This window comes from Mustela lutreola, chromosome 6 (genome assembly GCF_030435805.1).
Source record: "Mustela lutreola isolate mMusLut2 chromosome 6, mMusLut2.pri, whole genome shotgun sequence".
NCBI classification, from domain to species: domain Eukaryota; kingdom Metazoa; phylum Chordata; class Mammalia; order Carnivora; family Mustelidae; genus Mustela; species Mustela lutreola.
This window is the reverse complement of record NC_081295.1, coordinates 63376062-63629609: the sequence shown is the minus strand read 5'-3', so window position 1 is coordinate 63629609 and position 253548 is coordinate 63376062. Positions and strand designations below refer to the sequence as shown.

At 41.2% G+C, this 253548-nt stretch overlaps 1 protein-coding gene across 6 annotated transcripts; it reads right to left on the bottom strand.

Annotated features, from left to right (window-relative positions):
• Window positions 1-13296: 13296 nt before the first annotated feature.
• Window positions 13297-244650, bottom strand: NHSL1 (NHS like 1). 6 transcript variants are annotated; one of them, XM_059177425.1, is made up of 8 exons: window positions 243709-244650; window positions 78730-78882; window positions 52723-52850; window positions 34544-34736; window positions 30220-30351; window positions 20591-23830; window positions 19947-20079; window positions 13297-15544 (listed from the first exon to the last, which is right to left on the bottom strand). In XM_059177425.1, the coding sequence occupies exons 1-8, from the start codon at window positions 243989-243991 to the stop codon at window positions 14809-14811; spliced, it is 4998 nt and encodes a 1665-aa protein (XP_059033408.1). In that variant the 5' UTR covers window positions 243992-244650; the 3' UTR covers window positions 13297-14808. The 6 variants fall into 6 exon arrangements, with proteins under 6 accessions (XP_059033408.1, XP_059033411.1, XP_059033414.1 ...); XM_059177428.1 differs by lacking the exon at window positions 243709-244650 and adding an exon at window positions 145657-146547; XM_059177431.1 differs by lacking the exon at window positions 243709-244650 and adding an exon at window positions 121958-122278.
• Between the last annotated feature and the right edge of the window lie 8898 nt (window positions 244651-253548).

Genomic DNA, 253548 nt, shown 5'->3' with positions numbered 1-253548 from the left:
TAGTAACTTCCCAACAACTCAGCTGCCCGTGAATGACACTGCTTCCAGTTCCCGTCATGGTGTGTGTTTAAGCAGAGACCATATGATCACTTCCAGAGAAGATGTAAGCAAGAGGATGGAACCATAGATGTTAAGGTCCTGTCAACCCCAACATGATGTGATATCTCTTAAAATTAACCTCCCTAACCAGGACAGCTATAGTGAATATAATCCTAGGTCCCCCTAGACCCTTCTCTAGGACAATAATTCCCATCTCTCTTACCTGGATTGCTAACCTAGATAAAGTCATACCTATAGTTAACGGTTCCCATCCCTAACTAAAATTTCTGGATTACCTTCCAGGTGCACTATTCTAAGCGTTTCACCTGAATTACTACATTCGACCCTCAGAACAACTCTGTGCCACATTCTAGCAGCTCCTTTTTGCAGACAAAGATGTGAGGCACAGAGCTGTTAGGTAACTTGCTCCAGAAGAAGCTGTAAGAGCAGAGGCGAATTGGAGTCCTGGTGGTCTGACTGCTGGGTCCACGTGTTACCCGCTATGCCCCACTGGCAGATGGCAGAGCGCAGCTCTCTTGGGCCACGAGTGGCCGGGACCATACAGAGCCATTTGTCCTGTGTAGGCAACGTGCATGAGCAATGATCAATATGATGATGACCTCAGAGCTTCCTTCTAGGTTGTCATTTTTGATACAAAACAAGCTAGATTTCTGGCTTTGAAATTCTTACGGATATAAAATTTTAAAATCTCAGGCAATTATTTTTCAAGGTTATTTGCCTTTTTATGCTTGCCAAAAAGAAATTAATTTTCTTCTTTAGCTCATTTAAAAGAAACCAGCTGGAGGACCCCTTCTAGCCCTCCCACTAGACTGTCCACAGTACTAGTTTCTACTTGTATGAGGTAAATATTTCTAATATTTACCTTATAGTTCTATGCAAATAGGCACCTCTTATGTAATAAATTCCATTTTTAACAAGAGAAGCATATTTTTGATAGCCAACATCTAGTTGAAATCTGAAACATGTTCTAGAAAAAAATGCATTTTATACCATTCAAGTCCAGGATATCCCATTTCCCCCTTCTCTTCCATAAATCATAAACTAAAACATTTTTCAGCCTTCAATCAATTCAGAGAATATTTCTCATAGCAGTAAATCAGTTATTTTAATAACACGGCTGGCAATGACTACCACATATCCCTTATGTCAGCATTTCTGTGGAGATTGTTCTTCTCTTATCTATAGCAAACTTCTGTGTAGACTCTTTTCTAAGGCTAAGCCTTCCACCTTTGCTCTTGGTGTAACTCTTGCCCCCTCAGTGAGCACCCCTCCTCTCCTCTCTAAGCTGTCTGGATCCACATGTCCTAACCACCCTGCCTACCAACATGTTCAGATTCTGCCTGACCGTCCTTATCCTCCAAAATTAAATCCTAGTTCCCCCCTAGACTTTTGTAGGGGGCAATAATTCCCAACTCTCCTTTGCCTGGGTGATCTGGTTTCTCCAGAAAGAGCGATCCAGTCCCACAGCCATCACTGCTTTCCTCAGAGTTCTCCACATGTCGATGTGTCCATCCATTTTTCATGAGATTATCTTTTCCAAACTCTGAAAACAATTCACTTAAATTCAGTGCATTTATTCTGTCTTTTCTAGTTATCACTTAACCTTTCTCCCTAAACATTTCACTGGGAGGTCGTTTGCTTTCCTTCACTCTTGAAGAAGTCATAGTGGCATGCCTAGCATGCATGTCTACCACTGCACTATGCATGGGGACTGGGACATGGTGGTGACAGAAACACTCACTCATCGGCGACTTCATAATTATCCAATCCCACAATGCCTCTCACTCTTCCATTCAGTCCTCCTTCCTGAGAATACAGCAGTGAGTGTCCTCGTGGGGTTTATTTTCTGGAGAGGGAGAGGGTATAGATAAAATGAGGCTCTGGGATGGTGGGTGGCATGGCCAGGGACAGCAGACGTCTCACGGTGGGGACAGCCCAGTCCTCTCTGAGGAAGAGAGATTTGAGACTGGGAGGGTGAGAAGGGGCCAGTGAGTCCCCAAGATTGGGGACATCTTGGGCAGAGATGACCAGGTCAAAGGAAGAGGCCATGTTCAGTATTCAGAACAAAAAGTTGTGTGTAGTGATTGCTGAGCAAGAGAGAGAAGAGAGAAAGCTGTGCTTGCAGTCTCTCTACCTCTCTGGGACAAAGGAAACTACTGGTTTGGTACAGGGTTGTGGGAAGTGCAGGAGTCAAGGGTTAGTATCCTTTATTTAGGAATACCCTAGGAATCGAGCTTTTGTGGTGGAGGTGCAGTTCCCAGAGTGAGGGAACTCCTTCATTGGGCTGCCGCTGCCTAGCCCAAAGTAGGAGGCTGGTGTAGAGCTGAGATTACTGACACGAAGTTGTCCTTGGTCATCTCTGGTACTTAGTGTAACTTTGGCCAAAGACCGGTCATTTCTTTTCTGGGACTTGGGACTTCTCCAGTTACATGGAGCTGTACTCCTCAGATCCACATTCAAAAAAGGACCAGCTGCCTGGCTTTGAGGGCTGTGGTCAGCTGATGTCTCTAGCTGACATTCTCTTCAGGGTTGGCTGCAGATTCAAGATAAGGACACACTATTCTCTGGGCATAGAGAGTCTGTGCCTGAGCAAGGCAGTGGGAACTGATAGTCTGCTGTTTTCTGGCATCTTCCAGCCTAAGACTGAGCAAAGTGATGGCAAGGACCTAGAGTAAACAGTCTTTGTTCTGGAGCTCCGTGGGGGTCTAGGAGACGTCATTAGATCTGTTAAGAAGCCTGATAGCTCCCTCCACCCCCACAATCTTGCCTCTCCTTTCTCCTTTCAGAGCCTGTAACTTTGTCATACATTTCTTGTGCTCCTAACTCCATCCCAGGGTCAAACCGGCATAACTGGGGTCAGAGTGGCCCTCGATTATGGGCGCTAAGAGCATCCTGACACTGGGTCATCCCCTGAGTGGTTGGTTTTGAGGCTCACATCGCTGGTGGGTAGGCAGTGCATAGATGACTCCGGGCATAAGAGGACTGTCTAGTTATTAAAACTTTAGGTGACATACTCCCGGAGAAGCGGACAATGGCTATGGATGATTCAGGTGTATTAGATGGGGGGTGGGGGTGGGTAATGAGTACAAGGGTAATGGACTCAAGTGGTTATTACTAACTTGATGTCCTCCAGGTGGATAAGGAAAAGCTGAGGTCAATTAACAGACAATTTAAAACTAAGTGTGAGAGCCAGAGTCTCTTTGCTAAGAAGCCCTCCCCTCATGCCGAAGTTCAGCAGAAAAAGCTGTAGGTCAAGCACAGGATTTCATGGTAAAAGTAGTAACCACCAAAGATGTTCAACCAGTGGCAGCTTGGGGGCTCCACTGGGGCGTCTGCCCTCTGCTCAGGTCATGATCCTGGGGTTCTGGGATGGAGCCCCATTTTGGGCTCCCTAGGCTCAGTTGGGGAGTCTAGGCTCCCCTGCTCATGCTCTCTCTAGCTCTTCCTCTCTCTCTCAAATGAATAAATAAAAATCTTAAAAAAAAAAAAAAAATTAAACTAAACCACCTTTGTTACACCAAGATCAGGACCAAACCTGGATGATGAGGACAGTTGGTGGATGCCCCCAACAATTCTGACTCCCTGAAAGTTTCTGAACACTCTGGGCCTGCAGAAGAGGCTTAGCCTTTCCCCATTAAGAACCCTTCCCCTTCTCCCACCTTAACAGGAGGAAATGCAATATTCACAGAGATCTGTCCCCATAACACAATGGGTGTCCCAAGAAGCTGACGTCCCCCACCTCCCAGGCCTGTACCCAAGGTGAAGTCATAGCATCACCTGGCTGGGGCCATGCCAGGCCTTAACGAAGGAAGAAATGGGTAACATGCCACAGGTGCTGTGGAACCTAGCCAACACCCAGCCACTGGCAGGCCAAGATGGCACCCTGGGGCCCCGGTTCCCCAGGTGCTCAATCAGAAGACTGGATAAGGGAAGGCTTACTGGTTTGGGAGTTATCACTCAGGATACAGGATTTAATACCATGAGAAAAACTCCAGGGGATGGTGCAAACTCACGGCTTTAACGTGGGTGGCTCCTAGAGGCCTGGAAAAAGTGATTGGAATGTCAAAATGCCTGAGCTGCAGGGAGAGAGAACAGAGAAAGGAATGCAAAGCTCACGAAAGGGCCCATGCTGGATAATTACGGGCAGCAATAAGACCCACCTGATTTTTGTCTTAGTCTGCTAGGTCTGTCGTAACAAACCGCATAGACTAGCGGGGGCTTAAACAACAGAAATTTGCTTCACACAGTGCTAACAGCTGGGAATGCTCAGACTAGAGTTTTGGCCAAGTCAGTGCCTGTTGAAGGCCGGCTTGCTGGTTTGCAGACAGCGTTGTCTTACTATAACCCCATGTGGCCGAGGGGGACGTATCAGAGGCAGTCATTAAGAACACACCACTTGACCCCAGAGCAGTGGGAGGCTCCCCACGCCCGCCCCTGTGGGTGGAATGCACGCTCCTCTTGTCCTCCTGGCTCCTAGGGGAGACTCCTGCAAGGTCACAGCCCATGGATGGAAACAGGGATGGGGCTCAGTTAAGGCCTCTAGCCACAGTCGTACCCCCTTAGCTGCAGGGGATCTGTTCTAAGACCCCCAGCGGGTGCCTGAAACCATGACAGAACTGAATCATATACATACTGTTTTTTCCTCTACCTATATACCTCTGATCACGTCTAAGTTTATGAAAAGTAGGCACAGTAAGAAGTTAACAATAACCAATAATAACACTGAAATAATTATAACAAAATATTCTACTAAAAGTTATGCAAATACGATCTCTCTCTTTCAAAATACCTTATTGGGCTGTACTCACCTTTGTGGGGACGTGAGGTGACAAAATTCCTATGCTAGGAGAGGAAGCGACGTGAGGGACACAGGTATGGTGATGCAGCGCTGGGCTCCTCCTGACCTTCTGAACACACTTCCTGAGGAGGAGTTTCCGGTGCAGGGCCTGAAGCCACAGGAGGGAAAGCCCCAGATAAGGGGGTCCACGGAAAACTTTGGAGCTTCTGGTGGGCAGGTGCGGAAAACTCCAGGCTGTGCAGCTACCTAAGACAAACCTCCCTTGTTCCCTTGTTTACCAAAACTGCCACCAACTTGTATGAGGCGGTTTACCTCTTCCTTTGCTCTCTCCCTGCCCTCTGCGTTCGGGAACCAGCTTCAGATGACACCCGGGGAAGGTTCCTGAGCAAGTTGTGAGCCAACAAGATGGTTATTTTTCTTCTTGTAGGAACACTAAGCCCGACTTGAGGGCTTCTCCTCATGACCTCATCAAAACCGAGTTATTTTCCGAAGGCCCCATCTCTGAACAACCGCCGCGTTGGTGCTGAGGACGTCATCGTGTGAACTTGGGGGAGGGGACACAATTCAGCCCATAGCAATTATGTTCCATGGGAAGGCCCGGAGGACCCGCCGTTCAGCAAGCGGTCCAATTACGTCCCCTTGGAAAGGCACAGGTGACAGGTGTGTGAACAAAACCACGTGCTCAGCAGCGGCTGTCCTTTGCAGCCCAGGCTGGCAGGACAGGCTGGGGAGGAATCTAGCTTGCCAGGACAGCCATGTGGGTGAGGGGCAGACTCCAAAGAGCCCAGGTGGCAGCGCTCATTGCAGAAACCAGGGTGAGTTAATGATCGTGTTAACCACTAAGGGCAAAAGGGCAGCCCCAGGAGGCCTATCCTGTAAAGTCTCACGGAAATGGTTACTAGAACATGGCATCTGGAAGGACACAATAGACTGGGTAGCCAACAAGGGTAAGGTTCTTTATACATAACCCAAGGAGAGCAGGAATGGATAAGCAGGGGGCTGAGATCACACTCCCACCACCCCCCACCCTTGCCCACAACACTGACCCCTTGCCCAGTTTCCAGAGTTGAGCCACTTTTCAGACTCAAAACTCACTGACTGAAGAGGTGGTTGGGTTCCCAGGAAAAGGTCCCCACAATATTTCAGTAAGTGTGCACACTGATGAGTCCCCCAGTATTTTTCTAAAGGGACCTGTGTCCATTTACTCAGGTGGATGTACCCTGGAGACAGGGAAATACGCAGATACACTGGGGTCTCAAATGACATTGGATGCCTGGAAACCTAGGGTGTCATCATAGTTCCTCTTCCCCATTAAAGTGAGAGCATATGGAGGTTAGAAAATAAATGGAGTTCTAGTCAAAGTTTGCTTCCAATTGGTTCCCTGGGTCTGCAGACCAAGCACTGGTTATTGCCTCAATCCCTGGATGCATAATTAAAATTGGCATACTTGGAAGGTAAGATGACCCCACATTGATTTCTTGACTTCTGAGGAAAGAGTCTAAGCTTCTAAATCCCCTCTTCCCAAACTGGCCCACTAAATAAAAAACAGTATTCTCTTGAGCGATATTTTTAAAGATCCTCGGGTGAACATTCACTTCTAGTTGTGATGGTGAACTAGGAACCAGACATTGAAAGCCCACAGTATCTAACTGTGCTCTCAGAGAGAAAGGGTTGGGAGAGCTGGGTGGGTGTGGAAAGGTGAGTTCAGTGACTGCTCAAGCTTAGGGCTTTGAGGCTGTTTCTAGGCAGCAAAGCAGGTAGGAAAAAGCCAAACAGAGACCCCTAGGCTCACTGAGAAGACATTTGAAAAGACAGAGATCAGTATTAGGGGATGCCAAAGGGGACAGAATTTGTTCGGCAGCATAGAGGATGAACACACACACACACACACACACACATACACATACACCTCTCTATATATACAATGAGTCCTCTTAGGTCCTTGGTCAAGCACTGATCTGTGAAGGTGTAAGAAGAAAGTATCCAAGCCAAGAAATGAACAACTGGAAAACAGTAGAAGAAATGACTCACAGATCATATTTCAGGCAGGAGTTTTTGTTAGCAGGAGTAGAAATAACTCAAAATGTAGGGAGGCATCCGCTAGTGCCTCACAAGGGTACTACCTTAGTAGTGAGGTTTAATTGTCTAAACCAAAGAGTTTTCTAGACCTCCCTTAATGAAGTTTAGAAGCAATCCTTGAAAGGATCAAACTAATCCCAAGAAACTTGGCTGTGTGCCTGAATAAGGCCCAATACTATTTAAAGGAATACAACAAAATCCACCCACAAACAACTCCCAACATTCAATTTAAAAACTTTTTTTAGAAAAAAAAATATATTTTTTAAAGATTTCACTTATTTTGACAGAGAGAGAGAAATCACAAGTAGGGAGAGAGGCAGGCAGAGAGAGAGAGAGAGAGGAGGAAGCAGGCTCCCCTCGGAGCAGAGAGCCCGAAGCGGGGCTCGATCCCAGGACCCTGGGATCATGACCTGAGCCGAAGGCAGAGGCTTTAACCCACTGAGCCACCCAGGCGCCCCTTTTTAGAAAAGATATTTAAAGAAACAAAATTATGACTCTTAATTAGGAGGAAAAAAATCAATTAGGATTAGGAACAGACCTAGAAGTGACAGGAAGGAATTAGCAGCATGGCCCATGTGATCTTGCAGATTTATGTTATCAGAGGTGAAGAAAAGAAAGAAATGCAATGAAAAGAAAACAATGTAGAATTATGACAAGCCCCAGGGGGAGAATCACAATGCAGGTCCCGGGGTTCCTGAAGCAAGGCTTGCTAACTGCAGGAGAATATGACATGGTTTTTGAAAAAAAGCTTCAGGTAGGCTACTGGGCCCTAGGAGAGGTGTCACTATGACACACCACATGATGATGTGTCCAGAACTGCCCATCTTACGTTCATAATCATAAAGTTGGCAGGACCAGTGGTCCATCATAACATAGAAATGATACATCCAGAAGCAAGCATGAGCAGGACTAGAGTACATAAGCAAGCTGCATGAACAGACCACCCAAACTCCTGTGTCATCATGGTTGCACCCATTCCCCCTGCTTACACCTATTCTCACTGCTTCCCTCTGATTATTTGGAAGACATGTATGATCAGCTGAGGGAAGAGGGAAAAACTTCAACTTGGTGCACTGATCACTTGACTTACTCTGAGGGTGCAAGATCAACAGGGACAGCATCCTCAGGGGTGATGTTGAAAGACAACTTGGAGGAAAAAATTTCTGTGATTTTTCTGCAAGAAAAAAAAAAAAAGTAGGGCAGGGTAGGGTTTTTGGTAATGGACCTGGTCATTTACTTTGCAAGGGAAAAGGTGAAATATACCTGAAGTCATAGCAATGGCAAATGGCTTAGCCAATGGATCCAGAGTTTGGAAAGGAAAAAGAAGAAAGGATGACTGAGACAAGGAAGTCTGAGGATGGAGGCATGTGGATGGACGTATGAGAGCAGGCACAGAGCAAAAAAAGCACTATCTCACATGTTTATGCCCACCAGAGAGGCACTCAGCCTGGCCCCTTAGCTTTTGTTGGTGCCCATCCCAGTGCTGGCACAGCATGCACACAAATAAAGTAGCAATGGTGGCAGAAACAGAGGCTAGCATGAACCCCCAGGGACATGTCTCCCACTTGGGGCATCCCTTGTCCAGCTGCAACTGTGAATGGACAAGTGTAGCAACCCTAGTCCCAGAACGGTTTGATTCTCAGGACCTCAGGACCCTTGGGAATGACAGCTTGGTTCACACTGCTAGGAAAGCCAGGGAGAGGAGCAGAGGTGGCAGTTGAAGGTAAAGGACATGGCCGGGGTGGGGGTGTGGAAATGATGAATATCAGATGTGGCCCCAGGCCAATGGCAGGAAGAGCTACAGTTGGTCCCACCATGCTTCTTTTTTTTTTTTTTTTTTTTTTTTTTTTTTTTTTTTTTTTTTTTTTTTTTTTTTAAAGATTTTATTTATTTATTTGACAGAGAGAAATCACAAGTAGTCGGAGAGGCAGGCAGAGAGAGAGAGACGGAAGCAGGCTCCCTGCTGAGCAGAGAGCCCGATGCGGGACTCGATCCCAGGACCCTGAGATCATGACCTGAGCCGAAGGCAGCGGCTTAACCCACTGAGCCACCCAGGCGCCCCCACCATGCTTCTTTAAAACGTTTTTCTCCTCATGCAAAGGAGTCCGCCAGAGCCCTGGCGCAGCGGCTCTCATGATTTTTGGTGGGGCGGGTTGGCGGGGAAACGAAGAGGACCTACAAGGTTACAGAGAGGACCGTGGCAAGCATGGAGATGTGCCACTTAGCTCTCTTTTCAAGGCTTGCCAGCCAGCTCCAAATAGTGTAGTTGGTTGACAGCCTCTAACTGTTGGCTTCATCAGGGGCAACCTTAGCTTTTAAGCTAAGGTCATACTACTCCCAAATCAGAAAGGGTTGGTGGCCAATAATCACACTAAGTACTAGAAACTGAAGGCACATTTTTCTCAGTGTAACCTCTTACCAAAGACCAAGCAAGGCAGTGGTAAAGGACCTAGCTGTTTCTGTCCATCAAAGGGCCAGCTAGTGTGTGAGCTTTCCTGAGTTCTCATAGGCTAGGCAGACATGTAAGATCAGGACTGCCATCCGATAGCTTTCCTGGCCTCATCTTCCTTCCTCCCTTTTCCTTTTAAAGGTGTTACGCTCCAATAAAACCACTGACACTCTTCAGGATCTTGGTGTCTACTTGCCGAGGAAAGTTAAGGCAGCATAGAAATGGAGGAACTTTTCTTTTCAGTAGTTCAAGGCTCTGAGGTGGGGAGTAGCTTCTGCTCAGGGACTGAAACGAGAATAAGGCCAGACCCTTTGAGTGAGGGAAACAGTGGCAGATCTTAAAGGTCACAGCAAGGCCTTAGAATCCTATTCTGATGGTAATAGTCTTCGAAGGGTTCCAAACACTGGAGGGCTATGAATTGTTTTTACGAGCTTATTTTGTATGCCACATTAAGAGTGACTGAAGATGCGCCTTAAAGATCCAACCAGTTGGGAAGCTTCTACAAGAGTCTGGGTGGGAGAAAACAACTTCGAGCTGAGCAGTAGCAAGGGAACCAGTGAGAAGTGATTGGATTTGGGAAATAGTCTGGCAGTATGATTGACAGGACTTGCTTAGGGTTTAGATGTCGGTGAAAAGGAAACAGGCACAAGAAGGAACCTGGATATGGCACCTGAGCCATTGTGTGTGTAACGTTGTTAATTGATAAGGTAGAGATTTGTGTGTTTTTGGGGGGGCGCGTAGAAGAATGGTTTGGAGATATTAAGTTTAAAACACCTTTAATGCATGGCGCCTGGGTGGCTCAGTGGGTTAAGCTGCTGCCTTCGGCTCAGGTCATGATCTCAGGGTCCTGGGATCGAGTCCCGCATCGGGCTCTGCTCAGCAGGGAGCCTGCTTCCCTCTCTCTCTCTCTGCCTGCCTCTCTCTCCGTCTACTTGTGATCTCTCTGTCAAATAAATAAATAAAATCTAAATTTAAAAAAACACCTTTAATGCAGATTCTGAGCAGGCAGTAGGTAATACCTATCTGGAGATCACAGAGGAGGTGAGGACAGATGTTCAGGAGTCACCAGTACACACACGCACACATTTAATGCTATGGGATTAGATGTAGTTAACAGAGAAGAGTGTAGCTTTAGAAGGCTAAGAACCAAGCCAGATCATACCATTCTCCTTATAAAACCTTCACTGTTGCCAAATACTACAGAAAACCCAAATTCCTTGGGAGAGCATCCTGGGTCCTCTACATTCTTGCCAGAGACGACCTTTCCAGTCTTGTACCCTACAACGTTTCCCTAGAGACATTTTAATTATGTGGCTTCCTCTGAACACTTGGCCTCTGTGTCTTTGCTCATGCTATCTCCTCCACTTGGAGTGTTCTTCTGTCAGCTTCCCCTGCTTGGTGAAACCCTCCTTTGCCATAATGTCTCAGTTCAGGTTCATCATCAATCCCTCCCCACATCTACCTAGTCAAAAGCAATGACACCTGGGACACCTGGCTGGCTCACTCTTGATCTCAGGGTTGTGAGTTCAAGCCCCACACTGGGTATAGAGAGGACTTAAAAAAAAAAAAAAAAGGCAAGGCAAGGATACCTTCCTCTGAGAACCTTATCCCTCAACCACGAGTAGAAAAATGACTTACCCAGTGTGCCTGGAGGTGGATAGCTCAAGGATGGTACAGTGGCTCTTGAGGTAATTAGTGGACCAGGCTCCTTTCTCCTCCACCTTCCACAACATATGGCTTTCAACCCATTGGTGCTGAAAGGCTGGAAGAGTACGGCTCCTCTCCTAGCCTCCCATTCATTCAGGGAGAAACAGGAGAAAGGAAGCCACAAGGGAGGGAGCTGGCTCCTGTATCAGCAAACATCCTGGAGATTTCCAGATTACTGCTCATGTCTCATTGGCCAAAACTGTGCCCTCCTGACTACAGGGGAGGCTGTGAGGTAGTGTTTTGGTTGGGTGTGTCGCCAGTATGAACAGACGTCAGGTGTTCCAGTGGTAAAGGAGAACCCACAGAGGGCCGGGTCCCAACAGGGCTGGCTGTGAAGGCCAGAGGCCTCTTTCTTCTCTTCTATTCTGACACAGTTTACAGGACAGTTCCCAGTTTGTGTTTCTTTTTCACTAGATCTGGAAACTCTCAACCACACTTTTTTAATCCTAGGATCCCTCCTCTTTACCTAGCACATTAGAAGTATTTAATAACGGGCTTTTTTTCACTGCTGAAAAAATGTCTACAGATTGCGCTCCAGTCCTCTTCTATGAGTAAAGGCTGGCCTGTGTAGAAGGCGGTTTACAGAAGCTAATCGAAAGAAACTGTATTACAGTAACTGAATAGCTTATTACAGAAAAACAGGCCTCAAGAGTCAAACGGACCTGAAGAGTCAGGTCCATTTTGTTTCAAAGACCCTCTTCCCAACCCTGCCCCCCGAAAATATCCTAATATCCACCCGTTACCCTGTTGTACTCATTTCATGATGGACTCTCAGGAACGTAAATGGTTATTCACCTTCAGTTAATGTGCTGAAAACACATGAAGGCAGAACCAATAAAGCCGATCCCATGCTTCACCTGTCCCACCAGGACGCCCATCACAGAGCCAGGTGTTGTGCTGCAAGGCAGGCAGGAGACAGAGATGTGGAAATGCCTCCTTTGTTCCCCTTGTTAAACTGTGACTCCCCCACAGGAGAAGCAATGGTCTCACAATCAACCTTCTTCAGAAACAGGAGGGCAGAAATCAGACCAAAGGCGAGGTGGCTTCCCACTGACAGGCCACATGGTCATTTGTCTCTCTCCCAACTCTCAGGAAAAATAAGGTGGAAATAATTTAGCCCCAGGGCTTCTGTCTACGATTCTCTGGCACTTACAGTCTCAGGGTATGAGGAAATGTCACACGTCTACGCTGACTGAATTTTTAAAGATGATATGGTCTGTTATCAGCAGCGAGTCTCACAGAGGAATAAAGCAGCAAAGCCAAAGATGCCATATGTTTCAGGGGTGAAATCTAGATTCTTGTCTTCTTATATTTCACGCACACCTGTGAGAAGTTCTCACATCCCTCCACATGCCACATCACCTGAACTATCAGTCAAGACATTTTTCCTTTTTTATTCAAGAGTCGATAGGACATTGTTCAGAGTTGTTTTTCCATATGTCCTTTTAGATGGCACCATCCACAGTGTCTGTGACGTTCTATCTCCTCTGTTGGGTCCCCCCTCCCACAGGCGCCTTCTGGTCTTCGCTGCTGTTCTGTTTCTATCCAGCAAAGCACTCAACAGTTCCGTGAAAGGAGGCCTACCTTATTATTTAAAAGTGAGTGTACAAACAAAAAGAAATAACGTTCAAATATTTACTTTACAATTGTTTTATTCAAAGCAAATTTTAAAACCTAGTATTTTTTTCTTTAAAAAACGGGGATTTTTTAAATAGTTTTATAATTAGTTTTGATGTTGTTTACTTTATACCTTTGACATAAATGATTTATATATTAAGTTAAAGTTTTCTGATATCCACGTACATTCTAATCTTGTTTAGGGAGCTATGAGAAGACTTCATATTCAGAAGCCAACACCACTTTTCTAAAATTTAGAAGAAAAGATCCTTGTGCCCATTGTAGTAGACAATTGCTCCAAATGGTAGAAAGTCCTTTAGCCTTCAGCCAAATGTCAGGTCTTGATTTCTGGTTGTGTGAAAAGAAGTGTTTTGTTTTCTTCAGAGAAAAGAAGAAGTCTTAATCCTATAGGTTTGTTTTTGTTTCAAAGACGTGTCTAAAATGGGTACCTAAAGCTGTAATGTATAACAAACCCTTTGATAATCTGGCCTGTATAGTCCCAACTTATCGATGATATTTTTATACCAAAAAAGATGACCACTGGCAGCTGCATTGTACGTAGGCCAAGAATCTCAGTACTGTCCTCTTAGGTTCTTCGAATGAAGAAGACAAGACTTATTTTATTTAGCCAACAAATACAGGAGTCCAAGTCCACATCAGTTGGGAGGGAATAGGGAAAGGAGGTCACAGGAATAGGACATAAAAATAAATACTTTACACACTTTTCTCCCATGCCTAAAAGTATTAGAATTCTAACTGGAGAAGATTAGAAGGTAATTAGCCAACTCAATTCCTTATAAAATATATAAAAACTCACAAACCAAATGATGCAAAAAATCTTTTAATCTAAAAACTCATTTCTCAGGGCTAATTGGCCCTGCCAATTTGTATTAGTTTATTTGACTAACAAGAGCTATTCAGCATTTTCTTCAGAGTAAGGTAATATATAATCGATTCTCATAAACCTTTTCAAATGAGGACATGATACTGTAGGCAGTTCAAGGAAAAATAGCCATACCTTTTTCTTTGGTGTAACCAAAAGGATATCCAAAAGTTAGCAAATGCTGACATTTCAAGTGGTAAGAAATTGCCAAATGGAAGTTTAAACTCTGGTACAAATAGTCGTAAAAGGAAAATCTCCACCCACAGTTCCGTAGTGCAAGTTTTCAAATTTAATTCTGAAAAATAGTTTTATTGACTAAGCAGGAAACCGCTTCCAGCAGTGTCTCACGTGCCCCCTCCTCGCTCAGTGTAACCGCATATGCCCACCTCACTGCTAGTCTCAAGGAGGCCTCTGCTGCTCCTCAGGGCAGGAATTCAGTACAGAAGGACCCACGTGTCTCAAAGTCAGGCTGAGAGCTGGGAGTCTGTGTCTGCACCAGCAGCTCGCTCCAGATTAGAGCGTGGCCCCTTCACGTGTTTGCCAATTTCACGAAAAGGAAACAAAGTCCCCCACCCCACCCCCCAAGAAAAAAGTACCTGAACCCATTAGTCCGTTAGCCCTTTCCCATCGTTTTGGGTTCATGATGACATGGCTCACATGGAAAGCTCACTGGGGCCTGCACTGCCGTGTGTCCTCTGCAGGGGCACCACGCACAGGCCCCCTCTTTCTTAGAAGGAACGCTTCTCTCACTCCCGTCTTCGGGAACTCACTAATTTCTGACAACGTGATACTTTTAAAGTGATTCTTACCTAGTCCAGAAGCCTCCATCCCTCTACCCAGCTTAACTGTGTTTCCTTCTCCTACTTCTGTATACGCTGTATGTGTGTATTTTTTTAAACATGTAAAGTGTTCAAAATGCACACACACCCCTCCACACATACACCCAGCATTTTGAAAAAAAAAAAAAAAAAAAAAAGTCTTCCCCAGGAAGCACTTTAAGAAGTTAAGCTTCTACTTGCTTTTAAGCCACAGGGCAAGTGCCAAGTGAGTCCTATGGGATGCTCTTCTTCCACGCTGGGGCCCAGGGCAGGAACGGAGCGAATGCTGAGTGGGATCTGCAGGCCAGGCAGGGAAGGGTACCTGTGTGCCGGGCTTTCCTAGAGCCGCATGTTGCACGCCTCCCTCACATTACCTGGGAGAATCAGACTCTCGTCCCTAGCTCTCTTCCCGCAGAGGACCTCCACTCTGTTCTGCTGGATCTGCGCCCTCGGTGCGGACCGGCCCATCTGTGGGGCTGGGACCCTGCACCTGCAAGGAGGCGGCGGGCTCCCCACCATAGAGCAGGCTTCCCCGGTCTGTTTCACCCCCTACCAGTCCATCCAGGGAACACCCCCTTGCCGTGTCCAGGGCCCAATGAGCCCTGTTGTCTACTGGCTCCAGGGCCTCCCCTTCGCCTTCCGAGATAACGGTCATGGGGCTGCTCTGGATCCGGTTCCGCACGCTGAACCTGCTGCTGGCGGCAGAAGGTGGGGTCCGACTGCGGCCGTACCGGGGGCCGGAGAAGGACAGACTCCGAGGCATCAAGCCTTCGTTCTTGGCCCACTCCTCCTGGGCCCTTCTGTTCTTGCTTGGGGAGCAGCTGGATGGGCTCTCGGGGGTGTCTGGCGAAGGCTCTGACCTTGACCTCTGGAATCTAGGGTCTGTGTTCTTTAGCATCTCGGCGGCAGACATGCGGGCACTGGTGTCTGAGCGACTCCCCTTTTTTAGCAGCAGAGCTTTGAAGTTGTCACTGCTGGTGCTGCTTTTACGGACGCTTCTCTGAATTGAGCCCACTTGTTTTGGGGACGCCAGGCTGGGGGCAGCACCGGTGGGTGTCACTGGAGGGGAAGGAGAATGGTTCCGGGAGTGATCGTCATCTGAATCTTTACGGCCGAGGACTTTCCTCTTGGATCTGAGATTTAATGACATTAAGATGAAGGTTAACTCCCAGGGGGCCATGGGACATCAGTCACAACTGCGCTGCTCACTGCATACTCACGTCACCATTTGTGAAGAGTTACTTTAACAGTTCACTGTATTATCACGTGAGCCCCTGACCCCGCTATGGTGGATGATTAACTTATGGCCAGCTTTCTTTCATCTCTACCCCCACTGGATTATTTTAAAACACATCTCAGACATGATTATTAGCTTATTTTGGTGAGGATCACTTCAAAAGTTACAAATAATTGCCATTTTTATCTAACTCTCCTCTATTGGACTGAGCTTGAGGGCATTTCAGTGCCGACCACCCTTTTCTCTACTCTTTCTTTTCTTGTTTGACCTTAGCCCTTGAACAGGGCTAATGGGTAAGCCAATCCCCAAAATATTGCCTACCTTGAGGTAAACCCCCACCCTCAGGTTCTAGGATGACTCTACAACTCTGCATTCTTAGTCATTCTAGAGTCTGACATAAAACCGGTCTTCTTTGGCTCTTACTGGACCCTATGTCAACTTCTTAAAATCCCGTTTTCCAAAAAACAAGGGTGAACCTTCCACACCACATTCTGTTGCCTGACTGATTTCAGACAACCTCCCACCAATCAAGAAAATCTGAGGAATGCAGGGATAATGTGAAAGAGGAGGGGCCGGTAGGGACAAGTAAAATGTTTCCTGGAGGTGCTTCTTGTCTTCAATCTCTAAGAACCTCACTGTTCCATGTGTCTTATACCAAGAGTGAGTCAGGGGTAATAAAGCAGATGAGCCAAGTGGCCTCTTGCTGGTCTCTTCCTAAGAACAACTCAGTCTACAAGGAATCTCTCAGCTAAGTGCAGGTGCTTTAAGGAAACGGTACATTTAATCAAATATCTCTTTGTTTGCTATATAATTCCAGCATATGCAGCAGGGAAAGATAAAGAGAATGCTATTGTACATACAGATAAAGAACTGAATTTGAGCACTTCCAGCTGTGGCACCTTGGGCAAGCTACTCATCTATGCTGCAACTTTGCTTTCGTACTTGCAGAATGGGGGTGAGGATACTAACCTCACAGGTCTGTGAGGCTTCAGTGAGCTAAAGAACCTCAGAGTCACACAGACCTGGGTTAAATCCCACACTCAAGTTTCCATGCTCTGTGACCTTGGGCAAGTTGAAGTTTCTGACCCAGTTTCCTACCTGGAAGAGGAAATAAACAGTGGAGAGCTCATGCTTTACCAATAAAGATGAGTGCAAATAACAGCTATGGAGTGTCGGGCATGAAGGATGTGTTTAACCAAACCGCCATTCAGGGAACTCCAGCTCTTCCGCCCAGCTACCAGGCCAGGCTTCTGTGCTGTTCTGACCACAGGCCTGCACAACCAGGCACTGGAGAGGATGGGCCCTGCAGGCTGCCGGGGGCTTGGTGCTCCCTGGGTCCTCTCTATGCTTCTGGCCAAAAGGAAGCCCCCAAAGTGGAAGACAGGAAGTGGCGAAGGCTAAAAAATAAAGTGTGAAGGGCAGCCAGAGCTGACATGGCACCGGCCCCTTGGAGGCTGTAGAGCTGGGCCTCTGATACTTTGGGTCAATGGCCCTGCCCCGCTGTCAGCAGAGAGCGGTGCTCTGGCACACATTCCTGACCAGCCGACAGAAATAATGTCTCAGCATCAGCATCTCAGAGCCGGAAATGACTTCAGCCTGTCTGACCAGAGAAGGTAACAAAGGCCAAAGAGTGAAGCCACACAGCCTCCTCCAAGAACGAGGACTCGATGCAGTATCTCCCCGCCTGCAGCACGTGACCTCACGACCTCTAGTGGTTCCTTCTCAAGGGCAGCTCTGTTCACTGGATCCTTGCAGGGACCACTTTGGAGCCTAAGTTCTTGTCTGAGTTTTAAAAGATGAGAATGTGCTTGACCCACACATCAAGCCCCTGGCTACCCCTGGTTCAAGTTATGTCATTTCTCAAGAGCAGCTGCGGCCTGAAAATGAGAATTAAATCTAAACATATGAATTCTGTGAATTCTCAGCATAAACGTATGTATTCATGTGTATATACACACGCACACGTACACTGTGTGTGTATTTCTAAAGAAGGGGGTTATAAAAAGTGCTCAAACAGTTAACATGGGCTTGAAAACTAATTACTTCAATAAATATAAAAATTTCACACCTCAACTGGTGTTCTACATTTTCCATCTGGCTTTAAATCTGAAGTGAATTAATTTGCATTATAAAATCTGAAGGCTGTGGTACAGTTGAGATACTCCTTCTTTTAAATTATTAGCTTAGTGCTGACAAATATAAAATTAAGCCCTAAAAATCAGACTTCAGATGGATTTTTCTTATGTCTGCTAATACATGATCGATGCTAAAACAGAAATGAGCAGGTGTCCTTGCTCTCTTTGTGATCCATACCCTACTTGGCCTTTATTTCTACCATGTGTACACAGAATAATAGAGACTGGCAGATTTCCACGTCTGCAGTAGATAGAATTCACTAGTAGGAGAAACCGCAGATTTCCCGGTGCCTTAAGAAGCTTCCCAAAGTAAAATATGGATGCGGACTTTGGCATATTTTTTGGAAAAGCACATAATAACTTGGCCCCACAACAGTTGGGATCCTCACTTAGACCAAGTAGTTAGTACATAGAGCCATCAGCAACACGTCTTCTCTGGGGACTGCTACTATAAATCTATATGCCTACGTGTTTAGCAACCCAGTGCATTCCAGACTAAATGAAAGACGTTGAGTCTTGGAAGAATTCCTAAGAGTTAAATTCCAATCGGTTTCATTTAATTCAGAAAATATTTATTAAGTGCTTATTATGTGTCTAGCACGGTGAGAGTTAGAAACATCTGTATAAACTTCTAGAAATGCCACTAAAGTTGGCTTCAAAGGATGTAGCATTTTCATTTTACTGTTCTGAGAAACAGTTTCATAGGCAGCTACGTCTTTATTTCTTTTTTTCCGATTGGATTGTTTGATTTTTTAATTTAAATTCAATTAGCCAGGATATAGTACATCATTAGTTTTTGATACAATGTTCAATGATTCATTAGTTGAATATAACACCCAGTGCTCATCATATCACATGCCCTCTTTAATTTTACTCAGCCATCAGACAGGATGAGTATGTACCATTTACCTCATTGATTTCTAATGAGATCAAAGATACCAGTCAGAAAGACGATGTTAAAGAGGCAGTCTTTAGGGTCTTTGGGGATAGTATATCAATGCTAGAGTCAAGAGGTAAAGAACAAATTTCTTGACAAACACCTAACTCCCTCGCTTGGTTCCACTGCTCCCCTCCAAGTTAAATATTTGCATGCTGCATGGGGAACTTCATATCAGGACAATCCTATGTTTTTCATCTCATGCAATAGCCTTTTCAGTTAAATTCCAAGAAGGGAAAACAGTCCTGACACAAGGTGATTTACACAGAGAATCAAATGACTTTATAAGCACCTTTGTTTCTGGAAGAAAAAAAGGGACCTCCATTCAGTGCAGTGTAAGACCTTGGCAGCAGAAGGACATTCTTAAGAATTATCTGAAAATACTGCGGCAAAGAAGTCGAGAAGGAAGCAGAGGGTTTATCCAGCATTGTGTTCCAAAGTACTTGCAACATGTACAACCTTATCATACCCTACAATGACACTGCTGGGAGTACAGGCTGTTTACAACCAGAAAAAAGGCAGTATATAGTTTTCGTGCTAAATTATACTCACTCTCTTAGGCGACCAGATGTAAAAAGTGTGACAACAGTTCAGGCAGTTATTTTGAAAAATTTACTCTACATTTTTAAAAAACCCAACAATTTTTTGTGCCAGTAGATGGCACTAACAGTATACAATAACAAATTTAATTCCTTCCACTCTGCTTTGAAAAGATTGTACTCTTGTATTGAAATATTTAAGTAGCCAAGACAACTGCACTAAAAAATCCTGAAATTTCTGTAACACAAAAATAATTAAAACAACAACAAAAAAACCCCCCAAAACCCCCCACAATACACCCTTAGGAAAGCAGTCCTGTGGAGCTGGTCTGTGTAGCTTATGTCCACAAAACAGCCTCACTCATCCTGGACTGGACTACCCATTGCTCTAATCTAATCTTGTAAATACTCTGTCATATGATTGACACATTGCATTTCTTGCCAGCAAGCGCAATGCCGAGCAGAAGGCACCACATGGAGTCTCTGTCCCCCATATCATCATAAAAATCAGTGGAACAAAGTAAAACAGAAATTGGGAGTCAGAGGAAATAAGAATACAGAAACACAATAAAAATAAATGATCAAGCTAATGGGTGACAGGAAAAAACTCAAGGAAGACAAAGTGAGGAAGCATTTAGAAAGGTAGACTCATACAGATCAAAATTAAGAGGAAGGAGTTTTAGATACCTGTGAATAGCTGCAAAAAGGTCTTCTGTGGTCCGGGGTCTACTGGGGGTCATCACCTCATCACTCCCTTCTTCCCTAAGGAAGTCACTGGCTTCAGAGGAAGAACCAGCTGTGTCAGGCTCTGGCACCCCAGCTAGAAGCAGTAAGCACAGGACGCACAAGTGACTTAATTTCAGTCTTCAGCCAGGCTTCCCAGTATCCTGTCCCTGCCATTCCTGCCAACGGAGGACCACAGGACAGGCAGGCAGTGGGGTCTGTTGTTTTGATCTTCGATTCTGATCAGGAGAGCCAGAGCTCATTCTTTTCTGTTGAAGTCTAGAACTCCTACTGAATCTATCTTAAATCTTGTTGTAACATTTCTCTGCAGCTCTCCAGAAGGGAGCCTACTCCTCCTTGCTATTTAATAATTACCCTGTCTGCTGCAGACCACCCTACCCCTCTATTTTCTGACGTTCAGGAAGCAATACCCTGAGATCTCCATTTTTTTTTTTTTCCAATTTCTTAAAATGCCTAGTTGGTAACCTGAGTGTGTGGCCGACCCGGCAGCCCACATGCTGCTGGCTTTCCAGGGGACACGCACTAGCCTTCTCTTCTACATGGGCTGCATATGGTCCAAGGGGAATGAGAGAGAAAAGCATACTCACGCCCTCCGTCCTGGAGCGACAGGCAGCTCTCCACGCTGCCTCCACCGTCTGCACCGTTCTCGGCACCTGGCTCCTCCCGCGTGGGGGCTGGCGAGACATCGGGCTGCACCATGGGGACATTGGCTTTCACTCTATCCGGGGACGCGGCTCCTGCGGCTCCTCCCTCGAGAACCAAGCTGCCAGAGCCCGTCTCCTCAGCACCAGCCCTGGCTCTACAACTCTCTGTTGCCTCTCCCCTCGTGGGAATGGGTGATGCTCCGCTCACGTTCTCCGCGGGCTCCGCTGTGAAATCTCTCTGCGGAGGCGGCACCACGAGGAACAGTTTGGGCTTCTTGGAAATGGGGGGCGGCTTCCTGCTGGGTGAAGGGCCGGGGGGCTCCTGCAGCGGGGTGGCCCTGGGGTCCGGCCCAGCCTCTGACTCCCCGGCGCTGCCCGGGCTGCGGCTCGGGAGGCCACGCTCGGCTGCACTGTCCTGGTGACCCTGACTCAAGCTCTTGGCAGGAGTCGGCGGCGAGCTTGTCACAGAGGCAGGCTGGCTTTCACTCTCCATTTCATTTATGCTATTTCGGGATTTCATGAAAGCAGATGGCTTTAAATGATACTGGGGAACAACCGGAGTTAGTTTTTCCTGAGATACTTGTTCATATAACAGTGCTTGCTCGGTTCCTGAGTGCTTTTTCACGGGCCTCAACTGTACCATCTGCAACGCTTCGGTGGTTATCAGGGGCATGGGGGGTCTGCTGCCCTCCTCCTTGTTAGGAGGCTGCCGGAAGGCCTCCCGGGAGCATTCTGGCTGGGCAGATTTTTTCAAAGAAGGCCTGGCATCTTTCATCCATTTGGGGTCAAGGGGTGGGGCAGGCGGGGGAACTGAGGAGGGTCCGGAAGCGGGGGCAGGCGGCAGGGAAGCAGGGGCACCCAGAGTAAGGGGGCTAAGTGCCCTGTGGGGAGGAGGAAAGCACGCGCTGGAGGGGGGAGAGAAGGGAGTGAGAGCTTCAGGCGGCGGAGGGGGGAAGAGGGGAGACTGAGGCAGAGCGCCGTTGGGGGAATCCGCTAAAGGCGGGGGAGGAGGAAGGAAAGGAGACTTGTCCGCAGGACATGGTGAGGGAGGAGAAGGAAGAGGGGCAGCGGCAGGGGGAGACGCCAGCACCGAATCCAGCTTCTTCATGGTCCCGCCTCCTTCCGTGGAAGTGTTGGAAGACAGAGACGTGGACGAGGAGGAGATGGAGACTGAAGATATCAGAGAGGACTTCCTTTCTGGCACCTTGGGCTTGGTCTTCCCCTTCCCGTTCGCTGGTGACGCTGACTTTAAAAACACAGGCACGGGGGTGAGTGCTGTGGGTGTGTTGGACTGGCTGGAATACCCACTGGACGGAGAAGTGACCCTGTGGGATTTCTCCGGCGATGTGATCTTTGGTTTGATGGAGCCACCAGGCACTTGGGGCATCATGGTCCTGGCTCCCTCGTGGATATGGTGGACTGGCCCGTTCCCGGCCAACGCCCCGCTGCTGGCCGAGCAGCCCCCGCTGGCGTGCCCGGGGTCTTCCTGCATGCCGGTGTAGTCAATGTAGTAACCCCAGGGGTCCGTGTACTCCGACTTGACGCTGCTCGTGTCGCTCTGCGATGGCGTGGCCCCGCACAGGGAGTAGACGTTGGGGGTGGTGGCCGAGGTCATGCTGCTGCCCCCGCTCACCGTGCTCTGGCTGCGAGAGCGAGGCAGCCAAGGCTCTTCGAAGTCACTGCAGGGGCTCTGCGAGGGTGAGCTGCCGCCCTTGCCCGGGAGGTTCAGCTGCAGCGAGTGCTGGAGCGAGGCGATCAGGCTCTCGTTCAGCGCCTGCCCGTTTGACTGGATGCCTTTCTTGGGAATCCTGCGCAGGGAGTCCGTCCTCGAGGGTGGCAGAGGCGGCTTCTTCGCTTTTTTCAGAGAGATATTCCGCGAGAGAGACTTGTCACGGAAATGTGACCGGTCCCCTTGGTTTTTCTGAGCTCTCCCATCAAACACGTTGACCACACTGTGCCTGGGGTTCCCAAAGCCATCGCTACTGTTCTGGTTTCCAGATCTGCATCCCGGGTCAGGCTGCATAGACGTGTAGTAGCTATCATGCTCCTCTGAATACAAGGACCTGGCATCATCTTTGGTGGATGTCTGGTCCAAACTGCAGCTGCTCACGTTACTCCCAGGAGTGGAGTAGCCAGTTGCCCCATGTGCCTTCAATGGGGATGCCTGCCCGTTACCAGAGGCACTGTATTCCCAGGGCTCGGAGCTGCCGGGCCCCGTACCTCCAGAGTAACTGGACTCACTCTTGCCATCCATGTCCTGGGCGTGGGCTGGAGAGCTCAGGTGGTTTTTACAGTTATAGCTCATGGCTTGGGATCCATTCTCCTGATGTGCTGGCATATTAAGAGAGACCGCTGAGTCACAGAGCGACAACAGCGTGGTTGCAGCGGGGGAATGGGGACCTAAGGCCTGTGAAAGAATGCTGGGGTGACCCTCTGTCCAGTTCCCACTGGGAGGCTGATGGTCCTCTTTACTAGCATGCCTGGAGAGGAGGTGGTCTCTGGATTTTATCTTTGTGTACGAAGAGGAGCTGGTAATTTTGCTGTCCAGCTGTCCTGAACTCTGAGCAGTGTGAATAATAATAATCTCCGAGGAGGAAGAGAGTGTGGCATTTGGGATGATGCTGGTGGAGTAGGTGGCGTGAGGAGAGACCACACATGCTGGGCTGATTACATTCTCAAAAGGCCTCAGCTCCTGGGACTTGGGCCTCAAAAGCATTCCAGTCCTTGAGGCTCCTCCTAAATGTCCTAAGTTTTCATCTACTTGTGGGTGATCGCTGTGGTAGGCGTAAGGGCCATCCAGGTCTTCTGTGGGGCCCAGGGCTCCCAGCCGTGGCTCCAGGGACTGAACACTCGCCCTTGCCCCAGAACGTGGGAGACTGTGGAAACCAGCATCACTGTTGAGCCGGGAAGGGAATACAATGCCCGCAGAATCGCTCAACACAGACATGTTCCCAGAGGAGCCTGAGAAGTGGCTCATCTGGGCAGCAATGCCTTGGCCCTTCTGTGCCCTGATTCTTCTCATGGAAGGTGGTACAACTTTCACTTCCTCAGTCTGACAGCTGGAGTCCCTGGTTTCTGAGCGCTGCCCAGCAGACCGAGAGCTATCAAGCCTTCCTAGTGTAGAGTAGTGGTCTGGGGTGTATACTGAGTGACCCCCAACATCATCTTGGCCCGTGCCTGATGCTGGAGATAAAGCAGAAAGAGGCTTGTTATCTAAAAATATCTTAGTTCATCACCTGTATTCTCATCCCCTTCTTACCCTGTTGTATTTAAAAAATATATATATTTTTTCTACTTGACCTCGTTTCTTTTCTCCTATAGGCACCAGAGTGAGAGTTTAAATAGTTACTGACAGCTCCTAAAGTAAAAACCTTTATTAGGAATTTCATGTACATCTCTTGATTTGTACTTCAAATCCTCCTATAGACTAAGGGCTACATATGGAATTCTCAGTTACTCTCTTTAAGATCAAGGCTGAGTGCCTGTTGGAAGATCTACTTTTCAAAGAACCTCCTTTTAGTAAAGATTTCAAGGTGGCCTGTCACCCACCAGGTGACTGTACAGGGCATCTTGTCAAGCTGTGACCATCCTTCCCAAAGACAGATGAATGGAACGGTTCAACAGGAGGGTACAGAGACACTATTTACAAGGGATATCGGTATAGAACAGTGTTAATTACATTAATTTTTTATGTCAGAAGGAAACCTAAGGAAAAGTGATTTACAGGCCCATCTGTGTTTCAACCATTCCATTATCCATCTTACACCATTGTCATCTGTCTGTCAGTGACATTCAAAATCCAGAAGCAATCTGTTGTGTTCTGGTGGGGGGAAAGCAGCAGGAACTGATCCAGTGAGCTTTTCCTCAAATTATGGTTATTCATTTCTTGGAGCTTTATAACCAAACTGAGAGTAGGTATATTTAAAGAAAATCAAAGGGGAAAAAAAAAAAAAAAAAAAAAGGCATCAAGAGGGCCAAACAGAGTGAAATGGATGAGAAAAAAAACAAAACAAAAAAACAAAAACAGGGGCGCCTGGGTGGCTCAGTGGGTTAAAGCCTCTGCCTTCGGCTCAGGTCATGGTCTCAGAGTCCTGGGATCGAGCCCCGCATTGGGCTCTCTGCTCAGCGGGGAGCCTGCTTCCTCCTCTCTCTCTCTGCCTGCCTCTCTGCCTACTTGTAGTCTCTGCCTTTCAAATGAATAAATAAAATCTTAAAAAAAAAAAAAAATTAAAAAACAAAAACAAAAACAAAAAAACCAAAAACAACCCTAAAGTGTAGGTAACAGCTAGATTTCAAGCCACCTAGAACGGAACAGAATCTTTAAAAAAAAAAAAAAAAAAAAAGAACAAAAAAACCACCATAAACCAACAACTTAGTCAAAGTGGAGAGAGAGGGGGGAAAAAAATCAATTCATGCATAGTAACCACTAGGATACATTAAATCTTGAAAAATAACAGTATAACCAGTTTTATTCTACATTGTTTCAAAAACTTAAAAAAAAAAAAAAAAAAACCATCTCCAGCAGGGGTTTTGCTGAGCAATGCAAGCTGAGTACTTGCCAGCATCTTGGCTCACTTGGGTGAGGACACTGGTGGTGATGGGATTCCTGGGAACTCCCTCCCTATCCCACGTGAATTTACCACTGTCCCTAGCTGGCTATAAAGCACTTTGCTCATTTGAACAGCAAAGGATATTACAAATATGGCAGCAATGTTCTTGTATGAAGCACAAAGGAGATGTCATCCTATGAGGAATAGAGCATAAAGTACCTGTTCCCTCACTTGTGATGATGGAGACTATTTTCACACCTAAAATAGCAGAGAGCATCTATCTCCTTCACCTACCCTCTGCGAGGCACACTCACCGAAGACAGACAGATACACACACATACACATAAGGCTCTTCCCTAGAAAGAGAGGAAGTGGGCAATGGGCAGGAGGAGGAGAAAAGTCCACTTTGAGGAAAGAAAACAAAAGATAAAGTTTTTGCCACTTGGGATTTCTGAAGGGAGAAACTGACTAGTTTGGCTGTATCAGTTTGCACCAGTTTGGTTCCAAATATTCAAGATACCTTATTCCATTCAACAATGGATTTTACTAACTTTTTCTTTCAAAATTGCAATTGTTTTTGCATGAGATCAGTGGTAGATTTTGAACTGTCTGTAAGAGCCATAAACAATATACTGATTCTCTCAGTTAACAATTTTGAACATGAAACCATTCTAGGCTCCTGAAAATGGAAATATAGCAATTTGTCCACCATCTATGGCCCAACACAACTTTCTTATTAAAATAATGATTTTTTTTCTTGGGGTGCCTGGGTGGCTCAGTGGGTTAAAGCCTCTGCTTCAGCTTAGGTCATGATCCTGGAGTCCCAGGATTGAGCCCCGCATCGCATTGGGCTCTCTGCTCAGCAGGGAGCCTGCTTCCCCTGCCCACACCCCCAACCCACCCCCACGCCCCACCTGCCTCTCTGCCTACTTGTGATCTGTGTCTGTCAAATAAATAAAATCTTAAACAAAAACAAAAACTAAAACAAAAAAACAAAAATAATGATTTTTTCTGAAGACCTTTAAAAATATACATAAAAAATAACTCATTTATCATCGATTTTGGGATCCCTGAAGTTCCATTCCCAGAACAGAGCCTCTAATATTTTCACAGTACAAAAAGTGTCACATATTAAAGGACACAAATAAATGGATCTTGACCAGAATTAAATAACAGAAGGAGACTATGAAAAGACATGTGCAAACAAATATAGACCTCTGAGGTGTTGTTAAAACTCTTAATAGGATGTATCTGATTATAAAATATAATGTAAAGAAATAATTATATATATTTCTTACTTATTACATAATACTACAAGGGATATCCAATTTAAAAAAAAAACAAACATGTAATCACAGGCGCCTGGGTGGCTCAGTGGGTTAAAGCCTCTGCCTTCGACTCAGGTCATGATCCCAGGGTCCTGGGATTAAGCCCCACATCAGGCTCTCTGCTCAGCGGGGAGCCTGCTTCCCTGCCTCTCTGTCTACTTGTAATCTCTGTCAAATAAATAAATAAAATCTTTTTTAAAAAAACATGTAATCAATGAAGACATTGACAATGAAGACAGATATCTGCAGGTTAGTTAATTTAAAGTTTAATATGTGGATTTATAAAAAGTTGTGTCTGATCTTATGTTCCTAGTGTTCTTAGTACAAACTATCAATAATTATTCAGAAGGGGATTCCTTTTATTTTATTTTATATAAAGATTTTAGTTATTTATTTGACAGAGAGAGAGAAAGAAAGGGGTGGGGGAAGCATGAGCCGGGGGAGAGGAACAAACAGACTCCTTGCTAAGCAGGGAGCCCATCAGTAGGTGAGATCCAGGAACCCTGTGATCATGACCTAAGCCAAAGGCAGCAGCTTCACTGCCTGAGCCACCCAGATGCCCCAAGAAGGGGATTCCTTTAAATGAAGCTTTTTCTGCTTGGGAAGAGGTACTGTTCTAGAGGTATCCAAATTATTCAGTAACCAAATATAATTATATAACAACAAAATGATCCTATCTGATTCTAGAAGATGAAAACTCATGAGGGGTTGTTCAAATACATTTCTATGTACATTTAAGATAATAAGAGTAAAAAAAAAATTATGGAAGGCAACAAGTCATAAACTGCTTGAAACAATAAATATCATATCTTGACTTAGCATTATTAAGTGGCTCACCTCTAGAGTCCATTATTTATGGATTTTGAAGTGAAAAGCACGTAGAATTAAGTACAATCAACTCTCTAATTCTGGAAGAATCTCTGGTTAGATTTTTTTAAAAATCCAAATCCCCAACAACTTGGGCAAGGTCTAGTGAATAGCAAGTATCTTTCTTAGTGAATGTCTTTTCTTTTCTGATAATCATTTCTCTTTTTACCTCATTTGTTTGACAAATTCCCTCCATTTTATATCTAGAAAAGTCTAATTTTTACGGAAAATACCAAGTGTTTGTTTTTGAGAATCATTAGTTAGGTGTTACAAAGCTTTGAACTACCAGATAACTTAACAAGTACAAAATATTGGGGAGAACAGGCAAGATCACCCAGAAGTCATAAAATGAAGAAAAATGTATGATCCAAATTTTCTGTTGAATGTTACTGTATTTAATTGTTTTCCCTTACTCTATCAATCCTTCAAACTAGCCTATCTATAAAACTACAATTGTTTGTCTTTTTTTATTTTTCCCTTCTTTCTTTCTTTTTTCTTCTTCTTTTTTACAGTAGCTCTAACTTAGATACAACTGTCCCAGGTGACCACCAGCTAGGATCCAAATCATGTCATTGACTATGAAATGACATCAACTGTCTCCTGCTTGGCAATCACAATGCAATGATATGGGGAAAGTTATTTTCTTTCCTCCAGCATTACTGGTGTTTCTGTATTACATGCAAAAGAGAAATGAACATGGGGCCCTGGGGGCTCAATCATTGATTTTAAAAATAAAATTAGAGAAGACATGATTTACCTAGGTGTTCAGATCATTCTAGCAAGGTCAAAGAGGCAACTAAGTTACTGGCTCCATACTGGTTGGTTTGGTAATAAAAGTGATAAAAGTTTCTATCTCTGAGGTTCTAAAAATCATATTATATATACACATGTATAGAGCTGAGGGGCATAGAGAGAGAGAGAATTCATGTTGAATACTTGTGTGTATATATATCTTTACCTGGGCCTAACTGTTCTTACACTCTTTGCAAAAAGCCATCCAAAACCTACCTGTTTGGTAGTACAGCCACTAACATGTAGACTACCTCAAAACATCAACCTTGTTATCTTACAAAGGGTCCATCTTTAAAGTCACTCCTTTAGGTTAAAGAACGTCCCCTAAAAGACCATTTAAAATACAAATGTTACCTGAATGCTGTAAGATATGAGTACTGAACATATGAGTATGTACTAGTTTCTTACATTAGTTATCTGTCACCTAAAGGAGAGGAAAAAAAAATAATAAAGAGTCTGAAAGAATGAGAAGGACTGGCCCAGATCTGGAAGCAGATGCAGCAGTATGAACCAAAGACAAATTTCATAAATCCTATGGATGCGGTCTTGCCTCTGTTTGTGATAAAACCCTGTATTATGAAATAAGATGGGCACCTGTATGCCATCTGGGTCACTGGAACTACCTAGAGCAAAAGTAAAGCATCACTATTCTTGTCCCACTGTGGCTTTAGTCTGGAAGGTGGAGTGTACGGACTGCAGAACTGGGTGGCAGTACGAGAGAATACCAGGTAGAGAAGAGCCTTCTGTCCCTAATACAAGGCATTTAAGCAGGGGTGTTGAGAAAAAACGCACAGGAACAATGTCGGCAGCTGCAATGCCACCTCAAAGTGCTGTAACAGAGAGATCACCACGGTGAGGATAGACTCATTTTGACTCAAAGACTCCTGGGCACGTTCAGAAATAATTATTCTGAGTTTCTAGACTATAAACTTCAACAGGAAATGAAAGTAAACACATCAGGTTAACTATAAGGAAATCACTCCACAGGCCTGCTGAAGAGAAGAGGCAAATTTCAAAATAGGTAGTATTAAGTTCTCAACAGTAATTATCAAAGCAGCTCTCGCACGAACATATAGTGAACATATAGCACCGGGCACCAAGTGCTTCACCTAAGGTCATGAAGTCCTCAAGCCACCCTGTGACATACGCCCTGTTAGCATCAGCACCCACACTTCTTGAATGCAGAAGTAGACTCCGAGAGGTCAAGTAATCAGCTTGAGGCCCCCCAGAGAGTAAGGGTTCGAATCCACGCAGCGTGGTGTCAGAGCACCTGCCCCTTACCCAGTATGCTCTCTGCTGCCTCTGGAGACATTCCCAAATGGGCCCAGTAAAAACCAGAGAGAGGAAGTGAATATAGAAGGAAAGGATTATCCAAAGCACATATAAAGATAAGCAGAAATAATCTGGATACGTGAATTATGAAGTAAATAACCCTTTCCACTAGCCGCTCCCCCTAAAAGGGGAAGGTGTCTTTTTTGTTTTTATCACAGGTTGGAAAATACCAGAAACCTATGAAATTGTTTCGTTGGAAGCTCTCCTAAGGCACTATCCAACACAAATGACTATTTCTAGGGTACTGGAATTTACTAAATATCCCACACCACTGTCTCTTGGATGACAAAACGCCACCAACACTGTCAGTATGACTAGGGAGTCAATATTCATAATTTGAAGTCCTAGAATGAGTTTTCAGTTTTATGAAAACTTAAGATTGAAATGGAAGGTAAGTTTCGTTGTGGAAATACCCGGTGTGCCAAGGTTCACAGAGAGGAGGACATGACTGTACATTTCCATCATCCCAGTTAACAGTTTTCATGTAAGCTCTTCCTGTTCCCTTCTCACCAAAATTCAACAAATCATCTGCATGGGATGTTAAGACCTGCACCCAGTGCCTCACTCAGGAGGAGAAGCGGTCCCTCTGGGGACACCACACGGCTATCAGAATGTATTGATCTCATAAGCACGGTAATGAGGTTAGCATGGTAATGCTGAGCAGTAACCAGGGGCAACAGAATACAGTTCTGATGAGCCATACCTAGCTCCTTCTGTATGTTGTCAGGGATTCCTGTAATAGTCTTTCTCCTTTTGACTTTCTTCGGTCGTCTTACCAGAGTGTCTGTGTAAATTAGAGACCGCCGAAGGCTGGCCTGGCGATCGAAATTCTCCCCTAATATAGAGTAGTAGAACAAGCAAAGCAATGTTATTTTCAAGCAAGCCGACACCATGCACTTTCTTCCAGAAGCTGGTTGTAAAATGATAAGAAGGTATTAATAATGATGTTAGCCAGTCATATGATGATGGATGAATGCTGAAAGGACAAAAAAAAAAAAAAAAGGAAGGAAAGCACATTATCATCATAAGGCTTTTTTTCTTTTCTTTTTTTTTCCATTTCCAGGTGTGTGTCCTTCCAAAGGAAACACCTTGATCTCATTTGCAGACATCCTGGGGTAACAAGGGCCAATCTGTTAATAACACACCTGAAGACTGATTCTATGTTATTTTTAAAAGATGGCTCATTTGGAAGTGTTTTACATAGGCCTTCTACTGAAATCTCTCTTAAATCAGTGTACTTGAGATGGCAGTGGGCATATTGGGTTTATTTGGTTATCTCTTGTCTTAATGTCTTGTCCTCTGGAAGGATACAAATAACTTATCAAGAGCTTTTTCTTTCAGTCAGGGAGGCTGACAATTTGGACAGGCTGTGGTTATTGCTATGGTGTGAGATACAACTATCACGACCAATAAAAAGCCTTATAATGATCAAGTACTTTTACCACAATGAGACCCAGTAGCTAGCACTGCTGTTGTTAAAGCTGAATTGCTTTCTCTGTTTTATAATCACCTTTTACAATTGATCTTAATTCAGACATTTCCCGTAATTTTACAATCAAACCTAGAATGCCATATCAACAGGACTTTTTTTTAATCTCTACATTGTGAGCTTGTGTGATTAACACACCAATGGTTAACATACCATAAACCATAAAATAATACAGTATCAGTTACTGATTGGTCTGCTTTATTAAATTATTTGCCAGTTTAATCAAATAAACTTTTATAGCACTGTCTTGTTAAATGGTTATTCTCCTCAAAAAGAGATTTAAAAAATATATTATGTACACAAATTATACACTTCCATCACTCTTATGTTGTAAAAAAAAATAAGTATGAAAACATTTACTCTTTTTAGCAATACTGACGCACATTCATAGTGGTATGTTGTAAACAGTTGTACCCTCTATTTAAATAGGAATAAACTGCAAAAAGAAACTTATCTAAAGAGAAGATAAAAGATCTGAACAATCAAAACGCAGTTCACCCAGGAAGCAACAGACTTAAATAAATACTGGCAACTTTGAAAATGCCTGCAACTTTGTTCCTAATGGAGAAAACCAGAAAGGACTGAGAGAAGACAGTGAGACACCAGAAGGAGCCAACGCTGTGATAAATGCACCACTATGTGTGAGAGCATACATGGTGCTCATAAGGGGCAAATGAGTTCCTGCGGCAGAGGAAAACAATTTTCTTGTATCAAGGCATTAAGAACACACAAAACATTGATAGTTCCATTTACCCTCTAGTTTTGCTTCCTAAAAAACCAAAAGATAAGGCACCCAAACTCCAAGGAAATTAAGAAACAAACCATGAGAATGGACATCGAAGACCTATGCCGTTAAAGGCACCAAACTCTCCATCTTGCATCAGGACCTAAAAGGTCTGTCCCTCCTGGTGGACTAAACATTTCTTGAGGGTAGGTATCATGACTCACAAACCTTAGCACCCCCTGTGTCACTTAGACACAAAGTGGGTATTTAATAAATACCTGCTGAGAGGAACTAAGTCCCCCCCTTTCATTGAAAAACAGCCTTAGTCATGGTTCATACTTAGAAATCAGCCTTAGTCATGGTTCATACTTAGAAATAAACGTAGCTAACTCAGACATTAGTACAAAGCCAGTTCGTCAAAACTGCTGAAGCATGTTTACCCCTCTATTTATCTTCCAGGTGGAAGCTTGTTATTCCACATGGCAGAATATGAAACCTATGCATAGATACATTTCATTTGAAACATTTTTTTCTCTTCAACTAAAATGATGAGCCCCTACAGGACTATGACTAAAGGGATTAAATTGATTTTCCGGCTGGCAGCTCATTGTGCTAATGTCCTACCTCTATGCCTGGCCAGCTTCACTCTGGATGGGAAACAGTATATTTATCGACATTTCTTCCCCCTGCTGAACCTGACTGAAAATCAAACTGGATGGTCAATGTTCATCCAAATAAATGAACATATGACAGTTCCCTACGGGAAGCTACATTTTAGTTTCAAAGTCTTCTAGGGCTTCAGAAATACAACATTTAAGTAGCAGAAGCTATATAACACCTATGTCAATTTGACTGCTAAAAGTGAAGAATTTAAATACAATGCTTCTTTATATCAGAATATGAAAAAAAGCATCTCTTTATGAAATGTAAGTGTATGTATGTGAACACTTGGATCCAGAAATACATAATTAGGTACTATATTTAATTATTACATTTTGGAAAATGTTAACACACAAAAGTCAACTGCATTTTGAAATAACTCATACTGCTCACTTCTTTATTGTCATTCACCTTTTCTCTGTGGTAGCTGAACGACTCCTTTTAAATTCTATGTACTTCATATCCACTTAAGTCCTCAACAGGAGAGAATTAGAGCTCAAAGATATAGCACTGCTTACTGTTGTTACAGTGCATTTCATTGCAAATAATTCTTTATTTCTGAAGCTATTGTTACTCTGTTTTAAATTTCCTAATCTCAGGATAATACATTTATCCTAATTCCATTAAGGACTGTCATATTTCATAGCACAATCTTATCTTATAATACTACTGCTGAGGCATTTAATCATATATAATGTAATTATGTTTCTGCTGCATTTAATCAATCAAATAATGTAATGCATTTTCTTACAGAAAATATGTGTCCACTTATTCCACCAAGCAATGAACACACTTTATTTCTGAAACACAGCTACTTTGAAAAATAATCTTAAAAAGATATGACCTAGGTGCCTGAGAATCACATTCAGAAAGAGCAACAATATTAGTTGCTAAGAAAAATGGAATAAAATACTATGTTATTTCTTTAGGCTTAAGTACAATAAGTATGGAAAAATGTACATGGAATTTAAAATAATACATTCACTTATTTACTAAATTTCTCTGGGATTCAAAATAGATGTCATTTTTATTCTAAATGGAAGTTTTAATCGTCTATAAGGTTTTTTACAAAATCTTCAATAACTATCAAAATGTAAAAACCTTTCTAACAGTGATCAACAGTGGTACCTTCAGAAGTACAGCAAGGGTGCTATGGGTTTTCATCCTAATTTTTAATGAAAATTCATCCTTACTGGTCACCTGTCTTTTTGGGTTCTGCCCTACAGATCTTGCTCTGTAAGGACTGATTATCAATGATGATTATTATTAATCTGTTTCATTTGAACACCCTATGCAATGTTAACTCTTAACACATCTATTTTATTTCTAGTACACCCTCCGGCCAAAACCACTGACCAATCTTTGTGAGCTCTGGAAATGATAAAGCAGGAAAACTTTGACTTTTAATCTTTTAACAACTCCTCTAAGTTTGTGAAATATTGCCTTTGAGCTTTATGTACCTTATTTGTCCCCTTAAATATCACAGATGATTAAAATCTGAGCATAATATTAATATTCTAAAAGAACTTGAATTTCATATTTGGCAATATTCATATCCCAACTTAATATAACATATTCTAAAATTTTATATTCAGAAGGAACTGATTTTTATTTGAAGAGTGCAGAATTCAAATTTATGGGAATCAAAATATAATTTTACCATCCTATTAACTTTAAAATTGTTAATTCACTTGATATTATTTTAAGCAATTTTCCCTTTTTCTGCTTGAGAAGACAAAAAGGTAAGAAAATGTATCATTTAGAAATATCACAAAACTTATTTCTTCACTTCTATAAATACTATATAAAACAAACCTTTAGAAGGGAAACATGTCATTGTTTTCTTACCCAGGACCATGTTTAGAAGATGTTCACAAATAAAATATTTAAAGTAAGATATTTTAAGTAATTCAATGAAAAACACACACACACACTTTTTATGAATTACATGATATTAACCTTTGGTAACACAGTGTTCTAATAAGCAAGAAATATTTCATGTGCACGCACAAGTTTTAATATTCCTTTCACTAAACGAAGAGCAGGAAGCCAGAGTACAGCTATTTACCGCTGATTTATAAATGAGATGCTAAGAGCTCGTAACAAACAAAAGCCCAAGTGCGTTTAGAAACCTATCTGCATAGCAAAGCATACCAGTTATGTTAATGGGAACCACATCAGCCTGGACCGTCTGGGCTTGCTGTCGCATCTTCTCTTCTGGTGTTGGCAAGGGAAGTGACTTGGTCCAATTTGTTTGAGTATTAAGGTCAGAGAAGTCACTTGAGGTTGGCGTTTTAGGTCTCCTGATGGAAATAAGTCTTTCTTCTTCTGATGAAGAAATAGAACACTGCAGGGGAAAAAGGAAGAAGAGGTATAGCGTGTAAACAGCTGGCAGAAACATTTAAAAACACATTTCTTATTAAAAAAAATTTTTATTTAAACTGATTTAAAGCAACCAAACAAAAAGTCACATTTAAGAAAGAAGCAATGGTTTGCAAGAAAACTGTTCTTCACCTTGAGCTTGACCAGTTACAGATAAACAATTCACACAGTGGCCTTAGTCTCTAAACCACGAGGACTGCAAAAGGTTTTGCTGACCCACAATATCTTTTCAGTTCTTCCTGCTTTTCCTATACTTACTGTGGTCAGAAAGCTTATGGATTTCGTTTACCACAAGGAGCCTAGAGAAACATCATGGCTGGGGCCATCGGTTTCCATTTTTATAAAAATTTTATTTGCTCACAGTAATTTCTAGCCTCATCTTATTTCTTTTAGGCACTGACTTCAAGGAACACTTCTGAAATCATAAGGCTATTGTTACTCAACTGTGTGTGCTCTTCTGAAACCATTTATGTGAAAAAAATCAGTGTGAAATTGTTAAATTCTAAGAAGCTGACTGAAGCTCTCTGCTTTGAGCCTTATCAGAATTCCATGAAAACATTTCTGGCAGGGTCTGTTTTGATACAGATTAACATCCTAACTGGGGAGCCCGTCTTCCATCCTTTTCTTCCCAAACCATCTTAGAAAGCGTAAGCAAGAAACCTGGCAAGCACTTTCTGATGGACTTCACGTGGCTGCTGAGCAGCTGGTTCTTCGACAGAGCAGATCCAAGACCTCAAAAGAAATACAGTGTGCTCACAAACAACAATGATGACCAAATAAGGGTAACTGGCTTTTGTTGGGAAATTGCAGTAACATAAAATAAATGTCTAAGAACGGCCCTTGGAGTTGAAAGCATTTCAACTAACTTCCACTTGTGAAAATAAGGCATTTAAAAGAGTTTTACTTAAGAATAAACAGTCAATGAACCTTTCCAAGGTTCCCCAGGAGTATCTGTGTCACTAACACCCAAGTCAGTTCAGCACTCCGCTCCCCAAACCACAAAGGGGGCTACCCTCCTCACTTCTAATACCATAGCTTTGTTTGCCTATATTCAACCAAAGGGAACCATGGTGTACATTCTCTTTTGTAACTTACTTCTTTCATTCAACATCATGTTTGTGAGGATTCATCTATCTTTAAAAAACAGGCATTGATATCTTTCTGGATTTAATGCAAGTTTCTAAGAGGACACTGGTAAGAAATTTATAGAAATGCGTCAGGTAGAAATTTCAATCACTAAGAAGAACACTGTCACCACTGCTTATTACTATTGGATTCATCTTATTGCAAAATATCTGTTTTTATTCTACAACTACCAGCCCTCCACAAATTTGAAAAAGACTACAGAAGAGCCAACAGAAATGGTTTGGTGTTGGGGACAGGGTCTAGACTAATAATCTGAAGACTGGAGTCCATTCATTCTATCCTTGCTGGTTAAGTGATGTCCAGGCTATTTCTGAACACTAAAGTTTCCTTTGCTATAGGTTTACCTCCTGAATCCCCCCAAAGAGCTACTCTTAAGACTTCTGGTATCTGTGAAAATGTCTATGACAAATATCATGGAAATGAAGGTAATGGTCATAAAACGTGACTTCAGGAAAGCAAAATCATGAATTGACAAGTACCCAATTTTTTCTTTTATTGAAAAAACACTACCAATAATGAAGGTGTTATTTATTTAATAAAATAAATCGTAATTAAATATCTCTATTGTTGACTTTATATTCTTGATACATAAAACATGTAAAATGATATTCAAGTTTCTTTCCCACCAAAGGAAAATGTGAAATAATGTTTGTAATTAAACTGACAAATAAATATAGTCAACTTATGATGAGCATATGTTACTGACATCTGATTATGGTACTAAATTATACCATATCCATTCATGTTTAATCCACTTCTGGGAAAATAGTTACAACTCCTACAGATCCTTGAAAAACAATCAAAGGAATTTTGGGGTCAGCAGCAGTAGCTAAACCAGAGTGATATAAATATATTATTCCAGCCTATTTGCACTTGTAACATTCTTGTTAAATTTGACTTATATATTCTCTACCGTTAAGACACAGATCCACACATACGTACACAAAGTAAATTAAAACTAATTTTATACGAGAATTTCATGAAAGTTTCAGGACACTGAAGAGTGAGTCTCAACCTAGTAAACTGGGTTACTCCATTTTTCTGATGTACACAGAGAAGTAATTTTTCAGGTAATCCTGAAATATGGCACAAGCTTTGAAGGCCATGGGAAGCACATCCTAACAGTGAGAAAAGTAAAGCCGCAGCTTGATGGAGGATAAGTAGCAGGGTGATATCCTGCAGAGAGGGTTCCCTTTTCCATGTGACATCTACCAAGGGAGACGGTGAATGAAGCACTGTCTCACAGTCTGTGTGCATCTCAGTGGTGCTCATCAGTCCCAGTAACCTACTTTGCTTTTAGTTGGCTGACAGCGTCAGGACTGACAACTGATCACAATGAAATAGTCCTTCGGTTTAGTCTTGCTGCCATGGGATAATCACCAGAGATAGCTCCAGTATGACAACTTTCAAAGGTAATCTGTTCTATAAAGTACTCCCTTCATTTGCAAGAAAATTTCCCAAGCACAGCACAGAATAATGTTATATACAAATGTGACTATTATGCAGTGCTTAAACGTACTAACGAAAAATTAAAGCCAGGAAAGTAATGACTTCCAGAACAATCTGACTCCTCTTCCTCCTAGTATTTATAAACACAGCAAAGGGCACAGGAAAAAACCTGCATCTCAACAGTGAACACATCATAATTACTCCAGTAAGGTGGATATTGTAATGCTCTGGTTTATTACGTTAGCCTCTCAACTGGTCTCCATGCTTCTGTCTATGTTGACTACCCTCCCACTCCAAGTCTATTTCTCAGAGGCCAGGGGAGCCTTTTAAAATGTAAGTCTGGGGGCGCCTGGGTGGCTCAGTGGTTTGGGCTGCTGCCTTCGGCTCGGGTCATGATCTCAGGGTCCTGGGATCGAGCCCCGCATCGGGCTCCCTGCTCCGCAGGAAGCCTGCTTCCCTCTCTCTCTCTCTCTCTCTCTGCCTGCCTCTCTGCCTACTTGTGATCTCTGTCTGTCAAATAAATAAATAAAATCTTTAAAAAAAAAAAAATAAAAAAAAAAAAATAAAATAAAATGTAAGTCTGATCATGTTGCTCCTCTGCTCAAGGCCCCCATCATCCTTACTATGACCTTCAAGGCCCTACGTGATCTGCCATTGTCCCTCTGCTATCTCTGAATCTCCTGCTATTCTATCCCTTATCCTACTCCAGCCACACCAGCCTTTCCATGCACTTTCTTGTACATATCATGTACACTTCTGCCTGCCTCAGGGCCTTTGCAACTGCTGCTCCCATTTGCTGACGTGCTCTTCCCTTAGACATCTACAGCTTATTTTTCTTCGGGTGTTCATTCAAGAGTCCCCTTCTTGTTGAGGTCTTACTTCTTCAGTATCCCTAAAATTTTAACTGCTCCCCAATATTTTGTTTCTCCCCTCTCTGTTCTTTCTCTTTAGCACATATCACTTGTATCCATAAATTTCAGTTACTCATCTTGTTTATCTCTCCCATGAGAATGTAAGCTCCATGAAGCTTTAAATCAGAACTGCATGGAGAACCCTTGAAGAATTTTCGCTAACAAAGGGTCACCCTTTAGTAACTGATTGCTACATGCCTTGCTCTGGGTTGCAGGCTTTAAAGAAATTGGTACCTCATTTTCATCTTTAGAGCATTAGCCTCATTTTATAAATAAGGATATGGAGCAAGGTAAGTTTACTTTTGGGAACTACACAAGTGAACAACCGGGATTAGAATCCAGAATTGACCCCTCAAAAGTCTCGTAAACAGTGTAAAATATCAACCCGGCAATATTTGCAGTCAATTACTGGGTTGTCTGATCCAAAGATAAAAATCTCGGGGCGCCTGGGTGGCTCAGTGGGTTAAGCCGCTGCCTTCGGCTCAGGTCATGATCTCAGAGTCCTAGGATCGAGTCCCGCATCGGGCTCTCTGCTCGGCAGAGAGCCTGCTTCCCTCTCTCTCTCTGCCTGCCTCTCCATCTACTTGTGATTTCTCTCTGTCAAATAAATAAATAAAATCTTAAAAAAAAAAAAATCTCCATTTGTGTCTCTTATTTAAGAACAAACCTTTTGCAAATCTATAAAAGCCCCCAAGTGTGGTATAATAAAAGAAGTACTATTCCCCAGAGTGAAACACTAAACATCAGCACCCTGGCTCTGTCATCTAGTAGTTGTAGGTTTTGAGCCACTCAAACTCCCTGTGTTCATAAGACAGTAACTCCAAGAGCTTCACCACGCTTCATATTAATGGAATCCCTCAATATGGACTCAATTATTTTTCTAAACATTGAGTTTAAAGTTGGCTTGCTTTCAGAACTTAAATGCAGATTTTAGACATGTCCACTGGTCAATAATGTGCATCAACTCCCCATATCTTAGTCCTGGAAGGAATGGAGAGTCACAAATGAACCAAGAAGCCACCATTATCTTGTACCAAAATACTTAATTTAGAAAAGGAAGTCACCAGCCACCCCAGCACTTGTTTTGCAGATTTTGGATGCTGCAAACCTACATTTCAGAGACTACTAGCCCTGTCTGGAAATCAGACAAGCTCCCACCAGATGGACAGTGGAGCCTGAAATATGATGTCTTTGGCAGTTGGCCAAGTTATCAAAAAGTGAGCTTAACTGTGAAATCATAGACTAGCCCAGGCTGCTGCTGCTGCTTCTTTTTGTTTTTTTTTTCTGTTATGCTCTTAGAAATTAGAAACTAGAATTATAACCAGAGCTAAATTTAGCACTCATGTAGCAATTATTACATGAAAATACAGAACAGATTAAACTATACAAAGCATTATTTAAGAGAATATCAACATGTAATCCACTCATTTTTGTAGGACACTTATTCAGTCTTTGGCGACTTTCTTCCCAGAATTACATCTCTCTTTACTTTTGGTTTTCAAGATTTTAGATGGTTTCATAAGGTGTCAAAACTTCTGCAGTCTTTTTTGGCTTGTGCTTCCTCTACCCTTAGTGTATTCAGACAAAAAAGAACCGGACTTAATTCTGTTCTCTCCTATTTTTCTTTCCCCCTCTGGACTAACAAGAACCAAAAAAGAAGTGATGGTAGACATGGATCCACACAGAAACACAGTTCATGGTTCATCCAACAACTTCCATGACGGCCCAGTAGTGGTGACCATGTCCACATTATTAAATAACTGTCTTCCTTTTCTCCCAGTCAGTGTATTATTCCATTTACCACAAAGCTAGCCCCTTTATCAATGTTATCTATTGAGTTAAAATACTGTGGATTTCAACTCTTGCATTAAGTGGTCTTTCCCTTAAAATAACAGAAGATACTTAATTAGAACATAAATGTTTAAAATCATTCAGCATTTTTTAATCTTTTAATTTCCATAAATGATATATATAAAGTATGTAACATAATATAATGACTATATCAGAACTTACTACCAACCCATGACTTACATAAAATATTACCAATAACCGCATCTACCTCCATGTTCCTCCTTGCATCTCCCAAGGTAACCCCTCTCCAGAGCTATGCACTAATCATCCCCTTACTTTTTATGATATGTGTACAAACAGGTATAAATTACATCTTTATATTTGCTTTGGCTTTAATAAAAATGGTTTCATTCTCTGTGTTGTGTTCTTATGTTTCTAAGACATAAGAACACTGTTTTTGTGTGAGCCTACAATTCACTCATTTTCGGGCATACACTCCATTCCAATGCCATATTTATCTATTCACTCTTTTATCGATGAATAATTGGGTTGTATAAGCTGTTCTTTCTGTCATCTCAACAATTCAGAACGCCCAAAGAGAAAGAGGTGAGGAGGAAAAGGCTGACATGGCTAACACTCAATTCCCCCATCCACTCCCCATGGGAGGGAAAGCAGGAGCTCTGGAGCCACAGATCTGGATTTGAATCCTGGCTCACTTTTAAGGATGCTGAGGGTGTTCACTGTCATGACTGTGATGGGCTCATGTGTATTAACATATGTCAAAACTTGTTAAATTGTATAATTTAAATATGTGTATTTATTTTACATAAATTGAATCTCAGTAACACTGCTCTAAAAGAGAGATTTCAGTTTCAGTATCTTAAAACTATGTGATCTGAAGCAATGATATCATCTCCCCAAAATACAGTTTCTTCATCTGTGATTGTGTATAATCCAAGCTACCTCTTGTGGCTGCAGTAAGTACTAAATAGATTCACATACAGCATTAAGCCTAGTCTTTGGCTCCTCAACTTCTCCGCATGCTGGCACTTGGTTCCATATTGGGAGATGATAGAAATATCAACAAGACAGGAATGCTGTGTCCCCATTTAGAGGGGAAGGCAGACGTGAAGAGAGCCTTATTCCAGTGTAATGGGATGTTTACAATAAGAGAAACTGGGACAAGTTACTAGAGACACCCTCACTGGTCTGAATGCATAAAGGCCTGGAAAAATAACCGTCCCCAGTCCTCTCATTCTTGTAAGACACAGAGTAACAAGGTGTCCCAAATTGTAGCGCACTGAACACATGAAACTAGCAGACTCCTCTGTGTTCCCACAGTGCCCTGAAATGATTCACACAGAGATGCCCTGACATGACAGCATCTAGAGGTATCATGGGTTTTTTCCAGACCATAAACCACCTGAGGCCAGGTACTATGTGTATGTACTGAGCCCAAGGAGCACATAAACGGTTAAAAAAAAAAAATCCAAAAATCATGAATGAATGAGTATCAGACAAGTCAATAGTAGAATGAAAAATAACAATAGCAGGCATAATGAGAAGAAATTTGGTTCATTTAATAACCTCGCCCTTTTGTTTCACCAACATAGCACAAGGAAAAGGAAATGGAGTATAAAGTAAGAGGCCTTGCACTCATGTCTTCCCTGACACACTCTAGCCACGTGCTCCTAGGAAAGTAAGTAATTTCATAAATTCTGAGTCTCAGACTTCAGATCATTAAAATGATAGTAATGATTACGAAACACTTCTTTCACAGGAGTTCCCATGGAAAAAGAGATACACTGTGTAAAAAGTTTGGAAAATGTTCTAAAATGTTGTACCATTATTATAAAGTTAATACGAGTATGATCGCTAGTAGCTCTACTTGGCGATAACCTACAAAGACAAAACCACCAGAATTTTTTTAGTAGCTGCTCAAACCTCTCAAATTCATTGCTTTAGGCAAGCAATTCTAGGTGGGTGGAATAAGAGACTGAGGATGGCTGGGAGAGTGGCCAAATGTCACTGTCCATGAGGTCATTTTCTTTCAAGTCTGGTTGAAAAATCAAGCAGTTTAAGGATACTGTACTAATCATTACTTGAGCATATTCTGTGTGCCAGGCACCAGCTAAGAATTCCATAAACCTTAATTCATTTCAACCTCACCGCATCCCTCTCCAAGGTAGATAAGGTAGCCATGTAATTTACTATCAAAGCCAGAATTCCTTGGAAAGTGAAAGGGGGTGCTCTGAATAATTATACACGCTAGCAGCTGTAAACCAGTCCTGTCCTGAGCAAACCACAACACAGGGCTTATAACTCTTTATAGTGTGGAAACTGAAGCTCATGGAGAGAAGCAATTTATGTAAGACTACTCGGCTTCAACAGGTGGAAAAGCCACCCCAAATCAGTGTTCTCAAGCATCATGTGATGTAAGATTCCCACCTGTGCACTTACAGAGCAAGGCTCCTGTCCTATTGTCTTCTTCAAAGTCTTTCTTTGATTTAACTATGCCTCATCAATGAAGACTAAAACAGAACCTGAGATGCCAGTTCAAAGAATAACAGGAAATGGAAACTCTGGGGTTCTATCAATACTATTAAAGCCAACCTTTTATTGCTATAATCCCAGTCTAATTTATGTGTTTGGGGGTTAATTTTACACAAGAGATTGAGTAACCCATGACTGACATCCTTTCTGTTGAGACAATGGGGCCTCTATGAATGTTTCCCTGATGCAGTGAGCCTATCATCAAATACAACCTCCAACAATGGCAGTTGAAGAAATGCCCTATCAACTCACAGGAAATGTTTTGGCATCTCTAACTGAACTTCCTTCAAATACCTGAAAAACCTGTTCGGTAGTACTTGGTACACACTGAAAACTGAACACACAAAAACCTTCAAGACTTCAACAGTACTAAAGCAATGACTACTCTCTGATTTCACAGTTGAAAAAAAAAAAAAGGTATTTTGTGAGATTTCTAAAACCCTTTGCAGACAGCATTTTTCAATCAGCAGGTTTATATATAACCTCTATCACTGGAAATATTTTAATTATTTTTCTTGTTACACTTTGAAAGATACATATGGGTATCGTTAGCAAAACACCATTCCTTACACCAAGAACCGGAGTCTTACTTAATGTTTTGCATTAGGATACACTGTAGAATAAATAATTCTCTAGAATAAACACCCAGAACACATGTCCCCTAGGTTTTCTGTCCTAATTTAGGTATTTAGCCTTTACCTTATTAGTAATACTCATTTTAGAAGAGTGCTACCATCCTGGGCATGTAATAAATGCTTCATATGGTTGAATGCAAATTAGATGCTTTTCACTCTATATGCTTCTTTCAATGTCAGAGTATTTGCAGCCTAAAGCACTTGTTAAAGTCTATGTAGTCCACTGTTCTCACCAAACGGTTTACCGAGGAAAATACAAACCAAAGTATTTCCCTGAATTTTCCCTCACATTGATGTCTACATAGTCTGTATCTAAAATAACCCCAACTGTCAGAGTGACTTTTAAGAACACGAACTGAACTTAAGGGTCTTGTTCTTAACACGGAAACCATAAACTTCTGGCTGGGAGCCCCTTTTATAGTTACTGGACTCCCATTGGATTTTAAATGCCAACTTGGTCATATACTATAAAGATTTAGGTCTCCTGGGGCGCCTGGGTGGCTCAGTGGGTTAAAGCCTCTGCTTTCAGCTCAGGTCATGGTCCCAGGGTCCTGGGATCAAGCCCTGCATAGAGCTCTCTGCTCAGCAGGGAGCCTGCTTCCTCCTCTCTCTCTGCCTGCCTCTCTTCCTGCTTATCTCTATCAAATAAATAAATAAAATCTTAAAAAAAAAAAGATTTAGGTTTCCTGTTGAACTTTATATTCTATATTTAACATTCTGTCCCACTGGTCTGTATACCCAGGTTCCACACTGAGTCATTCCTGACTCTTAAATACTCGGTGAGGCCAGTTCTCCTTTCTTAGTGCTCCTGGACCTTACAGCTTTCCTAGCTTTGACCCTTAAGATTCAGCCTCTCTGGTTCTCTCTTCTCTCCCTCCTCTTCCCATCCCCCAAATTGACTCTAAACCAAACCAAAACTAAACTAGTCAACTTCTTATTGGTATTGTGTTAATTTTATAAATTAACTTGGACAGAAATGAGTTTTTTGATACTGAGTCCTCTAAGGGCATAAGTCTTTTCATTTATTCAAATCTTGTGTTCTTCTACAGTATTTAAAATTTTTTGCACAAAAATCTTACATTTTTATTAATTTATCCCTACTTGGTCTGCTAGCACAACTTAAGATTTTTCCTACATCTTATTACTTTCTTTTGTAGATATGAAAATTATTGATTTCTATACATCAATTTCATACCTTACTCTGTCACTGAATTCTACTATTGATTGCAGTTTCAAATTTTTATTTTCCTGGATTCACCAAGTATACAGACTTACCGTGTACAAAGAATGATAATATCATCTCAGGCTTTCCTATTTTTGAGCTTCTTCTTCTATACCTTTTCTAATCGTTCTGGCTAGTTTTCCCCAATAATAGTGATAGTGAATGTGCTGTCTTATGCCTCACTCTAACAAGAATGGCTCATTAAAAATCATGTTGGATTTGGTGACAATGCAGATACATTTTAACTTATGAGTATCTACTTGGTCCTATATTATAGGTTTTTTTTTTTTTTTTTTAAATCAAGAATGGCTATTGCATTGTATCAAATACCTTGTCAGTATTTATGGTTTTGACCTGATTTTTCTCTTCAATATGATTGCCATGTGATTAGACTAACCAATACTGAAGATCCTTGCATTATTAATGGGATAAATCCAGGTTGATTTTTTAGTTATTTGTCTTGTAATGAGCTGTTAGATTATGTTTCTTAACATTCCACTTATGACTTCCAATGACAATATTTGTGAGTGAGACTGGCCAGCTGATTTTCTGCTTTGTGTAGTCTTTGTCAGGTTTGGCCTCAAGGTTAAGCTAATTCACTAAAAACAAACAAACAAACAAACAAACAAATACCCACCACACACCATATTCTTTTTCTTTGCTCTGCGAAAGTTTCAAGCATTGGATTTACTTACTCTTTAAAAGCTTTAATAGAACCTTCTCTACGAAACCATCCAAGCTTGGTGCTTTTCACAATTTGGTCCTTTTCTTTTTTTTTTTTAATGGACTTCATTTTTCTACCCAGCTTTATCAATATACAATCAACATAGAACATTGTGTAAGTTTAAGGTATAAAATGTGATAATTTGATATATGTATAGACTGCAAAATGATTGCCACAAGAAGATTAGTAAATCCATCCATTACCTAACATACTTATCTTTTTTTTTTCCGGTCAATCCCATCTGAATTTTTGATAAAATTTCTCTATTTTTAAAAATAGAAATCAGTCTGTTAAAATACTCCCTTTCTAGAAGTTCTACAGTTAGACTGGATACATTATGTAAATTTGAAAATCAGTTTCATCTAACAAAAGATGGCATATATAACTTTTGTTATAAATACATAATCCCAAAGTGCTCTGCTTCAAAAATATGTTGGTGACTTCCTAAGAACTCTGCAATAAAAGCTAACTCCTTCACTTAGCATGGCCATCCTGTGATCCCAACTCAGTCTCTCTCCACCACTATCCCAGTAAACACTCTTGGTGAACTCAAGACAATTAGAGAGCTAATCCATCTTTTCCCTGCCTTGGTCCTTTACCACCTCACTTCCAAAATACCCCTACCACCCAGTCTCAGAAACATGCCCTCGACTTAATCATTACATAACGTCAGATGTGAGGTCTTAGTAGTGGTTCAATCATTGGTAATTCTATAGAATTTACTTACAGTGGGAGAATAAAAAAAAAAAAATCAGGAAAGTTCTCAACATTTTTCACTTAAGCATCTAGGGGAATGGAGTTATGGTTTACCGAGCTGGGGAAAACTATGAGAGGAGCAAGTAGGGTTGGGAGAATCACATGCTAGGATTTGGGAAATCTGAGATGCCCATAAGACATTTAGGTGGGAATGTATAGTAAGCAGAAAAATATATGAGTCTGGACTAGCAATAGAAATTTAGGAAACTTCAGTGCATGGAACTTAAGGTCATGGGACTCAATGAAATCACCCAAGGAGTGAGCGGGTTTCAGAGGAGCAGAATTACACCACGGTTCAGACACATGGAAGAGCATCCAATAAATGACTGAGAAGCAATGGATCACGAGCGATGAGGCAAACCAGAGTGTGTGGTCTTCTGAAAGCCAAGCACAGAAAGTATTTTAAGAACAAAAGAATAGTAAACTATGTCAAAGGCCACTGAGAGGTTGAATCAGAGGAAGGCTGAGAACTCACTATTAGATCTGGCAAGGTAGACGTGATGATTAGACTTAACAGGAGTAATTTCAGTAGCGTGGTGGGGATAAAAGCTTATTCGGAGGGGGTTCAAAGGAGACAGGCAGTATTGATAGCAAGTCTAGACAGTTCCTTGGAGAAGTTCTTTAAAAGAACTGGAAAACATGGCAGAATTTGGAGGGGGATGAAAGGTCAAAGGAGGGTTCCATCAAGATGAAAGAAAACACAGCATGTTCAAATAATGATGGTTATGATGCAACAGAGAGAGAAAACTGATTAGGTAAAGGGGAGAGGGGTAAACTGCAGTTATGAAGTCCTTGAGAAGTTGGTCTTAATCATTCCACTGAAAAACGACTGAGTCTTCACTACATGCCAAACCCAAATCTAGGTAGGCACTTGGGATACAACAGCGTAGAAAGCAGCAAAGACTATTCACCCATTACAGTGGCAGGAAAGGGCGAGTAGATGGTGGACCAGATGCAAGCAGTTCAATAGGTCTGGTTGTGAAAGGATATACTTTGGACTGTGCGCCCCCCACCCCCTGCCCTCACCCCACCCCCCACCCAGTGTAGTAAATACCAAAGACAGTAAGTATCTGAGAGTAAAGTAGAGAACATGGTGTTTGGAGATTTGAGAAGAAGGTGTGAAATATAATTTGGTAGAGTGGAAGAATGAATGATGAGCTGGTATGGTAGGACTGCTGCCACGTTAGGTTCGAGGTCAGGAATTTCCAGTACAGCTAGCTTATAGATGCTGGTGTTTTCCTCTAGTCTTGTTCAGCTAACCAGGCTTTAGTACAGAGCAGGGGTAGAGCCGCACGAAACTGGGGGAAGGAGGGATTTCTGTAGGAAACTGGCAGAAGGGGAGAGGGGCCAGGAGAGGTGAAAGTGTATGCAAAGAAGAGAATGTTAAGTGTGGGCCATGAAATCTAAGCAGAGGAAGATGACTGATGACATGAAGAGGGTAGGGTCGGTGGAAGAGAATTTCTCAAGGGTCATATAATTTTTGAAATGGGATTCAAGGAAGGAAGGAAGGGAGGGAGGAAGGAAGAAACGACACTCTAGAGGGATCAAGCTGGAAAGACAGTAAAGGAAATTATCCCTGACTTTTCTTTTTCTTGTAATTTCAGGAAATTCTATAGGATCCAAAATAAAATAAAATAAAGCTAGAATCAGGGTACCTGGGTGGCTCAGATGGTTAAGCATCTGCCTTCAGCTCAGGTCATGATCTCAACGTCCTGAGATCAAGTCCTATGTTGGGCTCCCTCCCTTTTCCCATTTTCTCTCTCTCTCTCAAATGAATAAATAAAATCTTAAAAAATAAAATAAAATAAAATACTATCACTGTCACCCTGGACCCAGCCCACATCATCTCTATCTTTGCCAGGATTACTGCAATGGCCTAGTGACTTGTCTCTCTAATTCCATCTTCAACTCTCCACAGTCTTATTGCCATATAGTAGCTATTCTATTAAATAGCAAATCAGATCATGCTACTTTCCACCTCAGTTCCTCCAGGACCTCCCCATCTCACCTAGGAACAACAAATCCAAAGTCCTCACCGTGCCCAATCCAGCCACTCTGGTGGTATCTGTCTATTTCCCCCACAGGAAAACCATATTACTGTCTCCAGGCCTTTGCACTTACTATCTCTTCTTCCCAAAGACAGTCACATGCGGTGTTCCTACACTTCATTCTGAGGTCTACTCTAATGACACCCTCAGACAGCCCTTCTTGGACACTCAATCTAAAAATAGCAGCCCTGTCACTCTAAAACTCTCCTTACTACTGTTGTATTTTTCTTCTTAACATGTATCACCACTCTGTGCTCTATTCGCTTACTGCTGTTCTCCCTTTGATGACAGGGACTTTGTCTTTTTCACCTGAGGGGTCGGCAGAACCTACAAGGTTGCTTGCTTTGTTGGAGATGCTGCGTAAGTATTCGTTGAGTCAATGAATGAATGAGAGAAGCTTTTTAAAAAGATCTCAAGAGAGTGATCTTATTCCACTCCCCACTTTCTAGATATGGAAACGAATGCCTGGAAGGCCCAAGTGATACGTCCGAAGGAAGCCAACAAGTGGCAAAGCTAAAACGTGAAATGAGTCTCCAAACTCCCAGGATACCACCCTCTCTTAATTTCACCTCTTAGAATCTCCCTTTCTTGCCACTGACACAGCCACTCTTTTGGTCTAGTCCTCGGTATGTTTTGCCCACTGCAACCGCCCTATGACTCTTCCCCTTGCATATCCTTACCCTCTCCTCAACCCTTCCCCACTTCCCACTGCCAAGCCAGAAAAATTTCTCTTTCACCTGCTACTATATGACAAACACTTCCTGCAGTAGGTAATATGTAAAAACCTTTTTATTCAGGCTATTCCCTACCAGAGAGCTGTAACTTCCTTGAGGCCAAGTACAGATACCTTACTAATCATTGCCTTTTGCAATATCTGGTATATGTCATATATTCTTAAGAAACATTTATTGCATCAGCTGCTCTACTCCATGGAATGCTCTCTGAGATTTCTGCCTGGATCACTCTTTTCATCCCAATCACCTCTTTGCTCAGGAAGGCTTGCCCTTTTCATTTGCAACAGCAACCTCCCCTCTGTCTCATTCTGCTTTATTTTCCTCCAGAGTTCTAATACAGCATCACTGCTAACTTACTCGTGTCTCACTGTCAGATCAACCACTCCTAAGGGCAAGGATTTCTTCTGCTTGCTTCATTGTTATGTCTCCAGCATCTACAAGAGTCCCTGGCACACAGGACCTGAGTAATAGTTAACTTGAAAATGAATTGTAAGTCTGTGCTTAAAGTAGTTAGGTTTAGGAACACACTGAGGAGGGATAAAGGAATATGTCCCAGTGACTACCAATGATGGCTGAGCCACATAGAGACTTCCGTGCATCATTGTGATTTGGTGAGCAGTGAGCGGAGGGACACAGATTTTTAATAAGGACTCCTGATTCAGGGTATGTACTTAGTAGTGACTGTTCTAGAAATAACTGTTGAATGAATGAGCCAGCAACATAGCCCATCATGCACTAGGCACTGTGTGGGGTACACATCAATCAAACCTTCTTCAATGGCAGCTACTTCAGCACTATTTGCGGGGTCAGGGGGGTGGGGGAGGGAAGGACCCATAGAAGTGGCAGAAAAAGCACAATGACCTACAAAGGTTAATTTCCACACCAATTTTAGGACTTTTGTGACTGAAAGCAATACTGGATCTTGTTGACTTATATATAGTTAATTAAAAAAAAAAAAAAAAAGCAAATGGTCTGGCACAGAACACTGTAATTAATCCAATACCTATGAATAAACAAAAAGTGGAGAATGTGCTCCAAGACCATCAAATTGGATGTGCAACAGTGAGAGGCAAGTGGCTTTTTGGATGTTCCGTGGAACCAAGAAGTTACAGAAGTTAATGCAACACTGAATGATATAGTCTAACTGAGAACGGGATGGAGGGCAGAAGGGAAGGAAGGAAGCAATTTTTTTTTTTTAAAGGAAGTCAGTTTGTTAACATGATGGAATAGTTTGTTAGTGGATGTTTAATTAATATATAATCATTCATGATTAATACATTATATAACTTGGTATTTATTTTATTCTCAAAAAATTTCTTACATTGAGAAGACATTCAGGCCTGATAATTTAAAAAATTCTGAACATACTTCTACTTAGTTCTATATATTTAAGAAAAAAAAAGCTCTCTTTAAATATCACTAACAGTATATTCTAAGGATGTCAAAAACACTTAAACCCAAAGGCATTTAGCAGTAAAGGAAGGTAAGGTTTAAAAGCAACTATGCACTTTTATGAGGGTCCAAGCATAGGAAGGCCGAGAGTCCAGACACTGTGATGGAGCCTATAACCCAGAGGGGGTTTTCAGGGAGCCCCCGAAACAGTTCACCTTCCCGCACACACACCAGCGAAGGCTCCTCTGCTGTTCCCATGCCTCCATTTTACAGAAGCAGCATTTGGCCCTAAGAAGAGTTCTAAGGTTCCACAGCCAAACTCTGGTTTCCGCTCTAGTGGATCCTAGGGCTACCAAGTCACGTTACGGTCCTTCTTACACTTAATAGGATATGTCATATGTCATGTCCTATCATCTAAAGGATGACATTTATGTATATATTCTTTCCCATATTATCATTATCTGCTGACTCACGTGTAGTGTGACAGGTGCCTTGTGTTCTCAGAGATAAGGATTTTTTACTTTCTCCACACATTTGGGAGACAGCTGCTCAAAGGGGCCCATTGCAATGCACACAGGAATAGAAACTCATCCACAGACAAGACTTCCCTCAGATGTGAGCATCATCCTAAGTAACCAGCTGTGTGAGAATTTAGAAACTCCAATTCCACTTTCCCAAAGGCCTTTGGATGTCGTCTCCATAATGTCAATTTGCTACCAAGGGACTCTACGCTCCTAGATACTTACATAATCAGACTGCACCCAAACCGCTCTGCCTAATAACTGGGTCCCACTCTAAACTCAATTTTCTTCCTTTTAGCATCAGTAAAAGGCTGAAGTGTATCTGAATAAAGAAAGACAAATCTCACAGGTGGGGAATTTGGGGAGATGCCAGTCAAAAGGGTACAAGCCTTTAGTTATAAGTTGAATAAGCTCTGGGAATCTAATGTACAGCACAGTGACTACAGTTAATACTACTGTGTTGTGTACTTAAGATCCAAGAAGAGAGTAAAATTTAAGGATTTTCACCATATGCAAAAGAAACTATGTGAGGTGACAGGCATGTTAAACACATACGTATGCCCCTGACATCAGGGGCACCTGGGTGGCTCAGTCAGTTAAGCATCTGCCTTTGGCCCAGGTCAGGATCCCAGGCTCAGGGGAAGCATGCTTCTCCCTCTCCCTCTGCCCTGCCCCTGCCACTTGTGCTCTCTTGCTCACACACTCTCGAATAAATAAATAAAATCTTAAAAAAAAATAAAATAAAATTATATATATATATATATATATATATATATATATATGCCATATCATCACACTTTAAATACATATAATTATTCTGTCAATTATAATTTGAATAAGCCTGGAAAAAAAATTTAAAAGAACAGAAAAAAATCCTGACTAATTCATCTTCTAATTTCTATTTTTCTTACTCATGTCAGTGAGAGAAAAATAAAAAGTTCTAAAATTAAAAACCAGATCAATTTTGAAGTAGCTGCTTTTCCTATCAGAGTAAGAGAACTTCTTTGTGTATTTTAAGTCCCAAAGAACAAAACTAATGTGCGAAAATATTTTTAAAGGAACAGGAAAAAAACATTCTCAACAAGCAAACAAAAAAAACCACCTGGGGTCCCATCACCACCAGAAGACTAAAACATTATGGTAGTACTCTCCCATTTTTAGTTATCTGTTATCCACCCTTTTTTCTGATGTTATTTATTTGTGGAAACACAATAAACTTTGAATAATGTTCCCTAAACAGGAACACATTTATATATTGACCTAATTCTGCTGATATTTCTTAGATTAATTAAAAGTGGTTTCTAAACCAAAACATGTCCAAATTCTAAGTCCACAGTACTAAATAAAGTGAAAAAAAAAAGAAAAGAAAAGAGAAGAAAAGGGAAAAAAAAACCCACAAACATTTAAGTCAAAATTGCCCTACATTTTTATTCTTTCATAGGCTTCTATTACTGAGAAAATATATTTGTCTTAAGTAGTCTGCACTTACCATAAGAGATGGCATGAGAAAAAGGACCACGCATATGAAACAGCATCTCTACAGTGAACTGATGGGTGCCGTAATATTAAAGGGCTCCCTCTATTCAATCTTTCTGAAAAACACCGACCACTTGTGAAACAGCGGCATTTGCCTGTTGTACTTCGAGTTTTTTTTTTTTTTTTTTAATTTGACTGGGTTCTTAAGTCATATGAAAAACCTAAACAACAAAAATAAGACTTTTCATTTTTTTTCTATCCAAAAGAGAATATTCAAATATACTGATTGTGATCTTTTAATGAGATTCTTAAATCCTGACCTTATCTTTTCAAACAAATTGTAGACTAATTTTAAAGTTGCAAAAAAGTTGCAATGATAGCACTGAGAACCCCTTGTGAACCCTTTAACTAGCTTCTCGTATTGTGGATGTGTTACATAATCATGGCACCTTCGTCAAAATTAGAAAATTAATTTGGGATAGTATTGTTAACTGAAACCAGATTTTATTCTGATTTCACCAGTTTTTCAACTTAGGTCCTTTTCCTGTTCTGAGACCCAATTCAGGATCCCACGTTGAACTGGGAAGGCTTACCTTTTGATCTGTTTCTTCATCTTCATCCTGATAATCATCACAGAGTGGGCTGGCATTGGCTGCAAAGGTGGGTCCCTGGGAGTAGTACTGAGAACTTCGGTAGCCATCCCGCCTCAGTTTGTCACATTCTACAGAGTGGCCACGGAGGGGAGAAAGAGCATTAAAAAATGATTTGTTTACTCCTCTTTCTTTACCTTTTCTAGTAATATCTGCCCTAAGTATAAGATGCCAAAGAAACACTATTAATAAAGAAAATGATGATAAAAACAACTAAGAGTGGAGCCTGGGGCTCAGTCAGTTAAGCATTCAGCTCTTTTTTTTCTTTTAATTTAATTTTATTTTTTCAGTGTTCCAAGATTGTTTATGCACCACACCCAGTGCTCCATGCAATACGTGCCCTCCATAATACACACCACCAGGCTCAGCCATCCCCCAACCCCCACCCCTCTAAAACCCTCAGTTTGTTTCTCAGAGTCCACAGTCTCTCATGGGTTGTCTCCCACTCCAATTTCCCCCAATTCGCTTTTCCTTTCCTTGTCTTAATGTCCTCCGTGTGTTACTCCTTATGCTCCTCAAGTAAGTGAAACCGTATAACTGACTCTCTCTGCTTGACTTATTTCACTCAGCATAATCTCCTCCAGTCCTGTCCATGTTGATACAAAAGTTGGGTATCCATCCTTTCTGATGGAAGCATAATACTCCATTGCATATATGGACCATATCTTCTTTATCCTTTTGTCTGCTGAAGGGCATCTTGGCTCTTTCCACAGTTTGGTGATTGTGGCCATTGCTGCTATAAACATTGGGGTACAGATGGTCCTTCTTTTCACTACATCAGTATATTTGGGGTAAATACCCAGTAGTGCAACTGCAGAGTCATAGGGTAGCTCTATTTTTAATTTCTTAAGGAATCTCCACACTGTTTTACAAAGTGGTTCCACCAACTTGCATTTCCATCAACAGTGTAAGGAGGGTTTCCCTTTCTCCACATCCTCTTCAACACTTGTTTTTACTGTCCTGTTAATTTTGGCCATTCTAACTGGTATAAGGTAGTATCTCAATGTGATTTTGATTTGAATCTCCCTGATAGCTAATAAGCACCCAGCTCTTGATTTCAGTTCAGGTCATGATCTCAGGTCATGAGACTGAGCCCCGCACGTCCACACTCAGTATGAAGTCTGCTTGAGATTCTTTCTCTTCCTTTCTCTCTGCTCCTCCCCCGCCTTGTATGCTCTCTAACATACATACATACATACATACACAAATAAATAAAATCTTTTAAAAACCCCCCAAAATTACTAAAACATTGATTACACTGATTATATACCCTGTTCATGGGTTTTAATAGGACTTCCTTCACTTCACAACAGCCCTCTGAATCAGTTTAAAGTAATTAAATTATTTGCTCAGTAATGTTATGCAGATAAGCAATGGACCTCAGAATTTAAACCCAGGGGCTTAATTACTATTATTTTTGATATACAGCAATTGATTATATAACTCCTCATCAAAAAATACAAGCAATTCTCATGCTATGCTTCTTTCCAAGACTCATCAGCTGGAAGTGACATGAGAAACCATGGGTAACGATGCCCTCATTTTATTTTTAGTTCTCAACTTAACTTTGATGCCAAACAGGCTATAATCATTGAGTGGAATTTAGTAAAAGGCTAGGTGGCAGTCAAGACATCTGCCAGTCTACAGAGAAATGCCTGGCACCAGAGGGTGGAAGGTAACCAGGAGCATGGTGATTTGCTTCACAGAGGGGCTGGGGCCACTGGCTGCTTAGAGACTAGGGACTCCCTTCAAGGAGGAACCATTGTGCTAATTACTTGGATCAGTGGGGGCAAGTGCAGCAAGAAAAGTATTAATGGCTTTTTAAAGCCCCAGGAGATTTTCTATTACCCAGACAGCACCTTAGGGAAGCATTTGCCTTGCAAAAGGGGTTCACTCACCACAGGGTACCTTTAAATATCCAGCTTTCTGAAGGAGTATGAAATGTGTTTGGTTTTGGAAGTTTCCTCTTTGCACAGCTTGACAAAACCATGCATGTAATGGCACAGAACTAAAGTAGGGCATCTTCAGAGTGCCTTTATAACACTAGGATCTATGATTCCCCCATAGAGAGGAGGTGAACAGTCGCTTTAATGAAAGGATAAAAATTCTCCAACCAGGGGGAAAAAAAATCCTTACTCTCCTTTGCTATCCCACAGTGGGAGTGAACAGAGTTTCCAATCCAGAACTGCAAATCAGATTTGTAAAAACCTCAGAAAATAGTCATGAGAATCTTTCAGAATGCTAAACTAACTTTAAAAAATGCATGATGTAATCACATGATAGCTAATTACTTTTACTTCAGTTACTTAGGGGCTAATTTGTGGGCTCGTCTGTCAACCACTCTTGTGTAAAATAGATTTTTTTTTTTTTAATTCTGAAATTTCCAGAACACAGTTTATTTTTTAATGAGGATTTACTCATAATAATCTAACCCTTTCCAGTGAGAAATACTTTCCCATTTCTCCAATATTTACAATTTCTCTAAAGAATTTAAATGTAACAGAATTATACTCTCCTTCTATAGAGAGAGTATTATATAAAGCATGATCAGTAGTTTTCAGTGTTCTGTGAAAAGTTTTGGGATTCTGTAAGTATTGATTTGATTTTTAATTACCTTAAAATTGGGATGAAAAAAATACTCGTCCATTAACTTGGGTGCTGCAAGTTAGTTTTTCTGTGGTCCTATAAACTATAGTCTCCTAAGGATCCAGGGTGAACCTTGTCTCACAAACCAACAGAAACTGTTACCACTTCAAAAGGAGCATACCTCAATGTAATATAGGCCATATATGAAAAACCCGCAGCTAACATCATACTCAGTAGTGAAAAACTGATAGCTTTTCCTCTAAGATCAGGAATAAGACAAGAATGTTCACTTTTATTCAATATAGTACTGGAAGTCCTTGCCACAGCAATCAGACAAGAAAAAGAAGTAAAAAGCATCCAAAATGGTAAAGAAGCAAAACTTCCCCTGTTTGCAGAAAACATGGTACTATATACAGAAAGCCTTAAATATTACACCAAAAAACTACTGGAACTGATCAGTGAATTAAGTAAAATCACAAGATACAAGATTAATACACAGAAATCTTTACAACATATCTATATACTAATGAGGAAGTAGCAGAGGGAGAAATTAAGAGAACAATTCCATTTACAGTTGCACCAAAAAAGAATATAATACCTAGCAATAACCTTAATCAAATTCATGAAAGACCTATACTCTGAAAATAAAACACTGATAAGAGACTGAAGATGACAAAAACAAAGGGGAAGATTCCATGTTCATGAATTAGAAGAACTAATATTGTTTAAAATGTCTATACTACTCAAAGCAATCCACAGATTTAGTTCATTCTCTTTCAAAATACCAATAGCATTTTTCATAGAACAAATAATCCTAAAATTTGCATGGAACTATAAAAGACCCCAAAAAGCCAAAGCAATCTTGAAAAAGAAGAACAAAACTGGAAGCATCATAATCCCAGATTTCAAGATCTATGACAAAGCTGTGGTAATTAAAACAGAATGGTACTGACACAAAAGCAGACATATAGATCAATGTAACAGGATAGACAGTGCAGAAACAAACCCATACTTTTAGAGTCAATTAATCTTTGACAAAGGAGGCAAGTACAATGGGAAAAAGACAGTCTCTTTAACAAATGGTGCTGGGAAATCTGGACAGGTACGTGCAAAAGAATGCAATTGGACCACTTTCTTAGACCATATACAAAAACAAACTCAAAATGGATTAAAGACCTAAATGTGAGACCTGAAATCATAAAATTCCTAGAAAAAAATTTCGTTGACATTGGCTATAAAAACATTTTTCTAGATATGTCTCCTCTGGCAAGGGGGAAAAAATCCAATTACTTTTGAGAGTACACCAAAATAAAAAGCTTTTGCACAGTGAAGGAAACTATCAACAAAACAAAAAGGCAACCTACTGAATGGAAGATGTTTGTAAATGATGTAACTGATAAGTCGTTATCCAAAATATATAAAGAACTTATACAATTCAATAAAAACCAAATAATCCAATTAAAATTGGGCAGAGGAAATGCACCGACATTTTTCAAAAGAAGACATAGACAGACAAACACATGGAAAGGTGTTAACATCACTCTCCATCAAGAAAATGCAAATCAAAACTACAATGAGATATTTATAACTGTCAGAATGGCTAAAATCAAAACTCAAGAAACAGTGTTAGCGAGGACGTGCAGAAAAAGGAACCCTCACACACTGTTAGTGGGAATACAAACTGGTGCAGCCACTGTAGGAAACAGTATGGAGGTTCCTCCAAAAACTAAAAATAGAATTACCATATGAGCTAGTAATTCTACTACTGAGTCTTTACTCAAAGAAAATAAAAACATTAATTTGAAAAGATAAATGCACCCTTATGCTTACTGCAGGTTTATTTACAACAGACAAATTATGGAAGCAACCAAGTGTCCGTCAAGCAGTGAATGGATAATGAAATGATGTGTGTGTATAAATGTATAATGGAATATTCGTCATAAAAATCTGAAATCTTGCCATTCACAACAACATGGAGAGAGCTATAGAGTATAATGTTAACTGAAATAAGTTAGAGAAAGACAAATACTATATGATTTCACTTGTATGTGGTATTTTTTTAAAAAGATGTACTTATTTGACACAGAGAGAGGGAGAGGGCAAGCACAAGCAGGGGGAGCGGCAGGCTGGGGAGAAGCAGTCTCCCACTGAGCAAGAAGGCTGACGTGGGGCTTGATTCCAGGACCCCAGGGTCATGATCAGAACCAAAGGCAGATGCTTAACCAACGGAGCCACCCAGGCACCCCTGTATGTGGAATTTATGAAACAAAACAAATGAACAAAGAAACAAAAGACAACAAAAAACCAGACTATATATTCTATATTTAATAGAAAACAAAATGGTAGTTGCCAGAGGGGAGATGGGTTGGGATGGTTAAAACAGATGATAGTATTAAAAGTACACTCATTGTGATGAGCATTGAAGGAATGTACAGAATTGATTGAAATGCAGCCAGCCACACATACACACAAGAACAAGAAAAACTGTTACCACTTGTAGCTACTTATAATTAATTGTTTTCAAATACTTGACAAACAAAACAAAATACAAAGTGAAAGCCCCTTTTATTTATTCATTAATTTTTTCAAATATTTTATTTTTAAGTAATCTGTACACCTAATGTGGGGATCAAACTCACAAGCCCTAGATCAAGAGTTACTCACTCTACTGACGGAGCCAGCCAGGCCCCTCAAACCAAGGTCCTTGTAAACTAAGTCCTTCTGTTGTTCAAATTAGTCTTCATCCTTCACTAACTGTCCCTACAAGAAGTATAAATTTCAAGTCACACCGCTCTATTTATTTATTTGACAGACAGAGATCACAAGCAGGCAGAGAGGCAGAGAGAGAGGAAGGGAAGCAGGCTCCCTGCTGAGCAGAGAGCCCAACTCGGGGCTCCATCCCAGGACCTTGGGATCATGACCTGAGCCGAAGGCAGAGGCTTTAACCCACTGAGCCACCCAGGCGCCCCAAGTTACACCGTTTTATAATATTGAAAATCTTTTTACATATTGGAGGCACTTATCATGTGAGGTTATTCCTTGCTAGAAAATACAGATCATCTGTATTATATGGGCTGGATCATCTCTAAAAGTGATGTTAGTTCTGATGTTGTTAGCAATATTAAAAATAGCTAAAATGACTTGATATATGTTAAATCTTAAAAGACCAGAATATTGTGGGGCACCTAGGTGGCTCAGTGGGTTAAAGCCTCTTCCTTCAGCTCAGGTCATGATCCCAGGGTCCTGGGATTGAGACCCAAGTCGGGCTCTCTGCTCAGCGGGGAGCCTGCTTCCTCCCCTCTCTCTGCCTGCCTCTCTGCTTACTTGTGATCTCTGTCTGTCAAATAAATAAATAAAATCTTTAAAAAAAAAGAAGACCAGAGTGTGTTGCAAAATTATCCATAAAACTATGAAAAATCTGCCAGTTATCAGAACTTCTACCATCACCTTTTGAGCCTTAGTTTAAAAGACAGTGCCTCTTTTTGCTACCATGAGGCTTGAGCACAGAAATGTTTAAATAGTAGTATGTCCACGAAACAAGATGCTGGGTCTAAGGTGAAACTAGACAGCATACATTTATGGCGGATGACCACTTTTTTGTTCTTATCAAATTTCTGAAATCCAGTCAAGTCATCAAATTCCATCGTCTCTTATCTTATTCCAACTAGGAAAACTCTAGGAGAATCTCCTCTTGTCAAGTTGCAACAGCTCTCAGCTTCTAGAAACACGGCTTTATTCATTAAATGGAGTTTATTGTCTGGAGAGTGAGAAGTAAGTAGGTGCGAGCCCTCACGAACAGACAAAGACTTTTCCAACACTACCCTGCAAGGCAAAGCATAATTTAAAGCCAGTTATGCCAGCGGCTACAGGCTAGAAACGAGATACTAAATATAACATAAGATCTATCTTTAACACATAACTCCTCTTGCAATAGAACTCTGGAGTAAAACTGAGCTATTGTTCTCACAGTCCTGCTTGGATAAAGGTATCCCTGTTCACTGTGTCCTCTGGTTTTCCAACCACAAATTCCCTCCTCTTCCCTTTCATGTCAAACGGTTTTCTTCAGCACAAGAATAGTGAGTGAACATTCTTTGGTAGACCAAAGCTTTAAATATAGAAACAAAACAAAACAAAACAATGTCATACCACTGGATGGTGATCTAACCATCTTCTGAATTTAGCCGGCCTTGGGTCTCCAAACCTTCATGCATTTGGCTATTCGTTAGGCTTTTCATATTAATATGTTAGAGTAAGATAGCTCAAAGAGTTATTTTCAAAATAATTTTCTCTGCTGGAAATTCTTGATGAATTTCCAATTTCCATGTTTTGCTTTTACATTTATTGGATCGGTCACAATGAGCTAGAATATGCAGCAGTTACAAACAGTTCCAAAAACTCCATGACTTAAGAAACTAGAAGAATCTTTGCTACACATTCTCCTGGTGTAAGAAGAACTAGCAGGGGCTCTGCTCACCAGAGACCCTAGGGGACTGGAAAGAGGGAAGTACCTGTGCTAACTGATCACATGGCAACACAGTGGGAATGTGGCCTCTCACGTGAACTCCCGAAACTTCTGCCAGAAATAACCCCTGGTTACTTGAGTCCCATTTCTTTGGACCAAACAAGCCATATGACCACACCTAACTTCAGAGGGGACAAGAAAGGGCCACTCTACCTCATGAGCAAGGGGCAAAATGACAATACTCAAAACTGCTCCGATGACTCTTCCAAATGGACAGGCAGGCAACACACTGAAACAAAGACTTTTCCTGATCCTCAGTAGACTTACTGTTTACTTCCAATCCCTCTTGAATGAGGTTGAGAGGCTTTTGATGTGGAATTTGCAAGGGCAATGAAAAGCTACTCTCTGTGTTGCTGAAACATGAAGCTAACCATTTGGAGGGACTCCACATGGAGGAGCAGCTGATCGTCTGGAAATCAAGGTGGATCGGCCCCTACTTTCTACCTATGAGGTCTAGGGGACAGCATGTTAACCTTGCTGGAAATTCAGATTCTACCTCTGTAAAGCTGGGACATTACTCCATCTGGGAGGCAGACATGAGACAAATATTTCAACAAATATTTCTGAGTGCTCTGCTCTCTGATGTGAGAGCTGAGGTAGGGATATGCCAGAACTTTGCACAGAAACCTCCACAAGGTAGGTGCTCAGAAAATGGACAGGACTGCCAGGATTTACCACATAAACCAGGAATACCTCAAACTCTTCCCCTTGTAAAAGCCAGTGAGCAATTCCGTAACAAGATATGCTTGGCTGTACAGTTCTTCAAGATTCTATAATTTCACCAAGGCTTTGGCTCTACCTTTACCAAAACATCATGTGGCTCTATTTCTTTGCCTAACTATGTGCAGCACTGATAGTTGGATTTTCTCCCAATTGCCTGAGCATTTATTTCTTAACTATTTTCAATCCAAAATAGAGCTAAAATATTTGAATTGATCTAACAGAAATATTTACAAAGTTATTAACTAATCAGTTTTACATGACAGGAAGCCTCATACCTAGGGATGTCATTATAGTGGTCGAATATCAGCCAGGCACTTGGTAAATGCATTTAAGGAAAGAGAGGAAAAGGACTGAGGTCCTTTGATCTGATAGTGTTATGGGCATTGAACTGTGTCCCCAAAAAAGGCTGGTTGAAGTCCTAATCCCTAGTACCTGTGATGTGACCTTATTTGGAAACAGAGCTTTTACAGATGTAATCACATTAAAATGAGGGTATTAAAATGAGGGACTACCCTACTCCATTATGACTACTGTCTTTGTAAGAAGAGAAAGCAGAGACCACGGGACCACGTAAGGACACAAGGACATACACACACAGAAAGAAGGAAGCCTTTGAAAGGGGCTGAGATTAGAAGTTACACGGCCACAAGCCAAAGAAAGCCCAGAGCCACCAGAAGCTGGAAGGGCAAATAGAGATTCTCCGCTACAGGTCAGAGGAAGCATGGTCCTGCTGACATGAGTTTTGGGCATCTAGCCAATAAATTTCTGTTGTTTTCAAAGCCACCCAGTTTGTGGTAATTTGTCATGGCAGACCCAGGAAATGTACACAGTCTGGAACCAAGAGATGCTAACACGTGGAAGAAACTTATGAGTGTTGTCAAGGAAATGGGGCAAGAGGGTGGTCACTCTTTAGCAAGAGTGTCAAAGCATCGCTGAAAGAACTAGGGCAGGAACTGGACCTTGGGAAATGCCCAGTTTGGATACTGAAGAGCTGTGAGGCTCTGGGCTTCAGGAACTCATCTCTAATGTCCTGAGTTATTCTCTGTGGTGGGAAAGGCAAGATGTGGTCACTGCCCTCAGGAGACGGAGCAGTCGCTGTGGTGTAGGAACTGTGATGAGGGCTCCGGACAAACACACCACCATGCCGATGAGCACTTCCTGCACAGGGAGTCACTTACTCCTCACAATGACCCAAAGCTTTTCCACATTCTAAATATGAAAACTCTGAGAAACAAAAAGAAACTTGCTCCGAGTGACGGGGCCAACACTAAATCCAGGCACTCTGACCCCAGAACTGGTATTCTTTCCTGAGGTTAACAACTCACAGCTGACAACAGTGCTGTGATGAGAAACTACCCCCCTCCACTCCTCCCAGATCACACTTCATGTATAAAAGAACACTAGCCTTTATCTAGCAAATCAATGCTTTGGGTTTGGGGATTTAGTGCCCTTAAGCTCTTTCCTAGAAAGAAGAGATTCAACTAGCTCTATTATAATTTTTTTCCTCTACATTTGCATTTTCATTAAAAAAAATGAGTATGAAATTAGTCAGTATAAGTGTATCTTTTTTTTATTTTTTTTTTTTTTTTATTTTTTATAAACATATATTTTTTATATACATATATTTTTATCCCCAGGTCTGTGAATCACCAGGTTTACACACTTCACAGCACTCACCAAATCACATACCCTCCCCAATGTCCATAATCCCACCCCCTTCTCCCCAACCCCCTCCCCCCGGCAACCGCTTAAGTGGGTAGAAGAGTATAAGTGTATCTTAAAGAATATTGATATTTATGGTCTTCAGAACTTAAGATTAGGGAAAGTCTCTTTTCCTTACGGGTAAAGCAGGTCTATAGGTGAAAATACTATGTCTCTCAAAGAAATAATGAAAATGGGGGCTCTTGGGTGGCTCAGTGGGTTAAGCCTCTGCCTTCGGCTCAGGTCATGATCCCACGGTCCTGGGATGGAGCTCCACATCGGGCTCTCTGCTCAGCAGGGAGCCTGCTTCCCCCTCCCTCTCTGCCTGCTGCTCTGCCTACTTGGGATCTCTGTCTGTCAAATAAATAAAATCTAAAAAAAAAAATAATGAAAATGTTAGCAGACTCAGATGTTAAGATGGAAAAGAAAATCTGATTCCTTTCTCGTTTAAGTCATATTAATTATACATATTAACACAGCCTGCATATCAGCATGATCACTCCCCAAATCCCACAGATGGCAGCAGCGTAGGTCCTACTGACCCACAGTGGTGGTGGCCATGCTTACCGGGAACTCACCTCACTGTGTTACCTGAAGACAGCTTAATCCAAATGCCATCCACCTCTGAGGCTTACCTCAAATCCTCTCTTCTACAAAGCCTTTCCCAGTCACTTCAGCCTTCCATGCTAGCCTGAGTTTTTCAATATTGTAAGCCATTCTGCATATTCCTCAGAAACTCTGTCATGCCTCACACAGTACAGAGGTTCAACTGACGTTTTTCATGAAAGAATCGCAAAGAGAAAGGAGTGGGAGGTATGGTAGCATCTACTGCCAAGGCAGAATCATAGTTAGAAAAAGTCCTTAGTTCCTAAGATAATTCTCTCTCCTCGGGAACTCAGGTATTACAACTACAAGGCAAAGCATGCCCATGCCATATTTATCATTAATTCACAAATATTCATGAAGCATCCACTGCCTGCCAAGTACTTTGATAGGCACAGAAGTTTCTACAGGGAACAGAAGAAACATTCCTGTCCTCATGGAGCCTGCGCTCTAATGACAGCACAGACAACAAATAGAAAAAACAGTAAACTATGTAGCATGTTAGAAGGTCCTAAGGGCTAAGAGAAAAACAGAGCCAATAAAGGAACTGGGAATGGCATTTGGAGCTGGCCTGAGTAGTGATATTTGAGCAATGAAAGTAGGTTCCATCACCCTGAGAAAGAGCTAGAGAAAAGTTTGGGGTGAGAATAGTAGGAAATGTGCCTGGACAGATAAAGGAGGGACTGACTATGTGGGGCCTTGAAGGCTGTAAGGACTCTGGCTTTCACCATGAAGCTGGGGGACAGCCTCTAGGGACTTGGAGCAGAGAAGGGACATGATCTTATTTGCATTTATCACCTTCTTCTTGCCTACCCACTTCCTTAAGATGCTAAGACTCAGCTGAAAACTTCTCAGACACATAAATCCCAAATAAACCACAACCGGAGTTTTTTTTTTTTTTTTAATTTTTTAAAAGATTTTTTATTTATTTGAAAGAGAGAGACCACAAGTAGGCAGAAAGGCAGGTAGAGAGAGAGGGGAAAGCAGGCTCCCCGCTGAGCAGAGAGCCGGTTATGGGGCTCGATCCCAGGACCCTGAGTCCATGACCCGAGACAAAGGCAGAGGCTTAACCACTGAGCCACCCAGGCACCCCCACAACAGCAGTTTGATTGTTACCCACAGGAGGAGAAAGCCAATCACAGTGATGCCAGTAAAAAAGTACATGGACATTTTTAATCACTGACTGGCATAACTTGCCCTAGTTGATTTTTCACATATATAATTCTGTGAGAGAAAACATACAATAGTGAAAAATTAAATGAATTATAAAAATTCTGAATTATACTCCAAGAGGAGAAAATTCTTATCTTCAATACAGGGCTAGTAAGTCTGACTTGCTTAAATGAGGAAAAGGAAGAGTTGTAGGAGGAGATGTGATGCTGAAAGCATAATGGGGTGTTCTACTCCCCAAGGAATGATGTGGTGTATGGGGATGCTAAAAGGAAAAAAGGGAGAAGGTGGCTGCCTTGCTAGACTATGTGGAAAACAAGGGAAGGAATGATGAAGGAAAAATTTGAAACAAATGCTGCTCTAGTAAAAACCAGAAGGATCCATTAAGAAGGTAATTTTGTCATTCTTCAGGTTAATGTTGGTGGGTGCAGGTATGAACTGCTAGGCAAGTTTTGAAACATTCAAATCAAAAGCACAATTTTGGCATTTCACAACAGCAGAGCATTCCAGATGCACCATATTTTAAAATCTGAACATGGTTTCTTTTAACAGTGTTAAGTCTTTCATAATCCTCCTACTGTAATGCAAGGTCATTGAAATTGGGAGGACTCCACTTCCAAAATTAATTATAAAAATAATGGTCATAAGGTGCTGCTTCAGTGAGAATGTCCTATGATGAACCATAGTCTAAAAAAGTCCTTTGTTCAGATCACTGATTTTTAAAGTCCTTACCGCTGACACTAAATAAATGCTTTATTTTCTAAACTGAAAGCCCTTGGCCATCATTATTTGATTTGTGTTTAAAGTATTTCTGTGGAAACTGAAGGAGAACAAATCTGTATCTTATGGATTATGATACTCAGGTCTAAAGTTTCTAGAAGATTCAGGTTTTCAAACTTCTATCCCAGTTACTTATCCATCAGATTTATCAACAACAGGGTAAAAGGCCAGTTCTATTATATATCTTTGTCCAGGAATAGAGCATTGAGAACACATAAGGCTACAAACATGTACACTTAAAAGAGTATCAGCTGTAGTCTAATAGCTGTACTGGGTATTATATAGCTCATCTAATTTGAGCTTTCAAGTAAGTACATAGGAAAAATCTGTTGCACTTAAATATTATGCTTTGTAACCATTAGGGAATTTATTTTCTTAAGATAATTAAACCAAAATGCATTTTAAAACAGAAGGGATTTACCTTCCAGCTCATTAATTTACTGGGTTTGGCAACACTGGAAAAAAATAATTCTCATACTGTAGTCGGATTCTGCCTTGCCAATCAGGCATATTGGATGTTCCCAAAATACATTTGGATTTTCTTGAAAATTCTTCAAAACAATTGAACTTTAATTTATTTAAACTGTTTTTAAGAATCATAAGTGGAATAATTAAGAGATTATAGATGTTCAAATGCTTTTAAGTTCCTTGGTTATTTGTAGCCTACCAAGTGAGCTGAAAAGCTGTTAAATCCTAAAGACACCATGAATTTAATATCGATGTTGGATACTGATATGGATAGTTTCCTAGATACTTTGATGGCTATTTTAAATAACAGATTTCAAATAGACATGCTCTTTGGTTTAATATTAAACTAATGTTTGGTTCTTTTCTTCCCTCCCCCTTTTTAGAGTAGAAGTTTATGTCATTATACAGTAATACTTATATGGTATAAAAGCATATTATTTATATATGAAGAAGTAAACTCAAATTCATCTTCCAAAAAACACAAAGTTGGGTCCATAAGATTGCTTCCCCCCACTTTTTTTTTTTTTAAAGATTATTTATTGGGCGCCTGGGTGGCTCAGTGGGTTAAGCCGCTGCCTTCGGCTCAGGTCATGATCTCAGGGTCCTGGGATCGAGTCCCGCATCGGGCTCTCTGCTCAGCAGGGAGCCTGCTTCCGTCTCTCTCTCTCTGCCTGCCTCTCCGACTACTTGTGATTTCTCTCTGTCAAATAAATAAATAAAATCTTTAAAAAAAAAAAAAAAAAAAAAAAAAAGATTATTTATTTATTTATTTGACAGACATATCTCAAGTAGGCAGAGAGACAGGCAAAGAGAGAGGGAAGCAGGCTCCCTGCTGAGCAGAGAGCCCAATTCGGGGCTCCATCATAGGATCCTGAGACCATGACCCGAGCAGGAGGCAGAGACTTTAACCCACTGAGCCACCCAGGTGTTCCCATAACATTGCTTCTTCACCAGTCGTCACTTCAATGATACTTACAATCCAAAGCACCATAAAACATAAAAGGATAAAGAGAAAATATATGGCTTTAATGACTAAGCCTAAGCCTCTCTAAAGTTCAGAAAGCAAAGGTCTCCTCTCCTAATGGTGTGTGTACAACAACATGTTCCAAATACTAGAGAATAAATGGCTTAACTGGGTAAGAAAGAAAGAAGGCTGATCAGAAAGTATGCGAACTATCACCCAAGTGTCAAAGGAAAGGGAGCTCCCCTGAAGGCAAGGAGTTCCAATTGCTTGTCACTTTCTGCTAACAGCCAGAGAGCAGAAGAGCAGGAGTTCAGAGCTCAAACTCTTGAGAGTAGAACAGCTTATGTTCAAATCCTGGCTTGCAATGAGCTAGTGGAGCTGAAGGGCTATGTTCCAACTTCTAGGGGGCTTACAACGTAGGAGACTGATAAACAAGTTTGCATTGACTGCTGACAGAGCCCTAGCTTTCCAAATTAAGGTGCCTTGGAAGCACGTAGAAGGCTTGTCGAACCCATTGCTGAGCCTGCTCCCAGAGTGTCTGATTCAGCAGGTCCAGGGTGGGGCCAGAAAACCTGCATTCCTAGTAAATTTCCAAGTGATGGTGATGCTGCTAGTCTGGGAGCCGCAGTAGGAGAAAAGACGGAAATAGAATTAGGGAAGTTTGATATTTCCTAGATATTCTAAGTGAGAAATGCCAAAAGACCCAAGAGGAAGGGAGGGTTGATCAGTCTTAGTCTGTCACAAATGATCCATACCCACTAAGAGAAACTTCAGCGGGGAACAGGAAACAAAGGATGAAGAAGAATTTAGTTTATGGGTAGGGTCAAGGCAGAGAGGAGAAATGCTCTATTTGGTACTACTTTCAGTTCCTAAAGAATACTGTTTTATTGCAGAAAAAGCTTTTAACTTTGCTACTACGGGAGTGCCTTGCCTGTCAAGCCTCCTTTAAAATGCTGGGAGAGTTCTTGCTTTTAATATCCCAACTGAGCTCCAACTGAGGAGGAAGCTTCCTGATCCAGGCCAGCACCACCTCTCACCGGATTACTGTGGTAATCACCACCTAGTCTCCTGCTTCCGACCCGGCCCCCTTGAGGTGAACTTTAACACAGAACCCCACTGAGATACTTAAAAAGGACCAATCAGACTATGTCACTCCTGAGTGTAAACCTCTCCAATGCCTTCCCAGGCCCTGAAAGTAAAATCCCAATGCTTTCTAAGCCCTGCATGATCTCACTCTGTGTGGGTGGCTAGCAGGTACCCAGTGAGTTCATTAAGAGAATGAATGATAAGGACCTGAAGCATACTGTGATTGGACTTGAAAGCGTACTGTGATTACATGATAGAGGTGCAGTCCCTTTCCTCTCCCCCATGTACTTTATCCTTGAACACGCTTTCCACCTCAATAAACCGAAGGCATATGACTTGTCTCGTCTAAACTGGCCATGTGTTTATTAACCACAGCTGGGAAGTGTGGGCTGGGAACCCAATGCGGGTGGGGCCCCAATCATATCTTCAGGAAATCAGGGATAAGGGAAAGCTGGTAGGAAGGGAATGAAGTAGGGAAGATGATGTCCAGTGCTCAATCAGGATTATCTATCCAAGGAAATTTAGTCTCAGCGGAATTTCAGGGAAACTGATTAAATCCAGTATTTACAAACTAGCTGTATTATGGATAAGACCTAGAAGATTTCTGATCAGACAGAATCAAATAGAGCTCCCAGAAGTTTCGGGTAGGAGTAAGGCAGAAGACAGGAAATGGTGATGGAATGGACGCCTTTGAAATGGACAGTTTTCTTTGCTAAGGTTGGGGGGCAGGGACGAATGACAAGCGGACTGCAGAAGTCATGTGCTTAAAAATTATTTAATGTAATTCCAAATGACTTCTCATTTCAATCTACATAGTGGGTTTGGGGAAATAAAATGACCAGGGTTGGAAAGGCGGTGTACCACGGAGACAAATGAGCTATTAACTGTGTCATCAGCTCAAAGTCAAACAGGAAATGCGTTTGTGACTACTGTGTAAACATGTATTGGAAAGCACCACCCTGCTCCCAATCCCTGGACAAACGTCTCCCTCACTGACATTCAACACCACAGGGAACTTCCCTTTATGTGGAAGGGTTTTAAAAAGGTCATTTCGGTGAATATTGTCCCTCTGTGGTTAATTTCTGTAAGAGTGGAATAAAAACCTCCAAAAAATTAGGAATTAAATATTAAAACTTAAGCAGTTGGATAAAACCTTTAGCTTTATTTTTCACAGCCAACCATGGAAGATTTACTTGTAGAGGTGAACTGCTATTGTAGAAAACTAGTTTTTAATACTTCTTCTCTTCACATGCCCAAATTAATTCAAGGAGACTCAAAGCACTGAATCTGACTGAAATTAAGGTGAGCGTTTTCTGGTGCCATGATTAATGGGAGTGTGTGAAGAGTTTGCCAGTTCTGGTTGAGTGGCACCAGAGCACAGCCGAATGGGAGGTGATCTCATTTCACTCGAGAATGAGAAAGCCCTCTCATTGGCAGTAGTGGAGCATTACCAAGGTTACTCAGTATCAAATAGCCAGCTAAGATTCTAAACCAACACCGAGAGACTTCAGTGGTACCGAGAGTGATAACAAACCTTATCCACAGTACCTTCAATGTAGCGTTTTTATGCTGCACTGAGGGCAACACAGAGGCCACTCAAGTTACTCACTTTATCAGGAATTAAAACAGAATTGCTGAAACAGCAGTCTAGCCGTGGACACAAAAACAAAACAAAAAGCCTTTTGTTGAAACAATCCCCAGTGTTTTGTTAAGACCTGGATCATTTAAATGACTGTCTTCCCTAGTCTATCTTTTGTGTGTTGCTTACCATTAAAAAAAAAAAAAAGGCACCATGTCTCTTAACCTAGTGAAAAAGCAGTGATTGTTCATTTTCTCTTGCTCTTGCATCAGACTTCCGCAACTATTTCAGCTTTACCCTGCGCAGGGCAGTTAGTATTATAAAAAATTTCCCGAGCCCTCCAATCTAACAAGAGAAGTTAAACAATCTCGTTTGCATGTCATTTCCATTCTGTTAATTCCTCGTTTTTTGTCTTTGCTCTTCCCTTTCCTCAATAGAGAATCTGATCCATTGTTTCATCAGGCTGGGTAACTTTCCCTAAGGACAAAAATTTCAAAAGAAGTTTAATGAAATACCAAATATTAAAAAAAAAAAAAAAAAAAAAGCTTTCAATAACACATAACATGAACATTTGTCTTTGAAAAGTCAACCTAATTAAATTCACAAGCACTGAACAAGAGCACCAAATCAAGTCATTCTTCTCACCAAAGCCCCAGCAACAGAGTGGAGGGCCCCGTTTCTGTCAAGCCTCCAGCACCAACTCATGAACAACTTTGCCATTTCTTTTGCTCCATCTCAAAATTCTTCCCAATTCTCTGTCTAGGAGACACAGGTGGAAACCTGACTTCCACCTGTGGCCCTGAGTTCACTGCCTATTGCTCTGTATCCTCAGGGAACATCCTCCCCATTCTCTCTTAGCATCTGTGATCTTTCCCCTCCTCCAGGGCTCCTTTTGTCTACAACCATGTTTGAATTGGCTCTGGTTTTTAAAACAAGTAATATTACCTCTATCTTGCCACACCTTGAAATACTGTCCCCTTCTTCTCTTTGTTTTGCTGACATCAATTTATTCTACTTCCTTGTTTCTCAAAAAATGTCTTGCATTATTTTTCTGCTTATAAAAATAATTCTTCTCCCATAAAATCTGGCTTCTTAACATCCAAAGCCTTCCTTGACACTTCGCTTTTGAATGTCACCAATGGCAGCCTAATGACCAGGTTAGTATCCTTTCTCCAGACTCTCTCCCTATCTGTGAGCCGCATCATCACCGCCCATCCTGACTCTCTTCTTCTCCCAACTACTCTCTCACCGACTTCTCCTCTCCGGCCCCCTAAAGTAAAGGCTTCCGGGTTCAACCCTGCCCCTCGCCATTTTCCAGCCTTCAGCCCTCTCCTCTCTCCTGAGTTCTAGGTGACCTTTCCACAAACACAACATTGTTTACCGTCCAATGAAATACCGAATGCAGAAAGAGAGCAGCTTTTTGTTAACATTACCATTTGCCTCTGAAAAGTCAACCTAGTGAAGTAAAGCAGCAGGCTGTGTGCTAGAGTCACACAAATGACAACACAAGGTCCTGCTCCCAACGGTCTCGCTATCAGGCAGGGAGATACACGAGTAAACACAGACTATGCAGTTTAATGGAGGGCTGTTTAGGTTTTGTGGGAGTGTATGGGAAAGGGTGGAAGGCGTGTCCTGGAAAGTCCAGGAAAACCTCTCGGGGTTCTCAGATAACCCCAAGATGACTCTTCCAGGGAAACGGGCGTCGCCAGCCAGGAGTAAGAGATTATGATACAGCAGGAAGAAGGACAAGGCCCGGACAGGCAGCAGAGAAAGGGAGCACAAGACGACAAGCTAGCATTCCAATGCAAGGACTTTATCCTTCAGGTGAAGGCACAGGTGGTAGAAGGCATAAAGCCAGACCAACAAGGGGCAGGCAGATCATGAAGGTTCTTAGATGCTAAGGAGCTTTGTGTAGAGGGGCGCCTAGGGAATTTCTAACAAAGGAGAGGTACAATCAGATTTCCGTTTTAAAGAGGACACCCAGGGGCAGGGGTGAGGCTCCGTAATACCACTCTCTTCCTACCACTCTCTTCCGCCCTCTTACTCACACAGACAGCTCTCCAGGGAGCTTCATTCCTCTTGGACTCAGCCACAATACCCAGCCCATGCTTTACCTGCAGGATGCACTTAGAAAAATTTCACGGCAGCACCAACTTAGATTGTCGATAACCCAGTTTGCTGGGACTTAAGACTCAGCATTAAGTTCTATTCTGGTGTCAAAGAACGTCACATCCGTCACCCTTAAGCAGTAAGTACTGAGACGCCAAGCAGAATTTTTGAGCTCAGAAGGGAACCTAGACATCATCCATTGCTTTCCAGAGCAGGAAGCCAAGGGCAAAAATGGGACAGTCTTTTCCAACATCTCACAGGCTCCTAGCGGCCCAGAAATACAAGTTCCAGCCTTGCATCTCTATTTCCTGACTAGTTATGACAAATGAACAAAATGCTGATGCTGCTATGTTTTAGGAAAGATGGAACAATATATTCCCTACCCCTCTTGAGTGGCTTTTCCAGAATGATGTACCATTCTCCTTACCTGAATTCTAGACCTATTTTTATTTAAACTAGAAACTAAGTAAAAATTCTATATGAATGAATCTAAGTTATTTAACGTTTCTGACTTATAGAATATTAAAAATAACCTTTCTTTAACCAGTGATACTTCGGGGCATCTGGGTGGCTCACTGGGTAAGCCTCTGCCTTCGGCTCAGGTCATGATCTCAGGGTACTGGGATCCAGCCCTGCTTCAGGCTGTCTGCTCAGCAGGGAGCCTGCTTCCCCCTCTCCCTCTGCCTGCCTCTCTGCCTACTTGGATCTCTCTCTGTGTCAAATAAATAAATAAAATCTTAAAAAATTTAAAATAAACAGTGATACGTCCTCTTCTCCTCCTACCTATCAATTCTACCTAAGGATTCTTCTGGGGAACACAAGGAAGGACCAGGCAAAGGAGTGCTAAATCACCGGTCCCCTTTTATTTCTCTTGTCCCTTCTAAAATCTGTGCCTTTTTTTTTTTAAGTCCACTGAACTAATGACCTATTACAGCCCTAAAATATGCACCAAATGCCATTAAAATGAAAGAGCAGTTATAGATACTTGACATACCCAATGTCCCCTGACATAGCTTCCCTCCTTTTATTCTCTTATACTTGAGTTGCAATGAAATCAGGACTGAATGAAGAGAAGATTTCCAGAGCAAGGGTGAAGCACCTCCTTTGGGCATCCATAAGCTCATCTGCATTCCTTAAGTGAATCAGCTAACAAAACCAAACTTGCCCTAGGCCTCTGGATTCCAGCTCCCTGTGACCTTTCTGAAAGCTGATGGCAGACATCAAAGCATTTCCTCAGGGCCCTCAGGATCTTAGATCCAAAGGGACAGGTGTGGGCTGAGCAAGAAACTCGATTTCAAACCCCAACCTCATCATCTATCAATTGCAAAAGCAGCTATAAACTAACCCCTTCATTTCTGGGAGCCTTGGTTTACTTACCTACAAAATGAAAAGAGGTTTATTAATCAAAGGATGTGGGGGGTCCCTTCCAGCTCTAGCAATCTACGCTCTTCCCGAGGTTGAAGGTGGGTAGGAGAAAAAGTCACCTTGCTTATACAAACAAAACGACCGAGTGCCAAGTGTCTGTAGCTGTCCTTGTCATCACTGATATTTCTGGTTCTGTTCCTCTCCCTCCTCCCAACAGCGTATCTCTGGAGCATAATGGGTAGGAAGGAAAGCATCAGCTAAATCAGGATAGCCATTTAGGAAAGAGGGCTGAGATTTATAACTTCGTATCCATATTCTGTTGCACTTAAATTAAAATGCACCCTTCCCTCTACAAACACTGCTTCCAATTTTAGGGGCAGGTACTCTGAGATATTTGGCAAAGGGACGTTAATTTTTTTCCCATAAACACAGACATAATGGTCTTTATTTTACAGATGCATAAACAAGGTCAAATTGTTAAAGAAGTAAAACTCAAAATTAAACTCAAATCAGAGATATCTAGTACATAACAGGCAGGATTTGAACCTAGATGTGACCCAGGCTCTCTTCATTAAACCTGGATTTTTCCCTACTGGAAAGCAAGAACAAGAGGCTTCTGGAGTTTAGGCCTTAGTCTACTTTTTGACCACGGTAATGGTTCTTTTGACATTAGCTTTATAATTATTTTTACATTGTACAATGTTTTAGGTATTTGTGTTCTATGTCATAGTTTTTAAAAAGTGACAAAGAAGAAAAATAATCCATGTTTAGCACAGGTGGGCAAAGCAGATGTTCATCTTAAGTGTGTCAACAGCAGTGAGCAGATGGACCATTCCAGGAGAGAGAGCTCTTGGTCAACATCCACAAGCCCACACCTCCAAAAGCATCCCTCAAACAGTCCCGTGAGAAGTGCCACAGGACCCCCAAGAAGAGCATCAATGGCTAAAACCACAGGAACCACGTGCCCAAGGCAGCCAGATATGATAGCCAAGCCACCTCATCAAATCCAGAGAGAATCCCGTAATCTTTCCCAGAACAGACCTATCTGTCTAAGCCAAAGGCCAACGAGGAAGCTTCCTGACATAAAAGGTAGATGCAGAGAGCCTTAGATAAAGCCTATTATGTCACAACCTGTCAGAGGAACCCCACTGAAACTACCTGGAAACCTTGTCCTAACTTTGAGAGAGGTGTACCCTTCAGCATCGAACATGTTGGGAAGCATACACGCATGCACAAAAACAAAAAAAAAAACCACAAAAAACCGGTTGGTACAAACCACCATTTCTTCACACTGTAAATCCTCAATTCCTATAATAAATATAACCCACTGACTGAATTAACACAGGCCAGATCCGCCATTCTTCCCTGTGCTCACACTTCTAATTCTAGAGCAGGGCTGACCTGCTAAAATGTATTTCTTCAGGAAGGATAGAGTGACTAGGGAACATTTTCGATACAACAACAGATGCTCCGTGAACTAATTATGGCAGGAGTGGACGTGGACACAGTAACTAAACTGTCTGTTAAACATACTGTGAGAAACTGTGTTTCTCTCTCTCTCCCAGGTTAGGCTTTTGGGGGATGGAGCCTGGAAAATAACATGTCTTTATTTCAGCCTTCGACATGCTCCTAACTATTGAATGTAGAACTAAAGCTCTAAAAGAAATAAAATCTGAACACTTCATTCAGCCTAACCTAACCAACCCCATCCCTCAACCCGCCTTTTCCCATTTAATGTGGCCCTTTGACTAATGCTAAAATTATCCACATAGATATTTAGGTAAAGGTTACCTATCATCCCATCTAATTCAGATGAAGTTCATGAATGGTTCAAACAACCATGGAGATTAAAAGGGCAGAATTCTTCTGGAAATACAGTTAAAAGATAAGTGAATTCTTTAAAAAAATTTTTTTAAAGATTTTATTTATTTATTTGACAGAGAGATCACAAGCAAGCAGAGAGGCAGGCAGAATGCTGAGCAGAAAGCCCAATGTGGGGCTCGATCCCAGGACCCTGAGACCATGACCTGAGCCAAAGGCAGAGTCTTTAACCCACTGAGCCACCCAGGTGCCCCAATAAATGAATTCTTAATAGACAATGGGATCCGTCTTCAGAAATTAACTAATCACTGTCAGCCAGATATCCTGTTGAGCCAAATATCAAAGTAATATTTTTAAATCTAGGTCCATGTTTGTAAGGTCATTAGCAAATCACCAAAATCAAGTCATTTGGTCTAAGAGCATGGTCACCAAATTCTACCAAATTCTCCAGAGACTAGCCAACAACAGATACGAACCTGAGTTAATTTGGACCTATTTGGACCAGCACAGAGTACATTTGCACAGAGAAGACACCTGCTCTGGGTATTCCATATGCCACAAGATGCCTACCTCCTCCTCGGTAGCGGGATGAGAGAGTGGGCAGATGGTGGTGGTGGGGGGGGGTGTCTCCCAATGCTTTTCTTTTCCAGCCAACTGAGCTCTCTGCCTGCACACTGCACATCATACACATCTCCACTACATCACTGTCTATTTACTTCAATCTTGACACAAAGTAGCAAGTTCAGCTCTGTAAAGGACCCATGAACTTTTCCTAGTTCATTTAAAAACTCTGGGCATAGCCCCCCCATCCCCCAAAGAAAACAAACTCAAGCAAACAAACAACAAAAAACTCCTGGTATAGTACGGAATTGATGCTCAAATGCTTATTAAACTGAGTCTATTATCTGTCTTTATGTGCCAACTCAGTTTTTTCATAAAAACTTTTTTTCATAAAAACATTTTTAAGTAAACCCATGCCTTCCTCACTCTACCAATTTAAGCACTTCTGCGTTACTTTAATAAGCAAATATTTACAACACTTAGTTATTAATTTAACTAGTACTCATTGCATCACTTCCCTCCACATTTTATGATCCTCCAGAGGACAGCTGAGCTCTCCTAAACCTGGCAGAACTTAACATGATGGCATTTGATGATTACAAAAAAGGACCAACCTATTCAGCATCAATGAACAGCTTTCCTTCCTGAAAATTATGGATAAGGTCACAGTAAGAAGAGAAGGAACAAAACAGATCACTCATAGTGAATAATTAGCTACCTTTCTATATCTTTAAGCAAAGAACATTGAGGGCAAATTAACTTAAACTGATATCTTTATATAATCTCATGTCTTCATAGTGCCATACATTCAGGGACCAGATTTTTTCTTTTTAATCTTCATTGATACTGACGCCATTAATGCTCCGCACTTGTGTTTATTAACTCAGGTTGTGAACATGGTGTAGGGAAAGTTTGGGATGTAAAGTTTTGCGCATGTGATTAAAAGTAAATAAATGAAGAGGAAACCACTCAGGTGCTCTTTCACATTTCGTCTTCCTCAATCACTGCTTTAAAAAGTTATTATTTATCTAAAAATCTCTTCAGGAGTATTTAAATCCAGACTTTAAAAGTTGAGCTCCAAGAATTTTCCAAAGTTATTAACTTTATTAATAGCAAATCCCTTTGATGAGGCATTTTAGGACATGAGAGCAGATGCTAAAGCATTGACCTTTTAAAAAAATTCAAGTGTAGGCAAAACTAGTAGTGATGATATTTCACTTGAAGCTGCTGAATAATCAAAAGGAAAATAAAATCAGAAAAATCTATATACAGATGGTCAATTTTCTCAGGGAAGAAAAGAGAAGCTCTGATCTGATACTTGCAAATACATGAAAGAGGCCATGAAGCACAATTTCCTGGAGAGCGATAAAAAAACAGCCAGGCCTGAATCCTCAAACTTACACATACCTTCCTGTAAGCGTTCTCTACAAGCCAGACCATGCAGAGCTCTGTTGTTCCTAGCTCAGAGAGAAATGTTAACAATGGCACTGCCTCGGGTTTGTCCTGGGAACTGTGCCATTTAATATTCTTATTAATTATTTGGGGGGAGAAGGTGAACTATAAGGAGAGATGCTCTTGGTCGAAATGTACTGAAAATAAATCGTAGGGAAGGGATATAGAAAAAATTTTGGCTGGATTTAGGTATATCATGAAGGCAACAAAGGTTGAAGTACAATACCAAGGCCATACAGAAGAGGCCAACTAATGGAATTCTTTCCATTTAAGCTTTCGGTCACTAAATACACAGGTTAGGCAGGCTACATAAAAAGGGGGACCCAATAATCTCAGCTCTGGACAGTCCAAAGCCAAGACCACAGGATATGAGACACTGTAAGATATTGTAAGATACATAAGATACTATAAGATACATACTGCTTTTCTAAGCATTAGAAAAATATCAAGGAAGAAAAAATAAGGCTATCATCTAAAATGTTTACAATGAGTTCTGTTCAGAATACCATATCTATTGTGAATCTGGTGATAGCTATTCCTTCTTTCTGGAAGCAGAAATTTTCTGCTTTCTCTAACTCCTAAAAGAACAATTTGGGGCACATTTCTTGAGAATTTTTCATACTGATTTGTACTATAGAAGTACATACAAATTCCTTGAGACCCAAGCCCCTGCCTTTATAGCCTGCACTTCTACCAGAATGAAAAGAGTTCTAACAAATGGACGTTAAAAGCAATATAATGTAGCAGTTAAGAATATGGGCTCTGTAGCCTTGGACTGTCCAAGTTTAAATCCTTGTTCTGCCATTAACTAACTTAGAGATCTTAGCAAGTTTCTGATCTGTATGTCTCTGTTTTACCACCTGTAAAATCTGTATAATAATAAACAGGATTATTCTGGAGATTAAATGATATAGTAAGAGTAATGGGTTTAGAACTGAATCTGGCATGTAGACAAGTATTTAGTAAGTATCAGTTGAGGTCCTCATGCTGGGTTTTCCTTGAATCAATAACAGATTTCTGGGGTACCTGGATGGCTCAGTGGGTTAAGCCTCTGCCTTCAGCTCAGGTAATGATCTCAGGGTTCTGGGGCCAAGCCCCACACTGGGCACTTGCTCAGCAGGGAGCCTGCTTCCCCCTCTCTGCCTGCCTCTCTGTCTACTTGTGATCTCTATCATGTAAATAAATAAAATCTTTAAAAAAAAAAAAAGATTTTTTCTAGATTCAAGTTTTTCACAATTAGGTAAGATGCAGAACACCCAGTTAAATTTCAATTTCAGATAAATAACAAAACAACAAATAGTTTTTAAGCTTTTTGTTTTGTTTTGTTTTTAAGTGATGTCCACACCCGATGTGGGGCTCAAACTCAAGATCCTGAGATTAAGAGTCACGTGATCGTCCGACTAAGCCAGCCAGGTGCCCCAACAACAAGCATTTTTTTAAATAAACAATGTCCCAAATATTGCCTGGGAGGAGAAAACTGGTAGAGGCAGCAGCATCTGGTAGAACAAGAACCTTAGTTTGCTGTTTTAAGGAAAAAGTCTCTGAATCTTAACAGACATTCCTTCCTCTTTTAAAGAACAACTTCTTTACCACTTTTAAGAGAAGCCCTCCTTCCCACACAGTTACACTTCTTTTTTTTTTTTTTTTTTAAAGATTTTATTTATTTACTTGAGAGAGAGACAGTGAGAGAGAGCATGAACGAGGAGAAGGTCAGAGAGAGAGGCAGACTCCCCATGGAGCTAAGAGCCTGATGCGGGACTCGATCCCGGGACTCCAAGATCATGACCTGAGCTGAAGGCAGTCGTCCAACCAACTGAGCCACCCAGGCGTCCCACAGTTACACTTCTTAACATCCATAGTAATTGGAAGAAAAACGAAGCTTTTAAACTAGATATAGGAGGAGACTCTTCCTGTGTATTTCCTACTGCCCGCAGGGCACTCTGCCCATCTGTTGACAGAACCAATGCTTAAGAGGACAGCAGCTGGGTTCTGCCCAAGTCCTGATGAACAAACCACTTTGAACTCAAAGTCTATATATAGGTCCCCTTTCCACCCAACCTGAACTAAACAGAACAAACCATTAGAAAGTATTAGCTTTAACAAATTTGCCTTGAATACCTACAATGGTTTAAAAAAGGCAGGGGCAAATTCCCCATGTCATCAGGGGTTTATTTGGATTACATTAGTACTGGTGGTTTGAACATGCTAAAGAGAGTTTCCAAGCAGGGGTGGGCTCTGTGAGGATAGATTTACATGTCTGTAAACTGGCAGGTTTCTACAGAGACCAGAACCTATTAGGCATGTATTAGGCTAGAAGTATTTATGATCTCGTCTAAAAAAACCAGCATACCATGTGTTCATTATAAATAGATCTTCTTTTAAAAAGAACAATCACATTTGTGCTTTCAATTCTAATGGCCAGTACTCTAAGAACAGCAAGCTGGAGGGAGGCAATCTTACCCCTCAATACTGATTTGAGGTTGAGCTTGGCTTGGCGGTGCAGGTCCTCTACACACGGTGGTCTTGTGGTGGGAAGGAACACATTCTCCTGCTGGTGCCATGGAGCAGTGTAGTGGACTGTCCATCGACTCTCCTCATCAAGGTTGGAAACCGCTGGAGAAAGAAAGGCAGCATGAATTCTGGTGTCCAAGTAAGTGTCAGTGGCTCCAAATATTTCCCATCAAGATGGGTTCTTGGTGCCTAACGTATCCAAGGGGTAAGGGCCCAAAATGGGGAAATGGGACAAATTCTGCGTAAGGTTTAACTAGGCTCTAGGGGTCTTCACAGTGTTTTGTCTCTTGAAGGAAGAAGCTGAAACTGCCCATTATTCCCCACAATATTTTGATAGAATTACTTCTTCAGTTACTTGCTTCCCAGCATTTTAGGCCCTCCCCTGACTCCAAAGTCAGAAAACAATTAAGAAAACTGATAGAGACCTCCAATTCCGACTTAACTCTGCCACAATGAGTATTTATTACCCAACTGTACACTGCCTTTCTAACAGTAAATGTTAGATTGCCAAGACAGAAACAAATTTCCTACCAAGAGGCGCAGACCAAATGTTTCTTCTCTAAAGCATTATTTTAAAACATCATTGTAATAAACTCAACTTTTTAAAAAAATTAAGCATAAACATTCAGTGAAATATATTTAAATAGCATGTCTAATAGAAGTAGAAATCAATTTGTGCTACAAACTTTGTTTCCTGCTTTCATGGAATACTTTTTTCCCCAAAGAATGTTGTTATATTAAAAAAAATTTTTTTTTTAAAATTCCAATGCAATTGACCCTTCCCACCATAACCCAGTTCAATTGAGTTTTCCCAGTAGAAAAGAGTACATCAGAGGGGCAACAACAGGTAACCATGAGAGTATCCTAAATCTTCTAAATAATTTTCCTTGATCCCCCTAGGGCTTGGGATCTCTGTGTCTACTTTGTTTTTGTTCCTGAAACACAGAGTTGGGGATACCAGTGGAGCCCACCATGAAGCTACAGCACCAAATACATGCATCAACAGTTTTTAACCCTTTCTACATATCTGCTGCTGTAAGTCAGATGTAGGGAAAGACTAGGCAATTTTAGAGGAAAACCATGTGCTGAAGCATTTCCTGGGGGTGACAAATAAAACCAGATCCTAGAATTGTGAGCCAGGGGCTAGTCTTTCCTGACTCTGAAGTAGGCTACAGAGCACACACTGAGCATACAAATTTGTACAACACAATATGTCCCTGGAAACAAGACCATAAACAGATTCTCAAAATAAAATGAATAAGCATGCATCAACTATTGAACCTTTCTATTCTAATGTATTTCAAATTCACTTAGAGTACCCAACAGCACAGCATTAGAGCTGTTACAAAGACCAAATGAACTAATATATGTAAAGCATGATTGTGGCAGGAGTGAAATTCATCTACAGTAACAGAGACCCTGACTTTAGACCTGTACCGCTAAAGGGGAACTTGGCATTTCTTTGCACTCCTGGGAACCTGAGTCACAGGTTAGCACTCCCCCATAACCCATTAACCCATCAACCCATCTTTTCTACAGCTACTAAATTCTGTAAGCCTCATTTCTCAAATCATCCCACCTTCCCCATAAATTGCTAAATGGGAAAATAAACATTGCGAACTCAACATCAAACTAAAAACAGAAACGTCTGTGTGCTTTCTGCTTTCTGCTGTTTGACAAAAGCATGTAAATTAGGCACCTGGTAGTTTGTTGAAAAACTGTTCTGCGTGCTGCATGTAATTACCAATCTTAATACATAAAATCGACAAAGACCAATGTGGCCCTTATTTACGGGCCTGAGAATCTCGCGTTAGACGGAACTCACTCTATGTCCTCCAAACGGCAGCCACAGTTAATTGCAATGTTTCCTGCTGATGTGCATTTATTTGGAAGACTCAACTACCACACACTTCATAGTTGAAAACTATTGAAAAGTGCAACTTCCTATTTGCCAATTACAAATCAAATCCAAGTAGTGATACTTGCGTCTGTGCAATCCTGCCACTGGCCCCACTGTAGTACAGCTACCAACTGGCTCCCATGAAAGAACAGTTGTCTCTTCTCAGAGCATCTCACTCTTGCCAGGGCAGATTTTAATCAGTCCATCCAAAGACAGCCTCCCACAGAGGGAGCTGCAGAAAATGGGCCGAGAGCGCTGTTCTTTGTTGCTTCCTCCAAGGTCTCTTTTACCAATGCTCATACCCAACCACATTAATCTAGTTTAAAATCACTGGCCCAAAAGCTCAACTGAACTAAGCCAACAGCTATGTAAAAACAAAACCATGTATTTGTAATATTTACACTCTGCAGAGAAAGGAGAAGCACCTAGATCAAAGATATGTAAACCAAGGGTCAGTACACAATGAAGCCATGCCACAAACGCTGTGTACTGTACAGTGACTGATCAGTCTAGACAGTTTGTCCCAGAGCTCTGAAATACGTTAACAGAGAGTTCCGGGGAATTTTAAAGGATCATCCCCATCAACAATACATGATAGATCACACACAGCCTCCCTGCATGGTAAGCCGAAGAATTAAAAAAACATGTATCAAGGCAGACATAAGGTAAATACAAGGCTCCCTCCACCCCATTTTGTTCAAAGGGCTTCTTTTGAGAAGCACCGAAGTGAATTCACCTAAAATTCCAAGCATAAATAAATAAGACATGCTAAAATCACATAATTCTGCCTTAGAATTATAAAAGTCAGAGGTATTTGAACTTAGTAGAGAATGGAGTTTAACCTGTGCTAATTAATGTTTTCACATTCCAATTCCATCACTCAAGAAGATGAAATAGTACAACACACACACACACACACACACACACGCACACAAACATGGGGGGGGAGGAGAAATTACTTACTTTTTTTCTTAAAAAGTTTAATTAAAGACTTGATCTTTGCATTAATGAAGGCCACCATTTCCAGGATGAGTACATAGGGCTTAGAAATCTAAATCACATTAAAAGCTCAGCCCATCAAGCAGGTGGTAAGCTGTATCCCTCTGTTCCAGATTCTAACTTTTTTCCTCCAGTCTCAAATCTTTAGACATCTGCTGGGGGCTGATGTAATGTTGAGGCTGAGTTTATTGTCAGGCAGTTACAAGCCATTAACAGTCCTTGAACCTGAAAAGCTCCCACTGAAACCTAATCTTTAACGCTGAGAGCTGCAGTGACAAAGTGTACAGAAAGAAAGAGAAAGCCAATCACAGTTCTTATTTGCATGATAGCCACATCAGCCTTTCTGCCTCGGTGCTCATTTATTCACTTTCTCTTCAACAGATCCAAAGTTTCTTCTCTCTGGAATCCATGAAAACAGTGCAGATCTTCCTCTATGCAAGTCAAGGTGAAGCAAATGTATTCCCCATTTTCACTAGGCTACTAGGAACATCCAGATCTGTTTGCTGGACCCCAAAAGTCTTACAGCAAGTCTGTTCTGATTCTTTGACTCTCCAGTTAATTCAGGCGTTTGAACTGATTTGGGGGTGGGGGGGCAGAGCCAAACCATTGTTTCCCTGACCACGCCCCCACGTTCTGCCTCCCACACCAAAGGAACGTTTACAAGCAGTAAAACTTTTACAACAGAATTTCCACAGAGCTCTAAGTGATGACTTGGCTGCATTTTCATGCAAATTAGTACCTCCGGTCTTCTCACCCAGTTTTTTTATTTGTTTGTTTGTTTTGGATTGGTTTGGTTTTTGCCTGTGACTGAACATCAGCATTACAATTGTACCCTAATGATTTAAATCTGTATTTTAAATTTAACTATCATCTAAGCACCTGGTTTAAAAAAATTCCACACTCCAGCCTCCTCCCCTCCCCTGCCCCTACCCCAGAGGGAGAACAGTAATTCCAAACAAACATTATTTAGGTTTCTCTTGAACTTGAATATACGGTACTGGGTTCCGGTTCTTTTGTCCCTTTGCAATTAACCTCCAAGAACTGGGGAAGCAAAGTGAAAGGGAAGCTTCAGAAATAATAACACTCGGGCTGGCACTAGGAAAATAACTTCCGGGGTGAAGGGACTGGAACAAAAAAGAAAAGAATACGGACGGGAGAATACTAGGAAAACAGATGAAGGGAAAGAATGATGCTCACACCTCCGCCCAGTTCCACTTCGCGGCAGAACAGCTCTGGAGACATGTTAGACAACCTCTGGTTTCACAGCTTAGGGCCAGACTTATAAATGAATGGAAAAATGTAATAATCCACTAATTCAAAACATTTCGTTTATAACAAAAGCCCTTAGTCAAAGAAGAAAATTTATATAAGGGGCTCCCTCTAGGGAAAGCTCTGGAATGATTCCTCCTCAAATGCTCCCCCCCCCCTTAATCTTATTTTTTGAACAACAGCAAAAGCAAAGCAAAACACACACACACACACACACACACACACACACGATCATCTCACCATCCACATTATCGGATTTCCAATTTGTGTTCTTTCATCCTGTACATAGTTTTACTTAAAAGTAATTACATGGCCAGATGGCAAACAAGAAATGACTCAAATGAGAAATGCCTCCAAAGTTAAATTATATAGCTGCCTTAAATTAGCAAGCGAAATTCCCCCTAGGAAAACAGATTTATAAGCAAGAGTGACCTCGCTCTGCTTCAAGAGCCGCGTCTCAGCCTCACTGCCCGAGAGACAAGTAGTAGCCGGCAAGCTTCTAGACAAAAGCTCTCCGATTCACATCCCTCAAGGTTCGGAGGTTCCGTTGTCACTCAACAAACGCGGGGTTGGAAACAGCCTGCAGCTTTTCATGTCTACAACGGCGGCATCCACACATTCAGCCCAAAGGTAAATACTGAGAACATTCTCCGTACCGTGCACCTCGGGGACATCCAGGACATCCCTGCCCTCAAGGGGCTTGTATGATTTCACAGTAAATGACAACTGTACGGCGTGTTAGAAGGTGGTAAGTGAATGGACAGAGGAAAAGGCTGAGAAGAATAAAAAAGACGGTAGGGCTAGGGAAGCCGGCCAGACGGCAGTGTTAAATAGGAGTCAGGACAGACCTCATTGAAAAGATGAGATGTTAGTACAAACCTTAAGGAAGAGATGGAAATAAAACAAAAATCTACAGTGAATCTACTGGTTCTCATTTAAACAGGGGATATGATCACTGGGTAGTGGGGAAGGGGTAGGGGGTGGAGAGGATCAGTGGGGGAGGGAGGGAAGAACCTTCTAGTCCACTAGGAAGTAGGAAGTCAGAGGTGTGCTTTAAGCAAATGAACTGCCGTAGGAGTCACACGGGGAGGAATTTCCTTCCTCACTTGGTATTAAGTCTGATAGCAAGTGGCCGTAGCTGCGTCCAGATGACAGCACTACTTGGTTGCACACCAGTCAGTGGTAAGGCTGGGAGTCGGGAGCAGGCTTCCATGCTGGCCTCCAGGCCACACTGTCCTCTAGGCATCGTTCCGTGCTGCCCCCCCCACCCCAGTCCAGATCTTCAGATACTAGCCAAATAAATTAGGGTATTTACCACATCATGACACATCAGGTTACATTTTGAAAGAGCTTATTACTTATAAAGATTTCCCCAATAATTTCATCATCTCTTACTTTATAGCCTGCATATCAGCATGAGAACAGGCTTATAATTTCCACTGTCTCCATGTCATAGTTTATTTAAGAGCCAGGTTTTTAATGGAAGTGTCTAGTATTTTTTTAATAGCTCCATTTATACATTCAACAGAAAATAAATAAATCCATGGTACCATGGTACCTCCTCTTCCAACTTTAACTCTATAAATAGCAGGAGGAAAAAAGTTTAAATACCCCAGGCATGGGAAAAATTTTTTTTAGAGATTTTATTTATTCATTTGAGAGAGAGAGAGAGAGAGAGACAGAAGGAGCACAAGCAAGGCAGAGGAGAGGGAGAAGCAGACTCCCTCCTGAGCTGGGAGCCCCACTGTGGGGTTCTATCCCATGACCTAGAGATCATGACCTGAGCTGAAGACAGATGCTTAACCATCTGACCCTGGTGCCCAGGGGCCCTAACATGGTAAATTTGACATTATAGGGAAGGTTGGAGTGAAGAGCCCAATACTGGTGCCATCCCACCAAGTATACTAGTCACTTACTACAGGAGGAAGCTCTCTATACCTTGGTCTTCTCATCTGTAAAATGGAGAAAATAAAAGTATTTATGTGGCAAGGTTATTATGAAAATTTAAGGAGTTATTATTGATAAAGTCCTTAGAACAGTATCTGATATGTGGTAAGCATATATATTTGTCACATAGATGAGTATAATCTTAAGACATAGCTAAGCAGTCCTCAGCTCAAGAAGGGTCAGTCATGCTTTCAAAGAAGGGGAATCAACTTCACAGACTTTAGTCTGTTTACTTGTCTCAGAGTTAAACTATCACCTCCATGAAAGATTGCTCTAAAACTATCACTATAGTGATACTATACTATACTATCTATACTATAGTATAGACACTACACGCTATCTTTTCTAATGCCTAAAATTTTATTCACTCACAAAAAATTCCCAGTGGTCTCCAGTGCACCTCTAACTAGTCCCAATGGTCTTCTATCTCCTCTTCTAATTATCTTTAATTACATACCACAAATGACCCAGTTCTTGAGCTTTTCATCAACACTGGGTATAAATAACACTAGCTCCTTTCCTACATCTCACTGTTCCTTCTCTGGGTTCTAACAAACTCTTTTTTTTATTTTTTTTAAGATTTTATTTATTTATTTGACAAAGAGAGAGAGAGAGCAAGAGAGAGAGAGAGAGAGAGAGAGATCACAAGTAGGCAAAGAGGCAGAGGGAAGCAGGCTCCTGCTGAGCAGAGAGCCCGATGCAGGGCTCAATCCCAGGACCCTTAGATCATGACCTAAGCCGAAGGCAGCCACTTAACCCACTGAGCCACCCAGGTGCCCCTAGTTCTAACAAACTCTTAACAAGCTTCAAAGGGCTTGTCCTTAAACATTTGTCAGGTGCTGTCTACTTATTCCCTCTTGAAACCTTGATGCTTTTACTGGAGAAAGGGCCCGAGTCAGCAAATTAAGGCCCTTTGGCCAAAACTAGCTGATGCCCTTTTAAATAGTTGAAAAAAATTAAAGGATAATATTTCATGATGTAAAAATTCTATGAAATTTCAATTGTGGTGTCCAACAATGAAGTTGTAACAGAACACCACTACCCCATGAGTTTATCTACTGTCTATGGCTGCTCTCGGGCTGTGTTCAACACAGACCGTATGGCCTATAAAAATGAAGCTATTTTCTATCTGGACCTTTAGGGGAAAAGGCGGATGATCCATAGACTATGCTACTGCCTTTAAAGACTCTGCTCAATCTTCCTCTCACACGATTGTCTTTCATTTGTATGTCTTCCAGATGCATATAGCTAACTTCTACTTAAATTTCACATTATCTCACGCTGGACAGCTAATTTAAGCTAACCTGCTTTCCCCCCCAAACCCTAACTGGTTATCAAGAACTTCCTCGTTTCTATAAGGACGAGTGTAGTCAATTTTTCAATGAACCAGACGGGTCGATTTCATCTTCAGTCAAAAATGAGAAAACGGAGATCTAGAAGCCAAGGCGACGTAGGAGCGAAGGGGAGTCTCTGGGTGTCCTGCTTTCTCTTTCATTAGCACATATTAAAAGCCGGGAAAAGATATCTTTAGTGAGTATATTCAAGTCAATGTGCCTTACAAAAATCCTTATTAGACACATAAATAATAAAAATATTTGAGAATCGCTGTTCTTTAAAAATACTGCCAAATGTTATACAGAAAAATATGCTCCTCATCACTTCAACCATCCTGGTGGCTTATCTTCCTTGAGAATTCTATTACCACTACTATTGCCTAAATATTTGCATCCTTATAACGTTCCAACATTTCTGCTTAGTTTTTCAGTGAAATGAAATCTTATTTCTGACCACCATTTAAAATTTTTCTCCTAGGAATCATCTGATTATTTCTACAGTGATCGGATTACTTTCCAGGAGTAGGTATACACATACTAGCAAAGAGTTATAGAAATATTTTGCAAAGTAATACATAGTCTAAAGATTTTACCTGTAACTATGCACTTTCAGAAGTTTTCAGAAGTTTTACATAGAGAACTTATTAACTGACCCCGGTTCCACAACCGACATCCGGGTTAAAAGTAAATCAAACTTGGTTCCTGACCCTAGGAAGGTCAAAGTCCAATGGAGCAACACACCCAAAGAGATAAGAATAATAAAGTAGTGAGCAAGCACAGGGAGAGATAAGACTATGATGTTAATGAAAAAGATGTTAAAGGGCACCCAGCCCATTTGGAGTACAAGTGGAAGAGGGAACTCTCAGATAAAACAGTCACGGTCACAGGGAGGTTCCAGATAAGCCTGGGGGGCGGGGGGGGGGGGCGATGTGGAAAGGTGGCAAGGGAGGTGGAGAGAGGCAGGGTCAGACCCCGAAGGAACTTTCTTCCCATAAGGGGGTGGGTTTACTTTGGTGGGCCAGGGAGTCCCTGATAGAGTTGAAAAGGGAAAGCTATAAGGCCAGTATCACGTTTCAAAGAGATCACTAGTACCAGATGAGCAGTGGGTGTGAATGTACCGGACCAGGGGCGGCAAGAGAAGCTGGGTGCTGGTGGAGCAATGTGTGCCCGAGGTGACGAGGCCCAAATCAGTGCTCATTCGGGGCCATTTTTCTACAACTACCTTGGTCTTACCAGTCTGTCTTTAAGTCTGTAACTTCAGAAACCATTATACACTTAAGGTATAAAAATTTAAAATTAAGCCCTGGCTGTTTAATAAATGACTCTCTTAACACCCACATCTTCGTCTGAAGTACAGCCTTAAAATACAACCTCATTACTTTCACTAAGGACCTCATTACTTTCACTAAGGACAAAAGATATGTTTACACCTAGGAGTTTCTTAAGAGCAGTGCTAAGTCTCCCAGCACTCACAGAAAAGGCTTCTATTTTAGCCCCCTTGAATTCTTCTCCCACAGCCCCATCTCCCCTTAGACAAAAGTTCAGGCCCTCTTCTGTGCATTGTGAGTTTGTGGCATTAAAAGTCTTTAGGTTGAATACAAAAAACTTTCACAAACGTTGTTAAACAGTACTAACTAAAGAGGAATATTTTCAAATACCGCCCACAAGAGTTACATGCAGGTGTGATGCCATGTAGTATATACATTTTGAATCACACAAAATTTGAATCCTTGATCAACTGAAAATGGAATAAATAATCAGTAAAGCTCATGGTGGTTCTCGAAGTTGGAAGGGAGGTAAGGGAAAGAAAAATGAGATATAATGGCGTTCGGATCAGTGGAATATACCAAAAGATAATTTTAAGTTCCTTTCAAGGGAATTTTACCTCTTTAAAACATGAGAGTTCTTAGCCCAACCTTATCTATAAATAGGACTTTTACTGACTGTTGATTCGTTTTAGGCTACTTTTAAAAATAAAGCTTAACATCTGAAATAAAAGATTGTACATGACTACATTAATTTAGGTATCCTCGTTATCTTTACACATGGTTAGAATACTTGAAATACAATTTTTAAATCCACAGACACACCCAAGCATTCTTGTACTGACCCGGAACACTGGAAAACATCACAGCAGAAAGCATCCAATACAAGGCCCCTTGGCCTATAAAATAAAGTGTACAATAAATAAATAGTAAGAGGTGGGCGCCTGGGTGGCTCAGTGGGTTAAGCCTCTGCCTTCGGCTCAGGTCATGATCTCAGGGTCCTGGGATCGAGTCCCGCATTGGGCTCTCTGCTCAGCAGGGAGCCTGCTTCCTCCTCTCTCTCTGCCTCCTTGTGATCTCTCTCTGTCATATAAATAAATAAAATCTTTAAAAAAAAATAGTAAGAGGGTTTTTTTTTTAAAAGATTTTATTTATTTATTTGACAGAGAGAGATCACAAGTAGATGGAGAGGCAGGCAAAAGGGGGGGGGGGAGCAGGCTCCCTGCTGAGCAGAGAGCTGGATGCGGGGCTCGATCCCAGGACCCTGAGATCATAACCCGAGCATCGCAGTGGCTTAACCCACTGAGCCACCCAGGTGCCCCTAATAGTAAGAGATTTTAGAAAATATTTAGGGATGCCTGGGTGGCTCAGCCAGTTAAGCAACTGCCTTCAGCTCAGGTCATGATCTCAAGGTCCCGGAACTGAACCCCACATCGGCTCCCTGCTCTGCAGGGAGTCTGCTTCTCCCTCTGTCTGCTGTTCCTCTGCCTGTACTCTTTCTTTCTGTCAAATAAATAAATAAAATCTTTAAAAAAAGAGAAATATTTAAAAATTAACAAACAACATAATCTACTTAAACATTCACAGCAATGCTTTAGTAATAAACTTATAGATAGCTTAGTCCTATCCTCCCGTTTATTATTTTTATTTTTTTAAAACATTTTATTTATTTGAGAGAGAGAGCATGAAAGGGGCGAGGAGAGAGGGAGAAGCCGGCTCCCTGATGAGCAGAGGGCCCGATGCGGGACTCGATCCTGGGACTCCATTATCATGACCTGAGCCGAAGGCAGTTGCTCAACCAACTGAGCCACCCAGGTGCCCCCTCCCATCTATTAAGAAACAAAGTCTTGGGGCACCTGGGTGGCTCACTGGTTAAAGCCTCTGCCTTGGGCTCAGGTCATGATCCCAGGGTCCTGGGATGGAGCCCCGCATCAGGCTCTCTGCTCAGCAAGGAGTCTGCCTCCTCCTCTTCTCTCTCTCTCTGCCTGCCTCTCTGCCTACTTGGGATCTATCTGTCAAATAAATAAATAAATAAAAATCTAAAAAAAAAAAAAACTTTAAAGAAACAAAGTCTTCCCACAACTCTAACTTCTGGAGGCACGAATTGTGCTTCTTGTTTCTATAAACACTTTTCACACTGAGGGCAATTACGTAGGTCTGTAATTTTTATCTATCAAAATAACAATTATTAAGTTGCAAAGCAAATTATACAGAATAATTCATAATAATCAATAAATGTGTAAATAAAAGAGTAACTTTAAAAAAATAGGGCTGTCAGATAAAATATAGAATCCCAAGACATAAAATTGAATTTCAGGGAGATAAAATTTCACAATAAAAGGACTTTAAAAAAAAATTTACAGTTGACACAATTGTAATTTACGATATTAAAAAAACAGCTGTAGGGATTTAGCACAGAGATAAAAAATATACTTTATATTTTTCAAGACAAACTGAATTGACTACAAGTTCTGGCTGTTAGGTATTTATTTGATTAGAAACAACCCAAAAAGGTGAGTTGATTATATGTGACTAAAGGATTTGCCTCTTATTTTTTCACATCAGGCATTTTTCTCCAAATTTCTACTAATCCTCTCTCAACAGTCTAAGACCTTATGCATTCAAAACTTCTTTGATTCACTTGTCAGTTTTAGGTTCCATTACTGCAGAGCTGTCATATAAGAGGAATATTGGAACAACTGCACAGTGAAAGGACCAGCCTGCCATCCCCGTAATCCAGCAGATGCTAATAGGACAAGTAAGTGGCCCCTGATGTGGCGAAAATACCAAGGAGAAGCATCCCCTACGGTAAAATCAGGTTAAACACTGCTGACTAAATCGTTCCAGTTTACAGGGAATACAAGAGCTAGAGGAAAAAATGAAAACCATCAAACTAAAAGTGTAACATTTTGCTGGCCTCTCTGGTAAGTCAAATAATAATAATAACAATAACAAAACAATAATAGTTATAATAAGGAATATGCCAAATTAAAGGAGATTTGAGGGCCATCACAATGAGGTCCATATCCTGGATAGGATATTAGTTTTCGATAAACCAGATAAAAAAGAAAGGCCGTTTAGAGACAAGTGGGGAAATTTCAGTTATATCCCAGGTGTGATTTTGATCTTGTGCTTTCTATGGTTGCTTAAGGAGGTTAAACACACACACACACACACACACACACTTGCAAGGTAATGTTGTAGAAATACTTTCCCGGAATGAAAACATGTGTCTGATGATAGACACTCATGAAGAACTATATTAATTGTCCCTTGAATTATGTTATTTCACAAAGGCATGTTAAAAATCCCCAGTGTTCTAGAACTTCAGTGGTACAATGATCTTTTTTTCCTTCTGCTTCTGAATTAATCTTTAATGATGAATCATATGGCATATTGAAAACAAGACCGATGGAAATCTCTCCATCAATATGGAGTGGCTGGTGTAGAAAGGGAAACCTCAGTGAAGGGAGGTGCTTGGTGTAAAGGGAAACCTTAGGAGACGATAATGTATCAGTTCTTTAGAAGGAACCTGATCTGGCATCCACTTGACCAGTTAATTCTGATGCTAGAAAATACCCTTTACTCTGCATGTGTTGAAGCTCAAGGCTTCTGCTGTGGATCCTAGTTAATAATTTAGTCTAAAACCATTGCTACCATCTGCTCAGCCAATTTTAAAATGTCTGCGATCACTGTGACTAGTTTAGTCAAGCCACAATATTCATGTGACAAATGCTGAACAAATGAAAGGCGAGGCAGACAGAACCCCAATCAAAAGTCCAAAACACAAAGGGAGTCCTGCTGACACGGCATGTGAAACTCAGACCTCCCTTCCAGGGCTGGAAGGGAGCAATGTCTAATGCAGGGCACAGGACAATCTGGAGATTGGAGATACAGGGCACGATGGTGGAGAGCTCTGCGAAGGGAATGGGCCGTGAGGCTGGAAGTCCCTGTGAGCACGGATATGGCAAGGGCAAGTTGAAAAAAGATTTCCTATTTTCCTAGACAGAGCTGAACACCTTCCCAAAGAGCTTCCCATCCACTCCTTTTCATTTTACAAACTAAGCGACCTGCAGCGCATCACATAGCTATCCAACACCCACACTAACCCTCCATCTTGGGCTCCTACGCTGCCTCTGCCTTCAATGGGAAGAGCTGGTGGGGCAGGGCTGCAAATGTCCACATTCATTTCTGCTTCTATGCTGCTGCACTTGTCAGTCTTCCACCTGAAATGCTCAAGGCCTGACGTAGCCTGACGTGGCATGCCCCTGTTTGTTTTTCAAATTTCACTTCAAATATTAACCTTACGTGGTATTCCTTGACAGAGCTTTAATAACTCTTTATTTCAAAAATATAGGCCATTTTGCTTCAAGGAGAACTTCCTCAAAAGGGAAATACGTCTGTCTCACAGAAAGAGAATGAATAATTTCATTAACTGTAAGCCTCTTAGGCTTGTACCAATTATTCATGAAATGTTGTATAGCTCTAATCTGTCTACCCACATTAGTACTGATTCATCTAATTCATTCTACTCAGCCTACATGAGGAATATAAAGGCTCATTCAGGAGAGAAATAATGTATATAAGTAGAGCTACATATCAATTAGTTCAATTCTCAACTAAACTCACTTCACCTTTCCTAATTCAATCACTCAAAACACAGAATGCGTATTAGGGGTCTATCACATCTTAGAGACTAATTTTCTTTGCTATTTAAATTTACCATAATTATATCCTTTTATAATAAAAATAACTTAAAGGGAAATGAACTTTAAATTTGAAAAGAAAAAAAAATCAATTTCAACTTTTTAAAATCTTCAGGGAAGAAAGAAAAAAAAACCTCATTGTAGAATGAAAAGCCGAAGTATAGTGTGATGATAAGAGATCTAACTTAAGAGTCATGTGATTAGCTAAAGTGCTTTATACTCTGGGTTCTCTTGTACTTTTTAAAATTGGACAAAGGGGGACATCCTAATGAACACTCCATTGGGGGAGCATTGGGGGGTGGCTGATGAAACAAAGCAGAAGGTCGCCCCCTGCAGGGGGACTGGTAGCCAGTGAAACATTTACACAGGAAAATGATCCTGGCTACTTACTGTCTCTTGACAGAAGAGCTTGGAAGAAATGTCTCTGATTTAACAGGTCTCAAAAGAATGTTCCCATCTCCCTCCAATGAAGGAAGACCCACACTCCATAATCTCTGTGAATTTTCATAAACTGCCTAGCATCTGCAACCAAGCATGGATTAAGGAAGCATCCGTGAATGATGTGAAACATCTCTGAATCTATCAGGGACAGCTACATTTAACCGGCAAACAGTGAAGAAAAAAGAGGTCCACCTCACTTTACAACCAAAACATACACTCTTGCCAAACAGATATCCAAACGAGAGTGTTTCCATGTAGCGAGACAAGGATTCTGAAGCCAGATTGTCCATGAAAGAAAAATACTTTCTTTAAAATGACAGAAGGAAAAGCGTATTTCTCATTGCTTAAATTTGTTACAATTAATGATCAGTATGTATAAAGATTTAGAGAAAAGAATCATTTGGACTCCTTATTTTCTAAGCAGTGGAACCATCTCACGAACTGTTCCGTTTTTCTTTCCTCTACTTCCTGTGACTGCTTATACGGTTTCACATATGGTTAAGATGAGCGCTACAATTAATAAACTGGTGTGACCAACTGCTTTTGTCAAGAGGCCAGCTGGTCCACATGCAAAATGATAATCAGACAAATTAAGATAGACGGCTCTGGCTTGCTGAGGAACTGACAGCAACATTAAATATCTAACTGTATTTGGTTTTCTAACAATGGTAAAGGCTGACCTAGGCAAGGACAACATTTATCTCATTAGGGTTGGTTAAAAAAAAAAAAATTACAATGTCCTCAACTACTGGATAGACAGCAGCAGAATTCTTCAAACGGAGAAAGCCTAGCTCAGTATGACGCAGGAGGGCTAGGAAGGATCCGTAATTATGCTGGAGGTGTCACAGCGGGAGCAAAGGAAGGTCAGCCAGGCATAAAATGATATTCAGAATAATTCTAGGAAGTACAGAACTTTCATTAAAGTCAAGCAAAGCATTTTTTGACACGAATAAACCTTCCTCTAAGCTCAACGTTTCATGTTCTTTCACTGGTTTTTCTTGTCAGTTGCGAGAGATAAGGATAATTTTAATGAGCAATCAACAAATGAGAGCGAGAGACAAGACATCGGTTATTACAGGGGGACATGTATTCAGTGTCTCTAAATTCTAGTAACCTACTGTTTCTAAAGCCAGGAGTTCCCAGGGCAGGTTTCTGTCCCCACACAGTGGAAGTGCACTCCACTCCCAGGACCTGATGGCGGTACAATTAGGGCACAGCTGGACGGAAGGGAGGCGTGTTGATTGCAGAGCCCACATAATTAGGCCCACACAGAATCTGAGAAAAATCAAATGGTAATCAAAACAAGAATGCTGATGCTAGGTAATGGCTCGCCACTGACTTTGTTAAAACGATATACTTAGCTCCTCCCCCTCAGTATCAGCAGGGCTGGAAACAGCAGAAAAAAAATCATGGAATTCTTCGCATCATAGCAGATACAATCAAAATAGGAAGGATTGAGATTAACAGTTTTTCTCATGCATTCTAACGGTAGCTTCAACATGCAGTCAAAAGTAGCAAGCTTGGAACCATAAAGACAGGTACAGAGAGTTTGTAGTTCTGTACACTGTTTACCTACCTCAATTTATTTTCATTTATTTATTTATTGCTTTTTGTTCACTAAGAAAAAAAGGCAGAAGGGAGTAGAAAGCGCTATAAAAATCTGACTGATAATAAAGACATGAAATGTTTTCCTGAACCAGAGTAAAAAGAAAAGTAAGATACCTAGGTAGAAAATAATGCAGGGAGGTTCTTACAATGCCAAATAATTTCCCCCAAACCTCTAACACATTGTACAGCAGCTCTCAGAAGACTTAGCTCAACCCATTTTTATCCCCTTATCTGAAACACCCATCTCTTTGTGCATAGCAGTCCATATAAATCATTACGTGATAAAACATGTTTAAACGGGGCTGCCACAATCAATTTTCATTAGTGAACCATATTTAAAACCAAGTAAACATTTCAGCTCTCAAAGGCAGTCCTCAAGCACCCGCACTGTTCTCTGCTTGTCTCGATGTCCATGCACAACGGGATGAAATGGAGTTATTTTACTGTAACTGCTTTCTGAAGAGAGATACTCACCAACTGTACCCCACTGGATAGGGGAATCAGCCACAGACTCTGGAGGCTAGATCACATTCGTTATCAAAATAAAGCCCAGAGCATCTACCCCGGAGCATCTACCAAGGGCTTGTGCCTGCAGGGCATCCCATGTTGAAATAGGATAAAATTCACTTGGTCACACAGGAACCTCCATCCTCCTCTTGTCAATACAATCACACCTAACCATCAACAATGATAACACTATACTCTGAACTTTCTAGCTTCACTTACATTGTGTTTAACGCCACCACTCTCCCTTGCCCCCACCCCCAAACAGCCTCTTCTTTCTGCAGCTGCTGAATGCCACAAATAGCTTCTTGTATAATTTGACTTAGAATGCACCCCAAACTAGACATGTTGAATGGCAACGTGAATGCTTCATTCAGAGAGAAATAAAATGTGTAGCATGCCCTAAAAACAACACAGTGGTAAAGGGGACCATTTGGGAGTCTGGGGGCAGAGGGCTGCTTTCAGCAGTAGCCTGCAAATTCCTCTCAGGTCGATGCAAATAGCAAGAGAAGGGTTTCAGGAGATTCCCACACTGATCAAAGGAGGACTAGCTAATTCCACTGGGTTCCCCTAAAGTTGCCTCCATTCTCCACATACATTTATCTTTCTTCCTACTCTCCTAATAAAATGTACTTATTCTAAATCTATTCACGCTCTAGCATGAATGATCCATTCTTAGGTTAATTTTTTAAATGGTTTGACTTAATGTTTTGTGTATTCCACACGTGGCAAGACCCCCCCCCCCAACGATAATTTTGTAAGGCCAGAGCCAAATCCAAGTATTTGTTTTGCCAAGTCAGCTACTCCCCAATTTGAGGCAACATAACAACACATAACATTCCTGGGAACATTCAGAAAAATGGGATAATCATCCATCTTCATGAATCAGTGAAGGAGGGAAAGGGCTGGTTGAATTTAAAAGCACCTGTCCTTCAATACCACAAAAGTCTAACCTCAGTGAAAACTTCCCCTAGGAAATGGCTGGCAAATAATGAAATAAAAATTCCCATACATGGAGCGCCTGGGTGGCTCAGTGGGTTAAAGCCTCTGCCTTCGGCTCAGGTCATGATCCCAGGGTCCTGGGATGGAGCCCTGCATCAGGCTCTCTGCTCAGCAAGGAGCCTGCTTCCCCCTCTCTCTCTCTGCCTGCCTCTCTGCCTACTTGTGATCTCTGTCTGTCAAATAAATAAAATCTTAAAAAAAAAAAAATTCCCACATGGATGATGACTATTTTCACTTCACAAATGTAAATTGCTTTTTGAAAAGCTTCCCTGTGTGTCTAAATTGGAATTTATTTTCCTGAATACCAAGTATATTGGCAACCAAAGGATTACTGGAGCTGTATGACAGGGAGAAGTAAAGAGTTAAAGGAAAAACTCTTTCGTTGCTAGGGAAAAAATGGGAGCCAGAAGGACCAGTGAATTACCTTTAACCCACTCTCTTCCCATCATCCTCTGGGTCTCAGATTAACTGACAATCTCTTCAGGAAAGCAAAACCTTCCTGACCCTCTGACTCCACTGACACTGCCTATTATTCACTCTCATCAAGACCCATACTTTCCTTACAGCATTACTTCGTATTTGGGTATAGTTCTTTGTTTGGTGACTCTATCTCCAACAAGACACATGATCTGGACCACAGAACAGAGGCCACGGCTCTCTGGATCCACAAGGCCTAGGTGCTGAGCGCCAGATCTGAAACACAGTAGGCATGCAATTATTATTTTATTAAAGGAATAAATTACAGGAGGAAAAGTTTAAACAAAATGAGCGCCGGAGAATTTAGCTTTATTCTGTGGTATTCAAAAATAACTAATGGGGCGCCTGGGTGGCTCAGTGGATTAAGCCGCTGCCTTCAGCTCAGGTCATGATCTCGGGGTCCTGGGATCGAGCCCCGCATTGGGCTCTCTGCTCAGTGGGGAGCCTGCTTCCTCCTCTCTCTGCCTGACTCTCTGCCTACTTGTGATCTCTCTCTGTCAAATAAATAAATAAAATCTTAAAAAAAAAAAAAAGAAAGAAAGAAAAGAGCTAACGTTAAAGCATCACAGTATTGGTAGACAGCTTTTAGTTAGACACGAAAGTACTTTTCAAAAAAGTCATTTCATTCATTTTCAGCCTGGACTTCTTCATTAAGGACACTACACACCAAGCACAACACTAGGCACTGAAGACCCAAAGATGAAGACAACCTTCTCTTACAAACTCCTGCTTGACCATTTTGCCTCCCATGCCTTCTCTCCAGAAGAGGCATTATCTGCTTCTTTGTGGCTTATCCCTCCATAATTGAACCTTATCTCCCTGAGGACAGGGACTGGGCTTTCGTTGGCTTTGGAGATATTAGTAAGTTTGCTGACTGAAGAGCAAAATGAGTGAATAAACAACCTATTCCTTGTCTGTTAGGAACTCCATTGGATGGAAGACTGATGAAATCAAATGTTAATAAGACACATTTTTAAATAGAGGGTGCCCTCTAATGGGAACTAGAAGGAAACAGTATCAGAGGAAATGACAGCAGGTGATGTGTGATGCATGAATAAGAATCTGCTAGATGGAGAAGGATATGAAACACATTCCAACTAAACCAAAGAGCAAGAGTAAAGGCACAGTGAAGAGAGCGAGTCGTCTGTGTTGGGAATACTGAGTTACATGTATAATGGATGGCGTACATTGCCTTCAAAGCCCCAGACCACCTTGCAGGGTGCACTGCCTGTGAATATCTAGAAGTTGAAAACCGCATTTGCCCATCTCCCTTACACCTGGTTTGCAAAGCCGGTACACCTGGTGGATCTCACCGAGGACCTGAGTCCACACTCTTGCTGCTTCAGCTATTTCTGCTGGTAAGTCCGGTTGCTGAAGCATCTCAGTAGGACCAATAATTAAGTCTCAGTGTTCAAGCCCTGAGGTAGGGCTTGAACCAAGGGAGCCCTTGGTAAGCCAGTTCTGAAATGGCGTCTTGGGAGTCATTCCTGGGAGCTCAGCTTGGACTTGTTTCCCCAGGCTTTTCCAATGATTGCTTAAGTACCACAAACCCTGTGTTAGATTCCCTTCTTACACTGGTGTCTGCAGTTGGACCTGCCTGAGACAATCTGCTGGCCCACTGGGATGACCAAGTGGGGTTCACAAGGGTGGCAGTGGGAGATATAGCTGGAAAAGAAAGTCAGGAGCAGTTGTGAGGAACCTTGCCTATCAAGTCAAAGAGGTTAGACCTCAGTCAGTTATGGGCAAAAATCAAGGGTTTTTATACAAGACAGAAGAAGACAAGAATTGTAGACACAACGGAAAAGTGAACTGAAAAGTTAGGCAAATTCTATAAATCCAAGGTGAGCTAATGTTGATGAAAAAAGGAATGGGGGTAAATAATCTGTCTTCCTTATGTTCATGGTTGACTCCATGCCTAACCTTTGGTTGTGTCCTAGCACTTCCTGACTCTCTGAAATGCTTTACCTATTCCAACTGGAACACCAACAGTCCAGGGATAGGATGTGGCCACCCACTGCCTTGGGTTAGCCTCTAGCCTTACCAGTTTCTCTTTTGATTTCATGATGTCGGGCAATTCTGAGTGAATACTGTGGTTCCTGGTTATTTTTTACTTAGACAAACTGATTTTCTTCTAAGAGTGGGATTTGCATAAATGATATGGTCATGATCAAAGACCATAATTGAAAAATAACATATTCTCTGTATTTATTTTTAAATGCTGACTTTCCCCCAATCTTAGTTATAAACAGCTGAAGTATTTGCATAAATTTTGATAAAGAACGCCCAACAACATCTAACCACTATACTATCAGTATTTAGGGAAAGAATATCAGGTAATGGAAACAAGACAGACAATGCCTTGTCAGGTGGCTATGAAGACAATGTCAGAACACTGAGGTGGAAACAAAAGAGTCTACTCATTATATTAAGGAAAAAGGATCAATTAAGAGATATTAAGGATCTTTCAGAATCTCCAGGAGGGCCAGAGGTTAAGTTGACATGCCACATGGCTAAGACGGTCACAGTGAAACACTGTTGCTGCCACCTGCTGTTATCACTGATCACATGCAAGTCTGGATGCTAAGTGTCCACAGAAGTCAATGTCAGAGGAGCACTAGGCTGGTAGTGCAGCTAGGCATACAAATAGATCCAAAGACCCTATATACCTACACACTGCAACCAAATTCAGTACTGCTTGATAGTGCCTTGGCCACATACCTGCACTCTAGCTGCAAGGGAGTCTGAGAATAAAGGCATTTGCTTAGCTACCCTGATAGGAAAAGGAGTCAGGCCAGGAAGGTGTGAGCTGGGAGTTGGGCGAGCCAATGACAGAAACTGCTGCAGGATTTCTACCCAAGTTATTATTTTTTAAAAATATTTTATTTATTTATTTGACAGAGAGAGAGACCCAGCAAGAGAGGGAACACAAGCAGGGAGACAGAGAAGCAAGATTCCTGCTGAGCAGAGAGACGGATGCAGGGCTCAATCCCAGGATCCTGGGATCATGACCTGAGCCGAAGGCAGATGCCCAACTGACTGAGCAACCCAGGCGCCTCTAGCCAGGTTCTTCAGGAAGAAAAATCGCTAATACAGTCCAAAATCAATTTGGATTTGTAGTCGCTTATATCAGTTTTGATTCAAATTCAGAAGAATGTTTATTTATACCAGAATTCCCTGAATCAAAAGCTGAGACGGAGACTTCTTTCACTCAGATTGTGTTGGTAGTCCCAAGAACTCAACAAGTAGTATTCAACACTGCCACTTGTTGAGTAGAAAAATTCAACACAGTCCAGGATTGTTTCTTCCTGTGGGCTCCCTTTCATGAGAACTTTAAAAAAAAAAAAAAAAAAAAATCCTAGTTGTTTTTTTTTTGTTTATTTGTTTGTTTGCTTGTTTTTAAGACCTGTTTGGGGCACCTGGGTGGCTCAGTAGGTTGAGCCACCACCTTTGGCTCAGGTCATGGTTTCGGGGTCCTAGGATGGAGACCAGCATCGGGTTCTCTGCTCGGCAGGGAGCCTGCCTCTCTGCCTGCCACTCTGCCTGCTTGTGATCTCTCTCATTCTGTCAAGTAAATAAATAAAATCTTTAAAAAAAAAAAAAAAAAAAAAAGCCCTGTTCAAATTCATGTCATGCAAGAAAAATAACGGCGATATGGGTGAGGGTGGTAAGATTCACAACAAGGCTTTTTAGGCAACTAGAATACTCCATGGGCTGTTGAAATCTGACTTTACAAATTAAAAGAGCAAATCTGGGCGCCTGGGTGGCTCAGTTGGTTGGGCAACTGCCTTTGGCTCAGGTCACAATCCTGTAGTCCCGAGATGGGTCCTGCCTCCGGTTCCTTGCTCAGCAGGGAATCTGTTTCTCCCTTTGACCTCTCTCCTTTCATGCTTGCTCGCTCTCATTCTCTCTCTCTCTCTCTCAAATAAATAAATAAATAAATATTTAAAAGAGCAAATTCAATTAAATCACTTTTCCACCTACCTTATGTACTTAAAATTGGAAAAAAAAATAATAGAAGTTTGGCCTTCATTCTCTATGTATGAGTTCTTATGGAAAAGACCATGCATAATCTAAGCAATGACATAGTAACTTCAATATGTACACTTCTAAAATGTCACTGAAGAAACTGAATTAAAAAAAAAATTTAAAAATAAGTAAAAATTCAAATACACTGTAAAAAAATGAAGAAGTAAAATTAAAAACAAAATGCCCCTGAAGAATAAAGCACTCTACAGGTAAGCACCTGTTGAGAAAATATAACTTTTCTGGGCAGAACTGTACAAATAAACCTTTTCTGAATGAGGCAGAATAAAAATGCTTTACCATGTATTTAGTAATATCTTCAATAGCATTTTTTTCACAGTATAATCTGTGGTACTAATTTAATAGAAAGCAAATCTTCAAAAGAAATTCTCTTCTGCTATTCAATTTTTCTTTTAATAAAGTGAAGACCTTCAACTTTTATCAAGAAACAATGGCAAGCAAATGGAATTTCTATGTATCTCATAACTTGCAAATATTTACTTCTTCATAAACACTCAGGTATTATAATAAAAGCATGAAATATTAATGTTCCTATCCAGTGTATTTTTTTAAATCAGAGCGCTATCATCTCAGATGGAGAAAATAATTTGCTCCCACCTCGATACATAAATAATTTAATTTTTCAAGGCTAATATGACATTTGTAAAAGATGTCATTCCTATTGTCCATGACACATAGACCCCCAACAGAAAATCAGCAGGGGAGCATGGGAAAATTCTGTAAGCAATCTTTGGAAACAAGCACAGTGTCTGCTTGTTTGTTGTTCTCTGTGGTAGTTTTTCCTTGTGCTTCAGAAAGGACACTCCTCCTCACACAGCTAGTGATTTCTAACCAGCTCACAGGAGAAAGATCCAGAACACAGTGGCAGTATTTCCTATTCTCCTCATTTCAGGAAATCAGATAGGGCTGATTAGCAATGCTTTTCTTCACATTTATGTTGCCGAAATGGTCTATCTTTAAAAACAAACAACATTCAGAGCCATGTGTGTCTATGCCAGAGTCTAAGTGAAAAGATGGCCATTTCCACCTTGTGTTCAACTTTCTGCAACACGTACACAAACTTCAATCGGATCTCTTTGACTACTGTGTGGAGAAGGGACTGTGTATGGGCAAGTAGAAATAGGACATTATTAAGAACTATGCAAGAAATGATGGTAGCCTGAACTAGTGTTGGGAAAAGAGAAAGGGTAGATTCAAAAAGATTTTGGAGGTAGAGCAGAAAGATTAGAAAGATGCAGGCAGGAGAGAAAGGCAGGGATCAGAGAGAACTCCACTTTTTCCCGGAAGGTACCTGGGTGGAGGCCACTGATGCCATTTGCGGAGAAGGGAAAAACCTGGGTCCAGGAGGAACCGTCGTAGGGAAAAGGAACCCCGACACCATACATGAGAGTGGTCTATTGGACACGCAAGCGGAAATCTCACATAGGCAGTTGCATGAAGCTCAGAAGAGAGGCCAGGGCTGGAGATTAAAAGCAACTTGGAAACGAGCACACAGAACGTACACTTAAAGCCATGGACTGCAAGCACTTAGGGTAAGAAGGCAGGCATACAAGAGAACAGAAGATTGAACCCCGAGGTTCTTCCTCAGAAAAAGAGGAGGAAGGTCCTCTGGAGAAGCCAGAAGTGGCAGAAGAAGTAGTTCCTTGAAATGAAGAGAGCAAAGACTTGTGAGGAGGGAAAACATAGTAGCCAGCTTTCCAGAAAATGCTAATAAGGCTAAGAGAGAGCTCCGCGCATCACATCTGGCTATGTGGATGCTTCCGTATCCCTGAGGGGAATGTACAGAGCAATGGGGGGCCAGACACCCAGATTCGGACGTACAGAAAAGTGAAGAGGAGGTGGGGGAGCGGCAAGGTCAGATGTGGACCACATGACTGATTACTAAGCTTTGCTATCAAGATAGAAAAATATGTGAGCACTGAAGGATATGTGAGGTCACGTAATTTCAAAAACTAAAATAAGTCCTTGTAATTTCCTTTTTCAAAAAATGTTTGGGTTTTCCTCAAGATCTCTTAATTTGTTTCTGAGTCCACAAGCCACCACAGAGCCTTTTTGAGATTCGCATTACACAACAGGATTCAACTATCTGGGTTAATGAATGACAATAATCTTCAGGCAGAAAGGACGGGAATTATTTTCTGAATTAATTAGTTTCATTAATCAAAAAAAGAAAGGGCCTCCGACCCTCCTCCTCCTACCCCTGCGCCTTTTCATGACCTTTCTGTACAACACTGGCAGACATCATCTTTCCACCAACTAACAATGGCTGGATTCAAGTTCCGAACATTCTTGAGAAGACTCACTCATTTGGGCAGAAGGTACCCATCAAGGCCACCACAAAGTCTTACAGCTCACACAGCATTTTTAATCTATTTATGATGAAAAAATTAAGGTGGGGGGGAGCAGCAGATTAATAATTTTTTAAGATAAGAAAGCTGAAGCAAATAGCTCCAGGAATAGAAGACAGTGGACTGAGAGAGGAATTCTTGATTGGTTAACTAATCTGGAATCAAGAATATGAAGTACTATAACAGAGAAGTAATTGAGAGTGTGTAATCTCCAAGGACGCAAGAATGGAATGCCTAAACTTATGTCTATGCTGTAGGTCCAGCCTGGTGCCAAATGGCAAGATGGTTCTATATGTTACAAGCACAGTATAGTCTTTAGGGAAACAAAAGAAAAATAATAGCTAGAAGCAGACGGTGCTTCCTCTGAGCTGAGCATTTCATGCACAATATCTCACTTAACTCACATCACAGCCCTAGGGCACTGGAGCTTGAATTGTCCCCATTTTTCAAGATGAGGAAATGGTGGCTCAGTAAGAAGCTAGGTAATATCCAAAAGCCAAAAGCATGCCAAATGGTGGGGCAAGAATTCAAACCAGATCTGCAGTGCTGGAGGCTTCCTCCTACCCACTCACCATGTAATAGGACTCCTGGGAATACATAAGGCACGAATGAGTACTTAGCAAAGCAGACAGAGAGCAGAGCCCCACACAGATTCAAAGCGGGAGAAATGGAAAGTCAAATAAAGGCCGGACTTTAAGTAAACTTTTTACTGGACACAGAAAAGTGCACAAAATACATATATGGCACCAAGTGAGTGCCCGCCCATGTCACCAGTACCTGGATCAAGATGGAGATGATGACCAGCTCCCAGAGCTCTGTTCATGTCCTTCCAGTCACTCCTGCGATCCCCGAAAGGTGACTGTTACCCTGGCATAGTCATCAGTGGTTTTGTTAGTTCTGCCTGGTTTTAAATTTTACGTGATTAGGATCATACTTCCTGTGTTTGGCTTCTTTCACTCTACATTACGTTTGTGAGATTCAACCATGGGATCCACATGGCAAGTATTGGTTGATTCTTAATGCTGTTTGGTGAAGAGAACACAAATCCATTCCATGATTCATGCCCAGCTTTGGACATCCTCACAGATGTCATTTGGTGACACATACATACCTCGATGTTGGGTACGTTCCTAGAAGGGGAAGTTGCTGGTTTATAGGGAGTGCATACATTCAGCTTCAGCAGATATTGCCAAAAAGTCTTCCAAAAAGGAAAGACTAGCACATTGATTTAATAGTTTTCTTCCCATAGTAGAGGGGCATTCCAGTATAAACAGAGCTTTAAAATATTGAAGGGCATCATAAAAATTATCCCAGGGCCATTTTGAAATATCAGAAATAAACTAAAAAGCGAGTCTTTCTGAAAATCTTGTGAATGATGGAAGGAAGCCCAGCTTGCCAAATATCATGTAATAAAAACTAAAGAGAAGGGAAACTGGTTGAAAGGGTCTTGAAAGGGTCAGTGGACAGCAACGGGGCTGTCCACAAATGATGCAGGAGACAGTAGTCTTTGACCCAGGATAGCAATTTCCAGGACTCAACCCTCTGTGTGAGACCTGGAGCATCAATGTTTCTGGGCCTTGGGTGTTTCACCACTGAAACGACAGAAGGGCACTAGCTGAGCTCTCACTTCCATTTTGGGCAACATAATGTGATACAGATCGCTAACAGAGAGAATGCTTCTGGCTTGTCAGAAACAGCAAGGCTTCGGTCCTATACACTCACTATACAATGCATCCAAAGCCAGAAGATGAATACACTTTTGTTGCAAAACAAAACAGAGGTTAGCTGGACTGATATGTGCAGGGGAGTTCTAAGGACAACTTAAGTGTTGTAGCAATGTGTTGGGGGATCTTATAAGGAAGCCTTTTAGAAAAAAAAAAAAAATTCTTTTGAAAATATTTGGCCAAAATGATCCCAGGATTAAAAATGAATTTTAAAATGTGCTCTAAGTTTCCCAAGTCCTAATGTTAAAACAACATATTTTGCCATACATAGCTCTCAGTTCTCTTCCTTCTTATATAGGACACTTTCCTGCTGTCTTTTTTACCCAGAACACCTATGGCAGATGAAACTCATTCCAGTGGGCTTGCCATTTTTCTCCCCATTTTGATTATAAGATTTTTCAGTCACTCAAGATTTTCCAAGAGCCTGATTTTTATTCTTATTTGTTTAAAAATATAAACATGTAGGTTTACTAATTTTCCTCTGCATGCAGTTTTGGCTACATCCCACCAGTTTTGAGATTTAACTTCCTCTGTATCACTACCTTCTAGAGAGTCTACTTTTGTATTCAAATATCTTCTTTTCTTTCTACTTTTTATCTATAATACTAATGAATTGTAAAATAACCTGCCATAAGGTCTCAAACTGAATAAAATCCATCTGACAGAGGAGGTGGTCAAGACCAGCTCTGTGAGGCTGCACTGGATTTTGTACAGAGAAGCACTTCTTTCCCAGTTACATATTTGGGAAACTTCAGTTAAGTACAGAGGAAGAAAAACACTGTGCAACACCAAAAACCATACAGACATTTAGATGACCGTTCCCACTGTGTTCACAAACAGCAGCGTGAGACTCTGACACTGGGAAGGAGGAAGTGCCAAAAAAAAAAAATTCTTTTTAAAATCCAAAGTGACAAAAGAGTTTATGAGGCTTAGAAGGCTTGTCACACCATGAAAACAAATCCCCTCATTTACATCCTCATTTACATTTATATACATGAATTTATAGCTCAGGGGAAATGGCAAGTCAGAGTGCAGTGGGATTACCAGTGTCCAGACATTTGTGGAGGGCATTTACATATGAAAAGTAGAAAAGAAGTGGGTACATACTAGGACCCTTACCAATCCACTTAGGAAACTGAAAACCCAAAGTGAAAAGTCCAACAAATACCAGTTAGAAGGGCAGAGGCTGTGAGACTGTAACACACATAGGACAGAAAGAAAAACGTCAGTTAACAGTTATTGGGTCGAGTCTTGGTTCCAGGCCAGCTTTCCACGTATTAGCCCATTTAAAGTTCATGAAAATCTTATCAGTGAGGCAATCACCATCTGAATTTAGAAATGAAAGAGCAGAGATGAAAGAAGTTAGGTGACCTGCCCCACAGCTGCATAGTTCTACGGGTAAAGCAGTCATCAGGGATTAGAAAGCCCCAAACAGGAACCTGTGAATGAGAGACCAGATCCTGCTTCTTATTTATTCCTCCTATAATTCCTCCTCTGGGGTCCATGGGCCATTTTCCAATTCACATTTTGTAATTTACTGGGAATGGGTAAACTGTGTATCTAAGACTCAGATGAGAGGATTAATGGGGAGAAAGCAAAATCTGACCTAATCTGACAAATTATAAATCTGACAAAATCTGACATAACTCTAAGGCTTCTTAAGTCAATATGATTTCACTTGACTACATGATAAGCCTAAAATATCACGATTTTGCTTCTGCTATTTGCTTTTTTAAAATACATTCCTAACACTCCAGGAATAACTGGAGCAAGAAGAAAGTAACGGAGAACGGTAGAATGGACAAAGAGCCAAAGGCTTCCATTCAGGAAGAAGAGGGGAACATATTTAGAAGAAAAAGAAAAGCCAAAAAAAAAAAAAAAATCAAAGCGGATCCGGGTTAATAACTGTGCCAGGTTTTAGGACCAAGGAAGAAAGGTAGTACAATGTGAAGACTCAGCAGCCAGCCTAGCCTTCAAACACTTCCATGCAGTGCATTGGCTCTCATACTAAGTAAATGTTTCTTTGTTGTTGTTGTTGTTGTTAGGATTTATTTATTTGAGAGAGAGAGAGAAAGTGTGTGTGCATGGAGTAGGAGCAGAGGGAGAGGGAGAGGGAAACTCAAGGAGAATCCACCGTGAACAAGGAGCTTAATGCAGGGATCGATCTCATGACCCTGAGATCATGACCTGAGCCAAAACCAAGAGTCAGACGCTTAAAGGACTGAGCCACCCAGGTGCCCCTAAGTAAATGTTTCTTTAAAAAAAAAAATCAAATATGCTGGGATGCCTGGATGGCTCAGTCTGTTAAGCAGCTGCCTTCAGCTCAGGTCATGATCCCAAGGTCCTAGCATCGAATCCCACCTTCTGCCTGCCGTTCCTCCTGCTTGTATGCTCTCTCTCACTTTCTCTCTCTGACAAACAGTCTTTTTTTAAAAAAAAATCAAATATGCTAAGATACAGAAGAAAGACTGGCTTAGAAAAGAAAATGTAGACAATCTCTGGATGATGAAATTAATGTGCTAATCAAATAAAGCTCATTTCCAAGTTAAGGATTACAGCTGAAATTTATTACACACATAAAATAACCAAAGCAAACAAATAAACAAGAACTGTCAGGTTTTTAAACTTTGTTGGCACAGTGGCCCATCAAGTCAGTAGCCTGTCTTTTTAATTTTCATTCTTTGACTAGTCATTAAGAGAATTATTTATGAGCCTATTATTTCATGTTGGAGGGGAATAAATGTATAATTCATGATTTTCCTCTAGAAAGATATAGGCACTCATCACTTAATTCCTACAAAGGTGAGTGATTAAGTAGGGTTATCAGCTCTGTTAATTTCTGACTCTATTATTATTACCCTATGCAGATACCAGTGTTCTAATATTTCAAGCCAACCGATACCAAGCCAACTGCTTTAATATTTCATGTAGATAAATTCACCATATCGGCAAAGCACAGCCCAGATTTAAAACTTTTGCCTGTCTTGCACTGTATGACTAAAATAAATGGCTTTTAGAATTCCAATGAGAGAGGCGCCTGGGTGGCTCAGTGGGTTAAGCCTCTGCCTTAGGCTCAGGTCATGATCTGGGGTCCTGGGATCGAGACCCGCATAAGGCTCGAGACCCTCTGCTCAGTAGGGTCTCTGCCTGCCTACTTGTGATCTCTCTCTCTCTGTGTGAAGTAAATAAATAAGATCTTTAAAAAAAAAAAATTAAAAAAAAAGAATTGCAATGAGAGTATAGTATTTCTTAAAGGACATCAAATCAACTCCTCTATTTTAATCAACAAAAAACAAGTATATTTCAAGTACTGGGTTTTGAAGGGGGCTTTGACCAACAGGATGGTTCTCACAAAGGCAACATTAGAAAAACAAGGCTAAAAAGAAGTAAATATCTCAGATGTCCCACTTACGCAACACTTGGAAAAACTAAGAATGAGCTTTTGATATTCTACTACCAAAAACAATCTTCACTGCTCTGATTTATTATTGTTAACTGCTCCTGGACAAAGTAAGCTTATGATAATGTACAGTTAGCCTTGATTTTCCTGTAGAGGCCATAGGTCTAAGACACACTCGGTGGCATGGCTTGGATCCACTATGATGTTCCAGACATCAGGGAGAGACTTCAGATCAGCCAGAAATAAAGACTCCTTACAACCATGAGAAAGGGCATTCAATTCTAGTGTTTTCGAACTCGGTCCACTGGAAATCAGGTTTTCCCAACAGAAATGTCCCCAAAGCAAGATGTTCCCATACCCCTGCCCCATTTTTTTGTTTTGTTGGTGTAGTAGTTCTCTACTGCTATTTTAACAAATTAACATGAATTTGGCACCTTAAAACAATGCCCATTTATTACTTCACTGTTCAGTAGGCCCCAAATCCAGAAGGCTTCTGGGTTCTCTGATTAAGATGTCACCCAAATTAAGGTGTTGACTGGCTTCCTATTTGGGGGCTATGGAGGAATATCTGCTTTCAAGCTCATTCAGGTGGTTGGGAAAATTCAGTTCCTTCTCAAGGGTTTCCTAGTGTTTCCTTTCATCTTCAAGCCAGCAACACACTGAATATCCTTCCTTCCCAGGCTTAGAACCTCCCTGAATTCACATTTGCCAGCAGCCGGGAGAAAGCTCAGCTCTTAAAGGCTCCTATGATGACATTAGATCTACCTGGATAATCCAGGCTAATCCCCCTCACTGAGTAGTAACCTTCACTCTAGCTGCAAAGTCCTGTCCTGCCATGGTCAATATATCGACAGCATGGTACCAGGGGATGAAAGTCCTGGGGGCCAAAATTTTGCCCACCAGAGTTGGCAGGGTGGATTTTCCACTATTTGGATTCCTTCAAGGCCAGAAGACTCAGACCATTTCGATAATCAGTTATGATCAATCATTAACTGGTTATCTGTGCTTTTCTTGAGTGAGTTAATATTTCTAGTTTGCACCACTATCCCAGGTAATGAACACTATGTCCCTCATTCTGAATACCTAGCTCTGGCTGACAACCTCCATGTCATTTACCCTTTTAGGACACTGTGCTGCTGTATCCCAAACATGATTTTCCCTGGTAAAAACCAAATTATTTTAGGACTTCTTGGCATAGTTACTTCTCCTTCCAAGGCAAATAATCTTAATTGAAACTTTTTTGTGTGCATTTCAACACCTCAGAAATTATCCACAGGGTTGGGGCACCTGGATGGCTCAGTGGGTTAAGCCTCTGCCTTCGGCTCAGGTCATGATCTCAGGGTCCTAGGATCAAGCCCCGCATGGGGCTCTTTGCTCAACAGGGAGCCTGCTTCCCCCTCTCTCTCTGCCTGCCTCTCTGCCTACTTGTGATCTCTCTCTCTCTGTCAAATAAATAAATAAAATATTTAAAAAAGAAAGAAAGAAAGAAAGAAAGAAATTATCCACAGGTAACAGCTAGAATGAAGCACAGCATCCCAGCTATGAAACAATTTATAACTTTATACACAGGTTAGGGTAGGTTTTCTACTTTGTTTCTAATACTAAGCCAGCTGATACACCACAATTTTCCCTCATATTTTTAAAAATTTTCAAGTACTAATGAATTAATTCAACCACCCAACCTTGATGCAATTCTTGGCCTCAAGGACAATGAAGAACGTGTTCCTTGCCTTACTGCCCAGCACAAAGAAAACTGGTGGATGACAACGTGGCAGGCGGCCCAGAGAAGTTAAGACAAGCTTGGGAATGTTAGTGTGGAGGATTTCTACAGGAGCTAACATCTGAGTGCAGTCCTGTCAGTCCAATCTAAATGTTAGGGTGACGCACCGCAGGAGAAACAGAAATTCCTTCTAAGCAGAGGGTCCTGGCACATGCAGAGAAAGAGGAACAAGGGTGGTGAATATAGAAGGGGGAGCCGCTAGTGGGAACTGAAGCTGAAGAAAATCGGGAGGCATTCTTTCATGAAGGGCTTGTCTACATCATGGTAAGAAGTTGACTTTACCCTGAAAACAATGATACGGTGAGGGGACTGAGGAGTGTTTACCAGAGGAGAAAACACATTCTGGAGAGAGTCTGGGTACTTCCGAAAAGCAAGTCGATTAAAATCAGGGCATTAGGAGACGGATAAGCCAGAAAAAGAACAAAATATTCCTCGTCCCCACACTACGGCAGGGCTGGCCCAGGAGACAGAGAGGACAGCGCATATTCAAGAAGGAGAACTGACAGGAAGTGTAGAAAGGGAGAGGAGGACAAAGGATTGCCGGTTTCTCACTACATTCCAGGCACCTCATCTCATTTGATTCCCGAAGAATCGCCCCCACCAAGCAGGAGGTGCAGTCACTTCTAGTTATTAGATGGTGGAAATGGCTCTGAGAGCTTACGTGGCCTCCTCAGAGTCAGTAAATAATAGACTCAGGATCAGAAACTCTGATTCCTAGGTTAAGACTCTTTCTGCTTCACATGCAGAAATTTTACTCACAGTTAAAAACATCAAGGGACGCCTGGGTGGCTCAGTTGGTTAAGCCGCTGCATTGGGCTCAGGTCATGATCCCAGAATCCTGGGATTGAGACCCACACTGGGCTCCTTACTCGGCAGGAAGCCTGCTTCTCCCTCTGCCTCTGCCTGCTAATCTGTCTGCCTGTGCTCGCTTGCTCTCTCTCTCTCTGACAAATAAATAAATAAAGTCTTAAAAAAAAAATCAAGAAGACTTCAGGCTCATAATCCTGAATGGGCATTTTAGTAAGATCTCAATTGGTCATTAAAATGATTGGTCTGTCATCTTCATTTTTTTGAGGTGAAAAGACAACCTCTAGGTCAAAGTTCTTGTAACGTTTAATAACCATCACAGTGATAAAGGGAAAGAATAAAGTCCTGAACGCAGCTAAGGACTCAATCACTCAACAGATATTAATAGAGCACCTCTAGGTGTACTCTGACATAAGGTCCTGAATAATAACCAACTTGTCCTCATGGTACCTAGTACAAAGAGAAGAACAAAGTGACCATATTGTGTGCATATTTACAGAGAAAATGGGGAACAAAGGTTATAATGGAAATAGAGTGAACTGCATACAGGGGAACCCTACAAAATCATCCAGCGGATCTGAAAATTTAGAACAAGGGATGAGAAGACCAAAGGAAGTACAATTCCAAAGGAAGTATTTAAACATGTTAAATTAAAATAAAAAACAAAAAAACCCACATATTTAAATGATCTGCTAAGACAAAATAACCTAATTCTAAAGAAAATTTTACCACTCTTGTTTTTTTGTCCATGTTCAACTGCCTATTCACCAGACTATGCATTGGAGCGGTGGTGGTGGTGGTGGTGGTGGTGGTGGTGGTGGTGGTGGTGGTGTGTGTGTGTTTAAATCTAAGAGAGAAAAAAGTGCTTGGATCAGGGTGCATTTCTCCTTGGTGAGTAAGTCTTCGATTTCTTAGTCAAGAGAACTGTAAGCCCTTCAGAATGGGGCTTGGGAGGAACCAAGAGGGGACTGGCCATCTCCCTGGGTGATCTGCCGCTTCAAAGACCAAGAAAACACCTGAGAAATGGACCTCCCTCCCTATCACCACAATGTTTGAATTCTAGAAATATATTACCTTTCTCCTTTATACCAGCTTCCCACTCTTACAAGCCATTTATGATTGAAATCATTCCATTAGATTTTTCAATCCGGTTGTTACAGAAAATAAGACTCTGAAAGTTAAAAATCTTTCTTGCTCTACTTATTGCCTATCTATTACCAGCTGAATGTAGAAAAATCCACTTTTATATTTTAAGCTATCCTCAAAAAAAGCCCATTTATTTTCAGGGAGAGTGATGTCTAAAGTCTATTTCGCCTAAACTGGGTTGCATATTACATTTCATGCCTTTAATCCACAAATATCAGTTGGAATTCCCTCATGGTCAAGCTAATGTGCTAGGGCCCCAAGGAACTTAGAATCAGTAGAGAAGCCAAAGCATCAATCACTACCACACACAAAAAGTAGTACATGTCCCAAAGAATATGCAAATCACACTCAATGAGGGGGTCAGAACATGCCCTCCATTTTAATAATGCTATGAAAGAAAAAGTTGTGGTATTATAAAAGAGTAAAATATCTTGCACTTATCATGACTGGACTTCTGCTATTTCTTATTAACACACAAAGCTCAGCAAAACAAATACACTCATAAGAATAAAAACTGAGCTGCTTATTAGACATATAAGTGAGCTTTCTAATTTGGATAGGCTCCCTACTCCTTCTATAGGCTCCCTATCAAAAAAGCCATAGGGATCAATTTTCCAAAATCTCAACCAAAATTCTTATCAAAGCTATTTAGTGAAAAGTAAAGGTATATCTTGGTAGCCACATTAAAGCCACAGGTTGCTACCTTTATTGCTAAAATGAGACCAGGTAGCATGATCTTCATTCCCATTGAAGATAAGACAAAGGAATCTCATTAAATATCACACCTTCTGTGAGCATCAGACAAGAACATGACTGACCTTCTTCCTTTTCCACCAGACTAGAGGATTTGACAGAGCTACAAGTCCTGTAGCTCAGGCACCAAACCCATCTTCTCTTTGGCTTAGGTTTGGCCCATGATTGACACCCCCCAAAATACAGAGAAATTGCCAAGACTCGAGCTTTTACTTCACATGAAATGTACTTGTGAGCAAAGGAGTGGAACCATCACTTGTGTTTTTAAGGGTTCACTCGGGCCACTGGGTTGAAACGATCTGTAAAGGGAAACTAAGGTGGGACTCAGGCAAGGAGGGGGCAGTGGCAGTCTGGGAGGCAGTCGGATTGTGGAAAAGATTCTAAAAATCAAGTCAATGGGATTTTCTGACACACTGAGTGGGGTAAGAAAGAAAAGGGGGACATATAGGACTTCTAGATTTTGGGTGTACGCAACTGGAAATGCATTTGTCCCCCAGCTGAAATGAGGAACAGATATGGGGGCAAGTGTGAGGGGGACCAGGAGTCTGATGTATTCATGATGTCTACTAGAAATCTAGTTGGAAATGTGGAGTAGGCAGATGGATATTCATATTTGAAGTTTGGAAATAAAATTTGGGTGCTACCAGCATATCACAAATACTTGGTTCGCTTACTAGAAAACCACAATCAACTCTCGACACTGGCTAGAGAATTACCTCACAGTAATAATTCTTGCTGGGTATGAGGGAAGCCGTACTCTGGCAGAGAGAAACCTGTTCTCTTCATTTCTCTACACGGCATCTGTATAGTCTGACATCATTGCTGCTACAGGGCAATATCAAGGAAGAGACAGAGAAAGGTAGCTGCTTTTCATGCACAGAACACAGAGGTCACTTTCCAATGTTAAAAGGAGGGAATGGGGAAATTAAAGCAGAGAAAATCTAGTCAAACACAGTCCCAAATAGTAGTCTGGGAGAACCCTTTAGTATGTCATGTGCCAAAGGCATCTCATCTATTTCAGGGGCTCCTGTTTTCCCCACGGCTCTCAGACACTTTATCACCTGCAGATAACATGCCAACAATGGATCCATTCAGCAATTTCATAAAGGTGAGTGAGGGGCAGGGAGCAAGTAACAGAAACTCATTCCCAGCCAAATTTGCTATCAGTAGCCAAAAAGCACATCTGCCATACCAACATTAACTTTCTGTGGGAAGCAGAAAAGACACTGGACATTTAAAAGTTTTAAATGTTCTCAGTAGGGAACTGAAAAGAAGCCGTCCTTATAGGCATAATCTGATAAACCTATATCAAAAAGTGATGGTAAGAGGCACTTGGGTGGCTCAGTGGGTTGAAGCCTCTGCCTTCGGCTCAGGTCACAATCCCAGAGTCCTGGGATCGGGCCCCACATTGGGCTCTCTGCTCAGCAGGGAGCCTGCTTCCCTTCCCCTCTCTCTGCCTGCCTCTCTGTCTACTTGTGATCTCTGTCTGTCCAATAAATAAATAAAATCTTTTTTTAAAAAAAGGGATGGTAAGTATCAAACTAATGTTTTATATTCAAGACAAGCTTAAAGCCATCAAAAACGTACCCATCTGTATTCAGTACTTTTGGTGTTTAAGGCCTGCAATTTTGGAGGGATGGATACACAACGTCATCTTTCCAGTATGCTATTTGTTTTAGACTTCCATTATAATTTACTGACAATTCAGCTGGACAACATTTACACTTACTAGCCTATTCTATCTGAGATGAAAAGTGGGCTACCGTTTCTGAGGACCTAGGAATACAGTGAGATGAGGAATAACCCAGCAATAAGGAGACTTCATTACCCATTGCTCATGCAGCAGTCAGCCTAAAATAAGAACACTGCTCCCCACGTAAAGATCCATCCACCCATTCTGCTCATATAATTATGGAGAGATTGTGTGAAAACAAAACAACTTTATAAAAGGCATCATGAGTAGTCCAAATCTTGCTCCAGTTTTTTAGCAAGTATTTGCTCTTCCAGGAAACATTTCCACTGGAGTTGAAGCACTCAGAAGCAAGTTAGTATCAGGATACTCTCGCTGGCTTCCACGGCTTTCAAAATCCTTGCATTGCTATCATGTGCGTTTGCCAGTAAATGTGACTTTTAATACTTTGTGTCATCTGGGTGTATTTATACGACTGTGACTACCAAAAACTTTACAAAAATTGGTGTAAATATGCTGTGATACCAATCCGAAAGGATCGCATTCTCCCTGGATAGCTACACCATCTTCACATATGAAGGTACAAATCAGTCCTTACTTTCACAAGCCCAAGGTAGGTATAATCGGTAAATTTATAAAGCACTCAGGTCAGATTTAAATAGCACTACTACATATTTGTGAAGAAATGCCCACCATCTCATGTTATTACTTAATCCTCAGTATTTTATCAGGTAGCTGTATTCTAACAGCGAAGGAGATTTTACTCAAGCTTGTATTGTTAAGAGACAGAGCTGGGATTTACTGAATCTTTACTAACCTGTTAGCTACTCTTGTTATTTGCGTCATAACTGGCAGGAAACCCCTTTAAAGAATCTCTGACTTTGCTTTTTTTTTCCTCAAAGTCCACCTTGGGGAAAGAGGAACTGCCAAAAGGGCTCACAAGTGAACAGGAAAGCAGCTAGAGGCCTTGGGTGCTGAAGAAACCCAGCGGCGTCAGAGACGGAGGCTCTCCTGGAGACAGAGGAGTGCGTGCCCCTGACATATGGTCAGTGCCCATCAATATCCGACGAATAAACTTTTTTTTTTAAGTAGGCTCCACACCCAGCATGCAGCCCAGCATGCAGCCCAAGCTCAGGGCTTGAACTCAGGACCCTGAGATCAAGAGCTGAGATCAAGACTTGGACGCTTAACCAAATGAGCCTCCCAGGTGCCCCTGAGGAATAAACTCTTTATGCCTAAGAGTTTATTTTGGCCCGATAAGATGAACTGCAGAGGTATTTCAGAATATCAGCAGATTCTGGATGAATTTAGATGTACAAATTAGCCACCTGGGGAGAGTATTGGCCTTTTTTTTTTTTGGCATAAAGCTGGGTATTCTGTTTAGCAACACTTTTCCAGGAAAAATGAAGGGACCAGAGCTTTCTTTGTCCTCTGAGCATCAGGAAAGGGTCTGGATAAAACAAAAACGCAATCTGCAGGAGATGGCTGGGATGGAGCAATGGAGTACCAGCGGGAGTGAGGGCCTCCACCTGCTTTATTTTCTTCTGCCCTGCCATATTCGTCTCATCTCCAGGTATTTTCTAAAAGCCCCTTTGCATTTGCATTTGCTAAGGAACTTTGCCGTTTGAAAGAGAAAAACCATTGCTCTTAACTTCCGGTGTCAGTTTCCCCAGCCAACATTCTGCCACCTCTAGAATCTCCCAGACTCCCGCCTCTCTCCTGAGCATGGCCTGAACAATGGGGCCACCCTCTGCCTCCCCTTCCTGAGAACACCCTCAGAAGCCTCCGTCCAGCCTTTCCTCCCTCCCACTCCTACTGTGAACAGTGGCTCACTCAGGAGAGCAGAGGCATTTGTTACAACTCCCAGTCCAAAGTTTCAGGAGCAGCGAAGCTTGCACCGTTTTGAAAGAAAGATCACAGATACCTTCTTGCGGTCACCGAAGCAGAGATTCTTTGTTTTCAAATGCTGTCTTGTAAAATTTCTCAAGAACAAACATCCATAATCTGACCTTTGAAAACCACTCTGCACTTAAATAGAAGTTTGCTTACATTATACTTCACACAGTTCCTAGAGTTCACCTTACGTTATTTATATCTTTTTGTTGTAACAAGACATTCCAAAGAAAAAATGGTCATGAACGCTCACATCTCTCTTATCGTGCACCCCCCGCAATACACACATAAATTCAGCCCAAGTTCAAGTCAGCATAGCTTTTTGTCTCAAAGGCTCTCAGTATCAGCCTCATTTGACAGTAACAACAATAAAAAATCTAAACCTAAGCTAATAAAACCTGCTCAGTGTCATGTCATCAGCACACGGAGGATGAACATTGTGTCGTTGTACTGCCTGTCAAGTTAAGACCTCCTCATCTCAAATTCAATTGCTATGTATGATTTTATAAAATAATTGACACTTTTCAACTTAAGAATATCCACCTTCCCACCCAATGTCCCCCAACAAAAAATCTTGACAAGCTGCTTAATCACACAAAAGCTTTTAATTTGCTTAAGACCCTTAGGTTGTTTTCAAGCAGTGTTTCCTTCTGAGGTTTAAAATGGGAAAATACATACCCCTCCATACCTTTGTGTCTGCTGGATGGTGGTGACATGGTGTCCCGAGTGGTAAATTGCCTTCATCGCACTGATCCATTCATTTGCCTTCGTCTATTAACTATCACCTTTACTAACGCGTGTGCAGACTACTGAACACACCTCCGTAACTAGAAGGAGTTCAATCCAGCTTAGGCATGATACAGCTCCCCCAACGAAGAGGGTAAGGGGGGTAGGTAAAGAAAAGAGACTAGAAAAGACAGAGGGGAAAAGAGGAGACAAGAACAGGTAAAAATGGAACAGGAGATATTAAAATGGAGAACTTAACTGAAACCTTTGCCAGTGCTTACAGTAATTCGAGTCATTTGATTCAGTTCCACCAAATTACCCAGAGCACTACCTTCGCACAGAGCATGCTCCAGAAATGAGCAGACCTCCAGCTCTGAGCTTCAGGCAGCAAAGCTCTGCTAACTGCCTTTTCATTCCTTAAGGATAGCATCTCCTAGATTATATTGTATTATCTATTCAGCATGGTGAGCTGGCTTCTCCTTCCATTAACATATTTAAAAACAAGACTTTAACTGCAGGAAGAAGAAAGAACTAGAAAGCATGATAGACTTTTCAAGGGAAAGACAAAGGAAATAAAGGGCCAGCTTTGTTTGGTTTATTAAATTTCAAGGGCTTTGCCCGCCAGTTTGAAAAATGCATGATATCACCAGTGCGTTTATTAAAAGTGCTACTTTAAATTGCAGATTGAGCAAATGTGAATTCCCCTTGGTAGCTGTAGGTTATTGACTAACAATTATACGAAATTTTTAAATGAAAGGAGGAGGGAAAATAGAGAAACTTGAAGGGCTATAGTCCTAAAAGCTGCTGTTAATTTAAGTAAAACTCAAAATCTAAATGTATGCACAATAAAATGTCCAGATTCACAAAGATGCAACATTTTCAAGATTGCTTTGCATTTTGGTTATTAAAGTCTTTAAAAGTGATGCTCTGAATCAAATGGCAAATAGCATAAACTTTGCTCAATGCTTCCATGACAGTTTAGCACTGATTTAAGAAGGGGGTGGGGAACCTTCCAGAGCAAATGGTTACTTGCTAGCTAACTTGAAAAATACACTTGTTTCAGCACAGAAATAACAAATCTGTTTCTGATTCCAGACATTATTTTCCAAATGCTGCCAAGAAAAGAATCTAAGGAATTCTTTTACATGCACAACATACACGAGACAACTGGAAAGCAGTCTGTGATCCGTTCCAGGATGCACAAGGAGGGAGAGAGCTGAGTTTCTAGTATAAACGGCCCTCGTGGGAGCAGAAGCACATGCCTGAGATAGTTCATAGCTGTAATCTCCAACATAACTCTTTGCTATTATTAGACAACCTAAAGGCTTTCCTAAGTTTGTAACTCGTGAAGCAGAAAAGAATAAAGACAGGACCCTACCATGCTGAGCACGCAGGCAGCTGGGATACACCCACCCCAGAGAATTTACCACTTTTTCAATCCATGAAACTGGATTTCTAGATCTCCAATGGCAGTAAGAGCTGAGAAAGGGAAAGAATCTAGTCCAACACACCAAAGCCAGGTTTAAATCTCTGGGGAGAATGCTGACTAGGTAAAACCCAATACTAAATTCAGAAACTAAAGGTCCATGATGCTCATAAAACACACTGAAATTATTCGTGGACCACAAAAAGATACGTGTATGATTCCTTTCCACATTAAGAATGACATTTTTAAAATAATACTTTATTCTCTAAACTCAACTATGGACATAATTGTTTTATAATTTTTAAAATTATGTTGCAAATATGACAAAATTACATCAAAAGTACATAATTTAGCATGCATCACTTGTGCTATATTAATAAGAAGACTAAGCGACAAAATCCACTTTGGAGAGAAGGGGGATACTAGAGGAGAATTCTGAAAGACTGAGTCATCCAACTGACTGAGCTATCTAATGCAACTGTTTAAATTTTGGCTCACACTGAGATGACTGCAGTGAACCAAGTTCAATTTTGTCTGTTGTTTTTCCCTTTCTCAGCAGGCTAGGATTTCATAAGGAAAACTGGATCACTTATAGGAAAGAAAAACGCAACATTTTCATTAGGGCTACTGACCCTAGTATAGGCTTCACCCTTCTCTCTGCACATGCAAACCTGTCTTAAGCTTGCACCAAGCTTCAAGTGCAGCATCCAAGGACAGTCATGCTTACAGTGCTGCGCCCACCTCATATAAGGTTACCTTCAATCAGTGTGATTTTACATATGGTCTGCTCTAATGGGTTGAATAGTGTCCCTGGAAACCCACATCCACCAGGAACCTCAGAATGTGGCCTTATTTGGAAAGAGAGTCCTTGCAAATGAAATCATTGAAGATGAGGTCATATACTGCATTAGGGTGGGTCTGACATCCAATGACACTTGTCCTTATATAAAAATTACAGAGATACCCCCAGGAAAAAGGCCACATGAAAACAGGGCCTGAAATACTACCACCAGCCAAGAGATACCCGAGGCCGCCAGAAACTGGAAGAAGCAAGGGAAGACCCTTTGTAAGAGATTTCGGACGGGACGTGACCCTGCCAACACCCTGATTTTTGATTCTAGTTTCTAGATTATGAGAAAAGAGATTTCTGTTTTAAGCCACTTGCCTACTGGTAATTTGTTACAGAAGCTCTAGGAAACAAATCCAGATTTGTCTCCTAACCAGTGCCAGTTGGCCAATGCTTTGCTACCCGTCTGCAAGCAGAGTACTCCAGGCAACAAGTTAAATGCTTAAGGACTCGTATGGCTGTTTGATACGGTAGTGACATCACATAAGACATAATGTTGCTTTATAAAATATCTGTTTGTGATGGGTTGGAAAGTAAAAGGAAAAAAAAAAAACCAGTCTTCACAGTTAGAGATGCATTGCAAAGATAATTAATATTTACAAAGATGAAGCTGGAGGGCTGTAATTAAGAAATTTGCATTCTGAATCGTCTCAGAGAAACTTATATTCTACTCAGTATCAGTGGTAAAAATATTTTTTTCTAATATTTTGAATGGCGTAATCCACAAATGGTTTACAATATATGCATGGTCTTTAACTGTTAATCACATTATTTGATTAGCTGGAAACTCATTTCCGAGACCACAGTGCATCACTAATTACACAATGAAGGAACAACACAATCAGAGTTTTGTTAACCACAGGACCCTCGGCAGAACCTAAGAGAACGTCTTCTGAGAGACTGGGAGCTGAGACATTGTTCACAGAAAATAAACTTGGGTGGAATCAATGGATCTGAGCTACTTCAATGGCACTAACAGAGAGTGACTACAACTTTGTGAGTTTTAAGAGCAGACAGCAATGACAAAGATGACATCTCTCTTCCAAGAAGGTACTTTTTCCTAGTACCCTACCAACCAAAAGCTGAAGAGACATGACTTTAGAAATAAACAGTCTAAATGGAGAAGAGGAAACCCTGCAGTAATGTGGGAGACCATCTGATGGGAATGTTTTCTCTCAACAATTAAAAAAAATACATGGGAACATGATTTACCCAAACGAAGGGCAATCGTGTTTTCCTTTAACATCCGTGCTAATCATAACCACAGACTCAAGAGCCCTTAGAACCTCAGATGGCCATAGAAATAGGCCAATTAATAAAAGCCCCTGGAAAAGTCTCCTATAGAGGGAAACACTAACACAGCAGGAAACACAAAGTGTCCGCAAGTAGCCTTTCATATTCCTGTGTTCAGGCTCAGTCACCATTACTTTCTCGTGAGTTTGCCTCACAGGAAGCATGGAAGGGCGACCTAAAAATCATTATTGTAAATCAAGAGGCTATTAATCACAGGAAGAGAGCCAAATGTCAACTGTTTGTCCTGGCTGCTGGCAGATCAGAAAGTGGGCTTTAAAGGGGACTGTGGATTCCTGATTTGAACACACACTTCAGCACAAAAGTACTCGCTTGTCATCACATGCCATTCACTTGACTTTCTAAAATTTCCCAAGTTACCACGGAAACTAAGAGTTCATGAAGTTGATAGATTCTTAAATAAAATGAAATTGCTGTTATGGGAATGGGTGGAGACAAATACATTGAAGCTGCAGAAGTCATACCCTGCAACAACTCCACACCTGCATTCAATTAAAAATCCTAAACCTTAAGCTATCATTAGGTCATAATGATTTCAACTACACTGTGGAAATTACACTAGGTTAGCCTACAGCCTCCTCCCATAATACTGAGTTCTGGCTCCTCCTAGTTATGTTTTTTTTGAGCAAACATTTTTTAACAAACAGTACTATGAGAGCCCATAAGTCATTTTATCTAAAATTATTTTTCAGAACTATTCAAATTCATTTCAGTCTTAAACAGAGCTCTTTAGAAATCCACTGCAACTAGGAACTCTCTAGTGCAAGAGCTAATTGAATTCTTAGAGGAGGGAAGAATGTGATGTTCTTGTTTGTTTTTACCCCCTTGATTTCATCAAATTTATACCAACTATAGAAACAAACACACCAAACTCAAAGTTTTATATTAAAGATAGTGGTGGGTTTTAAGGCGTCAAATTAGAGTTAATTCTGTAAATGTGGAAACTAAAAAATCCATGTCTAGAACTCATTAGTGGGCTTTGTGGACAAAGAGAATCAGCAAAGCAAGACAGCCAGGACCTCTTCATTTCCAAAAATTGAAAAGCTGTCAAGAATTTCCCATCAACAGAATAACATACACTGAAAGATATGAAAAAAATAGTCTACTCCGGTTCCAAGAGAATTCATTTTAACTCTTCCATTCCAACAATCTCACAGACCCACACATTCTCAAATGTCTAAATTAATTACATTAAGATAAGAGCTGGAACAAAAATAGAGTTTGAAGAAAAAATAATTGCCTAAGAAGAGGAAACACTGCCTAACTAATCAGGGAGTCTCTATATATACTCACATATTCTCCATCTTACAGTACTTAGTAAGCACTATCGTCCATACGTAGCTAGAACAAGAAGTATGTTGTACAACAAAAATAATTTCATTCCTGAATTCACACACTAAAGCTTCAAGCAATAGAATAGCTTTCCCCTTCCCATTCACTCTGATCCTTTACAGGAGCAACTTACCCCATAAAGGCTTCTCTGGTAGAACTCATGCTACAACTGTACATCATTCCTACTTGCATTAACTTTCCTTAATTCTAAACTTGTAACTACTTTTGTCAATAAGAAAATGCATACAAAACACATCCAAACAGAGAAATATCCTTTCTGTCTAAAAGAAAATTCCACCTCCCCAGCAGGAGGTCTTTGTTCCTGTTTGCAACAACAATGAAAAAGAACAATGACTTTTTTCACTTTCATACTTGCAAACTCCCCCAAACTTTGATTTTAATAGTGCTAGGTGAGCACTGTGAGTTAGACTCTGATGCTAGATGATCGTTTTTCCTAACTAAAACCTCACCACCCGAATGGACCCAAAGCCCCCTCACCTTTCAGGCAGAACATTCTGAAGCAGTGCCATGGGGGGCTGGTGCTCTACAGTCCTATGGAGCCTGCAGTGCTAGGCACAGCTGTCCCCCAGCCCACCTCCCCACATTCACTGCCAGAGAGCGGGGCAGTCAGCCAGCAACTGCGATTACAGGAAGCCACTGCCCAATCCCTGGCTTTCTGGGCTGAGCTGCCGACACCTCCCTATCTCTCATACGCCGTTTCACACCATGGAATCAGCCAGGATCATCTTGAAAAGTGAGGGGCGCCGGAGCTGAGCAGTCACTGTTCGCTCAGTCCAGTGCAGACCCACGTCAGGGCAAGCCCATTTGTTTGTCTTATCAGCATTTTCCATTGCACCAGATGCAGGACCTCACGTGATCGACAGCACAAAAAGGAAATCGCTTGATTCGGTTTAACTCTTTGCTATTAATTATGAGTCCTATTCTTTGACCTCATTTTTCCTTTGTTACTCATACTCTTAACTTTTTTTTTCTTCCTGGTGTAGAACAATTAATATACTGGGACATAATTAGCACTAAACATCACGGTATGCAACTCTGCACACAGCTGTCGGAGTAGAGATAAACGGGTGGGTCTCTGTGAAGCACTCAACAGTGTTGAACAAAGAGTAAGCACTGTGGACATGTTGACTGTCATCATGACTACCACCACTGCTAGTAATAAACTGGAGTGTTGGGATTCAAATCTGAAACGTGTTACACTTCCAGGGCATTGCCCTTTCCCAGAGGAAACAAACATCAGTCCATTTCAGTCAACATTGGAGGCTGTGAATTTCTCACTCTGCTGCAGCCACAGTCGGATTGCTAATTTCTCTTCCACCCAAGAGTTAAATTCACTCTGCTGAGTTCACAATTACTGCAAACTTCTCAGCATGGGTTAAAAAGCCATCGAAGGAACTTCACTGCCTATCTAAAGAGAAACGGTCTACGAATGTGGCCTCAGGAGCACCCTGCTTGAAAGCACTGTCTGAACTGTGAGTGCCCTCGAGATGCTCGGAGACTCTCCAGCTCCCTGGCCACCGGAAGTGGCCATTGTTTGTGAGGCCCGTTACTGTGTGCTGGTCTTCCTCTTGACTCCACGGGATGCAGGAAACTGACTCACAGAACCAATCTATCTGTCTGTGTCCTGGGGTGCTCGCTGCAGCTCTTGTGACACGGGGTAGATGCTCTGTGTCTTTTGGCTTTTAACATACCACTCAGCATACCCTCGTTTGGTTTCCACTTGTCGTCTTCCAGTATTTCCAGCAGTGCCCAGTTCATAAGTTCCCTACCGTGAGGAAGTCATGGTACTAGTTGCTATGAACACAAAAACAATATTAAGAGGTTCCTAGCCAGAAGCTGCTGGGGTGAAAAAACCTGCATGTGGAATAAAAACCAGTGATATTAACCCTTAGAACAGAACGGGAAGGAACCTTATCACTCATCTCATCTGATAAAAGGGCTCAGAAATGAGGTGATTTGGCCAGCTAACCAGCAGTGAGCTGAATCAAGATCAAAATCAAGCCACCTGACCTAGCCTTTTCCATTTCACTACATGACCCTCCCCACAGATGGGCAGAGTCACTCCTTGTCCTTTCCTGTTTGGGGGTATCTCCTGTGCAATTTACGAATTGTCAAGGTATTCCTGAAAGTATTCTTCTGGGTTGGATTTGGATTTTTAAGCTGCAGAGAGAGAGAGAGAACTTTTACAAGTTGGAGAATTATGACTTCTGAACACAGGTCAGTACACACAGTTTGGGGGGCTTACAGGCTTCTACTGCACTCTGAATACTCACAGTCCAACCTTTCCATACAGAGGTGACTGTATGCGCTAGAAAGACCACTGAACCAAAAAACAAAGTGAACCTGATTGCAGCCACTTCCATACCATAATCCCGCTGGTCTCTACAGCAATTTCCTGAGCTGCCAACAAGCTCGCTGAATGTGGGAACTAAGTTAGTTCTAAGAGTCACACCTCTGGAGGGAGCATGGCCCTGTGGACATCTTGATTTCGGACTTCTGCCCTCCGGAATTGTAAGAGAAGACATTTCTGTCGTTTTCAGCTACCCACTTGTTGTCATTCATCACAGCAGCCCCAGGAAACTAATACATTTAGCAAGGTAAGCATTCTGGGACGAAGGGAACAATTTTATTTTTCTTTTTAAACTAACTTCAATTTATAATCACATGGGCTTAAAGCCATACTTTAACCATGTTACTGTGGCTGAATTTTTACCGAAAAAGAAAAAAAAAACTTCCTATAATACTTTTAAATAGCACGAATACCATCTTCTATTAAATTAGTGAGATTAGGGCGCCTGGGTGGCTCAGTGGGTTAAGCCGCTGCCTTCAGCTCAGGTCATGATCTCAGAGTCCTGGGATCGAGTCCCGCATCGGGCTCTCTGCTCAGCAGAGAGCCTGCTTCCCTCTCTCTCTCTCTGCCTGCCTCTCCATCTACGTGATTTCTCTCTGTCAAATAAATAAATAAAATCTTTAAAAAAAAAATAAATTAGTGAGATTATAGGTATCACCTACCTGAAAAGGTCACAGCACTAAACTCAAGCCATGGAAATGGAATATGCTTTTATTAATATCAAACATGAAATTATGTGGAGATACTTTTAAAAATCCCTTACTTGTACCATCAAACAACTGTGAATATATTTGAGAAATAAAACCTGAAAAGGCACACTGTTCAATCTAGGTGGAAAAAAATAACTACCCAGGAAAATGATTATTATCTGTCACCGCCGATGAGAGCTGCTGAGAAGCCCGTCTAAGGGGGGCGGGCGTGGGACAATGTATGCTTGCCGAATCCACAGCCCTCTGGACTGGACACAGGTGCCTTTGCCAGCCATGACCTTAGAGCACAACCACTTCTCTCCCTTGGAGGATTACAACATCCAGCGTCATGTTAAAGTTTAACATTACTATCTCTGCCAGAGGGAGTGGTAACCAACCAGCCAAAAATTTTTAGACCCTTACATCTTCCAAACTACTCCACTGCTATGAAATTTGTTGCTTAAAAAAAAAAAAATGCTGTTGTTTCAATAAAATAGTGAGGATATGAGTCAATTAGAAATTAATTTACATGATACACTGAATGAGTGAATCTAGATAGGCTCAAAGTTTTACTTTGTTCCTGGCAAAACACAAGGCAGACATACACAAGAAAAACAGGCAAACCAGGTTTTCTTTCTATGTACCCTGACCCTGACTCTTACCAAAAAAGTCAGACAAAGATGAAAAAACCCTTCTCTACACCCATTCCAGAGTTTGTTTTACATGAACTAGAGAAGGATTCCACCAGGTAAGGCCTGTCTTCATACCTTCATCTCTAGGCATGCATCTCAGCGCCCTACAAGTCAGAGGGGATTAAAGACCTATTCCCAAACACCATGTTCCGTTTTCCCCTATACTGTAAGAGACTGAAGATGCTGAAACCTTCCGATACTTTTAAGGTTAGAAGGACCAGAGAGGAAGCCCCCTGGTAGCCAAGGCTGAGTGGCCACATCTGAACGCATCCGGAAAGGTTCAGTCATTCCCCGCTCCCTCACTGTCCTACAACACTGCAGTTTCTACCAACATTCGAGTTTTTCCATATATTGATTACTACCACAGGCCCAAGAGAAAGAAGAAAAAATATGACAGCATCAAAACTTTAAGTTGGCTAATTTTATGTTTTCCCTGGCTAGCTCCCCCACTTCAGTGCCCCTTTCTGTAGCAGGGTTAGTTCATCCTATGAAAATCCAGACACAGGTCTTTGTTCTAGACACTTCTTCCTAGCATCATCAGACCCTGTCTCCTGCTGGATTCTTCTGCACTCTGGAGGCAGGGATGACCTACTTGATCCCAGGGCGACCATTCTTGAAGGAGGTGTTGGAACCCCCGCTCTCTATAGAGACAGGTTGCTCCGTGTTGGACCCGAATCTGCTATGAAGTCGAGGAGAGCAGCAAACACTTCACTAGGGTTTCTTGGTGGCTTCTGGCCTCAGGAACTTCATGTAGGTCACCATATTTCCTCGAGGAATCACGGGAGTTCTGCTCTCACTGGACATTTTAAAATACGCTTTCCTGAGCCAGTTGTTAGGGTTACTTCTTTTTTTTTTTTTCTTCACGGCTAAGTCTGGACTTCATGACATCACGGCCAAGAAGGCAGCCCTCATTTGGCTCTCTACTGTGAAATCCATCTCTTATCACATTCATGCCACCCTCACTCTCCTAAGAGCCAAATGACTTGATTTTCTTTTTGTTAATAACTCTTGGGTCCCTCTGGTTCTTTTTCCCCCCAGGGAATGTAATAACAAGTTTCCCGGCTGACCTGAGCTCTTAGCATAGATGATCTTGGAGCCTTTCCTGATCTCTCTTAGTGTGCAGATTTGCCCTGACTCCACTGCCATCCACTGGGCTCCCTTCTGTAAGTCCACCCAGTGCCTCAGAAACACAGTACGCTTCGTGAGCAACAGCAGCCGGATGAGGCTTTACTGTGCTACCTTACTCCATCTATCCTGCTGGATGAGCTTCCAAAAGTTATACCCGTGGCTGAGATGTTTCTCCAAGCTATAACACTCCTTGCTTCCTTTACAGTAGTTTACTTTTTCTTTCTAAATCTGATTCCTTATTCTATTTTCATACATACCTACTACACCTCTCCAAAAGAGCTCCAAGAGCTCTATTCTCTCCTTTAGGAAAATAACCAATAATAATAATAATAATGATAAAGATAATGGTGATGATATTTCCACTTATGCAAAAAACACAAGGTGGAATAAACCCCAAATTCCTCGACTAGCAATAAAAGCCTGTCTGACACTTGGACTCAGCTCTTTTCCCCAGAATTTTTTTGGCTATTTCCCCCTTCAGGGGCCCTGTCAGCAGGCTTTGTGCCATATTCTGAATGGCTTCATACCTCCACTGTCTTTGATCAGACAATCATCTCCTTCATCCGAAATGCAGCTCCCACCCCCACTGCCTGTTTTATTTCCCTTAGGCCTGTGGACCTTGCTCCTCTCAATCAATCTCTCCTTGCACAAGTCATCGCAGCACTGTTTCTATGCAGTGATCAGAGTGTCTCAGTTCTGCCCACCTACAAGGAAAAGTCCTCAACGTAGGACTCATTCTCACTTAACCTCCAAAGCCCCACAGGATACCTGAAACAGAACAGACGGTCAATGTTTGTAGCATAAACCACAATTATTATCACGTCAATATTTCATCCAAAAGCAAAATAGTGGAAAGAGTATAAAAACTGGATGAGATATATTTCCAACAGTATAATGATTGCTATGAGACATCATTAAAATATTTAACATAGTCCTTAAAATTAAATACATATTTTCCTTACATATAATCATACTGAAACTCCTTATTAATAGTTATGACCATTAATAGTCAAACTTATGGTAGAATTTTTATAAACCATTATTTCTTTTTTAAAAAATGATTTTATTTATTTATTTGAGCGAGAGAGCACAAGCAAGGGGTAGAGGCAGAAGGAGAACAAAGCTGAGCAAGGAGCCAGACGTGGAACTTGATCCCAGGACCCTAGGATCATGACCTGAGCTGAAGGCAGACACTTAACCAACTGAGCCACCCAGGTGTCCCTAAATCATCATTTCTTTAACAATACACACAAATATCAAATCATTATGTTGTATTATAATATAATATAATACGTAAATTATGTCTCAATTAAAAAAAATACACCATAAAAAATGGCTAGTAGTCTAAAGAGGCCCCATTTTCAAACCCACAAAAACAAATACCATTCTCTCTGAAGACAAGTTCTCCAATAAACTCAGAGAGCAGTCTTTCCTATTCTCATTCAGTCTAATTAAATGTTTGAAGGATCACGGAAGTGGAAAAGAAAAAAAAAATTGTTTTTGAAAGTATCCATACAAGAACGTTGAAGTCAGTGTGTCCAGCTGGGAGGGAGGATACCAAAAAATATTGTAATAATGACCCCAAATACCCTTTCCTAGTAGAATTATAATGAAACATAAGAGGGAAAAAAAACACCCTAGAGTCTAAATATCATTTCCTTAAAGCTTTGCCATTGTCAATATGCCTAATATGTGCATATTTGGAGAGTTTAAGTTTAAAGCATATAAAAATAACCTCATATCCTTTCATGCTGTATATTTTACCAGCGTGTAACTCCGGAAATAAGCATCAGTGGCAACCCTTCAAAAACAACAACAACAAACAAGCTTACCTAAAATGAAGAGGTCATTTATATCATTTTCCCCTAAACATCTGAGTAATCTAAGGAAGTTAAAACAATAACCAATCTTCAGCCTCAGAAACAGGTGCAACTCTTCCGCCCACAAAATTACCCTCCTCAGTCATTCTAAAGAGAAGTCAGTCTACAAAGAAGAATTAGTCAAGATCATGTACCAGCCAACCAAAAGGAACCCAAGTTCTGTCACAGTTTACTAGTTAATAAAGCATAAACCCATAACCAGAGAGTAACTGGACTGTTACTATCTTTAATCATCAAGGAAAAAGATAAAAGGAAGATGTACCAAGTTAAAATGCCCAGGCTCCTGATAATTTCTGTCCGGAAAACTAAATACCTACTCTAATATTTAAGTTACTTAAGACATATAAATTTGAAACCACTTTATTTTATAGCCAACTATGTGTTGGAAAAGCTCGAAGTTTTATAAAGAACTAGAGGATTTCCATCAAAAAGGCAGTTTATTTCTGAAATCCCATTCTCCAACTTGTGACCCACTTAAAGTGTGGTGACAAGGTTTAAAGGAAGGAGCTAATCATTTCCCGCTCAAGTGCCAAGTCTTTGGAGCGGCCAGGCAGCTTGAAACTACAGGAATAGTCAGTTATTTCAGGACCCATAGGATTTACAACAATAATGGTCGGAGGAAACCACACCATTTAGGCTCCCTCCATCTTTTTCCCTGTCCTTAGGAGTATAAAAATAAGCAAGAAAATGATTCTTCAAATTGGCAGACCAATTTGAGGGTGGCGTCTTGCCACAGTGCATGATAATCACAGAGTTACAAGATCCACAGAGAACACAGCAAGCCACAGAAACAGACACGATCTTTTCTGATCCTCCTCTTTGATCGTGCTAAATAGATCTAAGCCTTTCCTTTTTTATTTTTGTTTTACCTCTTCCTCTTTTCCTCCTTCACTCCCTCCCCACTGTCTTTCTCTCTGTCTCTCACCCTCTCCCTTCTCTGGGTGACATCAGTAAGTCCTGCTAAAAGTCACCTACAATTCTGTTGATGCAATGGCTGGCATTTACTTTGTGTTCTACCTTTATTGAATGCATCTCTGCAAATGAATGACAGTTTATTAACAACAGTAAAATCTATGGCTCCTCCAGAGAAAAAGGTTATATGCCAAAAATAGAATACTACATTAAAAAATTTTTAAATGCACTTATTTTAAAGCAGATGTGCTTCTGACAGCTCTATTAAGTCATCTGTCTCTGAGGAACTCAGTTCATACAAAAGAAAGGCATCAGCCCAGGGCCCTTGGGGTTTTCTGTTTGTTTTTTGGGGTGTGTGTGTGTGTGTGTGTGTGTGCGTGCGCGCGCGCGCGCATGTGTGTGTGTGTGTGTGTGTGTGTGTGTGTGTGTGTGTTGGGGGGAGGGGGCAGTTTAGTTTCAGATTTTTTTCCTTCAATTTGAAAGCTAAATGAATTTTTACTTTTGTAAGGGAATAAAAGTGACGCCAGAGAGCCTGTTCTCAAGGCAATGTTGTCCCCCTTCTGCCTTTGCCATCATTAGTAAGCTGCCTATCTTCCACTTGAGAAAACTTTCTGCGTGCTACAGAGTGAATGAAAAACTTCCAAACCCGCCCTGTAAGGTCAGCAAAGGAATCTGTCACTTGACCTTCACAGAGCCATCAGGAATGTCAAAACCAAAGAAAGGAATGGAAAGGAACAAAATCTCAAAACCACTGAAGAGAGGAGAGGGGAGGACACAGCCTAACTGGGCCACAGTCCGCTGTAAGGTCTGAGGCAAGCTACCTGGATCTTTGCTTATCCGTCCCACAAGGAAGCGGACAGGCGTCTCCGAGATTCCTCCCAGCCCTAAGAGATTTGTCTTATTTTGTCAAGGTAACCACTTGGATCCCCTCATAGCTCCGATTGAGAGACTATATATGAATACTTACTAAAATACTCTTAAACGACACTAAGAGGGAAAAATACATAGTCACTACTTCTAAATAATTGCTAAAGTTGAGTTTTCAAATTAGGTATACACAAAACAAACTTTTATTTGGAATTTCACTTTTATCTGAAAGGAAAGACATCTTTACAATGATTATCCCTGAGACCTTATAACCAAAACATATAATAACTATATTGGATATCAAAAGCTTTTGTTCTGACATCAGGAGCATCTTTTATTTATTCTCTAATATTTGGAGAATGAAAGAAAGGGTAACAATGCTTTTTGAAATTGTTATTTTTTTCTGAGCCTCATTTCTTGAGTCATAGGGAAAATATTTTTTTTGACTCTACTTTCAACTTATTCAAATCGCATCCCAATATTTTTGGAGATGTCCTATGTATAAATCTAGGTATTCACTGAGATACTGCTATGGGCCTAGGATGCAAAATGAGGATTACAGCACTTCAAATAGGCTACTAAAAGCTCCTGTTATTTCTGAGTATTGGGATTTAGCAGTTTATTAAGAAATTCACAGAAAAGACATAGTCCAACAGCCTTTTCAGTCACAAATGTTATATAACTCCCATTTATGTTAATGAGGATCAAATGCCATTTATAGTGTTTGCCTAAAAATATTCAGTGGAGAAGAATTGGTTTCAGTTATAGAAATATGGTCTCATTGTCACCATTTTTTCTTTTTTTTTTTTTTTTACTTTTTGAAGCAGATGACAAGAAGACATAAAATTGAATATTTGGGGAAGCAATTTCAACCATACAAAAAAACAAGAAAATCTATGTGGTATCCAAGTATCAGCTGGGAGGAAGGGAGGAGAGGGAGATGAGAGCAAGAACATAACACATTATTGGGGAAAATGGTTAATGGTGAAACCCAGCTTAAAAGCACTTGCTTATTGGGTCAAGGCAGTAATCCTACTTGAAAACTCAGAGTGATTTTATAGAAGTGTTTAAAAATCTAACATTTACAAAAAGAACTGAGATGCCCAAATATAGTCACAATTTCATAACATTAATGCAAACATGTGCTTTATTCAACTGTACCAAGAAGAAAAGCCAACAGAAGATAAACATGTAAAAAACGTATTTACATATTACAGTCCCATCCTACTTCTCAAGAGATCACTTTTCCAACAAACTCAACCACTCAAAATATAGCCAAGAAGGAAGAAGCCAAAATGGTCTCTGACCAGAGAGCATCACTCACAGGATTATGGCTCAGGATCTTATTATCATCTTTTTTTTTTTTTTTTAATTTATTTATTTGACAGACAGAGGTCACAAGTAGGCAGAGAGACAGGCAGAGACAGAGAGAGGAGGAAGCAGGCCAGTGTGGGGCTCGATCCCAGGACCCTGAGATCATGACCTAAGCCGAAGGCAGAGGCTTTAACCCACTGAGCCACCCAGGCGCCCTTCATTATCATCTTTTGACTGATACTGTCGCAATCAACCAGACTGCCCAGACGCTCCACACCAGGTAACCAATTAGAAATACCAAATCAGACAGTGGTGAGGACAAGAGGCGGGCATGACAGCCTGGACAAAGAGAGCTGATGGCAGTACAGCAGAAGCAGCAGAGGCAACAGGCAGCGGAGACCCACTTCATGCCAAAGCAAAGATCCTGACAAATTTCAGCAGCCTCCAGGGCGTCACCAGGTTCTCAGGTCCCGTGACTACTCACGGTGACACCAAAGCATCAGAACAAGGCTTGACTGTGCTGACGATTGGCAGAGATACTGCACGATGTCATGGAAAGTGTGGGGTCTAGGTCACAAGAAGTAGATTCAACAATCACAGAAAGATAATCATCATACCGTTTCACTTATTTGTGGAACACAAGGGATAGCATGGAGTACATTAGAAGAAAGAAGGGAAACATGAAGGAGGGAAAGTCCAAGGGGGAGACGCACCATGAGAAACTATGAACTCTGGGAAACAAACTGAGGGTTTTAGAGGGAGGTAGGGGGGATGGGTAACCCCGTTGATGGGCATTAAGGAGGGCACAGATTGCAAGAGCACTGGGTGTTACACGCAAAGAGTGAATCACGGAACACTACATCAAAAACTAATGATGTACTCTATGGTGATTAACGTAACACAATAAAAACATTTAAAAAAACAAAAAAACAGGGGCGCCTGGGTGGCTCAGTGGGTTAAGCCGCTGCCTTCGGCTCAGGTCATGATCTCAGGGTCCTGGGATCGAGTCCCGCATCGGGCTCTCTGCTCAGCAGGGAGCCTGCTTCCTCCTCTCTCTCTGCCTTCCTCTCTGCCTACTTGTGATCTCTCTCTGTCGAATAAATAAATAAAATCTTTAAAAAAAAAAAAAAAAAAAACCAGGGGCACCTGGGTGGCTCAGTGGGTCGAATCTCTGCCTTTGGTTCGGGTCGTGATCTCAGGGTCCTGGGATTGAGCCCTGCATTGGGCTCTCTGCTCAGCAGGGAGTTTGCTAGGGGTGCCTGGGTGGCTCAGTGGGTTAAAGCCTCTACCTTTGGCTCATGTCATGATCTCAGGGTCCTGGGATTGAGCCCCGGATCAGGCTCTCTGCTTAGCAGAGAGTGTGCTTCTTCCTCCTCTCTCTCTCTACCTGCCTATCCACCTACTTGAGATCTCTGTCCGTCAAACAAATAAATAAAATCTTAAAACAAACAAACAAACAAACAAACAAAGAAGTAGACTCAAATCCAATCTATACCGTTACTATCTATATGGCTTTGGGTAAGTCACTTAATCTTTCAGGGACTACTTTCCTGCCCCAAAAGGGAATAATGCCATCTGTTCTGCCAATCTCATAGGACCATCATAACAGTGGAATAAGGCCACACCTGTGTGAATACCATGCAAACCATAACCTGCAAACAGACTCTATCTGCAGAGTACACCTTGAAAAGATGTTCATAAGAAATTTTTAAAATTGTTTTAAAATTCTGAAAGATGAATGAGGCAAACTTCTGTTATATGAAAATACAAAGAAATGAAAGGCACGATCCTCTAACATTTTGTATAAGCTAACATGTAGTCCATATGATCACAATTTAGAAAAGTATCTCTAACCAATTACCAGTTTATTACAGTAACCTTATGTTTCAAAGAAAATGCAGCTTTCCCTCCAACACAGACATCACATGTCTGACAGATATAGGCTAGAGTCCAACGATTAGAAAGTGAAGTTAAGTAGCCTCAACTTCTCAAGTGGTTTTCCTCTAAGGGGGACAGACAGTAGGCCAGTAAGCATAATGGCAGAGAAATCTTCAGAATAAGGCAGAAATTCGTCAGACATTGCTATCCATGAGCTTTCCCTTGGGTGAGTTAGCAGGTGCGCATAATCTGCCGGGGGCAGGCTCTGTGACACTGTGCTCCATCAGGCAACAAGGTTAGAAATCATTCAGTCCTGCCTAATTTTTAAGCATTTATCCTTATTCACTGATGTGGTAGGGGTGAGGGGTGCAGAGGTCAACCTAGAAGAGGACTTACTGGGGAGAATGCTTATAAGCTCATGATCGTAGGACAGTTCTCAGAGATGATTTCTGAGATGCACTAAAATCCATACTGCATCTCAAGACACCTCAGATATGTGAGACCTTTCTACCACACAGAGGTAGAAAGGATAGGACAGTGGACCATTCACAGAAACTCTATCATAGTGTGTGACTTCTAAACATGGTAAAGGAGTGACCTGGTACACAAACATATTAAGAACCTACCAAAAGAAGTGAAGTCTACTGAAAGCAGCATTCTGCCTCCTGAAGGCTGTGACCTAGTAAGGGAGTCATCATTTCAGTAGGTCAGGACTGACAATTTCTGCCTAGTAACACAGAATAAAACAAAAGAAAATAGTATCACATGGAGCCATGCAATAATGAAATAGCTTCGCAAAACTTTTGCTTCATTTTATATGCGTGTGTGTGGGTGTGAGTATGTGTGTTCAGTTGACCCTTGAATGACATGGGGATTAGGCGCACCAACTCCTCCCCCACTCCCCCACTCCCACACAGTTGAAAATCTTTGTGCAACTTTTGAACTCTACAATAACTTAACTACTAAATAGCCTACCATTGACTGGAAACCTTACCAATTACATAAAGTCGATTGATACATATTTTGGATGTTATATGTATTATATGCTGTATTCTTACACTAAAGTAAGCTAGAGAAAAGAAAACATTATTAAGAAAAACATAAGGAAGAGAAAATACACTTACAGTACTGTACGGTAATTTATCAGAAAAAAGTCCACATGTAAGTGGACTTACATGTTGTTCAAGGGTCAACTGTATATGCAATGTGTGGAGTATAAACCAATTTAAAGTGCCCTCATTACTCAAGACACAGGCAAAACTTCTGAAAGTCACTGACTTAAAAAGTCAAGTATAATTAAACTTTTCTGGCACTGAAATACTCAAGACATTCACACTATAGTTCCACTCTAGAAGATTCCTTACTCCATCCCAAAGAAGCATTTGTTATAGAACAACGTAGCTCAACTTGCTTGGAAATTAGAGGAAATATTACGAACTGGATTTTTGTTACAACTTTTATTAGTTGAATTTGACATATAACCTTCAAGCTGATTTCCAAAATCAGCTATGGAACTTTTCCTTGGTTCCAATGACACAAGCACACAGATCAAGTGGATAAATCAACACATACCCCCGTGTGTGGGATGTAACCAAGGTCTGATGATCCGAAGGAATGTTGATGGAGAAAAATCCCAACCTCGCCAGCTTCCGAAAACATCAGTAGCACACAAGAATGCTCCAAACACAACAAAGGGTCTCAAAATGGTTTACAAATCAAACAGAAGAGGGATCCTTAGAACAGAACAAAATTCAGGCATTCATACTTACGGACAAAGAATTGGAGAGCTAGCAAAAAAGAAAAATTATTAAAAGACTCTTTTTGTAGGAATAGTGTGTTGACTAACTCTGTAATAAAATTAAGGTAAAAATCAAAGTTCTTTTTCCAGGAAGTCAAAAGCACTCTATGTACTTTCTGATGGTGAAAAAATTATGTAAATAAATAACTACCGGTCAAGATGACCACAGCAACCAAGCCAATACCAGTCACAACCACCCACCAAGATAAATTCACAAACTGTCTTTTGTGTGCTTTGTAAAAGAATCGCCAACCAATCAGGACTGAAGCAGTACACACCTGTGTTCAGGTAGGAATTCTGGTTTATCTCAAAATGTAATCCAGAAACACCTGACACCCAGTTTCTACTTTCGCTGAGGCGTTTCCAGTTACAGAGTAAAAGAGAACCTTCAGAAATAGGGGCAAGGAACTGCACCAACAATAAAATATATTTATTCTCACTCGTTTAAAGTCTACTGAAAAGAAAAAAACAAAGTGATACAGTTTATTGAAATCTTAAGTGCTGGAGGCTTTTTTTTCTTAGAGAAGGATAAACATATATCAAACCCAATCGGATAATTTACGTGTGCCACTAAAATATTTTAACCAGTGGACAGATGAGCCTTTATCCTTGGTTCCACACCTTTTCAACCACGTATAGAAACTTTATTAAGCCATATCTTAAAAACAAACAATCCCCAAATATTCCAAGTGTACAATTAGTTGTACAAACAGCATATTCAGAAACTGGACCGGTCCCTGGAGACTACCATCACTTTACTGAGTTAGAAGACGGGATCAGAAAAAGGGAAGGCAGCATGGAGAACTAAGAGACTCATTTGCTTTTCTCTTATAACCTATCCCAGCTCCTTCCTTCCTCTAGTCTACTGCCTCCTTCTCCCATTATCTTCCACTGATTACTGCTCCCAACACACATTTTCAAAAGTAGTAGGGAATGAAAATGACAAAGTGGAGTCACTCTTTGTTTCCCCAGCCTTAATGAGGGCCTACTCTAGGGAAAGCCCTTTGTTCAGGGTCACTCCAGGTTACTCACTATTCAAGCCTTTTTCTCTTTGAATCTGAGAAAGGCTGGCTCCTTCTACGTTGCTTTCTCAAGGCATTACTCTGTATCAAGTCTACCAGGCAACAGGAGCTCTCAAAATGCAAGAATCCATAAGACAAACCCAGATCATAAAATGAGTCTAGTAAAGGGAAGTACTGGCCAGGAAGTGGCAGGAGGCGGGGGGGGGGGGGGGGGGGGGGTGTGCGACAGCACTGGCTGAGAACTCCAGCTAACAAATCCCCCCAGGGAGACCATCTCAGACACCTGATAGGCAAGCGCCCACCATGTACCATACATATTTAAATAGCCAAAATGTTATGCATCCAGCCGGGTGATGGGTTCTGGCAGGAACTAAGTAAATAATTACTGGCTTAATGTCTCTAATAACTAGTTAGTCATCAAATGTCAGCCATCAACTACAGAGAGCAATCTTGTGATGCCAAATTCAGGAGTACAGAAAAAAGAGGTTCACTAGGCTGAAGAGGGACAGACCCAGAGACATCACTGCAACCAGCTTCTACCCCCCCGCCCAGCCTCATGGAAAGCTCTGTATATAGACAATATGCATGCTGATTATAGGTAAACTCTCCAATCACATTTATTAAGACAGTGATCCCCATAAATATCATCTTTCATCAGGAAGGTTAGAACTACAATGTGAAGACCACCCACATTTCATAAAGCTAGAAAACATACAACAATGCCTTAGAAAATCAGAGATGCTGTGTGACAATAACAAGTAACTATTAAATCCTATTCCCTGAATAAAGAAAGCCTCACGTGAAAATCTGTAGTTCCATAACTGCTTTTCCTCCTGTACCTGTATAATCACTTCCACCAGCACTTTGTCACTTCTCAGCACCCTACGGTGATCTGGCTCAAGTCCAAGTTCTGGTTCCTATGATCCAATCCATTCTGTGCCAAAACCAAGAAATACCTACTCACTATCTTGCAAAGTGTAAAACACTGGATAAGACAGACTAGATTTCAAAGAGCTTCAAATTCAGGTAAAGTAGGAAGCACATGCCCAAAGAGTCTCAATGCAGAGCATGTGCCCTTGAAACAGAAGATACTGGGTCCAAGACTCCAAGATGTTTTCAACATCCTTTCTCTTTCTGAAGATACACACTGGGTTCCCAGTGTCACCAAATCTAAGTTTCTCTGCTTAGTTTTCAGTTCTCCTGAACGACCCTTCCTTGCTATCAAACTATTATTTTTATTAAATACTTACAGTATCCAGACAACATGTACTAAACAAGTTCATTCATGTAATGTGTTATTAATAGGGTCTGGCCATGGCAAGCCATCATTAAACGTTAGCTGTTGGTAATACTTACGGGCAGCTGCACTGATTTAAAGATTTTTTTTTTTTTTTTAATTTGACAGAGAGATTACAAGTAGGCAGAGCAGTAGGCAGAGAAGAGGGAAGCAGGCTCCCCACTGAACAGAGAGCCCTATACGGGGCTAGATCCCAAGACCTTGGGATCATGACCTGAGCTGAAGGCAGAGACTTAACCCACTGAGCCACCCAGGCGCCCCAGCTGCACTGATTTAGACACAGCTTTCAATTTAGTATTTTAACCATTTCAGGATTTGACATAAAAACTGTGGTATATATTACTTGAAGAATTATGTAAAGGAAGTGGCAGCTTCCATTTGGGTTGTGTAGGTTATACAAGCACTTATTTCTACACTGAAATTCTACAGAGTAGTATAGTCTATACTAGGATACGAAATCTTTTGACTTGAGTATCAGTCATGAAGAGATTGCCAACCCCTTGGACAATACCATTAAATACAACCAGACTCAACTGGTAAGCTGACACAGTACCTATAAACATACATTCATTTATTCAAGAAGTGAGCTGTACCTACTGCCCATCTCATTTTATCGAAATGATTGTTAGAATTTAAACAGATGATGTGAGTTGCTCCAGGCCACATTATTACAGAAGTAAAACATTCAGATTTCCTGACCTAATATTCCTTGTATCATTCATTCTCTCTTTCAACTAAAATTTATCCAATACCTACTATGTGCCAGACTTGGGGGAACATTGGTTACCAAAACATACAAGAAAAAAAAAAAAAGTCTCTCCTGCCTTAGAGGTTAAATTTTAGTTTTAGGAGACAGACAATACTGAAAATAAATACAATTGACCCCTAAGCACCAGCAGTTTGAACTGTGCAAGACCATTTATATGTGGATTCTTTTCAATAAGTACAGTACTATAAATATATTATCTCTTCCTTATGATTTTATTATTTTTCTCTAGCTTACTTTACTATAAGAATACAGTATGTGATATAGATAATCTATAAAATATGTTAATCAATTCTTTGTGTTAGAGGTAAGGCTTCTGGTCAAAAGTAGGGGATGAGTAGCTAAGTTTTGGGGGAGTCAAAAGCTATATGGGATTTTTGACTGCACCGGGGTCTGCTCCCCTCAACCTTGTCTCATTTAAGGGCCAACTGTACATTAAGTATACAGTACCTCAGATGGTGGTAAGTGCTTTGGAGAAAAACAGAGATAGGAATAGAAAGGTCAGGATGAGGTCAGAGGTAACAAAGGGTCGCTCAGATGACTTTTGAGCAAAGAGCTGAAAGAGGAGAGGGAGGGAGCAGTGTGCATAGCTGGGACTCTGGGTGGAGGGGAAGGTCAAGTCACAGGGCATGTTCTAAACAGCAAGGGGCCTGGTATGACTTAGAGGACAGTGAGGGGAAGGCACAGGTGATGCAGCTGGAGAAGCCCACGGGGTAGGGCGACACATTTCGTTGTAAAGACTAGTTATCGAGCTACCTGAGAAGGAAAATCATTGAAGAGTTTAAAGCAGAGGAGTTGCATGACATGACTTACGCTTGATGTTTTGCAAGACCACTGAGCCTCCTCTGTCAAATTAGCCTTACTTGGGGGTTGGCAGGAGGGTAGCCAGAGGCGGGGAGAGCAAGGGTGGACGTGGGACCAGTGAAGATGACCTTAAGAGCACCCTGTTGCCTCGCCTTACCAGACATGGCGTCATCCCCTCTCATACCTCATCTCTGTTTCCTAACCAGCTTCCCTAATGGTCCAAACCTTCGTGATCAGACGTTTCCATGAAGCATTTGATCCACACACAGTGTGAGTGAGCAATAGGAAACAGCAGATGCCGCTAAAATTATGTTCCCACAAAGGGAACACTCTCTTTTGCCACCCTCAACAAGCTTCATGGTTGGGAGCACTTGTGAGGTGATGGAGACGTTCGTCAGTACATCGGACACAGAAAGCACACGGTGCTACTAGTACCCGACCCTGTCTGGCATGGTGGCCTCTGCAAACAGCACTATCAACAGGGTCCCACGTGAGTTATGGTGACCCAGTCGGCACCATTTATTGAGCACTTAGCCTGGGGAATAAAAAAGATAATAAGTAAGATTTGGTCTCTGTCCTAAAAGAGTTCACAGTCTAGCTGAAGACACAGACACATAAAATATAAATATCATCCAGCATATAATAAACATAATTACCAAGGTCTGTAGACAGTGGAGAAATAACATAGAGAAAGGAGTATCAGCTTTGCCCCTAAGGGATTAGGGAAGGCTTTACAGAACTCTAAAGAAAGTAGAGAATGTGGAGCAGAAGTCAGCAGGCAGAGGCGGGGACTGGGGCATGGTGACACAGGGCATAGGAGATGGCATGGTGAAAAAGCATTGCATCCATCTGCTACATGGGGAGTTAAAACAGGCAGGGAATGGGGAGGGGTCAGAGGTGCAGGGTCCATGCTACTTTAAGTGAGATAGGCTTCATTGTGTAGGCAATGGGGAGCAACACAAGACTGACCCAATTATATTTGCATTTGGGGAAGACTCAAGGATGGCTCAAAAGGAGACAAGAGTAAGTACAGGTTGTAAGAAAGAGTAGAAGACCTCTCAGAGGAAGGCCGAAACTATAGCTTGGATGGACAAGAAGGTACAGACAGAAGAGACCTGGAGGAGCTAAAACTGATAAGGCTGGAGTTAACGGAAGTATTTCAGAGGCAGTAGTGTCATAAAAAAGAAAAAAAAAAGCCCTTTATTTGAAACTTTGATAGAAAATATTATGGTTAAACCAAAAACCCTTGAAATTACATAGAAATATGACACATTCTGAAATAACTGCAAGAGACTTATAAAAATTAACCCCAATTAATGTTTAGGGTCTTTTGAAATTATTTTAAAAAACAACTGTTTGAAAAGGACAATCTCAAAAAAGTTTTCAAAACTGAGCAAAGCCATCTCCATGAAGAATATAGATTATTAACTTCTAAATGAATGTTCTGACAGTAAGTTACTTCTTTTAACACTCTATTTCTAATAATCTAAATAAGTGTATAATTCTCAAAATAAATCCACAAACTTTTTAAGACAAGTAAGTAAAGGAAGGATATTAGATAAAAACATCATTTCAATATAACTTCATCAATTTAATAACAAATAAGATCATTTTGCAATAAAACAAGGCAGCAAAACAACAGAGATTCCCATCTTCAAAAGAAAAAAATAAGCAAAGGTGAATAAAGGGCAGTTTCAATGAACCAGATAAAATATTAAGTGGCACTCACTGTGTGTCTCTTTCACAGAATGTCAGCTTCGGTAAAACATAAGAAGGAAAACATTACATTCACTGCACAAGAATATCTTCTCATTCCTTTTAGTAAGACTCCAAGATAAACTCCATTTAGCTCTTTTTCCAACGTACATGGTGACCCTCTGAATAAATATTACTTATTTATCTTGTTTTACTTTCAAATTCAGGGGGCTACTTTAGCAATATTTGCCACTACTTTTCAGGTTTCTTTAATGCCATGAAGAAAATGCCCTTAAAACCCAACATTTTAAAGATTTTTATGATCAGAAATAAATCATAGCTATTTACATGGAAACAGGATCTCAACCTTGTAGCTTTTGGTCTTTTGTACCATTTTTTCTGTTGTAATATCTGAAATCATTGCTAATCTAATTATGCACAAGGGTCCTGTTTTCTGCAATTGTTTTACTAGGGAGGACACTGGGATGAAATTACTTGAAATATAACCAACTCCATACTCAACAATTGATTATCTAGTGTATTGATTATTCATTATCCTTAATGCCCAGTAAAGCCATTTTCTGGTCATCTTTTGTATTTCCTGGGATGGAAAGGAACTGAAATTCAAAAGATTCAAATTTGGTAATGTTATTAGCATATCTGATAAAAGTCCTGAAGAAGAGAATGAAAGTAGTGTTTAAATCGAGGCTTTGCATGTCAATTACCCTCTCTGTGTGCTGACCTGCCAATACCAGGATCATCAATCATGCCTCTGCTCAGCTGAACAGAGCTGGAGATACAACAAAACATGCTTTGCTCAATGAGAGGCTACTCTATTATTATTCCACCTCTTTTGGTTTTATTTGACAAGAGAAGGGTAAGTGAGCAAGATGGGGGAGCACAGAATAAATACAAGTCATTAGTTTCCCTTGAGAACCTTCCACAGTGCTGGAAACAAAGCAGGAGCTCATTAAATGTTGTGCAAATCAATGCTAACAGCCAGAAGACCACGCAAAACATGAAAATGCTCAAGATAAAGTTTCTTTATCTGGACCTTCTCATCTAAGACATTCATTTTCCATTTTCCACAATTATCCTGCATGTTTCCCTATAATCCCCTTAGATGTCCTATCTGCTCCTCCACTTAAGTATGAACTCCATGACTTCCCAGGCTGTGTGCTATATTTCTTTGTGCACATAGTACTAAAAATTCCTTCAATAAATGCTCCCACAACTCCATGCGAAAAGCTATATACGGTCTCCCCTACAACTGACTTCTACTTTTTTATTACACAGGCATCCAATGAAACAGCTCATGATTCACTAAATTTATACTCAAGAAGATACTGATTCACATCCTTGATTTTTATAGTTAATTAAGTCAAAACATAATCTGCTATTTTAATGGGTCATATCCCACTAAGAACATAAGAACTGATAACCGCTATTACTTAATTCATTTTTATGTTCCTCAGTACAAATGCCAATAGTTCTGAAGTTCTAAAACTTGCCAGGTGCTGGAACAAAAGAAAATATGCAGGTGCTTACCTGTGATTGCTTTGGACATACCAGTATGTATCTTCTAGTTACTTTTTAGGCTCAGGAAAAGTAGTGTAAATGGAAAGACGCCTATTATAGCATCTAATCTTATAGGAACATTCTCCAAGGAATTTTCAAGCACTGTAGTTTTATCCTTAGTGTCCTGAATGTATGTGACAACATTAAAATGCAAGTCTATAGGTTTGTGTCTTGATAGATATCCATACAGGTAACTACTTAAAAACTTTACTGCGATGGTCCTAACAAGCAACCCAGCATGGAGATTCACTCTCAAAAAGAGCTTCTAAGAACTGCTTTATAAAATGAGCATGCACACAACACGGTACCCACAGGACAGTAAGGATTCAGTGGGCTGACTCTGCAAAGCTATGTGATGGGGATACGGTGGGCGGGGAGCACGCAAGCACTCTGGCCTCGCAGCACCTGCTAGATGGAAGGGAGAAAGGCATAAGGCTGCAGCCCCAGCAGCCAACTATCCCATGGGGGTGGGGAGGACACAGGACACAACCCTGAAGCAAGGCTGACTTGTTAAGCTACACTGACCTACCCCTCGTGCTCACTGCTTGGTGGTGGTGGTGGTGTGTGTGTGTGTGCGGGGGAGGGGAGGCAGGATAACAAGTTTTTAGAAACCTGTGTAGATCAAAAAATGTTACTGTAAGATAGGGTAGTTGGGGAGCAGGGTGAAAGGAAAGTATGTGGTCTCGAATGTATGTGCTCTGGGCAAGCAGATCTAAAGTAAAAGATGCTAGGGCACCTGGGAGGCTCAGTGGGTTAAAGCCTCTACTTTCAGCTCAGGTCACGATCCTAAAGTCCTGGGATCGAGCCCCACGCTGGGCTCTCTGCTTCAGCGGGGAGCCTGCTTCCACCTCTCTCTCTGCCTGCCTCTCTGCCTTCTTGTGATATCTCTCTCTGTCAAATAAATAAATAAATAAATAAATAAAACCTTAAAAGAAATAGTAAGTAAAAGATGCTATACAGGGATGCCTGGGTGGCTCAGTTGGTTAAGCAGCTGCCTTCAGCTCAGGTCATGATCCCAGCGTCCTGGGATCGAGTCCCACATCCGGCTCCTTTCCCTCCGCAGGGAGCCTGCTTCTCCCTCTGACTCTGCCTTCCACTCTGTCTGCCTATGCTAGCTCTCGCTCACTCTCTCTGACAAATAAATAAATAAAATCTTTAAAAAAAAAAAAAAAAGATGCTATACAATTCCTATCAGACGGCTATATCTTCAATGCAAGTTTATTTGCCACCAAATCCTAACGTGCCCATTGGCATTCTTAGCACTGACTGATAATCCCTGCTAGACTTTTAACTTATTTGATACTTATTTTTTTTGTTAAGAAAAAAACTCCAATCTTGAGTAATTTTAGTGAAAGAATGATCCTCTTTTGATCTGGAAGTGTAAACAAATATCACTCCTGTATTTCTCCAAAGGGAAGAACTATTTGAAATAAAGATCAAGTGTCAAAGATCAATGCCCCTGGGACAGGATGTCAAGTTGGGAGCCAATTTTCTTTTGAAAGTCAAATGTAAAAATTTTGATCTACAGGCAGCTTTTAAAGGATTTTCCCCTAGCTGCCTATGACAAAAAATGGCAGTATTACCCATGGCCAATTATTTCTAAATATCATATAAATTTACACACTCTATTGTGCTTCCATGTCTCTTCACAGGGCTACTATATCCCCGATTACATTAAAGGATAAAGGGCACAGTCTTTTGTGTTGTTGCATAAACAAGTCCTCCCTCCTTTTACAAGTCACCCCTCTTCTCCACAACAACCTCATTATTCTTCACAAGTCAAGTGTATAATATTTGCTTCATTTCCCAGCTAAAACTAATACACGCATATTCACAGTTATCTTTCCCTTTAATTTAATTTAGATGGAGCATCTATGATAGAAATCCTAAAGCCACGTGCTCACATGTCTAGAGTCTTTAACGGAAATCTGATGGCAGTTGATCTAAAACAAGTCATAAAAGAACAACCTTTGGCAAAGGCCAACGGAACCAAAACTACACCCTCTGATGACCACAGGACTACTGTATCCGCCCTGCAAACATTCTTGCCTCAAACATTACAACCCACCCATTAACCAAAACCGCAGCTTATTCCTGATTTAGAAGAGCAAATTTCGTGGACTTACTAAACCACACAACTCCAGCCAGAAAGCCTCTTCTCTGTGTGGCAATTATTCCACATTTGAACTAAAAACCTGCATCTTTAAGCTCAGTTATCAGTGGACTGCTGTTAAAGCCCCTTTCCTGACATAATAAACAACTGACATCTTCCGAGAACATTAACTAGTTCCTTCTGTGCCACAGTTTAATAGAGAAGACTTTTTAATATAGAAACTGTTTAACACTCTGTTTAACACACAGCATCCTCGAGGAAGAGTTGTGTTAAATTCTCAGTCCGCAGACCAAAAACACTGTACCATCGGCCCATATGCAACTTATTCTCTCAGGATTCGGATGTTCTGTTTCCCAAAAAATGGGAAAGAACAGGTCGCTGAAAGATTCCAGCGAGGTTTCTCTTGGCACGGGAAGAATGTGATAAACAGGGAAAAAACACAATCAGGAGGAATGTCTGGACTGTGTTCTTTTGTAATACTTAAATAGCGCTCCCCTACCGGGCTTTGCCACAGCACCAAAGGGGGAAACCATCTTAGAACTCTACAGTAAACATTCTAAAAGGGAGAACTCAGAAATTCTAAATACAAAATAGGGGTGTGTTAAGAAATACTGAAATATTTCCCTCTCTCCCACCAGGACTGATATTTTTCTTCATCCCAAGGAAGGCAAAATATGCTAACCCCAAGCAAAGAGGCCAACACTGGTCTGAAAAGGAACTTGAAAGAAATCCAAAAAACTCCTTTTGGCCACAGTATCAAGGGCAAGCCCTTCATGTGTTCCCTTTCCTCGATGTCATTCTAATAACCTGTTTAATTCAAGTGTCTGTGTCCTTCGTCAGTCTTCTTAAAGAAAGACACAAGAAGACTATTCATGATTCCCAAAGTTTTCTCAGTGCATTGTTTCGGTAAAGAGCTCCGTGTCCCAACTTCAAGTTGTAAGAAGACTCCCGTGAGGGTGGCTTACTGTTGAACTTTTCACAAGTCACCTGAGTGTGAGGATCTGCTGAGGGGAAGGGGTGCTGAGGACCTCACTCCCGTGAGGGTGGCTTACTGTTGAACTTTTCACAAGTCACCTGAGTGTGAGGATCTGCTGAGGGGAAGGGGTGCTGAGGACCACTAACAGCTATCTTATCCTTCTTAGGACACAACCTCAAGCTGAATCTAGTTGGAAGAGCACTTTGATTTTAGACATGTAAACAAATGGACGATGCCGAATTCCAATAGAAAAACAAACAAAACTCCTCTAAGGGGGCAAAAAAACCCCAAACAAACAAACAAACAAACAAAACAAACCCCAAAAAACCATGAAGGGAAATCAGTGAAAGAAAATGAATGCTACATTGCAAACCTGCAAGAATGTTTAAATTTAAAAAAAAAAAAAAATCAAGTCACCTTTTCTGGGCTGGGTTCTGTAATTCCAGTTTTCATCATCTGCTTCCACCTGCTGCCCACAAACCGAGAGCTCTCCATCACTGCGAAACAGCCTCTTTGTCTGCCTGGACAAGGAGGAGAAATTGATCCAACTCACAGCACGTGAGAGAGACCCTGAATTTGACTTGAGTCTGAAAGAGCCTTCCTTTTTCATCTTCTTTCACACCACCATCGACTAGAGATAAAGCACAGCCCAGCAAAAAAAGAAGCTCGGCTTCACTATCGTTCCATGTCCTTCCAAGGAACCTGCTCCTTCCCACTTAAATTCAGACAATGTTGAGAGTCAGGCACGGCATTATGCAGGAAGACTGCTTCTAGGTCACCCAGTTACAAAGAAAAGGAAAATGAGGAGTTAGGAAACAAAACAAACAAACAAAAATAATCCTAGCCACACTGTGGCCCTTGGTTTGGTATAAGTTTAAAAACGCAGCAGGGTGTTCGTTTCAGGAACGTTTGTCAGGACTCGGAGAAGAACAAAACCAAGGCACGCCGACTCTTTGGTGTGTGCCCAGCATCCCCTCCTGCGATCCTGCTCCCGTCCCGAGCATCCTCCCCCACGCGGGCAGGGAGCCGCGAGAGCAGCCCTCCGCGGCCGACGGACGGACGGAAGAACTCCTCAGGCTGGAGAAAGAGGTTCGGCGTCAACCCGGGCGCCCCGTGTGAACTTCACCCACCCAGGTGACCCGGGGGAGATCAACGCGGTCGGCTCCCTTGTCGCCGCTCGGCACAGAATCATGACGCGCCCACCTGCCCTCTCTGCGGTCCGTGAACCGCTCAAGATCCACGGGACTCCACAAACAATAAACCGGGCTGCGTGGCTGTCGCCGGGATTACCCGGTACGCGCTCCGGGGAAAGGCGATAGGCTCTCCCCACAGCGAAGGCTCCTCATTGGACACAGAAAACCCCGCCTCCTCCCCACGGGCAACACTTCAGCCCGCAGCTCCAACTTCTGAACTCCTGCAAAGCTGGGCTAAATGCAAGTCTGCGCAGAGTACAGACTTCTGGGAATTAAAAAAAAAAAAAAAAAAAAGAACTTGATTATTAATCGTCAGACCGCACCTCTGAAGGTAGAATTTTGATAAGGAAGTTTAAAAGAGCGTGTAGTTTTATAAACATCGAGCATTCCTCCACTGATCGAGGGATGTCATCAGCTGAGAAAATGTATTTCCGAAGAGAATTAAACTGACTCGGTTATTCCTTCATTCCCAGCTTTCAGCGAAGGTGAAATGCAGCTGTTCATGTACCTGCTGTTGCCTCTCCGGTCTCCCGCCAGCAGCCGGGGTGTGGGATGGGGTGGAGGACCCTCTTCTGCCTCCCGCTGGCAGCCCCTACAGATCATTCCTCTACAGTTTGGAAGGATCTTCATATCATGGAGAACCATCATCTGACAGCTATGTTAGCAGCAATTAGCTGCAGGCTCCTGAGACTCCTAAAACCATGAATCATGACATGCAAAATATTTAGAGCCATATGCTGGAATGCACTGGGTGCAGCATTTCACCCAAGGCCACATAATCCCATGGTCCTGTGGGCGTTAAAAGTCCCCTTACCTTTCCATCACACAGACTTGGGTCAGGCATCCCCTCCCCAAAGCGTTATTCAGAGTAAGACTAATAAGCAACGAGTAGAGAACTGGGTCCAACTCACTTTACTCAGCACTGAGCAAATGTTTCAAAACTAACCCAGTGCAACAGAAAATAAACGCTGATTAAAAATGATAAAACAGAAATTGTGATGCCACCAACTTTGGCTTTCTTTTTCAACATCCCTCTAGCTATTTGGGGTCTTTTCTGGTTCCACATAAATTTTAGGATTATTTGTTCCATTTCTCTGAAAAAAATTGATGGTATTTTGGTAAGGATTGAAACAAGATGAGATTGGGAGGGAGACAAACCGTAAGAGACTCTTAATCTCACAAAACAAACTGAGGGTTGCTGGGAGGTGGGGGGTAGGGACAGGGTGGTTGGGTTATGGACCCTGGGGAGGGTATGTGCTATGGCGAGTGCTGTGAAATGTGTAAGCCTCATGATTCACAGACCTGTACCCCTGGGGCAAATAATACATTATATGTCAATAAAAATAATTTTGAAAAAATTATAAAAGAGTGATTTTGCATCATACATCTACCACCGTTCACCGATATTTTAAGAAAAGGGCTCTAAAAGCATATGAGGACTGAGACCTTTTTAGAAGAAAAACAGAATTGCTGCAAAACATTCCTCAGATGGGACACCTCACACTACCATGGAAACCGTGACACTGAACAGCCATCAAGAACTAAGGGCAAAGCTAAAGGCATCTAGGGGAAACAGAGATTCAGTTGAAAGCTAAAAGGGTCCTCAAGAGCTCATGTAGTTTAAACCCCTCAATTCACAGATGAGGAAATTCAGGCCCAGACATGGCATATGAAATACCCAGTACACTCAGAAGATTCAGGAATGGGACCAGGTCATATCAGATCCCACCGGATTCAAAGTTTTGCTACTTACTGGGGCTGCCAGCTACATCAGCAAGCACTCTGAGCTATTAAACTGGAATGATATCTCTACTTTGATCAATTCCATAAAGGCAAAAATAATATCATTATGCAGAGCACCAGTGCCTGTAATAGTTCGAACATCAAATAATCTTCCTTTTTTTTTCAAATACTCTTTCTGAGTCAAAGACAATTTTGAGAATCTTAAAATACTCAGATTTTAAATTTTAAAAAAATTTAAAATTTTTTTAAAAGACCATGGTGCCAGAAAAATATAAAAAATATAAAAACATCCTGAATGCTGCCTTCTATTTCAGAGGTACGTGGAACCCCTAAAATCCACATATGCATTCTCTAAGGATCTATGGACCTCCCTGAAAAAAAAAAAAAAAAAAAAAAAAAACATTGTGTTTCCTCCCTAATGTCTCCATCCTACAGCTAGATTTTAAATTTAGGAATACCTAAGCTCTGAAATAAACCTTGAACTGTTCCTTACATTCAGGGAGTACTGTTGGATGCTTTTCTAACCCACCCTCCTTGAAGTGTGTGCACCTATAGACACAATAGCAGGGACGAATAGGTGTCATTAGTAACCAGTGTGTTTCCCGCCGGTCCTTCCTATCCTTCCACACATCTGAGAACAAGCCCATGAGAGGGGGCTGGAGGAACACCCACTGCCAAGCAGCCAAGAAGGCCAACTGGTCCATTCAGGGACTAGACTCCAGATTCTTGTTCATTTATGTTAATTAAAAAAAAAGAAAAAGACTCTCCTTCAAAGTAAATGCACACGTATGCTGGACTTCCAACTTAATGTATTTCCCATTATTCACAAGACCTGTGGATATGTCTGTACAATAACGAATTCTCTACTGACCAGCTCTTCTACATTTCTATCATACTGGCGCTTGATGATGAACATCTTGCTTTATGTAAAAGAAGGTCAAATAAATTAACTACCTTTACAACTGCGCCGGAGTTCCCCCATAGCCAAAAGAGAACACAACATTTAAATGTAACAGTTTGGGGCGCCTGGGTAGTTCAGTGGGTTAAAGCCTCTGCCTTCGGCTCCGGTCATGATCCCAGGGTCCTGGGATCGAGCTGTACGGGCTTTCTGTTCAGCAGGGAGCCTGCTTCCTCCTCTCTCTCTGCCTGCCTCTCTGCCTACTTGTGATCTCTATCTGTCAAATAAATAAATAAAATCTTTAAAAAAAAAAGTAACAGCTTAAAACAAAACAGTAAATTAAAGTTTTAATTAGCTTTCACTATCTACGTTAGGTATGTACTCCCATTCGCTTAGGAAATCTTAAGTAGGCTGCTTGAAAAGCTATTACATTCATTCAATCCATATTTATTTAGCAACTACAATGAGCCACATATTTTTAACCATCCAGATCCCAGAGCCACACAAATCTACAGCTCCCAGGGGCCAGGCTCAAGGCTACTCAGTGCCCGGCACTCCATGGAGATCACTGCTGATCTTCACAGTAACCCTGCTGTGCAATATCCCTGGGAGAGTCTACCCGGTTTCTTCCAGTGCCATCATCAGTGTAATAAAACATCTTAATTTTACACTTTTCCCTGTGATAATCTACAAGAGAATACACTCTGGTCAGACTTTTGAACCAGACCTGCTGCACAGATTTTTGTCTGCATCCCTTACTGTGCGGTGGTTTTTTTCATCTCCCCCCTCACTGTCAGGCTGTCAAACTGAAACTTGTGCTGTCGTCGCAGGTGCCAATAGCTGCTCCCTGCCTACCGCTTCACCACTGCCAGGCTCCAGGCTTCGAGGAATCAGATAAATCATCTTGCTTCAATTATGTGTTTAGGGGGAGTTGATAAGCCCCCACAGAACCAAATATACAGCTTTAGTACAAGGGCTCTGCCACAGCTGCCTGTTGGCCGGCACCCTCGCCCTGGGACTGGCCAGGTGAGCGTCCCACAGTTGAAATGGTGGGAGCAACCTCTGGGCTAACACCCCCAAGCGGGACTAAACCAGGTTTATGACTCATTACCTCTTTCGTGATAAGTTCTTAACACTTGAGGGTGGTGAGAAATTTAGCCATCGTTAATGACAAAAGGACAAGAAATTATATTATTTTAGGAATGACTTATGTCCAACACTAAAGAAAAGTTAATGATAAAAACTGGGAGGCACCAGAATATATTCCTAAAGGAAGTTCTGGGATCATCATGTTAGTTGGGTACTCCTAAATCAAATATCCATTAGTTTAAAAAGATTTATTTGTGTTTCTAGCAAGAGCCAAATGGATAGATCAAAATACATTTGGAAAGTCCTTGCCAAAAGAAACAAGATTTCCTATTTCAATATATACTGACATCCTTAAAAAGGACTTCTGCTCAAACAGAAGTCTTCGATTTAATAAAAACTGTTTAACGTGACAAGACATCATTGGATCAGACAGACCCCTCAACCCACCCGGGCGTGTAATTGCCCCATTTGCCATCTGTGGAAAACGCCAGCCAAGAGTAGGAACTAATTTCAAGTGCCATCAGTTTTTTGGCCTCAAAAGCCACCAACGAGCACTGCAGCTTTTCATTTCTGTGTGTGCCTTTCCTGCCCTGCCCCTCACCCTTCAAACCTGGAAGAAGGATGGAGAGAGGCAGAACCCTGCCCTGAGAAATGAGTCGAGAACAGTGTGGGCTGGTGGAACCGGTGAGGTGGGCTAGTTTGGCTGGAAGTGGGGTGCACCCATAGAAGGCCTAGAACAGAGACCAAGGTGCCACAGCAGTGAGAGGAGCCGCTCTCAACTGGGTCGTGTTGCAAAGCAGCCCTGCCCAGGCAGGAGCAGTGAAGTGTGCACACTATCAGGTTACCACATGAATCACCCAGACAACCCACAGGGACCTTTAGTGTCTGGGACAGGGAACGGTAGGTTTTCCAACTGTCGGCTCTTGTAAATAATTTAAGAGTAGATTGATATGCAAACTTTCTATGAGGTAGTTTGTACACACTAATAGTGAAAGCTGATCTCAATATCTAGAAGTCAACAATGTGAGCCAGACATTTATAATGAGAAAACAAAACAAAACCAACAAAACAAAACACATATTACACCCAGGGCCACTGCAGCCAACTCCCATAGAACACTAAATCCTCCTTGTCATCTCCTCCCAAGCCCTAAGGAATTAAACTGATTTACTCAAGAAAGAGGTCATGGAAGACAAAACGCTGTCAATTACCCATTCAGAGACAATTCAGGGTTCCCTCACCAACCACTGCTTGCTTCAATATTTAAAAGAGAAAAGCAGTGCCTTTTCATTAAGCCGTAGCTTTAAAAGAGAGAAGACGTTCCCTTCAGGGAAACAAACATGTTGTTCCCCTCAAATGGAAAGAGTAGATGCAAACATCTATAATTATAGATCATCCCAAGCCTGAATCCCACCTTTCAACGTCTTCCTATCTGAAAGGGACTCCTGAAATGATCTGACACTCGAAGACTTTGCCACATTGTTCCCGTGGGATCACTTGATAGGGGAGCAGTAGGTCAGCACATTACTGCTCTCAGCCCCCGGGGCGGGGTACGCAGCAAGGGGATAAAGGCTGTCCCTGGGACAGAAGCCATCACTGGCTGATGGGTGCCATGGAATGTCAGAAGCGGGGTGAGCAGTTGATTACCCAGAGCCGAACTCCTTCCCAACCCTAACCAAGAAAATGTCCTCATCCAAGGGGTTTGGCTAAAAAGGTCCCTTAAGAGTGAACACTAACTTTGAGACTCTTCTCATGTAAGAACAAGGATGAACTTGCTCTGAGACAGAACTAAAATTCCAAATTAAAAAAAAAAAAAAAAAGTTTTAAAATCACGATCTTCTTTGTACTTCCTATGCCTCTCCTATGGCCTCTTCAGTAATCTAATAATTATTGGATCTAGTAATTATTATTATGTTTACTACTTACTCAACCATTTCTTCACAAACTTTGTCATGTACATAAATCACGGGAGATTTTATTAAAATGTAGAGTCTGGGGCGCCTGGGTGGCTCAGTGGGTTAAGCCGCTGCCTTCGGCTCAGGTCATGATCTCGGGGTCCTGGGATCGAGTCCCGCATCGGGCTCTCTGCTCGGCAGGGAGCCTGCTTCCTCCTCTCTCTCTCTCTCTGCCTGCCTCTCTGTCTACTTGTGATCTCCCTCTGTCAAATAAATAAATAAAATCTTAAAAAAAAAAATGTAGAGTCTGATTCGGGTGTGGAACAGGGCCCGAAATTCGGAACTCCTCAAAGGGCCCAGGTGATGCCAGCCCCCAGGTAACTTTGAGTTAGCACAGTACTAGACTGGACTGCCCCCTAGGGGCAGGGATCTCATCTTTTGATCTCCATTATATCTTAGGATATCTACACACTGCCAGGAGGAGTGGCTGTTGGTAGACAGAACCATCTATTCATTTGCATGTACCTCTTTCTTTTGATCTTAACATGTTTTAGGAAAAGGAGATAATGAGACCTCTACAGCACTCATTACTTTATCACTAAATTCCAAAAGGCAAAAGCAAAGCAAAATTTGTTAGCTGACCAAAAATATATATAATTCTGAATTAAAGAGTACTAATGAAATTCTGTTGGTCATAGAGTTAGACTACTTCACTTTGAGAAGAGGGTCATTAACTGTGAGGCTCTATGCTTTTCTTACTCTGTTACGACATTCTGCACTGCTTCCATCTGCTGAGACTCCAGAATCCAGGGATCCGGCTCAGAATCTGTGGCAATCAATAATGAGCCAAATTTAAAAATGTAGCCCCCATCTTACCTTATAATCTACACAGACAGGGCAGGACCTCCTGTGTTCCACCATATGAATGTAGTTGTTCTGTGGTAGTGGAAATTTTTTTTATATCAGTTTTTCCTGGTATCTTTTAAGACAAAGAAAATTTTTCCATCAACTTTTAAGTGACCCTCTAAGGGTCACTTGTTTTTTTTTTTTTTTTGTAAAGCCATATTCACTGTGGGCCCTATATATCTGGTTTTTCAACAGACATTTTATCAATTTGGCTACCCTTTATTACACTGCTATGCCATGGCAAACATGTTAGACATTGCTAATAACTTCAGTGATTCCACTGACCCAGACAAATCTTACTTCTAACGATGTGAGTAAACAAAATTAGGCATAAAGTACATGAAAGTCATACATTTGTGGTACCCTGTACTCACAAACAGGAAAGAGACAGAAACGCAAATATATAAATATATCTGGGATTATTGCAATTCCCCCTAGCCATCAGTTTTTTACTATTTTCAGCAATGGGAAAGAGCCCAAATAAAGGGATTGGTTCAAATATTTACTGATCTCCTTCTGGGAGATCAGTCAGGCAGGATGATTCTAAAGCACAGAAGTCAGAACCCTGTCCTGGAATTTTAAGTGTATTTTAGGACAAAAGATATACACACAGCTATTTTTAACTTAGTGCAAGAAAGAAAATAAAGGAAACAAGTAGGGTCCTTAAGTCAAGTAGGGTCTCTGGCAGGGCTCTGCAGGGTGAGAGGTACTCTCAGAAGAACTTCCTGGTGATCGGGGGTTTGGCCAATCAATGGTGTCTTGGTAAACCATATGGGGTGAGGGGTGTGGGAAGCCCTGATCCATAGTATTTCCATGTAAACACTTCAACTATAGCCAATTTCAAGTTACCAACAATTCACAACCAGCATGCTAAAATCGTAAAAATTTCACAATACCCAAAGTATGGAGATAGCCCAGATGTCCATGGACTGATGAATGGATAAAAAAGATGTGGTATACATACACAATGGAATACTACTCAGGTATCAGAAAAAATGAAATCTTGCCATTTGCAACGAAGTGGATGGAATTAGAGTGTATTATGCTAAGTGAAGTAAGTCAGTCAGAGAAAGACAAATACCATATGATTTCACTCATATGTGGAATCTAAGAAACAAAACTGAATGGGCAACAGACACATGAAAAAGTGCTCCACATCACTTGCAATCAGGGAAATACAAATCAAAACCACGCAAGCTACTACCTCATACCAGTCAGAATGGCTATAATTAACAAGTCAGGAAATGACAGATGCTGGCAAGGATGCAAAGAAAGGGGAACCCTCCTACACCATTGGTGGGAATGCAAGCTGGTGCAGCCACTCTGGAAAACAGCATGGAGGTTCCTCAAGAAGTTGAAAATAGAGCTACCCTATGACCCAGCAATCACACTACTGGGTATTTACCCTAAAGATACAAATGTAATGATCCAAAGGGGCACATGCACCTTAATGTTTAATAGCAGCAATGTCCACAATAGCCAAACTATGGAAAGAACCTAGATGTCCATCAACAGATGAATGGATAAAGAAGATGTGAGATACACACACATACACACACACACACACACACTGGAATACTACGCAGCCATCACAAGAAATGAAATCTTGCCATTTGCAACAACGTGGATGGAACTAGAGGGTATTATGCTGAGTGAAATAAGTCAATCAGAGAAAGATAATTATCATATGCTGTCTCTGATATGAGGAATTTAAGAGGCAGGGTGGAGGGTTGTGGGGGGTAGGGAGGGAATAAATGAAACAAGATGGGATTGGGAGGGAGACAAACCATAAGAAACTCTTAATCTCACAAAACAAACTGAGGGTTGCTGAGGGTGGGCGGGTAGGGATAGGGTGGCTGGCTTATGGATATCGGGGAGGGTATGTGCTATGGTCAGTGCTATGAAATGTGTAAACCTGATGATTCACAGACCTGTACCCCTGGGGCAAATTATATGTTAATAATAAACAAAAGAAAGAAAGAAACAAACAAAACTGATGAACATTAGGGGAAGGGAAGGAAAAATAGAATAAGATAAAAACAGAGAGGGAGGCAAACTATAAGAGACTCTTAACTACAGGGAACAAATGGAGGGTTGTTGGAGGGGAGGTCAGTGGGGGCGATGGTGTAATTGGGTGACAGGCATTAAGGAGGGCACTTGATGTAATGAACACTGGGTATTATATGCACCTGAATCACTAAATTCTGTCCCTAAAACTAATAACACATTCTGCAATAACTAACTTGAGTTTAAATAAAATCTGAAATAATAAATACAATAATAAAATAAAAAATGAAAAAAAATCATAAAATCCTAAATATTTAAGAACGGGATTTCAAAGCCAGTACACGCTGGCTCCAGTATACCAATGAATTTGGCTAACATGATAATTTGGTAAAAACAATGGGTTAGTAGAATATTAACAGCCCTACAATCACTAATGTTTTAGTGTTAGTAATGGGGGGAAAGAAAAAGGGTGTGCAGCTGTGATTAAGGGAAGGCCCTTGACAAAGGAGTTTATCCTGGATTATCCAGGTGGGCCCCAAAGGCATCTTTTCAAGTCTTTTATAGGAGAGGGGCAGTGGGAGACCTTGCAGATAGGCAATGTGAGCATGGGAGCACAGACGGGAGCTATGTAGCCACCAGCTGAGGAGAGAAGCCGGGCCACCAGAAGCAGGAAGAAGAAAAGGACAGAGTCTTCCCTTAGAGCCTCTGAAGGGAACACAGTTCTGCCAACACCTCAATTTCAGACTTCTGGCCTCCAGAACTGTGAGAGAATACATCTACATCTTTTAAGTCACAGTGTTTGCGGCTTTTTTTTTTTTTTTGCAATAGCCTTAAGAAACAGGTTTGGGGGACACCAAAGGAGAGTTTTGCCATCTGTGACATCTCTAAGCATTTCTGTTCATTTTATAGGAACTAGTGGAAGCTGCTTCAACTGTCAACAACTGCCAACTTTTAAAATAATACTTGATGGGAAGAACACTAATAAGGGTCTCGAAGTATAGATACCACACTTCTAAGTAGTTTGCACTGACTTGGCAACACAGTGTGACCTCATGCCCCTCCTTTCTGAATCTTTTAGTCTTTGACAGGTAAGTATGCTTTTCCTTTCATAATAAGAAAAATAAAAGGTTGGAAGTTTCAAGGTTCCACTTCTTAAAAATTCAGTTTTAAGCCAATAATGCCTGATTTGATTGTTTGGGAGAAAAATATCTTTTTTTAAATTTGGAAAATACTTCCAGTTCTTCCTGTTTTTTTCCCCCTTTTTTGTAGTTTTTTTTTTTTTTTTTTTTTTTTAAAGGGCAGTTTTAGATTCACAGCAAAACTGAGAGGAAGTTTTCCCATATACCCCTTTCTCCCATATAGGAAAATATTTTTTGTTTTGTGTTAAATAGATCATGATGTAATAAAAAGCACTACTTTTTTTTTTTTTTTTTTTTTGCAAAGTGGCATTAATTTGAAGAGGAATTTTTAAATTATTGAGAATATGTAGATGAATATAATCAGTAATCTTCAAAGTACTTCTTCTCCTCAAATCCAAATAATCCCTTTTCCCCGGGGCATAACTGAGTGAAAACGAATGATAAATTCAAACCTTAAAAAAAAAAAAAAAATTAGTGGGGCAAAGAAAACTCTGAGAAGTTCTGAAAGCACTGAGCAGACAGTCATCATGCTCACATTCAACTTTCTTGCCTTTCAGGCAGCCAGGCTGTTTGACACCATCTTGAGAGTAAGTGTGGAGTCAGAATGAAAACAACACACCCTTTCCCATTAGATTATTCCCTCTAACAAAAACCCTGGGAAATGTATTAGTACACATATTTGATATTTGTAGATACTGAGCATAAAGGTGATCAAACAACTTGCCTAAGGTCCCCAAGTTATGTAGATAGCAGAGCTGAGACTTGAAAAAACATCTGATGGATGAGGCACCTGGGTGGCTGAATCGGTTAAGTCTCCGACTCTTGGTTTTGGCTTAGGTCATGATCTCAGGGTTCTGGGATGGAGCCCTGCGTTGGGTTCCACACTCAGGGGAGAGTCTGGTTCCCCCCATCCCTCAAATAAACAAACAAACAAACAAATAAATAAATAAATAATTTTTAAATGAAGGGGCGTCTGCCTGACAACAAAACCTTAGCCTTCCCTTCTCCCTACTCATGGCCACAGCCTTCAGGTCTCTCATGGGCCTGCCGTAATGCCCTGAGGAATGGGCTGCCCGGCTTTCAGCTGTGCCCCCTTCAAAGCTGTCCTCCATGTGCCAACTCACACCATACTCCAAGCCCCTGGTGCTTGATGCATGATTAATAGTTCTCGTCTTCTCCACTTGCTTAACTTTTATGCACTCTTCACACCTTCGACCAGGAGCTATCTAGCCCAAATAAGCAAACAATTACTGGGTACTAACTATACTACTAAACTAGTGCTACATAACAAACGACTCCAAAACTCAAGTGGCTTAAAACAAACAATCACTTATGATTTCTCATCACTCTGTGGGTTGTCTGGAGGTCAGCTAATTCAGGCTGGACTCAGTTGGGGGTGACTCTGCTCCAAGGCAGCTGTCCCAGGATGCTCAAGACTGAGGAATTTCCCAGGATATGGAACTTGTTTTAAAACTGGGGCAGTCCCAAGTATCCCAGAATGTTTGGTCACCTTAGGTTAGCCTCTGCGTGCCTCTAGGTGGCTCTCTTCCCCATCCTAGGACCAGTAGGCCAGTCCAAGCTTATCTTTCTCACAGCAATGGCACCAAAGAGCAAAACTCAACTACCCAAGCCACCTCTGCATTGAAGCTGCTAACATTCCATGGGCCAAAGCACGCCAAGCGTGACCAGGGCTTCACGCACAATGATACACTCCCATCATCCAAGCAAGCCAGGGGGAGGAGATGGGTGGTTCTGAATCTCATATACCATGGGCACCTCCTGGTCAAGTTACCTAGGGTTGAAGACTCCTAGGACACCATTCCTGACTGCAAGGATTAGATTGTTAGATGCCCTGCCTAATCTGTTTCCAAAGCACCCCATAAAGAGAGAGGCTGCATTTACCCCATCACATCTCAGTCATTAAGAACCGTAAACTGGGAAAACCAAGCCTTATGTCACCATGTGCACAGTACCCGGAATACATTAAGGATCAAATCAATGCTTGTTAAATTAAACGGGTCAGTGATATACCCTTCATCACTACTTTTAAACTTTCTCCTGTTAAATGTACTCCAGTTTCTTTACTGGACTTTCTTTGATATTCTCCCACAAGAAATGCTAGCTTACATGCAGGGGTCAACAAAATTTTGGGAAAGAGCCAGACAGTAAACATTTCGAGCTTTGTCTTTGTTGCAACTACTCCATCTGCCACTGTGGCAAAAAAGTAGCCAGATGATAAGTAAACAAAATCAGGGTGGCTGGGTTTCAATAAAACTGTATTTACAAAAATAGGTGGTGGCCTGTATTTGGTTCACAGAATATAGTTGGCTGACCTTTGATTAGAAAAAGAAGTATAAGCGGTGCTGAGAGTTGTGTGGACTACCCAAGCATAGACAGTTCACAAATGTTTACCAAACTGTGTTCCTTAGGACACGTGTATCAGAATCACGACGGATTGGGGTGCGGGAGGGAGGGAACCAGAAGGGCTTATTAAAAATGCACATTCCTGGAGTCTATTTAATACACACCTCTGGAGAGAACCTGAGAGTCCACATTTAAACAAGCTTCCAAGATGCATCTTTTGCATGCTAAAATTTGAAAATCACTAGTTTCAATACCTAAATTCAACATCTAAATAATATTAGAATATCAAGTAAATGTATAGAGTTCAAATCCCTACTTATAATATCACTGAAAATGTACAAACATCATAGATATAATACCAAATACATACAACATAAACTAGGATGATATACTAAAAATTTTATCAGTGGGTATTATAAGCAGAATACAGGATAACAGATTGTTTTGGATTTTCTATTTTTCCATAATATGTATGCTAAACATACACCATAAAATTAAAAAAAAATTTTTTTCAAATAATCTCTACACCCAACATGGGGCTCACACTCACAACCCCAAGATCAAGAATCACACACTCCAGTGACTAAGCTAGTCAGGCTGCGCTACACTGTAAAATTTTTAATCATCTAATGTTTAATTTTCACTCAGAGTTATTAGAAACATAGGGAAAAGGAGAGAAATCAGCACAGATGTAAGAGTTAGCATTTCACCATTTTTGCTTCAGTTTTTAAAATATAAAATGTTACAGATAAATATCCTCCTGTCCCAAGTCTCCCAGTTTAGCCATTATTCTAAATTTGGTTTGTATCATTCCCAACATACTTTTCACACTTTTTCTGAATACCAGTGTGTTCATCAATAAGACACAATACTGTTTTCTCCAAGTTTCACAGATGGCATTATAATCCCCAAATATTTTTAAGATTATTTTTATAAAATAGTTAATATTAAGAACTTTTTCACCCTGCAACTAAAGGAACCATGGTGGTACCTCTTATAAACCGGTCTACCTGATCCTTTTCCTACAACCTCGTTCAGATAATTAAAGGAACATTTCACAGCAGGATATATCTAAAAACGGATCTCTAAGTCTCTCTACTTGATGTGCAAATCTGCTTAAGGGCATGGCCTCTTATGTTTCTTGCATATACTATGTCTATTAAAATTTCACTCATTGCCTAAGAATGTTTTCTTAAAAAGCCTAACAAATTTAACCTTTCTGGAACTCATGAAAACATAACAGGCAGAATATAAAGACACCTTTATCTTTATATGTTTTTCTCTTTAGCTCAACAATTTTTACAGTCAGAGACACTGCCAACTCCTCCGACAGTCACCGATCTCTCCAAGTAAAAAGGCAATTTAAAGAAGGGGAATCTAATTGATAATGACTACTCTAGCTGTCCCTGTACAATCACATTTGTCAGCCTTCAGATAATAAACTCATGTGATAAGGAAAAATTTAGAAAACAAAAGACCTAAAGAACCCTTAAGACATTCAGAAATTTTTAGTTGAAACACTTGTTCCCCTGGGTAGAAATATGGATGGTTAAGTCAAGAGAACCTTTGTTTCTCTAATACACTACTCGGAGATATACCATCAAAGAGAACTTCAAAGAAAAGATGAAGTACTTGTACAAAAAAAACACTAGAGCCTTTCCACGAAGGCAGGCAGCCGGGAGTGGGCTGACAGAGCTCAGCAAGCACAATGAAGGCACTAGAGGGAGTCCCCTCTCAACCACCCAGCTCCCACCCCTAGCCCAGCCCCTCCACCGTCCCCCCTCAGACATGGCAGAACCCAGACAGTGTGGCCTCAAAAGGCACCCGGGTGGGGAATGCCTTCAGTTCTCATTCCCAGGCTCAAATCCCTGCACGCTGGAGATGCCACAGACTTTCTTCAGGTTGTTATGAAAACTGAAGTGAGTAGATGCTGACATCGTTAGCGCTCCGTAATTCCCAGGTTATGTGCAAGAGCAGCAATAAAGAGGTAGGCATTGACCTTACAGGTCTTGAAGCAGGTACGAACGGGCGACAAGCGAGATGACAGGTGAGGCCGAGAGCAGGTTGATTTGAACTGCACCTGGCGCCTGGTACCTGTAGTGAGGGTATGGGGAGCTGGAATGGAGGGCCCGACTCCGCTCAGGGAAATAGTTCACTCACACCACAGTCTCCAAGGGAAGGACTGAGTGCCCCCATCTCACCTATAATGACAAGATTCTCAAGTCACTGCACTTGTGTCCTATTCACAGTCATTAGGCACATTTCTCTCCCCAGAATGATGAGGCAATGAATGGCTCAAAGTAAAGTGTAAAATCTGACACCCTAAAAGGAATTACAAAAATAGCCCAGGTATGGCTACTTACCTCATTGGTAATAACATTTTAAATGGCAAAAAAAAAAAAAAAAAAAAAATAGAGAGAGAGAGAGAGAGAGAGAGAGAAAGAAAATGCTATATTTTGTCAAACCACCTCTTTCTCTCTATCTCTCTCTCTCTCCCAAAATGTGCTCCAGGCATTTTCCAAAATTCCCTTTGCTGATAAGTTCTCTAGGAAAAATAAATGAGCACAGAAGAAAAATGCCAGTTACTGTACAGTTCCATAAAATACACATTATTGGTTATTGTTGGTAAGAAAATGTTTAGCTAAAAGTAAGTTACATTTCAAAATAAGAAAAGGAAAAAAACGGTCTCAAATAATTTTTCTTTAATAAAAAAAAGATTTTTATTTATTTATTTGACAGACAGATCACAAGTAGGCAGAGAGGCAGGCAGAGAGTGAGAGGAGGAAGCAGGCTCCCCACTGAGCAGAGAGCCCGACTCGGGGCTCGATCCCAGGACGCTGGGATCATGATCTGAGCCAAAGGCAGAGGTTTTAACCCACTGAACCACCCAGGTGCCCCTCAAATAATTTTTAATCTATCACACAGTTCAATACTACTTATTCAGCACACAGGAAATTTTAGCATGCTACAGCCTGCATTTGAGATCAGGTCAAATGATGTCACTTAAGAAACTGACATCACTTAAGAATTACCTAACTGGGGCTCCTGGATGGCTCAGTCAGTTAAGCATCTGCATTTGGCTCAGGTCATGATCCCAGATTCTAGGACTGAGTCCTGCACTGGGCTCTCTGCTCAGCGGGGAGCCTGCTGCTACCTCTACCTGCTGCTCCCCCTACCTGCTGCTCCCCATTTGTGCTCTCTCTCTCAGATAAATAAATAAAATCCTTAAATAAAAAGACAGAATAACCTGACTCATTTAAGAATTAATAAGTATGGCCTCTATAAAATGAGATTACAATGAAGTCTGAGGCAAGATCAAAAATCTAATTTACCTAAGTAGGGGATGGCCTCATACTAAAGTGTAACTAAAGAAATGGATAGCTGAAGGATGCCTGGGTGGCTCAGTTGGCTAAGCGTCTGCTTCAGCTCAGATCATGAGTCCTGGGATTGAGCCCCACATCAGGCTCCTTGCTCAGTGGTGAACCCGCTTCTCCCTCTCCCTGTAGCTCCACCTGCTTGTGCTCTCTACCTCTCTGTCAAATAGGTAAATCAAATCTTAAAAAAAGAGAAATCAATAGTCTATTAAGATGTTCTGCCACCAGCCTAATAAAGGTAGTAGAGAGGGATGTAAACAGAGGATAATCCAGAAGTATTTACAGGTGTCCAGGGTCCTGGGCCCAGCACAGTGCACTGCAAGTCCCCGATGGGACTGCCTAAGGAGATACGAGATAAGTCAGCCCCAACTGGCTCTGTAGGAGTGCCTTCATTCTCAACTACGGCTACACATCAGAAGCATCTTTTATGAGAGATTCTTATTCAATAGGTTATGTGTAGATTAGGTTTTTGGTGTTCTGTTTGGCACACATGTTTCTTTTTAAGATTTACTTATTTGAGAGAGAGAGAGCACAAGCTGGGGAAATAGGCAGAGCCAGAGGGAGAAGGAGACAACACCCCCACCCCAGCCGAGCAGAGAGCCTGATGTGGGGCTTGATCCCAGGACCCTGGATGAAGACCTGAGCTGAAGGCAGGTGCTTAATTGACTGAGCCACCCAGGGGCCCCTGTTTGGCACATATGTTTTTAAAAAGCTTCATGGTTTATGTTAGGTATGGCCCCCACCTCTAATTAAGAACCAATTAATCTTTAAGAAAGTTTATATCTTGTTTATAGATAGAACTGAATTAAATGCCAGTTCTGTTTCAATCAATAATATTTAAAAGAAAAGGAAGAAGCCTGCCCTTTTTCCAATTCTAATTTTTAAAAGTGTGTAAAAGGTCACTGAATGCAAAGCATGAAATTAAGCCTCCTTAGAAATACCCTGATGAGATGCTGGTGTCAGTGGTGCCCAGAATGTGAAAGCTTGGCACCCAACCAAAGGGGCAAGCATGGCCTTCCACAGTCACTGGGAAAACCAAATCCTATATTTCACGCTGATTGTTTAAAGTACAGAAGCTTGGGACCAAAGGAGATCTCAGAGATGAGCCTGTCACCTTCATTCTACAGATACGGAAACAAAGAACTGGAGAGGTGGTCGGCCACACTGTGATGCCAGCTCCATGCCCATAGGAATCGCATCTAAACACTTTACACTGTGTGGCCCTAAGTCCAATAGGTTCACCACAAAATATTCAGAAATTGTCAGGTGTAGGTCATTGCCCAAGTTGGGACCCAGAGCGAGGCGCAGTTTAAAATGATGATGATGATTGTACACAACAACTATACTCTGCAAACCAACTGATGGTAAGAGGTGAAGCGATTTTCTGAGATCAAGCTTCTCCAATGCTCTGAAACGTGAATCCATCTGTCTTCACCACTGCCCTGAATCACCAGAATCATCTGTCCTTGGAAGAGACAGGCAGCATGTAAAAAAAAAAAAAATTCTTTCTGAGATTAACACAGCAAACTAATCTCAAAACGTGTTGTTATTAACATTTTAACACCTGGGCTGGAAAAAGCTCTGGAGGAGAGGAAATTAATTGTGTCAGATTTGCAACATTAAGTGTGAAAGGTTTAAATTAGAGCAGATGGCTCTATTAGAAGTAAGACTTCATGCCTCATCTACGGTCCATTGAGAATCATGTTTGCAATGCGGTCTCACATCCGGAGGCCATTCACCAAAACAGTTCTCGAAACACCGCACAGTCTGCAGGCGGTTTACCAGTAGACGGCAGAACATAACAACCCACCTTCCATAAAGCCCCAGGCTGCGGAGGCTTTAGGGGAATTCACCGGAAAGTGGGATTTGTCTTCAAACAGAGACGAGGACTAGGTTAGGAAGCAGCCAAGGAACCTAAAAACAATTAGATATCCATTTACCTCAATAACCTACAGACTAAAATTTAGAAGCGTCTCTTGTACTTAAAATGGCAGCACTGGTGAGGATCTAAAAAAGTATTAGAGGCCAGGGTCCAGCCTGAAGCATACCCAGGCCCCCAGATCAGTGTTTCTCAAACCTGCCTGATAAGCAGCATGACCTAGTGGTGCTTATTAAAATACAGACCCTGGGGCCTCACTCCGGACACACAGAACCTCTGCAGAAAGGGCCCATGGATCACCTGGGGGAGCCTGTCAGACAAGTTTGCTGCCCCCAGACAACACACGCCTGTGTACTACCTACCTGAGGGGCAGGTATCCCACAACCTAATGTGTGGCCCCACAGGTTAGGATTCACTTCCCAAGTTGTCCAGGGAAGCAACAAATGGTGGGCGGGGCTGACAAACCTCTCGAGGCTTGGCCCAGATTATGAAGGGGCCAGGCAAGCCCTCCACTCAGCTGGGAGCTGTCCCGTCCACCCCTTCCTTGTCCCTCCCGGTCACCTCAAAACCTCATGGATCCCATCTTCTCACTCCTGGTTCACCCCTGCCTGCTGATCGCTGTCTACAGCCTGAATTTGCTCCCTACTTTGCATTTTCAATCTCCCCCTCACAAATTCTGTCTGGAGCTGGAAGTTAGGGCTCCACTCTGCCCACCACGCCTCCCCATACTCCCTCTTCCTCACCCGGGACCGTGACCGACACCTCCTCTAATCCTGTCTGTTTCCATCCACCTCATAAATGGCAAGAATCACCTCACCACAGGCTCCACTGCCCACCTCCAGGGGGACCCTGGTTTCTCTACAATAGTTCCACTCTTACAAGGCGCTGGCTGTTCAAACCACGAGGTTTCCTTTGAAGCCTGACTCCCACCTTGCTACCAAGGCAAAGATAATAACCTTCCTCTGAACAAAACCGAGTCTGAACAAGGCTGAGAGGAGTCAAGATGTCCCTGGGCCCTTCTCCCTTCTTCCCTAGGGTAAGCTCCAGCAGCACTCCACCGTGGTGGGATCCACCTCTATGCTTATTTTGGCCAGGATATCCCGCCACGTCTGCCTCAAACCACAGCCCAATCCCGTCAAACTCAGCTTTCCAGCCACCATCGCTAACTAAATCCAAGCTTTGGGCGTTTGAGTTAGGACCCCACCATAAACTCCACCCTGCCCTTCTAGACTGGTCTCAGTGCCCCTTCCTCTATAGCATCACTTCTGACCTGCCAAGTGACTCCTGTTTGTTTACTCACTCCATCCTGAAAGCTCACATGGTGCCACAAGGCTGGCCCCACAGGACGCCTTAGTGTGCTTAGGTACCCCGTTATCTTTTCTCCTTTCCACCAACAGGGAGCAATTCTTTGAAAAGAACAATTTTAAGTCTGTGGATGTTCACTAAAAATTTGCTTAATAGATAATGTAAGAAATAAGGCTTTATTCCTTTCCTCCTCCTTCCCTTCCCTCCACAAAACATGCCATTATGACAGAGAGCCAAAAAGCACAAATATGTAAATGAGGGAAAGCTGGACTCCAATCTTGCTTTCAACACATATTTATTGGCAAGTTGGTCTTGAGCATGCCTCTCTGAACCCCACAGAAAAAGTCCATAAAACAAGAGCAATATCGCCACCTACAGGGGGAAAAAAAAGCAAGAAGAGCAATATCACCACCTAGTGAGGGTATGAGTCAGACACAGACCTACAGCAGACGGAAACCATTATTGTCAGACAAATCTATTTGAACGTAAGAATTTACAGGATACAGTCGGGGGGGGGGGGGGAGAATAGGTAAAGGACTACTGCCACAAGTTTTTCAAGAAGGGAATACTGGCAGCAAACAGTACTTGTGGCTTAAGCTGCAGAAAAAAGATAAAATAACAGAAATTTTCAAATATTTAACTTTGAAAGTTACTATATAAAATATTTTGGGGTTTTTCTTACACAGTTATTCTCTTATAATTAATATATTCTCATGGCCATAAATAAAACGAAAGAAAGTTAATCATGACCCTTAAAAAATGGCACTTACTTGCTCCCCAAACATAATGCCAGATAAAGCAGGTTATCACTTTTAAAGAATACATAGGTAATTTCTAGGCACAGCACCAACACTTCACAGTACTTGTCAACCTAGGTTGCATGAAAGAAAACCACTGAATGAAAATAAGAGAACACAAGTTTATATAATAATGACGGCAGAAACTCTGTAGCAAGAGTTAAAAATTACAAAGTGTCAGATATGCGGGTTGCTATTCTTAAGAAGTCCTTAAGGAGAAATACCTAGTATGTGTTTCAGCAGGGTGATCTAAATATTTTCTTAAAAAAAAAAGAAAAGAAAAGAAAAGAAAGAAAGCATAATAAGGCGTATCAAACAAGGTAGCTAGAAACTATTTTATAGCTTTTGAAAATAAATCCTGATAAGAATAGGACATTTGGGAGCACCTGGGTGGCTCAGTGGGTTAAAGCCTCTGCCTTGGGCTCAGGTCATGATCCCAGGGTCCTGGGATGGAGCCCAGCATCCAGCTCTCTGCTCAGCAGGAAGCCTGCTTCCCACCCCCTTTCTGCCTGCCTCTCTACCTGCCTATGATCTCTGTCTGCCAAATAAATAAATAAAATCTTCAAAAAAAAAAAGAAGAAGAAGAAGAAGAAGAAGAAGAAGAAGAACATTTGCCTGTAAATGGTAATGAACCTTTTTTCAAAAGGATTACATCTGCATCATCCTATATACCAAATGCCACAGCCATAGAAAATCAGCAGCCCACAGCTTTATAAATCAAAGTTAGTTGCTTCCTCACTTTCTGTTATGGACTCCCCTGGTCAAATTCTGTCAGAGCAGTTCACTTCAAATCTAAAAAATAAAGATTCATTTCATGAAGCCCTGATGAATCCCATCTGAAGGTCTTTAAAACACACACACACACACTTCCACACAAACCAGAAAATCAGTAGAATTCAAAGACTCGTTCATCTTAAAGCTGGAAGCTATGCTTAACAACACGTAATTCACACCTCCCATCATGCACAGAAGGGACATTTGGTCATGAGATGGTGTCCCTGAGGTGGTCAGTGGCCCAGTGGGGACTAGAGCCTTAGTATCACCCTATCTGGGCTCTGCCTGCTCTACCACACGTCAGGGCTGGCTCTGGAGTCAGTGAGTCCCCCTTGCTACTCTTCAAGCACATCCATGACTCACACTTCCGTTTCCTCAAACGGTTCCAAGTAGTCTTTGGTAGCACAGAGGTCATTCGTTCACAGGAACACTAACTCACTCGTTCAGGGCACTGACACACTTAGGAATCATGACTTACCATGCCACTTTCAAATCAGTGAAGTGAATGGCTAACTAAACCTAAAAATAAAAAGAGATCTAACTCTTAGCACTTAAAATACTTCCTTTCAACCTACTGTAAAACAACAGCCCATTTAGAAGATGAAAAGTAAGTCATTTCTTTCATCCAGCAGACGGCTCCCCAGGCACAAACTCATGCACATTATACTTCATGGGGCCTTTAAATATTTACTTGTTAGCAGTATTCTTCCTTTCGGGTCAAAGATTATAGTACTTAGCAACACAAAGAAAGCAGAGGGATATAGTTATGAATTAGTAAACTGCTCTGCCAAGCCTTCCATTTGTTAATTCAGTCCAACTTCAAAGGAGATTTTAAAAAGAGTTTCATCTGTCAGAAATTAACTGTAAGGAAATTACTGAATCAAAATGACTTGGCCAGTCTTCCCAAAACAGGCGTTAAGGGAAAAGTGTCTCCTTGTAGGTAGAGAAGCAAAAAGTTTCTTCCTATGCAAATAAGTTTGTTTAACTCAAACAAAGTTTTAAAAAGTTTTTTTGTTTCGCTAACAGCAGGACTCTCCCAGCTTTTGATATGCTAATGATGCTGTAAATTTCCAAGAATAGGGGGAGGGGGAAATTACAGTTTATTTGGTCTCATTTATTATCTGGAGGGGAGGTGGTGGTTGGGAATAATATATGAAAAACACACTACACTGGTTCAGTATCTTCTAAGCAAGAGTAGAGAATGACTTTTCTAAAAGCATCATATATTTTTGTTCTTTAGTAGCAGAGAACAGCAGACTCCGATTCACAACTATTTCAGGATGAGTCGAGAGAGTCTCTGTTTTAAGTCAAAATGGAATTAGGAGAAGGAGCCTAACTGAGCTAAATCCTTCATAGCTTAACTTCTCATTGCCAACCAGACTGCCAACTCCCCTGGGCTTCTGAACTCGCTCCCTGACTCTAAGCAACAGTCCCTATACCTGTTCCTGCGGAATTAATCAGAGTAGTGGCGTATTTCCCCTGAAATCTTTGATCTGCATGCTCTAGTCTATTTCAGTGGTTTTTAACCATGGCCATACATGAAAATCACCTTGGGAGCTTTTAAGTCTACAGATGTATGGCCCAATGCCAAATCTACAGACTCCAACATGATTCCCAAAGAGCAGCAGCCAGAGTTGAAAACCACCGTTCTGCTTCCTAGGAAGATGAAGTCAATAGACAAATAATTGATTGTGCATGTACCATAAATTGAGCACATTGACATTAATAAGGGTAGGGCTACCTAGCAACATTTTAATGAGTCTCCAAGTTTACAGACAAATGATAGCATTTGCAGGTGGCCCTTTTCTTTTCTGGGACTTTTTCACAAGGAACAGAAACAAATGACTTTGAGAGGAGTACAGTGCTTATGACAAGGAGTGTTCATTCCACAAAGCTCTTGCAGGTGCAGATGGCTGAAGCTGGGGGGCTGTGGGTTCACACCTGCCTAAGCCCCTGCTCCCCCACACAGCCCACTACCAGTGCATGACCCGAATTTGGGACTCAACATTTCATTACATGGCTTGAACCTCTCTGGATGGTACCTGAGAAAGTCAAAACTGAAAATGTCTACCGTGCTAAAGCCGAGACTACTGTATGCTACATAGCACAGGGTGTCAGCCTCTAGCAGATCTCATAAGTAAGTCAACCCCCTACAAGAGATAGAAAGTGACTTCTGAAAAATGGTTTTCTTCCTAAAGTCTATTTACTTAGTCTATCTTATACAGGTAGTCCCTAAGCAGAGTATGCCAGAAAAAGGCTTGGACAAGAGGTGGGAGAGAGTTAAAATCAAAGACATATTAATTTTTAAAGAAACCAACAACTTTAATATAGGGGACCCTGGAATAGACTATAAAAAGGGCTTCTCCCTCTTTCCTTTCTGAATTTCTTTTATCAGCAAAAAAGGTATCTATGCACCTTGAATGAGTAAAAATAGTCCAGCATAAAGACTGGTTAGATATGAGAAATGGTTAGATAACAAGACCATCAGTCCTGATGGAGACAAAGGTAAGAGAAAGCGAAGGGTCTGAGGCTGCCAGGGCTCCCAGCTGGGCATGTCTGTGCTACGGGCTTCTGGTACTCAACAGACGGAGGTGCCTCATGTGCGGCCACCTTTCTCCTTCTTATTAACTGCATGGTAGCATTTCTAAGTCTCCTTTCCCTTTAACATAGCCCTCTTCCCACCCCAAGGAGGGAAAAAAAAGTTGTAAATCTCTCTTTGAAAACTTAAAACAAGAATATCCAGGACGAAAGTACCTCTTCCTTTGCAGCTTTCATGCCAAGCAACCGGAAAGATCTCTGGCAAAGATCTGAAAGTCCATAGGTATTCAAGGGTCAGTCTGATGCAGGTAAAATCACAGGGCCTAGGGGTCAGAACTGACCATGCCTGACCAGTGGAATCAGCCTGGATAAGTCATGCAACTCTCAGGGTTTGTGACTGTAAAATGAAGAGGCTCTATTACCAGCCCTGAGACCCTCCCAGCTCTAAGGATAGCATCCCCTGACAGGCCAGCTTTGAGCTACTTTGCACTTTCCAACAAACAATGCAACATGTTAACTACTGTTAAACTACAATGGAAAGCCTCCAGGGTCATGTGGAAAGCCTCCAGGGTCATGTGAAAGCTTTTTCACCAAAGGCATGAAAAGCACTTAATAATTCTAAAAATAGACTAAAGGGATTATGTAGATGTGTCAAAATAGGATTTTGATGGACTATCCACTATCATGACATATAACTGAACAGGATTCCATTTGTTAATAGGCTTAAGATTATAAAGGGGTGCTCCGTTTGGCCAAATTATTTTAGGATTCTTGAAAGAATCAATACAATAGCACCACAGAAGGACATCCCAAGGAGTCTGCTGAAACTAATTTATCAGAGCTTCTCCTAAGGATTAAGGAGCTCATGTACCTTTTTAAATTCACTTCCATTTCTCACCTAGATTCAACTGGGGAGCTGGGGGAGAACTCTCAAAGCTCCAGTGAAATAATGGTCTTTAAATGGTCTTTAGAGGCAGCAGTAGCATATGAGTTAAGCTCAACCAAAAAAACTCTTATCAAAGAAAGTTTCAAGTGCACAAGATTCCTATCCTGGAATCAAAAAGTTGAAACCGCCAAAAGCCCCATATGCCTTACCTCTAGTGGGTCCCAGGTAAATGCTATTCCTTTTTTTGAGTTATTTGAATATTAACATTGCCCTTTTGCTTCCTTTAGCAAATGCACAGTAGAAGACCTAGAAGTGAATCTCACGACCCATTAAAATCCAAGAAGCAGGACAAACTCACTCTACTATCAAGCTGTTCAATAAATAAAGGACACTACAAGTTAAAAAGCACTTAAATATAATGCAGGTGCCTGTATACATGTCCACTTTCAATTACAAGTTCAAAACAAGGGGCACCTAGGTGGCTCAGTGGGTTAAACTGCCTTTGGGTCAAGTCATGATCTCAGGGTCCTAGGATCGAGCCCCACATTGGGTTCTTGGCTCAGCGGGGAGCCTGCTTCCCCCCCTTCTCTGTGTGCCTCTCTGCCTACTTGTGATCTTTCTCTGTCAAATAAATAAATAAAATCTTTTTTAAAATGTTCAAAACAAACAACAAAATAGAACATTGTTCTCTTATGTAACATATAGTCTTATGTCAATTTGACAAAGGTACACTTAAATATAAAGGTATCTAATAAGTTTCCCAACAGGACATCTTGGGCTAAAAATTAGAAAATGAAGAGAAATACAAATTTGTCATCAAAAACCAAGGAACAATCGACAGCATTTCTAATAATGTGAAAATCTAATGTAAACTTAAGACTTCCCAGTTCTTAGTTGAAAATAGTGTTTTACTGAGCTAATGAATTGTTGATCAAGTACCTAAAGTCCTCTAACAAAGACCTTAATCTCTTAAATTTCCAGCATCAAATGGAAATGAAAGAACACACAGAATTATCGGGTATTTATGGATGACTACCATGTACTCAGTGGATTAGGCCCTGAGAAAGATGCCAGTTGAGTAAGAAGAGGTTGTGTCGTTGGGAAACAGGTCAGGCTTCCTGGTTAGGCAGGTAGGGAATGAGAGTAGGCATTACTACAATAAATGATAGATAATTTTCAATCTACGAACTGCATGGTTTTATTTTACAAGCGCCCTTTTACACATAGCAGAAAAGATGTGACGCGCATTAATGTTACACTTTCATTTGACTTCCCCAGTGGAGAACAACTTTTTATTAATTTCTTCCCTTTCCTCTCTCTTAATAGATATTCATCATGTGTGGGGTGAGGGGATGTTCTCTTTCATCATATGCTTTCTATTCAGTTTTCCTGCATTCATCTTTGACTTTCTCATTTCCTAGTTCAGGTTCAAACTCACGCCTTTCTTGCTTTCTGACAAGCGTGTCTAGGTTGGTTAATTGTTCTCTTAGTGGGGATCTTTCTTATATTACTGACCTTTATTGAAAGTGCTCATCTAAATGTCCATTACCTAATTTTTTTTTCCCAATCCCCACCCAAGTCAATTTCTAATTTCTACCCATATTATTTCATTTACATATTTAACCCTGGAGGCAGTTTCGTTCTAAATGGGACCTGTGTGCCTCTTACTGCCATTTACAATTTTTTTCAACTTATTATTGTTCATTTAATTCAATAATATAGTATATTTGCCAAATCCCATCTTATAAATTCCAGAAGATGGACTAAATTCCTTTCCTGCATTTTCTTATAGTTAGCAGATTCTTTGAATTCATTCTGTTGTGTTTTTTTAGGGGTAAAGGGTGGTTGTGAGAGACTGGGTGACCAGGCATCCAGACACATTGGGCTGCTTTACTGGCTGGACACTGTACAAGCTGCATGAATTTGCAGTAGGGCAGGAATAATTTACCTGCTTAACTTTCTCTCTCAAGTTTCCCAGGTCTGTGGAAGGGTTACAGGAGATAACAATGTACACAGAGCATTTCACCAGGCACTCCGCAATGAATAATGGCTATTTTAAGTAGCATATCTTGGAAGGAATATGGATTTCTCCCTTCATATGGAAACATTCCTTCTATCCTGCCTTCCTTGTGAGCAGTCATTCTCTTCCCTTCTTGCAGTCTTGAAGGAACAATCTGTATTGCCTCAGTTTTCCCAATGCATACCTCTTGCTTCAGTGCACAGTAACACCACTTCATAACTTGGGTCACCATTGTGTCATGTTTGTTGAGTCTACTGAAACCTAACTGCTACATGAGATGGCTGCTGCTCTACCTTAAGTCTTCTTTGCAGATCCTCTTCTGATTGCCCCTCAAATGTGATGCTCCTAAATGACCTGTTCTAGGAATCTCTCTTCTAGTCCCTGGTGATCTCTTTCAGTCAACATGGCTTCAACCACCATCACAGGCTATAATGTTTCCAGCACCCACACTCAGATGCCACATCCACTTTCTTTGCTGGCAATCTCCATCTGACTACCCTGCAGGCCCTCTAACTCAGCACTCCCAGATCAAAACTCAGAGTCCTTCCTCAAACACAGACAGTCCTCTGGCTGGTTATTATCCAACCCATCAGCCCTGATGCCTAAGACAGAATGTTCAAAATCACCATGGGCTCCTCACTACCCTTCTTTCTTTGAATCTCTTTAACCCACATCTTTAATTCAGGCCTAATTAAATGAAAGAGTTTATACAATGCCTTAGTCAGTTCAGGCACCTATGGTAATACCACCAAATGAGTAGCTAACCTAGGCAGATCTAGTGTCTGGTGAAGGCCTGCTTCCTGGTTTGCTTAAGGCGGGAGAGGTCATCTCACTGAATCCTCACAGGGTAGAGAAGAAAGAGAAGCAAGCTCTCATGTCTGTTCCTCAAAGGGCACTAATCTCATTTGTGAGGGCTCCACCCTCATGACTTAATTACCTCCTAAAGTCCCCACCTCCTAAGATATCACATTGGGGTTTAGGAGTTTAACACCTCCTAAGATATCACATTGGGGTTTAGGAGTTTAACACATGAATTTTGGAGGAACACAAACATTTAGTCCATAAAATACAGTAACAGGTACTCTGAAAGAACCAAGATCTATTGGCTACTTTCCAATCTTCTCTCCACTACCTCCTGATTTGATTACAGCAGGCTTCTAATGGTACTTCCTGCTTCCTTTTTGCAGTTTATCTACCCTGTGACTGCCTCACAAAAACTACAGGGTAATCCTTAGTTCCTTAAAGTAGCATACAACAATATGGGTCTCAGTTTGGTTCTCTATTAATTAGCATCCCTTGGCTAAAAAATAACAGAATCAGCTTAAACAAACTTAAACAAGGGGAGTGTACTGGAAGGCCACAATGGTAGTTCATAGAAACCAACATTAGGAATACGAGTGAGCTCCAGAAAAAAATGGAAATGACAAGTCAGGGACCCATGAAATTACTTCTGCCAATGTCTTGTTTGCCCCCCCCCTTTTTTTTCTCTCTGCAAATCATCCTCCTGCTCTCCCCAGTCCACATGGTAAGATACAGGCTTAGAACATTTCTGATAGGTTGAATTGTGACCCCCACACCCCTAAAAATGATATGTTGAACTCCTAAACCCCAGTCCCTCCGAATGTGACATTATTTGAAGATATGGTTTTAACAGAGGTAATTATGTTTAAATGAGACCATCAGGATGGGCCCTAATCCAATGTCTTACTGGTATCCTTATTGGTAACCCTATAAAAAGGGGAAATTTATAGGCAAAGATAGATACAAATAGAAGAAAGACAATATGAAGATGGCTGTCTACAAGCCAAGGAGAGAGGCCTGGAATAGTTCCTTTCCTCAGTCTTCTGAAAGAACCAACCATGCCAACACCTTATTTTAGTCCTAACACCCAAGTCTACTACACAAAAGAACAAAATCTCTCTCTTTCTCTTTCTCTCTCTCCCCTTCCTCTCCCTCTCTTCCCCCTCCTCCTTTCCCTTTCCTTCTCTCTCTCTTACGATACCAGTTCCCAAGAGGAGAAACTGACAGGCCAGCTTGGGCTTGGTGTCCAACCTAGCCCATACTGAATGTGGGGATCAGGTACCCTAAACCATCTTGGCTCTGAGGATCAGGGGTGGGGATGTGGCATGCAGAGGTGCAGACCTTCACAAAATCATGAACTGCAACATGACTAATGTTCATTGGGGTCAATACTATAACAAGTTTGCTATTATGTTGTGGCAAATACTATGTCTACTCCATCAGCTTGATTGCTGGTACATACTGGCCAAATAGAGCAACACTTCTGGTAAATTACAGAGACACATTCAGCTGTCAATGACCAAATCTGCTTGGATCACCAAAACTAGGTGGTTGCAAGGCTTTGAAATTTTATAGTTAATAATACGGAATAGTTAGGGGTGTCAAAAAAAAAATCCCAATTAACAGTCATTTCACAACAGTTTTTAAATATTCTCTCCAGCTTAACAATGAAGAAAATGAAGTCAGGCCAATGATATTTTTTAGGGGCAGAAGCACTATCAAGAGTAGAGACCCATTTCTTCACAAATTAATGCAAAAATCATCAAAATACTCTCCACTACTTCCAACTACAGTCTTCTTTCTCCCCGACCCACACACACCACTAGATCTAAAGAGAGCCAGGGAAATTAGGAGAAGGTATGAGAGAGTGACTTCCCCTTAAAAGTAAGAAAATCGTCAAAGGCAGCAGGAAATGAACAGTAGTATCTCACCTTAGCAGGCATCTGAGAAACGTGTGCAGCCTCTCAGCCTGTCGCACCCCTGGCAGCGTGCGGGCGGGCAGCAGTGACACTGGACATCAAGTGGCGTGTGGGACAGTATATTCCCACACCCGTCACAGATTTCAAAAGCGCTAGAGTTACATCAGTAAAAACAAACAACTTTTTCCATGTTATCTGAGCTTAGAAACTCACCTCTCCTTTCCATGAAAACACAATCTTTGTGCTTGACTTTAATGCATGCTAAGTTTTCCAGAAATACAGATACCATTGATGTTGAAAGAATCGCTTCAGGTTTGCTTCGTTTGGAACTTTCTCAGTAATTGTTCACCATTTCTGAAAGTTGCATCAGTGACAACACCACTGCTCCCAGCGTGTGAGTCACCCGCTTTCCCATCATGTAAGCATCTAATCATCTCATGACACCTTCTAGTACAGTTCTGCCAGAGCAACAAACAGGAAAAACTACAAATGGTCATTTTGTTGACATTAATAGCTAGGACATTACACTGACTTTACATTTTTTTGTGCATAGATGGGTTACAATGCGTCGGAAATTCCCATTCCGAGACAGGAAAAGGATATCACAAAGTATTAGCAATGAGCAAGTACTACCAATTAAAGGATGTCCTAAAGCCTTCTAGCGTGTAGTTGCCTGCCTCCCTACCTCAATTATTCCAAATGCTGCCATGGTCCCTAACAGCCCCGGCGTGGGGTGAAACTGGCTACTGCCCTCCTAGGACTCATTTGTCTTCTTTCTAGGTCCTTCTGAAAAAAATGCCTGAGCATGGATCCTTTCTCCGCAACGCTCACAGATTCCGACTGGTGCAAACCAACTAAAAGGATGGCAGCTTCTCCTAGTGGCGGCGAGGGAGAAACTATACAGTTCTACCCAATGCTGAATCGTGAGTCTGCTCCTTCTAGAATGGCAGCATCTGCACACCCAAAGCACTACAATGAAGATGAAATTACAGTACACAGCCTTCTGCACATTTCTTTTTAATTCAGGTCACGCTCATGTTTTCAATCATTAGATTGCACAAGATGTGAGAGTCAAAGTTCAGAGTGCAGAGCGCAGCTTTCCCGCTTGATCACCAGCAAACCACCCACTCTCTGGGTGTTCAAGTTTTTCCAGCTGTGAAATGAGGATCAGATTTGTCTGTTACTTCTCAACACAGGGATACGTTATAACCTCATCAAATACTCTGAGCTACCTAGCTGTTTTGAATTCTATGACACACTTTATTCAACATGAATTCAACACCGTATGATGTTTTATGATAACTTGCAATGTATGAAAAAAATTTGGAACGTGTCAGTCTTTTTTTTCTTCCGTGTATAATAAATGTAGAAATAATGGTGCTAACAAAATTAGAATTGGTTCATCTAGCCACGTGTGTAACCCAGACATCTAGAATCCTCCTGTGCTTAAGACACCTTGGGATTATCAAATGGCAGACGTGCAGTTGGGTCCAATCTGATCTCAAGGCCAGGTCTCAGGTTGGGTGAGGTTAGTACCTGCAGAAAGCCTAGAAAATAACTTTCCAATGTCATCTGCATGGCTTTTCTGTTGACTGGTGCTGAAAGAATTTAGAATATCATACTCTGTATACCCAGAGGAAGAATGTAATAAATTTAAAATGAAGCAGTAACCGAGGTGTTTTGACGTTCTCTCGCTGCCTTCTTTAAACTTAATTTAGCAATGCCTGCTGCAAAAATGAAGTGTTTATCAGCCTCTAAAGGGTCATTAAACTCTAGGTTGCTGAGTGACACAAACCTAAGAACTTTCTAAATATTTTAAGACTTTCACTTTTTAATCAAAAGAGAACATCGTTAAGCTAAATCAATTGCAACCCATGCTGCCCTGGATTCGGATCATTTCTTTCTTATCAAATTACAGTAAATTTAAATGGAAAAGTAATTTTTGATATACCTTTCTTTTAAAAGATTGTATTTATTTATTTGAGGGAGAGGGAGAGCGCACAGAGTGGGAGTGAGAGGAAGAAGCAGACTCCCCACTCAGCAGGGAGCCTGCTGTGGGTCTCAATCCCAGGGTCCTGGGATCATGACCCAAGCTGAAAGCATCTCCTTAAGCAACTGAGCCACCCAGGTCGCCCGATTTTTGATACTTTTAATAACCTCAATGTTTCTAGTTAACAGGAATTCAGACACTTGGGTCTTAATTCTTCATGAGAATTTGTATGTTTGGCTACAGTGGGGATCAAAAACTTTAATTTGTGAGAGGAAAAATGATACTTTATAATACTCCCAACCTTCAATATTCCAAAATGTTCTTTGGAAACTTCATCCCACAAAAATGGCCACTTCAGTCTGTAACACGAAATGTCTACACTTATCACTGTGTATCAAAATACAATAGCTACTTGGAAAGGGCTGCCATTTCTAAGTCATTTGTTAACCATCTAAAAGTTTTGTGTTTTTTCTTTTTTTTTTAAGATTCATTTATTTATTTGAGAGAGGGGGATATGAGGGCAGGGGAAGAGGCAGAGGGAGAGGGAGAAAGAGAATATGAAGCAGTCTCCACAACCAGTGTAGAGACCTATGCAGAGTTTGATCTCACAACCCTGAGATCACGATCTGAGCCAAAAAATCAAGAATCAGATGCTTAACTTAGCCATCCAGGTACCCCTCATTCAGGAACTTTAATCTAAAGTAAACTTCATCAGGATTGTTGGGCATCTTTTCATTACATTCCTTGGCCAGATTTTAACTCTTTCACTCTAATGCAGCAACCGTATCCACTGTTTTTTGTTTGTTTGTTTTGCAATCTGTTCAGTTATGTTCTCTAGTTTCATGTATACTGAATCTCAAGCTAAGCCAACACCTAAGTCATTAAGAAGCTGTAAAATATACTCTATAGGCTTCTGGAAACCCCTTCCACCTTTTGTGATGCATTCAGGTCCATCTCTGCACACATGTTGCTACTGCTCAACCGGCACCAGCCACACAGAAAACATACATGAGAGCAGTACTATTTTTAAAACAATTACTCTTTGGTTAAAAAAATAATGGCTAATAACTGACTATAGGAGTTTTTCTTAAATCAGGCAATAGCTCCACAAAAACTCAGGAATTCGTTGATTTTGAAAATAAGAACTGAGGTTAAAGAAGAAGGAAATGTATATGCTTTAATATTTTTGTAAGATCTATCAGATTACAAACCCCTAAATCATGACAAGTGTATCATTATATCTCGAGACTACAATGTGACAGCATCAAGTATACACTGAAAAATGATAACTAAGAATTAAGCTGCAATTTTTTTTTTAAGATGTGAAGATGAACCATCAGATTTATTTTTAAAAAACTCAATTCTGGGGGCACCTGGGTGGCTCAGTGGGTTAAGCCTCTGCCTTCAGCTCGGGTCATGATCTCAGGGTCCTGGAATCGAGCCCCACATCGGGCTCTCTGCTCAGCGGGGAGCCTGCTTCCTCCTCTCTCTCTCTGCTTGCCTCTCTGCCTGCTTGTGATCTCTCTCTCTCTCTCTGTCAAATAAATAAATAAAATCTTAAAAAAAAAAAAAAAACCTCATAATTCTGAAGTCCTTATCAATTTCCAAGAAGGCACAAAAAAATGTATAGAGAAGTCCCAAGCACCCTCTCCCAATATTAACATCTTATATAACTACACCACAGTATCAGAACCAGGAAATTGACAATGGTATAATGCACACCTCTTTTTTTTTTTTTTTAAGATTTTATCTATCTACCTATCTATATATCTATTGTGGGGAGCACAAGTAGAAAGAGGGAGAATGCAAGCGGGGGGGGGGGGGGAGACAAGTAGACTCCATGCTGAGAGCCAATGTAGAGCCCACATGGGGCTCAATCCCACAACACTGAGATCACTGAGCCAAAAATCAAGAGTCAGTCACCCAAACAACTGAGCCATCCAGGTGCCCCAACACACTCTCTTATTCAGATTTTACCTGTTACTTATGGACACATTTTGTGTGTGTACCCATGTGTAACTATGCAATTTTACATGTCACTTTGCAGAACTGCCACCAAATTCTATATATCATCACTATAAGGCTCCCCCATGCTTTACCCCATCTATAGCCACTCACATTCCATCCCTAACCCTTCATAACCACTAATCTGTTCTCTGTCTCTACAGCTGTTACTTCATGACTGTTTTATAAATGAAATCCTGCAACATGTTTTTTTTCTTCACTCAACATAATTTTCTTAAGGTTCATCCATGTTTTGTTTTGTGTATCAATCGTTTATACCTTTTTATTACTAAATATTATTGGATATGGGTGATTTGGATGTGCCACAGTTTGTTCAACTACCAAAGGACATTTAGGCACTTTCTGGTTATCACAAAGCTGCTATTAACATAATGTACAAGGGTTTATTTCTCTGAGATATATACCCAAGAGTGCATCTCCATTTTTATTTCTTAAGTGGAAATACCGAACTATTTTCCAGAGTGGCTGGACCAGTAATGCAGATATGGTGCAATTTTTATTACTTTTTATTTTAGCCATTCAAATGGTATATAATGATAACTCTTTTAGTTACATGGTTTTAATTCACATTTCTCTGATGGCTCGTGATGTCAGACATTTTTTCATATGCTATTTGCCATCTATATACTCTCTTCAGGTAAATGTATGTGCACATATTTGCCTAGTTCTATATCCTGAAGGTTTTCTATTTTTTTTTTCTGTAAGTTGTGTAGTTTAATGTTTTACATTAAATCCATGATCCATTTTGAGTTAATTTTTGTATCAGGTATTAGGCTTAGTTCAAGATTTTTTTTTTTTTTTTTTTTTTTTTTTTTTTTTGGTGCCAGTGGATGTCCAGTTGCTTCAGCATCATTTGTTTAAAAAGCAATCCCTCCTGGCTTGAACTGTCTTTCTCCTTTGTCAAAAACTGAGCACTTTGTATGGCTCGTCTCTGAGTCCTTTATTCTGCTTTCCTCATCTATTTGTTGTCTTACCCATTTCCAATACCACAATGTCTTGATTACTGCAGCCTATATAGTAGGACTTAACACAGAAGACGTAATTTTTCTGATTTTCGTTTCCTTTTTCAAAGTTACTTTGGCCATTTTATAGCCATTCCTTTTCCAGAGCAATTTTAGAGTAAGTTTAGCTGTTTCTACCAAAAAACAAACAAACAAACAAACAAAAAAAGCAGCCAAACAACAACACCACCAACAACAACAAAAAAAAACATTTCTGACGCTTTGATAAGAATGACATAAATCTAAGATCAATTTGGAGGAGAATGGACATCTTTAATATGGTGACTCTTCCAATCCATGAACATGGTATGTCTCTAGGTTTTTAGGTCAACTTTGATTTCTTTCATTAGCATAAAAAATTAGCATTTTATAACTTTCAGCATACAGATCCTGTACATGCTTATTTCATTTTTTTCAGAGCAAATATATAGGTACTGAATTTTTAATTTGAGTTCCCACAGAAATGCAAATCATTTTTTATATTAAATTACTTTTAAATCTTTATTCAATCTAATTTCAGATTTTTTCCAACAATTTGGGGCATTTATTATTCTCCATGGATAATGCAGCTAAGAGAATCTACATGAATGAATATGGCATGCTTTTTGTTCTTTTAATCATCAGTATACATAAATGTTTAGAATTACATTTTCATGGTCATATGCATTAAGAAGACATACATTTAAGACACTGTTTTGCTGTGAGAAATTAAAACAGAATGCCTTCCCAGACACTTCATAAATCTACAAAGAACATCATCATGGTTAAGCATGTAAAGCACCCACAGAAAAAGCCCTCCAACTAACAGAGAAATTGTCAACATAAACAAAAATTCAGTTCAAGTTGTTACTTGCTGGCCTCTGTTTCCTTTAATGGAAAGGAGAAAGATGCCTTCAACTCCCCAAATTAACCAAATGTAACGATTAGTTTTAAGTTTTTAAATGAAATTGTTTGCTGAAAGAATAATAATATTTTATGCACCTCTAGAGGAAACCATTTGAGGATTCTGAGTATTTTGAAAACAAAACATCACTCAGTGCTCTAGCTGGTATGACTCAGTGATTGGTGTAAAGATTTCCTATGCGTTCCTAGGTAAACATGAAAGTTTGGTGGGACCTGAACAGTAGAAATGGTGCTTTTATGAGAAGGTCTTTTATCAAATAATTTCTGGACACTTACCATGTGCTAGACCCCACACTAGATGCTATGAACGTGTGACTGAGTTCAGCCCTTGCCTTCAAGTGGCCTACAGTCTAAGGACAAAAGGCTGGCCAAAAAGTTGCCATTATAAATTCTTAAACATGTAACCAGACTCATTTTAGTCCCAACCCCCCTTCTCTCACTTTGAATCTCTTACATAAGAACATCTCACCCCTTTAAAATCCAAACAGGTCACACAGTAAATGCTACCAAGGAGCACAGCAATAGTTGCAGGGCAATATAGTTCAGTACAAATTCCAGATCAATTTGAATGTTTTGAGAGAAAAATCACACACCTGTACCAACCTACCAACCACTATAGAAGAGAAAACATATAAAATATATTGTGAATTTTAAGCTTCACTTGGAACTAATTTAATAGACCACACAGATTCTGAAGAGCAGAACTGTTTAGCCAAGCTGGCCATGTGGAATGGAGAGGGTAATAAAAATGTGTCCAGTGCTGGGACGCCCAGGTGGCACAGTCAGTTAAGCATCCAACTATTAGTTTCAGCTCAGATCATGATCTGAGAGTTGTGAACTCAGGGTTTTGAGATCAAACCCCATGTCTAGCTCTGCACTCTGCACAGAGTCTGCTTAAGTTTCTCTCTCCCTCTTTCTTTGCCTCTTCCCCCTCCACACACACTCTCTCTATATATACAAAATAAAATCTGCCAATATAGTCTTCAGTTCTTTTCAAAATACATCCAAGGGAAGTAATCACCCAAGACAGAAGTCCTTAACCTTTGAAAGTCTGATGACCACCAATGATACTTTCTGTAGAAGGCACCTTTGCACACAAATGTTACCCCTGAAATCTGTGGACCTCAGGTTAAAAATTCCAGCTCCACAGCCCAGAAACAAAAGAGGTAAGGTGAAGGTCTTTCTGGCTAACTCCTTAAAGAAGGGTACCTCTCTCCTGTTCTCCAAGTGGGATAATTCAGGACACAAAGAGCTCAACAAATATTTTGTGAGTGAATGAATTATGAGTATGTAGTTTGTGCTATAATTTAGTTGTAGCAAATTATTTCAAACCTAAAGAAAAATCTTCGATTTCCTTAACAATAATTTTAGTGACACATCCTCTCTACTTTTTAACTTTCTATTTAAAAATAATTATAGACTCCTAAGAAGTTGAAAAAATAGTGCAGAGACTGGTATGCCCACCACCCAGCCTCCCACAATGAGGACATCTTATAACTCTAGCACACTATCAGAAGCAAGAAACTAATCAGCAGAGCACAGTTAACAAGACAACAGACCTAACTTGCATTTCATCATTTTTTGCATATACTCATCTAATTACCTTTTTTATGTAAACAAACAAAAATGTAAAAGTTCACAATCTCACCTCAAAAGAGTTTGCCAGAATTAAAATATTGCAGCAGTACAAAATAGAACAGATTATTATCAGCTCCAAGTACGGGGCAAGGCACTGTTGGGCAGGAAAAGACAAAGGTCTTGGTTCTCTTAGCTCTGTTCTCCCACATTTATTATTTGATTTGAAGGGTATTTCTAAGACATTAGGCACAACCAAAAAAGCTAGATTTCTAACAGAGTGAGGTATCATATAACCAAAATGATTCCAGAGGGTAGGCCCATCACCATATTCATCTGATTAGAGTTTTATGCTGTTAAGGGTTTCTCCACACAGCAGTCTCTGCTGAAGGAAGCTGCTTGCAATGCTGAGAGGAAAGGAGCGGGAATGCTTCCATGGCCACCAAGCAAGGTGAGAGTGAGTAGCCAGCACACAAGTTCTGGAGTCACAGATTGGAGGAATTTTACCATATCTTTCAATTCCTAACTGCACATTCTTGAACATCTCATTTCCCTTCTCTTCACTTGAACTGTAACTCAAAGAGAATTATTGTTCTGCTTTTTAAAAAAAATATCATTTACTTATTTCAGAGAGAGAAAGAGCATGACTTGGGGGCAGCGGTAGGTGGGGAGGGAGAGAGAATGTCAAGCAGACTCCGCCACACTGAGCATGGGAGCCCAGCGCTGGGCTCCATCAACATGACCTGAGCTGAAATCAAGAGTTGGACACCTAACCTGATGGAGCTACCCAGGTGCCCCTGTTCTGCTTTTTTAGATGGGAGTTTTGTAAACTCCGGTAACACAGGGGAAGGGGCTTCCTGAATGCAAGTACTTAGGGCTTCAAGCAGCGCTCTGCTGTGCCTGACACTCTCCCACAAACCGAGGGGTGCCTGGGTGCCTCAACTGATTAAGTGTCTGATTCTTAATTTTGGCTGAGGTCATGATCTCAGGGTCATGAGATCGAGCCCTGTGTCGGGCTCCACACTGAGCATGAAGCCTGCTCAAGATGATCTCTCTCCCTCTGCCCCTGCCCCCGCCCCCTCTTGCACACATGCTCTATCTCTCTATTAAAAATAACACTAATAATTTAAAACAAAACAAAAAACAGCCTTCTTTCTCCTCCACTAACTCCAGCCTGGACAGTCAACACTGTATCTTCTTCGTCCTCCTGCTTCCCCTCTCACAACTAAAATATTTCATCCCCACAGAGAAGGACTGTCTCCATTGTCTCATTCCATCTGCTATAGACTATGATTAATGAATAGATAAACCACCATCACAAAATTTCAAAATAACAAAATGATACTAAGTCCCACAGTGTCCACCATGAGGGATGCTCGCAATGTCTCTTCATTGAACAAGCCCACAGCATACTGACCATGCGACTCCAGGCCAATTCTTTAAATTGGGACCAAATCTCCTCCACTGGCCATACAGAGCCCTCCATGATAAGGCCCTGCCTACTTCAGAGGTCTCTGGCCACCAGGCACCTAGAATCATGTGTCTATATTACCCACACATATTATGCTGTTTATTGTCCCTCTGTGTTCTGTGATTTACAGGGCCCCTGCTCACCTTCATCTGGCTTGCCTGTGCTACCTCCTTAATTACTCAAGACAGAATCTCCTCAAAGGGGAGCTGCCCAAAAAGTGGATCCAATGCTCTCCAGTGCTATCATATACCCTGTGCACCTGCCTATAATGCTCCCTCCCATTTAGGAATTATTTCTTTTTCTTATCTCTCCTTTCATCTCATTAAGAACAACTCTACCTTATTAAACTCTCTGATGTCACTGCCATTATGAACATTACTTCTCAAGACACTGACAACAAATATAACCAACCAAAAAAAAAAAAAAAAGAAAGTGCTAACACAGATCATCTCTGAAACAGATCAGAAGGCAAAAACTTGGGGCACCTGGACGGCTCAGTCCAGTTGAGTGTCCAACTCTTGATTTTGGCTCCGGTCATGATCTCATGGCTGTGAGATTGAGCCCCGTGTCTGGTTTCATGGTCAGCGTGGAGTCTGCCTATCCCTCTCCCTCTGCTCCTACCCCTGCCCTCCCACTCTCTCTCTCTCCAATAAATAAAATCTTAAAAAAAAAAAAAAAAAAGATAAAAACACCTCATCTGGTCCATAGACAAAAAAGCAAAGTCTCATAGCAATGATTATCAATTTACATATTACATATTAAAATTGTGCACACTTTTTTGCAGTCAAGTTGTAAGTGAGATGGAATGTAATCAGGCTTAAAATGTGGATACTCTGATTCTTTGTCCAGTGAACAAAAGCCCAGGGAACTCAAGAAAAACAAGTTGCTTTGCACGGAACAAAAGCAAAAGCAGTGATGGATGCCCCATGAAGGTGAGGACTGTCAGTGCTTATGACCACTGAACAGAGTTTCTTACGTGCCTCCTTCCCTCCCACGTGGCCTTGGAGCTAAAAGCTGAGGTATGCTTCCAAAAGACAGCTACTCACTTGGAGAGACCAAATGGATGCTTTGTAATGTCTTTAAACTCATACCTACTATGAAATGAAATTAATTCCCATGACCTAGACTCCAACAGCAGGTGATAGCGAGAGGTGACAGTCCGCCTTTCTGGGCCCTTAGAGGTGGCGGGGCTCTTTGAGGTCCTCTGGGGAGACGCGGTGGTGTTACGGGAACCTCCTAAGTGGAGAGCTGCTGCCGCCCAGGCCCTTGATGCTGACCTTCACACTGCCAGCCCCACTCCCCGTCCAGCCACAGGCACGGCTGCAGCGGCTGAGCAGGAAAATCTGTTCCACGACAGTGAGCCCCAACAAAAGAATTCTAGACCAGGATACTGCTTTGTCTAAGCACATATTTTAGTTCACAGGAGCAGAAATCATATTAAATGAAGGCTTTAGTTTGTTTGAAAGGCACTAACATGTCTGTCTGTCAGAGAATCATGAAAGCTACTTTGAATGACATGTTTTTCATACCAGGCAATTTCTGAGATAAAGGAAGCCAGTTTTCAACACACACACACAAAAAACAGTCTCAAGGTTTTTAAATCTTAGCACCAATAATCCAAGCATAAAAGCTATAATTCATATATGCAACAGAATTTTAAGTTGATCCTTAAAAAAAAAAAAAAGGCCCTTTTTCAGGTTCCATATGTGCCAGTCAACTTAAACTGGTAAGAGTAGAGGCGAAAATTTTATACATTTCAATGCAATATGTTTCCAAAAATTCCTACCTTCTCTATAAACGGGCATTGAATGTGATAGGTCTGAGGCACAAACTCATTTCTTGAGCCTATTAAGTTTGATAAAACTTGTTACCCATACTGAAACTTTTATTTCTACTAAACTTTCCATTTTAATTCCCTTAACTTTCTATAAAAAAAATAATTCCTGATCCATTACTCCGGACTATAAACAGCAGTTACCATTTGAAACAAGGATGATTTGATTTGGCAAAAAATAAAGCAGAGGGGTCTCCTTCAACAGCCACTAAAAATAAAACTCCACAATTTTTAAGATAAATAATTGTGCTCATTACATCATCATATCCAAATGAATTCGGTATAAGACTGAGAATATCCCGGGGCGCCTGGGTGGCTCAGTGGGTTAAGCCGCTGCCTTCGGCTCAGGTCATGATCTCAGGGTCCTGGGATCGAGTCCCGCATCAGGCTCTCTGCTCAGCGGGGAGCCTGCTTCCTCCTCTCTCTCTCTGCCTGCCTCTCTGCCTACTTGTGATTTCTCTCTGTCAAATAAATAAATAAAATCTTTAAAAAAAAAAAAAAAAAAAAAAAAAGACTGAGAATATCCCTCCCTTCTGGGAAATTAGGAACTCTTAAACACAGGAAAAAGATTTACAGGATTGGAACATTTTGTTCACCCTCACTATATTACACGTCAGTCTGTTAGTGGCTAGGCATGTAAAACAACAACGACAAACAGTGATTTTCAGCATACTGTGAGCTCATGCAATGGTATGCAAATTTACATGTATATATGCACTTTTCTGTGGGAAGAACTAAGCTTATCCAAAGCATGCACAATTCCTAAAAGATAAAGAATTGCTAGTATAGACAATACATGCTGGAGAGTTCCTAAGACTACTATAATTTTCAAATAAAGTGACCAAGACAGGTGAATAAGCAAGTAGATTTTCCATAGGCTTCAAACAGGACACAACTGCACAGGCCAGAGCTCATAGAAATGCTGCACGGAGTGGTGGGAGGGTGAGCTGGGGACCAAAGCTGTGGCCCAGCAGCAGTGGCGGGAAGAATGGGGGACGCTGCATTGGTAGGGCCGCTGCAGCCGGGAGGAGACTTTCGTGATTGAGTCTTTTGAACCTGATCAGCTGGGCCAGCTGGAAATAGATCACCCAGGGCCCCCAGATCAGATTGCCTGCACTCAAGTCCCACTGTGTGATTTCAACCAAGTTCCTTCATTTTTCTCTATAGAAGTGTGACATCAGTATCAGCTACCTCAGAAGCTGTTCAGAAGATTAAATGAGATAATGAATGCAAAGTGCATAGCATGGTGCTTAGCACACTGCGATGCTCAAGAGTTACCGCTCCTATGGCTCCTGCCGATACAGCTGGACCGCCCCACCCGCCCCTGGGGACGTCCCTCTGAAGGCACAGATGTGCTCAGCGGCACCATGTACCTCCAGCTCCTGGCCCCATGCCATACTCCTCCCTTTTATCTGACCTGAGGATGTACCAGAACACTCTCAGCTTCCTTCCCCATCTCACCCCCGGAGGCTCCCACGCAGAGAGCATGAGAACGGCTGGCTGGTGGCTGGCACAGGACCCTACCAACGCCTCCTCCCAAAGCACCAAACAAATCTTTGAGCCAACTAAGATTTGAACAAAACGTTTTAAAAAGCTAGGTCTGGAGGCTATGTTAGTTCTAGGTATTCAGTAGCAAACACTAGAAACACACCTTAAAAGGCGTAAGCAAAAAGGAAGTGTCCAAGGATGGTTCAAAAGACCTGATCACAAACTCTCCTCCCAGCTGCACCGGCGCTGTGTTCATTGCATCCTGTCTGGAGAGAGCTGTAGCCGAAGCCCCAGGGCTGACTGCTGCTGGCTCAGTGAACCCACAGTGGTACCTCTGTCCAGGCCTGGGACCTGGGCTCACAGTTATGCAGCTGCCCCAAAGTCACATAAACCAAGAATGGGACAGGTGTCCTACAGGAAGGTAAAAGCGTTATTAACAGAAAATGTAAGGAATGTGTGCCAGAAAGGCACAAATAGCACATGCCATCAAAGGAGCACATAACTAAATTCATGCCTTAAAGAAGCACAGTCATCTTTGGCATTCTATTCCTTTTTGTTTATTTGAATCTGTTAGAACTATTGTGGCTACAGGTGGCAAAAAGCCCAACCCAACATGGCTCGAGCAGAAAGTTACATGTTGTATGACTGGAAAGATTGCAGGAGGAGATAAATCATGATGGGTCTAATAAGCAAATCAGGAAAAGGGTATCCCACTAGGCCTGATATCTGATCTCCAAGTTACCCTTGGGGGGAAGACAGTCTTGTGACCCACTACTGGCAATGCAATGAAAGAGTCCCTCTGCCAAAGGCTTTTGATTTCTGCTCAATGGGAGCTGCTTCTCCACAGAACAGAGATGGCAGTCTTGTGACCAAGAAGCGAGGAGCATAAGGGACAAAGGTCAGCATGTGGAAGGTGGGTAAACCTGAGCCTTGATGACATCACTGAGAAGCTGAGTCAAGATAAGAAAAAAGAAAGAACGAAAGAGCCAGCCAGCCAGCCCAATCCAAGCCACTTCAGGTTTCTGTTACTTGCAGCCGAGGGCAATCTTAATTGCTTTGGCAGATCCAGTTTCGGTCTGTCTTCCCTCAGCACGTCACTCTTATCAAAAGATGGAGGGACGTGCTACAGATGTCACAAGGTGAAAACTAAGAGTGCCTCTCTTCCTGGGTCTGTCTTTGCAAAGGGAATTCTTATGCATCCTTTAGCACGTGATCAGCCGCATCTCATGAGTCAGGACTACATCATCTGTTTACCGCTAAACTCAAGTGGCCAGGGAAAATGGTATTTCAATGATTTACTCCTGAATCGGGATCACTTTCCTGAAGCACTAACAGCTCTTGAAAAACACAGAAAAAAGGGGTGCCTGGGTGGCTCAGTGGGTTAAGCCTCTGCCTTCAGCTCAGGTCATGATCTCAAGGTCCTGGGATCGAGCCCCACATCGGGCTCTCTGCTCAGCAGGGAGCCTGCTTCCCCCCCCCTCTCTGTGCCTGCCTCTGTCTACCTGTGATCTCTGTCTGTCAAATCAATAAATAAAATCTTATAAAAAAAAAACATAGAAAAGAAATGCCAAGTTTAAAAAGTATGTTGTAACTCTCATGGGTGGCTCAGTCAGTTAAGCGTCTGACTCTTGGTTTCAGCTCAGGTCTTGATCTCAGGGTTGTGAGATGGAGCCCCATGCTGAGTTCCATGCTCAGTGTGCTGTCTGCTTGAGATTCTCTCTTCCTCTCCTTCTGCTCCTCTAGCTCATGCGCATGCTCTCTCTCTAAAATAAATAAATATTTTAAAAAAAACAAAAACAACTCATATGTTGCTACTGGGAGTGTATATACTGGCATACACAGCCACATGAGAAGGCAACTTGGAAGTACTAACATTTTAAATGCACATACTCTATGCCTAAAATATTCTGCCTCTATCCTAGGGAAACACTACAACATGTATAAAAGCAGACAGACACAAGAACTGCACCATTGTCTATAATACCCCTGCCCTAAAACAATGGAACAAAAACATTAGCGACAATCTAAATGCCCAACCACAGGGGAATAACTATGATTACGGCGTAGCTCTAACACAACTAGCCCACAGCCGTAAAAAAGAATGAGACAAGCATAAATGTACTGGTACTGGTATGTAATGACCTTTAAGATCGATTGTTCTGTTAAAAACAAAGTTGTACAAGTGGACAGTATAATCCTATAGGCAGGTTTAAGGATAATTTGCATGGGCAAATACAAATGCTTAGGAAAAAGTCGGGACTGGTGTATGACAGAGTGAGATATGGCTCACCTCTGAGGAAGGGACTAAGAAGTGGGTAGAGCGGACAAGGAGAATTACACTATTTGAAGATTTTACTATGAGAAAGCCCCCATATACAAAAAAAAGAGTTGAATTGACATGATAGCCTTTTGACCATCTTCCTTTTTAATTAATCTGAACAGTAACATTTATCTTTTACTTGTGGGCTTTAAATATATCTCCCGTGTACTAAATGAGCTGGTTTGCAGAATTTAAAAGAGCAGTAAACAAATTATATATATTTAAAAAATGAAATTTCCTTGCTGATCTATGCATTTACAAGCTACTTGATTGAGGGGGCAAAAATCTTTTTTTAAAAGGGAAGGGATTGGAGATACCACTTTCGGTTTCAGCCAGACGACAAAGTATTCGTGCCTCCATAAGTGAGCCACCCTTAATGGTATTTGCACTGGCTCTCTCTTGAGACATAATGGAATTAGAAGATTTTAAGCAAATCCTGAGAAACCACCAGACCAGGCCTTTTTTTCATGGAAAGTTTACAGATTCCGGAGGTGAAGTAAGACCACTGAGAATAGGTATGGAAAGCTGCTTAAATGCTGGCTGGTATTGTGCTTTTACCAAAACGCAGGCCAAAATACTGGCCATTAGTAAAACGGACTATCCCAAAGCTCAAGCCCAAGTTTTAAGTGGTTGTTTCCATGCTGGGAAATCTTCCCGTATTTCTGACTGAGGTAAGCTCTGAGATGATGACATCTGGCCTCTTGCCCTTCCTAAAATTCAGAATCCCTTACTATAGGCTCATCCCTCTAATGACGGCCCCCACAGATGGGAAACACCGTGCCTGGGTCCAAGACCCCGGGCCAAGCTTCCCCTGCTGACAGATTCAGGCAAAAGCTCTTTTTCCATTTCATCAACACTCGGCATGGGAATGGAATGCCAATAAAACAGAGGAAGTACGCAGGCCTAAGAATTCGATTAGAAGGCGAATAAGTACAGAAAGTAGAGAGCTGAACCCTGGAAATTTCCCCAAAGGCACACCACTTGCCTGCTCACCACACCAGGTGGAGGACTGGGCTGCCCGGAGTCCTGGCTTCAGTGCTGGGTGCTGATGGGACTGCCAGATGGCTACTGCAAAGCACTCTGGAACTTTTGGGCAACAGAATAGAGGAAGAATGTCTGATAAGGACACTCAAGTCCCCTGGGAAGTAATGGCAGGGAGGGGAAGGGAGGTGGGCAAGGCTGAGGAACCAGGAGAAAGATGTGGAATGCGTCAATGCGAAGCTCATGTCTTCTCCAAGATGGCAGGGAAATGAATGCTTCTGATACGGTCTATGGATCAATCTCCAGAAGGTCTGTATGGTTCTACAGTTCCTATGGGATCCTGAAACCTCCTGCCTCCGAAGTTCCCATCTCTGGGGCTAGTCTCATGCAAGGATACTTTTTGCGGGAATATCGAGTGCTGTGGCAGACACTGCCGGTTTGCCTATTCAACATCCATTTCCTACTTCTTCCTCATTACCAATAACAAGATTGATGTTGTTGAAAATGATAATGTGCTCAACTTTAAAAAACTACATTTCCTTTCCTCCCTTACTGTTAAGGCCATGTGATATAATTCTGGCCAACAAGATGTAAGTGGAAAACTGATGGGTGGTGCTTCTGGGAACTCTCTTTAGAAGATGAAGCAATTTAGCTGGTGCTTGCCCTGTTGTCTTTTGCCCTTCATCCTTCCTGAAACCATCATCCTGCTGGAGCTGAGGCAGCTGTCTTGTGACTATGAGGTGACAATGACAAAAGTTAAGGATACAGTGGAAATACTGGAATCTGATGGCGGCGTCCTAAAACCACCACACCAGCCCAGGGCTGCCTACTTCTGAACTTCTCATTACAGGAGAAAATTAAATATCCAAATGTGTTAATGACCATTGCTTAGAATCTGTTATTTGTAGCTAAATGATGACTGAATGAAGCAAGTACCTGCTATACAGCAGGCCTTATTCTAAGTCACTCACCAAATCCTTTCACCACAAGGCAGCTACTATATGCACCATTTTCAGATGACGAAACTGAGACAGTCTAGATCACAATAATATACACTTGTTCACACAGATAGAAAATGGCAAATCTGGGATCTGAGTTCAAATAACCTAGCTCCAGGGCTCTAGGAAATAGCAAGTAAGCCCAGCTCCACCCAGGTCTTAGCCTTCAGAGTCAGAAACTTCAGCCCCCACGAGCTGCTGCGGAGTATGGACCAGGTCGTGCCAGCCATCCAAGCCCTCTCACACTCAGGACAGACTTCCAGCTGTGCCCTCCAAAAACTACACTGTTGCATGGTTCAAGGTCCTCTCACAATGTATTTAAAATGTTGCCTTTCAGTCTCTTCTTGTCAATGCATCTATTCTCTTGGTGAAAATGATTATCCCATTAATAGACATACTCCCCCATCTTCTTTAACTATAAAAAGACATTGAAGTTACAGATGAATAGAAGTGGCCGGAGAGACAGAGAAATCAGAGGGCAGGAGAAAGTTCTTTCAGCAGACTTTACCACACCAAGTATTTTGGGGTCAATGCTTAGCAAATGCAGGGAAGCTCCTGCAAATCTGGATAAACTAGACCACAGGGCCCACTTGACAACACCTGAACTGGAGAGGAGAGGTCCAGAACAGGTCTTACTAGATCTTTGGAATTTTTGAAACTGGTCTATATCTCCCACCAAGACTATTAGCAAAGTGAGTAAACTCTGGAGGAAAATGGCCTAGTCAGGTAGAACCAGGTCAAAGAAACACAATGAACTGAAGTCGCACAAACCACTGTCTTTAGGGTCGGTCCAGTCTGGGCCACATCATCCATCATCCATCAAGCCGTAAGCCCAAAGGAAGAGTTTGTGGAGGCTCTGGGCAGGGACGGAAAACTCCAGCACTGCACTCCTGGAGGCAGTGGGGACAAAGAAGAGCCCTAATATTCAGGGCTGCTCGTGATAAGGTGACGGACTGCTTGGGAAGATAAATTAGCTCACTCACATAAAGCAAGAAGGAAATCAAGAGAGACTGTAATTAAATGGGGAAGTAGAAAGGGCAACTCAAATACCATGGTACTAAATCAGGAGAGAGGAGGAAGATGAGGGACTCTATAGGAAGGGGTGCCCACGTGGCGAGGGCGAGGCTGTGGATGGGAAATGCTTGCTAATCAGAGTGGGAAGCGATCTTTCCAGGCAGACGAAAGAACTGCCTGAGAACAAAACAAACCACACACACCCCCCTCAACCCTGCTGAGATCCACCTCACCTCCCAGACTCTTTGGAAAGGCTATTCCATGAACTGCCTCCCCCATCTCTGCTTCTCTTTCCTTGTCTGAACCTCCACAAGCCCCCTCTCTCCATTCAGTCACCCAGTACACCTTTCATTCACTCATCCAGCTGTTACTGCATTCCTCCCTCCCTCTACTACCTGCTGAAAGAGAAAACACTGTTCTCTAGGACAGCATGAGTCTGCCATGCTCAGCACAGCTCAGAAAGTCACACGTGCAAAATAGAATGAAAAAAAAAAATTATGATCGACAGGCATTAGCTAAGCTTGACAGAGCTTCTATGGCTGCTGGCTGCTGTGCACTCTCAAGGAGAGCAGGCACCCCCTTCCCATCTCCTGGAAGACAGGCTGTGTCATATGGAAAGGCATAGTGTCCCCTTCCTGTCCCATCCCAGCACTGTCCGTCCGTCCCGTCCCGTGTGTCGTGCTCCCCCCCACCCCACCGCGCTCAAAGAGCCTCCTGCTGGTGGAGCCGAGTGCAGGGGCCGGTGAGGACAGCTTCACACTCACACCTTTGGACACCACTGCCGCATGTTTTGACTCTGTCCACCCAATGCTTCTCATGAAGCTTTGTGCCCCCTCTTTGGCTTTGACTAAAACACTACAGATACACAGCAGTAGAGCCCAGGGGAAGTTTCACAACTAGAAAACACCCATGAGCGAATTCATTAATTAGGGATATATGGATACTTTTTTATAGAGGGATTTTATAGGCAGCTAGCAAATAAGCATTACTCTAAGAGAAACTTGGAGTGGAGACTTTTTTTTTTTTTTTGAGGGAAAAACTAGGCAAACTTTCTTGGTAATGCTAGAGGAAGAATACTTGTGAGATCAGTACTTCCTAATCAAGGCTGTACAGGAGCCACCCAAGGAGAGTCTAAGACCTACATGCCCGGGCCCCAGCCCCTGGCTCTCAATCAGCAGGATGAGAGCGATGCTCAGGCATGTGCGGCTTATAAAAGCTCCTCACTGGATTCAGCGCTCACTGAAGACCTGGCTCAAAACCACGATCTCTTGAATGACTTAGACCACTGGGCAACACGCACGACACCTGTGAGTAGCTGTGGGCAAGTCCTGTCCAACTGAAAAGAGGAAGCACTTTTCAAATAACAAATACACCAAGTGGAGAGCAAAGCATTGCCTGAAAACATCGTTCTCTGGCGAGTTTGCAGGAAAACCACTCACTGGCTTCACGTGGCCAGAGAAGTATATGAAATCTTGACCACAAGATAGGAACTCAGTTTTTTAATTAACATATTCCACTTTAATATTCAGAAGAGGAAGGGATAAAAGGAACTGAAGAAGCACCATTATGGTAGGGAACAATAGCTTTCCTTCTTTCTTCTGCCTCTACAGAATTTCATGCTTTTCTAAAACACTTGTGTATGAACGAAAGAGATAATGAGTTGCCCAGAGTGGCTCTCCAGTCAGGGGGAGCCCCCCAGTCACATCAGAATGAAGTGGGACACCTGTCCAAGCAACAGGGACAGATTTGTAATGCTTGATATTAAAAGCATATATACAGTGTCATATGTCAATTACATCTCAACAAACTTGGGGGAATTGTTTTTAATAAACTTTAAAACTAAAGTTTAAAACTCTGATTAGTTAAATAAAGCATCTCCAAGAAGCCAATGTCCTCACGGCCCTCTCATCTGCCTTAACCCCTAGGCCCAGCTGTCCCTGGACCAGCCTCAGGAGCTCCTTTCGCCTTCTCTACACTGTCCACGTCTATGAGAGTGAGAAAGAGGAAGGTACAAGCTACCTAAAATAATAACACGAAAAACGTGTAAATACAAAATGGCCCATCAAAATTTCCCCAAGATAAGTGCCTATTTATAGAGGAAGGACATGATAATGTAGTTATTAAAAGCAAGTTAAATTAACTCTAGCAATTACGGGAGGGATTGATGGACTGCTACTTATCATACTCACCATTCCTACCTAATTAAAGGACCTGCCTCAGACAGGCACAATATATGTTTAAGTGAAAAAGCAAGTTCAAGCAGTAAATGTGTAATAGTATGTCCTCCATGGGATTTATAAAAAGGAGGGGAGAAGTCTCTAGAAACTCAGGATCTATGCAGCTCTGAAACTATGCATTCATGCCTCTTTTTCTGGGAGGAGGTTCGCAGTTTTTCTGTTAAGATACCCATCAGGAGTGGTGTTCAAACCCAGAAAGGGGCCCACCTTTCCAAAACATTTAAGAACTAGTCCTCTGGGAAGAAGCTAAAGGCGTAGCTAAGCTGACAAAATCAAAACCACACCCCACTCCAGAGAATTCACTGATCTGAAAAGAAACTAGTACAATGTGCACAAATGAATAAAAACAACCCAAAATAACTTCCTGCACCAAGAAAACTGTGGAAACCAAAAGGGTTTGAGAAGCTGAACAGTATGAACAAAAACTGCAGAAATATATGCATTTATTTAATTTCTAAGAACTGGAAAGGAAGAGTCCAACAGCAAAACAACCATAAGTTACTATCAAGGCTTTGAACAGTATTTTAAAAACATACACACACAGGAAAAAACAAGATACTCCTCAGGTACTGCCAAGAAAGAAGATGAGATAACATTTAAGATGCAAAGAAAAGAACCCTTCAGATTGGGGTGAAGAGAAAGAAGAGCTTGAAAGAAAATCTGCACAAAGGAAATGGTCACCACAGGGCTGGAACTGAGGCAAAACCTGTTCTTTTTGAAGATGGAGCAAAGTATTTCATGACCTAAATGATCGGAAACAATCTGTCGACAAGACTAACCTCTGAGGAGGTCACAACCAAAGCAAGAAGGCAGGAAGAATTTATGAGAGAGACTCCGGTTCCCCCCAAAGAATTTAACTTAAACAACATGTTATAATTAATAAACGTGAATTATTTTGAGAAGAGCAAGGGGTAGCAACAGAACTTCACAAAGGATCCCATTACTATAATCATAGAATATGACTTACTCAAAAACTACACTCTACAGCAGTCCAAGAAAAGAATTCGAGATAGTGACTGCTAATATAACATAGGAAGAATTAATTCAAACAATTTTACTACAGGTGTTAATGGGAAAAGTAGATATATAAGCATGTCTTTCTTTCTTTTCTGGTCTATAAATGCCATTCTAAAACCATGCTGAAACACAACCATCTAACATTAGAACAAATATATCTTTGAATTGTGAGGGGAGAGGATTCTACTTTCAAAAACCATGTAATAATATTCCCGATTATTGCTCAGCAAATACAACCTCCTCCAGTTCACTGCAATGTTGACTCGTGCCTTGGGGTGGGAGACAGCTACAGAGGCCTGAGACAAGCAAGCAGACCTCCCAAGCATCCTCCCCTTCATGACCTTGTGAGTCGGCCTCCAATCTTCAAATTTCATCCAACGTGCTGGGTATCTTCTGGGCAGAAGTAGGGAGTGGAGATAGGAGTCCTCTTGGACAACTCCACCTGGCTGTGCAGGTGAGCCACAGCTGGGGAGAACTGCGGTGAGAGGATCCCCTGTATGAGTAGCCCTTCTTGAACAGTCCTAGGAGCTAGTCTTGGGGCAGGGGGGTTGCGTTACAGTGAGGAGGGGTGTATAGGACAGATCAGGACACAGTAGCACCCACATGTGTGGTCCCTGCCCCTCTGCCACTTTCCTGGAGTCACTGCTGACATATTAACAACAGAGGTACGGCCGACTGATCCTGCTTACAGAGATCATTGGCAGAGTTCATTATACTGTCCATGGCACACAAGCCAGATACTTGGAAAATTCAGAGCTGTCTAGTTAGAATAAGCTAGAACATCTTTCAGTTTAGGTCCATGGAAAACCAGAATTTCAAGTCCATCCCAGAAGGGTAAAAGTTAAGAAAATGCAAAAACTATAGGGATAGAGGTGAAGAACACAAATGTATCAATTACATCAGGTAGCTCAGCTGTGAAATACATCAAACATAAAAGAAAACAAATGGAATAATGTCCTATTTTTGTAAGTACCATTACATTTTTTTAATGTAATTGATTACCTATCAAAAATACATGCAGAGGAAAAATTAGGAGCTATTGCCAGTGTACCTGGTGTGTGCAAAAACCAGAACAGAGGAATGATATCATTGTCACTGTAATAGCAAGTCCATGCTTTGGAGCCAGCCCCAGCAAGCAGACAGCCCTATGCCTGCTGGATCCTTCTCCTATGAGGCATATGACTTGGGGGAACAGGTCCAACCTCTGAATGCCTCAGTCAGATGAGACTCCTCTGTCAAATGAGAATTACCTTGCAGGGATCCTCTAAAAGGCTAAATGAGATGAGGTCCGGAAAAGTAACTACCATCATGGATAGTGGGTGCTCAAATTACGCTAGCTATTAGGAATCAAACAAAGAACTTCAAGTTGTTTTATAGCAAATCTGTTTTGAAAAGTTCTCGTCTAGCCGGCACTGATATGCAAAGCTGGCAGCAATGTAAACAGAAGAAGGAGCGCTGGCATGACGGTGGCAGAGACAAAAGGACAAGATGGAACCGAAGACTTGGAAGGCCCTGCCAGAGCATGACAGTTCAAGCAGACAATGACATGAGCCTTGAATTACCTAACAGCTTCATAGGCGAACATAAATAAGACCAAAGAACAGACTGTATTTTCCATTCTAACCGTATCACTTAAAAAACTGGTCATGCACTAAGACAAAAATTCAGCCGCCCATTAGCAGTTATTACAACAAAATCGGATAGAAAAAAAAAATCAGACTTGAATACTGTTCAAATATAAGCAAACTAAAAATAAGATATCGTAAATACTGAACCTGGGATGAAATTTGCAATATGATAAAATGTTTTTTAATAGGTGAGTTAATGAAATGCATGAAAAACTGCAAAAGCAGTACTAAGGGGGAGGTTCTTGCTGTAAAACTCAGTGATTATATTGGTAACAAAGTTAAAAGCAAAAAGAAAAGCATAACAAACCAAGTGGCTTGATAACTTAGAAGAGGAAAATAGTAACAAGCCAAAATAAAATTAGAAAAGGCAAACTCAATAAACATACACACACACACACACACACACACACACACACACACAGGAGAAAGAAAAGGCAAGGAAATTAACAACCAAAAACTAAACACAATTCTTTTGAAAATTAGCTACCCATGCCTAAAGGGAATAGATTTTTTTTAACCAATAAAAATAGAAAAAATAAAGTTAGAAAGAATGAACAAAACTATAAAGATGTGTAAATTGGAAATACATCAATAAATCTGATAAGTGGAAAGAAAATCTGTATTAAAAAGGAGGAAATTTCAAAAGGTAACAAAATTCCATTTCCCAAAAAATATCCAAGTGAATGAAATGGAAAAATCTGATTGGAAGAAGTCTTTCACAAAACAAATCATCCCTATAATTGATGTAAAGTCTCTTCTTGTCTGTCCTACTGTTTATTTCTTGTCTGTCCTACTGTTTATGTGTGTGTCACAAAGAGACCAGGCCTCAGTGAAGCGTCCCAGCTCCTGGCTTTACCTCCTGCTCCCCAGTTTTGATAACTTCGGTATATGTAATAAACATTCCCTCTCTGCCCCTGTGGAACGATTTGCGTTTTTCCTAGTTCTTCTTAGCCCATTATCCCAGACTTCCTCTTTAGATTCATGGTTCCCTTGCCTCTAGAATGACAAATCTACGGCAGTGTTACCTGAGAAAAAGATGCACAAAAATCAACTGTGTTCTTAAACACTAATGAAAGAGCCAAGGGGAAGAAAAGACTTAAGAAAAAATTTCTACGTGGTAATCCTCTTCAAAAAATTTTTTAAATAATAATTTGAAGTGCAAGAGGTTTTTAAAAATTACATAGAGTATATAATATAGAAATAAAGACAAGAACAAAGCAATAGCCTGCTCCTGCCGGAGAATTTAAAACACAGCTGATTCCTCAAAGTAGGAGTTGAATGTTGCATTAAAAACCCTCTGTTAATAGATTCATGAACTGTTACAGGGTTTCGATATTCAATTCAAATTGATGCCTCCCCCAAGTCACAAAACTTCTAAAGAGGGGAATGAGGACAGTGAGGATGACCCCCTCCCTATTTAATCAGGTATGCTTTCCTATTCCCTTATTTCTACTACAACACCTACCTCTCCTCCATGGATTTCTTATATATTCCTTCTTTCCACGACTTATTTGACACTTCTATAGTGTTAAAAAGATGATAATGATTGTATCTAAAGAAAATAAAATAATAAAATGGTTAAATGAGACAGTGCAAAATGCTGCCTAGCCAATCTTCACGCTACTCAAAGGAGCATTTTTTTCTGAATAATATCACAATTTTCAAAAAGTAAAAAGTACACTAATTGTGTTTGTGTGTGTATTCATCTTAAAGTTTCAATTAAATCATGGTAAAAGTCATATACATACTTCATGTACAAACTTTATCATAATTAACAGATACAACAAAAATACTCATCAAAAAATTAAGCAACTATGCTCACTAATGGTTATGGCAAACTACAATAAATTAATAATAGTAAAAACTTAAAAAAAATGTTCAACAATAGGGAACTGGCTGAATTATGGAACACTCATATGATGGCATACTATGTTTCCATTAACAACCACAAAAAATAAGAAAACACTTGTGAAAACACTCATGATAAGTGTAAATATAAAAAAATAATCGAATTGTGACAGCCTATACATAAGTGCATATATACAATTAAATCTCAACTATCCCTCAAAATTTTAAATATTAGAAAAGAGACAAAAAATAATATACCAACTTCCTGTGGTAGGTTGCTATTATTTTCAAATTTTCAGCATTAGCAAATATTGTTTACATAATCAAACATGTTTTGAAAATTGTAACTATCACTATTAATAATCAAGACTAAATAAAAACATTATTGCATATCATATACAATTCTTATTCGGTCAGTACACTTCTAACTAATCTAACTTTCTGCTGCACATAAAGTACCCAAAATAATCTACTTTCTACTTTCTCCATAGAGAAATTTGGAACACTTGCTATTTCTTTCCTCTCTAAGGGTAATATATAGGATTAATGAGATGGTGATGAGATATAATCTTCTCTATTCAGTATTACCTACTGCAGAAATACCAAGTTAATGTCAAACCTGTTCTGAAGAAGAATAAAACCATAAAAACTCTACACCTAGAAAATTCAATTCTCAAACTACACTCGATGAAGTCTGTCAATTTCTAAAGGTCAACATAATCAAGAAAATTATCTTTCCTTTAGCCTGTATTTTGAGGATGAATAATTAATATACAAAAAGTTTGGCTGACGTATACCAACAATATTACTATATGGAATATTCCTGAATATTCTCATTTGTACATGAAAACTCAGTCTACAATACTAGCTCCCCCATTTGTTTCCTCTGGGTTCCCTATATTAGACATACAAAAAGTAATGACAACACTAAGTTTTACACAGCCCACTGTATATAACCTTAGATTATTAATATGGTAGTGGCTTGACGATTAACACAGTTGATTTCATATTAGGACAAAGTATCAGACACACATTCACACATATACAATGTAAACTGAGCTCTACATTCATCAAAGAAGAAGAAAAAATCTTAATTTTCATTGTATTCATTACAACATACTAGTAGTATACTAGATTTACGAAATTTATTCAGGTAAGTTATTTTTAAATATTTTTGTCAACATATTTTATCTGAAAAAACTTAATTACTTTAGGTTTTTAAATATATGCACATATACATAAAACATGAACATCTACATAATCATTCATTATGATCAATATATATTAATTTCCTATACTCACTCTTTAATATGTACATCCTGGAGACTATTTTAATGTTTGACATTACAAACAACAAGACAAATCTGAATTGCTGCACAAAGTTGACAGCCAATAGCTTTATCTTTACATTTTGTAATGTTACATCCTACAGTTACGATAATTCCCCATTTCAGTATTTTAAGTTACCCCGAGTACCCCCAAGAAGAATTATTCAATATGTAATCTAAAGTACTGATTTTTGAATGACTTCTTTCTGTGTAATTAAGGAATGTTCCTCCATTTTCTGTCTATAGTAGCCATTAACCAAGACTAAAGTCATTTGAAACCACACTAGTTGGCAGAAACTATTACTGCAGAAACTACTACAAGAAATTTTTGTGTAACTACAAGAAATTTTTGACCTTGGCACATAACTGAGTGCTTAGTAAACATCTACAGGATGACTGCTGGATAAACTCAACATTTTTATCAAACACTGACAGGGTTAAAAGAAAACATCAGATATGTCAATATGGCACTCAACCACTTCCAATTACCCCATGCCAGCCTCTGAACGGCACTAGCAGAATGCTAACAATATAACACAGCTGTCTTCCATGGTAGCAACTTCAAAAAAAAAAAGTGTTCAATACTTAAATAACGTTAGGAAGCTCCATGACCCATAGGTGTAGGAATATTCTCTTCATAGTGTAACTGAATATTAAGTTAGCCACCATGCGAGAGACAATGATTTCTACTTTCCTCCCATCGGCTCTATCCAGAAGCTACTACTGTGTTGGATAACTGAACTGGGTTAACAAGGACTCTTCACCCCTAATTATTTCAATGTGGGCCAAATCCCACTATGACTTGAAAGTACCCAATGTATTTGTAGCCCAGTAACTTTTATATCAACAGTACATTAAAGAGAGGCAATTACCAGATTTTATTTGATTTTATTAATGCACAGATTTAGTTGTGGAGGCAACTGTTAAAAAACATTTGCAGTAACAGGATTTCCTTCTAAACTTATCCAAAGCCTCAAGCATTAATAAGCAAATATATAGTAATTAGAAGTTGATTTCTGTGGAAGTAGGTTTTGTAAAGTAGTTTGGAGAAATAATGACCGTTTTCCTTAATTATGTGTTTTTTCAGATTTTTTTTTCAACAGATCAAAATCACTTTCTCCTGAAAACAAACCAAAAATTCTATTAAAAGACTCTACACTGTAATGCCTCATAAACTGTGTAAGTTGCTTACTCCTTTCAAAGCAATCTTCGAAAGAAATAATCATATCTTTGAAAGAACAGCTAAATATGTTTTTTTTCCAAAATGCTGAAAAGGAAACAAGACACTCTAAAGTTATACAGTTTCCATTTTTTTACAATCAATTTCATCTCAGCCACACTGCTGACAGCAGTTCAGCAAAACTAAACAATTTAATATTTGACAATCTATGTAAATATGCTTAAGCTAAGAAATGTGTTATGCCTATCTTAACCTGATTTCATTACTTTCTTTTCAACAAGAAAAGCATACTTAACTGTTAAGGAGGCAGAAAAGTTAAATCCTAATTGAATCTACATCAAAAGGAAGAGAAAACAAAAACTTTCTCTTTGAATCAGTTGAAAGCCTCAAGCATTCAACGGACTTGAGAAGATGAAATTTGGTTACATTATTCCTGGAGATATTTGCATCTTTGCTCAGAAAGCCCTCCTAGGACCTTTCATTACACTAACTTCCAGCCCTTTGCTGCTTCTTCAGTCACTATGGATCAAGCTGAATATTAATGAGTAAAAGTAGCCAGAATATAAGAAGCGCAGCCAAGAATACGAGGACAGACAAGAAAAGAGCTCACTATTTTCGAGAAAACATCTTTTAAGAGTTCTGGGCTCCCAGAAGTCAGGCCAAAACAGAGAGAAACTGCCTTTGGATGAGGATAAATAAGTTTAAGCTTTGCTCATAGGGGATGGTAAAAGACTTTTCTTCTTCTTTTGTGCCATCTGTTTAAATAACATTAAATCTGGGTTAACAGCAGATTCATACTCACATCGGAATTACCTGATTTGTCTTAAGAGGAGAAACAACAAAATTCATAGTGTTCATAATCAGGCACTTCAAGAAAATTCTTTTTTTTAGTAGCCATTTGGAAACTGTCAAATTACTTCTTACCTCCATCTATATACACTTGGGAAGAATTAAGGGTATCCCTGAAAACATCTTCAGGATAAAAAGCATTATCTAAAAACTTGAGAAAATTTGGCATAAGTGTATTTCATTCACCACAAAATAAGTAATTGCCATAGAATAACTTTTATTCATTGAACTACTTAAAACACTGATAAATACAAATGTCTTGTCCTTATATATAAGGATATATATCTCCTGATTTTTGAATTTTAGTTACTTTTTGAAGAAACTCAGCTTTTTAATCCCGAATGCTATATTTCATCATAAATACCTGATAGAGCTCTCTCGGCATTTCAGAATTCTCATCAGCAAGACTCATATTTAATCTCAAGGAGAACTGCAAACAGCCTTATCTTTGAACATCTTGAGTTACCATACAAACTGGTAAAGCACACACATTTGTGAGCTTTTCCCTTTATTACTTCTAAGGTCTCGTTCTCTGTATCAACTATCTGTTATTGTCTTAATAGGTCTATTGTCCATATCAAGTTCCTAGTCATTGTATGTGGTTTTATAAGTGAAAGGAACCTAATATTCTGACAATTGGGTAGGGCAACCAAACTTATTCTGTAATGTCTTAGTATTTTCACAGCACTTCTGAAATGCCTTGTATATAGTAGATGTGTTAAAAATATTGACTGATGGGTAAAACCAAAGCCACCTTCAATCTGGAACCCTTCCAAACAGTGGGCTGATAAAATATCAGACTGAACTCTCCAAAAATACGTGAACTGTCAGCTTTGCTGACACCGACAGGCAATGTTCTCAGTCTCCATGTTGTTCTCAGTTTATTTTTGAGATCAGTTTCCTCTGGATATCCCTGAAAGTAATTTTTTCCCCAGAGTTTACACTCTGCCTTTTTCTCATCTTTTATAAATTCATTGAGCAATCTTAACACCAACATAGCTTCAACTACCACCTACTCCTAAGTGCTTCCAAACCAAATTCCCAGCTCAGATGTTCTGCCTACTGGCAATGAACACAATTCAAATAAATACCCACAAAGGAAAAAAGGTATGTTTTACATTTATTCCAAATGATTTTTTAATAGTCTTTCAGTTTAACAAATGATTAAATTTCCTTTATAAACAATATTCTGTTAGGCTCCCAAATTCATATTAATACCAATTAAAGAAAGTAGGAGTTTATAGAGAATCAAAACACTCAAATGTTCATTGGGTAGTCAGCACTTGGCTACCCGATTCTACAAGAATTCATATTTAAATTTTTCTCAAGAGATAAGACTAAAATGAGCATCTAATACTTTACAAATACATTCTCTCATTTAATTTTTTACTATTTTATGCAGGGGGGGGTAGTAGGAATTACTGAAATTAGACTCAGAAAAAGACACTGGAGAGGCCACAGAAACTGAATACACACTGACAAGATGGGGTTGACTTATGGTAGAGAAAATGAGGATGAGCAATCTAAGTAGAAAGAATGGTGCACACACACGCACACAAAAGCTTCAAGATAGGAACATATATGAAATATATACCAGTGTTTACAGTCCCCACTGAATAAATGGGTTAGGAATCACGGAAGATTAAAATAAATGAAGAAATAAGACAGTTTCAGACTGTAGTGAACCATGAAATTTAGGCAAAGGAGTCTAGACTCGGTAACAAAGAGACGATGTAAATTTTTTTTAAGAAAATAAAAGAAGGGGCCCAGTGTTGTTTTAGAAAATTTAGTCCAGCAACAATGCAGACAGTAGAATACAAGTGGGGAGGGAGTTAGTAATTAGGGGAGATTCAAAAGGAGGCTGAGCACAGGGAGATAAGGGCTGTGAGCAGAGAAGTGAAAAAGATAATAAAAAGGAAACTCAAGAGTTCAAAGAAGGACACTATAATTAAAGGGTAATCATTCTCAAAATACGTTACTCTAAGATTCTTTTAAATACTGGATCTGCTTCATAAACGTACTCATCAAATACTCAGGTGGTTATTTTCAAAAGACTGAAGAACAGGGTAAGCACAGGTAAGCTTAACATATTAGGTAGAGAGCAATCTGAACCCTGAACATCTTGAAAGGCCTCTGGGGCCTCCCCAGGAATTCGATGGAACTACAATTATCTGTCACTGGTAGGTAGAGACATGTCAAAGATGAAAACATATTAAACCAAAACAGTAGCTAATAAGGGACAGGACAACTTTTTTTGATGAAGGGCAGCTACCATTTGTTGAGGACCTATATAATGTGTCGAGCGCTATTGCTAGACATTCATTCTGCAGATCATTCTGCAGCATCATCTTGATTCCTCACAATTCTGAAGATGAAGATATCATTCGTTCTATTTCTCATTATGGGGAAAGAATTAAGTAATCAATCTGAACAATGACACATCTTTAAAACTGGCCGGGCCAATATTCAAATGCACGTGCTCATTTACACAAGTTTTAAAAGCTGTATGTATTGGGGTGCCTGGGTGGTTCGGTGGGTTAAAGCCTCTGCCTTCAGCTCAGTTCATGATCCTAGGGTCCTGGGATCGAGCCCCACATCCAGCTCTCTGCTCAGCAGGGAGCCTGCTCCACAGGCCCCCCCCCGCCCCCCGCCTCCCCCCGCCTCCCCATGCCGGCTGCCTCTCTGTTTACTTGTGATCTGTTAAATAAATAAATAAAATCTTAAAAAAAAAAAAGCTGTATGTATTGTATAAGATGGAGATACACCAGTATCAGCACCTAGTTAACCCCTGACACAGAGTATGCCCTAAATAAATACCAAAATTATGTTATAATTAGGTACCATTTTAACAGAACCAGAGGACTTATATTTTCAATAAAAAAGAAAACATATCTGAAATTGGTACATATTAGTTATCTAAAATCATACAATGTCACAGAATAAGAGACTGCAAAAAATTCTCAAAAACACTTTTTTGTATTGTGCCATACATCGAGAAATAATTCCTGCCAAGTGTTAGGCAGTTAGTTTAAAAATCATCTCTATTACAAAGATGTAACACACCAATAAAACAATGTTTTCAAAAAGGAGACACAGGCCTTGCTATTATTGTTACTGTCATTATTTCACAACCTGACTTTGATTTGGAGAAGCAAGGACTATGCGGTAAGGGAGTAAGGGGGGAAGAGACAAAATAGAAATGGCACAAAAGATAAAATATTACCTTTAAATAAAAATTAACTTAAAAATTGACATGTTTTCTATATATGTATGTAAATATTACACTTCACCCTCTAGTTTAAAATTCTGGTTCTAGATTCAATTAATATTTGTAGAGTACGTGCTTTGTACAGGCACAGATACAAGGAATGTTCATACTCCAACTCTTCTCATTCTAATTAGCTAATTTATATGGTCTCTAACCTTGAATACGAGGTCAATAGTTCTGAACCCTGAACATCTTGAAAGGCCTCTGGGGCCTCCCCAGGAATTCGATGGAACTACAATTATCTGTCACTGAGGCACTGTATGATTTATTTAGGTGCTCCAAACCATAAAGGACAAAACAAATGTTTCAATGTGACATCTTACTATGTGGCTCTACTCTAATAATTTTCCTTTTTGGTGTTCTTTTATGAATGGATGAATGGTAATTTAGTGGTAGACAGTGATCATTCCTAGCACGGTCCCTCAGGATCTAACAGCAAAGGACCAAGTTGAACCATCAAAGCATTCCTCAGAGGCAGGAGGGCAGCCTGGGCCCCAGGACTCTGCTCGGCTCTTCCCTGGCCCTCTCATGGCTCCCCTACACTTTCTTCTGCAGGGAAGTTGCTCCTACCAAGCATCTTTCTCTCTTACTACCTCACTTTTTTCCAGCTTTGCTCAAAAGTCACCTTCTTAATGAGGCTTGCCTGGATGATTTAAAATGATCACGTACTCCCTCTCTTTAACTTAAACCTATTTTATTTCCTCTGTAGCACCTATCACTTTATAACCTCTACCATATCTACTTTTTGCCATTTTTATTGTTTGTATGTTCCCAGGGCTGGAATCCAAACTTCTTCAGAGTTGGGACTTTGATCTTCTTGTTCACCTAGGTACCTCAAGAATTTAAGAGGATCTGGCATAAAATAAATGCTCAATATATACTGCTTAAATTTTTCAAAGTGTTTTAATGAATGAAATAGAGTAGGATATAACCTGAGCAAAAAGATGAATCTAGAAACCAAAATTTCTTTATATTCTTTCACATGGGAGAGAAAAATGTTCCCAAAAACCTAAAAATTTTCTTTTGTCATATAAATATAAGACTACAAAAGCCTTCACAATGCATCTTTCTTATCCAAGCATCTTCCAACTCAGTAATTCCAGAAACATCTAAACATTCCTAACATACCACATAAATCCCTTGTCACACCGGTTTTCACTAGAGAATTGTAAGAAAATCAGCTACACAATATTTTTAACTCCTAACTCCAAATGATCTATTTGTTGTAAGATTAGAAATAATACACTGAAAAGACTCAGCATATTATAGATACTTGAATTAAAACTTATCTATATTTTATAGAATTGAAATTTTAAAAAAAAAATCGGTGACTATCTACTGAAGATGTTAGAAAATATGATTCCTTCAACAATATATGCCAATCTGGAATTGTTGAGATTCTATCTAGACCAGAAACTCCTGAAAAACAAAGTGTTTTTTAAAAAGCTAAATTCATTAACTCTAAAAATAATATGAGACTTAGAAATACTAACACCTGTCCTCGATTTTGAGTTTTAGAAAAGTCCCCAGCAAGTAAGGCATGATTCTGCCATCCTGAAGCTTAAAGTCTTGTAAGAAAATGTTTCTCTACAAAATTGCTTTTTACACAGTCACACAGATTAATCCCAAGAGAGAGGGAACACTGGTGTATTCACATTTAAACTGTCTGAACCCCTTAAGAATTTTCATTAAAAGGGAGCACACTACCCCACCTAAAAGAAGTAATTTATGGACAGGAGAGTGCTTCAGTGTGAATGTTCTTCTTACGTCAAAACAGAGATCCCCAGTTTTACAAAATATCTGTGAGGAGACGAGAAAACCCTGGTTCATGGTTGGCATCCACTAGGGAGCAGCATTCAAGTGTCAGCCTCTCCTTTCTGTACCAATCAGTGAAGAACAGTGAGTCACCCAAGGACCAGCACTGGTTACCAACATGAATATATTTTGTTCTGTAGTTTCCTGTCCCAGGGGCAAAAATACAAAGCAAAACAAAAAAAAAGAAAAAAAAATGGAGCAACGTACAGCACAAAATATTCAATTCAAGGCATTATGCCAAGAAAGCAACAGAAAGTTTTACACTTGAGCCAAAGGCTTCTTGGTTTCTTTTAAAAATTTAAATCGTGACAATTATCTTGATGTTTCTTGATGAATCAGATCTGTCTACAGAACAAAAGCTTGCTCAGGAGTTTTGTGTACTTTGAGGAATAATTATTTCCTAAGCTTATTCACTTTTTTAAGAAAGCAGCTTACAGACAGATTTAAAAGCTAGTGTGCTTGAGTGAAAACATTTGTAATCAGTCAACCTACAGAGCCATTTAGCTTGAAACGTCAATGGAAGCAGAGAAAGGATTCTGGAAGAAAACGGAACTTAAAAACTTGTCTCATCAGAAAACAGTACTTCTAATTTTCTCACATACATTTCTCTTCCAACTTTGTGGTCTAAAATATAGCCAAAATTTTGAGTCATCGCTAGTTTACTCAGGAGTGATGGCAAAGCTTGCACTTAATTGTAACGCAACTGAGTCACAAACCTCTACAATGAGTATTTCATTTCTTCTCCTATCGGCGTAACTCCATGTGTACAGAGCACGTAATACATTGATAAATCTATTCTAATAGCTGATTGGCAATAATTTATGTTGAACTTTCTAGCACAAAAATACAAATATTGCTAAGTAGCTACTGAAATCCATTTATCAATGTCTATCAACGTAGGGGCCTTTTCAATTCTCTTGCTGTGTAACAAACTACCCTAAAACTTAGTAGCTGTAAAAACAGCTGTTTTATTTACTTATAATTCTGCAATCTAGGCTAGGCTTGGCTGTACAGTTCTTTCTGGCTCATCTTGCCAGTTGTCACGTGAGGCTAACACTGAGCTGGCAGGGACCAGCAAGGACACTGGAAGAGCCGGGCCTCCCCCTCTCTGTGTGACCTCTCCATTAGGGTTAACTGGACTTCTTGGATGGGACTGCCCGAGTTCTTAAGGCTTAGGCCTAAAACTTACACACTGTCACATCTGCTGATTCAGACAGTGAAAGCCTCAGACCCAACCCACTTTGAGAGGGAGGGGCCCACACGATGGTATAAATACTAGAGGAATCGTTTATTGGAGTCTCCTGATGTAACAGACCACGAGGGCAATTTATATTCCACTTGCAGAACCTACACCATATTTCTTTGGGTTAGCACCACGGAAGAAGCAAGAATAAAAAAGGCTAGGCAAACTATGTGAAAGAAATGTAGTAGATGGGGGCAGGGAAAGGTAAGTGGGTAGAGGGAAGGGAAAAAAATCCCTCCTGGTAAGAAGAACACACTCAGCCCTGAAAGCATAATTGAACAGAGATGGTATAAAAATCTGTACCTTAACATCTGTGGGGTTTTCTTTAATTGTCTAATCATTTATTGGTAACATTAATAAGGAGCTACATACAGAGGTTGAGCCATTATTTATTATGCATCACATAATCCCCCAGAAGCTGAGCAAGGGGAATGATAGAGCAGGCTATTACAGGAAAGTATATACACCCTCATCAGCCATTAGGATGTCAAGCTAGGCAGAACTAGTGGAGGGACAACAGCAAACAGTGGCTCAACCTTCATATCCACAATTCATAGACCACTACCTCAGGCCAATGTGGGTTCTGTAAACTCCTTCTAGTCCCTCACTGGGAAATGCAGAGAAGACCCACAATTCATATACCATTTCTATTCAATAGCTTTACTTCCAGTCAGTGAAGCCGTTCTGAAACTGGATACAGTACGGATCTCCCATAAATTAGACCTACAAATGATACAGATCATTATTTCCTTCTAATGGAAGCCCCTGGAAGGAACCACAGAATTCTGTTACTGAAAGTCTCTGTGTGGGTCTTCCTTAATAGGAGCAAATTAAATTTTTTTTCTAATAAAGTTGCTTTAATTGCCTCCTATTTTGATAGCATGCTATAACACTCATCTGTTAAGACTTAACTACATACACCAGCCAATTTAATGTAATAGCTAATATTGTTAAATTTATATATATTTTTTCTAACCTTTACCAGCATTTCCTTAGTTTTTTTTCTAAATGTGGACTTGTTCCTTTTCTCTTATGACTTAAATTTAAGGAGGGCATACCTTAGAAAAAGAAAAGGCAAAAAGTTGTTGAAGAGCACAAAGAATTCAATTCAAAGAAACTCACAGAATACATTTTCCTCAATTTAACATATGGAGCATAATGTGTTACAACATTAGCTCCCCTTTTCACTTCCAAACATCTGCTAATAAGACATTCTTCCTCCAGTGTGCAAGATGCTCTCATCAAGCCAACTAGTTAAATTAGCATCTACATCATTTTCAAGTAATGACACAGAATATATAAGTTAACAAAATAGAAGGGCTGAAGTAGAAACTATGAAACTTCAATATCCACTCAGGTCATATATTTTGTCTTCTCTTTCTTGCTGCAGCTTCTTCAGATGAACAGTGAATGGCAAGGAGGATTTTCCAAGACAAGGGAGAGTAATAAACACGGTTTAGAGAAGAACCACCCATGGAAGTTCCGTAAGACACTGGACAGAAACGGTACCATTATATTCACCACTGGCAAAGAGTTCAAAGTGCTTACATAAGCAAAATTTTTGTTATGTTGATAGAAGATGCTGACTGGAAAGTTGACAGGAGATGCTGACCCCAAATCACAAAGTATCAAAATGCCTCAGTACCACTGGGAAAGCACTGAAATGGACAGAAAAACTCGTGCTCTGTCTCCAGGATGCCACCTCACAGATAGGATTAAGGGAAATAAAAATATGTATACAATTATTTAAACATTTTGGAGGCGAAAAGATTTTACCTAAATTTAAAGTTATGTAATAAGTATACTCAAGGTCAACACTGCCTTTTTAGGCTTCAGAGTAACAATCTGGAGCATAAGTACCCACTAATATTCATTGCTGATGGTGTTTAAAGACCTTTCTCTTCCCATCTTCTTTGGTCTGTGAAATAATATTCATTATTTTGTGTTTACATTTGCCAAAAATGTATCAGTAATGCCTTATAAAATTCAGAAGAAATTAACTTATGGTTATAACACAGAACTTTAAAAGCACAAATTTTCAAACACCATTACTTATAAATCAAGAAAATAAGACTGAAAGTTTCCATTGATATCATCTTTCACAAAGATGCAATTATTGAGCAATAATCTGAATAAGAAAATTAGATTTGACTGAAGTAAAACAAATGAAAAAATATAAGTACTTGGGAAACACACTATACAACACAGATTAATCATTACCATTGCTCTCTAAGTGAGGGAAAATACCCAACTGTGAAAGGGAAGAAACACAAAAGTGTGGGTAGAATCTTTAACAGAAAGGCCATTGTTTACCCATAAGTTTCACACTCTAGAAATATGAACACTTGCCAGGTAATTAAATACACCCACATGCAGAGTGTTCCATAGCCCTTTTTTTTTTTTTTTTAAATTATCACCATTTATTATCCTCACCAGCAGGTAATTTTCTAAGCAACACAAGATCTAGACTGGAACTAAGGGAAGCTACACACTGGAAACTAGTTCAAGTTACTACTCTTAGATGATCAGCTGTCCATGTGCCTGCTCACGGGGAGAAACTGTTGGGCATCAAGATTTCCTCTGCCTTCTCTTGCCTGCACAGTGATACAGCTACCACAAGTCAAGAGCAGGAGCCAGCCCAGGGAGCAGATAAATTACAGTGCTCAGTGAAATTAACTGGAGTAGGGTGTAACTCATCATTTCTTCATCCTGCACCCAAGCCAATTTGGCTTTCCACACCCATTGCATCCCAAGTCCAATTAGGTGACATCTTTCTTTAAGCATTTAAGCTCCTTTAAAAGTCTGGGCTTTTAACCTTTTGCAATGTATGGATACTGTTAGCAACCTATTAGTAGTAGTATTTTTATGTCACAACCAAGTATGAAACTTCTGCCTCAGTTAGGATAGGAAGAAACTGTGTTTCGAAAAAATTTTAAAGCTAAGATTCTCCATGATCAGCAATCCTTAACCCACTGAGAGACATTTTACATTACAATGCAACAGACATTAACTATGCACACATAAAGACATAGTCAAATCCACACCACATACCAAAACGCATGTTTCATGAAACATGTCATACCTTTAGTGTATATGAGACTCTCCATTATTTTCTCTTCTGGTTCTTTTTTCATCCTGCTCAGGCTCCCTAATTTGGTTTCACCAACCCATTGGTTGGGCAGCAACCAGAGTTTGAAACACAGAGGTCCCTCTGTACAAACACTAATTCATAGTTCTTCATAAAAATCACTCCTGCCAATCAGTGTCAGTATGACACTCCCCACAGATGAGACTAAAAAGACACTCCAAAGGGGCTGACTGATCTGTAAATAGGACTGTTTCTGAAACATGAATGAAACAGGCAGCAGGATATCTAGAACAGATGAGCTCTAACTGTGCTTCTCTAAAAGCAAATTAGTCACTTATCACTCTACTGAAAGTGTACTATAATAGGCCCTTTGGACAGGAAAATGGAAACTTAAACAAGACTTCATTTTTTCTTATTATGTTGGCAAAACATTTTTAACTGATACTATCAAGTGTTGAAAAGGATGTGGGAAAATATGTGTACTGTTATTAGGACTGTAAATTTTGTGCAGCCATTTTGAAGAATGATTTGGGAGCATATAACTAAAATTTAAACACCCTCTCACCCAGCAGTTCTTCCAGTAATTTATGCTAGCTCTTACAGATGCACAGAGACCTATGTTTCAAGACACTGACCACTGGTAAGGAAAAACTTACGGTACAATCACATTCCTTAATTACATAGAGAAATGTCCAAAAGAGAAGGTCTTTCCTTACCATTGTTTCTCAGTGGGATACTATGAGCATACTGAACAAGATATTTCTTCACAAAACACCCCACCCCTACATGGTTAAAAATACTCCCAGGGGGCGAGGAGGGGAGTGGTACCATCTTGGAGTGAGAAAACCACTATTCCCTGTGTACTGTAAGGAATTTTTTCAAAAGGTATTACAAGGGAAAAAGAGAAAGCAAGCTGCAGAACAATACCTATAGTATGACTGCAATTTTGTGAAAATAAACCAACCCCACTCTAGTATACATCCCCATGAACGTATGGAATTGGAGGACACTGGAAGACAGATTGACAACTTCTGTCCCTAGGAATTCCAATATTTTTTTTTTTTTTTAAGAATTTCTTTCTACATTGGATTGGTTGGATTTTATTAGTTTAACATTTTATTTGGGGAAACTAAACTCTACAATATTCTCGCAAACCTTACATGGCTATTTTGAGAACTGTGACTGAGTAGAGCCTGTTGACAAAGCTATAAAACAAGGAGGGAAGGAGAGTAAGAGGAGGGACTAGGTACTAATGACATGAGTCATAAAAGTCCTTTTCCTTCCTAATTAAAGGGAAAGATCTCTTTAATAAACTAATTAAACACACATAAGAAGACAATTTAAAATGTGGGAATTAAATAATCACACTACTTTGGTCCCCATTGTCACCCTCCTCCCACAACCTGTGTAAAAACATGACCTCTGACCTCTGTACCCAGCTGTCCCTCGTGCTCCCTCTCAAACGCTGAGCAGCCAGTCGCCTGTCCCAACAGCTCAGAAGCTCTATGAGGTCAGAGGCCACTGACAGCTCTTCACTCTACCTCTAAGAGCTGCTGCTCTATAAGAGAATGTTGAATTATGATTTTAAAAAAAGGATCTCTGACACAAATACCTCACGGGGGATAAGTTCTTAACTAGTTTACAAGGTTGAGATAAGTTAGAGAAAAGATGGTCCGTCTTCAATAGCAGTAACTGAAAATGAAATTACCACTGGTGTTTCCTTTCTAGGAAAATACTAAGGGGGTTTTTGTTCATTTGTTTTCTAACTTTGCATTCTTTTTTTTTCCATTCTAACTTTGAAACTAAAAGAACTAAGTAAGCAAAGGCATACGAAGTACTATCACTTTAGATAAGCAATTACTTCAGAAGTATTGTATCCAGGGTAAAATCATCAAAATAACGGCATCCTGGGGCACACAATGCTTTGATAATCTAGTATCCACTCCCGCTTCCTTACTGACACAGCACCAATTAATATATCCTGGGTGGCCATGTGTCAGATAAAAGCAGCTAGCAGTGGATATATATGGTTCTTGCCAATGTCACGTGGACAGAAGTCACCAGAAAGAGATCACCTCTCCCAAAACAAGCCTCATTAGCAGAAAGCCCTCCCCTTTGAACTCTTCTTTCAGCTATGAGTAAATCCTGAAGATGCAACAGCTTACCAGCAACTCTAAGGAGGAACCTCTGTGACAAAGATGGCCGGCCCCCCAAACAGGAAGAGCAGGTCCTTAACATTATTGAGCAGCTGCATGACTCTGGACTGCCTACCTGCTTGACCTTCTATGACCTGAGAAAAATCGGTGTCTCTCTGTTGCAGCTGAAAACATTCCTAGTGACAGGTCATCTATGGGGGAATCAGCAGCATAGCATCCTCTTGCTAGGACTGTAAGAGGATCTAGAATAATACAAGGAAATGGAAAGTCTGATCAAGGGAATACAACAATATATAATAGAGTAGAGAAGACAATACTGCCGGTGCACATTGGGACGATACAGGCACAACAGTGATAAATTTCTGACAGTCCCTTCTAAATAAAATGGGCATACATTCCCTGATTGCACATACATAGGCTTCCCTTCTTTTGGCAACTTCTTTTGGAACTAACCACTTTTTGGATCATATCAGTGGTACATCCTAATTAGCCAGCTAAAAAAATACTAGTAGGAAACCTGAGGCAGGTTCTCAACACCACAAATTATCGTTAAGAGGACAACCATGAAGAAAATGTATGTTTCCTTATATACCATATCTTATTATCCATTTCCATATTTATTAGCTGCAATGATTAATTCTCATTTAGAGGATTTCAGCTTGACTTAAAGTTGTTTCAATCTGTATGCACTGTTCTCCACCCCACAAACACACACACACATACACACACACACTCTCTCTCTCTCTCAAACTCTTATGTTTCAACTCAAAGATGACGTCCAATTTGAACTGGATCTCCAGGCTAACCACGCTCATGCAAAAATGGGTACTCAGTCACTAACACACCCCCCGAGAAGGCTGCATGATTTACAACCAAAACAGCAGAAAGGTACCAACATTAAAGTACTTGAAAAATCAACCCAGGTTTTATTATTTACATTTTAATTGTCAATTCCACAATTTTTCAAAGATTTATTTAGTTACTTGAGAGAGAAAGTGCGTGCACTGCGGGGAGGGGGGTGCACAGCGGGGACAGAGGCAGCTTTCAGTAGACTGAGTGTGGCCCGAGGTGGGGCTCAATCTCAAGACCCTGAGATCACCAACTAAGCCAAAACCAAGAGTCAGACACAACCCACTGTGCCACCCTGGTGTCCCCAATTCCATAATTTTTTAAAAGAAACTCATATACATTTTTAGAAAAGTTTTATAAGCAAATCTTCATTGTCTTGGATAACATTAGAAGCTCAGGGCCAAAGACTCCATATTAAGAGACCAAAGAAAATCATTTTACCCAAGAAAAACCAATGCCCAAGCATTTTAGATGATAACAGTACCTAACATAACATCAGCACCAAAACCAATGTTTAATTTGTTTTAATACTATAAATTATCAAAACATGAGAAAATTTAAATTTCATTTAAATTTCATTTAAATTTTAATCCAAATGTGAGCATTTGGATTCTAAAAGAATTTACCTTTTATTGCCTTTTGTTAATAGTAGTAGAAAAAGCTTTAAAAAAAACACCAAGACTGAGCCATCCTGTCTCTGTGAAGCATGTCTTTAATTTCTGAATAGAAGTTGGAAGTTTCGGGACGCCTGGGTGGCTCAGTTGGTTAAGCAGCTGCCTTCGGCTCAGGTCATGATCCCAGCATCCTGGGATCCAGTCCCGCATAGGGCTCCTTGCTCAGCAGGGAGCCTGCTTCTGCCTCTGCCTGCCATTCTGTCTGCCTGTGCTCGCTCTCTCCCCCTCTCTCCCTCTGATAAATAAATAATATCTTAAAAAAAAAAAAAAAAGAAGTTGGAAGTTTCTAGAATGTACCTGAACTATCTGGAAAATGAACTAAATCTACAAGGGAAAAAAAAATCTATAAATAATTTCAATGAGAAAACAAGTGTCCCCAAAATAGGAGTTTTAAGATATAATGTTTGGAAATGTTAAAAAACAAACAAACAAACAACAACAACAAAATGCTTCCGGGATATATCATTTAAGAGTATCTGATGAGGAAATCATAAAACTATCTTGGCAAAAATTTTTGCATCTACAGCCCTCCTAAAACTAAAGCTTGGTACTATAACTGAGTCCTATTATGATCTGTTTGAGAGCTTCTAACTTTAAATTAGAATTAAAGAATTTTAAGTGATTTGACAAAATCCATCTTAATGACAAAAGGATTTCCTGGGGCTAACAGGAAGGAAGAATACTTTAATTATTTTGCTTCCTTTACATTTACAGTTGTACCCCTGTTCCCTCATCCATATTATGCCTACACTCTAGTCACCTGAGCTGAACTCAGGCCAAGACAGGTCTGACACACATACTCCACATTTACACATACTGGCAAAGGGCAAGAGAACAGGAATTGGCACACACATGAGACACTTGAGATACTATAATTCTTAACTATTCTCTTATAAAATCACTCTCTGACTACTTCTCCTAACTACTGGTGAGAGTGTAAGTAAATGAAGATATTTCTGAATGACAGCTGTGTCAGAGGTTTTTTTATTTCTCGACAATCATAGAAGAGCCAAGATAATCCTGGGCATCTCCTGTCAAATTATGGAGTTAAGACAACGATGGTCTAATCTAAAATGGACTCATTGAGGATTTAAGAGCTCAAGAATCACAAAGATACACACTAGTAAAAATATTTCATGACATTCTGACCTATTGCCATAAATGAATTATAATCTGAAGTCAGGTCAGGCAACTAACATTAAAAGCTAATTAAGAGACCAAGAGGTATTTTCACCTACCACACCCTTTCTGAAATACATAACTTCTATGATGTCCTTCCCTCACATAACACCTCACATACCCATCATTACTTTGCTGAAACAAAATACATTTTTTGTAAAGTCTATACAGCTGAAGACACAGGAGCCCATGGTTTCAGCCCAGCAGGTTTGACTCCAACTAGCCGCAGGAACCACACCTACATAATTCCCCTTCTGCAGGAGTACACCCAGGATCAGTACTCTGTTTTTAAAACATTTGTTCACATTTTTTACTTCCTCTACTTCTTAATTAGGCTATACTGAAACATCTAAGGTTTCAATGATCTGTAAGTTGAGTCTGAGCAAGGAAACTTTCAGGCTAATGTGTGTTTTAGTACTTCCATTTGAATACTTAAGGAATCACACTCACAAACTCGATCACACAGAAATGTTCTTTATTAAAGGACTCCTTACTCCTCCTTTGAAATCTCGGGAGAGAAAAATATAGAACTCTGACTACAGACACAGAAAGCCAGATGTATTCAGTCCATATGCCCCCTTAATTTATAGATACCATGGGAACCACTTTATGTTTATCTGTACATTTTCAAAATTCCAATAATTGTTTAATGTGACTTCACCAAAAAAAAAAAAAAAAGGTTAAACATGAAATAATTTAAATTTCATTTAGTTAACAGCAATAACAGAAATAAGAAACAGGAGGGCTGACCCTACCAAAACATGTCTTCATGTTCTGACTAGAGATTTGAAATTTCTAGAACATGCTCAAGCTCAATGGAGAATGAATTAAATCTAAGAAGAAAAAAAGAGTCTTGAAGAATTTCAATGAAGAAACACATTTATTCCCAGAATAAGCCTGTTTTTTCAAAAAAGATCTTAGAATAAATGATGGCTCTAAAGGTTAAATAAATTTGGCTTTATAAACATCAACAACTGTAACGACAAAAACAATTAGAATAGACACCGTAACTTTCATAGACTCCTCTCAGTTCTAAAAGGTTCCTGGATCATCATTAAGCAACATAACAAGCACAGTTTAACCATAATCTGTACAAGAAAAAAGTGAACACGAGGAAGCACTATTACCCTTTTAATGTTTCTTACCAAAGACACATTAATGTCCCAACTGAAATGTATGGTCCTGATCCCTGAAAAACCATTATTTTCAACTGATAATTGTATAATTTATCACAGTTTGGAATTTTGTGACAACAAATCATGATTTATTGTGCTCTACTCTCTCCCACAAGGACTGGGGTTGGGGCAAGTCTTTAGGTCTTACATACTATACCATGGTTCCTTTAAAAAAATTCAGTCATTTGACTCGCCTCCTCCCAACCTCCCTCATTTTAGACAAACAAGTGAGTCACTCATGAATGCTGTAAGACTGGCTACTCATATTTTGGATGCTTGAGCATTTTGTTCAAACAAGCATGGATATATAATGACTATCAATTTATCGTGGTAGAATCACTAATAGGCTTAACAGGTTGAACAAGATCCAATGCAGAATATTCGAGGGCTTAAGAAAAAGCAACATGTCCTAGAAGAAAAAATAATCAATTTGTTACATACCTGTACATGTTTTAAGAGCACTTTTCATGGCTCTCTCATAAACCACTGGAATTAATATATATTGATAACACGTTTCTGAAGGGCATTTAACTTACAGCAAAAATCTCCTTCGAAAATAAAGTTGGCTAGGGGTGCCTAGCTGGCTCAGTCAGAAAAGCATCAGACTCTTGATCTCAGGATTGTGAGCTTTACCTCACATTGAGTATAGAGATTATTAAAATACATAAATTAAAAAAAATAAATAAGTAAAAACAAAGTTGGCTACATGCGATCCAGAGATTCTACTTCTAACAAATAATAGAAATAATAACCAAGTACAGAAAGATGTGTATTCAGGAAATGATAACCAAGTACGCCAAGATGCACGTATGTTCACTGAGTCCAAGTTGAAAACAGAAAAAAAAAGAGAGAGAGAGAGATCAAATGTCTAAAAGTAAGGAAACTGATTGATATATACTTCCATATAATGGAATACTATGAAGATTTTAAAAATATAGTTAAAAACAGCAAAAGATGACATATTTACTTGAAAAAGAAAATAACAACAAATATGATATATTATCATTACATATGTCTCAGTATATTTAAGATTTGAGGTAGATCTATATATAAAATGTTCATAGTTAACTGTAAATAGTGAGGTGACAAGCATTCCTTCTTCCTCCTTCTTGATGCTTCCATGTTTTCTTGAAAATGTCCCTAAGGAGTATTTTTTAAGTCTAACTTTATCTGGCCATGACTGGTGAAGCCATGCCTGAATAAATTTTGACAAATTTTAAAACAAATACCGATCAGATAGTGGTTCACTGTGGTATCCAAACCACAATACATTTCATACCTGCCCTCCGGGACAAGGCTGCAATCCAGAAGATGCTGCCAACATGCCTGGCAACCTCTACTGGTCATACTGGCTACCCTTTTCATTTTGGTGCTTCTTTCACCTTTTTTCTAGTATCAGGTAAGAGCTAAACCCTTTCACTCAATAGATACATACTGACAAATTCTTACATGCCACCTAAGCTGACAACCCAAGCTACACAAGCTAGGAGGAGCAAACCCTCAGTTGTAGGAAGCTCCAGATTCATTTGGGGCAACAGGCACACATGCCAACAATTACAATAATATAATGGCACAAGAGAGGATACTTACTGAGCAAGGGCAGAATCAGGTAACTGCCTGGTAAGAGGAGAGTTATCTGTCAAAGGACTCAAAAACTCTAGATGGAGTTAAATGTTGAAGACAAACTCAGTAAATAGAAAACACAACTTGACTCTAGTTACGTTGAACCTGTATTAGGGTTCTCCAGAGAAACAAAACCAATAGGATATGTGTGTGTGCATACGTGTGTATCCATCCATTTAGAGAGAAAGATATTTAAGGAACTGGCTCATTCAGTTATGGGGGCTGGCAAGCCCAAAATCTGCAGGGCAGCCTTGTAGGCTAGAGACCCAGGGAAGAGCTAATGTTGTAGCCCAAGTCCAAAGGCTGTGTGGAGGCAGAATATCCTCTTTCTTGGGGGACCTCAGTACTTTCAATCTTAAGAACTTCAACTGATAGGCTGAGATCTTCAACTACATTATGGAGAGCAATCAGCTTTACTCAAAGTTTACTGATTTAAATGTTAATCCTAGCTAATCCTATCTAGCAATTACTAGGTATTTACCCCAAAGATACAATTACAGTGATCCAAATGGGCATCCTCACTCCAATGTTTATAGCAGCAATGTCCACAAAGGCCAAACTATGGAAAGAGCCCAGATGTTCATATATATGATAGAATACTACTCAGCCATCAAAAACAAACAAACAAACAAACAAAAAACCACACACAATGAAATCTTGTCGTATTGAAAGGATGTGGATGGAACTAGAGGGTATTATGTTAAGCGAAATAAGTCAATCTGAGAAAAACAATTATTATATGATCTCACTCATGTGGAATTTAAGAAACAAAACAAAAGAGCATGGGGGAAGGGAGGGGAAAATAAAACAAGAGGAAATCAGAGAAGGAAACAAACTAAAGAGACTCTTAACCATAGGAAACCAACCGAGAGTTGCTGGAGGGGAGAGTGTAAGGAAATGGAATAACTATGTGATGGGCATCAAGGAGGGCATGGGATGTAATGAGCCCTGGGTGTTATATAAAACTGATTGATCACGGAACTCTGCCTCTGAAACTATTAATACACTATGCAATATCTAAATGGGTGTTTGATCAAAATCTGGGTGCCACTGCCTAGCCAAGTTGACACATAAAATGAACCATCACAAAAACCACATCAGAAAAGTAGAATAAAAAAATAATAGCAATCAGGGGCACCTGGGTGGCTCAGTGGGTTAAGCCTCTGCCTTCAGCTCAGGTCATGGTCCCACGGGATCGAGCCCCACATCGGGCTTTCTGCTCAGCGGGGAGCCTACTTCCTCCTCTCTCTGCCTGCCTCTCTGCCTGCCTCTCTGCCTACTTGTGATTTTTCTCTCTGTCCAATAAATAAATAAAATCTTTAAAAAAAATAATAGCAATCAAATTAGGACTTCTTCAGCCCTTCATTATAATTTTGTCTATTTTTCCATCTTCCCTTTTCAGTCCCCCAAATTTCTCAGTCCTCCATCTACTGACCCTACTGTTAGAGGAGGCCTTTCAGATTCTCAGATTCTGTACTGGCTTAACTTCCTAACACTTTAATTTTTCTTTCTTTCTTTTTTTAAGATTTATTTCCAAGCAATCTCTACACCCACCACAGAGCTCAATTTCATAACCCCGAAATCAAGAGCCTCATACTTTATTGACTGAGCCATATAACAATGTCCTTCTCACTGAAATTAAAGAATATTTCTTTCTGCAACAGGTCAAGATGAGGTAAAAAGAAAGAAAGAATCAGAAAAACAATGAAGGAACTTTTGCATTGTTAAAAGACAGCGTGAAATAACAGAAAACTTCAACATGAAGAATTGCATGCTAGTCTACACTAAAATTTTGGATTTACATGTCATGTCATAACCTGAGACAATGCAAAAAAAATCATCCAAGTGAAGCCTCCGTTCTGCTGTATAGAAAAAAATGAAGGTTAGTATGACCATCACTCAACACAACATAATTTCTCTTTGAAAGGACTGAATGGAAATGCATATACTCAAGACAGTATTCTAAAGAATAGGGGGGAAAAGGCAGGATAAAATGTCAATGTTTGGTCAACCACAATGTTTTCAGTCTCTTCCACAATTTCATTCACTCACCAAATCCCAAATCAGTCCAATGCAAAACAACTACCAGAAAGAATTTTAGACTCTTTAATTGCCTGCTCAAGGAATATATCCTTACTTTATTCATTATTTTCACTTTCATATCCTTTCTACATAGTCATTAACATTCACTTAGAAAGGGAACTATCAAATGAGGTATTGGCAACTGGAAAACATCCATGGTTTTCAAAACCTGTTTTACACTGACTGTCCGCAGTAGATATCTGAAAAGGAGGACTATGAAGAAAGTTCATTACTTTAATAGTTCTGCAGTTTAAGCAGTCAATACTCAATTCTTCCTCTGAAATCAGAAAAAAAATTATATCTTTCTTAGGGACTGTGTGAAAAACTTAGAATCACTCAGGAAGAATCATTTATAAGGGACATATATGCCAAATATTAAACCAGCTTTGACTGTCAACTTTAAGCAGAACTTCAAGGAAAATATAATTCCCTTTTATTAACCCAAATAGAGAAAAATGTTGACTGCATTCAATGACCAAAGTCATACTATATAATGAAGTCCCCAGAAATCCAATTCTTGCCCTATCATCCATTCTGTCTGAATGTCAGTTCAGACTACCACAATTTGTGCAGCTACTTAGTAATTTATAAACAAATCCCCAAATAACAAAAACAAAAAACACCCTTTCTTTTACTTTGGATTCTAGAGATCATGTAATTTCATTCACCCACATATCAAATGAAATTGCCTTGGAGAGGTGACATAACTTTCCCAAGTATCTAAGCATCATACACTAGAAGGAGAAATCTTCAAAATTCCAACACTCTTCCAACTGCATCTGCTGAGACTACATTTGGATCTTGCTCTGTCTGTATATCTGTATGTGCATATAAAGAACGTTTAGGGACGCCTGGCTAGCTCAGTTGGTTACGCATCTGATTTGGCTCAGCCCATGATCGCAGGGTCCTGGGATAGAGCCCCATGTCAGGTTCTGCAGTCAGCGTGGAGTCTGCTTATCCCTTTCCTTCTACCTCTGCCCCTCCCCCCACTCATACTCCCTCTGTCTCCCTCATTTATAAAATATTTATCTCATTTGAACACCATCCAACTCTGGAAGCTGGACATTACAATCCTTCCATGCTGCAGAAGAGGAAACTAGGACAGACGACAGGACATGGCCTGGGTCATACAGCCAGCAAAGGAAACTGAAACGCCCATCTGTTGGATCGTGGGAAGTCATACATCAGATTAGAAAGTACTCTGTATGTCAAGACTTTATACTAATTTATATAGGCATTGAGTCTTCACCAAAGAAGTGACATAAGGACTGTTTTAGCAATATGGAAGTTCCTCAAAAAATTAAAGATAGAAATATCATATGATACAGCAGTTCCACTTTTGGGCATTTAACCCAAAGAAAAGGAAAATATTAATTTGAAAAGATGTATGCACTCCTGTGTTCACATTAGCATTATTTACAATAGCCAAGATATGCAAGGAACTAAGTGTCCATTAACAGACGAATGAATACATGTGGTATGCATATACAATGGAATATTATTCAGCCATAAAGAATGAAACTGCTCTTTGAAACAACAAGGATGGCCCCTAGTGGCTATTATGCTAAGTGAGAGAAAGACAAATAACCTCAAGATTTATGTGTGGAGGGGCGCCTGGGTGGCTCAGTGGATTAAGCCGCTGCCTTCGGCTCAGGTCATGATCTCAGAGTCCTGGGATCGAGCCCCGCATCGGGCTCTCTGCTCAGCAGGGAGCCTGCTTCCCCCTCTGTCTCTGCCTGCCTCTCTGCCTACTTGTGATCTCTCTCTGTCAAATAAAATAAATAAAAATCTTTAAAAAAAAAAAAAAAAAAAAAAGATTTATGTGTGGAACCTGAAAAACAAAACAAACAACAAACAAAACAAAACAGAAATCCTCATAACACAGAAGTGAAGAGAATTAAGTTATAAAATAAATAAATTACAGAGATGTAATATGCAGCATAGGGAATATAACCAATAATATTATAATAACTTCATATGATCACAGATAGTAACCAGACTTACAATAAGCATTTCATAACGTACACAAATGGCAAATCACTATGCCGTACACCTGAAACTAATATAACATTGCCATTAACTGTTGTTAACTAGACTTCAATAAAAAAAAATTATAAGGATGACTATTTCAGGAACATTCATTTTGAAGGAAAGCGCAAGGTGATCTAACAAACCAAAAAATGACGGAAGAGGGAAAATTCTTAAAGACCACTTAAATGATGTGGCCCCAAAATGATAAGAGCTGGTAAGTATAATATATATGTATGTAGTCTCGGTTCCTTGGAATTTTCTGAGTGGCAGAGAAGACAGGATAATCTTTGTTATTCAGAGCAAGCCCCTTTCGACTATACCTGAATTTACATTAATCAGGTGACTCTAGGGGCTGGTTACCAACCACATGATTAGAGGGTTAGAACTTTCAGCCCCTCTCTCTCCCCACTCTCACTCCCACCCAACCTCAGGGGAAGACATGGGGAAGGGAGGAATGACTGAGCTCAACCAATAATGCCAATAATTTAATCAGATGTGCCAATGTGATGGAGCCTTCATTAAGAACCTTAAAAGATGTGGATTGGAGAGTTTCTGGTTGGTGAACCCACCCACATGCCAGGAGGGTAGTACACCATGACCCCACAGGGACAGAAGCTGCTGTGCTCTCCATGTGTGGCTCTTCATCTATGTCCTTTCTTTATCCTTTATAATAAACCAATACACATTAAGTAAGCATTGCCTTCAATTCTGTGAATTTACAGCAAATCATCAAACTGGAGGAAAGGGTCATGAGAATTCCCAATTTACAGACAATTGGTCAAAATGAAAGGGGAATACCCACATAGTTGGTGTCAGAAATGCTGTGAGTGGTTCTCTAGTCTTGGTGATGACATGATAAAACTGCCCCCAAACGGCCTTTTTTCCTCCTATCAGCCCCTCATGGAGAGTGCCCACTCAACCCAGAAGACATCACCTTCCCTGAAGAAAAACACCCTGAAGACCCAGCTCTTCTCTCTCCTCTCTTGGGAGCAGAAAGAACTCTCCAACTAAGAATGGAAGGTCCTCACTAGGGCAAGCCGTTAAGCCCCTGTCTACTCTGATACTTTTACGTCCTTCCCATGAATGTGGTGGCCTCATGACTCATACTACAGAATAAGGAAGACCTTGTTCAGAGAGAAATTGCTCACTGCTTCTCTATGTGATGGAGGAAAGAAGGGAAATGAAAAGTCAAAGCTGACCCTTACGGTCTGGTCTGATGACAAGAATGGTGGTAACCGCAACAGAACAGGGAAGGGGGAGGGAGGAAGGAGGAGGGAAAGGTATTCTGTTGGAGAAGACAAACATACACAAAAAAAGCAACCAGGGCTCTGGGCATGGGGGGAAGGGGGTGGCGCAGCAGTGAAATGAACACAAGCATCAAATCTAGATCCTTCTCAAAGCCCCACTAAAACAACAACAAAGGAATTGTTTTAAGAAGATGGAGAGACTGGAAGAGGTACTGAGAAAAATTCTGGAAGCTGGAATAGGAAACAAGTTAAGCAGTATTTAACTGGAGAGTTAATAAAGCCAATCCTAAACCAGCTTGGAGGAAAATTAACCTAGTCACTTTACACTGCAGAGTTCTCAAAGCTTAGAATGGGTCAGGAATGGGTCATGACAAGTACTTCTGGAAGCAGAAGTCAACTGATTTTCTTGGAAAGGAGTAACAGTTAAAATAAGGATCGACTGAAAATTGCTTATGCAATTATGAACCCTACGTCCCTCATCCCACTCCAAGTCACCAGGTGATCGCCCCTCACATACCCCAGCAGAAGACTGGAGGTTAATTCCGAAAAGAGGTTAAAACAGAGGGTTTCAGGCTTGAGAATACAAGGCACACCTGAGAACCTACCAAAAGCAGAGGGATAAGTAAACAGAGACATTCTAAATGCAGAGATACCTGGCTTTCTTTCCACATGGTCACTGGAAAGCTAACAGCTTCAAACACACACACACACACACACACACACACACACATCCCAAAGGACATCCCTGAGATTTTGGAATACTGGAATTAAAGAACTGACTGTAAATGTAAATCTTTTAGAGAGGAAAAGGAAGTTACACACAAAGGATGAGGAATCAGAATGTCTCGACCTTCTCAACACCAACATTAGAAAAGCTGAAGACCAAAGGAACTGAAAGAGCAAACTCTTCAAAATAGAAAAAGCAAAATTTTAACCTAGAAGTCCTTATCCAGCAAAACTATCAAAGAAATGAGAAAATACACAAGCAAAAAATTTGTGTGTTCTACAGTATTTCTCAGGACACTACCATAAATAGAGCTCCACCAAAATGAAGGACCAAAGCAAGAAGAATGGGTTAGAGGAGACAGACATCAAAAAAGAGAAGAAATCTCCAGGATGATAGTGAAGGAGAACAGAGTGACAGGTACCAGCCACAAAGAAGAATCATCCTACATTAGATTAGATCAGAAAGCTCTGGGAGAAAAGATTATTCAAAAGACGAAATTGGGAGCGCCTGGGTGGCTCAGTGGGTTAAGCGGCTGCCTTCGGCTCAGGTCATGATCTCAGGGTCCTGGGATCGAGTCCTGCATCAGACTCTCTGCTCAGCAGGGAGCCTGCTTCCCTTCCTCTCCCTCTGCCTGCCTCTCTGCTTACTTGTGATCTCTCTCTCTCTCAAATGAATAAATAAAATCTTTAAAAAAAAATAAAGACGAAATTGATAGAATTTTTAAGGTAAAAAGAAGATATGGATAGAGTAGAGTCTGAAGATAAGATAATAACAAACACATAAAAACACATACACCAAAAAGAGCCAGTATTAATGCCAGGGGAAACAGAAGGTGTACAATAATGGAAAAGTCATCATGTTTGATGACACGGCTCTGCTCGGAACAGTGTATGCTGTCATAACATTGTCAACACTGAATGCTGAACTAAACAAAACTACAATAGAAGTGTCCCGGGGGCCGGGGAGGTGGGGTGGAGCGGGATGTGGGAAGACAAGGTAAGGCATGTATGGCAGGGGTCAGATGAAGGGAAGCAAAAGGAGCTAAATTTTCACCTTGAACAGATAATAACTAAGACTACAAAAACGTGAAATAGCAAAGCCAGAATGACGTTTAAAGATAGAGAAGTAAATTTTTTAAAAATCAGCTAAAAATATTAAATGACTCTCCACGTCCAGAGGTTTTCCACTCTAGCCAGCCTACACTGCTCATTTCCATGGCCATGAAGCCAGCCCATCATCAAGGGAAAGGTATATGGTATGAAATGAATCACCATAAATCCTCTACAGTCGTTAGGGAAAAGTCAAAGCAGGTGGTTTAATTGCCCCATAGCAGCAACATCTTAGTGAATGCTCAGGATAATTTATTACCTTTTGAATGCAGTGACTATTAGTCAATGAAGAATTTTATCACTCCTTCTTTTTATGATTTTTCTTTCTCCTCACAGTTATACTTCTGACCATCCACCACTCGACAATAAAACTTAAAAATTAAAGTATTTAATTATTATCTCTAACCAGGAAACTAAAAACCTCCATATATGAAAAGGATATTTCAGCTTGGTCTAGATCCACAATGCCACCTGAGAGATGAAAGGTCTATTTCTAATACGAAATGGGGGGGAAGGAGGGAGAAACTGACCAAAAGAGACACAATAGATGATTCAGAACACTATCTAATTCTTTCTAAAAAAAAAAAAAAAAAACCATGACCATGGATCAACCTAAAGTACTCCATATGACTCTCAAAACATAAAGGAGATAGCACAGTAAAAGTATTTCTACATTTTCCCTATTACCTATTCTCCATTAGCCCAAAGAGTCAAGAAAAAAGTTCGTAAGCTACTATGATTGAGAAACAGTAAAACTATTTCTTAATTATGCTAAATATTAAACTTTAGCTATTCATATGTTTTCAATGAGAAGGCCTAAGGAATTTGCAAAGTGATTTCCCAGTGGGGAAATCTTTAACTCAAAAAAAAAAAAGACTATTGTTATTTGGTCCTGCTCCATTAATATAAACAGACACTTATGTAGCTAAGATTTAAGTAACTAGAACAGTTTCCCAGACTCAGCACTTTTTACCTCTTCTTTCCTTTCTCTCTTCATGTTTACAGCTACAAAGAAAACTGTCAAGACTCATTTCTGGCTACAGAGACGGGGAAGCCTAATTCCATGGAACACAATCATCGCACAGTTCTCAAAGCTCTTCACTGAATGTTTTTCAAAGTTCAAGTTAAAAAACAGAAGTTCATTTTCACTTTGGAAATTGAACTTGAAAGAAAAATGTTACCTCCCAGAATTTAATTCCTTCCAAGAAACTCCCTGAAGGACATAAGCTGTTAAGACATGGCCGCTTGGGGAAAGCATTTTCATGTCCTTTTTGACATGTGAAGCTACATGGGACTTGACAGGAATAATTTTTACAAGCTCAAGTCTGTCTTTTCTTTATGTTTTCAACATGAATTAAAAACATGTACTTTACCAAAAGCTTGCTGGATTCTATAAACAATTCAGATCCTTTTACAGAGAATGCACAGGGGAAGTGGAAAGGATCTTTAATGCTTTGTATGTTGTTCGCTTCAAAAAAAAAACCACACACACAATCTTTGAATAGAAATCAAATATAAATGCATGCCCCTATAAAACAGAGGTAAGTAAAAGAAAAAAAAATAAGTGGGCTTTTCAAACTGATAAAACTACTCACCCTTATCCATTTAAACACTCCTAGAAAAAAGTAAAAGAGGCAAAACTAGTAGCTTCTTACTTACAGATATAAATACTCTGCATATACTTGCCAATTGCCCCACACAAATTCCCAGAGGGTTCACCTTCACTCCGCTGACCTGGAGCTGTTACCTGGAATGAATGTCCCAGCCAACATTCTGGTTGGGTTCAGTCTCGTGCACCCACACTCCTGGAAACGCTCTTATCTCCTGCTTCCCAAGCTTCATACTCACATATCCTGCTTTCATGAAACCATGAAGTCCACCTCCCCCTACAAACGAATCTGGAGGCCTGATCTAAATCATTTATGTTATAGACAAAGCCAGAGTCACAGAGTTTAGGGAAGGGGTCGGGAGGACGGCAAAATGTGATCTTAGGAATCCTGGCCGTCACTTACAATCCATTTTGCGGTAGAAAATTCTTTCAAAATGATTAGGGCTTGCGGCACTGCAGGTCTGCGTATCTATAGTCAGGACAAAGAGGCTTTGGGAGGACTGCCCTGTGCCTGGTCATGCTTTGGAAACATAGTTTATAAGAGGAAATGTATTTGTAAATTTAAAACAACTTACAAATTAACTTTTGTAACTTGATAAGTTTCTAAGTTAGAGATTGCATGTGTAATAAAACCAATTCATTGGAAGTCAACAAACCAAAACCCCTGACTTGATTTTATCTGATCTCAATTGGAAAAGAGGAAAATAACATCAAAACAAACTCGTATCAGAAATGTAACCAAAACACCATTTTTAGAGAACATCCTGAATAAACTTATTCCAATACTCTAGACTTCCAGAACTGAATTATTGAGATATCCAAAACAATCATGTCACCTCCCACATTATGTCCAATTATCAAACCTAGCCATCAGCTATCTAGAAAACTCAACTAGAACACAAGCACAGTCATTAGGAAATTTTAAGAGTTAAATCAGATAATTAAGTCCAATCCCTTATTCCAACGTCTTGGCTTTATTAATGTTTAGATTTTAAAAACACACTTGGGAAAAAATAAGTAAAAATAGCTTTAAAAATTAAAAAAGGCCAGTCCGAGGTATCTATCAGCTAATATTTATTGTTTGTTATGGGCCAGGCACTGTTCTGAATATGTCGCTTTATCTGCACAACCATTAGTACAGTGCCGATTTTACAGAGGAAATCTGAAGCACAGAGAGGTTATGCAATTTGTTGAGGAGCACACAGCCAGTAAACCTTATCTCTTAACCACCCTGTTCTGCAGCCTTTTATCAAACTGCTTCAATTATCTCTCACTTCTTCAAATTACAGTGGATTATACTATACTAACAGCTACTTTACCTTACCAGATTACATAAATTGAAAAGCTAAATTATATCAGGGAAAGCCAAATAGGACTCCACGACTAGCAACAGCACACCAACCACTCAGCACGTTCATGCTTGTATATTCTTCTCCTGTTTGTTCAAACGTGTACGTCCCATCCGCAGGTACAATTTCCCACGTCTGCCTAAAGTTTTCCTAGTTACGTCTTCTAGGAGACACTGAAATATCGAAATGGGGGTTTTATATAAGCAGTATTTAGGGAGAACAATCCTCTCTCCTCAGATTTTGTTTAGAAAGTACGTCCCTACCCTGTGATTGTGGTGAGTCACCCCTCTGCTCTCTGGGTGTTGTTTAAAGTTCCTAGGGAGAGGGAAATCAGAGAGGCTGCCTTCAGCCCTGAGGAAGACAAACAAGCCCAGGGCCAGGTCACGAATCTCCAAATGGTGAAGGCCCACTAGCAATGGGCTTCTAAAGCACAAATTGGCAGGGTTTCAAAGATTCTTAAAGCCAGACTCTCATTGTTGTACAGTAATGAAGCATTAGTTCATAAACTCATACTGTCCTGGACCATATGGTCCAGCATCTAAAGAAGCCTCTGGGAACCGAGCTTTGGCAGCCCCACTCATGGCCCACAGCCCAGCAAAGGCGGTAGGTCTCTAAGCAGATTCACCCCTCTGGCTCTGCAGATGGTGGTTCTCAAACTTAGCATCGGAATCACCTGGAGGGCTGTTACACACAGACTGCTGCACCCATCCCCAAAGATTCTGATGGAGGAGGTCTGGTGTGGGGCCTAGAGTTTGCATTTCTAGCAAATTCCTCGGAGACGCTGATGATGACATCACGCTTTGAGAACTGCTGATTTAAGTAAGTTCTTGGCTGGGGCCACCAGCAAGCACCACTTAACTGCAGGTATTTTTCGTCCACAAAAGTAAATGTTCTCAAGAGCTGAGGAAAGGAGGAAAGGCCAGCTAGTCTCTTCACAGCTTCTCCTCCTATCCTCCGTCACTAACAAGGACACAAAGTGTACCTTGAGGTACAGGCTTGAGAGCATGCGTTACAGCATTTAAAGGCAGAAATCTTGGGGAGAGCAGGGAAAGAGAAGTTTCCCCTAACATATCAAATCAAAATAAGCCAGAAATTGAATTTTGTTCCTACATCACCTGTCTTCTGACACTGCTCACGAACGTCTGGAAAAGGAAAAGCCGCCAGAATGAGGGAAAGCATTAACAAAAGGACTTTATATGAGAGACTAAAGTATCTTTCATCAGTGCAGCTCAAAGAATCAAATAAAATTGATTAATTTTCTATGAGTTCACAACAGCACTATCACAGGCGCTTCTAATTCACCTCCACACATCATGCCACTGGGCACAATGATTTAAAATAACCAAAAGAAAACAGAAAATACCAAATAGAAAAAAAAATTCCTAGCCAAACTCAGAAAATTTTCAGTATTAACATGAACTTTAAAATTCACCAAAAAATAATTACAGTCCTTAATCCCAGAACTCACGTATACTGCATTTTGTCTCTACCACTTACCAGCTGTGTGACCTTGGGTAAATTACTTGACCTCTCTGTAGCCACTCAGTAAAATCAATAAAATGGGGCTGGTACTATGTCTCTCATACAGTTTTTTATGAGGATTAAATGAAACTGGCACATAGTAAGTATCCTATAAATGTTAGCTATAAATATGATCCCATAAATGTTAATATGAATTATTTTTATTGAGCAGACCTTGCAATTTGCAAGCAATATATTAAGATCATGTAAAATATACTAATGGCACTGAAAGACATTTCTCCCACCCTCTTTCATGCCTTCAATCCCTGCAACCATTATCATGGGTAAGTTTGCCCAGTCCCTCAATGTTTCTATAGACTATTAATTTTCCAATTAAACCACCAACGTTTAGAATAAAAGGAGCAAGCTTCATCCTCATCTTCCCACAAAATGAGAGCTAAAAGTTCACAGCAAGAGGCGACAGACCTTGGTTTTGAAAACTTGTTGAGTTAAATCTAAACAGACCCCGTATGTTGCAAGAGAAGGCACTAGCCGAGGTGAGGAATCTAGAGACAGATGTCTGACATTTTGTGGAGGGGGAAGGGAAATGTTTATTTATTTTTTTAGAGGAAAAAGAGATGTAACTTCTCTTTTAAAAAAAAAAAAGCAACATAATTTATTAGCAAACAGGCACACTACTCAACTAAAGAACCAATAAAGAAAGGAATACAACCATCTTTTGACTCAATGATCTATTCACTGTAAAGATAGAGAGAACTGTCGCTGTGGGTCAGCAAACTTAGCACTAAAAGAGGGTGAATTTGTCCAGAAAGGGAATAAGACTTAACGATCTACTGGACTGACAAAATTCCGGCACATCTTTTCCTAAACGCTACTTCGTGAGTGCAATTTAAAGGTTCCCAAGTAACACAGAGAAGAAACCCTAGGAAGCCCCAGAAGATAACAAACTTCTGTCCACATGATAACTCTTGTGTAAACAGACTCCACAGAACATCAAAAGGACTTCACTGGGGAGCCAGTGCGAAGTAAGAGATCTTCAGAAACATGCCTCCCGATGCCTCTCCTCTTTAAAACAGTCTCTGGTTGTCTATGACCTGGGGGAAATTCTCACAATATAACCTAAGTTTAAAAACTCAGGACACAAAAACTATTTATAGAGAGTGACGCCCTATGTTCTGTTAAAAAAAAAAAATGTCATCTGTTGCTATAGAGTCATTCATACAGATTCATACAGATATATGAGCAAAAAGGGAGGAATTCAACACTCTCTGGGCTATGATACTTCTCTGTATATTATGCATTTTAAAGGTTTGAACTTTATGATAATATACATTAATATTATAAATCAGAATTATTTTATGACATACTTCTAAGAGTTAAAGCTTTTTTTTTTTAAGATTGACTTATTATTTTGAGAGAGAGAATGTGTGACAGGGAAGGGCAGAGGGAGGAGAGAGAGGAAGTTAGGACACTCCACACGGAGCCCCACACAGGGCTGGATCCCACAACCCTGAAATCATGACCTGAGCCCAAACCAAGAGTCGGTGCTTAACTGACTATGCCACCCAGGAGCCCCATATGAGTTAAAGGCATTTTTTTTTTTAAGATTTTTATTTATTTATTTGACAGAGACACAGCGAGAGACGGGGAACACAAGTAGGGGAGTGGAAGAGGAAGAAGCAGGCTTCCAACCTAGCAGGAAACCCGATGTGGGGCTTGATCCCATGACCTGGGGATCATGACCTGAGCCGAAGGCAGACACTTAACAACTAAGCCACTCAGGTGCCCTGAGCTAAAGTTCTTTAATGTACTTTTATTTACACAAAACTACATGGGAGAATGTGTTACATTTTTGAGGTTACATTCATAAATAATGCTTTAATTACTCATTTCCTATACTAATTCAGTACAAACCTCTGGTCTTAAGCAGGTTAACAAATGGGAAAAAAATAATTCAAATGACCATAGCTGCTTCCCTCACATGTCTGACAATGTCACTCTCTACTGGCCTCTACAGGCAAGGGAGTTAGAACCAACCCAGTGAAATAAAAATCCGAAGCCGACTTCATGACCAATTGCATTTATTTAGCAAATGAAATCACTATGTCAGAGTAAAACATTCCACACAGAAATTCAAATGCAGCTCTATCTTGGTAGTAGTCCCTTCCTGAGCCAGGAAGTAATTCACATTCAGCATGCAGGATATCCAGAGAGAAGGCAGAAAATGCTCACTTTAAATAACTCAACCTATACTGTGTTGTTACAGACATTTCACAGAAGCCTCCTCCCTTTTTCTTTCTTTCTTTCTTTTTAAGATTTTATTTGAGAGAGAGAGAGCACGACAGATAGCACGTGTGGGGTGAGGGCCAGAGGGAAACTCTGACCTCCCCCACCCTGAGCAAGGAGCCTGATGCAGGGTTCTCTCCTGGGACTCCGGGACCATGACTGAGCTGAAGGCAGATGCTTAATCAACTGAGCTACCCAGGCACCCACTTTGTCTTTCTTAATACAGGAAAAGATTAATCACCTCTTGAGAAGCTCCTATTTAAAATATATCTAAAATCAAAGCATTAGCAATACAAAAAAATAAGAAAGAGCTTAAATTAACAGTACATTTCAATGTTAATTAATCTTATTTTTACCAAATCAACTGCATTTTTCTGACAAAAAAGAACTGCAATTTTGGGGCCTGGGTGGCTCAGTCAGCTGAGGTTCTGAGTCTTGGTTTCCACTCTGGTGGTGAGCTGGGTCACGAGAGTTAGGCTTCACCTGGCTCCACGAGGCTCAGCGTCCTCTTGAGATTCTCCTTCTCCCTCTGCCCCTCCCCGTGCTTTTGTGCACATGCACTCTGTCTCTCAAAATAAAGAAATAAACTCTTAAAAAAAAAAAAAGTAGTACAATTTCACAAATAGAAACTGGCTACAAGACACAGAAAAAACAATTAAAATAATCAATTTGGATTATGTATACAAATAAAGAGCAGCAACAGGATAATCCCAAAATTATGTGTATGGTAAATGGAAGGAAGATAACATGAAATAATTATTTTTCATACTTGCATAAAGAAACTCTGGAAGAACAGGGAGAAACGAATGAAAGTGATTATTCTAGTGGGAAGGGATGACAAAGCCGAGGGGGTAGAAGAACTGAGACTGCATAGTTTTCTGTATCCGTTTTTTCCAAGAAGGTAAATGTATGGCCTGCTCAATAAACTAAATGAAAATTTAAGATGACCGGGCTGCATCATGATTTTCCGGCAACCCTGTCCCTTGTCTAATGTAGAGGTAAAGAATACTGGCTCTTGGGGCGCCTGGGTGGCTCAGTGGGTTAAAGCCTCTGCCTTCGGCTCAGGTCATAATCCCAGGGTCTGGGATGGAGCCCCACATCGGGCTCTCTACTCAGCAGGGAGCCTGCTTCCTCCTCTCTCTCTACCTGCTTCTCTGCCTACTTGTGATCTCTGTCAAATAAATAAATAAAATCTTAAAAAAAAAAAAAAAAAAAGAATACTGGCTGTTGCGTCTTGCCGCCTGCATCTTCTGGGCCTGCCATGCCCGGAGCCAGCTAAGGAGTACGCCTGGAAAATCCTGAGAGAGCGGGGACAGTGCCCTTGCCTCAGTGATGGTCACAGCAGCCAGACCACAAGCTGGGAAACCACAGTTCTCCTCAGAAGTAGCTCTCAGATGCCAGGAGAATCGGGCATAATTTGATTTCTGCACAGCATAGCATCTGCTTAATTCAATTTCCTCTGCTACACATGGTGGTCTCTCAGTTCTCAGAACATTTTATCAGATGGCTAATATTATCATGTAGAAAGCCCCCATTCTATTTTACCATGTGCTACTACAATTTAAAGCAGCCCGTTACCACACAGTTCCCTACATATATTACTGATAACATCTTTACCAGCTTTTAATCAGAAAGGGAACAGGGAAAAGAGGCAAGTGTAACAGAGGACATCCGTGCAGGAATAACCTGAAACAGTTGCCTGTCCTCCCAAAGCAAGATGTTACTTTTCTACATAGAAGTTCCTTGTAAAACGAATCAGAAGAATAAGTCAAAATAAAGCATTACTAAGAAAAGAAAAATCCACCAACGCATAAGGAAAAGAACTCGTATTCTAGAAGGTTTATATTTCTTTCTCAGAATACAGTTTGTAAGCAAAATATGCTCTGAAATTTAAAATCAGTATTTTGTATGTGAGGAAGAGCCATTGTCCCACATACTTACAGGCAGGTCTTCTAAGTTAGAGATTTTCTAAAAATCCAATTGAAATGGGCAATTCAGAATTCAGAATAGATTTTCTTATAGAAATAATGTTATAAATGATGGTTAACTTTATTCCTTAATATTTATTTACATATCTGATCACCCACATGAAACTGTATTCATCTTGTAATCCTCACAACTCAGCACTAGCAGAATAACCCAAAATACATTTCATGAATGAAAGAAAATCCTGCCACCCTCCATGGACCAGATTCCTAACACACAACAGAGACTGGTATTTCCAAAACTAGGTTAATCAGAATCACCTGGGGGTTCTTGTTGGCTGGGCGTGTTCCTCCTGGCCTCATCCCAGACTGGATGACTCAAAATCTCCAGGATCTCCGGGAATCCGTTTTTAAACAAGCCCCTGGTGTATGTGATGATTCAGAAAGTGTGGAGAACACGCGATGAATGAAACAGTGCTAACATGGACTAACATGGTTTCCAAGATGCCCAGGGAGAGCGGAGGTCTGAGCTGGGCCTCTCAAGGTCGGAGTGGGAACGTGAAATCAGATAGGAGTAGGGTGCAGACGGAGGCTTGGGAGCCTCCTGTGCAACTGAGGTAAAAGGGGGAGCTTTTACCTCTAGGAAACGAAAGTGGGAGCTAAGCCAGGTATACAGTTCCTCTGATAGGAGGAAATGGGGGTGACCAGGGCTCTGAGAAAGAGGTCATATACATAAAGGTCCTAAGAGGTGGGCTTGCTCGCCCAAGCCCCAACCCCCACCGCCTAGGAAGAAAAGAGAAAGAACAGCCCTTGAATGCTGCTGTCAAGAACTACATATACTTTAAGATCCCTGGGCCGAACTTCCTGGTTTTCTAATTGTGTTTCTCGCTGACACAAGGTCCCCTCTAACTTGGTCAGTCACTGAAGCCTGTGGGCTTCAGTGGAGCGGCCCACATGGACTGGGCCACCCGGTAATACGTGGACATCAATGTGCGCACAGACACTAACTCGGCCTTCTCGGCCCCCCCCACAACAACAGGAAATGTTAAATATATGTTAGCGATGCACCAGGCACCGTGCGAAGTCCTTTAGATCAGGTCTCAGATTTCCTGGCTATCCACTAGCAGTTTGAGAGGTTTCAAAACAAAAAGAGAAGGAAAAGCTGGAAAGCCAGGAGCTGTCTCCCTCAGCTATGTGACAGGCTTTCGCCCATCTTCTTGGGGTCGGTTTTCCTCACCCAGTACATAATGTCATCATTTCAATAGAGACAGCACCACAGATTGGTTAGGCCAATCTGGAGACAAGCCTGCCTTAGTTCAGACCCCAGCTCCATCCCTTACTAGCTAGGGATGTGGGTAAGTGACTATGTGTGCCTTAACTGCGTCACCCATCAAAGAAAGAGAGAATAACAATGTCCACCTTGTGGAGCTATTGTACCTACAGTTGACCCCCTGACCTGTAGTTCAGCTTTCCATGGTCTCAGTTACTCCCAGTGACCACGGTTCAGAAGCAGACGATCCTCCTTCGGACCCCTCTTCAGAAGTTCAATAGCAGCCTAACACTGTGTCGGAAACAAACATCGTATACAAAGGGTTTGGCACCATCCACAGATTCAGGCATCCACCATAGGTCCTAGAACGCTGCCCACCCCTCATCCTGGCCAGCGGATAAGGGGAGACTCCTGTATTCAAGAGTTCAGCCAATAGCAAATGTTCCAACAGCTGCTGTTGGCATTCTCGGGCACCAAAAAGTCACCCCAATGCCAGAAATTGGAATTGGACTACTGCCACTGCATAGATGGTGGTATCAGTAATGTCATTGTTTGAGGGGTGCTAAATGCTTTCACAGACATGTCATTTAATCCACAAGGAAAGGGACTGAGGCTGGGACCTCCAGGGCCTTGGCTCAGAAGAGCCCACATGCAGAAACCAAAGCTCCAACCAATCTGCTACATTTGTCCAAGGCACTGTTAAGGTGCGCGTTTTGAGAATTGTAGACCTCAAAGGTAATGTGTGGAGATAATACCATCAGCACCAGCCTCTTGCTTTTGAACCGCAAATCCTGCAGAAATAATTCATTCCAGAATAAAAGCCAATTTGAGGAGAAACATAATTAAATGGTTTAAAAAATCACCAGGTGCCCAGTTAAGTATAAATTATTTTATCTTATACTTAAAACTTGATTTTTATTTTTTAAGATTTATTTATTTATTTGACAGAGATCACAAGTAGGCAGAGAGGCAGGCACAGAAGAGTGTGGGTAGCAGGCTCCCTGCTGAGCAGAGAGCCCAATGCGGGGCTCGATCCCAGGACCAGAGATCATGACCGGAGCTGAAGGCAGAGGCCTAACCCACTGAGCCACGCGGGCGCCCCAAAACTTGATTTTTTTAAGACATTAAAATAATAGCCAGAGGAAAACACTGCTTCATTTTCTGAATTTTGTTGCAAAATACTAAAAATCTCAACTATATTAACTATCTTGCGTTTTTAAACTTTTTTCATTTGCTAGTCCCAATCCTAAAACAATAAACACAGATAAAATTTTAATATTGGCTTTTCCTCTAATATAGAGGAATATTAAATTATTGCTAGAATAACATTCCAACATAAATGAAGGTATCTTTTTGAACCAGATAATTGTATTACGCCCAAGAGTCAAGGAATAAATTGATGTTTTGGCTTAAACAGTACACCTTCATAAATTAAAACAAAACAGAACAAAACCTCTCTTTTAGAAATCTGACATATGGCAAATGCATTTAAACAAGTATTCTCTTTCCATAATGATAGTCAGCATTTTTTAAAGATGAGGAGGAAGCTATGAGCCCCCATTCCCTCCGGACATGAAGCTCCATGCCCTCCATGTGAGTGAACCATGATTTGAAAAAGTGCCTATAGTCAAGAAGAGTTTATTTCAGACACACACAAAAAAACTTTTTAAATCCCTACTCTTAAAAATCAGAGAGGGATTTCTGATCAAAGTCCTATTTGCAAGGTCATCTGCAGTACTATCAAATAGCAATCCCTCGTTAGAATCACAAAATGCCAAAACTGCAAAGGCCAGTAAAGGTTATTTCAGACAAAGTCTCTATTTTACAGATAAGGAAACTGAGGCCTACAAGCGCCAAGTATATGGGTCAAGACCTGCAATAGAGAACCGCAGAGATGAAGCCAGATTCGAGTCTCCCAACTCTCAATCCAATGAACTTTCCTATATCAGTTCTCAAGTCCTCCAAGTACACAGCAGCATCTGTTAAACATACTGGAGGCTCTGGCTCAGTAGGGCTTTGGAAGGCTCTGGAAATCTGTAACTCCCACAAGAGTGCTAGACAATTCTCATTGTCAGGCAAGTACAGAAAACACTGCCTCACCTAATAGACCCTCCTTAACCTGAGGTGCAATCTGGCTGCTCAGCTCCCCTCAGTTTCTGTCAATACATTTAGGGGCCCTTCAGGGATTAGAGGTGGGTGGAGACAACATTCCTATACCAACACCCTCCCTAGCAAGTAGTATGTTTCAATGAAAGCAAGTCTTAGGTCAATTTCACCAGCAATACAAACATTTTACCAGAAGATGGGCAGGCAGGTACAAAAACCACCATACGCCCTGTTCTTAGAAGTGCAGTGAAGCCTCCACTCTCCGTCCTTAGAACTCTGACAAGCACCTTGTATAAAAGGTTCATTCTGAGGAAGAAGCAAAGATATTCTGGCATCAGGACAACCCACCCTCTGGTCGGGTTAAGGGGCAGTCTGTTGGGATGTAGGACAAGGCAGCGAGACACCTAGAGCAGCATCCAGACAGTTTCAGGCTATAGCATCTGCCCAACGCAGACACCACAGAAGCTCATAACTTGTTTATGCAAAGACGGTGTCTATCCAGTCTTTCCATCCGCCAACTATCTGCAACACCATTCATCTCTCCCATAAAAACTGTACGCTATCAAGGCCATCACAAAAATCTCACCAGGCTGAGAACCACACCAGCTCCATGGGAGTTCACACACACTAGATGCAAACAGGGCCCGCTGCCCTTGTTGCAACACAACAAAGCTCCCTGAATTTGGAACATTTTTACAGTCTAAGTGGGGGGAAACCTTCTGCTTCTCTGGACCTATAAGAAGAAAAGCCAACAAGCATCTCTTTTCCCCTTCCGTATTCTACAATTACATTTCATATTCACCCAGGAAATACTGTTAAGGTGAAGAAATCAGAAATCCATGTTGATCTAACATATACCTACTAGTTCCAGAACTTCCATTTCTTTGTCTATGAAATGGATATAAATGCAATCTGACCATCCTACCTCACAAAATTTCCAGTCAAATAACAAATATGTAAAACATTTTCTCAGTCATAAAAGCACTCCACAAGTGTAGTGTGATTAATTATAAAAAGATTAAAATCACATGGGGCTTAATAATGAAAGAGGCTATTAAGTTCAGTGTCTATTGATTTCTGCATAGAAAAATTTGATTGCTAACAGGGCTGAAAGAAAACTATCCACATTTCTAGCTACTGTTACTCCTTTCAATAAGGACTTACAGCAAAATTAATGAAGTCTGACTTTTAGAGAAAACAGCATAATAGTGGTTCAGCACAAAACCTTAAAAAGGTAGAAAGTTTACTGTTTCATTTGTTTTTAACGCTATTGTCTTGTTCACATAGTTTGTAGCAGTCAGTATTACAGTCCCTCCGGAAGACTTCTGTAGTTACTCTTCCAGACACTGAGCACTAAGAAACCAAACACTGGTTCAGTTCAAATATCTACTGAGTTATCCCATTCTAGGCACTGTTTGGAGCTTTGGAAAAATAAAGATACAGCCACACTGGACCTCAATCATTTTGCTATCTAGTAGAGGGGAGTAGAAGTGAAAATACAATTTGTGCCCATGCTGGTCAATGTAGGATAGATACACTGGACGACCATAATAGATGCTATAAAAGGACTCCTTCCAACCTAGGGATGTCGGGAAAGCATTGGGGAGTCTTTCAGGATAAGCAGGAGAGACCCAGCAATTGTACCACTGGGTATTTACCCCGAAGATACAAATGTAGTGACCCAAAGGGGCACCTGCACCCCAATGTTTATAGCAGCAATGTCCACAATAGCCAAACTATGGAAAGAACCCAGATGTCCATCGACAGATGAATGGATATAGAAGATAATATACAAACACACACACATACACACACAATGGAATACTACTCAGCCATCAAAAAAAATGAAATCTTGCCATTTGCAACAATGTGGATGGAACTAGAGGGTATTAAGCTAAGCAAAATAGTCAATCAGAGAAAGACAATTATCATATGAACTCATTCATATGTGAAATTTAAGAAACAAACAGAAGAACAAAGGGGAAGGGAAGGAAAAATAAAGATGAAATTAGAGAGGGAGACAAACCATAAAAGACTCTTAATCATAGGAAACAAACTGAGGGTTGTTAGAGGGAAGAAAGGTAGGGGGCTGGGATAACTGGATGATGGACATTAAGGAGGGCACATGATGTAAAGAACACTCGGTGTTCTATAAGACTGATGAATCATTAAATTCTACCTTTGAAACTAATAATACACTGTACGTTAATTAATTGAACCTATATTTTAAAATTTTAAAAAATTTAAAAAATAAAAAGAGTAAGTAGGAGAAAAAGTAAGGTACCTTCTCCTCAACATATTACAAAAAGTTATGTTGGATATGTCAGGTAACAACCTACGAGATTTTGAGGAATGGCAAACTTGATGAAATATGTCTTAGAATCACTGCCCACAGCACTAAAATGTTTCTCTGTTACAAAGATAAAGTCTATATGTTTTTAAAACAGCTGCACTCACACCCTTAATTACAGTAGCAACTCATAAGGCAAGAAATACGCATCATCTCCCGCTGTAGTCGGCTTCTGATAAACTGTTCTGTTCTGCTACTTGCTCCTTGGGAGACTCATTAAAAGGTTGATCTGACAAGACGAATGAAATTAACAGTCATAGTTATCCTTTGGACTATTTGAGGAATGTACTAAGCTTTGTTCCTATGTTCCATGCAATCCTAAAAGTAAAGCATATACCCAGTGGGACAAGCAGGTGAGCCAATGAGAAGGCCTGGCTGTGCCAGGAGTCCACCACATAATCACTTCAGCTGTCTAGGACTCAATTTCCTCTCTTGCTAAGGTAATGAAGTAGATGGCCTTCTCAGTCAACTCCACGCCTAAAAATCTACGTGTCCATTCTAATGGATTATGTTACTCAGAAGGCCTGCCTACAAAGGTACCAAAATGATTTCAAAATGTAGCTTTCCCTCAGGAACAAAGTTTAAGGCAGTTGTTGTTTTTCTTAAATCCTAATAGAAGCTAAGTAAAATGAATGCACTGGTGTTTCACTGCTTTTAACAATAAAAACATTAAGTGCATGAAGGTGAAAAACCACAAAAATTAATGTGTTTACAGTTTGGCTTCTTTCTCTGGATGTGCGCTTCTACTCTCACCCATAATTACATTCAATAAAAGCCTTCTTTCTCAATCATAAAAAAAAAAAAAATGATGAGCCAGGTTTTCTGGTATAAAATCAAAGCTATTTAAGGTTCAAACAAACTTGTGAAAAGTTTTAAAAAGAGTTATATCAGTCAATTTTAGTTAATTTAGGACATTTGCACAGTTTTAGTTTTGGCCATTAATTTGGTGTGTATGTACGCAGAGAAAAAAAAATAATGCTTACATGCAAAACAAAACTAGCAACAGAAGGAGTTCTTGACCTTCAGGCCAACTCCTTTTTTAACTCCCACAAAAGATCAGTTCACCTACCAGTCGGATCTGCCTCATCACGTCATTCCTCAAGGGTGAAATTCTCGTTCACCCACATACTCACTCCACATTAAAAAAAAAAAAAAAAAAAAAAACCATAGAAGCAACGAAGCATCACCAAGAGGGCTATGACATTCCACTAGGACAGTATATCCTGATGCACAGGTAATTATTCACAGTCAGTAGATATATTCTGTCCAACAACTTTGTGAGACCACCTTGATTTTTTCCCCCTCTCATTTTTTGATGGGAGAGGAGTAAGCCCTCCCCAGTTGGGAACTGTCCACAACTTACCAGGACCTGTTGACAACACAATGAAACATATAAATGTAAAGTCATCATATGGTAACTTCACAACGTGGAGAAAGATCCAAGTAATCTCACCAGTATTAAGGTACTGAAAACTTGAACACTTCCGGTTTTAAGGTAAGGAAAATGTAGCTAAGTTTTTCTAGCAAGAGGAAAAAAAATGACAAACCAGCTATTTGAGAGACAGTATTTCATTCAGAGCTGCGGAAATCTAGGCGTGTGTTCACCAACACCTCCCCTCACACCCTGCAATCCACCAACCATCTCCAATTTATTCTTTACACTTAGAATTCTTTACACTTAGAATCATGTACAGTTTAGTACATGACCAAGTCCATGTACGAAAACGGGGAGAAACCACACAAGCATCATACGGAAAGTTTCTCTGCTTTGGGCCAGCAGGAAATTCCAGTTACTTCATTCACTGGAGCTCGTTAAGCTGCTGAAATGAAATGGGTGCTGGAGAGATCACTCCGTCAGGACACAGACTTGATTTTCAGGGTTGGACTAGGTCAGACAAAGATGAATGGGACTGAAAGTCTGAGCTCAAGGTCAAGGTCCTGTGAATCACAAAGAACTGGCGGGGGGGTGGGGACGGTAGGTAAAATAGCACACGCGCGCGCACGCACGCACTCACATGTACACACACTCTAACTAAAAGTCTACACACTTTTGTTTGCAGGTGAGAGCGCCTTACGCGGTTCTGAAAGGTGACAAGCAGCCTCAAAGTTCTCTGAGATCCCCAGAGATTTTTACAGATCCTGCCGGAGTCTCAAGAACTGTAATCATCTATATCCATATCTATATCGTACCCTGGCTTCTCGAACAGACTACCTTCCCCTGACCCTTTCCCACGACCTTGGCTCCTCCTCTGTGTACAGCGCCCCCGGGTCTCCTCTCAGCCTCCCACACAGAGATGGACCTGACAGAGGGACGGGCCAGCCCAATTCCCACATCACGCGCCCACTCATCCTAAAGCGGCCAAGAACCTCCGGGAATCCGAGAGCCGAAGAGCGCCGCTCCTCCTGCCACCTGCGCCGCAGCCCCGTCCGGGGTCAGGCCGTGCCCAACCGAGAAGCCGACGCTAGCGGGGTGCTGGGGTGCAGGGGTGCTGGGGGTCCCGGCTCCGCGCCGCGGCCCGAGAGCCCACCCGAGACCGCCAGGGGGCGGGAGGGAGCAGCTGGCCCGGCACCTCCCCGCCTCGTTCCCCTCCCCCGGCCCGCCGGCCACTCACGGATTTTCACTCGGCGGTGGTCGAGGCGCGCGACGGCGGCGTGCAGGGCGTCGAGGCGGCGGTGCAGCGCGGCGGTGCGGCGGCCCAGCGCCGCCGCCTGGCCCTCGAGCTCGCCGAAGATGTCCCCCGCGCAGCGCGACAGGTCGGCGAGCTGCGCCAGCAGGCAGACCAGGGCGTGCGAGCTGACCTGCTCCAGTGAGCGGAAGAGCGGCGCGCCCGCGGCCCCGGCCGCTTCGGGCCGGCGCAGCCGCGCGGGCTCCACGGCCCTCTGGTGGAAGGGCATGGCGGGGGGCGGTGGAGCGGGGACGCGGGCTGACGGCGCGGCGGGCCGCCCGGGGCGAGCGCAGCCCTCAGTCCGCCCCTCGTCGGCGCGGGGCGCGAGTGCGCATCCAACACAAAGGAAAGTCCGGGCAGCGGCGGGGCGCCGCGGGGCAGCCTGGTGGCTCCTGCCGCGGGGCGGAGGCGAGGCGGGCAGGAAGGACGGACCGACGGACGCGCGGGCGGGCGGGTGGTAGGGCGCCGAGGCAAAAGAGACCGGGCAGCCGCGGGGAAGGGCTCCGAGGGTCGGAGCCGCGGCTGCCTGGCGCCCAGAGGAGTCCTCCCACCGCCGGAGTGCCTGGCCGCGCGCAGAGAGGAAGTTCGAGAAGCAGCTCCCGGGCGCGGGGCGCGGTGGCCGCGGTGGCGAATGGAGACGGGAGTCCCGCTCAAGTTTGCAGGGAGGCAGGAAAGAGCCGGCGGCTCCTTCCCTCCCTCCCGATTGGAGAGGGAGGAGGAAGCGGGGGAAGTGCCGCCGACACCGGGCGAGAGGGAGGGGAGGCGAAAGAAAGGAAAGGGGGAGGAGAAAAGGGCCGGCCCGGGGAACCACCTGCGGCTCTCGCGGCCGCCGCGCCCAGCGCCTGAGGGGAGGTGGCGGCCCCGCGTCTCCGCGCTGCGGGCCGCGGCCGCCAGAACCAAGCAGTTTGGGGGCTCCCACACCACCACCCCACTCCCCTCCAAAGTCCACGGGTGTTTGCGCCGAGCCCTCGCCCGCCCCCGGGGCCCGGCGCGGAGAGGGGTGGAGCGCAGCGCGGGCGCCGCGGAGGCGCCGGGGACTACGCGGCGAACCCCGCTGGGCTGCTCACCTGCGCTCCTGCCGCGGCGGCCGGGAGTGGAGCACGCCCCGCCGCTCTGGGAACGCCCCGGGGCCTCAGAGGGTCTCCCAGCCCCACCTTGGAAGTCAGCCAAGGCTTCTGGCCACTTGGGTGGACCTAAAGGAGAGCATCGTGAAATCGCACAGTGGCCAGGGGGGTTCTGTAGGCGACTAGAAGTCCGCGTCCCAATTGGTTAAAACCATTCAGGGCTTCTTTTCTGAGTTTTGCATAGTAAGGTGGCTTCTATGCTCCAACTGGAAAGGTTCTGGCTGAAATGTGTGCAATTTGAGTTTATTCTCTCAAGCATGGGGGGGGGGGGGTTGGTATGGGGAGTGGAAGAGGGGACCAGAACTGAGAAGCCTGAATTAAGCCTGGAATGTGCTTATAAATTAACTGCTAATGACATGATGGCTGTGGGACACCGACTCAAACCTTACGGTTAGAAGTATTTGAGAAGACTGAGTCCAAAATCCTAAAGCTAAAATCCTGCTGGTCTCATCACTGTGTGCTCAAAACAGGAATCTCGGTTCTTTGATTCCGGCCCCACAAGTGACAGGAACTGCTTGCTGTTGGGTTGCAGTTTGGGAACCAGTCTATCAGAGCACAAAGTGCATTCTTCTCTCTGGGAGATACGATGCGAGACAAACAGGCCTGAGAGACGGCATCTTGAGATAAAATTTAGTAGCAGAAATGTTTTGAGATCTTTCCCCTGTTGATCATTTTCATAATTTTTCATAATATGGGCGAATAACAGTCTCATAATCACCCACTCTGACCACCTTCGGAGTTGTTATGAGGCACAAAGGGACTGCTGCTCTCAGTGGGGGAAAAAAAATGTGTGGAAATTTATGAAGCACTGTATAAATGTGAGGTACAGTATACAAATGTGTCTCCTCAGGAAGTATTTGTTGAGGCATTGGCTAGAGATGCCTTAGGCTCAGTCCCTGCCATCATGAGGCTCCCAGTCTGATGGACCACAAATAGCATTTCAAATTTACATACCATACAATTCACCTATAAAGTATACAACTCAAGGTTTTTTTTTTTTTTTTTTTTTTTTTTTAATTTATTTAACAGCACAAGCAGGGAGAGCAGACTCCCCACTGAGCATGGAGCCCAATGCAGCACTCAGTCCTAGGACCCTGGGATCATGACCAAACAGAGCTGAAGGCAGACAGACACCTAACCAACTGAGACACCCTGGTGTCCCAACTCAGTATTTTTAAAATATATTCACAGTTATGTAAACATCACCACAATCAAATTTAGAACATTTTAATCACCCCCCCTCATCATCCCCACCACCCCAAACAGTTCTCTTTAGTAATCACTCATCTTTGCTTCCGCGTATCTGCCTCTTCTAGACATTTTATATAAAGGAAATCATGTAATATGTGCCACATTGTGTCTGTCCTCTTTTACTTAGAATATGTTCTTAAGGTTCATCCATGTTGTACCATATATCAGAACTTTAATTCTTTTTTATGAATGGATTCCATTGTATGGATATTCCATTGTATGGGTATCACATTTTATTGATTCATTCATCCACTGACAGACATTTGGGTTTCCATTTTTTGACCATTATGAATATTGCCACTGTGAACATTCATGTACAAGTTTTTGTGAGGATATGTTTTCAGTTCTGTTGAATATATACCTAGGATTAGAGTTGCTGCATCATATGGTGACTATGTTTGACTTTTTGTAGAACTGCCAGACTGGTTTCCAAAGCAGCTGCACCATTTTATGTTCCTACCAGCAGTGTTCTGAGGGCTCCACTTTCTCCACATCCTAACCACTATTTGTCACTATCTGTCTTTTCTATTATAGCCACCTTAATGGTTGTGAAGTAGTATATTGTTGTGGTTCTGATTTACATTTCCCTGAGAGCTAATGATTTTGAGCATCTTTCATGTGCTTATTGGCCATTTGTTTATCTTCTTTGGAAGAAGATAATGTGTGTCTGGAGAAGTGGCTGTTCAGATCCTTTGCCCATTTTTCAATTGGATTATTGCCCTTTTTTTTTTTACTAAGATGTATGAGGTCTTTATATAGTCCAGCTACATGTTGTCTGTAATGCGTAATATTTACTTAGCACTTCCACAGTCTTTTGTGGCTAAGCATTATTCTTGATGCATTCATCCTCATCCCTTGAGACTTTCTTAGTCTGAAAAGAAATACAGTTTCACCACATAACCTAATATAAGAGGAGCCAAAGACATGTTTGTAAATTTGCAATTCTGGGGCAACATGAATAGAATTGTTTGGTCAAATGATTTCAGTGCTCCAGAAGCTGAATTGAAACTATGTGTAACCAGAATGCTAAATAAATAGGATTCATGGAGTTCCCATAACGTAAGTTTTGTTGTCTACTATCCCATTCAAGGAGGACAGTTCTTCCTCTTCAACTGAATGACAACTCAAGGCGTTCCACAACTATCTTGTTCTCTCAGGTAATAGAAAACCCTACTGTTACTCTAAAAGATAAGACGTGTTCTCCATTCAGTAATTAAAATCTTGCCCCCATTCCCTGCAAAGACTTTCTTGGGGCAGAAGTGAGGGCAAGGGGCTTTTCTCCTGCTCCATCCCACCCCATCCCGGCCAACTTGCTAACAATAATATGGAGAGGGAGAAGTGGAGGGGCCCGGAAGTTTGTACTTTGACCAGCACTCTGACAAAAGGGCATCACACCCTCTGGGACTGCCAGATATTTGAAGCTGAAATTTCCATGAACCTTTCGTGGTCCCACAATGGGAATGTCTGGCCATAATTCCTGAGACATAGGCAATGAATTCTCTGGAACTACTTATTCTACCTCAGACTGTGTTTTCCTTCAGTCTACTCCACACAGATCTTACTTTTGGGGTTCTATCAACCCTCCAGTGAGACCTTTCAGGCAGAATCTCTTTTAAAATGACTCCCTGCTGTGGACTCTACATGTGGTCTCTGAAGTACACACACCTTTAGAAAGCTCATGGTTAAAAGGTAGAATAATCACCCCCATCCCAGGCAGAGTCCTCTACTCTGCTGCTATAGGATGCCTTCCAGGTGGGAGTCTAGCAACTACCCACTGTCTGTGCCAAGTTTCAAGAGGTCCTGGGGAAGCCCTTCTCACTGGGCTTCATATGAGATGCCAGTGCTCTTGCCCACAGTCGGGGGGTGGGGGTGGAGGGGGTGAGAGGCGGAGCATGAAGGTAGAATTCCCAGTGCAACTCTATGCAAATAAAATCTCAAGCCCCTCCCCCTACCATTCTTCAGTCACCTCACTCTTGAACCCTCTGCATGAATGAGAATCTAACCAGCCCTCTACCAGTTACTTTGAGATCTCCACATTTCAGTCTGAGTCACAACTGATTTTGGTATCCAGTATGTCATTTCCTGGTGCATCAGTCACAACTTCCCGTTGAACATCCCATGAAATAATAGAACGGAACAAAACATTATGCTAATTTACCTGGAGAGGAATTTAATACCACCTACTAAAGGGAAATGGGAATAGAAAGCAGTCTGGGAGAGAAGATGTTTGGTGTGACATGCAGTTAGAGGAATGTGCTGGGCAGGGAAAGATCTGAGGGTAGAATTCACATGGGAATTGGGCACCAGAGAGGTGACACAGCCATGAGAATCAATGTCCCAAGAGCTAACAGATGAATATAAGGAATGACGGGCAGAGAGCTAAGGTCCACATGAGGGCAAGTCCCCAGCCACGGGGTAAGAAGAGGAGAAGGGAACACTGAAGGAAAGAGGAGGTGTGGAGTAAGGAGGAAATCTGAGTGGTGTCTCACCAATTCCAAGAGCAGAGGGGCTTAAGAGTGGAAAGGTGGTCACCAGTGGCTGATGGAGTTGAGCAAGGAAGGCGTTTCTGGCAACCTCCCCAAGAGCAAGTGCTTTATGACAGTGGGGACAAAAGTCAAATTTCAGGCATATGGATAGAGAGGATATACATATGATAGAACGAGAACAGTCACAGAGAAAACTGCCTAAGAAGAAGTTTAAAAACTGGCTAGATTAAGCCATATTATAAAAATAAAAAGTATTTTTCACTTCAAGGTGATACTTGAAAACCAGATATGGCTAAAACTGCCTGCCCTATTGGGGCCATCCTCCCTCCTTCTCCTGACAGGACTTAACTTGTGTACCAGTATGTCCAGCCTCTTGACATAAATCATAATTCATCTATCCCGTTCTGTTTTGACAGTGGTCAGTCAGGTGTGACCCAGTTCCAAGCCAATGAATTGTAAAGTGAATTGAGAGACTTCAACAAATATTTACCTCCCTGAGAAGAGGAGGAGAGGAGGAGAAAGGGTCTCTCATTCTCATCTCCAGTCAGACCCGTACCTGTTGCCTTTGGATGAACTCAAGTGAGGATGGGATATCTGAAGCTACAGCAGGATCTTGACACCCTGAGGGGCAGACCAGGGGAATCAAAGGCATCTTGTAAATACTGAGCTTACCCCATAAGGATGACTCCATATGCACACAAGGTGTAAATCCCTATGGTCTGGGAATCATGGGCATTACCGTCACCCAGGAGTTTGTAAGAAATACAGACTCTCAGGGCCCACTCCAAACAAACTAAATGAAAATCTGTATTTTAACAAGCTCCCTAGGTGATTCAGATGTATTTGACAGTTTAAGAAGCACTAGCTTAAACTCCTATTAGTTGGATTTTTCTGTTATGGTTGAACACGTAGGAATTTATGAGGTGAGGAAGTAATAAGTGATCCAAAGATTGAAGATGCTGGAGAGAATGAGATGAATATGGAAGGATGAGAATACAAGTGAAGTTGCCACATGGTCTAGGTCTCAGTAAGGAGAGAAAAAAAATCATTTTAGAGTGGATATAAGAAATAGGCAGTGGTGGGGCACCTGGGTGGCTCAGTGGGTTAAAGCCTCTGCCTTCAGCTCAGGTCATGATCCCAGGGTCCTGGGATCAAGCTCCACATGGGGTCTTTGCTCAGCGGGGAGCCTGCTTCCTCCTCTCTCTCTGCCTGCCTACCTGTGATCTCTGTCTGTCAAATAAATAAATAAAATCTTAAAAAAAAAAAAAAAAGAAAAGAAATAGGCAGTGGTGAGGTGTTTCTTAGCAACTCAACAAGTGGTGCATAAAGGAACTACTGAATGAAGGTTCAGTGAAGTTGGATAGCTTGGGTAAGGAGTGAGCCCCACATACACAGGCCTACCCTCTGCACTCTAGAACCCCAGAACAGAGTTATCTGCCCGCTGCAGAACAGCACAGTGTGAATATCAGCTGGGTGGGGTCATCATTAAAAGGCTGACCACAGAGTGTGTGGTAAAGAATGTGGTAGATAAAAGTAACTAAATTGTCTAAATACAACAGGAGAGTTTCACATACAATACGGGGAGGGAAGGTCCAAGAGAATGTTCAGTGTCTGCAAAGGAGTTGAGGGAAAAATAGGCAAGAGTGTGGTGACTGGAAAGAGGGCACCAAATTTAAAATTTCAGAGATCAATCAATGACTTATGATTGTGTGAATTTAAAAAAGAAATGTTCCTACCTCTGAAACTAATAATTAGTTTATTAATAAATTAAAAATAAAAAATGTTCTTAATGAAAAAAAAGCAAAGTACATTGTTGATGGATTCTTTTTTTTTTTTTAATTATTTATTTATCTGACAGAGAGAATGAGCAGTGGGGAGAACAGAGGGAGGGAGAGAGAGAGAGAGAAACAGATGCCCTGCTGAGCAGGGAGCTGGACAGGGAGCTTGATCCCACGACCAGAAGGTCAGGACCTGAGCCAAAGGCAGATGCTCAACTGACTGAGCCACCCAGGTACCCCAAGTTGATAGATTCTTGATAATTGTCCAAAAGGTAAAAATTAAAGTCTACATTTAGTAGAAATAAAGTCCTTATTCCATTTGAAACAGTATTTTCTTTTTTCTTTTTCTTTTCTTTTTTTTTTTTTTTTTGAGGGAGGAGGGGTTTTTTGAGTGTGAAGGAGGGGTTTTTGAGGGAGAGATTGTGAGGGAGGGGAGGGGCAAAGGGGGAAGGAGAAGGACCATCTTAAGCAGGCTCCACGCCCAGCACAGAGCTCCATGTAGGGCACAGTCCCATGACCCGGAGATCATGACCTGAGCTGAAATCAAGAGTCAGAAACTTAACCAACTGAGCCACCTAGCCACCCTAAAACAAAATATTTTCTGTAGTGCTCAATAAATTTTTTCGTATAGTATTCAGTAAATTTTACCTAATATGACTCAAACTTTAAATGATAATAGATGTAGGGCTTCACCCTAGGGGCTTAGAAAAAAAACTGAAGCCAACTATGTAAGTTTCTTCAGGCTACCGTAACATACTACCACAAACCAGGTGGCTTACAACAACAGAAATTTACTGTCACACTGTTCTAGAAGCTGGAAATAAAGATGTCAGCAGAGCCCTGTTCCCTCTGAAAACTGTCAAAGAGAATCTTTCCCTGCCTCCTCTGGTTTCTGGTATTTGCCAACAAGCTTCAGTGTTCCTTGGCTTATAGGCAGATGTATCTGCCTCCAATTTCACATGGCCACATTCTTCCCATCTGTCTCTGCTCAGTATTTCTCCTCTTCTAAGGATGCCAGTCTTAACGGATTAAGGGCCCACCCTACTCCAGTAAAATTCCATCTTTTTTTTTTTTAAAGATTTTATTTATTTACTTGAGAGAGAGACAGTGAGAGAGAGCATGAACGAGGAGAAGGTCAGAGAGAGAAGCAGACTCCCCACGGAGCTGGGAGCCCCATGCGGGACTCGATCCCGGGACTCCAGGATCATGACCTGAGCCGAAGGCAGTCGTCCAACCAACTGAGCCACCCAGGCGTCCCTAAGATTTTTTTTTTAATTAAAGAGCAAAGCAAGAGGAAGCACAAGTGAAGGTGGGGGACAGAGGAAGAGGGAGAAGCAGGCTCTCTACTGAGCAGGGAGCCCAATGCAGGGCTCGATCCCAGGGTCCTGGGATCATGAACTGAGCCAAAGACAGACACTCGACGGACTGAGCCACCTAGGTGCCCCAAACTCCATCTTAATTTAACACATCTGCCAATATCATTCTTCCAAATAAGGTCACCTTCTGAGGTACTGGGAGTTAAGACTTCAACATATGTTTTAAAGAGACAAAATTCAATCAATAACACCAATCCAATGAGATGACAGAAACAGACTTTAAGGTTAATTATTTAGATAAAGAGAATCTTCCTTCCCAAAGTATTAAAAGCAAACAAACAAACAAAAAACAATGGCATATTACTCTCAGGTCCTGGTTCTGGACCTTTCCAGGGAAGTAAGGCAAGTAGGTGCCAAGGAAGGATAATGGGACAGAAACACTGTGCAATGCTAGTGTCACCTCTTCCTCACTCTGAACATTCAGCAAGGGATTGGGCTCTGCCGGGGGCCTCTGTTAGTCTCACTAGTCATCAAGAAATGAGAAACCAAGAAAGGAGCCCTGAGGTCCTAGGCCACATCTGAATGTGGAATCATGACTAACAATCCCCAGTTATGTTTTTTCATTAACAGACCTGAAGAGAGAATAAAGAGAAATCTTATTAAATCAATTCTAAGACCAAAGTTGTAGAAGTTTGTGTATTTTGTAAAGACTCCAAAAACAAGTGGAAAGTAACATAAGAAGTTCTGATAGAGTATACAGTATTTTCCAACTTTAAAAAAAAAGATTTTATTTATTTATTTTTTTAAGATTTCATTTATTTGTTTGACAGACAGAGATCACAAGTAGGCAGAGAGGCAGGCAGAGAGAGAGGGAGGAAGCAGGCTCCCTGCCGAGCAGAGAGCCCGATGCGGGGCTCGATCCCAGGACCCTGAGACCATGACCTGAGCCAAAGGCAAAGGCTTTTACCCACTGAGCCACCCAGGCACCCCAAGATTTTATTTTTTAAAGTAATCTCTACACCCCACGTGGAGCTCAAATTCACAACCCCAAGATCAAGCTTTGCAAACAGGCTCCTTTGACTGAGCCTGCCAGGTGCACCCCCCTAACTCTTTGATATGTGGTACAAATTGTTGTTGTATTTAAAAGTCTAATGGCTGATATATTGTCAGTATTATCTTACCCAGCAGGTGGGGGGTGGAGGGAGAGCAACAAATCATCAAGGTGTGGAAAAGATACACCAGGCACCCAAGCATGTAGCATTCTGTCCATAAACTACTCTAGTTTATATGTAAGAATTGCCAAGTGATAGCAACTTCTGTCTAGCTAGTCTAGAGACTTCTAGAAACCAAAAAGTTCTTTCTGCTCTTAACAGACACAGGCAGGTAAGTGGTAATTTTCCCCAAATTAAAAATTACACTGGTCTTGGATTAGCCAGAGAGATCTTGAAATGCAAATCTGATTGTGTCCCTCCTCAGCTCAACAACCTTCAAAGCTTTTTCATTATCTTTAGGATTATCCTTAATAAGGGCCATAAAGCCCAGAGCGGGCTTTCCTTGTCTTTCTCAGCCTCATTTCCTGCCCGGACAGACTGTTTTCTTTAGTTAGAACATTCTCTGTCTCTGTCTTTGTCTCTCTCTCTCTTTCCCTCCAGCCTCTCTCTCCTCCTCTCCCCGCCACCCCGCAACATCTTCTTCTTCATAGTTAATTTGGTTCCCCCTTCAGATTTTTTTTCTTTTCTTTTCTTTTTTTTTTTTTTTTTTTTTAGATTTTGTTTATTTATTTGACAGACAGATCACAAGTAGGCAGAGAGGCAGGCAGAGAGAGAGGGGG

Bases quoted from the DNA above. Each gene is read 5' to 3' on its own strand.
- NHSL1 (XM_059177425.1), bottom strand. From the start codon at position 243,991: ATGCCCTTCCACCAGAGGGCCGTGGAGCCCGCGCGGCTGCGCCGGCCC. The intron at 78,883-243,708 runs GTGAGTGGCCGG...TTCTTTCTCCAG, and splicing joins CCACCGCCGAGTGAAAATCC to CGGTTTCCAACCTTGATGAG. The intron at 30,352-34,543 runs GTATGCTTTGCT...ACTCTATATTAG, and splicing joins GGTTCCCATTAACATAACTG to GGGAGAATTTCGATCGCCAG.